The 262,329-nt window shown below is 40.9% G+C and overlaps 1 protein-coding gene, 1 long non-coding RNA gene and 1 other non-coding gene across 7 annotated transcripts; 2 read left to right on the top strand and 1 right to left on the bottom strand.

The window, feature by feature from the left end:
• Window positions 1–71,225: 71,225 nt before the first annotated feature.
• LOC121482936 lies at window positions 71,226–95,055 on the top strand. The gene is made up of 3 exons (XR_005985669.1): window positions 71,226–71,489; window positions 71,602–71,713; window positions 93,462–95,055. It is a non-coding gene; the product is annotated as an uncharacterized LOC121482936 (long non-coding RNA).
• Window positions 76,062–76,168, bottom strand: LOC121483764. Its single transcript, XR_005985854.1, has one exon. It is a non-coding gene; the product is annotated as a U6 spliceosomal RNA (small nuclear RNA).
• A 6,476-nt stretch (window positions 95,056–101,531) lies between the features above and the next one.
• AMOT (angiomotin) lies at window positions 101,532–173,425 on the top strand. Of its 5 annotated transcripts, XM_041741064.1 has the most exons (15): window positions 101,563–101,673; window positions 101,766–101,971; window positions 110,131–110,207; window positions 116,599–116,747; window positions 119,012–119,945; window positions 126,445–126,928; window positions 130,848–130,992; window positions 131,875–131,967; window positions 134,680–134,825; window positions 150,036–150,185; window positions 150,891–151,081; window positions 166,115–166,237; window positions 166,988–167,220; window positions 168,484–169,203; window positions 169,731–173,425. In XM_041741064.1, exons 5-15 carry the CDS (start codon window positions 119,074–119,076, stop codon window positions 169,826–169,828), a joined length of 3,255 nt encoding a protein of 1,084 aa, XP_041596998.1. In that variant the 5' UTR covers window positions 101,563–101,673; window positions 101,766–101,971; window positions 110,131–110,207; window positions 116,599–116,747; window positions 119,012–119,073; the 3' UTR covers window positions 169,829–173,425. The 5 variants fall into 5 exon arrangements, with proteins under 5 accessions (XP_041596997.1, XP_041596999.1, XP_041596998.1 ...); XM_041741063.1 differs by having other exon boundaries at window positions 101,532–101,971; XM_041741065.1 differs by lacking the exon at window positions 116,599–116,747 and having other exon boundaries at window positions 101,532–101,971.
• Window positions 173,426–262,329: the final 88,904 nt, after the last annotated feature.

Genomic DNA, 262,329 nt, shown 5'->3' with positions numbered 1-262,329 from the left:
CCATGCTGGGCATGGAGCCTGCTTAAGATTCTCTCTCTATATATATACCTTGCCCCCCTCCACATTCCTCTCTCCTATCTCTCTCTCTCTCTCCCTCTCTCTAAAAAAAAAAAGATAGAAAGAAGGCAGACTTCACAATTAAATGCAGGCAAACCTTCTCCATTCTACTCTTGCTTCTTTACAATTAATTCTCCACACACATAAATTAGACTCTTTGAATCGCATAAATCAGACCACGAAACCCTGCTGCTTCCTACAACCTTCCCTGCACTTAGAACAAAGTATACAGTCTTTATCATTGCCATCTGACAACCCTCACTGTAGTTAGAACAAAGTCTACACTTTCGACCATGGCCATGACTATGTTGCCTCCCTTTTAAATTATGTCACTTATTATTGCCCCATTGTCCACTATATTTCAGTCACAGTGATCATCTTTCTGTTCCTTGAACACTTCAAGATGTTTCCTGCCCCAGGGCCTTTGCATTGTTGTTATCTTTGCCTGGACTATTCTTCCCCTAATTATTTATGAATAAAATCCTTGTCATTCTCTAATATAGGACTTTCCTGGCCCAACTAGTTACTGCTCAGCCCCCATTTCAGTAACTTCTTATCCAGTGTCTTTATTTTATTTTTGTCAGAGCATTCACCACTACCTAAAATGATCTGGCTTCTGTGTCTGTTCATTGTCTGACTCCCTCACTAGTATATAAGCTCCACGTAAGCAAAAACCTTGTCTTTCTTGCTGTTTTAGCATCAGTGTTTAGAATATTTCCTAACACAGAGCCAAAACTAAATAACTATTTATCGAATAAATAATTGACCTCTTGAGTCATGGGAAAGATTCTAGAATAGATCATTAAAAGAATTGTTTATTAGCAACTGAAAATGTAAGTGATGATTAGCTTAAACTAACTTCATTTCATTCTCTGACATGGCCAACAGCCTTGGAAACCAGAGATACATGGAGTGCAAAGTATACATACATGAAAGCATTTAACAAGGTCCTTCATGACATCCATGGAGATGAATGGACCATTGGCTAGAAACCATTAAAATATATTTTTAAGTGATTGGATTAATGTGTAGCCAGAGTATTTCTACGTCATTCTGGAATATGACTTCCTAATTTCTTTGGACCATGCACACCTTTTTTTTTTCATGCACACCTTTAAGAATATTATAAAAGCTATGGAGTTTTGTCCCAGAAAAAAAGTATACGTACACATTTGCATAAAATTCATTAAGCTTCTATTGGTTCATAAATCCCAGTTTAAAAACTTCCAGGGGCACCTGCATGGATCAGTTGGTTGAGTGTTTGACTTGGTTTCAGCTCAGGTCATTATCTCAGGGTCATGAGATCAAGCCCCAAGTTGGACTCCACACTCAACTCAGAGTCTGCTTTAGATTCTCTCCCTCTTCCTCTGTGCCTGCCCCCACTCCCTTTCTCTCTAAAATAAAATAAAATAAAATAAAATAAAATAAAATAAAATAAAACTTCTATACTAGAATATTTCCAATAAAAACTTTCTTTCTTTCTTTCTTTCTTTCTTTCTTTCTTTCTTTCTTTCTCTTTCTCTTTCTTTCTTTTCTTTCTTCTTTCCTTCTTTCTTCCTTCTTTTCTTTCTTTCTTTCTTTCTTTCTTTCTTTCTTTCTTTCTTTCCTTTCTTTCTTTCTTTCTCTCTTTCTTCCTGACATTTATTCCCTCACAGAAATTTATTCCACCACAGTTCAGGAGTATACAAGTCTGAAATCATGATATCAGCAGAGCTGGTTCTTTTTGGGGACCTGGTTCTTTCATGTTCAACAATTTTATCAAAATTTTAGATGAAGAAAGAGAAGGATGATCTGCCATCTGCCATGACTGCAGCATACTGCGAATGCACACAGCATTCTAGGTATGTGCATGTATATGGACATATTCAGAGGCACTTGACAAGGATGGTAAAGAAACTTGAAATCAGTTCTTAAAGGGAATCACTGACTGAAATGGAAATGTTACACTGAAAGAGTAGTGAAGGAGAGACCTTGTCCAACTTTAGTTTGGCTCCAAATATTGGAGAGGCCTTAAGATGAAAAAAAAGTTATTAAACTGATTCCTTATGTGTGCAAGGCATAGATCTAGGACCAAAGATTACAAAAGGACACTTTAGTTTCATATCAGGAAGCACCTCCTAAATATTAAAAGCAGCCCAAATATCGTATGTTCAACTTTAAGTGATAGAGAATGTCCATCACATCCCTGAATCTGGTAAAGCAGAAGCTCCATAATTAACTAGCAGCAGTGCCATAGAGGGGACTCAAGCATAAGACAGGAAGTTAGGGGGACCTGGATGGCTCAGTGGTTGAGTGTCTGCCTTTGGCTTAATTAGTAATCCCGGGGTCCTAGGATAGAGTCCCACATCAGGCTCCCTGCTTAGTGGAGAGTCTGCTTTTCCCTCTGCTTACGTTTCTGCCTCTCTCTCTCTGTGTCTCTCATGAATAAATAAATAAAACATATTTTTTTAAAGCCAGAAAGTTAGAAACTAGATGACTGTTCTACTTCTTTCCTACCTCAGGAACCAAATAAATTAAGTGACTACGAAGACAAATGCTCCAAAGTCATCTATGTGAACCCCACACCTAACTTCTCAGGAGCAGTGGGTATCTGATAGTCACTCTAGTTTAGAATATTATAGAAATTCATTCACCTCAAGGCTATTAAACTCTTTAGCTTTTTGAGTGTTTTTTTACCCAAACACAATATACTGGAAATGACCTTTTCTTATTAATATATAACAAATATTCTCATAGAAATGCAGTATGCAGCAAGCTGACTGTAGTCAATGGTATTACAGTACATATTCCACAGTTCGTAGGAAAGTGGAACTTGAAAGTTCTCACCACAAGAAAAAAGAATTTCTGTGACTTTTTATGGTGATGGATGGTGACGAGACTTAATGTGGTGATCATTTCAAACTGTACACAAGTGTTGAACCATTACATTGTACACCTGAAACTAATATAATGTTGGATGTCAATCGCACCTCAAAAAAATGTTCAGATATCTTCACAGAACAGAAAAATTGCATATAGTCACACTGAAAAAAGGTACAGCAAAACAATGTCTAGTTTTTTTCCAAAAGGCAGGCTGCTGACAGTTTGATAGATTTGGGGAGAGGGGGAGCAAAAGAGTACATTTAATCCTACCACAGCTGCAATAATTTTTGTTAGGTAAAGTTCTGATTACAAATTGCAAAAATGGGACACCTGGGTGGTTCAGTGGTTGAGCATCTGCCTTTGGCTTGGGTCATGATCCTGGGGTCCTGGGGTCGGTCCCACATCTGGCTCCCTGCAGAAAGCCTGCTTCTCCCTCCACCCATGACAGGATCATTTGAATTTGTCACCCAACAACAACAACAAACAGATCCAATCAATTGTGGACATTGCTGTGCTCTGGTACATTTACTATCAGGAGGACAGAACTTGCACAAAATATTTTCTAAATGCCAACCTCTAAATAAACAAGGACATCAAGCCACATAAGACACCCATAGTTTCTGCAAACCCTGTGAATCTCCAGAAGGAAAGATGGGGGAAAAAGATTAGAATGCAAATGGAGAAAACCAAGAAAGAAATGGAGGAAGAGTCTCAGATGAATATACGCCGAGTATTTACTAGTTCTATGTTTGGTGACTTCATGTATACTGTTAACTCTTTCCCACAAACATGGAGCAGAGACAATCATCTTCAATTTTAGTGGTAAAGTAGCCTACTTAAAGTGGTTAAGTAACCTGCCCAATGTCCACAGTAAAGAAATGATTGAACATGGATCTGACTCCAAAGATGACCGTCTTTTCACTACAGCACATTGCCCCTACACAATGTTGAGTTTAAGAATATTTCAATGGTGGAGCGCCTGGGTGGCTCAGTGGTTAGCATCTGCCTTCAGTTTAGGGCATGATCCCTGGGTCCTGGGATCAAGTCCGACATTGGGCTCCTCACACGGAGTCTTCTTCTCCCTCTGCCTATGTCTCTGCCTCTCTTTCTGTGTCTCTTATGAATGAATAAATAAAATCTTTTAAAATAAAGAATATTTCAATGCATAACATTTAGCATCCTTCGCTGACTTTCAGCCATCTCTAGCACACCAAGCCCTGGCTCCTGTTTTACTCCTCCAGACTTTTCTTTCATTACCCCACCTCTTCAAACTCTACAAGCCAGTGAAACTGAACACCTTCTGGATTTTCAGGATGTGCCAGGCTATCTCAGCCTCCTTGCCTTTGTGCATTCTGTTCTCTGTGGTCTCTTCCTTTGTCTACTTCCCAGCTCTTACTTTTCCTTCAAGCCTGACTTTTCCAGAAAGCCTTTCTTTTATTTTAAGATTTCTTAAATTTAATTATTCATGAGAGAGATGGGGGGGGGGCGCAGGCAGAGACAGAGGCAGAGGGAGAAGCAGGCTCCATGCAGGGAGTCTGACATGGGATTCAATCCTGGGTCTCCAGGATCACGCCTTAGGCCGAAGGCAGGCACCAAACCACTGAACCACTCAGGCTGCCCTCCAGAAAGCCTTTCTTGTTTATCTCAGTTGGTAACTGTCTTACCCCTGCTATTCCACAGTACCTTGAGGACACCTTAGACCACATCCTCTATCAGACTGTATTGTTTTACTTATCCTCTCCACCACTCTAGACTGAAGCGTCCCCAAAGCACGAATTTTGACTTGTCTTCACATTCTATCTCTAACATCTAGGCTAGTGCCTAGAATTTAGTAAGCACTTAAAAATGTTCAAAGAATGAATGAATGAATGAACAAATAGCAACAAAAACAACAGAATGAACAAATGAGGAAGGCAGGTCCAGTTTAGTAATGGGCAGATCGATTGCATGTGATCCTAAGGAAAACCTTTCAGATGCACAATTGCACCATAAACCAAGGAATGTTGCACGAAACCAGGAGTCTTCATTTTCCCTTTGTTAAAAGAAGAGCCATAGCCTCCGACTGGACTTGGATCTCTTCCAAGTCGCCTTTCTCCTTTAATACCAAAACTGGAGCACTTAATACAGAGTGGTCTACTCCCTTTAGTGTCAGCATCCTCATCTTCTAGGCTCTGAGCAATTTAGAAGCAGAGTTCCTGAAGCTACAGACTAGTCCATCTCTACTGAAAGAGACAGATGCAATTGCCCGTTTACACTCCACCAATGAGCAGATGTTTGGTTTCCCTAATGTATGTGCCCTCTGCTCCATGCAGCATTTGGATCATCTTGTCTTGCTTCCAACTATTCCCCAGTTTCCCTTGCCTCTTGATCCAGAGATAAAAACAGAAAGGAACAAAGAAATAAACCACATATATCATTTTTCAATTTTCTTGTGTGAAACCCTGTGACTGCCTCATTTCAATCAGAAGGAAATTAGTTCTTTGCCCTTTGAAGTGAGCTGAGTCACTCATAATTTGAAAACAATGCAACTGTGGAGAGAGACAGAGTAGTGCCTGGAGAGGAATGCATGTAAGATGACTTGGGTTCTTTCTAGTCGTAGCTGTACCACTAGCCAACTATGTGACCTTGGACAAGCCACTTAACCTCTCCAGGCTTTGGTTTCTTCATCTGTAAAATTAGGAGATTGGGCTACATGATCCTTAAAGTCCCTTTTTGCTCTTCAATTATGTCTTGAACATGCAAGCATGGATGCAAAGTGGTTTCACCACAAGTACAGAACCCTATCCTTTAAAGAATGATTGACTCACATTAGGTGCAAACCTATAAGACTATTTCCACTGTCCCATACCTCTGTTCTTTTTTCCTGGTCTAATGCATATTTGAAACATGTGATTCAAATTCAACTATGATATTCTCGGCCTGCCAAAAGGACATTGCTGGAGACTGCAACCTTGCGACTCTGTTCTAAAGGCCCCAGATTAGCTTCTGAAGACCCTAATTTCCTGTGTATATGCCACTGTGTTGATCCTATGGGACAGGCCACATCTGTCATTCACCTGAACTCATTCTCACTTCCTAACTCACCTGACTGAGTTTTCTGTCAACATTGGTAAATCACATTATGGAGAGAGGGTGGGAAACTGGAACTAAGGGTTTGCCTAAGACAAGAAATTCACAGTCTAAAAGAACTAATAGGTTAAAGGTCACAGGAGGCAATGAGTCATAAATGAAGGATTTATAGTTCCCAGTAGAAAGCAATGGGCCAGGGGGAACCCTGGGTGGCGCAGCGGTTTAGCTCCTGCCTTTGCCCCAGGGCCCGATCCTGGAGACCCGGGATCGAATCCCACATCGGGCTCCCGGTGCATGGAGCCTGCTTCTCCTTCTGCCTATGTCTCTGCCTCTCTCTGTGTGTGACTATCATAAATAAATAAAAATTAAAAAAAAAAAGAAAGCAATGGGCCAGAAACTAGGTAGACATGGAACTAGAAACCTCGAAAGCATATATAAAGATGCTAAGGAAAGAAAATTGAACGTCAGAGTTTGAGCAAGTAGACAAGACCAGATGTGGTCAAATTCCAAATGACAGGATAACTGGTAAAGCTCTGGGCCAGTGGTTCTGGCCTAACAGATTGTGCAGAATCAAAAACATAGGATGAAGCAGACAGGAGAACAGGTAGGAGTTTTTGACTGTCCAAGAGCTCTTGATTCTAATCTAAGCAGATACTTGCAACTAGAAAAAGAATCATTCCAGAGCATGCACAGGCAAGTAGATGAGTGAAGTCATCTGTTAGTCTGGGGAGTTAAAAGTAACGTACTGTTAAAGATAAGACTGACTGGGGCATCTGGTTGGGTGTCAGACCCATGGTCTCAGCTCCAGTCTTGATCTCGGGTTTGTGGGTTCAGGCTCCATGTTGGACTCCACACTGGGTGTGGAACCTACTTATTACAAAAAAGTAAAAATAATAAAAAAGGTAGAGACTGACTATCCATCAAGGCTGTGGCAGCATGGTGTCAGAAACCAGTCACACAGTTCCAGGAGCCTCAGAGGAAAAAAACGATATGACCACATTCCCGTCTAACTTACAAGGGGTGATCCAATCAGCAAGCAGAAATGTAGGCATACTGGTCAGATTCCCCTCCAAGCCTCCCTAAATTTGATGGGAAAATGTACACTGGTTATAGCTTACAAAGGTGACAGAACCTGGTAGAACATCAATAAGGAGCTGGCCAGACAAGATCAGAATGAGCTGACAGGAACTGAGCCCGAGAGGTAACAGCGACTCTCAGTCCAGGAATGGCAATCACCTGGCAAATCTGCACCCACTTCCAGGTTTACAGCACACATTGCGATCTAATCTCAACATTCCTTCCAGCTGAGCCTGGGGATCCTTCTCGACACAAAGCTCATGAATACTCGACCAGTGAATGTTGTCACATGAGATGTAAGTATATTTTCCATCTGTATTGTGATTGTTTGAGAAACGATAGCCCCAGACTTCATGAAGCCTCAGGGAACTCTTTCTGTCTTGACCTTACAGCCTCAGTCCCCAGATGCTACCGAGGAGGCCATGGGCCGGGATTAAGGACAAAATCATCTGACTCACGGAAGCTGGCTACACAGATTCACAGTTATTGACAGAGTCTACCCAACCATGCTTCTGTCTTGCATTTTGCGGTTAACCCCTCAACGACCCGTAACAGCGACCTTAATGTAATGTAACGCGCAGCCAGCACCACTGCCCTGCTGACCCAGCAATGGAGAAAGCCTTAGATTTTAATTTAATTCTGCAGGACCGTCCCACAAGCCATTCATAATATTTTCCGTTTTTCTAGAGTGATCCAATTTCCTGAGGAAATCATTCTTAAAAAGTTATTACCTTCTTAATAACTCTTCAGGCAAAATAGTGGCAGAAGCTGGTTGCAATGGCACCTGTCCAATTGAATGCATAAATCAGAAGGTTCGCCTCACTTTAGAAGATTTCCTTTGATCAAGTTGAACTCTTTTAGAGAAGATTTGTTTCTGGTCTCCTTGCCTGATTTACAAGCAATGTAAACAGACTGGAATATACCCCCTTTCTCATTTGAAGATTCTCAAACAAATGAAAACAGCTTGTTAAGTAGAGCAGTGATAGGGCCCTTTTGCATGACTGGGCTGAAGAAAATCCATTAGTGATAAGGCTGCCTTATGTTTTCTAATAAGTTTAAGGCACAGGAAGCATCTATTTTTCCTCTCTTTAATTTAGATGAACCTTGATAACATTTGTCAATTTGAAACTAAAGCAAAAGTAAATCCTCAGAAGATGCCACATCATTTTTTTAATCTAGGAAAAAGGATTATAAATATTAAGATTTGAAAGCTAGCTTTTTTTTTGATGATTTTATTTATTTTTTCATGAGAGACGCAGAGAGAGAGGCAGAGGGAGAAGCAGGCTCCCTGCAAAAAGCTCAATGTGGGTGATGCAGGATTCAATCTCAGGACCCCAGGATCACGCTCTGAGCTGAAGGCAGACACTCAACCACTGAGCCACCCAGGTGCCCCTCACAGCCAGTTTTAAAAGGAGGTGATTTTATTAGGAAGTGTTTGCATCTACAAATGGAAGCAGTTTTAATTTTGGAGCAGAAATTTCTGTTTCAAAGAATCAGAATTGCTGTTTCATTTTGTTGTTTTGCTATTAAACAAAGTCCCACTACTTCTCAAATACCTCTTGAGGGCTCCAGGATTCTCTTCAAAAGTTAATGGTCTTTACAGATTTAATTCAAGAATGTCTTGAGCATGATTCAAATATTTTCTAAACAAGTTTAGTGAACATTCAGTGGAGCATGCTCAATTACACTAGAACTGTTGAGAGCTTTTAGATGTACTTTTTAAAGGTCTAAAGCAACTAACAATTTAAAAATAATGTCACCTGATAATCAGGAACTTACATACTTTTTATTAAGACTTTATGAAGGAGTTTATTTTAGGGCTCTCTATGTTGTTTATTGGTCGATATGTATTTTTATGCCAGAACCATTCCGTTTTGATTACTAGGGCTTTGTATTACAGTCTGAAACCAGGAAGGAAGATGTGAGCTTTGTTCTTCTTTCTCAGGACTGTTTTGGTTATTCTGGGTCTTTTGTGGTTCCATACACATTTTAGGTTTGTTTTTTTCTTTCTGTGAAAAAATGCCATTGGAATTTCGATAGGAACCACATTGAATCTATAGATGCAGTCAATATTGGACAAAGGACTAAGACTACTCAATGCAGAAAGGGTAATCTCTTCAATAATAGTGTTATGACAACTGGATATTCACATGTAGGAAACTAAATTGGACCTGTATCTTACACCCCTTAAAAATTAACTCAAAATCAATTTAAGATTTTAACATATGACCTGAAACCATAAAACTCTTAGAAAAAAAAACATAAGGGAAAAACTTGACATTGGTCTTGGCAACTGTTTTTTCTATATGACACTAAAAGTACAAACAACAAAAACAAAAATAGACAAGTGGTACAACATCAGACTGAAAAATTTCTGCAGAGCAAAAGATACAGTCAACAAAATGAAAAAATAACCTACAGAATGGGAGAAACAATTTGCAAACCATATAGAGTTCATCCTATGATATCCCTATGATAAGGTGTTAATATCCAAAATACAAATAGAGAATACAAGTGTTGGCAAGGAGGTGGAGAAAAGGAAATCCTTAAACACTGTTGATATAAATGTAAATTGGTGCAACTACTCTGGAAAAGAGTATGAATATCCCTTAAAAAGTTTATAATAGTCCAACCCTATGATCCAACAATCCCACTTCTGGGTATAAATCCAAAGGAAATGAAAAATGAAAACAGGGCATCAAAAAGGTAACTGCAGTCCCATGTTTATTACAGCCTCATTCACAAGAGCCATGACATGCAAACAATCTAAATGTCCATACATGTAGGATTGGATAAATAGATGTGATATGATTCTACAATGGTATATGATTCAGTCACGAGAGAGAAGGAATTCCTGCCATTTGTGATAACATGGATGGACCTTCTGGGCATTATGCTAAATGAGATAAGTGAGAAAGAGAAAAGCAAGGAAAAATGATCCCACTTCTTTGTGGAATCTAAAAAAATCCAAACGCATAGAAACAGAGCATAGAATGGTAATTACCGAAGACTAGAGTGAAGGAATTGGGGAAATTGGTCAAAGGGCCAAAAGCTGCAGTTAGATGATGAGTAAGTTCTGGAGATCTAATATACGACCTTGTAATTATAGTCAGCAATACTGTATTATCACCTTGAAAGTTGCTAAGAAACTAGATCTTCAATAGCCTCACCACAAATGAAATAATAACTAGGTGACATGATGGAAGTATTAGCTAACACTGTGGCGATAATCATATAGTAATATATAAATGTGTCAAATCAACACACTGTATACCTTAAATTTACACAATGTTACATATCAACTACATTTCAACATATCAATTATGTCTCAATTTTTTCAAAAGACTTTTTGTTTTACAGCAGCTTCAGGTTCATAGCAAAACCAAGGGGAAGATACAAAAATTCCACATATACTCCCTTCACGCATAGCCTCCCTCATTATCAACAACCTGCTCAACCAGAGTGATGTATTTGTTATAACTGATGAACCTACATTGACATATTGACATGTTATAATCACTCGAAGCCCATATTTTACATTAGGGTTCCCTCTTGGTGTTGTACAATCTATGGGTTTGGACAAATGTATAATTACATGTATCCATCATAATGGTATACTGAGTATTTTCACTATCCTATAAATCTCCTGTGTTTCATCTATTCATCCCTCCTCCCTACCCCAAACCCCTGGCAACCAGTGATCTTTTCACAGTGTCCATAATTTTTCCTGTTCCAGAATGTTATATAGTTGGAGTCATATACTATGTAGCCTTTTCAGATTGGCTACTTGCCCTCAGTAATATCCATCTAAAGTTCTCCCTGTCTTTTCATAGCATTATAGCTAATTTGTTTCTAGCACTGAATAATATTCCATTGTCTGGATGTACCAGTTTATTTATCTGTTCACCTACTGAAGGACATATTGGTTGCTGTCAAGTTTTGGCAATTATGAATAATGCTTCTATAAACAGCCACGTGCAGGTTTTTGTGTGGACATAAGTTTTCAGAACTTAGAGATTTTTAAAATAGAAAATACTTGAAACACTAGGTATTTGGAATACATCTGCTACATCGCTATTATACGTCTATTGAAATAATTAAATCTAAAGGTAATACAAATTTATATTCTCCAAAGTTAATGCCTAATTTAAGCATTCTACTCTAGAAATAAAATAGAGCTGAGGTTTTCCAGATTCAGATGGCTCATAATCTTAGCTACAAAAGCAAATGAGAATCCTCCAAATGAAGAAATAATGCAAATAACTAACAAGCAAAAATGCATAGCTTATAGGTCTTGTTGTTAATGATTATTTCGCTAGCCAGAGAAAAGCAGTAAAAGTTCACACAACCTCCCCTCACCTCTTGCCCAGAGTAAAGAAATAGCTGATGAATTAGCCTAGATAGCAATATCCAGTTCCATTAGAGCAAAACTGAGAAGGGTAGGAAGGGAAAAAGAGAGATATCAGAGAAAGACAATGGAAGGAGAGAAAAGCAGTGGGAAAAAAAGATCTATGTTGCAAAAATTAAAGAGTAGCAAGCAGCAGATCCACTGGCATTCTGGGATCAGAGGCAGCAGATCACAAAAAAAGGAGAAAAGAAGCATCTACTAGTTATCTGGGGGCTTATAGCCAAAGGAAAAACTAAGCCCCCATTAACAAATGAGAAAATCACTGAATTGGATAGTCAGAGAAAGAAGAAAGCAAGAAAGCAAGCAAGAAAGAAAAAGATGCAAGAAATCTGAAGATAGTCACTCACTGTAGGTTCACACCATACTCCAAACCTTCATAGTTTTCAAAGATTTTGTTTCCAAAGTAGAAGAATTGACATTTTTTTCATAAGGGTTCTATAGTTTTCAGAGGAGCGGAAGTGGGCAGGGAGATGGGTTATATGGGTGATGGGTATCGAGGAGGGTGCTTGCGATGAGCGCTGCATGTTGTATGTAAGTGAGGAATCACTAAATTCTACTCATGAAGCTAATATTACAGTGTATGATAATGAACTGGAATTGAAATAAAAACTTGAAGAAGGGGCAACCCGGGTGGCTCAGCGGTTTAGTGCCGCCTTCAGCCCAGGGCCTGATTCTGGAGACCCGGGATCGAGTCCCACGTCAAGCTCCCTGCATGGAGCCTGCTTGTCCCCTCTGCCTGTGTCTCTGCCTCTCTCTCTCTCTCTCTCATGAATAAGTCAATAAAATCTTAAAAAAAAAACTTGAAGATTTTTTTTAAAAAAAGAACTGATTTACAAACACCCTGAATCGATCATATTTGAAAAATCTCTTTACAAAAGCAGTGATGTTGACAGTATATTTTAGCAAGATTTCCACTATAAACAATCTTTTTTAAAAAAATGCTTGAGGGATAGAACTCCAGTTTTCAGAAAAAAAGAAAATCAGAAATCCAAGATACTTAATATGAAGATCATGTAGGTCTAACTGACTAACTAATTATTCTACCTAGAAAATTCCCAAACTGTCAAATATTCTTCAAAGTGATGCTAACGGGTTAGTATGGATGACACTTGGCAGAGTTAGTAACTCACTCATTAGAGATGTTGCACCACAGTGTGTAAACACGAGGGTTCTGGAGCCAGAGAGTCTGGGGACAAATAACTGGCTCTTCTTTGGTGACCTTACTCTGCTCTTCTATAGCGACCTCATACTAAGTAAGAGTTTAGGTAGATTTATTTTATTTTATTTATTTATTTTTTTTAATTTTTTTTTTATTTATTTATGATAGTCACAGAGAGAGAGAGAGAGAGAGGCAGAGACACAGGCAGAGGGAGAAGCAGGCTCCATGCACCGGGAGCCCGATGTGGGATTCGATCCCGGGTCTCCAGGATCGCGCCCTGGGCCAAAGGCAGGCGCCAAACCACTGCGCCACCCAGGGATCCCTATTTTATTTATTTATTCATGAGAGACACACACACAGAGAGAGAAGCAGAGACACAGGCAAAGGGAGAAGCAGGCTCCATGCAGGGAGCCCGATGTGGGACTCGATCCCGGGTCTCCAGGATCAGGCCCTGGGCTGAAGGCGGCGCTAAACCGCTGAACCACCCGGGCTGCCCCACGTAGATTTCTTAATTGCTCTGTGCCTCAATTTCTTCATATGTTAAGTGTGGATGACAAATGCTACATACTTCATAGAATGGCTGAAGAAATCAAATGATATACAGCCAGAGGGAGAAAATAAAAGGATTAGCACAGTGCCCAGCATATAGTAATGTTAGCGATTATTATTATCATTACACATAATTTGGGCATGCCAAATAATCCGCCTGCCTTGAGGTCCTCCAGACACCAATCCCTGCTACCTGCTGCCATCACACCAATTTTCTTAAAAGGAACTTGCTTTTAAAAAGTCAAATGACTGCCTGTTGTGTAAGTCCGCATTTCTTGTCCTGAAACTGAAAGCCATTAAGGTCCTCCCACCACTTGGAACTCTTCTCCTATAATTAATACTTATTTTGTGTTAGTATGATCGCTGCCCATTCTACAGACAAGGAGACTAAGGCTCAGGCAGTTAAGAAAAATATCATGGTGGGAAACAGTTTGACAGCTTCACTTCTGGCTCAGCAGCTTCTAATATGCCTTGAGGTTAAACACAGATAGTAACTTTATTTTAGTCCCCAGATAATGCTGCTTCTTCTCAGTTCACAATAACTTCATGCCACAGAGAAAAATCTGAAAAAGATCTAAAGACTCAAATGGTTCTCTATTTTCCAATAGCTCTGTATTCTTGGTGGCAGGTGGGAAAGACTTTTCAAATCCTTCCTGACCAACTTCATGCTTCTTTATATTTCATAACATAAAGGAGGAGAGAGGAGAAATGGGAAGGAAGGCCAAATAAAAACAAAAAAGGAAAAGCAGGGGGCGCCTGAGTAGCTCAGGCAGTTAAGTGTCTGACTCTTGATTTCGACTCAGGTCATGATCTCAGGGTCATGGGATTGAGCCCCTGCATCATGCTCTGTGCTCAGCGCCAAGCCTGCATTGGATTCTTTCTCTGTCTCCCTTTGTCCCTTCCTCCTGCTCTCTCTCTCTCTCTCTCAAAAATAGATAATTTTTTTTTAAGGAATAGCAGGAAAGACAAAGGGCTGGACCAAAGATGTTTTCATCACTGCTCGATATACATTTTCTTTTGTTTTCTGAGAATAGGCAAAAATAGCTAAATGTATGCAACCATAACAGTAGCTTTCACAAGAGGGCACTGGTATACAGGATGACAACATGAATCGGTCCTCAGAACCACGGAAAGAAGGTAATCTCACCGTTTGTGTTTGTGATAGAGTAACTCTTTCTGCATTTCACAGCGTATGGTCCCTATTCAGAGCATGCTCTGGGGTACATGGAGAGTAAAATGCCTTATCTCTCATTACATTGAGGGGACGACCAGGCCATTTTAGCCCAAATAGAAAATGAAACAAAAAACCATAAATACCGCATTGCCAAAGAAAGCTGGGCACCATTACCTATTTATTACGTGAAACAGCTGATTTTTGGAACAATTTTATAGAAACCCTCTGCTTTCTTTCTAGTTTTTATATTAGCGAGAGATTTACAGTTACCTATCCAAACCCACAAATATTGTACTCTTGGCTAGACCGAGTTGAGGTCCTTTCTGAGCATTTTTAAAACAAATCAATTCAATAGGTCTGTAAAACACACACACACACACACACACACACACACACACACACACACACACAAGCCAAACATAATAATGGTTGTTTTAACTCCTTTCCTTCCTCAGACTTGGAAGGCCACTGGAGAGGCCATCAAACAGGTTTGAGCAAGGTTCTAAGTTGGAAATTAACTGACAGGAAATGAACACCATACCTAAATTGGGAAACTCTCAAAAAATACAATTCCACTTGTAAAACTGGAAATGATCCTAGTAAAAAAGGAGAGAAGGTTGTGGTGTCTGCATAAACCAATGTCATCACACAAGTAGCTTTCCGATTAATTATTGTAGAGGGGCATTTTTTTAGTGGGAAGAAAGCAGAGGCCACTATAAAATGTTTATGCATTTGAAGCATAAATAATAGTCTATAAAACGAGTATAGTCTGATTGCAGATTTCTAGTCAGTAACGTGTATCCAGGGATTCACTAAGCAACACACAAGGTGCTGTTTGTCTCCTCTGAAACAAGAATCATTAAGAGCAGTGTATATACCATTTAACAGTTTGCATAGCACTTTCACGTGCATTATTTAATTTTATCCACACGAGAAACCCTAAAGAAGAAGATATTAATTTCTCCATTTTATAGATGAGAAAACGAGAGGCCAGAAAAAATAACTGACCCAAGGCACACTGCTAATAGGTGGTGGCCCAGGGTCTGGAAGCCATGGCTTCTTGCTCCAAAGCCCATGCCTGTTCTTCTTTTAGAATAAATATACTGCCATGTAATTGAGAAAAGTAAGCCTGATTTTATTTCTGTTTGTATTTCACAGAAATTGATATATTCAAAATATACAACTGTTCATCTAAGACATAACAGGTTATAACTATAATTTAATTCTGTCTTTTTTCTACTTCTTCAACAACAAAGCTGAGGAATTCAGTTTATTTTCCATTAACCATGAAAAGTATATTTTACATAATTGATTTATTGGAGGCTTTAGTTGTATAGAAAGCTTCAGCACTTTTAACCTAAATTGGAAGGGCTCTTTTTTAAAAACAGTTTTTTTTTAGGTTTAAATAGGTATTTTTTTAATCATTTATAAAAGTCATATGTTACTAGTGCATAACATTTGGAAAAGACAGAATTTTAGTGCTTTTTAAAATATTTTTTTCAATGACACCTAAGTAATTATATTCACATTTTGGTTTTACAAAATTGCAAGCGTGCTTTATTATATTATATTATTACTTAATTTTTGTTAACAAGATATCATTGCTGCTATCCACATTGCATAAAATATTCTTTGAAAATATGATTTTTTATGGTTGTAAATTATTCATCAGATAATATACCCTAGTTTATTTACCAAATCTTTCTATTTGGAGGAGGATTTTTCCAGTGTTTCATATTTTTAAATTATGGTACTCTAAACATGCCTGTGTATATTTATGTAGGAAAGGGAACTTCACTTGGAGTAGTTGGTACTGTTGAATCCTGTCAGTTTTACTGTTCTTTTGAAGTTGAGTAAACAAAAAGGCATTAGTTTAGATTGCTTACCTATTACAGACAAAATCTACTTTGGGGGAAGAATTTTTTTAATTAAACTTTTTATTCTGAGGTAATTGTAGATTCACATATAGTTGCAAGAAATAGTACAGAGAGATCCCAGGTACCCTTTAACCAGTTTCTCCCAATGGTAGCGCCTGGCAAAACTATAATGTAGAGTATTACAACCAGGATATTATCATTGATACAGACAAGATACAGAACAGTTCCATCACCACAAGGATCCTCCATGTAGCCATTTTATTTGATTTTATCTCATTTTAAGGATTTAACTTAAGTATTTGAGGGACAAAGAGAGCACGAGCAAAGGGGAGGGGCAGAGGGAGAGGGAGAAGCAGACTCCTCACTGAGCGAGAAGCCCAACTTGGGGCTCAATCCCAGGACCCTGAGATCATGACCTTAGCTGAAAGCCGATGCTTAACCCACTAAGCCACCCAGGTGCCCCCTATGTTGTCAATTTCTCTATATATTTCTTCCTTCCTTCCTTCCTTTCTTTCTTTCTTTCTTTCTTTCTTTCTTTCTTTCTTTCTTTTCTTTCTTTCTTTTTTTTTCTTTCTTTCTTTCTTGTTTCTTTCTTTCTTTCTTTTCTTTCTTTCTTTCTTTCTTTTTCTTTCTTTCTTTCTTTCTTTCTTTCTTTCTTTCTTTTTCTTTCCTTCCTTCCTTCCTTCCTTCCTTCCTTCCTTCCTTCCAAGATTTATTTATTCATGAGAGACACACAGAGAGAGGCAAGACATAGGCAGAGGGAGAAGCAGAATCCATGAGGGGAACCCGATGCAGAACTCTACCCCAGGACCCCGGGATCATAACCTGAACCAAAGGCAGATGCTCAAACACTGAGCCACTCAGGTGCCCCCATGTTGCCACTTTCTAGACAAACCCACTTCCTTCTCCAATTCTCTCCTTAAATACTGGTAACCATTACTATCTTCTCCATTTCCACAATTTTGTCATTTCAAAATTATGCAAATGGAATCACACGGTATATCACCTTTTGGAATTAGTGTCTTCATTCAGTATAACCTTCTGGAAACTCATGCAGGTTTTTCCATGTACCAGTAGTTCTGTTTTACTAATGAGCAGTATTACATGGTACCACTATACCATAGTTTGTTCAACCATTTGTCTATTTAAGGATTGCTCTTTATACATAAAGCTACTGTAACCATTCGTGTACATGTTTTTGTATGAACAGAAATTTTCATTTCTCTGGGATAAGTGCCAGAAAGGCAACTGCTGAGTCATGTTGTAGCTGCATGTTTGTTTGCTTTTCACACTGCTAAGCAATTTTGCAGAATAGCTGTACCATTCTACATTCCCATTATCAATGTATGTGTGATCCAGTTTCTCCATGTCTTACCAGCATTTGGTGTTGTCGCCTATTTTTATACATTCTGATAGGTGTGTCGTGATAGCTCGTTTGTGGTTTTACTTCCATTCCCCTAATGGCTAATGATGTTGAACATTTTTTCATGTGTTTATTTGCCATCCATATATCCTCTTTGGCAAAACGTCTCTTCATATCTTTTGCCCATTTTCCAGTTGTTGTTGTTTTTTACTGTTGAATTTTGAGAGTTGTAGGTATTATATATATAGTAGGTACTAGCCCTTTGCAAATATATGGTTTGCCAATATTTCTTCACAGAATACAGCTTTGGTTTTCTTTTTTTAAGATTTTATTTATTTATTCATGAGAGATGCAGAGAGAGAGAGAGAAAGAGAGAGAGAGAGAAAGAGAGAGAGGCAGAGATACTGGCAAAGGGAGAAGCAGGCTCCATGCAAGAAGTCTGATGCGGAACTCGACCCCGGGACTCTGGGATCATGCACTGAGCCAAAGGCAGACGCTCAACCGCTGAGCCACCCAGGCATCCCTAGCTTTGGTTTTCATACTCTTAACAGGGCAATTTGTAAAACCAAAGTTCTAAACTTTGATCATGTCCAACTTATTATCAATACTCCTGTGTATGAACTGTGCTTTTGGTGACAAATCTAAGATCTCTATCTATCCCTAGATACCAAAGATTTTTCTCTGTTACTTTTTTAAAAAGTTTTAAAGTTTACATTTTACATGTAGGTCCACGGTCAATTTTGAGTTGATTTTTAATAAAGTGGTAGACTTAGGTCAAGGTTTTTCATTTGTTTAGGTTTTGGGTTTTGGGGGGCTTTTTGTTTTGTTTTTTTTGGGGGGGGTTGTTTTGCCTATGCATGTCAAGTTCCTCCAACACCATGTGTTTAAATGGCTCCCTTTTCTCTAATTGTTTTTGCATCTTTGTCAAACATCATTTGGGAGTGTTGGTGTGGATCTGTTTCTGGATTCTCTATTCTATTCCATTGACCTATGTGTTTATGCTTCCACTAATGCTACACAGCTTTAATCTTAATTATATAATCTTGAAATTGGGTAAACTGATTCGTTTCACCTCATTTTATTTCCAAAATTGTTTTATTCTTTTCTATTTATTATTCTATTAAGTTATTCTATTTCCTATTCTTTTGTATGTATTTTTAAAATTAGCTTCAGAGATAGAATTTAGTGTCATTAGTTGCATATAACACTCAATGATCATTACATCCTTAATACCCATCACCCAATTACCCCATCGCCCCATCCACCTCCCCTCTAACCACTGTCAGTTTGTTTCCTAGAGTTCAGTGTCTCTTGTGTTTTGACTCCCTCTCAATTTTTCATTTTGTTTTATTCTTCCTTCCCTTCCAATATGTTCATCTGTTTTGTTTCTTAAATTCCACATATGAATAAAATCATATGGTATTTGTCTTTCTCTGACTTATTTTGCTTAGTATAATACCCTCTAGTTCCATCCACATCATTGAAAATGGAAAGATTCCATTCTTTTTTATGGCTGAATAATATTCTATTGGATATATATACCACATCTACTGTATCCATTCATCTGTTGATGGACATCTGGGCTCTTTTCATATTTTGGCTATTGTGGACATTGCTGCTATAAACATTGGAGTGCGTGTGCCCCTTCGAATCACTATCCATGTAAATTTTTTCTAAAGATTTTATTGATTTGAGAGAGAGAAAGAGAGAACAAACAAGGGGAGGGGCAGAGGGAGAAGCAGATTCCCCACTGAGCAAGAAGCCTGACTCGAGGCTCGATCCAGGACACTGGGATCATGACCTGAGCTTAAGGCAGACACTTAACTGACTGAGCCACTCAGGCACCCTGAAAATTGGTGTTCATGCAAATTTTTAAATAATTTTGTCTGTAACTATGAAAATCCTGCAGGGATTTTGAAAAGAATTAAATTAAAGTTGAATATCAATTTGGAAAGAATTTACAACTTCATATATTGAGTCTTTCAATCTATGAAGAAAGTATTTAGATCTTCTTTGATTTCTTCCTTTTTTAAAAGATTTTATTTATTTATTCATGAGAGACACAGAGAGAGAGGCAGAGACATAGGCAGAGGGAGAAGCAGTCTCCCCGCAGGGAGCCGGATGCAGAACTGAATCCAAGGACCCTGAGACCATGCCATGAGCCAAAGATAAATGCTCAACCACTGAGCCACCCAGGTGTCCCTTCTTTGAATTCTTTCATCAATGTTGTGTAGCTTTTAGTACACAAGTCCTGTATATGTTTTGTTAGATTTCCCCCTATGTATTTCATTTTTTAAGCAATTGTGAATTTAATTTTTAATTTTGGTTTCCATGTGTTTGTTGCTAATATAAGAATACAATTAATTTTTGTATATTTATCTTATATCCTGAGACTTTGCTGAACTCACTAATTGTAGGAGTTCTTTTGTTGATTCTCTGAGATTTTCAACATAAACAAAAATGTCATCTTCAACTAAAGAAAGTTATATTTCTTCCTTTCTGGTCTGGATGACTTTTACTTCCTTGCCTTGCCTTATTGCACTGGCTAGATTTTCCAGAACAATTCTGAATAAGCATGATGAGATTGACCACCCCAACTTTGTTCCTGATCTTAGGGCAAGAATATTCAGTCTTTCAACATGAAGTATAATGTTACCTGTAGTATTTTTGTAGATGCTCTTCATCAAGTTGAGGAAACATCCTTCTATTCTATTTTTCTCAGAATTTTTATCATGAAGAAGTGTTGAATTTTTTCAAATGCTTTTTTCTATGTCTATTGTCTATGTCTTTGCCTTTTATTCTATTAATATGATGTTTTATATTGATCACTGTTTGTATATTGAACACACTTGCATTCTTGGAACAAAGTCCATTTAGTCATAGTATATGTACTCTTTTTTATATGTTGCTGGATTCGGTTACTAGTATTTTGTTGAGGACTTTTGCATCTACGTTCATAGGGATATTGGCTTCTCATTTACTTATCTTGTGATATCTTTGCCAAGTTTTAGTATCATAGCATAAATGGGAAAGCATTCTGTCTTTAGTGTTCTGGAAAGAATAGTGTAAAATTAGTATGAATTCTTTAAATATTTAATGGAATTCTCCAGTGAAATCATAACTGAAGTTTTCCTTTTGGGGAGTTCTTTTTTTAAAATCATGAATTTGATGTATTTAATAGTTACAGGACAGTTTAGATTATTTTATCTTAGTTGAGATTTTATTGCTAGTGAGTTTTCAAGAAATGAGTATATTTTCAAACTTGTCAAATCTATGAATACAAAGTTGTTCATAGTACTCTTTCATTAATCTTTGAATGGCTACAGGATCTTTAGTGATATCTCCACCTCACTTCTGATATTGGTGATCTGTGTATGTTCTCTTTTGACTTTTTTCAGTCTTGCTAGAGATTTGCCCATTGTTTTGATTATTTTCCAAAAACCAGCTTTTCATTTCATTGATTTTTCTCTATTGTTTTTTGATTTTCAATTTCATTGATTTCTGCTTTTATCTCTACTATTTCCTTCCTTCTTCTTGCTTTAGGTTTATTTTACCCTTCTAGTTTCTTGAGGTAGGAACCTACATTATTAATTTGAAGCTTTTTATCTTTTCATTAAGCTCTAAATTTGTTTTAAATTCCATTGGAGACCTCCTCTATGATTTGTGCTGTTTAATTTCCAAGAATTTAATGATTTTCCCTTGTCTTTCTGTTATTTCTTTCTTACTCAAATTTGTGGTGGAGAACATATTCTATAATTACAATTCTTTTACGTTTCTTGAGATTTGTTTTATAACCCAGGATATTGTATATAATGGTGAATATTCAATGAGTGCTTAAAAAATGTGTACTCTTCTGTTTTGTGGTGAAGTGTTTTATATATGTCAATTAGATACTTGGGGTTTATTGTTATGTTTAGATCTTATATATTTTTTATGATTTTCTTAAGCAGAAAATCTGCTAAACTTAGAAAACTATTAATGTAGTTCTTTTTTTCTTTTCTTCTTGTTTTTTATGTCATTTAAATTCAATTTGGCAACATATAGAATAACACCCAGTGCTCATCTCATCATGTGCCTTCCTTAATGCCTGTCACTCAGTTACCCTATCCTCCCACCCACCTCCCCTTCTGTAACTCTTTGTTTCCCAGAGTTAGGAATCTCTCATGGTTTGTCTTCCTGTCTAATTTTTCCCCACTCAGTTTCCTCGCCTTCTCTTATAGTCTCTTGCTCTATTAGTTGCTGAGACTTGGGCTTTGAATTTCTGAACTACAACCGCGGATCTGTCTGTGTGTCCTTTCAGCTCTGTCAGCTATTATGTCATGTACTTTGAGGTCTGTAGTTTGGTTTGTACACATTTAAGATCATTATAGGAAATTGGAATAGTCCTCTCTGAGTGGAAACCAAATTGTCTGATGGGAAAGACCTAAGAATACAGACATTTTAGATTAGTGAAAAAGCTGAGTTTCAGACATCTCAATCTAAAGGGAAACATACCACATATTTATACTACCTATTCATATATGAAGAAATTCTAATCAGCTTCTTAGTCTCTTACTATTATATATAAATGTGCCTTTCAGAAAGAGAGATAGAAACTGGGGCACTTGTCTCGAGGTTGTGAGTTCAAGCCCCAAGTTGGGTGTAGAGATTACTTAAAAACTAAAATAAAATATTTTAAAGAGATTTTTAAAAATAATCAAATAGAGAAAGTGAGCTTGTAGGAAACAGACAATTCAAAGAACAGAAGAAAAATTTTAAAACACTTCTATTCTAGAGAGATGCGAATATACAGCATTCATTAATGATTGGATATAAAAAAAATTCTGAAAATAAGAAAAATGTTTTGGAAATTAGAAGGAAGAAAAGATATAGAAGTATTGGGATATATGCTGGAGGAATCCTCCTGAAAACTAGAATAAAAAGAGAATAAGGAGAAATGATGATCTGGGAATCAATCTAGAATGTGCAACATCCAGGTAACAATGTTCATAGAAAGAACAGAGAGATGGAGAAAAAAGGAAATTATCAAAAAAATAATGCAACAATATTTCCTAAAACGGAAGGACATTACTTTCCTGACTGCAAGAGCCTACCTAGTACCTAGTATAATAAATAAAAATAGATCACAAAGAGCACATCATAATGAAATTTCAGACTACCGTGTAATCATAGTGGCAAGGTTGATTCAATAGCAGCACTAGAAGCTACAAAGCAATGAACCAATGTTTTCAAAAGTTTTGGGGGAAATTATTTGCAACCTAGAACTCTATATTCTGCCAAACTTCATGGTAGAATAAAAGGATTTTAAGATATGAAAGGTCTCAATGAACATTTTCTCTCTCAAATAGCCTTGCATAGGAAGGCTCTCATTCAGAATAGAAGGAGAGATAAAGAGCTTCCAAGATAGGCAGAAACTGAAAGAATATGTGACCACAAAACAAGCTCTGCAAGAAATATTAAGGGGGACTCTGTAAAAGAAAGAGGATGCTCAAATAAATAAGCCACAAAACCCGGGATAGAATAGGTATTACAATGACACTAAATTCATATCTTTCAATAGTAACTCTGAACATGACTGGGCTAAATGATCCCATCAAAAGACACAGGATTTCAGACTGGATAAAAAAGCAAGACCCATCTATTTGCTTTCTATAAGAAACTCATTTTATTTTTTTTAAAATTTTTTATTGGAGTTCAATTTGCAAACATATAGCATAACACCCAGTGCTCATCCCACCAAGTGCCCCCCTCAGTGCCCATCACCAAGTTACCCCAACCTCCCACCCACCTCCCCTTCACCTACCCCTTGTTCATCCCAGAGTTAGGTGAAGAGACTCATTTTAGACCTAAGGACACCTCCAGCCTGAAAATGAAAGGGTGGAGAACCATTTACCATTCAAATGGTCCTCAACAGAAAGCAGGGGTAGCAATCCTCATATCAGATAAATTAAAGCTTACCCCAGACTGTAGTAAGAGATGAAGAGGGACACTATATCATACTTAAACGATCTATCCAACAAGAGGACCTAACAATCATGAATATTTATGCCACTAATGTGGGAGCCGCCAAGAATATCAATCAATTAATAACAAAAGTGAAGAAATACTTAGATAATAATATACTAATACTGGGAGACTTCAACACAGCACTTTCTGCAAATGATAGATATTCTAACCACATCACCAAAGAAACAAGAACTTTAGTTTTTAAAAAGATTTATTTATGATATACATAGAGAGAGAGAGGCAGAGACACAGGAAGAGGGAGAAGCAGGCTCCATGCCGGGAGCCTGACGCGGGACTCAATTCCGGGACTCCAGGATCGTGCCCTGGGCCAAAGGCAGGTGCTAAACCGCTGAGCCACCCAGGGATCCCCTGAAACAAAATGATACACTGGACCAGATGGACTTCATAGATATTTACAGAACTTTGCATCCGAATGCAACTGAATACACATTCTTCTCAAGCACACATGGAACTTTCTCCAGAATAGACCACATACTGGGTCACAAATAAGGTCCCAACCAATATTGAAATGTTGGGATTGTCCCTTGCATATTTTCAGACCACAATGCTTTGAAACTAGAACTCAATAACAAGAAGAAATTTGGAAGAAACTCAAACACGTGAAGGTTAAAGAGCATTTTGCTAAAAGATGAAAGAGTAAACCAGAAAATTAGAAAAGAATTAAAAAGATTCATGGAAACTAATGACAATGAAGATACAACTGTTCAAAATCTTTGGGATACAGCAAAAGCAGTCCTAAGAGGGAAATATATCACAATACAAGCATCCCTCAAAAAATTGGAAAAAACTCAAATACACAAGCTAATCTCGAACCTAAAGGAACTGGAGAAAGAACAGCAAAAAAACCTACACCAATCAGAAGAAGAGAGTTAATAAAGATTCAAGCAGAGCTCAATGAAATAGAGACCAGAAGAACTGTAGAACAGATCAACAAAACCGGGAGTTGTTTCTTTGAAAGAATTAATTAGATAAACCATTAGCCAGCCTTATTAAAAACAAAAGAGAAAATACTCTAATTAATAAAATCATGAATGAAAAAGGAGAGATCACAACCAATACTAAGGAAATACCAAGGAAAGACAAAAGATTTTAAAAATGTATTATGAGCAGCTATACGCCAATGAATTAGGCAATCTAGAAGAAATGGACGCATTTCTGGAAAACTACAAATTATCAGAACTGGAACAGGAAGAAATAGAAAACCTGAACAGGCCAATAACCAGGGAGGAAATTGAAGCAGTCATCAAAAACCTCCCAAGACACAAAAGTCCAGGACCAGATGGCTTCCCAGAAGAATTCTATCAAACGTTTAAAGAAGAAACAATACCTATTCTACTAAAGCAGTTCTGAAACATAGAAAGGGACGGAATACTTCCAAACTCGTTCTATGAGGCCAGCATCACCTTAATTCCAAAAGGAGACAAAGACCCCAAAAAGGAGAATTGTAGACCAATATCCCTGATGAACACAGATGCACAAATTCTCAACAAGATACTAGCCAATAGGATCCAACAGTACATTAAGAAAATTATTCACCATGACCAAGTGGGATTTATCCCTGGGATGCAAAGCTGGTTCGACACTCATAAAACAATCAACCTGATAGATCATATCAAGAAGAAAAAAAACAAGAACCGTATGATCCTCGCATTAGATGCAGAGAAAGCATTTGACAAAATACAGCATCCATTCCTGATCAAAACTCTTCAGAGTGTAGGGATAGAGGGAACATGCCTCAGCATCTTAAAAGCCATCTATGAAAAGCTCACAGCAAATATCATTCTCAATGGGGAAACATGGGAGACTTTCCCCTAAGATCAGGACCATGTCAGGGATGTCCACTCTCGCCACTGCTATTCAACATAGTACTAGAAGTCCTAGCCTCAGCAATCAGGCAACAAAAAGAAATAAAAGGCATTCAAATTGGCAAAGAAGAAGTCAAACTCTCCCTCTTTGCAGATGACATGATACTGTATGTAGAAAACCCAAAAAAAATCCACCCCAAGATTGCTAGAACTCATACAGCAATTTGGCAGTGTGGCAGGATACAAAATCAATGCCCAGAAATCAGTGGCATTTCCATACACTAATAATGAGACTGAAGCAAGAGAAATTAAGGAGTCAATCCCATTTACAATTGCACCCAAAAGCAGAAGATGCCTAGGAATAAACCTAACCAAAGAAGTAAAGGATCTGTATCCTAAAAACTACACAACACTTCAGAAAGAAATTGAGGAAGACACAAAGAGATGGAAAAATATTCCATGCTCATGGATTGGAAGAATTAATATTGTGAAAATGTGTATGCTACCCAGGGCAATTTACACATTCAGTGCAATTCCTATCAAAGTACCATGGACTTTCTTCAGAGAAGAAATAATCTTAAGATTTCTGTGGAAGCAGAAAAGACCTTGAATAGCCCGGGGAAAATTGAAAAAGAAAACCAGTGCTGGGGGCATCACAATGCCAGATTTCAAGTTGTACTACAAAGCTGTGATCATCAAGACAGTGTGGCATTGGCACAAAAACAGACACATATATCAATAGAACAGAATACAGAACCCAGAAATGGGCCCTCAACTCTATACAGGGTCAACTAATATTTGACAAAGCAGGAAAGATTATCCACAGGAAAAAGGATAGTCTCTTCAATAAATGGTGCTGGAAAAATTGGACAGCTACATGCAGAAGAATGAAACTGGACCATTCTCTTACACCATACACAAAGATAAACTCAAAATGGATGAAATACTTAAATGTGAGGCAAGAATCCATCCAACTCCTAGGGGAGAGCACAAGCAACGTCCTTTTTGACTTGGCCACAGCAACTTCTTGCAAGATACATCTATGAAGGCAAGGGCAACAAAAGCAAAAATGAATTATTGGGACTTAAGGTAAAAAGCTTCTGCACAGCAAAAGAAACAGTCAAGAAAACTAAAGACAACCTACAGAATGGGAGAAGATATTTGCAAATGACATATCAGATAAAGGGCTAGTATCCAAGATCTATAAAGAAATTATTAAACCCAACAGCAAAGAAACAAACAATCCAATCATGAAATGTTCAAAAGACATGAACAGAAATTTCACCAAAGAAGACATAGACATGGCCAACAGGCACATGAGAAAATGCTCTGCATCACTTGCCATCAGGGAAATACAAATAAAAACCACAATGAGATACCACCTCATACCAGTGAGAATGGTGAAAATTAGCAAGCCAGGAAACCACAAATGTTGGAGAGGATGTGGAGAAAGGCACCCTCTTGCACTGTTGGTAGGAATGCAAACTGCTGCAGCCAGTCTGGAAAACTGCATTTTAAGGTTCCCCAAAGAGTTAAAAATAGAGCTACCCTTTGACCCAGCAATTGCACTGCTGGGGATTTACCCCAAAGATATAGATGCAGTGAAATGGCAGGACATCTGCATCCCAATGTTTATAGCAGCAATGTCGACAATAGCCAAACTGTGAAAGGAGCCTCGGTGTCCATCGAAAGATGAATGAATACAGAACATGTGGTCTACAATGGAGTATTACTCAGCCATTAGAAATGACGAATACCCACCATTTGCTTCAAAGTGGATAGAACTGGAGGGTATTATGCTGAGTAACATAAGTCAATTGGAGAAGGACAAACATTATATGGTCTCATCCATTTGGGGAATATAAAAAATAGTGAAAGGGATTAAAGAGGAAAGGAGAGAAAATGAGTGGGAAATATCAGAGAGGGTGACAGAACATGAGAGACTCCTAACTCTGGGAAATGAACAAGGGGTACTGGAAGGGGAGGTGGGCGGGGGGGTTGGGGTTACTGGATGACAGGCACTGAGGGGGGCACTTGACGAGATGAGCACTGTGTGTTACACTGTATGTTGGCAAATCAAACTCCAATAAAAAAATACACCAAAAAATAGCCTTGCACAGGAAGCTCTTGGAGGTTGTGTTCAATCAAAGTAAAGGAGTAAACCATAAAAGAGGAAGAACGTGTAGAAAATAGTATTGAGAAAGGTTTTCAGGGCTTTCCCTAAGAAGCTTTGGAACCTGTACAAGGCTCCCTCCCACCAGTGCTGAAACCAGGTATAAACTACTTTAATGAGAACAATTGGTAGGAAAAAAAAAAAGTTGAACAGGGTTGTCTTGTTTAAAGGATTAAAGCACTAAGAACGCTAGGCAAGAAGTTTTTCAAGGAAAGCTTTTCCAACAATAACAAGAAGACACCCAAGAAAGTTGTGGATGGAGCAAGATCTCATAGGATTGCATTCTTGCCACTTGCGTGGAGAATATCCCATTCTTGAAAGTTACTCTGGTGAATGGATGGCAGAAACCCAACTAGGCAGTCTAATCTTATCTAGAAATCACCCGTAATGGCTGACTTTCAGGAAAATGGAACAATCACTTAAAGCTGTGATAGTTCTGCTATTTCTCTTTTCTCTGCTGGCGCTCAGATGCCTTATGCCATCATGCTTCCCTTGCCATTCCAAAACTTACCATTACCATAAGCAGATGTCTCCCCAACCTAAACCAATATCAATTCCTGCAGACCTGCCATCCACCTTAAGCAATATCTAATTTTGATCTTGGCAGTCCCTTCCAGATAATTATCAGAGGTCTGCTCAATAAATATGTGTTAAGATGTTAATGACAGATGACAGATTCATATACTATCCATCCGGAGTTATTTGCATTTCAACAGATTATTCAGAGACTATTCACAGAGATCTTTAATTTCAAATGAGCTAGAAACATTTTTGAAAGTTAAGAATCCTCAAGTCTTACAACATACACAGACACCTAATTCACCAATGGGCAAAAGTAGCTGGAAATCTTTGCCTGAAACAATACATTTTCTGGGACCTGGTTCCTAGCATGATCATGGTGAGCCATAAATCACTCCCCTCCGCAAATAATGAATAGCACCAAAAAGTAAAAATATTTTTCAGATTATCATATGGTTGTTCTGGCTTGGAGTGAGGGAGGCCTTGAAACAATTATAAACATGATCCACGAAATGTTAGAGGTTAGTGAATGTGCCATTAAAACATGCCCCAGATTTAAAATCCTGTATGTTTAGAATTAAAGCCTTGAGAAATGATCACGTTCACTTAAAACTGCCTTGTATCAAGATGTTATACTGTTATCTGATACAGTCAAGTGTCTGAAAAGAAATGTAATGTTATTATAATAGGAGAAACAAATAAATTGAATGCCATCAACTCATTTATAGTGGTAATCCCAATCACCTTAAAACATGTAGACCAAGGTAATTGGCAACAGAATCATGCCCCGAATAACACTGAAGTCATATCAGGTCATTCTGAGCAAACATACTGGACATTTCCATAACTTTGAAATCGAAGGAAAGTGATAGGGGACCGAGGGATTTCAGTAAACACAGCAAGTGCATATCTCATGTTTAGAGCTATCAAATTCACATTGTGAACTTTAGCACAAATCTCACTGCAACTCAGGGGGCATGTTCTAATTCTGGTAACAATATTTACTGAAGTGTTCTGAGGACTTCAATCTAAGTCAAAGTATGAATTTTACATTAAAGCATAAGGAAGAACATGAAAATCAATACATTTGGATATATGAGGTGAAGATATTATTTAAAGGCTTTGCAATGTACGATGAGGCCAGGAACTCACTTTGGTATGCTGGGTATAGTGGCAAGAGCCCAATACTCAAAGCCACATTCTCGGACGGGCAGGAGGCAACGATGCCATAACATTCCACAAATGTCCTTTCACACGGTAAAAATATTTCTGACAGTCACTCTGCCCAAACCTTCCTATTCATAACACTGTCAGCTGGCGTGTCACTCACAGTGACAGGAAAGGAGACCGGGAAAGATGATTGTGGGAAAGAAGATGGCACGAGTTAAATCACTACATGTCGAACAAGCAAGAGGTACCTGAACTGCCCCTTTGTCACACAGATGGCTGACACGCTCAGACTCAAAGGGCTAAGGGAGAAATATTCCAATTGCCTCAAGGGAAACAAATAGTCTCAATATTCAAATGATTGCAATCCAAAAGAAAGGCATGAAATCCAGTTAAATTAGAATGTCAAAAGATGGTAAATAAATCCTGAAGGGATCTTGATGGGCGGGACACTTCATCAGGTGATTTTTTTTTTTTTTTTTTTGCCATGGTAGCCTAGCTTCAAATTGAATCCTATGCAGATTTTCAGTACTTTTAAGTAAGTCAAAGAGACCCATTTTGGTTATGAGGGCTATCTAGAACTCCCTTCTCCTTTCCTATAACCACCACTCACATCTCTAAGGTATTACCCTTGGATAATGACATCTCCAAGCACAATATTCTCTTGTCCAAGGTCTCCCGTGGTCAATCTAGATTTTCTCCTAAGCCTGTGCATCAATACATTGCTAGCCTCATGTCATGTGGGCCTCCTTAATTTCCTCAAATAAGCACTTCACATTGGTATCTTTAATTCACCGAGCAGCTTCAGCAAATCAGAAAACCTTTACTGTAAAGAAATATTTAGGAATATATATTATACATAAATGTAGGTGATATTTATTTCAAAGAAGTGTTCACAATGCTAGAAACCAACTACTGTCAGTCTTAAGACATTTACTACAGTTCGTTTTTATATCCTAGCGAAATTGGTTACCTGATCCAACATAAGCACTCATAAAACAAAATATGTTTGCTTTTTTTCTGATTAACATTCTGTGGCATTCTATGGCATTTTCAGAAAGGCTCCATAATGTGCAAACTGAAACACTGCCTTTTTTAGGTAGACATAACATAGGAACTTAATTGTATTTGTAGAAAACATATTACCACAATATTTGTTGCACATTTGGTCATGCTAAGCTGTGAACTATGTAAAAATATGTGACTTGCTGTAAAGTTTATAGTCTTTGTTTATAGCAAACCCCAGGGTCTTGCATTTAAGTACCTTTGTTTCAAGACAAAAGAAAAAAAAATGAATAGGTTTACCTTAGGGCATCTAGATAACCAAAACAATGGCATCATCTCATTTCAGACTGTGTTCATAAAAGGTCGTGATAGATCAAAGCCAGATTTTTTCCCCTTGCCATGATCTTGTAATAATGGTCTCTTAAGACATAGAATCAATTTGACTGATTTCGCCTTTGCCTCTACTCTCCTGTGTTCCTTCTGAATGACCCTCCGTTGGCCTGTGGTCAGGAGTTTCACAGCCACAGGAATTACTTTTCACTCAAAGCTGCATTTCTTTGTTGGGGATTTATTTTTAGGCAGCCTGAGAGAAGTTTGTGATTCTCCTGTGCTGGGTTTTTTTCTTTCATTTTTTGAGGCAGCCTTGAATTCCTGCTTTAGGTCTGTTTGGTTTTTGAAACGAGGTGACAAAATGACCCAGGAAGGGGGCAGTTCACACGCACTGTTAGCTGAGGATTTTTGTCAGCATTATGACCTCCCTATATCCCAGCTCCACTACTCCATTCTGGATGCTTTCTAGTACTTCTACAGGCCTTGCTGGGTGCTTACTTCTCATCTAGCCTGCTGGATGTCGGTAAAGTCCCTTTACTTTGGATTCAGTCAAGATAAGGTTACTCGTTGTAACCAGAACATTTATAAAGAAAACTAAAAGAAAATAAAGCAAAAACAGAAATACAGCAAGAGATAGTATCTCAGAGCAAGCATGTTATTCTTTTTTTGTTAAGATTTTATTTATTTATTCATGAGAGACACACACACAGAGAGGAAGAGACACAGGCAGAGGAAGAAGCAGGCTCCTGCCGGGAGCCCGATGTAGGAATTGATCCTGGACTGTGAGACCATGGCCTGAGTCAAAGGCAGACACTCAATCACTGAGCCACCCAGATGTCCCAAGCTTGTTATTCTAACTGAAAGTCCACTTTAGCTCAGTATAGCTAGTGCAATTTCAAAAAAACAAAATCTGTTCATTTCTTTTGCCTCATTCTTTCTAGGAAAAAAAGAAGAGTATCCTAGAGTAACCTATTAACTTTTAATCTGGAATTGATTTGAGTGGACACCACTTTCAGACGGGCGGGATCCTTAGTTTCTTTTAGAACTTGTTTTGTATTCCTTTCTGGATAGTAGTCCCTCCATCTTATCCTCTTTGCCCCTTGCTTATGCTAGACTTCCATGTGGCAGTTGCCCAAACTCTCCTTGTAACGTTTCTAGTCATGGTAGCTCCTTCAAATTATCAGGGACTATTTACCTCTTTCTTTTGGATAGACCTCTTTGCTTTTTAGAAATACTAAGTTCCATTTGTCCTCTCTTCGTTTGCAGAGTAGAACTCACTAGCATGTCGTTGGCCCAACAGATGGTTAGGACATCCCAGGTTACTGGGTTTCTCTGTGTCTCCAGGGAGCAATCAACCAGAAACCATGATCACAATTTTATGATGCCAAAAACTCTTTATATTCTCATTAAATATAACAATTTCTAATGAAACTAATGTTTATTCCTAACCACATTTGTCACTCTACTGAACTTATAAGACATCCCTAGGTATTTGTTCATTCAAATGGTTTTGTTAACACATAAATAGCTAGATTGCTAAAAGAAGTTACTGGAGAAAATCCATCCAGAGAGTTGGTTAGTGTGGTTGAGTATCATAGAAATTTCTTCTAAACATCCTTTCCTTGGATACACTCTATAAAATTGAATCCAGGGTGATTCGGTCAAAAAGTAATGGTATCCTTCATTACTTAATCATAAATATGCATAACCTAAATATAAATCATATATGAACTTAGCTTTCACAATGGAAGCTAGGTAAGAAATGCACCTTTTGGTAGAGTATAGAGTAGTATGCTTAACATATTTCATAAACAAAGATAGAGAAGCATATTGTCAGTTTATTACCTTGTGTAATCCTATCAAAGCATATACATAATTCCTTAAAGAGAACCACAATAAGTGTAGTGTGGGTTCAACAAAACATGGTAGTTTGAGATCAAATTGTTTTGCTCATTTAAGGGCTAATTTGGTTATTTGGGCACACCTCTCATCAGCCAGAAATCATTAGTCAACTTCTCCCAATACCCATTCTTTCCTACATGCATCCATTGTCCATACTAACGTCAAATTGCTAATTTAAAAAATGTAAATTTGGGGGTACCTGATTAGCTCAGTCGGTTAAGTATCAGACTGTTGATTTTGGCTCAGGTCATAATCTCAGGGTTGTGAGATCAAGCCCCACTTTGGGGTGGAGCCTGCTTAAGATTCTTTCCCCTTCTCTTTACCTCTCCCCCTCCCCTGCCTTCCCACTTGCAAGCACACAGTCTCTCTCTAGCTCTCTCTCTAAATCTGATCAAATGACTTCTCAGGTTAAGACCCTATAACTGCTTTCCTTTGCATTTAAAATAAACTGCAAATACTTTACAACAGACCTACATAATCTTGTCCCTGCCTACTATTCCCATTTCATCTCATGCTACTGTCCAACTATCTCTTCAAAGCTTCAGCCACACTGACCTTTTCAATTACCTCAGCATGTCTTACACTTTCATAGAGATTTTCCTTCCTCACAGAACACTAGTCCACCCACCATGCCACCCACTAGTCTCCATGGCTGGCTCCTCATTCTTCAAATCTCAGCTTAAATACTGCCTCCAAAGAAAGGGCTTCCCTTACACTTAAGCTAAAAGCCAAATTAAAGTATGTAACTCCAACAACTTTCTCTCTTTGTGTACTCTGTTAACATCTTTCATAGAATTTATCAACATTTGCAAAATTATATATCTATTTGGCCACTTAAATGTCTGTTGTCTGTCTCCCTCAGACTGATTCATGAGGGCAGAGAATATCTATTTTATTGTAACGATGTATTATGTGTTTTTTAAGGTTTTTACTTATTTATTAAAGTAATCTCTACATCCAACAGGGCTTGAACTCAACGATCCCAAAGTCAAGAGTTGCATGCTTTACCAACTAAGCTAGGCGGGTGCCTCTAACAATGTATTATCTAATATAGAACCTGACAACTGGTACATAATTAATAAATATTCAAATAAATGATAAGCAGATAATTTGTTGCCAAAATTTATAGTTTTCTTTATATATGGAAAATAAGACTAAATTAGCCAGCATAAAATAAGGACCTGATTTCAACCATAGTTATAAACTTGAGTGCAACCATAGAATGTTTTAGAAAGAAGTAAATATAATTGTAGATAGCATCAACATCAAGTATTTCTTTTTTTTTACATCAAGTATTACTTGATGAAATAAAAGAAAATATAAAGCAAGGCTTTTAAAAATACTTTCTCTTCAATTTGGTGCTTATTGGTTGAGAATAACTGCCTTTTCTTATACAGACATAATTTTGTATACTGTAAATTATTTTTAAAGGTATTTATTTGGCCCTATATACATTGTAGTTAGATTAAAGCAAAGGATCTGAAATTGGAATCCACTTATGTCCTTTGCTCTTAAAATGAAGCCTGCCAAAAGATGGCTATGATGCTGCATTAACAGATGTGCTAATGTGGATAACTACTCCAAGGGAATAAAATCTTGAATAAAATACTTTTTAAAAGATTCTTTAGATCAGAAAGTAGGAATGGTGGGATACTTCTGTTTTAACCTCAAACCTACAAAAGGAAAATCCAGAGGTAATGCTAACCTACTAAATATTTAAGGCAATCTGCCAAAATAAGCAATCCAACCTTTGTTGCATATACATTCACTTAAGGAGAAGGAAGCATTAGAAGAAATCCCTGTTTATGAAAACTATGCCCACTAACTTTCCCAAGGAGTTTACAGACTGTCAAGGACTCTGACTTTCTGGCAGTGTTCCCTTCAAAATAATCCAGGAGCCCAGCAGGAAAGCAACAGCTGCCACAACACAAATTCTTTTATCACTGTGCTAACACAGGTCCAAGATGGCACATACCTGAACTTGGGGTGAAATGTACTAAACTCTGTTTCACGATCAAGGGGCTCAATGGTCTGTCACATTTTCTTGTTGACTTTTTAAAACTCCGTGTACAAAGTACCATACTGTTTTAGTTATTGTAGTTCTTGAACCCGTTTCTATGACTTGTGAGGGTAAATCTGCCTCATTAGCTTTCATTTGTAGAATATACTTGATGTTCTTGGCTATCAATTCGTTAGCATGGATTCATGCTGGTACAAAAATAATCTCTGGGATTTTTACTGTAAATTTTATTAAAACCATGCATCAATTTGAGAGGAATTAACAACTACAACATTTTTGTATTCTCATCCTTTTCAAGTATATTTTTAAAGTTTTGTGTTTTTTTTTTCCATATAGGTCCTGTACATTTGTTGTTTGAAATTATGCCTAGATCTTTTCTGTTTAAGTGTCATGGGAAATAGACTCTACAGTGTGTTTTATGAGTGATTACTGAAATGTTAAGGGAAACTGGTAAACTTAAACACCTATTCTAAATGCATTTCCTTTAGATTCTCTTGGGTGAGGGAATCATCTTGTTTGCAGATATTAATCGTGTCTCCTGATTTCTAGAATGTCTCATTTGTTTCCTGTTTTATTGCACTGGTTAGGAAATAAGAAAATAAATACATTGTAATCGTGACAGCCGTTCTTCTCATTTCTGATTTTAATAGGAATACATGAAGGTGTTTTGCCATTGCACATGACATTAGCTGTTTAATTCAGGATGGGTATCTATTATGCCAGTAAGGAAAATATGTAATATTCCTTCTGAACTGACATGCCATTCTTCCTCTTCTAATCTTCTCGTTGTTCCAAATTTAGCATAGGTGCAGTGGAAGGGAGGACTGCCTTAGTCTCTTTCTTTCTTTCTTTTTAGCATCTTAACAAAGTCCCTTTATTTTTTCCCTTAATTTTATTTAAATTCAATTAATCAACATATAACGTTTTATTGGTTTCAGAGATAGAGGTCAGTGATTCATCACTCTCATATAATACTCAGTGTTCATTACATCACATGCCCTCCTTAAAACCCATCAACCAGTTACTCCGTCTCCCCATCCCTCTCCTCTCCAGCCACCCTCAGTTTGTTCTCCATGGTTAAGAGTCTTTTATGGTTAGTCTCCCTCTATGATTTCGTCTTGTTTTATTTTTTCCTCTCTTCCCCTATGATCATTAGTCTTTAAATAAAACTGCCTGTTATATTTAAATCTTTTAAAACACTTGGCGAGTAAAGGTCAAAGGGTTTTTTAAAGGCAGTCCAGTCTGAATTAAAAGTAGGCCTAGTTAAGGTCTGTGGCAGATTGGGGAAAATATTAAACCCAAAGCGTTATGATAATGAACCCTATTTCTATGGATATGAGCCATTCATCTAGAAGAAGGGGAAGTCAATTGAATGAGTTGGTAACTTGGTTTCCACAGGAGCTTTTCTCTGATTAGAGGCAAGGCATTTAGGGGGAAAATAAACACAAAGGGGGGAGAACCCGAAAGCCTTCTTTGCTGTGAATATTAAAGAAAAGAAGGCAAAGAACTGCCACAGCTCTCCAAATCTAATTAGCAGCACTAAGTAAGTTGTTTCCAGAAAGGATAGAAAAGACAGTTAACAGCTTTTGAAACCTATAGCTTAGGGAGGCAGAACTTGGATATTGGACCATTGTTAGCTTGAGGATTGTTAGTTAGAGTAGTAGCTTAAGAAAACTGCCAGCCCTCGGCAGGATACTGTGAAAATACAGAGTGCCAGACCTTTTCAATGCTTGGAAGCATTGTAGCTGAGAACGGTAAACGATTTCTTGAACAGGGAAAGAAACACGAAGCTTTATTTCAGGTGATTAATAACAGTTGAATTTAGTGGGAAAGACCAATCTAAGTAGTGGTAGTATTTTTTTTTAATTTCATCCATATTCTGTACCTAGGTTTGATATAATGAGTGTTACACGTTTGCCCGGCTTTTTTTCCCTCTCTTGTATACAAGATCTTATCCATTCTAACTTCAGATATATTTCCACAGCACATTTTGGTATTTAGGAGCATTCTCTATATGTACGAACTACTGTTGCTTATAAGTGAAATAGGCATTTTTAAAAAATATTTAAGTTCAAAAGTTTAAGAACATTTATTACCATGGCCTACTCTTTTGTACTTTGAATGTACTTTGTTTTGTTTTGTTTTTTGTTTTATATTTTATTTACTTATTTGACAGAGCGTGAGAGAACATGAGCAGAGGCAAGGGGCAGAGGGAGAGGGAGAAGCAGGCTCCTCGCTAAGCAGGGATTCCCATGTGGGGCTCAATCCCAGGAGGCCAAGATCATGACCTGAGCCATAGGCAGACTCTGAACAGACTGAGCCACCCAAGCACCCCTTTTTTGAATGTACTTTGAATGTATTTGAATTATCATGTGAGTACTTTTTCCATTTAAAAAACTGGCCTCTTTAAAAATATTTTACTCATAATATATAGTCATGGCGACAAATTCAAAACTAGGAAAGTGCGTAAAGTGAAATTTGAAAGTAGTTCATTCTGCCCCACTACTCTAGGTAGCCACTGTTAAATGTGTATTCTTTAAGTTTTCCTTTAGGGGCCCCTGGGAGGCTCAGTGGTTGAGCGTCTGCCTTAGACTCAGGTCTTGATCCGGGGTCCTGGGGTCAGTCCCTCACTGAGGTCCCTGCAGGAAACCTGGTTCTCTCTCTGCCTATGTCGATGCTTCTCTCTGTGTCTCTCAGGAATAAATAAAATCTAAGAAAAAAAGACTTTTCCTTTGCATATGCAAACACATAAGCCTAGGTTTGTTTGCTTGTTTTTAATGTGAACGCACTCTACAGATTTTCTGCAATTTGCTTCCCCCCCCCCATGTAACTGATACATTTCCATATCTAGATAGTAATTTTAGAACCAGTCATATTTCTGTAGAAAAAGTGGAGGAGCCTAAATTCTTATTTCTTGTATGTTTTAAGGGATCCTTGTCTGGGTAAATTCACTATTGTACCGAACCTGTGAGTCTAATTTGACACCATCCACTTGGGGGCAGCTACTGGAATTGTTAGCTGAAGGCTTTAGGTAGTGATTTTTTAATTTTAGCATGCATCAGTGTTGTACCACATAAATGTCTCCTCCCTCAGTCCCAGGAGGATGATTTATACATTTCTTGAGAGCAGGGCTATGAAATTGAGACAATGGACTCTCTTCTGAGGACTGCTATACCTCCAAATTATGCAACAAATTACCTATTAACAAGTCACTAGTACAATACAGTTTTCCTCATAAGCAGATCAAGGAGAGAACACATAGCTCTTGTACCAAAGATTGCTCAGACTAGTGGTTCTCAAACTGTAATAGGCACCAAAAATCATTGAAGGACCTGATAAAACATGGGCTCTGCACCTAGAGTTTCTGAATTTTAGGCTGAGGCCCAAGAATTTGCATTTCTAAAAAGTTCCCAGATGATGCTGTCCCAGGATCACATTTGAGAACCACTGCCTCAAAAATAAAACAAAGCTCAACCCCTACAGAGGGCATCCATTTCCCAACGTACTTGACTTAGACAAACAAACTTCATGGAAGAGAATTCACCAAAAGTCAAAAAAGTTGATCCAAATGAGAATTTCCATATAAAGTACTCCTTACTCTGAAGCTCCTAAAACCTAATTGCAGTAAGAGATGCTGAAGACCTCATTTCTATTCACTGTTGAAAATACAGTGCTCTTGCTCTCTCTCTCTCTCTCTCTTTCAGATCTTCTTACCTCCAGCTTAGCTAGGTTCCCCAATTAAACTGAACATATGCCACTGAGAGGCATCACTTCTGTGAAACCTACTGTAATCCTGGGATGAACAATGAGAGCATTGAATGGTTAACAGCATATTTTGTTCAGACTAAGTAGAAGATCCTGGTAAGAAATGTAGTATTTCAAAAGAAGCTTCTTTTCATTCTCAACACTAACCCAAGCTCCTCTTCTACCCTATTGTCCAACATTCTCCTGAGGGAGTATAATGAAGGTGGAAAGAGCTCTGCTCCAGTCTCAGCTTCGTACTTCTGGCCTGGGTCATCAGAACTCCCACCTTCAGTTTTCCCATCTATAAAATGTATATAATAATAACACCTACCTGTAAGGGTTCGATGAGACAATATACGTGTAAATTACTCAGCATAGCAGCTGGCAAATAATAAGTGTTCAAGAAATAAATGTTAATACTAATACTGCTATTTCAGAGTAAATAATTGGAATAGAGAATGGGGTTCCTGGCTAGATCTCTTTCTTTCAATACAAGCATAACCAAGACTGGGCCATTAAAATTCATTTAGTTTCAGTGTTATATGATCAAATGTGCTTGTTGAATGATCTCTGTGACAGCCATCTAGAGAACAAACTACAGGTTGGATCATGATCCCAGGATTCCAGGATAGAGCCCTGCATTGGACTTCCTGCTCAGCGGGAAGTCAGCTTCTTCTTCCCCCTCTCCCTCTGCCCCTGCTTGTGTGTGCGCCCTCTCTTTCTCTCTCTCTCTCAAATAAATAAAATCTTGGGGAAAAAAAAGATGAACATGGGAAACTATCAGAGAGACTACTACAATAATCATGGTGACAAATGGTGGTGCCTTTGACTAAAGTGATGGCAATGGAGGGGACTATGAGATTAATACGAAAGATTTTAGAGATAACAGACTTGGGAATTGATTAATTATCACAAAGATCAAAGAATCAAAGGTAGCTCTTAGTTTTCCTACTACATGCAAGGAAGGGGATGGTAATACCATTAACAGAAACAAGAAAGAAGCAAAGGGCTATGAGGAGTTGCAATAGAGGCAAATGACAGGAGTTGGAGACGGTCTGCCATGGGCCCAACCAACCATGCAGATATTGCTCAGTAGGTCAAACTGCAAGTGCTAACCATTCTCTGTCCCTAAGCCTTCTCTGTAGCTGGTTATATAAATGATGAAGTAGGTCAAGGCCTGACAACCATGTCACTACCATGCAATTGCTTGGTAGCATCTCTGAAAAATTGACTCAAATTGTCTTCTCTTGACACATATGACACTATGGCAAACGGATATGTTTGCTTGCTCAATCATCCCTTTTGGCATTTTGTTATTTCTTTGTATTCTCTATGAGATTAGAGGATTCTTTCTTAACAATGGGGTACACTTTGAACATGTTTTCTTTGACGTACCTATAGAAGTATAAGACATCCAAGTGGAGATACACATTCCTGCCCTTCAGAAAGAAATTATATATATATATATATATATATATATATATATATATATATATATATATATATTTGAAAGACATCGGTTTATGGGTGGCAGTGAAAACAAAGAGAATGGCTGAGTTTTCTCAAGAATAGCATAAGTAATGAGAAAAGAAGAGAGCCAAGAATATGAGGTCCTGAAAAACAAGTACATGTAGAGCAGTGGTTTTCAAATGGAGATAATTTGCCTCTCAAAGATATCTGAAATGTCTGGAGACATTTCTGATTGTCACAACTGAGGCAATGCTACTGGCATCTACTGGGTAGGGGCTAGGAATACAGCTAAATATCCTACAATACCAAAGATAATTCTCCACAAAAAAGTATTTGGGGCTAAAAATGTTAATAGTGCAAAGTTTAAGAAACCTTTTTTAAGGGTGCCCAGGTGGCTCAGTCAGTTAAGTGACTGGCTCTTGATTTTGGCTCAAGTCATGATCTCAGGGCCATGAGATCAAGCCCCATATGGGTCTTTGTGTGGAGTCAACTTGGGACTCTCTCCCTCCCATTCTGCCCCTCCCCACTGCTTTCTTTCTCTTTCAAATAAATAAATAAATAAATCTTTTTTAAAAAAGAAATCTTTTTAAGGGAAGGAAGAGAAAAATGAGTCATAAAATAAGACCCAGGGAATACACTCAATCCTCAGATCTTGGGTTCTAATATCAAAATTAGTGATCTTGAAAAAGAAAAAAGACTGATCTTAGGCCTGGAGCAGAAAATATATAGAAGTGAGCCTAAAGCATCTTGTGCCAGAAAGTAGGTACTCATACACACACACACACACACACACACACACACACACACAGTCTGATCAGGTATGCCAAAGGGATATAGGAAGCTACTGAAAGAGTTCCCAGTGAACAAAGCTGGAACAATTTGAGCAACAGAATAAAAAAATTTATGTTGGATTATAACCCAAGAATTAAATATAAATTCATGAATCCATACTGATATAAATGAATGATTAAATAAATGAATGTGGGAGAGGAGACAAATCTCACATGCATAAGAATTACAAATACTTCATGTAAATATTCCACTTTCAAGGAAATGGAGTAGCACTACCCATTCTTTAAGGGTGGTATACACGATGCACAGTGACTTCCTTCCAAAAACTTCAGTATGGAAACGGGGATTGGGTGGGGGGATCCCGAGTCATCTCAACCAGGTGATCAAGATCAACATCAACAGTGATCAATCAGGGGCGCTTGGATAGTTCCATCAGTTAAGCACCTGCCTTCTGCTGGGGTCATGGAATCGAGCCCCGAGATGAGCTCCCAGCTGGGTGGACAGCCTGTTTCTCCCTCTCCCTCTGCTGTTCCCCCTGCTTGTGCTCTCTCATTCTCTCTTGCTCTCTCTCAAATAAATAAATAGAATTTTTTTTAAAGTGATAAATCATGTTGATGTTAGATACCATTGACATAACCTGAAGAGAAGGACATTTTACCTCTGTGATCTTCTTCCCTAAAACCCAGAGGGCCTAATCATGAGAAGAACATCAGACAAATCAGAATACAGGCACATTCTACAAAATGCCTAACCAGTACTCTCTAACACTTGTAAAGTCATCAAAAACAAAAGGAAAAAACTTGTCACAGCCAAGAGGAGCTCAGGAAATGGCAATGAATTATGATTTAGTATCCTACGTGAGATACTGGAACAAAAAAAGAACATTCAGTTAAAAACTAAGGTAATCTGACTAAAATCTGGATTTAGTTAATTATAATGTACCAACATTGCTTCATTAGTTGTGACAAATGTACCATACTGTTGTAAGACAGTCATAATAGGGGAAACTGGCTGTGGGGCAGATGGGAACTCTGTGTTATCATCACAATTTTTCTGTAAATCTAAAACTTTAAAGTTATATTAAAGATTTTATTTCTTTTGAGAAAGATGTGGAGCATCTTTTCCTATGGTTCTTTGCCATCTGTATATCTTCTTTGATGAGGTATTTGTTAAGGTCTTTAGCCTATTTTTAAATCAGGTTGTTTTCTTCCTTATTGTTGAGCTTTAGGACATATATTTTTTGGATAGCAGTCCTTTAACAAATAGGTCTTTTCAAATATATTCTCCTAGACTGTGACTTGTCTTCTCATTCCCATGATAGTGCTTTTGATAGAGCAAAAGTTCTTCATTTTAAGAAATTCCAGCGTATCAATTATTTCTTTCATGGATCATACCTTTGGTCCCGTAATTAGTGCCTTTGGACAAATTGAATAATCTCATTGTTGGATTCAGTTTGCTTTGATGTTTTGTATAACAAGCTATCACCAAACCCAAGGTCATCTAGGTTTTGCCCTATGTTATCTTCTTAGAGTTTCATAGTTTTACATTTTGCATGTAGCTCTAAGACTTATTTTGTGTTAATTTTTGTAATGAGTGGAGAGTCTATGCTTAGATTTGTATCATCATATGTAGATGTCCAGTTGGTCTAGCACCATTTGTTAAAAAGATTATCTTTCCTGCTTTTTATTGCCTTTGCCCATTTGTCAAAGATCAGTTGATTATATTTATGTGAGTCTATTTCTGGGCTCTGTACCTCGTTTCCTGTTTTTGTTTATTCTTTTGCCAATACTGCATTTTCTTGATTAACTTTATACTAACCCTTGAAATCAGAAAGTATCAGTCTTCCAACTTTGTTCTTGTCCTACAATACTGTGATGGCTATTTTGGAATTTTTGTTTCTCTATGTAAACTTTAAAATCAGTTTGTCAATATCCACAAAGTAACCCAATGGGATTTTGATTGGGATTGCATTGAATCTACAGATCAAGTTTGGAAGAATTCACATCTTGACAATATTGAGTCTTCCACCACTTTTGAAGAATAATTTTGCAGAGTACATAATTCTAAGTTGGTGGGTTTTTTTTTAAGATTTATGTATTTATTATTTGAGAGAGAGAGAGCGAGCACATGTGCAAGCGGGGGCGGAGTGTAGGGGCGGAGAGAAAAGAAAAGAATCTCCAGCAGACTCTCCACTAAGTGTGAAACCTGACATGGGGCTCAATCCCATGACCCTGAGATCATGACCTGAGCTGAAATCGAGTTGGATGCTTAACTGACTGAGCAACCCAGGTGCCCTGTGGTGGTTTTTTTGTTTTTTCTCAACACTTCAAATATTTCACTCCAATCTCTACTTTCTTGCATTGCTTTTGAGAAGTCAGATGTAAATTCTTATCTTTGCTCCTCTATAGATAAGGTATTTCCCCCTCTGGCTTCTTTCAAGATTTCTGTCTTTATCTTTGATTTTTCTGCAGTCTGAGTATAATATCCCTAAGTGTAATTTTAGCTTGTTGTTGTCGCTATTATTTATCTCGCTTGGTGTTCTTTCAGCTTCCTAGATATTTGTTTGGTTCCTTTCTTTCTTCTCTTTCTGGTATTCACTTTACACATACATTATATCTTTTTCAGTTGTCTCATGATTCTTAGATATCTCGGATTTTTTTTTTTTTGGTATTTTTTCTAACTTTTCCATTTTTGGAGTTTCTATTGAGGTAATGTTCAAGCTCAGTGATTCATCCTTCAGCCATGTCCAGTCTACTACTGAGCCTATCAAAGGCATTCTTCTTTTCTGTTGCTGTGTTTTTTATCTCTAGCATTTATTTATTTTCTATTCTGTCTTACAATTTCATCTCTCTGTTTACATTACCACCTGTTCTTGCAGGCTATCTACCCATTAGAGCCTTTAGCATATTAATCACAGTTGTTTTAAATTCTCAGTCTAACAAGTCCAGTGTCCCGGCCATATCGGAGTCCTGTTGTGCTACCTTGGCATTTGCCTTGATAGTAGGAGATGATGTACTGTGTAAAAGTCAATACTCCAAAAAGGCCTTCAGTAATGTGGTGGTAAGTTGCCAGGGAGGAGGAGTGCAAGTGTTCCACAGCCCTATGATTAGATATCTGTTTTTTAGTGAGCCTATGCCTCTAGATTGCAAACTTCACAAGTGTTGCTTTTATTTTCACCCCCTTAGGTGGCACATAATGGATAGAGAGGGCTAGAATTGGGTCCTTCCCTTTTAGCATGTGGAAAGCCAGAGAGGAGTTGCATTATTTCCCTTCCCTCTGGTTGAGGGAAGTTAGTCTCTGAAAAATGAAAAACAAAAAACAAAAACCCAATAGTTTAGGCTCTGGTGAAATAATTTATCCTGAGGGAAGGCCTTATTTAGTAGAATAGCATTTTTGTCATAGCAGCTCAAGAGGATAGCTCAATGTTCTGGCTATTTCAAAATGGTTACTTCTCCCTCCACCCCCACTCCTGCTACAAAAAGCATGAGGGAATTTTTCTCCGATATTCACTATTAAAACCAGGTCAAGTGCTTTGAGATAACATTCATAAAATTGTGGATACCTCCCTATGCCTGGGTCCTCCTGGAGTTTTTAACTCTCCCACTTATCTATATTAATCATCCCAGAATTTGTCAATTATCATTCAGAATTTCCTACTCCATCGCTGGTTCTTTTTTTTTAAGATTTTATTTATTTATTCATGAAAGACACTGAGAGAGAGGCAGAAACATAGGCAGAGGGAGAAGCAGGCTCTCTATAGGGAACCCAATGCGGGACTCGATCCTAGGACTCTGGGATCACCACCTGAGATGAAGGCAGATGCTCAACCACTGAGCCACCCAGGTGACCCCCATCACTGATTCTTGCAGAGGCTTCTACTTGCAGATTTCTGCTCTGGTAAGTTGTGATTATTCATATTCATCTGTCTGTCTCTCCAATTTGGGGGGTAGCAGTTTGCCTTTGACCTTACTTCTCTGACAGATCTAAGAAGAGTCGTTAATTTTTCAGTCTGTTTGACATTTTACTTGTTAGGATGCAGTGGCAACTTCCAACCTCCTTACATGCTGGATTGGAAACCACATGTCTTAGTACTCTTGGGCTGCTATAACAAAAACGCCACAGGCTGAGTGGTTTAAACATTTGTTTTTCACAGTTTGAGAATATAGGAAATCCAAGATCAGGGTGTCCACAGGTTCTATGTCTGATGAAAGCCTTCTTTCTGGTTCATCGATGGCCAACTTTTTGCTGTGTCCCACATGGTGGAAGGGGCAAGGGAGCTCTCTAGAGTGTCTTTGGTAAAAATACTAATCCCATTCATGAGGGCTCCTCCATCATGACCTAATCACCTCCCAAAGTCCCCACTTTTACCTGCCATAGGAATTTGGTTTCAACATTTGAATTTTGAGGAGACACAAGCATTCAGTCTATAGCACCAGATGTCCTGAATTTTTCATTGCACTTGTGAATACACCTTAAAATAAATGAGGGATGCCTGGGTGGCTCAGCAGTTTAGCGCCTGCCTTCAGCCCAGGACGTGATCCTGGAGACCCAGGGTCAAGTCCCACATCAGGCTCCCTGCATGGAGCCTGCTTCTCCCTCTACCTGTGTCTCTGCCTCTCTCTGTGTCTCAAATAAATAAATAAATAAATAAATAAATAAATAAATAAATCTTTTTAAAAAATAAATGATATTCCAACCTAGAGAGGAGAGCATGCTACTGTTTTCCCACACTATTACTAAGAGATTAATGGTTTGGCAAAGATTGTGTCCACACATGACATCAACATCCACAAGAAAACAATATCATCACTAATTTTAACATTAAGGAAAGACAAAATGATACATCACTTAAAGGTAAAGTATCTTACAAGTCCACAACAAACTCAGGACTCCTCATTTGTAGGTTCCCCAACACACACATGCCTTGAAGAAGAGAGATTTTTTTTGTTTATTTTTATGGTTTTTGTTTGCTTGTTATTTTGTTAAGAGGCAACATTGCTAAACACTTTCCACTGTTAGGCAGGTCATATGTAAAACCTTTCAGACCCAGGGCCTGATCTCAGGGGCACTTCTCCACTGTTGAGCTGTGGGATGGCAGGATCCCTTTGGAAAAGGAAAAAGAGTACTTCTGAATGGGACCCTTTGGGCTGGTAAAAGACCCAACAACTTTTCATATCTTTGTGCTCATAGAAACTCTTTTACTTTCCATTATTTCAGTTGCCTAGTTTCCATTAAACTTGCCATGCAGGTGAGATAATTGCTTTAGAGGCAATCCCCCAAAGTAGGTAACCCTGCAAGTCATGCTACCTTCATCCCCAGAACTGCTTCAGATACCTTGCAAAAGACATGTCTTTCTTCCAGCTAACTGATGGGAGCACTTCCTTTTGAGCCAGATGCTCTATTACTAATTTTCTGGAAGACATACTATTATTAGCAAGATGGGGTATGCAGCCACTTCGTGTTATTTCAGGGACAACAGGAAGGTGCCCTTTGCCAAAAATATCTCTCCAGCCTGTTCTATGGGGCTTGAAGTCATTTAATGAGGACTTTGCATTCTCCTTCAGAATTAGATAAAGATGATAAATCAAACACTCTTGGGAGACAGAGCGTTTAGGTTCCTACAGCATTTGGCTCATATCTCAGTAATAGCACTTAATTCTGTTGCTTTATAATTTATATGTTTGCTTGTCTACCTCCATGAGGTTGTGAATTACTTGAGGGCACGGAATATGCCTCACTCCTCTCTGACTCCTCAGGATTTCTACCAGGGCCTGGCAGAAAGCAAACACTCAGTAAGCAAATGACAGTTAAAACAATGACAAGGGAGTGAATTAGTTAATGAGCAATTTTATATACATATATATATATATATATATACACATAAAAAAGTTAAACCACTGTCTAAATATTTTATATATATATATACATACAGTGATATCTAAGAGGACTGAGAAGAAGCCCTTTTCTGGGATTAGGGATAGAGAAGAAAACAGAAACACTATCAGGAACCTGATAGAGGTGGCAGGAGAGAATAACTGACAGTCTTTAGTTTTTTTAAGATTTTATTTATTTATTTGACAGAGAGCACAAGTGGGGGAAAGGGCAGAGGGAGAGAATCATAAGTGGACTCCAGCTGAGCACGGAGCCCACTTAAGGCTCGATTTCATGCCCCATGAGATTATGACCTGAGTCAAAACCAAGAGTTGGATGCTCAACTGACTGAGCCACCCAGGAGTCCCAAGAATAATGACAGTTTTGACTACGGAATGCCATTGTTAAAGAGACTGTCATCTTTTCCAAATTCAGAGTTACTTCATCCATTAGCTTTTCAAGGCACTACATCTGTGCTGACTATTCTAAGAAAAAAGTTAAACCACTGTCTAAATATTTCATTCCTCAAAAAGCCAGAAAGACCTTGCTGAGTTTGCCCCCAAGGATTGAGCTTTGCTGCTCCTTTAGAAAATTAGCTTTCACTGCAGGAAGTGATTTGTGAGCAGTTTGAGAGAAGACCAATGTTAAAGGCAAATTCTGTATGAAATGCAAACTTGTCCAAATTCCAGATCTGGAAAAATTAAAAATCCAAGCCTGTCTGGTTCATTCCTATGTTCTAAGAGTCTTTAGAAAATACATGTTGTTCAAATGACCCTATTGTAAAAATCAGGCAGATTCATGATACTTTTATACAAACTGAAAAAAAAACCTCTAACCATTACATTTTCAGCTCTTAAAAAATACCAAATAATTCATTTATTTTACATTTATTGAGCGCCTACCATGTGATATGCTCTGTGCTAAGTGCTGGGCATATAATAGTGAACAAGACCAACAAGGTTATTCTGTCCTGCCACAGACCATCTTTGCCTCACTTCTGACTCCAAGTCTCCATGTATGAGCTTGAATCATCCTGAGCCTGAGTAAGGATGAAGTGGTATATAAAAGACATGAGTGTGGAATACATTGCTTGTTAAAAAAAAAACTAGTATCCAAGGCATCTGGGTAGCTCTGTGGTTGAGTGTCTAACTCTTGATATCAGCTCAGGTCATGATTTCGGAGTCCTGGGATCATGGGCTCCACACTCAGCACATAAATCTGCTTGCCCCTCTCCCTCTGCTTGTCCCCCAGGCCATATACATGCCCATTCTCTCTAAAATAAATAAATAAATAAATAAATAAATAAATAAATAATAACCTTTTAAAAACTGTAAAAAAAAAAACCAATTAAATAAAAATCTATTCTACTATTCTTTTATAAAATTAGCTGCCAAAAATTAGCTGTGTCATTAAAAATCAGTTTTGGTCAGGAAGAGCACAGAGGTCTTTGAGAAACTCTTTAATCTAGGGAGAAGAACCTCTGGCTCTATGCTAAAGGCCTAGATTCTAGTCCCAGCTCTATCATTACCTTCCTATAAGGTGTAAAGAAAATGAGTTAAACTTTATGTGTCCATTTCTTCAAAGGCAAGGTAAGAATCAACTTCCCTGCTATTTCTATACTCTAAGATGATTTTGATGATAAGATTGATATTAATAAATAACAATACTAGTAGTGAACACTTGGACACACTTAATGTGTACCAGATACACACTGAGTCCATTTATATAGTTTTATTTAATGGTTTGAACTCTATAAGGTTATTGCCACTATTTTCAACTAGTTTACAGGTAGATAACACAGCTCAGAGAGGCTAGGTGAGTTGCTCACAATCACACTCTGAGTCAGAGATGGAATTCAAACTCAGATCTGTGTGATTACAGAGTTTGATCCAGATGTGAAAGTCTACTCATAACTAGGCTATTTAACACATTAGATTGAAGTTGGATATTAGAATGAACTTATTTCTTATATCTTGAGCTCTGGAATGTGAATGGAAAAAATGAGCTAATCATACTGTATGTGGTTTCTAAACCTATCCCTCATCCTTCAACTTACTCTAAGCTATCACTGAAAAAGATCTGATTAAAAAATTCATACTAACACATTACTGCCTGACAAATATATCTCTGTGTTATCTTCTAAGGATCATCAAATTATAACAGGAGGCAGGAGCCACAGGAGTTGCTAAGAAGACATTTTTAGATTTGAGAGTCTCTTTTAATACTCCACGTATTACAATCATAGGCAATCACTTATTTAGCATATACACAGAACCAACATTGCAAAGCTTCATATAATTATTTATATAAGCTGAGACAAAGATAGATGAGAATCTAGGAGCATGGTTGGAGGTCTGTTATTCTAGAGCCATGCCTAAGCTATTTCTTTAGGAAACATCTGAGTATCTACTACTTGTGAGGCATTTTCAGAAGCAGTATTTCATTTGATGCCCTGTGAGAAAGGTATCATTATGCCTAATTTTGTAGATGTATTAACTGAGAATTAGAAAGGGTAGCCAATTTGTCCAAGGTAACATAACCAATAAATGTACAAATCAAAATCATAAACACAGTGGCATACGTGGTTGGTTTCCTAGCCAACAGTCATTTCTCACTCTTTCCCTCCTAATAAATCCCCAATATTGTTCTGGCAGCAATATGTCCAGATCTACAAGGTGAATCATAATGATTTAAGCCAGGAATGGCAACTCTGTAACCCTTTGACAGTGACTAAATTGCCTGTGGCTTCTGAAAAAGTCATGGAAGAAGGAGGCTCTTTTGGTGCCGCTGTTGCATCCTGCTTTGGACACTGTAATGTCATGAGGTGGTACTAGGAGCTTCAACAGCCATTTTCAGACTATAGGGGAAGACATCACTGGCTCACTGAGGAAGGCACTGGAAGCATCAAAGCAGCTTGGCTCCTTAATGACATTGTTAAGACTCCAGATCAATTTTCCTTTTTGACAGTCCTATGGATCAGCTGCTATTAATTAGGCACTCTAATATTTGCAGCCAGAGGCATTTTTTAAAGATTTATTTATTTATTTGAGAGAGAGAGAGAGAGAGAGAGCAAGCACATGTGAGTGGGGGGAGGGGCAGAGGAAGAAGGAGAGAGAATTCCAAGCGGACTTCCCACTGAATGTGAAACTGGGCATAGGGCTCAATCTCATGACCCTGACAGAGATCACGGCCTGAGCCAAAATCAAGAATGGGACACTTAATGGATTGAGCCAACCAGGTGTCCTTGGGCCAGAAGCATTTTTAGCAACTACTATAAAATAGAGTATGTGATGAGAGTCAAGTGAATGGTATACCAATAAGTGCTAGCTGAGAGCAAGTAGAGGTCCTGTAGGTTGAGTTAATCAGAGACAGGTACATACAATAGGATGACTTGGAGTTGGGTCTTGAGGGATAGTGGATATATTTAAAGATAGGAAGAAAAAGGGCATTTCAACCCAGAAACACATTTGTCCTATTCACTGTCATAACTCCAATTTTGAGTGCAGTTCATCGCACATGGGTGCTCAATATATGTTTATGAAATGAATTAATGAGAAAAGAATCAGGGACAAGAAAGCATGGAGAATTTTGGACAGATAATGGACAAGAAAAAATATATGGGATGGTGATTGGTGGGAGCTAATGCAGGTGGCAGGCAGAGGATGAAGCGTTTAGGCTGTGGCTTGGGAGATTCGCCTCTTCCCTTGACCATTCCTTACCTCTCCGATTGTACAATCATAACAAAATCTAACAGGGATTTGACATGGTGACTTACAGTATATCAAGTATATATTGAGTGACAAAACAAACAAAAGTCATGGGTCAGAAGCATTTCTGGGTGGCCTGAGAAATCCAAGTATCACCGACAACATTAAAATAAAGAGTTCAGGGGATCCCTGGGTGGCGCAGTGATTTGGCGCCTGCCTTTGGCCCAGGGCGCGATCCTGGAGACCGGGATCGAATCCCACGTCGGGCTCCCGGTGCATGGAGCCTGCTTCTCCCTCTGCCTATGTCTCTGCCTCTCTCTCTCTGTGTATGACTATCATAAAAAAAAATAAATAAATAAAAAAAATAAAGAGTTCAGCACCTGGAAAATACCTAATTCTGCCTGTCAGCCTAGACACTAATCCCCAAGCTCCCACCCAAAAACTTTTCCTGGAGATAAGAAATATGCCAATCTTGAGAAAGGCTTTCTTTCGGCTAAGTGATGGCTTCTCTTCTGACAGCAATTTCCTGGAAAATGAGCTCTGACACCCTTAACAGTACTCTTGCAGTTACCATATTAAGTGCTCTGGTCTAAGAGACAAAATAATTTGCCAGCAGTCATTACTGGCATAAAAATTAGAATTAGCATGTCAGGGATATTTTCTTTCCTGATGCAGTCAAAAAAGCTAATTTTATAATGTAAAATGACTTATAGGTGTAGTACAATAAACATCATATAGAATGAGATTTATCCAAACTGTGAGGAAAAAATTTAAGATTGAATTGGAATGCCATGAGATAGAGCTAATCCTTAGCAAGTAAATTTTGTCCTCTGTCATTTTCCAGCCCCTGACTCTACTCTCTGCCTTGCACTGTCTACTGTCTCTAGAATCCTGGCTCAGGAAAGAGTTTGAAACTTGCCCATGGTGAAAAACCAATGACCAACAATGATAACGGCTACCATTTATTGAGTGCTTTCCACAGGCCAGGTGCTATTCTGAGTGCTTTACCTACAATATGTTATTTAAAACTCACAACTGGTGCAGTTGGTTTTGTCAGACTCTTGGTTTTGGTTCAGGCTCTGATCTCAGGGTTGTGAGCTCGAGCTCCGCATTGGGCTCCATGCTCAGAGTGGAGTCTGCTTGGGCTTCTCTCTGTCATTCCCACCCCTCATTCTCTTTCTTTCTCTCTCTAAAAATAATAAATACATCTTTTAAAAAAATAAATAAAACTCACAACCCCACAAGACAGGTGTGATTATAATTCTACATGTTATAGTTGAGGTGAGAGGCTGAGAAAGGCAAAGCAACTTACCTGGCATCATTCAAGAAGTGTTGGGACTTATATTTGAACCCAGGCATTCCAGCTGACACACCTATTGGCTACCCCCATCTCACCTTTTTTCCCCTTTTTTTAAGGTCAGAGATAAAACATTAGAATAGAGAAATAAAGGATTCTAGGATCCCTGAGGAATGGGGGCAGGTATTATTGCTTGTTCATGTTCTAGCACCTATTGGTCTACGTTGAGTATGAATTAGCTTAAAATCTCCAGACTGAGGTCACCATCTCAGTTTTTAAAATTAAAAAAAAAGGGGATCCCTGGGTGGAGCAGCGGTTTGGTGCCCGCCTTTGGCCCAGGGCGCAATCCTGGAGACCCAGGATCGAATCCCACGTCGGGCTCCCGGTGCATGGAGACTGCTTCTCCCTCTGCCTGTGTGTGTCTCTGCCTTTCTCACTCTCTCTCTCTGTGTGACTATCATAGATAAATAAAAATTTAAAAAAAAATTTAAGTAGGTTCCATGCCCAATGTGGGGCTTGAACTCCCAACTCTGAGATGAAGGGTCATATGCTCTACTGACAGAGCCAGCCAGGTGTCCCATCATTTCAGTTTTGAGGTGTTTTTTTTATTTTTAAAGATCGTGTGTTTCCTGACATCAATTCTATTAATTTTATTTGTGTTGCTATGATCCATATTCTCCTACAACCTATCAAATTGCTGATAGGTTGATAGGGTTTGAGTTCATGCTGATTTAACAAGAAAGTTTGCAGCCTAAGGTTATTTGTATGCTATACCCTCAATTTTCATGTTTATTTTAATTCTTCTTGAAGTTCTTTTTCTAACAACTGGATTCCTTGACTCTCTTTCCCAGTGTTTGTCTAACATTTAAAGAATATAACCCAGAAAGAAATAGGTCTTGGTATAGTACCAGTGGACAAGAAGAACTTTTAGCTTGTCTGCCCACTCTATTGACAAAAAAATCCAGATTACAATCATCAAAGGAGAATGATAGTTTTAATATCAATAATAACAGACAAAATACTTAAATCATGACCTACAGGTTGAAAAACCTACCTTATGTAATGTACTATGTGTGTAATTTATTAAGCAGTTAACTTTAGTATGAATATGTATAAACCAATATACAAATAATTTCAAGCCTCACTAAAAAGGATTTGGGTATTGCCTTCCTTCCTGTCCTTTCTTAGGAATTCATGAAAACCTCAGCCAAAAGGTTCTGTGCTCTGGTTCTAGTCCAAGTCATCTTTATCTTTTGTTATCTTCTCTTCATCCATGATCTGTACCCTCATTTCCTTATATCAGGGCAAATATGCAAATCTCAAATGATTCTCAATCTCCCTGTATGCAATTATTCAAAATTGAAACTTTTAAAGCCATGATTCCCAAACCTGGCTGATCTTCAAATCTATTAAGTCAGAATTTCTGGGTAGAAAATCTTAAATTGTGTTTTTTTAAAGTAACCAGCAGATGCAGCCAGGTTTGGGAATCATCAGACTAAGCACAGATTTCATAAAATATATTTCTATAGCTAGTGCTTTTTATTTACTACTGCAATGACTTTTATAAATGTTCAAAGAACTAAAAGTGATGAGGCTTTTCCAGCACGTGCTCTGTTAAATATTTTATCTCTAAAACTGAATCTATTACAGCTGCCTGGAAATACTTTCTTCTCTCTGTGCAGTGGTGGGCTAGGATCTCTGCAGAGCAGCATTTTCCCAAATTGCCAGTCCACACATTAGTAACGTCATCCAGAATGTTAATAAATATCCCTTGCTAACAATGAGAAAAAGTCCTGCTGTCAAATGAGCTGGGAAAATAAGTGGGTTAAAAAAAAGTCAACAAGTTTCTCTATTGGAGTGATGCTCAACACTAATAATATGTTAATATTCAAGGCAAATGCCTAAAGGAAGATTCAGTGTCTGATATTTTCCACATTATTTTTTTTTATTGTGGCAAAAAAGACATCATAAAGTTTGCCATCAAGCTATTTTTAAGTGTAGAGTACAGTTGTGTTAACTATATGTCCATTGGTGTGCAATGGATCTCTTTGTCATCTTGCAAAACTAAAACTCTACACCCAGTGAGCAACAATACCCCTTCCCCTCTTCCCCTCAGTCCCTGGCAACTACCACTCTATTTTTTGTTTGTAAGAAACTGATTACTTTAGGGCTCCTGCTGGCTTAATCCGGAGAGCATGCAATTCTTGATTTCTGGTTGTGAGTCTGAGCCCCACAATGAGTTTAGAGATTACTTAAAAATAAAATCTCCTTTAAAAAAGAAATTGTCTACTTTAGATATCTCAGCTAAGCAGAATCAAGTAGTCTTTGTCTTTTCATAACTGGCTCATTTCACTTAGCATACTGCCCTTAAGTTTCGTCCATGTTATAGCATATGACAATATTTCCTTCTTTTTTATTTTTTTATTTTTAAAAAAGATTTTACTTATTTACTCATGAGAGAGACAGAGAGTCAGAAACACAGATAGATGGAGAAGCAGGATCCTTGCAGGGAGCCTGATGCGGGGCTCAATTCAGGACCCGGGATCATGCCCTGAGCCAAAGGTAGACGCCCAACCGCTGAGCCACGCAGGCATCCCGATTTCCTTCTTTTTTAAAGTCTGAATATTTTATTTTATGTATATACCACATTTTCATCCGTTCATCCATTGATGTACATTTCAATTGTTTCTGCATCTTGACTACTATAAATAGTTCTGTTATGAACATAGGAGTGCACGTACCTCTTTGAGAGCCTGATTTTGGATAAATACCCAATAGTGGTATTGCTAGATTATACAGTAGTTCTATTTTTTAATGGAACCTCCATACTATGTTCCATTGCAGCTACACCTTTTTACATTCCTTTCCCAAATTAATTTTGAACATGGAAGTGTTTGCTCAAAAAAATTAAAATTAAAAATAAAATTTGAAAAAAAAGGAAGTGTTTTCTCTTGGAAACTTTGTTAACTTCTCATAGAAAATAAGAATACCAAAGGACATACTTTGGGAGATACTATTTTAAGGCACCCTCGATTTTAACGAGGAAAAGAACAACTTCTAGGCTGAGTGCTACCTCAAAAGTATTCTTACATCATGTTAGATATATTCTATGTTTCACTACCAGACGTCCTGCCCTTGGAAAGTTCATAATCATTTAGAAAAGACAGAACCCATTCATATCTAACACTTAGAACAACAAGAGTATATGCTCAAGGCTTCCATTTAAAAGACAAGTACATTCATTTTTGATAATGAAATAGTACAGAAAAGTTTTGCATTAAATATTCTCATTCAAAAGCTCTGAATTTGCTTTGGCTTGTAGGAAACACAAGCACAGGTGGCCTTCATTATCTGAGTATCTATTATCCAGGTCCCCGGAATTAAGAGGATATGAGGAGAGGGAACCTGGGTGGCTCAGTTGGTTAAGCATCTGCCTTCAGCTCAGGTTATGATCTCAGGGTCATGGGATTGGGCCTAGTGTTGGGCTTTCTGCTCAGTAGGGAGTTTGTTTCTCCCCTGTGCTTTCCCTCTCTCAAATAAATAATCTTTTTTAAAAAAAGGATATGAGGAGAAGCAAGAGTCATTGTAATACAAATTATTGATGGATGAACTGGCCACCTATAAAATTAGTATCTACTCAAGCATCTCTTCCTGTCTAGTATGAACCTACATCAATCATCATCCACCAGATGTTCTGATATTGTCAGACAATACAAAGCAAATCAATTTCAAAGTGAAAATGCAAATCTTGCAAAACATTTAGGATTTCATGCAGTTGATAAAAGTGATGCTGAAGAACTCCTCTGATCATATGCAACACCATTGACAGCTGAAGATCTGGTAGAGCAAGTCCAGTTAACAAAAGAAGAATGAAAAGGGGAAACTAACAAGGGTAATACCAAGAAAGACATATCAAAGAAAATAATTTGAATATCAAACATTTAAGAGAAGGCCTGGGAAAATCAAAGTCCTTGATTATTTCAGTCTTTTAAGCATTTTGTTCCAAAAATTGTGTGGAACTACAGGTTTTGCCCCAGTTCTGGTAAATTTTGGTGAGAACAAACTTGATTTTCATCTTTTTGTCTCCACATTATGAAAATGGGAACACTTTGTCATGATCAGATTTTGACTCCTATAGCTGTCATCGTTAGTCCAGCAGAAAGTCCTTTACTCTGCCTGGAAAATTAGCCAAACACATTGCATCTTCTCAGCTATTTTGAAAAACAATGGTTGTACTTGGAGGCTTCTTTGTTTACTTCAGTTTGCAAATATTCTAGACATCTGCAGGTGCCAAATATCTGAGCTCTAAATAAACAGGGTAGTATTCTACTTCATTTATCTCCCTTTCCAAGTGCAGTAGCTGGCAGAGTCCTGACAATTAGGTTGGTGTTTTAAAATTGATTCAATTAATTTGAACCCCTTCCTTGAAGATTCACAAGCAAGAATGTTTGGCTACTTTGATTTCTGAAGCTTGAAAAACCAGTCCCAAGACACTTAACAACTATATACTTGTTCAACAAAGAACAACTAGGCTCTCTCTCAAGATGCAGTCATTTTAAGAACTTTGTAGATGCTGACACCTATAAGGATGGAATCAGTGACCCTCGGGCAATATGACAATTTGAATATATAGATGTCAAAAGAGTCCCTTTTTTTTAAACAAATACATGCTATTTAGATGTACTATCACTAAAGTAAACTATTTAGTATCATTCATAAAGTACAACAAATGTATTAATGTATTTTTATTTAAAATTTTTATTTGATGAGCACTGAAAAATATATAGAATTGTTGGATTCTAATGCAGTACACCTGAAACTGATATAACACTATGTCAACTATAGTTCAATTTTTAAAAAGACCAAGCAATAAAATGAAATATGTTTAAATTTATTTTACTATTTTTAGTGAAATGTCTGAAAGGAATTTTTATTGACAAACTTGGCACAGAGATTCATGATTACCATATTTACTTAAAAATTTCCCCCTTTGGGGGGGTGCCTGAGTGGCTCAGTTGGTTAAGTGTTTGACTCTTGGTTTCAGCTCAGGTCATGGTCTCAGGGTCATGAGATCGAGCCCTGCATCAAGCTCTGCAACCAACAAGGAGTCTGCTTGAGATTGTCTCTCTCCCTCTTCCTCTGGCCCTCCTCCTATCCATGAGCTCTCTCTCTCTCTCTCTCAAATAAATAAGTAAAATCTTTTTAAAAATGTCCCCCATTGAGGAGGCATTTTATTCATACTAAAGGACTCTATGAAGATGAATCCCAAAATCACTGCTATTCCTAGAAGTATAATTTCCTCCATGGATATGTTTTTAAAGGCATAATCAAGGCAACGAAAGAGGCCTAAACAATTAAGTTATCTTCCTTTTACATTCAGCAGAATTGTTTATACTTTCTCAACTGTTCTGTCCAAGCAAGCCTTTAGTGGGGTTACTCCTAGTAAATACGGTGCCTGCCCAGGAGGGAAATCAGATGAAATAATTCATTTATTTTTCTTCATCACTGGGGAAGAGAAATTATGAGGAAAGAGCATTTTACAAGAAAAGGAAGTAAGGATCAAAATTGCATCTGCCTTCAATCAACAATTGATGACTCCCTTCATTAAATGTATGGAAACTTCCAGGATATTGCTGGCTACACCAGAAATTTCTATTAAAAGTAGCAGTTCTCAAATGTTCTCATTATTCAAGAAAAAACAAGCAAGACAAAGCCAAATGCTTCTTCAAGCAAAGACAAAGTTGTACCATCCCTACCCACTCCCACGTCCTTCTGCATTCCCTGTGATCCATCATGCAGCCAGCATCATTTATTGAGCATCTTACTATTTACCTGCCATTTTAAACTTGGATTTTGAGATGGTTTAAAGATCAATTAGTGTCCAGAAAACTTCAGGCTCTCTAAGATCTTCAAAACTCTTATGGCATCCAGAAAGTTCTTAGAGTTATTTCTTTCACAGGAGTTTCCTAATGTCTGATATTTTAGCTCATGTTTCACTTACTCAGAGGACATCCAAAGTAAATGCTAATTTGAAAAAAAAAAAGAAGAAGCATTGGACTCAGACCTCTTTTTGGCTTTGCTATAAAAATATAATCCTGAGAGGAATATAAGTGCTCAGTGTGCCACGTGCTGAAGTAAAGAAACATTCATCAAGCTCATTTCCTGCAGAGCAAACCTTCCCACATCATTCAGTCCAGCCACAACATCTGGATAATTGGCCCCAGCCTGGTGGGATACACACACACACAGGATTTCTGGATAATTTTTGATCATTAAGCATACAAACTCTCCTCAGTGCTCACCTTGAATGTCTTTTCTCCCTTCTGACTTGTCTACAATCTGTAGTTTCAGCTGTTCACCAACTATCAAAGCATCTGAAGAAATTAAAAATGATGCTGAATGAAATGAGCTCTCATTAAGAAAAATATGAAAATCCAGAAGTGATATGAAACTTTCTTTTCCTTGTGGTGATGCAGATGATATTCTCTCTCCTTCCTAGGCATTACTTAGAAGGGTTTAATTAACTCAACTCTTCCTGTACAGTTCTTTGGAGCCCTAGAATGAAGAAAAGACATTCTAAATCCTTTTCCTACTGATCTTATAAAAAGGAAAACCCAAGGCTTATCACTGTTAGATTAAATAAATCATTAGGATCAGTTTCCCAACAGCCCAGAGTATTTACTTTTCGAGATTTCAGAGGAAGTTTAACATAGGTTAACATAGTTGCCTATGTTAAATTTCCAATCCTCATATAATTATAGGAATAGCTTATAAAATTCCCTTAGCTTATAGGTCTTATTACAATCAGTATTTTTTTTAAAAAGATTTTATTTATTCATGAGACACACACACACACACACACAGAGAGAGAGAGAGAGAGAGAGAGAGAGATAGGCAGAGACACAGGCAGAGGGAGAAGCAGGCTCCATGCAGGGAGCCTGATGTGGGATTCGATCCTGGGTCTCCAGGATCATGCCCTGGGCCGAAAGCAGGCACCAAACCGCTGAGCCATCCAGGGATCCTCAAATCAGTACGTTACATAGTGTGTGGCACATAGTAGGTTTTCAATAAACATTTAATTGATTTACTGAATGATTGATTAATTAATTAAAGACTGGCTTTATGCTCGCAAAATGCTTTAGGAATCATCTGGTGGAAATTTTATGGCCAAGGCTGATATTCAGCTAATATGCACAATTACAGCCTTAAAAGTTTTCAGGACTTGTAGAGTCACCTTGACTATCGGTATTCATTGTGTTCTGGTTGTTAAATTTTTTAAAAGATTTTATTTATTTATTCATGAGAGAGACATACAGAGAGAGAGGCAGAGACACAAGTAGAGGGAGAAGCCAGCTCCATGCCGGGAGCCCAACATGGGACTCAATCCCGGGACTCCAGGATCATGCCCTGGGCCAAGGTCAGGCGCTGAACCGCTGAGTCACCCAGGGATCCCCCTGATTGTTAAATATTTTTAATCCTTCTTTTAGCAACATGATGTCATAGCACAAGAGAAATATATATCTATATCTATATCTATATCTATATAGATATATAGATTTTTTTTTTTTTGCTTTAAACATGTCTTCATAAACTGTTTAGGATTCAGGCCCTTTCTTCTGAATAACAGTGACTGGGTTTATCCGAGTTTAGAAATGGTCAAGGAACAAGTAGAGAAGTGAAACTATCAGGAATAGGGGCAGGCATGGGGGTTGGGGATGAAATCATTGTATCATGCCTGGTTTTAAAGATGGAGACTAGGATATCAAGATATGGTTTTCCAGAGGTGAAAGTGTCAGGGACACAGGAAGTTAGAGTTAGATTGCTATTTATATGTTAAGAACAAGGAGGTGAGATATCTTTTCAAAATCCTGTTTTCATTTCCTTTGGGTATATACCTACAAGTGGAATTTCTGGATTGTATGGCATTTCTATTTTAAATTTTTTGAGGAACTTTTGTATTACTTTCCATAGTTGTTGACATATTTATATTCCCATCAACAGTGTATAAGGGTTTCCTTTTCACCACATCCTCTCTAGCACCTGTTGTCTCCTGTCTTCCTAATGACTTTAACAGGTGTGAGGTGATATCTCACTGTGAATTTGATTTGCATTTCCTTGATGATTAGCTATACTGATCATTTTTTCATGTACTTGTTAGCAATTTTGATGTCCTTCATGGAAAAATATTTGTTTAGCTCTTCTGACCATCTTTCATCAAATTGTTACAACCCCATCAATGGATGAATGATTTTTAAAAAGTTGTAAATACGATGGAATATTCTTCAGTCATCAGAAAGGAGAATATCCTGCTATTTGTAACAACATGGATGGATTTGAAGCACATTATGCTAAGTGATATAAGTAAGACAGAGAAAGACAAGTATTGTATAATAACACTTCTATGTGGAATCTAAAAAAAAGTAAATCTGAAAAAAAAAACAGAGAGTAAAATGATGGTTACCAGGGAAGAGGGAGCACAGATGGATACTGATGCTATCTGAGGGTATGAACTTGCAATGAGTCCTAAATAAGCCACAGAGCTCTAATATACAGTGTAATAGTTATGGACAACAATATTGTATTATGTAAGGTGATAAATATCACTATAATTACAACACATTACAATATATAAATTTATCAAAGTAATAGCTTGTAAAACCTTTAATTTACCCAATGTTATATGCAAAATTTAGTCAATTTTTAAAAAGGAACAAGGGAGTTCAGAAGCACAGGCAATAACAAGACTGATCACAAGAGGCCCACCCTGTCTCCAGCAGAGAGTTCAGCTCTGCTGACATTCAGCACCCACTCTTTATCAGCCTTGGTCAGGTTAACCACGTGTTTCCCCATCAGCCTATTCCCCTACTAAGGCCTAAATAACATCTCAAATATTGACTGTCAGCTAAATAGAAACTTTCAGTTTATTCCCTTTAAGAACGACTGAATTTTCCTCTTCCAGGAAGCAAGGCAATGTTTTTATACAATGCATGTGTCGTGGTGAAGGAGTGGTACTCCAGGACTAGGTTAGTGTTGTAAAGGCAAATGTGCCAAGATATTCCATTTTACCTTGAAATAGACTTTTTATTTTATTTTTTTAAAGATTTTATTTATTCATGAGAGACAGAGGGACAGGCAGAGACATAGGCAGAGTGAGAAACAGGCTCCCTGCAGGGAGCCCGATGTGGGACTCGATCCCAGGACCCTGGGATCACAACCTGAACCAAAGGCAGATGCTCAGAGCCACCCAGGTGCCCTGAAATAGACTTTTTAAATACTATGCAGACTCATAAAATGTTCTTGGCCATTCCCAGGTTCCAAATGCATGCCATTTTAATATCTCTCATCTTACTAAAGTCATTGGAGATCAAACTACTGTATAAAATTGTCAAAGTACTAAAGAAGTACATTTCTACCCTTCATTCATTAATGTAAATGTCGAAATCCTAATCAACAGCTCCCAGTGCTTACAGCCCTGAGAAACACCATCAGACTCAATATTGCTTGATGATTTCTTCAATAATATTCTGCAGAATCACCTTCTATATGGAGAACATGGTAAAACTCCTGACTGGATTCAATTTGACATTTTTAATGGCCCAGAAAAAGCTTCTAGATGGTGAAATAGTATTGCTAAATGTTTCCTAAATCAAAAGGGTAGTTAACAATATTAATCCTGCTCAAAATATGCAGAGTTCTGACCAACTGAGTCAACAGAGCACAGATAGCAAACTCTACAGGTCATTTCAAATATACCAACCGCTGTTCTGGCTCTGGAGGATTATATTAAAGTTGTATTTGCTGACTCAAAATTATAGAATGCAGATTCTCAAAAAGGAAGGGCCATTCTTGGACTTTGCCTTTCAAAATCCATTTTTAAATGTCCTATCAGTATCACATAATCTCACATTACCTTACTTCAAGTAAGCATTTATGCTTCAAGGTAGCAAAAGACAGAAGTTGTAGCATGTTCAGAGAGTTGACAGCAAGACATTTCTGAATATTACAATACTTGCAGCAGTACGAAACAGTGGCCATGGTATAGAAGCATGTCCTTAATCTGTTAAGGCACTTTCCACAACTTTGTTTCAAAGGCCCATTCTCCAAGGTTATTGACCTTCAGAAATAAAATAATGACAGTCGATGTGGCTGAAAGCTTCCCCAGATATATATAGTGTGGCTCCTCCACAGAGATGCTTGCACTTGTTAGGGTTAGAGGGTGGAACAGAAACCTATTAGGAAGTAACTAGATAAACATCCTTGGAAGTGCTGTTTTAGAAGGTGATAACAAAATTTCCTAAAGTGTCTTCCAGAAAACTGGGAGGTTATAGGAAGTCCATGCTATAGACACCATTTATATGTACTTATCACCCACCTCCTTCTGCCAAGTACTTAAAGTCATAAGCATAGATAAAAGAAGAAAAATCAAATAGTTTAAAGAAACAGGGCAAATGGAAAGTAGTAAAAATTGGGTGGGGGAGGAGACAGGCCACCAGAAATAGACACCTATGGTCCTATGGAGCTATTGAAAGTGGGCTTCAGATTTGGTTTTAAGTGATCAGCCCAAGTGAAGAAGGAAACTTATCAGTTATAAAATTTAATGTGGGCAGGAAAATAACTATCTGAATGCAACCTTTGCATCTATATGCTTGAGAGTTAAAATTATATCTTTACAATTGAACAAAATGTGGTAGCATCTGAGTCTCAGGAACTCATATCCAAATGGTTATAATAATACTGTTCATCCCAAATGCACTAAACACAAAGGACAGAGATGTTAAACGGTAATTTTAAAATCCATGAAAAATAAGCTTGATAGTTGAATGAGTTCTCAAAAATCAAAACATCTTGCTTTATAAAAACAAAAAAGTAAAAAGACTTGAAACCCTCAGAAATCAAAATTCAGATTTCAAACCACACATTGAAGTTTTTAATGAGTTCTTTTGCTGCCAAAGAGCAGAACGAAAGGGAAAAACCATAAAGAACTGCAAAGGAAAAAAAATCAGCTTTTGTTGTAAACTGGCCAATATAAAAGCTACAGGCCATTCCAGAATTGAGGGAAGCACCAAGTATTAAATGATCCAGATTTAAAATGGCAAGAGCTCACAAAAATTACTCCAGTGAAGCAAGCAGAAGAAGATCTTGAGGATGAAATCTAGATGTTATGGGCACCTGGGTGGCTCAGTGGTTGAGCGTCTGCCTTTGTCTCAGGTCATGGTCCCAGGGTCCTGGGATCGAGTCTCACATCGGGCTCCCCGCAGGGAGCCTGCCTCTCACTCTGCCTATGTCTCTGCTTCTCTCTCTGTGTCTCTCACTAATAAATAAATAAAATCTTAAAAAAAAAAGAAATCTAGGGGTTAAAAGCTGTGGAAGTAAAAACACCTATAAATTCTAAGCACTCTTATAACAGAAACATCTTCATACTGAAGATCTCCCCCCCCACACACACACACACACATACACACCACACACTTGCTGATTATAAAATGGTGCTGTTGGGGCTGGATGAGTGTTGTGTATTTAAGAAGCCTAGTGTCATTTATTTGTATGCTAGAGGAGATGGGGACTACATGCTTGTGCAGTTCTTAGCTCTAGCCAATTGTATCATTCAGCTTCTTTCTGTTACAAGAATCCCAAAACTCTACAGAATATGAACCAAATCAACTTAAAACTTTTGGCTCAGATTCAGTCCAGTTGCTCCCATGCAGACATAGAGTGAATCCTTTTCTTTTGAAAAAAATAAAAAAACTAAAAACATGATGAGGCAAAAAAAAAAAAAAATTAAAGCACACTCAAAAAAACTCACTAAAAATGTTTAACAGAGGCTGATTAAATTCAAACAGTGGATCCCACAGGGCTACAAATGTAATAGTGACATTTGCAAGGTGTGTGTGTCCATAAACCAGTAATTTACACTTGTGAATTACTATCATGAAAACACTGAAGCCTCTCTTCTCCCAGACTTGGAAATGGTATTGCCTTAGCATTGAGAGAATAAATGAAATAAAATTAATTATGCTCTGCCAACATGACTATTGACAATAACGAACATTCTTAGAATCTGGCATGATTTTACACCATTTTATAAAAGTGTCTCTTAGTTCTTAAAAGATTTGTCTCTATTATTAGAGCTTTATTATTAACGACTGAAATTACAAATATACAAAATATTCTTCAGAAATAATTTCAGAACCCAAGGAATATGTGAAACCCTTAGCCAAAGGCAAAGGCCAATGCGCCCACTCATCTAGCCTATAGAACAGAGGTAAAGCATTCTGTAGAGTAGATCCCGGTCTTTCTGGTTCAAATCCTTAGCCCCACCTATCCTCTCCAACACCAAGGATACTTAGACCACATGACACAAGGTCTCTCATCGCCCCTCCCTTCTATCCCCAAACCTCACCTTGGCCATACTTTCCTTTCCTAAATCACAGAGTATTAGGTGCTCCACTTGTACTCTTTTCTTCCCAACCTATTTCTTTCTTTAAAAGATTGTATTTATTTATTTGAGAGAGAGCACGCACAAGTGAATGAGTGATGAGAGAGAGAGAAAGAGAGTATGAGCAGGGGGAGCAGCAGAGGTAGAGGGAGAAGCTGACTCCCCACTGAGCACCGAACCCGATGTGGGACTCCATCCCAGGACCCTGATCATGACCTGAGCCGAAGGCAGACGCTGAACCCACTGAGCCACTCAGATGCCCCCGATCCTAGTTCTTATTCCATCAGTCCACCCTTCTTCGGGGAGCATCTTCAATCTCTTCTTCTCTATTGCTCTCTTCTCTCTACATTAAAAACATGCCCAGGTCACCCACCCCTCCAAGTTGGTTTTTTTTTTTTTAAGGAAAAAAAAAACCCTGTGACTTTGTGACTTCTTTCAGTTACTATCCTATTTCTCCCACCTGTGATATAAGCATTTCCTCAACTGGCACCTCCCTTCTTCTCATCATACAATTGTTTTTTACCTTTAGCAATCTTTTTTTTAAGCTTTAATTATTTATTCATGAGAGATCGACAGAGAGAGAGGCAGAGACATAGGCAGAGGGAGAAGCAGGCTCCTCGTAGGGAGTCTGATGTGGGACTTGATCTCGGACTCTGGGATCACGCCCTGAGCCAAAGGCAGGCATTCAACCACTGAGCCACCCAGGCATCCCACCTTTTGCAATCTGAACTGCCATCGTGAAAACTCCCCTTTCCAATGTCCTTTTCATTCACTCACTTAACAGGTATACATTGACCACTTACCATAAGTCAGGCACCATGCTAGGAAAATGAATGTATATAGTGAAAAACTCAATTCTTATCGGGAAGATAAGAACTCAATTGTTAACTCAATTGTTATCGGGAAGCAATGAAACAAAAATGAATAGACTACTCAAACTGTTTCCTCTGCAGATGTATTGGAAACTGTTGACCATCACTTGTCTTTTGTGTAGATATTCTAGTTCTACTTCTTGAACCCTCCTCTATTGGCTTTGCTAGTTCCTTCTCTAACTCCAGTTGGTGGGTTTGCTCCAAGATTCAGGCTTGAAGTCCTTTTCACATTCTGTACTCTTTCCCAAGGTACTCTCTTTCCTCTTCTGACTTCAGTTTTCATCTATGTCACTTCCATTACAATCCAATTACTCTCCTAAAATTCCATTGTACAATTGTACATTTCAGCCAAATTGTTGGATAGCACTACATATTACTTGACCAGCACATTAAACTCAGTCTACCAAAAAGAAACCAGCAGTTGTTCTTCCAGACTTCCATTTACGTGCCAATAAAAATCTTTTAAAATATTAATAATGAAAAAATAATAATAACAGAAAACACTGAGCACTAAGTGCCAAGCACTGTTATATAGTGATATACATTTAGCATCACACAAATCTCATAATAACTTTACAGAACAGACATTGTCATTATCATAATTTAATGGAAAAGGAAACTGGCACTCCAAAAATTAAATAACTTGCACAAAGTTAATAGCAAGGAAGGAAGGAAGGCAAACTTCAAACCCAAACACACTACGCTAAACTCCTAAGGACTGGTAAGCAAAAATCCAAGCAGCAGGAACTAACTCTGCAATGATTCATTTTTACCCAGTCCATTTTGCTGAATGTCAAGGACATCATGACCCAGCAGCCAGGCTTGTAAGAAATTGGAGAAAAGAATATTCCAATACTATTTTCTTTCTTTAATGAGTACCAGTGAGACATTTGAATATCTCCCTCACCGTACAATATGAATAATGCTTCTGAGTCCACTGATTCATTCGTTTACTACACATTGGTGAAAGTAGCTCCGATGAGCCTAAATTGTACTAGAATTCGAGGTCAATCTGCAACATGTCACGAAAATACAGAGCAAGAAACAATTGAGAAGACTCTTATGAACATGGTGCTTCTAAATTGTCATGACCATAAACACTTTGGCATGGTAACTCAGTGATTCTCCTTGTACTCTTTGATCATAAGGGCATTAAAGACTCCCTTTTAATGTCAATACAAGTTGTGACATATGAGCCTAACAAGAAATGTCTTCACATTAGTCCTTCTTAAATGGTGAAGAGAAGAAATACATTGAGATTTATCCAACCTATGTATACCTCAAACCTATTCTATACTACAGAGGCCCCAAAGAAACAGACCAGGGAAAACAAACATATCTTGACTCAGTTAAGGTGCACAATGATGATAATTCATATTTACTCCAATACTCCAAACTTCAAAATATGCTCACAAAGAGACATCATATCAATTTATATAAAAGAGAACAGAAACTTTGCTTTCAGCAGAATAATAAACTGTACTAAGTCTATCTTTTAGGCACCTGTCCAGGCCCCCCATGTTATAACCTCAAGTCTACCCACACACCTTTCTGTCATGTTCATCTCATTCTACATATCTTCTGGACTTTTCTTTTGTCCCTATCACCAATCTTCCAACTCAGAAGAGTGGGTCTTTCAGAAAGAACATACTTCACTAATCCATTCATTCAAGAAAGATTTCTTGAACTCCTACTATGTCCCAGGCACTAAGCTATATGTTAGGAATTAAACTGTAGAAACAGAGGCTTGCTCCACCACCAACAGGAAACACTGTAAGTTGCACAAGATGTAAATGTCCTGGCCCCATCTTATTGGCTCATCATATCAGATTCGTCCCTCCCAACTCCAGTTTTTGTTTGCCCTTATTAGACTTAGAGATAGTTTCTGAACTCAGGGATCAGGGTTTGGTTCATCAGCATTCTACTTTTAGACTATATCCACTCTTTGGCACCCTGTCTAGTGTCTATTCACAGAAGCCGCCAATCTGGCTTTGAAGTAGAAACTTCAACAGTAAGAGCTCAACTGGTTTGTAAGCCCACGATAGATACTAAGATACCTGACTTCTTTCTTTGAATTCCTGCTCTTACATCTTTTTTTCAGTCCAGTTATCCTCTCATCTGTACTGGTCTTATTTTCCCCTTCCATCCTTCTTGCTTCACCCTTTTTGTCCTCTGGCCTGTACCCTTTAAAACCCTGGTAATCTACACTGGTAATCTCCCAAGTCACTCTTTGATAGAGCCTGAAAACCCATCACACATTTCTTGATGGACTGTGCATATTTTCCAGACTTCCTGGATACCAAGGCTGACATAGTTGACATGGAATCCAGCTAGTCCAATCAAAGATATGTACTTCAGTGAGGTCATCCTCTTAAAACATCATCCTCTGGGTCATTTGCACATCGTGGTCATCATCATTGTTGGGCAAAGATCTAAGCTTCCTACTTTGGTAGATGTAAGGCTTTGGATTCTGGTCCTCTCCAGAGGTTTGGGAAACCTCCCGAATTCCATGGCATAAGAAGATGCCCATATTCACTTGATGGGATGAGCACTGGGTGTTATACTATATGTTGGCAATTTGAATTTAAATTTAAAAATTAATTTAAAAAAGAATTATAACTTTAAGGGTTAAACACAGCCTGTTACATAACAGGCTCTAGATAAATGCTAAAACAAACAAACAAACAACAAAAAAGATGTCCATATTGCCTCAGTGGAAGACTGGACCCTAGCCCTCAAACACTCCCCAGCAACAATGTATTGCAGTAGAATGAATACTAGACTGGATATCAGAAAGTCTGGGTTCTCCTCTTATGCCACTGATTTACTTTGAGACTATGGGAAAGTTCTTTGGGGGCAGGCTTCTGGTAACTCACACGCAGAATGTAGAGACCATTCTAAGTCATACTCTATTTTCAGCTCACGATGTCCACAAATCTGTTTCTGCAGCCTCTGTAACCAATAAGAGAGATTTTTGTAGCCATTTTATTCTGTTTGGGAAGCCACATGTTTATGGTTCCTAGACCACTGTGGCTACGCTGGGTAGAGCTACGTACGTAAAAACAAACAAAGCCAAACAAAACAGAAGCATCAAGATAAAATGTGGGCTGCAGGTGCTTCTGTTTCACATTCAGACACAACAAAATTCCAGCAGAGCAGAGCTCACAGTGGTCAGTGTCCCGGAAACCGCCGCCTGAGAGTGTTACAAGAACCACCAGTAAACAGAAATCTCACAGAGGAAGACATAGACATGGCCAACAAGCACATGAGGAAATGCTCCGCATCACTTGCCATCAGGGAAATACAAATCAAAACCACAATGAGATACCACCTCACACCAGTGAGAATGGGGAAAATTAACAAAGCAGGAAACTACAAATTTTGGAGAGGATGTGGAGAAAGGGGAACCCTCCTGCACTGTTGGTGGGAATGTGAACTGGTGCAGCCACTCTGGAAAACTGTGGGGAGGTTCCTCAAAGAGTTAAAAATAGATCTTCCCTATGACCCAACAACTGCACTGTTGGGGATTTACCCCAAAGATATAGATGCAATGAAATGCCGGGACACCTGCACCCCAATGTTTATAGCAGCAATGTCCACAATAGCCAAACTGTGGAAGGAGCCTCGGTGTCCATCGAAAGACAAATGGATAAAGAAGATGTGGTCTATGTATACAATGGACTATTACTCAGCCATTAGAAACGACGAATACCCACCATTTGCTTCCCCGTGGATGGAACTGGAGGGTATTATGCTGAGTGAAGTAAGTCAATCGGAGAAGGACAAACATTATATGGTCTCATCCATTTGGGGAATATAAAAAATAGTGAAAGGGAATAAAGGGGAAAGGAGAAAAAATGAGTGGGAAATATCAGAAAGGGAGACAGAACATGAAAGACTCCTAACTCTGGGAAATGAACTAGGGGTGGTGGAAGGGGAGGTGGGCGGGGCGTGGGGGTGACTGGGTGACGAGCATTGAGGTGGGCACTTGACGGGATGAGCACTGGGTGTTATTCTATATGTTGGCAATTGAACACCAATAAAAAAATAAATTTATTTAAAAAAAAAAGAACCACCAGTAAAGCAGTAAACCAAAAGCACCGTGGTAGCTGATGGAGGAGACAGAAGTGCAGAGGCCCCTCTGCAGATGAGTTTCTTCCTTTCATTGAACCACTCCAGTAGCAGGAACCAAACCGCACCCCCCTGAGACATTTAAACGATGTTCATATTTTAGCACTTGAACATCAGCTCTGGGAAGACCTAAAATGGGGCTAAGCGAAAATTGGCTAACATTTGCCTTGACATTGTCAGTGGCCTTTCTCTAATGTCAATGATGGATTTGCATAATGATGCTGTAAGCTTGGGGAAAAACTGTGCACAGCAGGAGGTTTCCTGGCTGGCTTTATGGTTCAGTTTAGCTCAGCGGTGACTCTCAAGATGAAGAAAATCTCCTTTCAGAAATGCACCCAGTGCACAGGTTCTCAGACAGAAGAGTAACAGCCTAATGACCATTTAACTTACAACCTGATTTCCAACTTATAATTAAGATAGGCCCGATAAGCAACCAATTGACTGGGCAACCTTTTGCTTTGGTATCAAAGGGGCTTCAGAGAAGAGAGAGACCCAGCGATGTTACCTCATAAATCTCTTCTTGATTAAAATTCTTTTTAAGCTGGCCAGATGCCTGATAGAGGCCAACTTCTAAAGACTGCCTCTGTAACAGGTGTGTGAGATTGTGCAATCCTCTCTTTCCAAGGTCTCTACCAGTCATAAAATGTCTCTTTCGACTGTGTCCATAAGGGAAAAATGCTGAACTAGCTGAGGCCCCTTCAGTCACCATCTATTCAGTGGCTCCCCTTTCATGGGGGGGCACCAAATAACCTCAGGCTCTTTCCCAAGTGCTTTCTCCTGATCCACCCCTGCTCTCACAAAAGGTTTGAGGACCCTTCTCCTAGTCCCTGAGGACTACCCTACAGGATCACTTCTCATAGTCTGTCAAGAGGTTGTCTAGTTTTGTTCTACTTCCGGTTGTGAACAACAGATCCCATTTTCTAAAATGTTCAAGGAATATATAAAAGCTCTTGCAATACCTTGAGAGGAAAAATTAGAAGAATAAAATTCTTAAGGTACTGGAATGAAGCTGCTACTACAAGGGGACTCTCAGGAGCAGGCAGCCAGTGGACAGACAGATTTCTGAAGGCAGCAGGCTCGCTTGGCATCTGGAAAATCACAGCATTTGCATCAGCAGTGAGATGGACCTGTACCCACGCAGACCATATTTCCACGCAGACCAAACAATATATTGCATGTTGAGATTTCATGGCTTACAAAGCCCTTTTTGTCTTTTCATATAACATATTATATATTTTTTCATTCTCTCATTGATTAAAAGAATTTCCACACAAAGTCTGGATTCATCTATGGAATTGATAAGTATCCAGGATTATTTCAAGCAAAAATGGCAAATAACCCCTTTTCATTCATTCACACTAATTAGGTTCAAAATGGAATTGTTTCTTTGTTTGGTTGTCCTGCTTCTAAGGCACTATCACGAAGAATCTGCATGTGTAGTTCTGCTCTGATCATTTTATCCTATCCTGTGTAGAAATAACTTTTACCAGACTTCAAATCCCGCAGAAACATATCTTCCAGCTTATGTCTGGTCTGAACCAGAGTTGCAGCTTGTACAATTTGCTAACCGGCAATTGGCCCTAGAACCACATAAACACAGAATAGGCAGATAGATTGATTCAGAATTTCTGATTTTTTTAAGGGCAAGAGGGCAAATGCCTAGCTTCTCTAAGGCGAAAAGGCAGTAGCAGAAACAAAAGCCACATCCATTTCTTAATACATTATTATTATTATCATTATGATAACACTGCCCTTGTACAGCACTTTACAATTTACCAAGCCTTTCGACAACCATGATATCATTTGATACTCACACCAGCCCCGTGGGGCAGATGTTCATCAACACAGGCACTTGACAGATGAAGAAATTCAGGCACAAAAAGGTTAAGTGACTTACCCAAGGTTGCACTGTGAGTTGGAAAGCATAAGAATCAGTTGCCTTCTGTGCTGGAAAAATGAGGAATGGAGGTATCTGAAGAAGTCACAATTCTGTCCCCTAAGAGTCCTCCTGATTGAGAGGAATAGAACTAAAACTTTCATTTGGCGGTGTGTGGCATGCTCATCTTTATTTCCACTAGTGTTTTCAGTGTGTGAAACGTGCAGAAGCAGTAGACATGCAGGCTGCTCAGTGAAACTGGCATGATGCAGATGTGATAGCTAATATTCGATAATGAGCTAATGCTCGACATTATGTGCCAAATAATCAATGTGCACTGTAACCTAAGCACCACAAAACCCCGATTAAGGTGTGGATTCGTTTGGATTTCATGATTGTTTATTTCCTGATAATCTTGGTAAATGAAAATCTACCCCTCTAGGAAGCAAGGGAGGAATTTCCTTATGGCTTGTTTTTTAGTAACCATCAGCCAGCCCACCTGACAAAGGCCAAACATGAACTTGTTGAACATTCACAGAGACAGACACATCTTAAAACTGAGATATTCCACAAGATCTGTTGGGATTAAATTCCAAGTCCTTCAATAGCCGTGTTCCCCAGTCTCTCTGGAGTTTAACAACAAATACCAATTAACAAGAACATGGCAAAACCTTCTTCTCCCCTTCCTGCTGAAATTTTTTTCCAAAAGGGAAAAAGAATTAAATGGAAGTGCTAGCATATTCTATGAAGGTAGGCTTTCAAATATAAAAAAAAAAAAAAATAGGAAATTCGCAACATTGGTAGCAAACTTTGCTTTCCTTAGAGATATTTTTAAGGTAATTTGATATTCTGTATTCTACAGGCCACTTCTACAGGGGAAAATGAAGTTTATTCACGGAATTTTATTGTTGAAAAATAGCTACTAAGCCTGCTAGCGGAAATGTGTTTATGTGGAAAGCTGCACTTTGAAGAAGGTAATTACTACTTTTATATGTTTCCATTGCCACTGCTCAATTCTCATTTTCATAGTTGAAAAAGAAAAACAGGTTTAAATAATGCAATGCTTATTAGCGTACAAATATGGACCTAATTGTCTCTTTTTGACTCTCAGAAGTAATTGGCAATGTCTTCTATGTAAGTGGGTTAAGAAATGTGCCACAGATGCAATTATAATAAAAACTTTCATTTGGAAATTGCAACCTTATCTTCATTGTCTTTTAGTAGTTCCACAATAGCTCCCTGTCACTCTGCACTCTCCTTAGAGGATCTGTTATAAGGATATGTGTAGAGCAGTAAAAACAATATACCCAGTGTATTGAATTATAGCAGTCCATCAGCGCCCTGTAGCACTCTGGAATACCACACATACTCAGGTTGCATTGAACAAAGCCAAAAGGAGAGTTGAAAATAAAAGCGAAATGGTTATTTGGCATGAAGTAGACCTTGAGATAACCCCCAGTTTTTTTGTTTTTTGTTTTGTTTTGTTTTTAAAATTAGATTCAGTTTCCTTTTCAACTGGACAAAGCAATTCAGGAAGTAGCATGGCCTGACTGTTCTAGAATTTTCTTAGAAATCTTTTCACTGACCTTTTCTAAGCCTCGAAAAATCTTTCCGCCTAACACTGCACATTTCTTTTTCCTATGAGCTTAGAAAATTCCTCTCACATTTCAAAACATGTGCTAGAGATTGATGAGATTTTAGTTAAATTTGCTTGATGATTATAAACACTCATTTAAAAAACACTAGGCTCATTTCTATATGTGATTGCTCAACCTGGGAAAGTAAAAAACTCAAAAAAACAGATTTCTTTTTTGTTGTGTATTGCCAAATACTAGTTTAGCTGATTGTGTTTGTTTGTTTGGTTAGATTTTTATCCAGAATGAGTAATCTAATTGCCATTTCATAGATCCCCATATATATATATGAATTTCAAAATATCCTTGCTATGTATATTCCATGAAGCCAGTTTTCAGTACATTTGTTTTATGTTATACTGACATCTATGGACTCCGTAAGAGAAATTCAGCTTTTTAGAAAAATTCTCTTGGCTGCTTATAAGCAACTTAAAATGTAACTCAACTATGTAAGATGAAGAATCTCTAAATCTACTACGAGTAACCCACTAGCTAATCTTTGAATCTTATCACTTAACTCAAAATCATTACAAAGCTCTTCTACCTACCTACAATCAAAACTTAAGGAAGAGGTGCTGAGTCTCCATTAGTAAAGCATTAGCATCTCCTCTTTAATGAAGGATGGTCCTTATTAGTGAGACAATAAGGGGGAGTCCTGTCAGAGCATACACACTTGTTTACTGTATTCTTATGATAATATTCATTACTGTAATTACTGTGTGTCAAATACTGCACTAAATACTAGGGATATAATAATGCATAAATAGACACTGGCCCTGCCCTTAAGGAACTCACAGTCTAATGGAGGACATGGAGAAATAAAACAAGCAATTTACAACAGAGTATGATAAGTACTATGATAGGATATATTTGTCAGAATAGGCTAAATGCTATAACAAATCTCAAGATGTCGGTGGCTTAACTCTGTAAAGGTTTTTTGCTCATTCAAGTCAAAGTCCAATGTAATCAGAAGGAGGCAGAGGGGCCTCTCTACTCCAGTCATTTAGGGACCCAGACTCCTTCAATCTTATAAGAATAACACCACCTTCAAGACATGGTTTCTAAGATTGTTGTGGAAAGAAGGAGAGCTTGGGAGAAAACACAACCACCCTTACCTGGCTCTGCCCAGAAGCGCCACATCAATTCTGCTCACATTGCACAGGGGAGAACCGATCAGATGGCCCCACTTACAAAGGAGAACTAGGAAAGGTAGTTCAACTGTGTCCCTAAGAGAAGGAAACAGGCTTGGTCAACAACTATTGATAAGTTGATATAAATACTGGCAAGTAGAGGAAGCCAAGAAAGTAAAAAAAAAAAAAAAAATCCTCTCAAATCTAATCTTATATATATTTTTAGAATAAGAACCGTAGAAAAGTGGAGAAAATGGAGGAGAAAGTTAACTAGTAACTAGCTAACTAAGAGCTAGATAATGAATAACTTGAGTAAGCCAAGAGGATTAGAATGATAATTTCACCTATAAGTTCTCATTTCTTGCTTGACTGTTGATAACTAGATGTAACTAGTGTTGACTACACAACCACTTCAGTGAAAATAACTACAATAAGCAGAGTAAACCAAAAAGCTAAAAACTCAATCTTTCCAAATCTAACTTTTTATTTTTTTGTTAAATAGCATAGCAACTCAGAACTATATAAAACTAGAGAAAAAAGAGAAAAAAATGTATAACTAGTTACCTAGTAACAAGATAACTAACAGCTACATACGACAGACAACTACAACAATTGGAATAAGCCAAGAGAATCAGAAATGCACATTCCACTCCATACTAATGTCCCATTTCTTACTTGAATAACAATGGGTTACTAGACATTGCTGGTTGTAACGATGTAAATAGTTAACTAGAGAGAACTAGAATAACTAGAGGACACCAAAAACTGAAAATCACATTCTTCTCAACTTTAACTTCTTATTTCATGCTCTGAGTATTGTCTGGCTCTGGATTTCCTCATTATTGTAATATGTCCCCTATTAGGGTGCCTCACTGTTTCATTGTAAACCCTATCTGCTCCTACTTCATACTACCCTGATGTTGAAGAACAATTCCTTGACTCAATGGCTACTTCAAAATGTATGCTCCATTACAGGTTAGAGCCCAATACTGCTGGATCGTGCTTAGTGGTAGTGGGCCACAAAAAGCCAGGTATGGAGTAAGGTCCTGTTTATGCAAAAGGAGAAGGAGCTGCTAGAACATGGAATATATCTGAAATACAGAGAGAGCCAAGCAACCAGATAGACAATGGAAGTTATGGGAAAGTACATTTGCAAATGGCATAATCCCAGATCGAAGTCACTTGAAAAGAAAAATAAAATGATTGGCTCATATAACTGGGAATCAAGGTACATCTGAAATATCTAGACCAGACACTCAAGTGATACCATCAGGAATATCTCTGTCCATCTTTTGCCTTTGCTTTTCTTTGTTTGTTGGCCTCATTCTTTTCTAATAAGTTAGGTTTTTCTTTATGGCAGGTTTTTTGTTATGGCAGGGATGATGACTGCTTACAGCCCTCTTTCTCCTAGATTTCTGACACAGAAAGCAAGGCCATTTTTCTCTAGCTCAAAATTGAAAACCTCAAGGAAGGACTCAAATTGGCTAAGCTTGATTACATGCTTAACCCAGAACAATCAATGTGGTTAGAGGAATGAAGTTTTATGTTTGGAGGGGCCTGAGTCAGAAGCCCACCCCTGTGACCAGTGAGACAGGGCACTATGATTAGCAGCTGCCTCACCAGAATCACTCCATTGGACAGGAGAAGCATTCCCCCAAAGGAAGTGGGGATGCTAGACAGTAAAACCAAATACAACCAGCACCAGGTCCAAGAACCTATAATTTAATTTTCTGAGAAAAGTCCAAACCTGGACCTCTATTAAGATATTATCCAGGGATTTGACACAGATTGGAACTAAATTTGCTCTAGGATGTTGCTAGCTGAAGGATATTTGTGCTGTTAGAGTCTTTATTAGGCAGTCACATCTAATTAAGATAGCAGGAGGCATGGTTGGAATTGAAAGACACAAAGGTGAAGCCACATTTGGTGTAGAATGGAGGACTCTCAAGAGATATGTAATCTAGAAGATGTGTAATCTTATAATAAGTCCAGTGAGGCAACCTGTATATTTTACTACAATGGGTACAAAAATGGAGTCATTGATCAAAAATCCAGGGATGATGTACTGAAGAGAAGTGTAATGTACTGACTAAGGTGTCTAAGATGAAACCTCCAGATCCAGGAGATGAATCAGGCCATAATTGGAGATGTAATGGCCAAGGAAAGATAGGGTGCAGGATGTTTGCCCAAAGATGCATATATTTGTGCATATTTTTGAGAGAATCCAGTTTAAAAACAATGGATAGCATCATAACTCCAAAGTTGTGACACACCTATGACCAAATTGTGAAGGTCCATGCATAAAATAGTGTTTGGATATACTAAATTATATAATGCATATAAAGTATTTTTTACAATGAGCACATATTAAGTATTCAGTCAATGGTTCTATTATTAATACTACTATTACTATGCACATGGCATTATGCCCATACAATATATATAATCTGTGACAATTTTATTTAATAGTATTGCTCCTCCATTTTATTTTTTTAATGGAGTGAAACAATAAAAACAAAAAGAAACACAGTAGGGGAGAAGGTAGGAACTACTATGATAAAAATATGGAATGCTTCATGAATTTGCATGTCATCTTTGTGCAGGGGCCATGCTAATCTTCTCTGTATCATTCCAATTTTTGTATATGTGCTGCCAAAGTGAGCACTGCTACTCCATTTTTTTATTTTTATTTTTTTAAGATTTTATTTATTTATTAATGAGAGACACAGAGAGAGAGGCAGAGTGAGAGAAGCAGGCTCCATGCAGGGGGACTGACGTGGGACTCCAACCCTGGTCTCCAGTCTCACACCCTGGGCCGAAGGCAGGCGCCAAACCGCTGAGCCACCCAGGCATCCCATTTGAAACAATTTGCAAAGATAACAGAAATGTTCATTTGTGGAGTTGGAATTTATTTTTTTAACTTTATTTATTTATTTATTGGAGAGAGAGAGAGAGAAAGAGACAGCAAGCATGAGCAGGGGAATGGGCAAAGTGAGAGATGCAGGGCTCAAACCCAGGGCCCTAGGATCATGACCTGAGCTGAAGGCAGATGCTTAACCAACTGATCCATCCACGTGCCCTGCAGAGCTAGAGTCTAAATCTAATCTGTATGACTCCAAGATGTGTATTCTTACCAGTATGCTACATCTCATGGAATGCTGGTGATATCCTATGAATGACCAGGCAATTTACAGTCTATATTTGATGTTTAGAGCATGGTGTAGACTCTGGTAGTTGGCATTTTTATCCCTTATAGGATGAGAAATCTGTTGTTTAGAAGGTTGACTTGACATTTCTGGAGTTTTTCATAGAATTAATGATGCCACTAGAGCTGTGCAGAATGAGGTGTTCTACTCACTCAAGCAAGGATATTAGAGTACATCATATTATAGCTGTACATCACATTATTGCTCAGGTAGACTGAAATCCCAGGGTGTTCTAGTGCATAACGAGATACAGTGTTGTTCATAAGTCTCTGGGAGACTTCAGGTTTGTTACACAGGGGAACATGATGTGATATTCACGTTATCTACCTTCCTTGGAAAGTGGATTTCTCATCTTCCTTTCAAATCTATATCAATTTGTATGTCTTCCAGAAATGTAGGCAAAAGAAAATGTAGCCTAAGAGTCATGCATGGATAAGAGGCTTCAGGCCTCAACCCTGGACAGTGAAAGCACCGAAGCCTTAATAATAGTTTAAAAACTCCAGTGGGAGGCAGCCCAGGTGGCTCAGCGGTTTAGCGCTGCCTTCAGCTCAGGGCCTGATCCTGGAGGCCCGGGATTGAGTCCCGCATTGGGCTCCCTGCACGGAGCCTGCTTCTCCTTCTGCCTGTGTCTCTGCCTCTCACGTGCTCTCTCCCCCTCTCTTTGTCTCTCATGAATAAATTAATAAAATCTTAAATTAAAAAAAAGCTCAAGTGGGAAATGCAACGTGGTTGGGGCTAGCTCTTTGTAAGAAGTTCTTAAAACCTTTGAACTTATGGATTTATAACTTAGTTAAACCTTTTGGCAGAAATCATCACCCCAGGCATTTGGGGGATAGTCTAATCACCCTCAAAGTTGAAGGTACCACCTTTGGCATCTTGCTTATTAAGCCCAGTTATGAATCCTACATATCTGGGATGCTTCCTCAGGGCAGCCTTTGCCATTTCCTGGATGGTTTCTACCTACTCACTATGCTTCTGAGATCCATGGAACATTAGGGTCCTATCACATATATATTGATGTTTCTAGGGAGGAAAGTAAAAATCAAATCAAATCAAATCAAAACAAAATAAAATTAAAAGATGAGGTCAAAATGTTTGGGAAATAGTGGTTAAATTTTCAACAGGTTTATCACCCATTATGGGACATCTTAGAGGTTTTTTATAAGCTCGTATATGCTATGAATCTTTAGGAGAAGCAACTAATATGAAGTTTTCCAAATGTATTTGACCAGGGTTTGTTTCTTCTTGATGACTACATACTACCATCTTATAGAAAACTAGTATGCTTCCATGAAACACAGCTTAAGGAATGCCAGTCTAGGCTAGTGTAGCAATAATAAGTATGATGTATATCCACTGTATTTATACTAGGGGATCAAGGTGGTGTCAGAAGTTTCTGGCAGCTCATCTAAAAGTTCTCAAGTCAATGCAGAGAAAGATCAAGAAGAACGCTATCCCCACCAGGCAGCATGTCTGACAAGTCTTTCGAACTCAGAAGCCAATGTCTGACACAGGTCCTTTGAGCTGCACCTTTGAGGTGCACCTGGGCTATACACCCTCCCCCTGCCTTGCTCTGCTCTGCTCAGTGTTGAAGGTTGGGGTTTATTGGTGTATACTGCAGTTTTGTCACTGGCATGGAAGCTCCTCTCTACATCCCAGTCATAATGGCATTAACCCTGACTATTTGCCTCGTTCTCATACCCCTCTCCCTGGTGACGATACATGATTAAATGATTGACTATGATGAGTAAATAAAATCACATACGTCTTAGGAGGTAAATTAAATTATATATGTAAAGCACTCAAAATAGTGCCATATGACATTCACTCAGCAAATGTTAGTTCCCAAATGGATCTTGCAAATCTCCTTAAAATCTGTAGCATCCATTCAATGCTTTTACTTTTCATTTGTGCACATCTTGATAATATATGGAATTTTTTTAAAGCACATACATGAATCAACTTCATTTAAAAAATTAAAATAGCTACAGAAACCTGTCACAAAAAGACAAGTACTATATTATTCCATTTATATGAAGTGGAGTAGAGTAGTAAAATTCATGGAGAGAGAAAGTAGAATGGTGGTGGCCAGGGGCCGCGGGGGACAGTGGATGAGAAGTTACTAATGGGTAGGGAGTTTCAGTTTGGGAAGATGAAAAATTTCTTGAGGTCGATGGTGTTGACAGTTGTACAACAATGTAAATGTACTTAGTGTCACTGAATTGTATACTTCAAAAATGGCTAAGATGGTAAATTTTGTTTTGGGTTTATTTTACCACAATTTAATGTTCTTAATTAAAATTAAAAATATAACTAAACTAAAATGTTTCTCTCTCTTTCTCTTCTCCTTAAAAAACCTCTGCCTCCCTTTAGTCTCCTATTCAACTAGCTTTCCATACTGCCACTAGAATGGTGAGTCTGGCCACAATCCTCCATATTAACCACTATGAGATAAAATGCAGTATTCACCCTGACATGCAAGGCTCTTCCCTTAATGCCCCTACCTAGCCTCATCTCCGAACACTGCCCTGCTTTGTATCTCTAGTCAAACCACACAAAATTGCTCTTATTTTTCCAAATGTGGTATTTCATGACTTCTTGTCTTTGCCTAAAATGCCTTCTCAGACTCCCTTATCTGCCTGACAAACACCTCATCCTTCAAGGCAAGGTTTGGTGGGGCCTTCTTTGACACCCACGCCCCTCAGGCCAGGCAGAACACTGCCTCTTTTGTGCCACCACTCTCCCTAATATGGCACTCTATCACCGCAGGTAGCACGCTGCATTGCAATGGTTTGTTTATATGTCCATGCCTGTCACTAGATTGGGAGGACCTCAAGGGCTCATTCATGTTTGTATCCCCAGGGTTTAGAGCTCATTGCTTGCTACGTAGGAATTGATTAATGCATTGTTGAGTGAGTGAATAAATATAGAGAAGTGGAACCATTGATCTGTTCATTTTTATCCCGGTTTCCACCACTACGATCGATAGAAATTCCAAAACAAATTCCTTAAAGACATTGTGTGTTGTCTGGGCAGCAGGTTGATCCATACCTGGTGACAGAAAAGAAAGAGTGGCCAACCTCAAATGCCTAAATGTGTCTGCCTTCTTTTCTGCCCCTAAAGAAACCACACCAGGCTTGGAACCAAGAATGTTTCCCTTTCACACTGTCTAACTAATAAAGGATTTAGAGTTGGGGTAAGGAGCAGCACCGGAGGGGACTCCCTGAAGGAAAAGGAAATTTGTTCTGGTTTTCCCACATTGGAGCTGAACTCTGTTTTTCATAGAAATGCAATTATATATGATGCACACACTATTATACTTCAAGCATATTATGGGTTAAGTAGCCTTGGGTGAGCTGGTTTGGGAGTATGCCTATAATTTATAACATTGTTTATATGGGAAAATTGTTTCTGAGTTCAAAAAAACAAACCTTTGGAACGTAACTTGGTGACTTCCGGAATTCTTTTAGAAAGTACCGTGAGCATATCAATAGAAATCTAGAGATACATGAAAATGAAATGTTTTAATATATGATGATGGCTACAGTTAACGGTCACATTACAGGTATTCTGACTAGATTATACCAACTCTGGTCTGTAGTTCTTGAATTACACATTATTGCCACTTGGTATTCTATACCAAGGTAATCGAAATAAAGTTGAAAGAATGGAAGTTTCCGTTTTGACCCCATCTCACAAAGGTCTACTGTTCAGTACAACCTATGAGTGTCATACAAGATGCCTGCAACTTTGCTTTAGGACACAAGCAGCCAGCAAAAGGGACACACCCTCTTTCAAGCACTTTTACAGCAAAATGTCAGGCCATGAAAATGACTCACTGGCTTACAGTTTGTCATCAGGGTAAAATATTCCCTGAAATAAAACAGTCTTCTGTAGGGACCCTCTGTGCGTAAACAGATGCATTTGCAAGCCCACATGACCTAAATGGTTATTTCTGGCCGTTCTCCTTCCCACATCCAAATGTTTGTGATATATTACTATGCAGTTGAAGGCTGCAAGGCAATATGCATGATTTGAGAGGAAACAGTTCATTTACTGACACTACACAGAAAAGTTGAAGAAAGAGGCTTTCTTAAAAAAAAAATAGAAGCAGAAATCTAAAACTGCTTTTAAGAATCACCATTTTCCTGTTAGAAAAAACAATCATGGATATCTGTCAAATACTAATGACAGGTCTGTCAATCACACCCCAACCGCACCCCTCCATGTTTTCAAGAGCTTGTCTTCTTATTGTAAAACTAGCTTTTAACTATTTCCAAAGCAACAGAATTATATTGCTGCTATGTGTGACTGAAATGCATGACAGGTTGTTTGGATTGCAATCCCAAGGCCCCAGTTATGACCCTACCAGGGAACACACTCTCCTCATTCAATAGAGCCTTGTGTCTACATAATGTCAAACAAATGGTAGGGCACTAAACAAATAATGAGCTGATTCAGTAACCTGTGGAGTGTCTCAGGTTGGGCCTACACCAGAGGTTGGCAACCTGAAATTCTTCTGAGAGGCACAGTCAAGCCTGTTCTGTGAAGTTGAGGAATTGTCTGGGCCACCCTCCGACATCTCATCTTGATACACAGTTCTGAACATGTAGAACACATTAATTCATTAAATACTTAAATGAATGGACTTTAGGGAAAGACTCTCAAATCTGTATGAGGTGTACTAAAGTCACCTGATTTTGTACTCTTTTATCCATCTGATTCATACTCATTTAAAGGAACCATCTACTCAGGCGTGCAATATTTTAAAAAATGTTCCGCCAGAGACATCTTAGGCTAAGGCAAATTAAGGGGACTGATCTGCTTGTCTGCTGACTTAGGGCAATACTGGGTTCAAAAAAAGCCATATATTAAGGGTGGGTTCTATGGAGGGTAGGAGTAGGTAATGAGCTGAAGTGTTCAGGGCAGGTGACAGAAAAGATAGGGTTTCTCAGAGGGGCAAACTCGTCCTCTCTACCTCTGCTTTTCACGATCTCTGAATTCATCTTCTCATCCTTCCCTCTAACCTCAACACAAATTGGGTACCTAATCATTATCCAAGCTCAACTTTCCTGCCTTTCCTATGAACATTTTTAGTGTCCCATTTAGTATGGACAGCTCTTTTTTTTATTATTCATAGAGGCACGGGAGAGGGGGGGCAGAGACACAGGCAGAGGGAGAAGCAGGCTCCATGCAGGGAGCCCGACATGGGACTCGATCCCGGGTCTCCAGGATCACACCCCGGGCTGCAGGTGGCGATAAACTGCTGCTGCCCAGTATGGACAGCTCTACTGACAAATGCATCCATTACACAACTGGATTGTAATGTATCTAAAGAGAGGGACCTTGACTTCTGTTTCTTAGGATAGCTATGCAATGCTGGACATCTCTTCCCTTCTTGCTCCTGGTAGATATATTTTTTTAAATATTTTACTTATTTATTTACAGGAGACACAGAGAGAGGAGTAGAGACATAGGCAGAAGGAGAAGTAGGCTCCCTGTGGGATCCCGATACAGTACTCTATCCCGGGACTCCGGGATTGCCCTGAGCCAAAGGCAGACACTCAGCCATTGAGCCACCAGGTATCCCCTGGTGGATATATATATATATATATATATATATATATATATATATATATACACACATATATATATATTTTTTTTTTTTACAAGATTTTACTTACTTATTTGAGAGAGAGAGAGAGCACAGGTTAGGGTCAGAGGTAGAAGCAGACCTCCCACTGAGAGGGGGGCCTGATGGGGGTGCTCGATCCTGGGACTCCAGGATCATGGCCTGAGCCGAAGGCAGACACTTAACAGACTGAGCCATACAGGCACCCCTCCTGATAAATATTTTACCTTGATCTTCTTTGTTTACATACATGCACAGGGCCCTCTGATTATTAAAAACAACAAAAACATAAATCTGCCTTCTGTAAGGTTTTCTCTTCAATCTGCTTCTTTCTTACTAGAGTCTTTTCCCTAGGTGATATCATTCAGTCTCAGAATTTCCACTATCCATCACACAGATGGGGTGTTTGTTTGTTTGTTTTTTACACAGATGGTTTCTTATTGGTGGTCCCCAGCTCTGATTTTGCCTCAGAATTCCAGTGCTACCTCTCCAAAGGGACTGATGATCTGGATAACTTGCTGTTTTCTCATACTTGGCTTGGGAACAAAATCCCCCTCTTCCTCGCAAACTGACTTTTCTTCCCTGACATACAGATCCCTGCTAATGGAGCATGGGATAAGTTCAGTAAGTTCAGCTTATTTCAACAATTATTTATTGGGTGCCTACCATGAACAAGATATTGAGCCCAGAAATCATGCCAGCATCTTTAAATGTTCCGTCTCATTCTCTGCCTTCAGCCTATCCAGAGGCTCGGTCAGTTCTTCTTGTGAAATGTCACCCATGTCCAAACCTTCCTCTCTATTCCCTTTGCCACCCACTCCAGCAGTCCCAGGACTTGTGGTTTTAAGCTTGCCTTGGAATTACCATCTACCTGGTTTCCATGCTAGTATCTCTCCTTCCTCCATTTCAGAGGTTCTCAAACGTTGCTGCCTATTAGTGAAACTTGGGGATCTTTTTAAAAATCTAAGGCCCAGGGACATTTGGGTGGCTCAGTCGTTGAGTGTCTGCCTTAAGCTCAGGGTGTGATCCCGGGTCTTGGGATTGACTCCCACATTGGGCTTCTTGTAGGGAGCCTGCTTCTCCCTCTGCCTGTGTCTCTGCACCTCTCATGAATAAATAAATAAAATCTTAAAAAAAAAAAAAAAAGAAACTAAAGGCCCTGGCTCACACCATTAAATCAGAATCTCTTGGGTTCAGACCGTGGTATCATTATTTTTGTAAAGCCCCCCAGTTGTGCATCCAAGCTTGTGTGTGAGTCAATGTTTATTTCATTCTATGCACTACTGCCAGGACTTCTACAAACACTGCTTTCCTTTTATGTAACTTACTGGCTCAAAACCTTTAATAAGCTTCCACTGCCCAGCATCAAGGCTCCTTACAATCTGACTCAATTCAGTCTCATGAAACCTGTACTGCTCCACCTCCATGACCATCTGCTGAACACATCTTCTCTGCTTATCCAAATCTCACTCATCCTCCAAGGTCCAGGTCATCCAAGAAGAAACCTTCCCTAAGGAATCCAGACCCACAGTAATTATCTACCCTCTGGGCACCTCTAGCACATTTGCCTATATCACCTTATATGGGTTAACATTCTCTGCTTTTATGTTTCATTTTCGTAATTAGTTTCTAAGTCCTGGGGACATAAGTCTCTATCTGCTTTAGATCCCCCACTGTACTTAGTCCAGTGCTTTGTACATTATAGACATTCCATAAATATGTGGTTGGTTTATGTCCAACCTATCAAAAAAATGTTACAATCAACATGTAACTAACTTTATATGTTTGTGCTGTGTTGTAATATAAAATTAAGCAGTATGCTTAATCTCTCCTCTTGTCACTAGACTAACTGACAAAAAACAGGACAACGTCACTTTCAGATGGGACTGCTTATCTTGAATACCTCCTGGGTATAGCTAAGGCATGTAGATATACCATATATAATAAACCCAAGGGAGGCTATTAACAATTCAACATTTCCTGTTCGTGTGGGAATGCTAATTCCATTTATCAAACAAGGACAGAAACATTGTTTCTTTAGGCTGGTCCTCCCTTTTTGGCTCCTCCGGGTCCAAGGCTATAATCCCTATGGAGCCAGAGAAAGGAGAAAACCCTCCCACTGACCTCCTGACCACTGGCTTAGAAAGTCAGGCTGAAAATAGTTAAAGATTTCTATGTTCAGAATTGTTGAAATGGGCCATTTGTGATTGTGGTGTAGTATAAGAGGCACTAGACCTGGGGCCAGAGGGGATGGGTTCATATCCCAGATCTGTCATGTAATTGTCCTGTGATTTTTAAGTAAAATACTGACCCTCTATGAACCTCAATTTCTTTATCAATGAAAGAGGATTAGTAATAAATGGTATAGTGTTTGGAGGACTAATAAATAAGACAATATGTGTAAGTATTCCTAGCACGCAGTAGGACCTCAATAAATGTTAGTATATTTGAATAATAATGCTAAAATATGTTATTTGCTTATTTAGCCTAAAATGCAAATATTTTAACAAAGGGGAGACATCCAGTTCTTCAATTAACATTCCATACATTTTTAAATTGCTTTTTATTTGGTAATAATTTCTAATAGGGGCGCTGGGGTGGCTCCATTGGTTAAGCGTCTGCCTTTGGCTCAGGTCTTGATCCAGGGTCCCAGGATCTAGTCTTGCCACCAGCAAGAAGCCTGCTTCTCCCTCTCTCTCTGCCCCTCCCCCCATTTGTGCACACACGTGCACTCTCTCTCACTCATTCTCTCTCAAATAAATAAAGTCTTTAAAAAAATTTCTAACTTAAAAAGTTCCAAGAATAAAATGGCTTAAAGAATACTCACATACCCTTTACCCAGATTCACTTATAATTAACATTTTTAATCATCTTCTTTTATCTATCCAATCTATCTATATTCCTGAATCATTTGAGGGTAAGTTGCATGCATCGTGACCTTTTGCCCCTAGTACTTCGGTGTATATTTCCTAGGTGTAAGGATATTTATTCTCTTATGTACCACAGCCCACTTAACAACTTCTATGATATTAACATTAATACAATATTTTATCCAAGCTTTGCCAATTGGCCCAATAAGGTCCTCTATAGCATGGGGTAGGACTGAAACATTTTCCATTTGTTTTCTCAATATCTCAGTCCTTCCTGCTTCCTCAAGAATCCTCCTTTCCCCACCTCTAATATTTGCAAACTAGAGAAAATAAACATATTGTCACACTGAAAGACTTTGAACAAAGAGCCTTTTAAAAAAGAAAGGAAGCAAACCAATCATGATGAGGATGGACATACCATTTGTCCAAGTAGATTAAGATATTAAAAGCATGGCCATGCAGAAAAGATTTTAGACATTTTTTTCTCTGAAAAAGAATGTTCCAGAGAGAGAGAGTGAGAACTTGACCATGGTGGAGATCAAGCCGAAAGCTAGGTTTGGAGAAGGATTATGTCTTCCAAACTTAATAACCAAGGAATGCTATTAGGAACCTGGGCTCATTTGGGTCCTATTGTGGGTTGAACCATGATCCGCAAAAGACACGTTGAAGGCCCAGCCCACAGAGCTTGTGAATAGGGTTTTTGCAGGGGTGCCTGGCTGGCTCAGTCCAAAGAGCATAGGAATCTTGATCTTGAGGTTGTGAGTTCCAGCCCCACATTGGGTTTAAAGATTACTTAAATAAATAAATAAAAATTTAAATTTGTTTAAAAAGAAAAAAGAAAGAAATAGGGTCTTTACAGATATAATAACTTTAAGATAAGGTCATTAAGGTACACTCTAATCCAATATGACTGGTGTTCTTAAAGATTTTATTTATTTATTTATTTATTTATTTATTTATTTATTTATTTATTTAAGAGAGAGAGCAAGTAGGGGGAGGAGCAGAGTGAGAGGGAGAAGCAGACTCTGCACTGAGCTCAGAGCCCAATGCAGGGGTCAATCTCACAACCCTGAGGTCATGACCTAAACTGAAATCAAGAGTCAGACACTTAACTGACTGAGCCACCCAGGTACCCCAAGACTGGTATTCTTTTAATAGAAAAAAAGACAGACACATACAGAGAAAAACATTACGTGGAAATATAGAGACACATAGAAGAAAGATGGTCATGTGAAGACGGAGGTAGAGATTGGAGTATTATGATGCCAGAAGCCAAGTGATCCCTGGGGTTCCCCTCACACCTTTAGAGGGAGTGAGGCCCTGTTAACATCTTGTTTTTGGACTTCTGGACTCCAGAACTGTGAGAGAATAAATTTCTATTCTTAAAAGCCATTCAATTTGCGGCACTTTGTTATAGCAGCCCTAGAAAACTAATACACACCCTTATTCGGGCATTGATGACACATTTACTGAATAACTACCACATGCCAAGCACTATGCTAGGCACCAAGGAAATACAAAGATAAGATGGGAACTATTCAGGACGCTTGGGTGGCTCAGCAGTTGAGCATCTGCCTTGGGCCAAGGGCGTGATCCCAGAGTCCTGGTATGGAGTCCCACATTGGGCTCCCTGCATGGGGCCTGCTTCTCTCCCTGCCTGTGTCTCTGCCTCTGTGTGTGTGTGTCTCTCATGAATAAATAAATAGACTCTTAAAAAAAAAAGATGGGACCTATTCTCCCTTTAAAAGCTGACTTCAGTTTTCTATGATGGATTGGACTATTATTTTCAGGATCCCAGAGATGCCTTTCCCTAACCTATAACCTGGCGAACACATGTTCTTTGTCTTATTTGCCCGTGTATGTAGCATATTTAGGTACTCTAAAGACCACGTTTCTCCTGGCATTTTGGACTATACCATTTATCAAAGGACACAGTTCTTCACAAGCTCACTCTCCCTGGGGTGGCTATGAAAGAAGAGTGGGGAAGGTTTTAGGACACCTTTCATGTTGTTTCCTGCCCGTATCTTTCCTGATGTATCCATATTCCCAGTGATATTTTTCCTGCTCTAAAATGAGCTCTTCACACATTTCATGAAACACTATGCAGGGACCACAATGTGGCACTGTTTCATTCTTAAAATTTAATAAAATACACAGTTCATTTTGTGTGACAAAATGAGGTCTTCACCTCAGGGTTTATGGCTTGGGAAGGGGAGAGTGCATATCTAAGGCCCATTAAGTGTCAACCTCAGTAATGGAGCCCAGGTCATACCTCTTGAACCTTGATACCCTTGGGGCAAGCCCTTGGCAAATGGATGAAGTAGGCAGTATTTGTCTTTATTTTACTCCTACATCAATGGTTAGAGACGCCATTTTCCATAATGGTCCCACCTTCTCCCCGCTGCCTACACCCAGTAAGGTGTCCTGACTTGTGTCCTTCCACATTCTTGCTTTGGCTGTGGTTATTCTGCCTGCTAAGGTAATAACTCATAGCAAGGGGTCAGCTAGAGGTGTGACCCCCCACAACAGAAATATTTTCTTTTTAAAGGGGACTACCTTAGAGATGAAAAAGCCATCAAAACCAAAAGGAATATAGCTGTAAGGATGGACTGGCATGCAATGGGTCGATTGTTTGGGGCAGGAGTCCTGTACTCTGTCATATTTGTGAAAATTTTTGTACATCTCCTGTGATTCTGGTTTGAGTAATTAGGCAATGAGGTAGATAGTGGTGTCACGCATGGACATGAGGGATACAGGAAGAGGCAGGTGAGAATTATGGGTAGGGATGGAGGCAGATGATATGTTTGGTTTCATAGATATTCATTTTAAGATGCCCATGTAGCATTCAGGGGATTTCAGCAGGCAGTTTGATACATGGATCGTATAAGAGATGTGGCAGGTGGTACTAATTTTGGAATCATCAGTCAACAAGTCTCCTCATTCTTCTGTGAGGTCATCATAAGTCTGGCTTCTGAGAGAACATTCAACAGCAGGTGGATGAGACATTTTTAAAGGGATAGACACTTGCAGGTATCCTTGAAACACTTTCACGGACTTGGCCACTAGCTGGCTTTAGCTCTCCCACTTCAATCTAACTGCTCTTGACCCAGGAGAGGTATGTGGACTCTGGTTGTGAAGTGCGATGTAGGCAGTGGTTAAGGTATTCTCCGGAGAGTGGCAAGAGACCCTAGAAAGTCCAATGTCAGCCTTCTTGCCCCCACCAAGTAGCATTTATGAATCAAGGAGAAATGGACAGAATGAGTAAGAGGTTGTACACTCTTGGCTTTGGCTGTCCTCATTCTTAATGCTTTGTCAAATCTTCCTGGCCTCCAGTTGGTACACCCTCCAAACCATTCTGTACACCATCAGGTGGTTCTTCATAAAACACCACTTTCATCAGTTCCCCCAAACCTCCAAAAGAACAATTTCTATTTGTTTTAGTCCATATTCAAAGTTCCTCAAAATTCTAGCCCTACCTTACAAAGCTGAACTAAACCTTACCTAGCCTAAACAAATGAATAAGTAAACATTTCCTGGCCTCTACACAAACTGTCTACTCGGTCTGAAAACAAACCAGAGTTTTTCAGACTGTAAACTCTTGTAATGTTATTATCCCACAACCTTGGAATACCCTCTACTAACTTCTCTACCTATATTGACTTCATTGAACACATACCATATACCTCCTTTGGCAATCAAAGTTCATTCTGCTCCCAACCTTCTCTTCCCTATTACAGTGAGCATGGTTACAGTGACCATATAGTCAGGATCAGATGACAATTTGGCAAATGTATCTGTGCTATGGGACAATCAAGGAGACACTACTTAAAATGGAGGCTATTCACTCCTCTGAATTGTATGGGAGAACTCCTTGCCTCATTAGTTTACCATGTTGTCTGTCCAGCTACACTGGAGGTATTGGAGGCTGAAGTACCCCTCAAGGCACCAATCACATGGTAGATATGAACTAGTTTTTTCAGTAAGTGTTTGTGTTAGGACTAGCGGCTGATGTTCTTTGTTGGAGTTTGGCAACATTATTTAGGCGTGGCCCATCCTCTAACTAAGAAGGCAGTGCACAAGGAAAATTAATGAGAGTAGACTAAATTCCGCAGAAAATACATTTTAACGGAGGAGATGAGCCCTTCTGCTGAGTAAGCTGAGCCCTAGTAAGGCGATCCTGCCTTCTTCTGAAGAGCTATGGAAAGAAATCACCTTGTGGGTGGTGAAACAGTTAGTCTTCATTTGCAGGGGGGATTTTAAGTGTCTTTATGGCTTTAGTCTGCCACAAAAATCTGCCCATATTTAACATCTGCTCCTTCTTCAAATTACCTCAGCATTTTTCTAAGATGCTGTGAATATGAGCAAGGAGCTCTCACTTTTCGAAAGTGTCCAGCCAAGCCAAAGGGACATTAACTAGAGGTAGGTGGGGAAGCGGACCAAGAAGCTGGTCTCACCAAAGGAAGTTAGTTTATTCCCTAGGAAAGAAATGAAATGTGAGTTGAGTTCGAGAGGTAGAACAAAAACCATTTAAACTCCTCACGGCTAGACTAGAAATTGAATGGAAGCGGTAGATGAGATGGTAAAATATGGCAATAAATAAGTCAGAAATTTCCTGTAACCTTGGGAGAGAAGGTGATAGTGTCAAACTGCTTCACACTGTTTTTGGATATCAAGAGAAGCTCTAGGAAGTCAGCAAACGTTTTTCTATAAAGGGCCAGATAGTAAATGTTTTAGGTTTTACAAGCTACAAACCTATAGTCTTGGTGGTACAGTCTCCTTTTTTTTTTTTAAATGATCCTTTAAAAACATGCTTTTTAAAAAAAGATTTTATCTATTTGACAGAGAGAGGATGTGATTGAGCACAAACAGGGGGAACAGCAGAGGGAGGAGAGGGAGAAGTAGCAGGCTCTCCACTGAGCAGGGAGCCTGATGCGGGGGCTCGATTCCAGGACCCTAGGACCATGACCTGAGTCTAAAGCAGATGTTTAACCGCTGAGCCACCCAGGTACCCCTAAAAACACTTTTTTGTTTTGTTTTGTTTTTTAATTGTAGCAGCAGTTTGTCCACCTTTACTCTAAAAGATGCTATATGTGTAAATTTCAGTTAGATTTCAACTTGAAAAATTCTCTTCTTGTGGTTAAGATTAACTGCAGAATGGGCAGTGGAAACCCTCTAGGGTAAATACGAAGATGATTTTGAATGAGGGAAAGACTAAAACCTAAGACTGACTAACTAGGGATCCTCAGCCAGCAAAGAAAGCAAGTACTCTCAGCCCTGAGTGGCTAGCTGGAGGAGGGGAGCAGGTTTGAGTGAACCTAAGTCTGTGCAAAAGCTGTTCAAAGTGGGGGGAAAATAGGACTGTGATTTGAGCAGGACAGTGAGCATCTGGCCAAATTAAAGCTGGGGAACTCCCTCAGGAGCCTTCATAACAGACCCAAACACAGTCTGGAAGCCGGGGTCAAAGAGACGCAAATTTTGAGGGTGTTTTTTGACCACAAAGGCAGGGGGAAGTCCTGGGCTTTGTAATTACCAAGCAACTGAGACTGCACTTTGGGAATAAGTGAAATTTCTGCAAAATGTAACTTACCTGCCTAGGATCAGTCTAAAATACCATAAGGGGTACACCCTGATGGATGGAAAGAAATTATGCCTGAAAAATTGGAGTCTGGGGACACTGGGAGTTCTGGTGCAAGAGAGGAAGAGGTTAGAAAGGTTGCCTTTCCCCTTCCCCCACAGGAACCACTTTTCACTAGGGAGCACAAAGCAGGCCAGAAGGTAGAAACTACAGACTTTCTAAAGCACACCTGACAAATATGCTTATGAGAAACCAAGGGAGGAGCTCCCCCCTCAAATGCTGACTGAAAAGACCTGAGGGCAACAAGTCTTAAACTGAGATCAACTTGTCAGGAAGATAGGAAGAACAATGCCTCCCTCACCCAGCTATAGCCCAGGGCTAGAGTGCTCAGAACTGAATAAATGCTCAGTGCCTAATTGGGAGGAGGAAGGGTTAGTGTGGGTGGTAACCACACTTACCACACGTGTGCTGAAAATAACCCTATATTTCAGTTTCCACAGTGTTTCCACAACCACTGTTTGATTTGAAGCTCACAAGCCAGTGTGATCCTAAGATAGGACAGAGATTATTTTCCCAAGTTTTACAAGACAATGAAACTGAGGCTCTGAAGGGTTGAGCTTGGTGCCCAAGTTCACACAGCTTTCAAATAACAGCAGCACACTCAAATCTCTCAATATTCCAAGTGCAATGCTCATTGAGAATTTAAAAGGCTCTTAAAGATTTATTTATTTATTTGAAAGAGAGAACACTCGAGAGAGGGTGTTGGGGGAGGCAGTGGGAGAGGGAGAGAGAATCGCAAGCAGACTCTGCACTGAGTATGGAACCTGACTCTGGGCTCAATCTCAGCAACCTGAGATCATGACCTGAGGTGAAACCAAGAGTCTGATGATCCACTGACTGAGCCACCCAGGCCCCCCGAAAGGGCTTTTAAATGGAAACAGTTCCAAAGCCAGAGTCTGTATTCTCAAGAAAATGTTGAGGCTAACCTAAGAAAGCCACAAAGATGCAGTTGGGATAGTTTTTCTTTTTTTTTTTTTTTTTTTTGGGATAGTTTTTCATCCCAACCCCTTCATACCCAGGGTTTTCACCTGAAGCAGAAGGATACACTAAGCCATGACTTAACCTGCTCAGTTTGTTACAGATGCTGAGAAAAATAGCTTTGATTTTGGATTTAAATGCAAAGTAGGATGGGGGAATTGAAAAGGGTTACAGATGACTCCTGTGCTAGGTGTTGGGGATTCAGCAGCAATTAGGACACTGTCTATGACCTCAGGGGAACCTCAAGTCTAGTTGGGAATCCCAAGATAAATAGCTACAAAACAATGTGATAATTAATCTGATAGAGAGGGGAACTAGGATGAGAACTGAAGCCCAGAGAAAGAGGGGCAGGAAGTCCCACAGCACACCACCATGCTTCCCTAACACACTGACCCAATGCCTATCCCACTCCTGTACAAGAGGGGAGCAGTAATGCTGGAAATGTGATAGTACATGAAACATGACCCCTCGTGAAATGAACTACATACATTGTAAAACGTAAGTCATGGCTCTATTGTTCTTTTTTTTTAATTTTTATTTATTTATGATAGTCACAGAGAGAGAGAGAGAGAGAGAGAGGCAGAGACACAGGCAGAGGAAGAAGCAGGCTCCATGCACCGGGAGCCCGACGTGGGATTCGATCCAGGGTCTCCCAGATCGCGCCCTGGGCCAAAGGCAGGCGCCAAACCGCTGCGCCACCCAGGGATCCCGGCTCTATTGTTCTATTACAAGATGTAAACTGCAATTTTTTTTTTTATCAAGCTAGACACTATAAACTGAAAATCTATGAGCAGTATTCCCTTCTTTTCCACCTTCTGACACTATGCTTCTAGAAAGGAGGCTATGGCACTGGAAGGGTGGAACACCAAACTTGAGTTAAAAGTCTGGTTGGTTAACATCACCTGGGTAGGAGCATGACTGGAGTGCTTATAGGGTAATGTTATGTTCCCAGATTTATGCTCTTTGATCTCCTGGAGATAACGAAGGAGGAAAGTTTATCCAAATGGAGCTTCAACCTACTGGCTTAATTTTGTCACAAATGGAACTGCTGTTGAGGAAACCATAGTAGAAAAAATATTGTCACTTAGGATGGAAAAACTCATACAAGTTTCCTGCTATTACCTTATTGCAAGAATCTCAAGTACTTTGTTCAAGCCATTTATTGTCTTTTACATAGAAATTACTTGGCTTCACCAAAGTTTCTTTGTTTCTTTTTGTCGATCCTTGGTATAGAAATTTAAGCTTGTGTAGAAATCACCTGGTTTCACAGACGGTGATTACTTTATTAAATAAAAATAATAATAGCTACTATTTATTGAGTACCCACCATGTCCCAGGCCTGTGTGGACAACATCATGAAACATCACAGATTTAAAGGTCTACCGGCCATTCCTACACCCCTGCAACATGTAATCTTCCTAAGTGCAGGCATTTAGCCTGTTTTGTTTATCAGTGCATCCCAAGTGCTTAGAAAAGCGTTGAAAACATAGTGGATCCTCAATACATAGCCAATAGATTATAAAATTGAGCCTTGAGAGGTTAAGTGATTTATCCAAAGTCACATAATCAATTGAATATGGGGATCTTAACCCAGTTCTATCTTAATGACAATCTCTTTGTTTCTTCCACAACACTAGGCTGCCTTTTGGTAAATGCGTTCCTGGTTTACGGTTGTGATGGAGGCATACGAAGTGACACCATCCATAAAGTCATCTGGAACCATCTTCTTGACATCAAAGTTACTGGTGTCTTTCTAATTCATCTACTCTCCGGCACTCATGCCTGAACTACCTTTCTTCTAATCTCAAAGCATTCATTTGCTAGGCACCAAGTAAACATACCACCTTCTGCAGAAACAGTTCACACCCACATTTCCACACCACTCTTCAAAACTCTCCGTTTATACACCAAGATCAAGGCACTGGGCAAAAGAAGGATGTGGATGACACTTCTGATACAGCTCCCTACTCTGGCATTCAGAAAACTTGTCAGCACTCTGACAAATGTCAGCAGTAGAGAGTTGCAAGGAACCCCAAACATCATCTAGCTCAATGCCTCACCTAGTGCTGGAGCAATTCTAAAAAATTACTAATTCAGGCCAGTCCATGGGTATCACTAAGGGGGTAGGCAAGAGAATGCCAGGATGTATGCAAAATTACAGGATAAGCCTGAAGTTTCTTCCTGGACCAATAATTTTCTAGATTGGGAGACAAAGTTAAATAATTCACCTACTGAATAAATATCACTTTTATATTTAAACCACTTCTGATATAGTTTATCACATAGAATACCCGACTCAACTAATGTTTAAAGATAAACAGGAGACTGGGGTACAGGTTACTGCTCAGGGAGTATTTCCTTGAAGAAGTGATATTTGAATTGTGGCCTGATGAGTAAGATTCAGTTAGCAAGGGGAAGAGAAGGAAGAGAATGGAATGAAGGGAGGTATGTGTTGTGTCCTTGGCAGGGAGAATAACATGTGTAAGAGTTCTAGGATGGGGAAAAATGCAGGATTTAAAGAGGTGGAGGCCTGAGTGCCCTAGGCCCACACTCCACAGTGAGAATGTTCTATTATCCCAAGATCTCTTGCAGCCCCTGCTAGGAGTCCTTTTTGCTCACATCCTGCCAAAACGCTGAAAATCCTAGGGGAGAAGGTCCAACAGCCTGGAACTGAGATGTTCACAGCTGTTCCAGCATCACCCCCAAATTCCTTAGCTAAGACCAGGAAGCCAGGAACACATAGTTATCATTGCTTAAGGATTTTTAACACATTTGCTAAAACCATCCACTCATTTAGATTAGAAACTGCTTGGTATAAAAGTAAACTAGTCAGGGGGATCTCTGGGTGGCTCAGCGGTTTGGCGCCTGCCTTTGGCCCAGGGGGGCGATCCTGGAGTCCTGGGATTGAGTCCTGCGTAGGCTCCCTGCATGGAGCCTGCTTCTCCCTCTGCCTGTGTCTCTGCCTCTCTCTGTCTATCATGAAAAAATAAATAAAATCTTTAAAAAAGTAAACTAGTCAGTGCATTGTACACACCATCGCAAGTAACAATATCAGCTAATATTTATATATTTGATCTTCACCATCACTTTTTGAAATAGGTGCTCTTACGGGTGCCTGGGAGGCTCAGTCAGTTGATCATGGCTCGGGTCATGATCCCGGAGTCCTGAGATTGAGCCCCACATCAGGCTTTCTGCTCAGAGCCTGATTCTCCCTCTCTCTCTGTCACTCTACCTACTTGTGCTCTCTGTGTCAAATAAATAAATAAATCTTAAAAAAGAAACTGATGCTATTATTATTTTTATTTTATGAATGAGGAAACAGGCTCCAAATGTACCCAGTGTCACATAGCTAGTGAGCAACAGAACAAAGACTATGACACCAGGTCCCTCTGGTGCTAAAACCCATATACTTAGTACCATGCTGCCCTTCTGAGCAGGGTTTGTAGGGAAGAGAAATTATGAGGACCTTAAACCCTGCAGGCCACTAAGCAAACCTGTTGTTCTACCCCCTGGGATTCCCTAAGATTGGATGGAGGGGCATGAAGAAATAAACTGTGTCAACTAGCTACCAAATGCCGGGCCTCGTGATAGGTAACCCTAAATGTGTTATTTCATTTAATCTTCAGAGCAACTCCTCATGGTGAAAAAATTATTATCCCCTATTTATACATGTGGGAATCTGATACAGAATATATTCTGACCATGGCCCAGAGTGGTTAAGCTATTTACCTCTTTGGTGAGTCCTGGAGCTGTGACCAGAATCCAGGCTTTAGCGATTCCCAAAGTCTGTACCCTTTCCATCAGAGCACATCAAAGATGGCTTAATATTTAACCCTTCCCTGGTTACATATTTGCACTTTAACAGGGGTATTTCTTGTGTGAATCTCACAGGACCATGGACTGGGAAGCAAGGCTGAGTGGGGACGGCAGGGTGGGCCTGCCTTAAATCACACCGGAATGGCATTGACCTACCTTCTTCCTGTAGTTCCTGAAGTGGGGCCATGTGCCAGGGAAGATAAATCTCCACTCCTGTCCCAGGCTTCTTCTCCTTCAACTGGGATAACAACTCTCAGACATTCTGGCAACCATAGAAACGGAGAGAGAGAGAGAGAGAGAGAGAGATTGAGAGAGAGAGAGGAATCAATCAAGAGTTTATTTGCAAAGGGTAATGTCAGAGGACAGACTTCCTTTAAATCCTGCTAACTCTGTACAGTTAAAAAGGTTACTGGCTCAGGAATTTGATTTCCCCCTGACTTGCTTTCAGTGGTTTGTTTTTTATCATTGACCAGATCATATTCTTTCTCTCATCCCACCACCTACCTTTTGCAACGCAGACTTGGATGTGTGTTCTTAGGTCTTCCCACCTCTCTCTTGCTCTGGCTGGTTAACCTAGGACTTTGCAAACAAACCCTACTGAGAAGTATGGACAGCCTGGGCCTTTCTAAAATCTCAAGCTGCTGAAGGAGATATGGTATTTAGTTAAGCTGAAGTGAAGCCCTGCATAAATCATAAAGAGGCCAACCTGGGTTACTCAAACAGGACCCTAGGAGGTGCTTGGGGAATAGTCTTGCAGGCAGCTTTATTTTTCTACAGCCGATTTACTTCCAAAATGCTGGGGCCCATGAGTACCCCAGGAGTAACTTGGCTCCCAGATGCTGGAGCGGGTCTTGGCCTTGGAGCACAGTTCTGGTGTTGTTTCCTGAATTCCCACATTGCTGTTTTCCACACATGGATCAGGCTTCATACTTCCTGTGTCTGGACCGTTTGTGTGTGTGTATGTGTGTGTGTGTGTGTGTGTGTGTGTGTGTGAGTTTGTGTTTATATACTTGCAAAGGGTGGAAAGTGGGGAAGAGGGATCCAAAAGGAAGAGTTTATGTTTCATATGCGTCCCTTTGTTCCCTTCCTGTTCAGATAAAGCTGCTATATTCTGACCAGCTGGCTTCTGCATGTGCAGGGCTAGTATCCTTGTGCATAAATAGGAGTGAGTTTAGGAGTTGTCCTGAAGAAGGCTACTTCTCAGTGTTTGGCTAATATATTTTGTAGGGTGTGTTTTGGGGGCAGGGGAGGGAGAGTTATGTGGGGTCTTAAATCCTTAGGATTTATTTTCCCTGGTGTACGTGCTTGCCTCTGCTTTTGTTTCTAGATGCATTTAAATGATTTAGTTGTTCACCAGGCAATTAGAGGAAGATGTGCTCATTTCACACTCCCAGTTGACTTGGTGGGTGGAGGAGAATGCCACTCAACAACAAAGCACTATGGTTTTGTGGTCTTTCCCTCTAGAAGAACCTAGCCAGGGATGGAGGAATAGATTACAAGCCACATTCTCCTTCCTACTTTTCCGGTACACTGGGGCAAAGACTGCATGCAAAGGGCAGATTTTCAAAAAATTAAAACATTTCTTAATTGTCTAAATTAAAAACCAGGAAATTTTACATTAAAACATTTCACTTCTGGTTGCTCTTGACAAATCACAAGTCCTGGACACATGGAGCCTGCATTTCCCATGGTGTCGACCAAGCTGCTCCCTTTGCATGCCTGCTTTGTTGCCCAGAAGAAGGCAGCCTCGATCATTACCCTTGCCTCCTGACACCTAGCCTGAGGGTTGTCACCTCCGAAAAAATTTTTTATTGCAGTCAAATACACGTAAAATAAAATTTACCAGTTTAGCAATTTTTTAAGCATACAATTCAGTGGCACTAAATACATTCCAAATGTTGTATAACCATCACCACAATCTATTTCCAGAACTTTTTCATTATCCCAAACAGCAACTGTGGTCATTAAACAGTAACTCTGCATTCTTCCCTCTCCTCAGGCCCTGATCAGCACTAGGCTACCCTCTGCCTCTATGAATTTGCCTATTCTAGGCACCTCATACAAGTGGAATTGTACATTTGTCCTTTTGTGTGTGGCTTCTTTAACTTAGCGTAATGTTTTTAAGGGAGAAACTGATTTTTTAAGTTGCCTTCTTTTTTTTTTTTTTTAAGAGCATAGACACTGATTTTTATTGCACATTAAAGGAGCAGTTGCATTTTAGTGGGGGGAGGAGGCCAAATGGGTCAGGTGGTTTGGTGTAGAGGCTCTTTATTTACAAGCTTAAAATGATCATTATATCCATTATTAATACATGGAAGGTCTTGATGTACTTGGGCAACCCAGTGTCTTTACACAGGTGTTTTAGTTAGTGGCTAATTCTCCTGGTATCCCCCAGACGCCTCAACAGATTTTATAGTTAGGATATGAAGACACAGGGATGCTCCAGGGATTAGTTAAATGTGTGTGGCATACTTTGCTGTATAAACTCACTCTCTGGAACTAGTTTTCACTCCCTGCTCTCAACTTCCACAGCTTTTACTGTCAATCCCATTCATTTAACACTTAGCACACGCTTGTTAGTTGTCTTTTTCTGTACATACCCTGGAAGGCAGGAGCCAAGTCTCATCTCCCTTTGTTTTTTCAGTCCTGTCCATAATAGCAGCTTGATCAATGTTTGTTGATGTTGGCCTTCCCCTCCCCCTTCCTTTTAAGTAGAGCTGGCAAAGCATAACTTTAAATTCAAACCCAGTTTAAACAAACTGCAGGGTTTTCAGGGTAAAAACAAAAGGAAGTCTTGCGTGGCAGGAGAGAAGGAACACCTAAGACTCTTGAAGAACTGGGCCAAGCCCAGGTACCAAAAAACCTGTTGTTTGCCACAGGCCTAAGAAGTGACTCATGCGTAGCCTGAATCCACCATTAAATTCAGAGCTCTGTTCACTCTACTCCATCAAAATTCACATTTGGAGAAGAACAGTAATGCCCCAGGCAGGATCTGAGGGGGGTATTAAAGGATTTAAGTATTTTAGGGGTTTCCATTGCAGGAAGGCCCTAGTAGCTGTAGGGAAGACAGGCTGGAACAGTCTTTTGAGGGCAACTTCAAAGCCGGGGACAGACATTCGACAAAGAGCTACCACGCCTTTGCCACTAGGATTTGCTTCCCAGCCTTTTCCGAAATGGCAAAAGATGGGAACGAGCCTCAGTGGCCTCTCAATAGGGGGACACATAAAAGAATCTTGGCACATTTGTGCAATGGAACATTGAGCTCTCATGAAAAAGAACTAAGTAAAGGAAGTTATACTGAGATGGAAGGATATTAAGAAATGTTGAGTAAAGAAATCCAAGGGGTGCTGTGACTGATGATCCCACTTATAAGGGGCAAAAATGGAACATCTCAATGTCAATAATATATTTTGAAGATTACACACCGGCAGAGAGAGAAGGGGAGAAAGGGACTATAAGAACAGAGTGGTCGAGAAGAACTCTTTACCCCTTAAGGTACAGGGATGATTTTATCATGTGCATATAGAACTTTTTCCATTTTTCCAGCATTGTTGATTTTAACAAGTATTCCCCTGCTGCCACTATGATCAGTAGGAGTCTGCAGCATATACCCGCCCTGTCTCTGCTGTCCACTCTTCCAAATAAGGCTGGAATAATCTTCCCTTGCCTCACAAGCCAGGTGCCTCCATGTCTTTAACACTCAAAATCTTACTTTCCCCATTAAAAATCACCCAAATAACTTCACCTCCCCCATCTCCTGAATTATCCCAAGAATCCATCTTGCCCATGTTCCTGCTTCTGAATCTTTGAGCTCCCTGCACATCCAGGCTACCCCACCGCATGCCAGCAGCCTATTACTCTTCCTGGACCCCGTGATATTCTAGGACCCTGTTCACAGTCAGGTAGTGTTTCCTTTGCGCACATTTCCTCTTATGTGCCTTGATCCATGGCCTCTCAGGAGGCTCCCTTTGGGCAGGCTTGAATTGGAAGTCGTTTATTTCACAGGCATGAGTTCATCATAATATCTCTGCATTGTCAAGACCTTTACAACTAGAGTCATTTTCATCTTGTAACGTTTTCTAGGAAATATGGATCTGCAGAGAATGGTGATTTCCATGGTAAGTGTTCCCTCATGTATGTTTTCACAAGCTCACTTCGGAGATACACAGCATGATTTCCTCTTTCAGTACCAGCACGACAATAGATTTAGGTCCTGGCGCCACTGCAGAACTGTTTAAAAGAGAAATCTCACCCACCCTGGTTAGGAAAGGGATAATTTATTATTCTAATTGTGGGGATCTGACTTCATATCCACCCTCAAAAGTGTAGGAAAAGAATTCACTTTTAAAAATAAGGTCACAAAGCCTACACACCTTGGATGTAGATGCTTAAAACAGATGAGCAGAATATTTGATTTTCCTGGACACATTCAAGACTGTCCATCATGGGACATATACAAGGAGGAAGACATACATGTGTGGAGTGCTCTGTGGTTTGCAGTTTTCACACACATTTCATTTTATTTTCATATGCCAGTGTTGTTAATAGGGTATGTCTTACAGCTTTTATTTACAGATAGAAAGATTAAGGCTCGGGGAAGTCAAGCGACTCAAAAAAGTTGCACAACTGGCTGGTAAGTGTACAGTCCAAAGTGAGTTCCTCCCTTCCAAGTTCCGTGTCATTCTGTTACCCCTACAGTGTTCCTTTGGGCTTTTGTTTCCCAGATGTAAAAATGGTAGATTTTCAGTGTCCCAGGATGCTGTTCTTAAGTGTCTGTGCTCTCAGGCAGGATCAGTTTTTCGCAGCCGGGAAACGTGAACAGCACAGTGATACTTGACGTACTTCTTCCCCCTCCGGGCCTCATGAATTAAGGGGAAAGAAAAGTTACCTATTTGGGAATAGCGGGCCGGACCTTGCCACAAAGGTGTACGGGAGCCAGCCGACGCCACACTGTCGCACTCTCTCGGGAGACCGAGAAACCTAGCGTCTCTTCTTTCTCTGCTCAGCAGTAGCCGGGGGTGGGGGGTGGGGGGGAGATGGAGAGCGAGACAATAGTCTCTTGTTCAGTTTTATTAATTTTGAGAGCGGGTGGGACAAAAAGATCGGACCGACGACGCAAGTGACCAATCCCGACCGAATCCTGGACGGGGATTCGCCAATCCGGAGCAGCGAAAGAACGCGGGGTGGGACTTAACTCTTCACCGCCCGCCCCGCCCAGGCCGGCCCTGCCAGACCGCCCCGGAGGCGGAGACTCCTCGGAGCCCCGCCTACACCATCCCCGCTGCCAACGCGGCCCGCCAAAGGGAAGGGGGGCGGGGATGCGGGGGTGGGGTGGGAACCGGGAGGCTACCGGGAGCAGAGGAAGAAAGAAGGGTGTTGCGCAGAGCTGCGACCTGGGTGGGGGCCTGCTGGTCATAGGAAGCAAGAAGGGAAGGAAAACGGAGGAGCGCTGCTCCTTCCTGCATTATTTTGAGCAGGCTTTGCGAGAAGCTGCTTTTCAGCATTTCTATTATTTGTGTTTCTTCCTCCCGCTGTGGGGCGGGGGGCTGCACGGGCTCTCCCACGCACCTCCCCTCCGCTGGTGTCGTAGATTATTGTTGGAGTCTTTGCAGAACCCTTTCTTTCCCCCCAGCCAGCGCTTGCGTAGCCTCTCAGGGCCGCAGTCAGCACGTTGAGCCACGTTAGCGGGTGGACGAGAACTAGGACCCTTCGCTTTCGCTGGAGTGGCTAGACCCCGCCGTTCAATTGTTTCAAACTTCCCCGCCCCCTGGCCCCGCCTCTCTTCCGCCCCCCGCCCCTCCAGGGTCCTGGACTGCTCCCTCCCTTCATTCCCCGCCCTCTACTCCGCCCCACTCTCCAGTCCACCCCCCTCCCACCCCCCCACCCCCCGCTCCTGGGCGGTCCTAGCCGCGCACCGCAAGAAGAAAAGCCACCCATTCGTCCTCCTCCCCTACCTCCCATCCTTTGCCCAGGAGCTGCCTTCATCGCAGTCACGCCCCTTCCTTCCGAGGAGCTTTCTGGCTGCCTAAACTGGTAGACCCCCTGATTTATTATTCCTCCATCTCCTTTCTGTTCTGCCTCATCCTCTCTTAGTTCTCACCGCCCCCTCCACCCCCCACCTCCAGCCTGTCTTGCGTCCGACCATCTGCTGCTCCACCCTCTGGCCCGGTATCCTGCCTGTCCACTGCCACCAAGGAGAGCCCGGACGGAGCAGTGAGGAGCGGAGCAGCCGGAGTTGGGGCTTCACCCTGCCCATCCCTGGCCTCCGGCCCGGGACCGAAGCCACTTGAGCGAGCAGAGAGTCGTCACCTTGTCTTCGGTGCCTTCAGGGGTAGGAGAAGCATGGTTACTTTACGCGGGGAACTGGGGCAGGAATCCATGGTGGCATGAACTTGATCGTGCCCTCGGCGTTAGTGAGTTGATCTAGATGTGTCTGGTGATGCCCCTGTGTTTTACTTTCTTTGCAGCTGGTCGTTGAGTTTTCCAGGATGAGCAGCAACTTAAATCGGTTAAACAGTGTGCGCTCCTCTCCTGTCCTACGTACGGAATGCTAGTGGGTACCACTACTTGATGGTACTTTTACTTCCTTTCTCCCGGGATCCTTGTAGGTCCCTAGGTGATTAAGCACAAAAAGGAATGAGGGAACTTCAGGTCTACATTTACTAAGGAGGAATGTGTGCGCTTATCTCAGATTGCAAGATGCGTTCCTCCCTAAATGCTTAGGGTTGGGGTGGGGGCCCACACTGCCCTCCGCCGGGGGCTGTGAATTCTTGAAGTCCTAAAGTCTGGGAGTAATCTACCATGCTACACTCCTTTTGGTCTATGTGTGTGTGTGTGTGTACATGTATGGTGGTGAGGACTGGATTGCCCAGTATCTGCTTTAGAGATGTTAGTAAGGACTTCTGCAGGATCATGCAGGTGTCTTGAGGGTCCCAAGCCCGGGTCACTGTACATTGGTGCGTTAGCAGCAGGATGGATCGATCAATATATGAAAACAAAGAAAAGGAAAAATGAGAGGGAAAGTGACAGTCTTTGTAGTCTGGTAAATTGCCACTAATAGTAGTTTAATAATCATCTGCAGCAAGGGACTAGATACAATTAAATGAGAGAGGAAAGGGGGCGTTTGTGAGAAACAGCATTAGCAATCTCTAGCATGTGTTTTAGAAAGAATCGTAGAGTTATGTCTAATGTAGCTCTCCTTCCTCCTTCCATTTGCCACCCTTAGGTTAAGAGTAGAAGTTGGGAGGCGTTTAAAACTTTTTTGAATATAACCCTTTTCCATTCAGAGAGGAAGATAATTAGTCACCATAATCTCCAATAATGGAGGGCTAAGGTTATTTAAGTCTCCTTGAACTAGGTTTTGTGAAAAGTCCTTTCGTGGGCCAGCCTTTGTGAAGCTTTCTTGGTTAGACCTTTCAGCACCTTCATTTAGGAGCTAACAATACTTTGAAATAGCATTTTGGATGAAGGATAAATTTTCACCCATCTCCCACCTCTCTCCAGTCAGGCAAGTGTGGCAAACTTAGAAGGGTGGTGGTATTTAGAGACCTGTTACCAAGATGTCACCAACCCATTGCTTGTTTGGGAACAAATCATTTGGGAACAAAACTTTATTTTTAAATAGTTGTGTTGGTTGATTTTAACGGGGGGAAAGCAAAGCAGTAAGGGAGAGAAAGAATGTTACAGGGCGACAATTTTAAAGGCTATCGTCTTTCAGATCAGCTAGGAGGGAAAAGTTGGCCTGACCAAACTACATTTTATAACTGGCCTGGGACATTTTAATAGCCAGGTGGTTGTAGAGTAGTTGCATCTATTTACAGATGATAACTCAGGTTCCAGTTATTCTGTAAGGGTTTATCCGGTGTCATTTACAGACACTTTCTGGCACTACATCATACTTCATTTTAAGATCCTTCTTTCTTTGGAAAACTCTGTGGCTCTGTAAAATTGAAAGTGCTTTTCCTAACTTCATAGTCTAGATAGGCAGTAAATCTCTGACCATGCTTGTTGTAGAGTCACTTTTAGGGTGAAAGTGGTGGATCTGTTTACCTACGTAAAAGATTTTAGAAGGAAATTTTAAAATTCGCGTTCAATGCTATTTTGGATTTGGAGATTGGAAGGTCATTTCTGGTTTGTGAGATAGGAATTATTAGACAGATGCAAACCCAAGGCACTTTGTGGAGTTGCTTTTTCTGAAGCTTTATAAAGAGTGAATTAGACTGTTTCTAGAATGCCCTTAAGAACAGTCTATTCAGAGCGCAGAGGGATGGATGCTATGACCTTGAGGTCCCATTGAGTGCCAGAATTCTAAGTGGGTACATCTGCTTCTGTGCCTCTCCTAAGAGCTCTCTCCCAGGGCCTGTGCCTTCTTTAAAAGGGTGTCTTTGTAATTAAGCAGCCTGTCTCCCCCATCCCCCTTTCTTCCTTTGATCCAGCTTTTTAAGGCCTTTTTTTCCATTTGGAGACAAGAGGAGTTTCTCACACTCTCCTAGTCCCCTCTTAAGGTTTCTTTTCCTTTTTTCCCCAAAGAGTCCCCCGAAGTTCTTGGGATGGTTAGAAGTTGTTTTGTTTTGTTGGGGTGGAGGGAATGTTACCAGTGAGGAGAGGTAGAGGATATATTCCTTCTTGGGAAATGCTTGTGGCCAGGTAGCCTCCTCCATGGAGACTGAGCGTTTGGAATGCATGAGAACAGTCTATTCTTAGGGACTATCTGGAAGAAATTGTCCTTTGCACCCATTAAGTGCAGCTAAAACCCACTGAAAGGGGTGGAGAGAGGTGTGTGTGGTCGTGGCCCAGCCTTTTAGGATGGTAAGTGGGTAAATGTTCCCAAATCTCCTATTACATCACCTCTTTCCCCCATGGATTCAGTGGGTTTGGAGATCTGCTTGACAGGTTAATTAGCTTGGGACTAAACCAATTTGTTCAGAATTGTGCTCTATTGATTTCCTGTCCCCAGGAATTTTTGTTGGTGGTTTTCTATGATGAGTTGTCTTTAGTCTTTCTTACTTTTTCGTTCCTGGCTGCCTTTTGTGGACTTCGGTCCAAAATCTAGGGTCCCACCCCCAAGTCAAAGGTTAGAATTTGGTCCCAGGAACTAGGAGGGTATGAAACACGCTGTACATCCTGCACTGCTCTCCTCCACGGTGGGCTTCTGACCCCTTTTAACCCAGAGAAAGGAGGGAAGTTGCCCCTTCCACACACAGCACACAAAATCTGAACTAAAAAAAAAAAAGGAAAAGGAAAATAAGAGGTCATCTGCTTTATAAAAGAACCCACTGCAAGTTTCATTGAAAGAACTAGCTTTCCTAGTTAGTGCCTTTGAGCTATGACTTGTTAATATAAAAATTCACTCTGACTGGGTCTTCTCAGAAACATCTTTATTGCATAAAGGAAGACATTAGAATTTTGTTGTAATGATTATAGCTTGAACTAAGTGAGGCCATTATTTGGCCTTTGAAATCTTTTTGTTATATGGGATAAATTGTCTAAGTCATTTTGGCTTGTAATAATGCTGACCATGTTTAGCTCCAGCCTACAGCCACTTGTAGAAGGGAGCTAGTATGACTTTCTGAAAATAAATCAGACTTCACAGATTTTGATTAGTCTAAGGATGGGACTGCCTACCCCATATAGGTAAAAAAAAAAAAATATATATATATATATATATATATATATATATATATATATATATATTGTATTTGAATAACCTCAGGACCCAGAAAATTGCTTCTGGTAAATAACAGCAATTGATGCCATTTTTAATCGAAGCCTATACAATAAATTTTCCTAGTGAGCCTATTGGTGAATGGGACCTGGGCTCTAGGCCGACCTCTAACTTAGTTTACCACCCTTGGCAAGTCCTATTGTAAATTGTGAGAAGTTGGACAGGGTGATTTTGAGAACCAGTTCTCAAAAGTTTATGGTGCCCTTCCTACACTTCTACTTGTGATGTGAATGTGAATGATTCCTCCTAGAATGAGGTACAACGATTGTTAGAGATACAATCATATAGTCATCTGGATGTTTAAAAAAGCCTAAAATTATATATCAGTATAAATGCATTGTGTTTTGTATTTTAACAACATATCAAATTAAAGAGCTACGATCCTGCCCAAAATTTCATCAAGGATCTCATCATCCTAACAGATCACCCACTTTTGTTTTTCCTAGTTCAAATCCTTGTTTCTGTACTTAACATGAATTTTACATAGGTAAAATATGTGTGTGTGTGTGGGTGCATAGAAATTTACAAAGTTTCTTTTAAATAGGAGCTCACCTAACACTTAGCTTTGTAAACCTGTGTGGAAGAATGAAGTGAGAACCTGAGTATGCATGAAGAATCATGTATGTCTGTTCCTTGAGTGCCAGGAGAAACTAAGAGACTTAATAAGTAATCCCTAACCCTTTCTGTGATTCTGGGGGGTTCATATATCTAGCAAGGCTGTTCACTCCACTCCTTGGACTGCCTGTTACCCCTCCCCCATTCTTTTCAAGCAAAAAGGAAACTAGGGTCCACTGTTTACTTTGTCTAAACCATTAGCAATGGATTCTTAAATCACTGTAGCATGATATCCCATCAAGAGAGTACACATTTGGGTAGACTATAAAATTTCCCCAACGAGAAAGGAAAAGCGGGAAGGCACAAATGTTATGGTTTCATGGCTTTGGAAATAATATGTTTAAATTAGACTAAAAAATAGTAAGGAAACTCAGGATTTGAGACAAATAAAGACCTGTAGGTGTGGCAGGATGACCCACACATAATGGGTTCTTCATTTGAGGCTCTCACTCTATTGTGGAAGCTCAGCTACACAGTCCTTTAATTTTCCTTTGATAAAGAGAAAGTATGGTATACATAAGTTCTCCATTTTGGATGAATTCATTCCTGGAAACCAGTGGCTCATTGTAAATTAGATTAAATTTCTTTAACCAGAATAGAAAAGTGAAGTATGGGTTTTTAGTCCTTAGAAAGTTCCAGCAAGGGCACTGGGGTGGCTCAATGATTGAACATCTATCTGCCTTTGGCTTAGGTCATGATCCTGGGGTCCTGGGATCGAGTTTCTTATGGGCCTCCCTGCAGGAAGCCAGCTTCTCCATCTGCCTATGTCTCTGCCTCTCTCTGTGTCTCTCATGAATGAATGAATGAATCTTAAAAAAAAGAAAGTTCCAAAAAATTAAGTAATTCGTTAATTTTTAAAAAATAAAGTCCATGGGCAGCCCCGGTGGCCCAGCAGTTTAGCGCCGCCTTCGGCCAGGAATGTGATCCTGGAGACTGGAGATCGAGTCCCGAGTCGGGCTCCCTGAGTGAAGCTTGCTTCTCCCTTTGCCTGTGTCTCTGCCGCTCTCTCTCTCTCTCTCTCTCTCTCTCTCTCTCTCTGTGCCTCTCATGAATAAATAAAATAAAATCTTAAAAAAATAAAAAGTACATATTTTATTATATGTATTCATGGGAAAATGCAGGTGGATATATTTGCTAATATCGCATAGCTTTTGCAAATCTGCTTTTTTTTTTTAACTCTATAGGCTGTCCTTGACATTTGTAAAGGCACTTTCATTATTGCCCCAACTCCATGAAATATCGTTAGACTGTGTGACTCGACGCCAGGATCTGAGTTTCTGTGCCCAGCCCTCTCTGACTTGCCATGTGACCAAGGGTAAATGAATTAGCTGCTCTGAGCTTCAGTTACCCTTCTGGGAAGCAGGGATATTAATACTTCACAGAGGTGTTTAGGCATGCTTCATATTAGACACAAGCTTCGAGATCATTGGATGAAAGGTGTTTGCATGATGGCAGAACAGGTTTATTATAAGGTCCTGAGCAGGTGTTCACTTTTAATGAGTTTTTCTCTCTTATAGTATACAGTGCCCTTCAGTGCCCTATTGCCTTACTGACTATAACTGATCATCCTAACATTGGTATTACTGACACTCCTGGCTCCTAAAAAACAATTAAACATTTTCATTCTATGCGGTAAGTTGAAGTTCTAATAAGAGGACTCCAGCATCCTCCAGGATGATGAAAAATACCTTCAAAAAGAGACATTAGTTGAAATGTGCCATAGAGATCAATGAGTTCTTCAAAGCCCTTCCAAAAGATTAAAAAGAGTACAAATTTCTGCGTGTGTGTGTGTGTGTGTGTTTTAAGGGAGAAAGTTTTAGTAATATTTGCTTGTGACACATACTGATGATAGCCAGTAACTGAAACCCAGCCATTGTAGTGTTTTATACACAGCTGGTTTTTATTAATGATGGAATATTTATGCTTGCTGTACAATTCGTGGCTCATTTCCATTTGTATGTCAGAACTCAAATACCCCCAAAGCAACATTAAGATAACATTAAATATACATGTGGCCAAGCTAGGAAGAGTGGATTTTGGGGGGTCTCCCTTATTCTAACTGGTGTTGCTTCAGATCACCATAATTTGACCCCCAACTTTAGGCATTGGTGCTGATTTTTTTTTCCTTTATATAACTCATAGCAAACTTCACATTTTGATCCTTTTGATATGGACAAATGATCTCCCCCCCCCCTTCATAATGCAGATGAAACTGATGTATGTGTTTTTTAAGAGCATATTTTCCCTGCACATGCTTCTCATTATCCGAGAGGCCTGGACTCAATCAGTAAAGGAGCAGAGAAACCACATAATTGAAAGGAGAATGACGGTGGTGCATACTTGGAATATTTGTGGGAAGGGGATTGCTGACATCAGAAAATGTAGTGGCCTGAGTGTTAACAGCATTGAAGAGAAATAAGCTTTCTGTGTTTCTGTGCATTGAGAATTGTTTTTAAGGGGATAAAAAAATGGGCCAGGTTTGACATCCTTTTATGAAGTTGCCCTGGAAACTTTGATGAAGGTTGTTATAGAATAGTTCAATCAAAACCTTCCCCATTAGGAAGCTAATTAGTACATCACTTACTCATTTTGGTCGTTTTCAAGGGGCAGGATTTGCATTGAATTAATGGCATTTCTTTCCATATGACAGCAAACTAAGATAAAAATCACAGATGGGGAAAATTATTTAGATAGTCTATTTTGAAGAAGTCTAATTTCATCTTTATTACATTTAGGTTTTTGGTTCAGATTTTTGTTTCACTCTGTATACAGTGGTCACATTTTAGTTTAGTAACCAGTTTTACTTTTTGGATCATGGGCTGTAAACCAAAGGTTATTAATTTGAGTTTTCCATATGAATTGGAGAAATACAATGAACGACAATAAGCCATTTTATTAAGGTAACATTTGCTTTTTTTCTGCAATTAGTTTCTCTTTGCTCAGTGTGTGTGTGTGTGTGTGTGTGTGTGTGTGTGTCTGTCTGTCTTTGGGGGAGGCGAATTGTTTTTTTAAAAGCAAACAATTTTTTCAGCTAAGAAAATTTGGATGACCCTCTCTATCCCTAAAGAGCATTCTGTCTGCCCCAGGCTCTCCATTAGGCTTTCATGAGGGCACTGTGATGGCTTTTCTAACCTGGTACTTTTTGTGACCAGGCTAAGCAGTTATCTGTTGGCAGCCTGGAGGAGACTGGTCAGGTTGGGAACCGGAGTGCAGGATTCCTAGTGCGTTCGTTCTACTGTACTCTGTCTTTTTTAGGGGAATGAATACTTGGTGCATGAGATTTCAGGGCCATTTGTAATAGAACAAGAAGTACTCTGGAGCTAAATGCGTAATATGGGCCTGGCGTGGTCCTTTTCTCCAGAGCTAGTAGAGAACAGTCATTCTGTACGTATATTCCCTGATGCTCTGCCTGCAGCATATGCCTACACTAGTTTCAGAGAGTGGGAAAGTTGGCTGGGTTATATGATTTGTACTTTAACTGACTTTACCCTAGGCCTTCCCGGGAAGGCAGAGTCTAGATTTAGTTTTTCAATGGCAACTCAGTCAAGACAGGTTCCCGGGGCTTGCAAGTCAGGGTGAGGAGGAGGGGCTGCCTTTGGGGAGTGACTCAGGCCCATTGGTATGAAGATATGAAACTCTGGCTTCCTTCCATGCACCTGCTGGATGCCACACCTGCAGTCAGCACCTGAGCTCCACTCTGACACAAAAACCAGGCTGAAGGCAGATGGGGCTCCCTTCAAAAGGGGTACAGCAGAACAGGGAACTCCCAATTACATTAGTGCAGCACTCCTGCCAATTATATTTAACTTTCCAGTGTGGATAAGGGAAAGTGTCTTAGGTATTTTCTTATAGGTGCAGCGCACTGGCTTGCTCAAGAGTCCCCAGAGAAATTCGCTTTCCTAACGAGTTTCTCTTGTGAACTGATCTCTTAAAGACTGGAGAGTCAGGTCCATAGAGGTTTGTGTCTATTAACCCAGCCCAGGGCAGGAAGTCACCAGACCTGGGTTGTGATCCTGGCCCCACCAGTAGTAGGCCCAGTAGGCCGCAGTGAAACCTTGGTCAAATTAGGTATCATTAGCTACCTGATCTGGGCTTAAAGCTTCTCCAGTTGTAAAATGGAATCAATGACATCTGCCTTTATTTCCTCGCAGAGCGGCTGAGAAGGACAAATACCATAACAGAAGTGAAAGTGGTTTTCCTCCTTAGAAGAAAAGCTGAGAAACTAAAGGTAACAGAATTATTGTTCTTACTCTTGTAGGTCTTTCATTACTTGTCTTCTCTTTCTGTTGCCTCCAGCAAAGTCTTTGGGAAGTTGTGATTTACTCAATATGCAATATGCAGATCTTCTTGGATATTTCATGTACCAGTTATCGTTTTAGGTGTTGAAAAGGATACAGAAGAAAGTTATGCACCCAGCCAGTGACCTCTAAGATCTTATATTTCTAGCTCAATCTGATAGAGTGATTTCGGCCTGGGTATTTAGAATCTTAGAAGACAAAATTAACTTCTTTTTCCTCTGTCTCTGTCTCTGTCTCTTTTACTCTCTCTGCATTGCAACCAGGGACTTCTGTCCCTGGGGCATGTATTGAATGTCTAGATTGAAGGTATGAGGGGCAGGTGGCAAAGCAATGGGGTAAATAAAGAAATTCCTCTCTCATTACCGCATTTGCAAAGTATCTGATCCTTGAATGATCATTTCTTTCAGGGGGTCCATCCTTAGCTTCATTCTTGGTTCTGTTCTGCTCCTGCCCTACAGGTCCTAGCTCACTCTTTGACCTTACCTGTTATCCATATGCTAACGACTCCCGAAGATCTATCTCAACCTATCTTTGGCCCCTCCCTTTCCAACTTCCCCAACATCAAGTCCATTATCAGATGTCTCCTATTCAGCTTGTTCATCTTTTCCTCTGGGAAGCTTTGCTCAGGCGGAGCAGAGTTTTTGGCAGGGTCCTCTGTGTTGCCAGCATGCTTCCCGTTGGATTGTGCCCCCTCTGCTTGACGGGGGAGCTTCTTGAGGACTGGACTCTGGTTTATTTCTCCTTTTTATCCACCCTAGGGCCTAGACAATGCCTGACTACAGCAAATGATCAATAAATATTTGTGGAAATGACATTGTGTGTGTTATTGTACTGCATTTGAGATGGGTCCAAAGTCCAGTGGCAATACCACGGAGGGAGAGAGAATTAATTTTCCAGATTGAGCAGAGTTGGGAGTGGAGGGAAGATGGAGAAGGATTAGAGAAAAACCCTCAAGGAGAAGGTGGAAAGTGTACCTGGCCTCTTCTGAGAGCTCTGACTAAGCAGCCCAGGAAAGAAATGCCTGTTGTATCTGCTCTTGCTAAGACAGGGCATCTCTGGCCTGTTGCCGTCTCCACTTAGGACTGGATGACTTTTATGGTTGGGTCTGCAAATAAACCTCTGTCTATAACACATTGACCATTTCAGACAGGTGCCACATAGTCATATAATATTAAACAGGGCTGACCTTAACTGTGCCACCCTAACTGTGGCTGAAAATAGAGGTACACACACAGGCTCATTGGTCATGTATGCTTAGTTCTATACAGAAAGATACCCTTGAAAATATATTGAAGACTGGCATCTGAAAACTAACAAATGTAATTCTCCGAATGTAGCAGGCTGGGTCACTAGAAATGAATGTCTTCAAACTGACTGTCAGATCTTTCCAAGGGCAAAAATGAAACATGATATAAGCCATTACAGGCCATGAACCTGTTCTCACCCACCTGATGCTTTTACTAATTAGCTTCTTGGCTGGGTGGCAATTTGGGGCAAGTGCATGCAAGTTGGATTCACAGGGGAGCCCACATTCCACTCTGCCATTTCGCAAGTCGCTGGGATACTACACTGCTTCTCTTGGCTTCTTTCCTTCCCAGGAGTCCTGGTCTGCCCTGGTGAAGAAATGGGAGAGGAGAACTCTTCCTTAAATGAAGGAGAGGTTTCATGGGGCTTTGGTATTTTGCTACTCTTATTTTTTTTTAGTGGGCTGTCTAAAAGCATTCATGCACCTTGACCCATTAATTTCACTTGTGGAATTCTGTCATTAGATAACACTCCAGAATATTGAGAAGGGCTAAATTTTAAAGACGTTTTTGTAACATTGTTTAGACTAGGACAAAATTGAAAGCAATTTAAATGTCCTAATAATTGGAGAATGGGTAAGTGAATCTTGATACACTCCTGTCATGGATTATTACAGAATCATTGCAGTGCTTGTTATGAAGTCTACACCACAGTCTATACCGTGGAGAAAGTGAAATGTAGGATCCGAAATTATATGTACATTAATATGTCATGGCTTTGTAAAAACACAAATGCACACAGAAAAACATGAAGGCAATCTATTCTGTTTTGCTAACAATGCTTAGGTTGAGGTACTGAAATGGTGAGTGATTTTCCCCCCTCCATTATGAATATTTGCATGTTGTGTTTATATTACTTCTAAAAATAGAAATAAAACAAAAGTGAGTAGTATAGCATTGAAGGTAGGAAATTGGTAAAGCAGGTGGCTTCTAGGTATATTTTTAAACTTTTCTCAGTTTATGCTCAGTCTGATTGCATGGAATGTGTATCCTTTTCCTGAGGCAAGGAGAAATAGGATGGGATGACATGCCCTGTTCCTCCCTTAGAATGGGTTGTGTGGAGGGAGGTGATGTGGTAGGGGCAACAGGATTCTTCTTGTTACTCAATATGTCACTGCTCTTGAACACTTCAGGGTTAATCACCTTTGTTGCCTATTAACATGTTCAAGTTAATTGCTTTAGAGTAAAGAAAAGTAAAACTGGGACCCAGTTGGCCACACCTTTGAGTTAACCATCTCAGAAACAGATACCTGACACTGATTGTCATGAGATTTGGAAATGCCAAGGCCTTGCTGTGGTTCAAAATAATCTTCCAACATAATCTAGATATAAGTAGAACTAGAAGCAAAGAGGTGGGGCTGCCTCAAAGCCTTTTCTTAAGCCAGTGCTGGACTTACATAAGGTCAAATTCCAAGTTAGTATGATGTTGGCAAGACCCAGAACATGGCCATGGACACATTGATCTGTGGAGGTTCATGTTACTCTCCGATTCACCTGCAAATCTTGGCCTAAAAAGGAAAGGTTTTGCAAGGTCCTTCTGTCATACTTGTAGCTACACACAACTCTCTGTCTCACCTCCTTAAATTTTTCCCCCTGCCGTTAACATTTGACTTCTGATGAAATTGGAAAATTGGTGGTAGCATTGAGCCAGGTTTATAGTCTCTCAAAACCAGAGTCAATTCAATCTCATAAATGTTGATTAAGCATCTTCTATGTACAAGCTAATATGCTAGATCATATCTTATAATGGAAGGACTGTTGCCCTGGGAGTCATAAAACCTGCATTCTGGCCCTGGCTCTGACCCCTGTTAAACTCTGGCACCTTCATATACAGACCACTAGATGGTCTTCTTAGAGTCTTTCTAGTTCTAGCTTTCGCTGATCTAAGAACCTCTGCACAAAGACTGAGTTGTGAGTAAAGGTTTTAAAGAAAACCTTAATTCATAAAATTGCTGTGGTCTTCTAGAAAAAAAAGGCCACTTTGAAATTATTATAATATTAATAGACTTTATTGAGCCTTCACTATGTTCCATGCTCTGTGCTTAGCACTTTACATGGATTACCCACCCCCCCGCCCCCGCAGTCTTTATAACAACACTATGAGGTATGAGCACCATTATCTCTATCCTGAAGATGATGAAGTGCAATTTGGGGAGGTGAAAAGAAATGTATGAGGTCAGCTAAAAAGCCATAGATCCAGGATTTGAACTTAAGCAGTGTGAATCTAGGCCCAGGCTCTTAACCATGGTGTTTATACTGTCTGCCCTTCACGCATAGAAAGGTTAGAGATAACCTGCAAAGGGATTACTATTTCTCACTTCCCAAAGGAAGTAAATTAGTATCCTGGGTCGCAGGACTGTTGGGCAGGGTGTTCTCTAGGACACTTTAGGCTGAAACATGGACTGACCTGAGAGGACACGAGAGAATTCAGAGGGCTGTTTTGCCTTTCTCTTTGTGTGGGAGTGTGTGTGTGTGTGTGTGTGTGTGTTCAAAAATGTATGCACATAGATATGTAGACATAGGGGAGACTTTGAACTGGCTCCTTTCCATTTAGCTGGAAGTAAAATTATATGGAACAGGGAAATTTAGCAGAGAAATGGGTGTCTTAGACTTAGGCTCTTCATCTTGGTTGTCAGAGTGAGGGTGGGAGGAAGAACAGGGAGAGGAGGTAGAAGGGATAGATAGAAGATCTTATAGGGATATTTCAAAATTTATCTGAAGGCTAGGAACGTCGTCTGTCCTGGCCACCTTGTAATGTTGATTTTTCTGGGACACGGCTTGAGAAACATCTGGGCTCTCACTAACGTGTTTTGGTTCAACCTAAACTGGGCTTGATGGAGGTATCCTGGGAGAGGCCAAAGACTGCAAATATAGTAAGAATTTAGATTGGCCTTGCTGCCCTGTTGTTGTTACAGAAGAGTTGAATATATAGATTCAAATTGTATTTTTAAAGAGAGGACCATTGGAAATCCTTTTTTCCAGTATCAAATATCCTCAGGGACAGTCTGTTTGTCCAGGAGAAACAAGGTTATTTTATTGATTGAAGATGATGTCAGAACCCTGGCAGTGGCGTGATTAAAGCTGCAGGCAGATTGAAGGTTGCAGAGTTCATACTATTTTAGTTCTTGCGCATGAGACAAGGAATCCTTTCCCTTCTTTTCTCTAATAAATAAATGGAGTAGTGTTTTCCTTTGTATGTGACTCTTAACATGTAGGCAAATATAAGTTCTTGAAGAAAAAAAATCTAAACGGGAGAGGAATCAGCAAAGGTTTTTTTCTTAGGCTGATTTCTTTTCCTCTTTTAGACAGAAACAAAAAAGGCCAGGGGGTGGGGTGGTGGAGAGGGACTATCTATGTCCGGTTGACATAAAGTGATTTGGGTTTTGCAAAGGATATGGACGAGAGGGGACAGAATTAAGGGAAGAGAGTTAGATTTTGGGCAAGTGAAGTTTTCTTTGTGAGAAGCTAGGTAAGAGGAGCAAGCCAGTCAAAATCAGCATGAAGAATCTAAATCATCCTGGAAAATAATTGTATGGTGCTTTCTTGCCAGGGGCTCAAGTTTAAAGGCCCCAGGCTGTTTTCTGCATGTTTCGGTTGGAAAAAAAAGAAAAAGACAACTGTTTTGTTCAGAATCACACAATAGAAACACGGTGGTTTTTATTTACCACACTCTGTTAATAATCCAGCTTTGATTCCAATTAGAAGTTGTTCCTCTACTTTGAAACTAGGAAAAGACACCCTAAAGTAATTACCTTGCATATTGGAGATGATTTTGCTTTTGATTGTGATTATATGTTGAGCCAAAACAAGATTGAAAGACAAATTTCCGTGTTTGCTCACTCTGTATCTCTTCACTTGATTTTTGGCAACGTTGCAAGGAAATAATGTTAAATTAATCACTGTGTGGTTTTGTGGATTTTTTTAAAACTTGGATGTTTTGGACAGGCTCCCAAAATACAGGGATGCTTGTGCACTTCCTTTGCATTGCCTTGCTCTTCAAATGGCATCTCTGATGTGGATTAAACCCTTTCTTTTAAGTGACATGAGTGAGTCATGACTAGGCTAGGACAGAAAACAGCAATGTGGATCATATGCATCTCACATAAACACGAACTCCTCAGTTTCATAACCATTTTGGTTGGGCCTGCAGGCCTTGTTAGAGGGTCAGCACAGTAATCAGAAATGAGGACTATCGCGGATCCATATCTGGTGGATGTTTGCATCTAGCCTTTACAACGTGAGTCCAGTAGTTTACTTTTGGGGAGATACTGGAGCAGTGGAAGTGCTGAGAAAGTGAGTGGAGACATCTTATCCTTGGAGAAGAGTTGCTGCTGTGTGTTGAGAAGAGCAATCACCTCTGCTGCTCCAGTGAGAACAGATGGGCCGTCAATCAGATTGTAAGCTCTGTGAGGGCAGACACATACGTGGTGTGTCTTCTGTATCCTTCCTTGTGTCTAGCTCGAGGCTGGCAAATGTCTGGAATAGCCAGTATGCAATAAATACTCAATGACTTGGTGGAAAAGCAGTTTGGATTTTCCTCTGTCCGTCTGAGGCTGCAGCAGTTAAATCAGGTGCTTCACTGAGTATACTTAAAAAAAAACAAAAACCCCTGCCTTCTGATGACTGCCTTCCCTTCTGGGGTGTGGGGTAGTGAGACTCATCTGCCCTGATACTGATAGCAGTTTAAAAGTCGCACCCTTCAGGCAACATTGATTATGTCTTTTGTCATCATCCACCATTCCAACTCAGAGCAGAAGCAGCAGCCTTTTGGCGCTGTGAGGCGAGAACAGAGCAGTCCTTTCCAGTCTCAGACCTGAACATTTCCATCCTCTGGAGATTGGCAGTGAGATTTCTTTTTGTCCTAACGGAAAGGGATTCTGTCACTCATATAAGACGCAAACACACGGGAGAAGTCATTCCTTTGGAAGGACTGGTTTGGTTAACTGTGCTGGCCATTGGTGGCAAAATAGAAACGACGTTTTTATTTCTCCCTCCCTCCCCCTCCTGAACATTTCAGAGTGACCAGTGGTTGGACTCTTGGCGGCGCTTACCCTGAACCTGAGTATTAGGGGAGAGGGAATCTGCCGTTGCGGTTTCTGGAGCTGCTCATAAGCAAGAATTCCCTATCCTGATCAAGGCTTTAAGCCTAAAAGAAAGCAGAAATAGGTATGGACCATCTGTGTGTGTGTGTGTATGTGTGCGTGCCTGTGTGCACACCTGTGCGTGCCCCTGTGCGTGAGCGTGAGCCTGTGTGCGTGCAGGGTGGGGCGGGCGTGGAATGGGAGGGGGTGGTGGACTCTCAGGGTCTGGGGCCGCTCAATGTCTGGATTTCTCTGCCTTGTAGGATGAGTTTGCAAGTGATTTTGTTTTAACCATACATGCTCCTGTTTCCATTTTTTGAGAGAGGAAAGGTAGCTTGGTAGTCATCTTTCCAGTATAAAGGTACCAAGAGAGATGTATATGTTATGCTTGTTAGCCTATCAGAAAATCCATGCAGTCTGACAACATGCATACAGTCTGACAGTTTAAACACAGGAGTCCCTGGGGATCCCTGGGTGGCTCAGCGGTTTGGCGCCTGCCTTTGGCCCAGGGCGCGATCCTGGAGTCCTGGGATCGAGTCCCGCGTCGGGCTCCCGGCATGGAGCCCGCTTCTCCCTCCTCCTGTGTCTCTGCCTCTCTCTCAGTCTCTGTGTCTATCATGAATAAATAAATAAATCTTTAAAAAAAATAAACACAGGAGTCCCAGATGGTCACTGGGAGGGAGGGAAAGGGCAGGCTGCTCAGGCCTTTGGTGCACCCTTCCCCAGAGAATATGATGAATGGGATTTTAAAAGGGTCTTTGGAAGGTTAACTGTGGGTTCAAACTGCTCTTTAGAACAATTGGATACCAGGTAGCAGTAATGATGCAAGAAGTGCAAAAAAAAAAAAAAAAAAAAAAAAAAAAAAAAGAAGAGAAGATGACCTTTATCTATCTACCATACACATCTTCTGGCCATTCCCTGCAAGACTAAAGGAAAGGGATCATGTTTCCAGAGAGATTGGAGGCTGTTTAATATCATAGAAATCAGAGCCTGGGAGCCAGGATTCCAGAGTTCTCATCTAAGAACCCGAGGCTGGTTAGGTTGACCTTTACTGTGACTTTTTCTGTGACATCATGCCCATTCTCCAACACTACTTAAGATCCTTAGAGTACAACTTTCATCACTGAACATGTGTATTGAATTGCAGTACTTCACATGACAGATTTTGTCCAAAGATTTTATGAGCCTCTGATGAATTTCTACGTACCGTATCATGCAGAGAGAGAGGGAGAGGGAGAGGAAGAGAGAGAGAGAGAGAGAGAGAGAGAGAGAAAGAAAGAAAGAGAGGTCACCTACTACTAGTTTCTCAGGTGGCAAAATAGAAGACAAGAAAAGAGGAATCCATTGCTTAGGTTTACCTGTAAATCCATTATCATGATTAGAACTTGAATCTTGAGTTGTCTTACTGCCAATACCTGTTTCACTCAATCCATATTTCTTCCTTAAGAAGAATTAGTGGTGGTGGTGGTGGTGGTAGAGGGGGAGGGATATGATAATTGGACCCTTTCTAGAAGGATGACCTTTTTAGTGTTCAATTTCTAAATGCTGTCAGAGGCACACTTCACATGAAAGAGGGCTTCCCATTTAAGCTCCTCCTAGCCAAACAACAACAGCAAAAACCAAAAACCAAAAACCAAAAAACCTCAATGACTATTCCTGGATGGCTGAAAGAGAAACTTTGTCAATAGTAATTATCTCAAGCCCTTCTCTTATTAAGCCAAGGCGAATCCAAAATGGACAATACAGAAAGGATTTTTTTTAAAGCTATGTTTCAGAGTTTTATGAGATCAGAGAAAACGAGTTGCATCAAGCTGGGATCATTTCTATATGGTGCAAGCGAAGCTCTCGTCACCTTGTATTTATTTTAGTTATTATTTGGCATTTTGTAGCTCCCTCCCTCCACATGATGACCTGCTTTACAGATCCTGCCTATACATTCTCCCTACTGGCCTGCCCCAAGTCCCACAGCCCATAAGAGTTGGACCTTTTATTTAAATAGAATACAGAGAGATGAACTTTCTGAGTAAGGACCTAGGAAAATTGCCCTCTCTGGTCACCCTCCCCGACTGCTCCAGGTCTCCCCAGTTCTCGTAGAAGTTAAGTCAAGATTGGATATTTAACCCATGCTAAAAGCAAAAAGAGGAAACAATGAGCTCTTATGCCCCTGAGTTCCTCATCATATCAATGGTAGATCCAGGAGTCACCAACAATTAATCCATTAATTCTAGATTCAATTCTCTACTTTGTCTCTGGAGTGGAATCCTCACCCCCAAATACCCATTTTCTTCCCCTTTAGAGGAATGATTTATCCATCAACTGGGTGTTAAGCTTCCTGTTTCCCCTTCCCAGGTCAAGGGCAGCCCAGGTGCCCAATTTCTCTCTCTCTTCACAAGGCACCACCAGCAATAGAGATGAGAAATTCTGAAGAACAGCCAAGTGGAGGAACCACAGTGTTGCAGCGTCTGCTACAAGAGCAGCTTCGCTATGGCAATCCCAATGAGAATCGCAACCTGCTTGCCATACACCAGCAAGCCACAGGGAATGGCCCTCCTTTCCCCAGTAGCAGTGGGAACCCAGGCCCTCAGAATGATGTGTTGAGTCCCCAAGACCACCACCAACAGCTTGTGGCTCATGCTGCTCGACAAGAACCTCAGGGGCAGGAAATCCAGGCAGAAAACATCATCATGGAGAAGCAGCTTTCCCCTAGAATGCAGAATAATGAAGAACTCCCAACCTATGAAGAAGCCAAGGTCCAATCCCAATACTTTCGGGGCCAACAGCATGCCAGTGTTGGAGCTGCCTTCTATGTCACCGGAGTGACCAACCAGAAGATGAGGACTGAGGGACGCCCATCGGTTCAGCGGCTCAATCCTGGGAAGATGCACCAGGATGAAGGACTCAGAGATCTTAAGCAAGGACATGTCCGCTCCTTGAGTGAACGACTAATGCAGATGTCATTGGCCACCAGTGGAGTTAAGGCCCATCCACCTGTTACCAGCGCTCCCCTCTCCCCACCACAACCCAGTGACCTCTACAAGACTCCCACAAGTTCCAGTGAATTCTACAAGGCCCAGGGGCCACCTCCCAGCCAGCATAGCCTGAAGGGCATGGAACATCGAGGCCCCCCACCAGAGTATCCCTTCAAGGGCATGCCACCCCAGTCTGTAGTGTGCAAGCCCCAAGAGGCAGGGCACTTCTATAGTGAGCATCGTCTGAACCAGCCAGGGAGAACAGAGGGGCAACTGATGAGGTATCAGCATCCCCCTGAGTATGGAGCAGCCAGGTAAGAGAGTTCCCTTTCTGTCATTTCCTGGCCTCATCCCCAACCAGCTTCTGCTGTGTGTTGGGAATCTTAAGGGAAGAAATGGGCAGGTGTTTGGTATAAGAAACTCTGCAGTGCATGTCTGGCCCCTGGCTTAGTAAATTTCCTGCGAATCTGAATTTCTAGCCCCTTCAGCCATAATTAGTGCTGTAGTAACATTCCCCTGACTTTGTAGGTTGAGCATGGCCCCAATTGCCTAGTGGATGAACAGGAACGCAAGTCTTGGTTTCTACAGCTATATGCTGTCCTGTCTCCTGGGATTGTGAAGAAAGGGTCCGTGTTCCTCTTCTTGTGAGTTGTTAAGCCCTTCCTTGAGAAGCGGAAGCAAATTATCTTGAACGTTAATCTGGAATATCGTATCCCTGTCAGTTATTCCCCTCCACAGAATGCTCATCACTTCTTTTTAGGAACGAATTGTTCTGCAGAATTACTATGATTCTTTCGGACACTAAACCAATACCTAGATATTACTGTGGGGGGAGCCGGATATTTGCAGGTTCAGAATGTCACTTGCCTTGGACATCCTTGCAGTTCATGAACTCTGGGCTGCTCCGTCTTTCCTCCGTAGAGCGTTTGTTAGTTGCCTGTCACGTTTTTGGACAACTAAGTTAAACTCCCATCATGTTACATAGAACTTTGGGTCAGATTCTAAGATGCAGGGAGAATAATATCCCCATGACTTCTTTGCTACTTGTCATTGGTTCAGGAGGACAATTTCATGTTATTCACTTATTCCTAAATGTACTTCTGCAGGATTTGGAGGCCCATTGTCCCAGTGCTGTATCGACTAGACCTTACGATTCCATGATTCTGTTTGTTGTTCCTGTTGTTACTGTTGGGGCCATGTCTCTGATCGGTAGTCATTCGGCATATGGGGCAGAGGAAAGGATTCCACTGTGGCCAACAACGGTGGCAGTTTTATGTGGTATTTCTGTCCTGTTACCTTGGGTAATTATGGATAACTGTGAGGTTTGAAGTCCCTGGACCTGGGTGGGTGGGGGTGCTTTTTCCAGATCAGGCCTGTGATCTCTCTGACATCTAACTCTTTGCCTCCTGTCTCCTCACTTATTTGGGAAAGAACCGCTTGGCTTGAAATTCATTGAGTGACTCAGGAGAGAAGGCAGTCAGGGGGTGGGAGTAAGGTGAAGGTAAGGGAATAAGGGAATGCACCTAGAATTTCCTGGTATTTCATCACCCCCCACCCCCGTCCTGTTTTACAGCCAGAAGCAATTCACTTTGGGCTCCACCCATAACTTGGCCAGTTTAGGATTTTTTTTTTCCTTCTTAACCAAGGTTGATTTCCTAACCTTTTTCAACCTCTTGTGTGCAGCTTTAAAGGGGAGGAGCCTAAGTTCTGATAAGTGGCTTAGAACAGGAAATAGGGCAATGGACAGGGCACTTCCGGTTTAAATGAGAGCGAGAACCTGATTCCCATCTGCCCAATGAAGCGGAAGACCAAGGGAGGGGTTGGTCATTTGGACTGCTTAGCTTAGTGGAAACCCATTCAAGCCAGCAAAATGTCAATGAAGCTGAGGATTTTTGTTTTACTCTTTCCATCAGCATGTAAGAGTCAGTGGGACTCTGTCCCTTATGTGGATGGGCTGACGTCTGTTGCCTTGTGGGAGGGGAGTATGTTGGCTGGGTTGTGGAGCAGAATCTGAAGCCCTGCTTAGCACAAGGCCCGCCTTCCCAGGAAAGCTATTTTCAGAACTCATTCACTAGTATTGTCTGTGATCTGAAATGACTCCCACAGTGTTTGAAGCTAGATGGAAAAGCCCTTTGATCTCCCTAAATAAATAATAAGGAGCCCACAGAGGGATTTTTTTTCTTGCCATACTGATTAAACCACCAGAGAAATTTAGCTGCATATAATTTACAGGAATATACTTATAGTTTCTCCTCCCTCCTATATTATCTGTGGAGCTCTCTCCCTATCCCCCAAAACAGTAGAGCCCATGCTGATTCTTCTCTCTTGAGTAGAATTTTAATACACAGGTTAGCTCTATAGTTTTTTTCCCCCTTTTATGGGAGAGGAACAGGGTACTTGATATGTTCAGAAATAATCCAATCTAAAACAGTCCTGATTGGAAGATGCTCTGTGTCAAGATTGGGTCTGCATCAGACAAATTTTGGCAATAAACTTTCTTCAGGGACTGGCGGGAGGGAATGGCACCTATTGACAAATTATTGGCAAGGGGAGGTAGTTGAACTGCTTTCCAGAAATGTACTGCTTTTAGGTGGTGACACATTTTTCCTCCTTCATTTCTTTGAGCCAACTTGGGAGACACTTGGTGAGTACCTTTCCAAGTAACTGCTGCTAGCACCAATTAGAGGACAAAATTCTTAGTTCTTAATCTATAAATTACAGATCAAGATTCACAGCAAACTCTTTGAACAAATTGCTGTTCACAAAACCTTTGGTTTTCAAGGTATGGTGAAATGCTAGAGATTTGCTGTTAGAATTAACAAAATGTTATAAGCAATTTTCTTATTACTTCGTCTTCGCTATGCCCTCCTCCCCACTTGAAAAAGAAATATCCCGAATGCCCAGAACTCCAGATGGGAAACAAGGCCAAGCCATCGGAAGAATTAAAGAATTTCTGAATCTTTGTCTTTCTGAGTGCTGAGCCTTCTCTGCGTCTGGGGTTTACACAGTTATCAGCTGCTTTTAAAAATTAAAACCTTTCTGTTTGTAAAGCAGCCACCTCCTTTCAATTGTTGAAATCATGCCCAGATCTGAGGTTTCTTGAAATCCTTGTTTAGTGGAATCTAAGGGTGACCTAACTCCGTAGTTCAGAGCCGAGCTGGTTGTGCAAGAGAAACAATCAAGAATTTGCAGCCCTCTCCAGGATTCACAGATCCACCGTCACAGAGCCTGGGAAAGGCAGTTTCTGTGGGCAAAATAAATTGGGTTCCAGGCTGTTGGTGGCACCTACTCTGGTGAGAGTGTGCACATGTGGGTTTGCACACGTGTGGGCCTGGAGTGTGTAGTATGTGGGTGTGGGGGGGGAGGCGGTGTGTGTGTGTGTGTGTGTGTGTGTGTGTGTGTGTGAGAGAGAGAGAGAGAGAGAGAGAGAGAAAGAGAGAGAGAGAGAGACTGAGGAGGGTGGGGGCTCCCAGTGAGGTGGCAGGGTAGAAGGTGCTGTGTCAGCTCTTGATGGATAGGCTTTTGCTTTCCTTTTGTGTCCTCCCAAGCTATCCTCTGGAGGGAGTTCCCCTGGCTTTGGGGGAAGGACTGTGATTTTGGTCATTGGTCTCTGCCCTGCATGTATGCCATGCCCCTTTGCCACAGAGCACGGGCAAAGGGGGGGTGCAGGTTGTCCGGGGAAGGAGCAGGATGAAGGGAGGGAAGGGGCAGGGAGGCAGGTCAGGGCTTCCACAGGATCATGTGATTCTATTGTCTGCAGAAGACTTGTTGTTTCTGGTTAATATGCCAGCAGGGAAGCAATTCCTGCTGCTGTGCAGTGGAAGCACTTGGGGAGTATGCCGTTCACCCAACTGCCACCTGTATTATTACCATCATTACTATTACTTTTATTATTTAATCTTGAGTGTAGTGGTGCTTCCTCTGACATCCCTCCCCCACCCCTGGCTCTTCCCCATCCCTGTCATGCCTCAGCCCTTCTCTGGGTAGGGGGTGTGTGTGTGTGTAGTGGGAACTTCACAGGATTGTTAATACAGTCCTGCTTTTTTTTTTTCCTGTGGTGGGTGGATGCTGGAGCCCAGATGGAGTTGGTTGGCTGGAGGGCTCTCTCTCCTTTTGTGACTGCCCAAGCCTTGCTTCTTGTTTGCAAACCTGCCAGGGATGGAATGCCTTGATTTTCCCAACATCATGGTGCGCTGAAATCTGCTTCCTTTTCCAGCCTAGGGGAGTCGTAAGGGCAACTACCTTGTCTCCATTATCTCTGAGTAGAGCTCAGAGTCATGGCCAGAGCCACTGCTGTGGCTTATCCGTCCCAAGAGAGATCTCTTTCCGGAGACCTTGTGGTCTCCTCCTTCCCGAGGCCCCTGAGGGGCCATGTACCATCTGTCCAGGGCATGGAGGAGCCCTTCAGCCTCCAGGCAGGAGGGATGTCTCAGTGGCCAGTCTGTTTGAAGGAGAGGCCTGGACTGCTGCTGGGGCCCAGAGGAGCTGGTGGGCAGGGGGGCGAAGCCCATTTCAGAACTGGGCATTCAGTCTTGAAAAGAGAACACCTCCCAGGCCCAGGGTTTCCAAATCCTGGCCACAAGGATAAAGGTTAATTTGGTTGTTTTTCTGTGACATTTTGAGAGCTGGATTGGAGAACATGAAATGTAAGCCCCTCTCTTCTGCCCAGGAGATCCAAAAGCCCTAACATCCCTGTACATTATATTTTAACCCTAGGGATATATAAAAATTATAATAGCTCTTACTCAAAGAGGAAGGAGCACACAGAGTCCATTTTACCCCTAAGGAAATTGAAGATTCCTGGTACAGAAAATGGGAGAAGACTCTTATCCCAAATAAATTTATAAATGGTTCCCAGGCTTTTGATTTGACGCCTGTTTTGAGCATTTTCCAAGAAAGGTAACATACAGTAGTGACTTTCCAGGTGTAATAATGGGAATCCTGTAAATTCTTCTGTCTGTAAGTAGGTCAAGTGCCTTCTTTAAATATCCAGCAATTATTTGATAGTGCCATATGTATGAAATTGGAAGAACATCAGTATACCAAAGGCATCGATGGGGCTGAGATACAGAACCCAGGGCCCGAGCAGGTTTGAGGGCTCTGACAAGCATCTGGGTTATTACTGGGTATCAATTATCAAGTGTTTGGAATGATTTCGCAGATGTAAAAAGCCCTCACAGTGAGGATCGCTAGTAGAGATAGATGTGTGAACAATAACTGAAATGTATAACTGAAATGTATGTGGGAGGGATGTGCTTTAGCATCTGGAATGCCAGTTAAAAGTTAATTGCTCCTAGTGATTTGTCCCAGTTCCACCATGAATTTTATGCAATTTAGTGCAAAGATTAAATGGATATCCCATAAGTTAAATCCCTAACAGGGTCAACCTATCTCGCTGGGAGGTAGATAAGAGACTCTGTAATTCCTGTCGAGCTCAAAAATGAGAGGAGCCCAGTATTTTTGTAATTCATCTGTGACCTTAGGAACAAAACAGGCTCATGCAGATTAAGTAACATGAGCAAGGTTACACAGCCAGTAGGCAGTAGAAAAGGTTTCCAAATTCTGTTGGGATCCAAATCCCATGCTCTTAGCCATCTGTCTTCCTTGGATTGAGAAATATCAACTGTAGGACAAGCATCCACAGGATGTGATGTGGGAGTATATGAGGTTAGTTGGGCACGGGCTGGGGGATGAACAAACTTTTCGTCTCCATTGTATACCTACAGATATTCCTGCTGGTAGCAGTGATGGTGGAAGCGATCCATTCACATACTCTTTGTTTCCCTTAATGGCTAACAAGTACAGTATTGGGTGTGAAAATGGGAGAGACAAATCAAACAATGTACTGAAGTTCTCTTTATGGAACTTTCTATAAGAAATAGATTGGGGAAAAAAAAGAAATAGATTGGGAATTTGAACATATGTTGTGTGGAAGTCAATGTATTATGGTAGTGGAAGAGGCAGAAAAAGTGAATGTGGACATAAGGGTTCTACCCTGGCACTGCCAATTAGTCACTCGGTAATATCTGACAAATTGTTTCCTCTCTCTTGGACTTCAGTTGCCCAGTCTATCCAGTGAGAGAATGGATTAAATTATTTCTTGAAGGCTTCTCCAGTCTTTACATTTTGTGGTTCAATTCACCAAAAATAGTATGACAGTGTTGCCTGCAATCCCCTTCAGATCTTGGTATCATTGCTCCTAATAGGCCTCATTCCATTATTAACTGCACTCAACAATAATTATTTGGTGTCTTTAATGTAATAAGGATCTACATATCCTCAAGTCATTTTTTTGTGAATGTATGCATTATGAAAGAGAGTTGCCAGTATCGAGAAGAGGACTGGTTGTGATGTGACTGCAGTTTGCCATTTCCTGGTGGGCAAGTGGAACACACTTTCTGAATTGGACTCTTTGCATATGCTGACTGCATATAGAATGTCAGAAAAGGTTGTGCTTAAGATAATGACGTGAAAATTACCTTCTGGAAGACTCATTTAAAGTGCTTACACTTGAGCAATGAGAGCACAGGCGCACATCACTTAGATTTTCGCCAAAGGACCCGAGAGGTCACCTGGTTCAGCCCTCCCGGGGATCACACCTCTGCGGGGCACTCGAAGCTCAAGCCTGGAAAGGGCTGTGGAGGACTTTGCAGAGATTGCCGAGTCTAACCCTGCCTGCTCCTCGTTTTTGCAGGTGTCCTGGGGCGGGGGGAGGGGGCAGTGACACCGGAAGGGAGGTGAGCAGGCTTCCAGTGCCGCCGCCCAGCGCCGCTGGAGAGAGCTTAACCCGAGCACGCCTTCCGTGTTTTACAGGCCAGCGCAGGACGTCTCGTTGCCGCTGTCGGCCCGGAGCTCACGGCCTCACAGTCCTACTTCTTCCCTCACGTCTGGGGGCTCCTTATCCTTGCTCCAGTCTCCGCCAGCCACGAGATTGTCTCCTGCCCAACACCCCTTGGCCCCCAACCAAGGAGACCACTCAGCTCACCTGCCTAGGCCCCAGCAGCATTTCCTTCCGACCCCGGCTCACCAGAGTGATCATTATCGGCTCCCTCAGCCTGGCCTGAGTCAGCCCCCTCCGCAACAGCACCACCACCACCATCACCAGCAGCAGCCGGGAGAAGCCTATTCAGCTATGCCTCGGGCTCAGCAGTCCTCCGCCTCCTATCAGCCAATGCCAGCCGACCCGTTCGCTATCGTTTCCAGAGCCCAGCAGATGGTGGAGATCCTGTCCGATGAGAACCGGAACCTGCGGCAGGAATTGGAAGGATGCTACGAGAAGGTGGCGAGACTGCAGAAGGTGAGGCCTCCGTTTCGGGATATCGGGGTCTTCTTTCAGTCTCATGTGTTTCGTATCGACACAAGGCTCCACTCGTTGGTGTCTTCACGACTTCCGCACGGGTCTTCTGGATTCCCGTGTCCGAAGGTTACGGGTGGATCCCAACTTTGGAAAAAGCCTTCTGCCTGTCTTTCTAGGAAGAGTCACATTTTACATTTATGGGGTGAGAAAAGAACTTATTTGTACAGTTTTCCCAGACACCATAGCCCTGATGAAAACCTAATTGATGGTTTTTGAATTCCAGGAGGCTGAGAAACTTCTTCATAAGGTCAAGAACACTTGACGATGCCTGTATAGGGGAAGGTCCTGCCAGCCTAAAGGCCTTTCGTCTTGATTATATTTTCCCAAATAACTGAATTTGGGACTTAAATGTAAAGCCATAATTCCTACAAAAATCTCCCCACTGACATTAGATCCTGCCCTGCCTTGTTCTGGAAAGGGCTTAGAACACTTTTCCAAGTGGGAGTTCTCATAGTGACTCTTTTTCAGCACCTCTTCCTTTGCCTCCTTTTTGCTTTGGTTTTTCTCTGCAGCTCACATTCAACATCTGCTGTCTTTCTCTGGTGTGTGTGGGGGGCATGAGGGGCTTACCACCACAGCTGGGTGACAGGTGACAGCCCTAGGCTGAGGAAGTAGAAAAAGGAGTGTGCATCCCATAGAGTTCACATTCTTTCCTGGGCCCCTCCTGTCTCCTCCAGCTGGAACTTTAGCTCTTGAGTGCCCTAAGCTAGGAACCTTAGCTCTTGGCTGTCGGTAAATAGGGTTATACCTTTGGCAGCCTCTTGGCAGCTTTTGTCATTGTGGAGCTCATGTGGTTTGATCTCCCGACAATGTGAACTGTTCCGGGGAGGTGAGGGTGAAGGTGTGGGAGGGAGGGGACTTTGCCCGGTTTTGTTCAGCAACTTTGTCCTTAGAAGACACCCAGGAGTGGAAATTTCAGGGGCCCGAATGAAACTGAGAATTCGTAAACACCAGATCTGGGTCTTGCAGGAGAGGAGGGCTTACTGTCAACTGAGAGTTTTTATGTAACTGCACCCCCCCCCATACAGTGTTCCAAAATCTGGATGGCGTTTTGTTGGGGTTCAGGGATAACTGTTGCTCCCTGGCTTTGTCCCCAGTTTTACATTTTCTGCCTCCTCTCATTGAACTATACCCACCCCTCCCATCACATCGGTGCAACAAATTAATCATACTCACATGCTGAAGGCGGACTGGCCCGGTTTGGCTGATTGGGTTTCACTGTTGACACCCCTCCCCAAACTCTCTATTCAGGGTGGCCCCAGCCCCACCTTTGATGTAGTAATCGGGAAGGTGAATGACAGGGAAGAGGCGCAGAGTAGGATTTGTGGTGTTTGCTGTTGCTTGTTTCTCCAGGGAAGGGTAGGATGCCTCGACCAAGTATAATTGGCACAGCTTGAGGGCTGGGGGGAGTGAAGGCTGACCCAGTGCTGCAGTGGGTTAGAGGCCTAAGTGGGGTGGAAGAGGACAAAGAAAGTGGAAGGAGAATGGTGGTATCAGCTGATTCTAGAAAAAAAAATACAGAGGCCGGAGGCTCCTGAGCAGAATAATGAGACAGAAACCCACCACCACCTCCCTCTTCCTTGCCCCCACCATCCCGGACCAAACCAGTGGATCTGCCCTTTTGTGACTTCTTTTCCTGGGAGGTCCTGTCGATGGATGCAAAACTTGCCCTTTTAGAGGGTACAGTATCTACAAGGTGGGGGTGGGTGGGAGGGGAGTAGAGAAAGATCTCGGTACCAGATCTGGAAATAGTACTCTGAACAGCGTGAGTCAAGGGCCTGCCTTCCAGGTGCGGCATTCTGTGGGGAACTGAGAAGCCTTGCCCTCTACAGGCTGCCTAGTGCAGACTAATACCAACCCTGCTCTTTCAAATGGTAATGTTTATTTTCTGTACCCAGCACTTCAATTTCATGCAAAAGCTTTATCAGGCCCAGGCCTTGCAGATCTTGTCTCTAAATGCCATTCACCACCAGTTTTCACCTTCTGTGCTGCTATCTTGGTGCCATCTGCAAGGAGAAAAACACTCTGGGAGTCTGCTCTTTTCTGTGGTGTAAGCCTCATTTGTTTGCAGGCAGCCCTGCCTCGGGCATAATTTTGGAGCTGGGCAGGTGGAATCTGAGTTGTTTGGTAACCCCACCTTTTCCCCAGTCTCCCACTGGGGGCCTGATATTTCTCCCCATAAAATACCCTGAGCTTTGTTAAGGATAGTGGGAAACTGAGAAGGAATGCAGAATGGTTGCAGGAGTCAAATCTAATTTGCAAATTGTTTAATAGGCCACGGGGTTTATTTATCTTCTTATACAAATTATATGCAAATATCTCTGTGGCTATTTCATGTGCAGTGAAGCCGTACTGGTTACAGAAAGACTGGAGTCTAATTTCTTATTTTCTTCCTGATTCGGGCTGATTTGGGGCAAGACCCTTTCTTTTTGATGTTTTGTGTGTATGGTTTTCCACCCCCCCCCCCATTTTACAAGATTTGCAGTGGTGTCATAACACACAACTCTGAGCATGAATTTCTGTTCAAAAATCTGTACTGGTTTCCCACTGACTACGGGATAAAGTCCAAATACCTGGCATTGAAGCCCTTTTATGATCTGACTCCAGTCTATCTTTACAGCCAGCTCTCACCAACTTCTCCCTGTGTACCCCACAGTTTCCAGCCAAATGAGACTGCTGGTCATCCTGGGAATGCATTTGCTCACTCAGAATAGAATACCCTTCCCCTCACCTCTGCTCATTGAAATCTGACCTAGGTTTTAGGATCTGACTCGAAATGCCACCTTCTGCCTGAAATTGGTCTCCTCTCCCCTCATCCCAACCAGAAATAACCTTTTCCTCCCTGGCACCTTCGTAGCACCCACTTCTGCTGTTCTGAGTAAGGCATACTTCTCTGTGTTCTTTTACTTCATTAGATTGAAAGCTCCTTGAAGGGAAATGATCGTGTCCTCATTCATATTTACAGACCCCATGGGTATTTTAAAGAGTTAAAGAGTAAATATTTGGCCATTGGCAAAGGTTTGTTAGAGTGAACTGAATTACTGCATAAGGCTCAGGTTTGGAGTTTTTAGGGTTCGCCTTGGCCACTAACTTGATTTCAGAAAGATGACTTTCACTTTTCTTTTTGCTAAAGTGGAAAGAGGTGTTCTTGTGAAGGCTGATAGCAGGGCCAATAGAAATAAACATGGGAAAGCGCTATGGACACTTTGGAATAATGTTATCTACATACTATATACATTATTAATAGTATTTTGAAAATTAAGAAAATTCTTATGCAGAAATGAAAATCGTTTATAACTGTACTTAGGAAATTTATTCTCTCCTACTACCTTCTCTGAAGACAGAAACTGTATTTATTTTTAACCTGAGGGAGTCTGATGACTCTGTGAGTTAGTTGCTCAGCTGAAGGTTGACTTTAGAAATCCTTCTTGAGAGGTGCCTGTATGGCTCAGTCAGTTAAGCGTCTGATTCTTGGTTTTAGCTCAGGTCGTGATCTCAGGGTTCTGTGATTGAGCCTTGCGTTGGGCTCCACACTCAGCAGAGAGTCTGCTTGAGATTCTTTCTCCTTCTCCCTCCCTCTGCACCTCCCCCACCCAGTACTCAAGTGTGTGCACACACACTCTCTCAAATAAATAAATAAATCTCTTTAAAAAAGAAAGAAAGAAAGAAAGAAGAAAGAAAGAAAGAAAGAAAGAAATCCTCCTGGGAAACTTTTCTCATATGACTATGTTATGCTGGCCTCCTAGCCATCTGTAAAGCCCTGGGAAAAGCCGTCATTAAGGATTTGTATATATGTTTTCAGACCATCTTTCCCATTAAGCTCCTACCATCCCCACTATCTTTCCTTTTTTTTTTTCAGGTGGAGACAGAAATCCAGCGTGTCTCAGAGGCATATGAGAACCTTGTAAAGTCATCCTCCAAAAGAGAGGCCCTGGAGAAAGCCATGAGAAACAAGCTTGAGGGTGAAATTCGAAGGATGCATGACTTCAACAGAGATCTGAGAGGTGGGGTTCTCACTTCTGAAGCATTGGCCAAGATGGTGAAGGGAAGGGCTGAGGGATGATACATTGAGACTGTCAGTACTTGTCCAGCCCACTAGTATGGCCAGTAAATTGCAGAGCATAGACTAGGCTAGGTTTGGGGGACTGCAACTGAACTTGGTCCCAAGCTTGCTTAATTGAAGTGAGGTGAGCTGATGTGTTAATCAGACAGTAACTGCCCCACCCAACCCTGGGACTCCTGGACCCACCTGGCCTGCCCCCACAATCCATACTGCCTCTCTTCCCTTACAGATTTTGCAGAGGAGGCCTGTCTTTGGCTGTGCAAGCTTGAAATAGCAATGTCCTCCATTGTTTCTGGGACTCCTTCCTTTTATTTTTACCTTAACATGATAATACTGAAGATGGTGACAAATGACCACTTCAACACCTTTAAAACTGATGACTTTGGAGATATTTTTTATGTCTCTAGATTTAGACTGTCTAATTGATAAAATGAGACAACTGAACTTGGTACTGCTCATGGTCCCCTCCTAGCTTTGATGTTCCATGATTTTAAAGACCTCATAATAACTTTGATGCTCTTTCACCTGGTGAATGAAAGATGTCACATATTCAGGGATAGATTCCTTCATTGGAATTTAAAATTCTGCACTTAGGTTTTTGTCAGGGTGTGGTGAAAAAAGTATTAAGCACTCAACTCCTCCTTTCCAAACATAGTTTATTTTTGTTTGCAGCTCCATATTTTAAGTGTATGTCTGTGTCACCTATGCCTTAGTAACAAGAAGAAGCAGGCTCATTCTGCCTAAGATCAGTACTTAGATGGTAAACACCACGTGCTTGGGAGTTTGTATATGAGGCCCTGTTGATTGTCTCTGAATTCCACAGAGCGTCTAGAGACTGCCAACAAGCAGCTTGCAGAGAAGGAATATGAGGGATCAGAAGATACTAGAAAAACCATCTCTCAGCTCTTTGCAAAAAGTAAGTCTGACAGCTCTAGCAGCAGGTACTAATGTGTGGTTGGGAGTCAGATATGTAAAAAGGTTACACAGTTCTGCTTAATCCTTCTAGAATAGCCAGGGCAGAGCAAATGCCATCTAGAGATTCTTTTTCCTGTTCAAGCATAAAGTTGGGATTCTTGTTTTTTTGTTTTTGTTTTTTCTTTCTAGGCCAAGAAGGCTGCTTGCTGTATTTAGTCACATCAATGTGGCTTCTTCTGTATTAAACCAGAGAAGCCCTTTGATATCACTGCTTTTGTCACAGCTAGCTGAAAAGGACCTTAGTGCACATGGGGTCTCTTAATGTTGGAGGGATTTATTGTTGAAGGCTCCATGTGCTGGCTCTGGTAGAGATGGAATTAACATGGAGGATTGATGATTAGCCTTTAGAATACTGAATCTGCACCTGTGCCTCCCTTAGTTAAACACCCTGTATTATATCATGTCATTGCATACTGGCACAGTGCAAGGGGAGCTAGAGGAGGACCTCGGCTATGGCCTGAGCTACTGCCTCTGGCCATGGACTTGAGGATGTGGGGAGGGCAGAACTATGTCTTCCTCATAATAGCATTTCCTTTGTCTGGAAATACTCCGAGGACCATGACAATGAACTAATCCTCCTCTTTATCGGTCCCTAATAGACTCCACCCAGCTAGACAATGCCTCATTCTTTTCAATTGCCACAATAAAACCAGCAATAAAAACTCTGCAGTGGATTGAGCCCATAGGGGGAAACAGATGAACTACCCTCAACTTCTGCAAATGCCCGTAATTGGTGTTCCCTACCCCCAGTCTCCGTCACCATGGCTCCCAGCTGGAGTAGTGCACAGTAGGGACTTGTCAGGCCCCATCTTTGCAGGACCTCCACATGACCCTTTCAAGTCACTCCACGCAGCTTCCAGTCCTCTTTTACAAGTTTATTTGATCTTTACTTACAATATCCCCCTCCCTTCCTGGGGTTGCTCTGTTGTGTGCTGACTTCAGAAGTGGGGCTTTTTTTTTTTCTTCCTCATTTCCCTGAGCTTCCTGTTTCTTTGTCAGTATGTCTTAGAGGGAAGAATGTAGTTTTTCTGGTGTCATCAGTACCTAGTATAAATTGTTGTGAAGTTGCTATAGTGGTGTCACTCATGGTTACCCTGGAAGCTAGTTCCCTGATGGAGAAGGTAATGGCCTCCCAGGACAAAAAAGAACAAAAGAGAAAACGTATGGATTCTGGCCTTTGGATCTGCTGGTTCATACCCTTCCTCCTTGTGTGGCAATGGTATCTCAGGTGTCCTGGGAGCTCTGCTGGTGGTTTATAAAATGTGGGAACCTAGTAGATAAAAACTGTATTTGCAGCAGGGGAAAATACTGCCACATGGTTCTAGAAGGGAAAACTAGACTCCACTTATAGCAAGCAAGGAAGAGGGCATGGCTTGTGGCCTCAGTTATTTTTGCCTTTGGACATCAACAGGGGGCTGCGTGGTTGGAACTGTGGCGAGAGGCAAGAAAGCCGTCTTGAAAAGCCTCCCCTGGGGAATGTGCTCCACTTCCCTTGAAAGGCCAAACCGACTCAACCCAAGGAGAAGGCAGTCTGGTTAGAAAGAGTTTAGAACAGCCTGGCCTTAAGTTTGGGCTCCACTGTGTACTTACTAATTGTGAGACCTCATACCAGTTCCTCAAAGCCTCTGGGTCTCTGCTTTGTCATATACAAAATGGGGAAGAGAGAGTAACACTTTCCTTGCAGGGTTTTCTGAGGAGTAAGTTACTTGATGTGCAATAAGTATTCAACAAATGCTCATTTCTTTCCGAGGTACAGCTGAATAGATATATAAAGTCAGAGTGGGAAGGAAGCTGAGACTGCCCTATTAGTTTCTCTTATAAACTTAAGTATCGTGGTCTCCAGAGGAAGGGCACACTACCTCCAAATGAGAATCCAAATTGCTCCTTTGAGTCTCTGGTATGAGGTCTGTCCTAGTTAAAAGAGGAGGGACCTAGAAATTCAGAGGGGATGAACTACATGTGTCATGGGCTTCTGTACCTACAACACAATCCTGGATTTATTTCAGTTGGAAATTAATGTTAGTAAAGAGTAGGGTTTGGAGTTTTATATATTCTGTGAAATACCATTTTCATTTTTTAAAAAGATTTTATTTATTTATTCATTATTCATAGAGACAGAGAGAGAGAGAGAGAGAGAGGCAGAGACACAGGCAGAGGGGGAAGCAGGCTCCATGCAGAGAGCCTGACGGGACTCCATCGAGGGTCTCCAGGATACGCCCTGGGCTGCAGGCGGTGCTAAACCACTGCGCCACCGGGGCTGGCCCCCATTTTCATTTTGATTTAATATATTATCATGAGATAATGGGAAAATTTGAGGGGCTTAGTTGCTCCTACCACTTGAAGAAATAAAATTGAAGAGACAAGCCTACCTGTTCCTCTGGTGTGTGTGTTTGTGTATTCTTTGCATAACACCTTTCATAACACTTTGCATCTACTTTCACATTGCTTCTGCACAACCATTGTTAAGTGACTTTTCTGAATTTACACAGCAAGTTAGCAGTAAAGCCAGCGAGAGAGTGCAGATCTTGGGTCTGCTGGTTCTTTTAGCTGTGTGTTAGAGAATGGTTTAGTAATGGGTATGATTATCAGTGTGCTCGGGTAAGTTTTTGAGCCAGCTCTGGAATGGCAGTAATGATAATTCATGTCTTGATAGATAAGGAAAGCCAGAAGGAGAAGGAGAAGCTGGAAGCTGAGCTAGCTACTGCCCGTTCTACCAATGAGGACCAACGGCGACACATTGAAATTCGAGACCAGGCCCTGAGCAATGCCCAGGCCAAGGTGGTCAAGCTGGAAGAAGAGGTATGTGTAGTTTTCTTAGGTAGCATATGAGCCTGAGGTGGGAAAGAACTGGGGAATCAAGGGCACTGGGGTCTCTCCATTTTGGTGTACTGGCAGCTACACAGTCCCCCAACAGGAAGGTACCATCTGCTTTTTTTTTTTTTTAAAGATTGATTGATTGATTGAAGAGAGAGTGCATGAGAGAAAACACAAGCTGGGGGAGGGGCAGAGGGGAGAGAGAGACTCCCAAGCAGGCTCCCCACTGAGAGTGCAGCCTGACTCCAGGCTCTGGGGTTCAATCTCACAACCCAAGCCAACACAAGCCAGACACTTAACTGACTGAGCTTCCCAGGCACCCTACCATCTGCTACTCCTAGTTAGAGCTGTGCTGATGTGAGTGGACTTTGATTTCTTTTCTCCTCTCTGCAAGTTCCTTCCTTTGGCTCCAGAATAGAAAATCACCAAGGTCAAGGAGCAATTTCCATTTGCTCCTTCACATAATAAGCTAACCACCCCCTCCTAGTTCTTACTATGGACCTAGCTCTGCCTTAAGCCTATGACAAATATATACTTTTTAATTCCTCCTCTTTTAGGGCTTTAAAGCTTTATCTTAGGAGAACTATAAAATGATTCCAGATATTTTAAAGTACTCCAAGGATCTTAAATCAAAATAGTCCTGGTCTCCCCATACTCGGTGGGAAGTTGGTCTCCTTACATCAAAATAAATAAATAATCTTAATGGCTATGCCCCTTGTCCTAGGATTTATTTTGCAGATTGGTTTTGAAGTAGAAGCAATCTTGAAGGGGTCTGGAACGGGTTGGGACCCAGGGACAATTTACAGTTTATGGCAGGCCAGGAGCTGTGCCCTGGGTCTTCCTGGCTAGATTGTGCAATGTAGGTACATGGTGAGGTGAAACTGTCGGTTATTTGTGTGCAAGGATGGAGTTTTTCTTTGACAAATACAGGGGCTCCCAAACCACAAAGCATATGATAAATATGTATCTGATTAGTCTTAATGTATATGTTATTAGATTGCAACACTGAACTGTGTTCATGTGAAATAGAGGGAATGTGCTGCTGGTCTGTCATTAATTATTCTTGGATGTCCGTTGTCATTGTATTGAAGTACTACTAACTCTTCGATGTTTTGTACTTCAGGGAATGGGTGTGTTCCAGCAAAAATTGATGCCAAAGTGTAACTTGGTGAAGAAAATTTCACATCTCACTCACTATTCTAAAATTTGAATTGTTTTAAGAGGAAAAAATCACCTCCATTGTGACAAATTGGAAGCTTTATAAACTTGAGACCAAAAAAAGTGTTTAGTGACCCTCAGCATTTTGCCTCTTGTATTTGAGCTGTTTTTCCACCTTTCATTGATTGCCTGCTGCTTCTCTCTCAGTAGAGGAATGGTTCTAGTTCCTAGAGTCTGACTTATAGATATCCTTTGCTTTGGGGGTGGAGATTAAAATGCTTATTGGAGGGGTGCCTGAGTGGCTTAGTTGGTTAAGCGTCCAGCTCCTGATTTCCACTCAGATCATGATCCTGAAGGGTTGTGAGATCAAGCCCCGCATGGGGTTTGTGCTCAGCAGGGAGTCATCTTGAGATTCTCTCTCTCTGCCCCTCCTCCTGCTTGTTCACACTCTCACTCTCAAATAAATAAAACTTAAAAAAAAATGCTTGTTGGAGCTGGGTTGTGGGTTCATACATTTCCAGTAGGTAAGGTCAGCTAACCAATGATGTCTTTGACCTGAATTGCTTAATCATTAAACTGCAGGTTGTATAAAATCAGGCTAATGTCTTGCTTCATCAGCTGTCTACATCAGAAATTCTGCAAAGTTGCTTTATTGAACATAAGGAATACTTGTATATATCTGGTATCCAGACCTAGGAGCACACCCTTTAACCTTTTGCTACACCTCATATATTCTTTTTCTTCCTTTCTTTTTGAGGAAACCACAGAGTAAATTACAGAACAAGGATAAGACTGTATTCTTTTGGAGAAGGGAACACTGAGAGACTGGCTGAGAAGTAGCTTGCTGGTGGTCACATGGCAAGTTTTGGGTAGAGCCAGTAATAAAACTGGAATCTCATGACTCTTCATTCCCTAGACCTTGCTGCTTGTCTCCCTGGCTGAATCATCCTTTGGTTCCATTCCCAAAGAGAAAATGTGGGCACTTGTTCAGATCTAGTAACCTCTGCATCTTTTCATTAAAAAAAAAATGTGTCGCCCATTGGGTCCCCCTTTCTCAACAAGACTATGAGAAGCTTGTCCAGACTGATTTGAGATTAGGGTATATACACAGCCCTGCTGCCCCTCCAGGAAGAGTACCCTTCTAGTAGGAGATAAATGGGGACAAAGACCCTGCAACTATATTGGTTTGCTGTGTCTTAGGGCTCAGTGGCAACTGGTTGTTAATCATGAAAATAATATACAATATACATCTAAGAAGAGGATGTTAATTTGTAATTCCCACTGGGCAGCCCTCACTGAAAGAGTTGCCTGGTATATATTTCTGGCTTCAGACTTCTGAGGCTTTTCTGGACATTCGTTCCAGAGATTTTTAGTTGCTTTCCAGGGCCCTGCCCCCAAAACCCATAGATCTACAATTTAAGAAAGAAGTTCTAAAAATTGGACGAGGATTAAATCATGACATCTAGTAGCTATATCTCTCAAATAAAATCCTCAATTATTGCTAATTTTTTAGCTCTCATCCAGCTTGTACTTTTGCGCAGAGTCTAGTTGTTGGGAAATTCTGAATTGTTGCTAAAGGAGGTGGAACATTTGATGGACAGAGCAGGCTGGGAGCCTTCTACCCAATGGAATTGCAAAGGCAGAGGCCATGTAATGTCTTCCAGACTCTCAAGCTTGGTTACCTCTAGCACATGTAGGAGCTTGAAACATGTCTCAGGAAAAAATCCACTGATTTTTATTTTCTTTCCTGTTTTAGCAGCCTGTCAGAACTGGGTTTGCTCCTGGGTGGTGGTTGTCTTATCTCCTTTTTGATATTCAAAGGAAAATATCCCTTTTTCTTACTCTCAAATACATAAATTAATCATTGGATTTTTGCTCTTCCACTGTGACTCAAGCCCCATTAGGGCTTGTTCTATCTGGGGTACAATTTTAATGTATGGGAACATTACGGAAGGTAGCTCTGGAGCTAGTCTAGTAAGGAGTCTTCATTGTTCACAAAATTAGTGAATATCTCTAAATCAAGAAGGGTATTCATGAATAGAAAATGTATCCATCTATATGTTGGAGATAACTTACGTAAAGTCATTTTTGAAGGCAGACGGATATGTCAGACCTTTGCCTATGTCTCATATAAACAGAGAATTTAGTTATGGCTTACACATGGCACCATGAGTTTTCCTAAGGAAAACCTCTGTAGTCTACTTAGCAAATGAGAATGAAGGAAACTTTCCCAAATTAAGTCGTTGGTCTAGGGATCTTTTCTTAGCCAACTAAGTGCAAGGTCAGGTCAATACACATACCGAATTATTATGTTGTACACCTGAAGCTAATACAATGTTATATGTCAAATATATCTCAATAAAAAAAAGATGGTCAGGGAAAAATTATGACTAGTTTTAGTGGTCCAAGAACCCTTGCATACATTTATGTCTTTCTCTGTACAAAGTCCTCATTTAGATGCTCTTCCTGAAATTCATTTCATTTTTCTAATCCCATTAAGTCTCTTGCTCGTGATACTCTTCACTGTACTCTAAGCTCTATACAGAAATATGCCTCAGGCTTACAGAGAACCTTCTCCTGCAATCACAACTGCTTCCTCTTCCAAACTCAGCAGAGATTCTCTGATGGACCCTGTTCTGTTGACATCAGAGGAGGTATCTCGCTGGGAAGGTGCTAGCACTTTTACTAAAGGAGAGACCTGGTTTTTTGGTGATTCATTGTGATCCAGGTCTTGCCACAAATCTGCAGCCTATGCAGCAAACCCCAGCCAAGGTAAATGGTGCCTTTTCCATCCTTGCCCTTATCCTTTGGGATATGTATGAAGGTTGTACTGAAGTGGAGGCTCAGTAAACTCCAAGTCTAAAGAACTATGAGTCCCACGGCAACCATGGTGTTCTCGCACACAAAGGGACCTCCCCCAACTTCTCCCCCCTCAACTACCACTAATTTGATCTCACTGGAGAGTTTTGACAGATTCCTGGCATATCCCACTCACAAGGCTCAAGGCAGCCCAGGCTTCTGGCTGACTACTGTCTTATGATGATCCAGAGCTGAACCACTGCTTGGGTAATTGTTTCAGGAATGGTGGGGAAAAGGCCTTGGCAAGATCAAAGATGGAAGATGCTGTGGGTGGGCTGCTTACTAAGCGGAGTGCACTAGAAGGGACAGAGGGAATGTGGGAGGGCTGGAAACAACAACAGCAACAACAACAACAACAACAACAACAACAAACCAAACCAGTGAGCCTTGTTCTTCAGCTTTAGGCTAGAATGACAGCCACGGAGATTCAAGGAAAAGGGGCCCAAGTGTTAAATTTTTCTGAACTGCAGTGACTCAGGATGATTTAGACATCGCAGTGATAACTCTTGATGGCTGTGCATGTTCTGGTGTCCTTTTGCCACTCCACTCAATTCTTCACAACAAAATTCATATTGTTTCCCTTCCATTTCCACCACTCTTTCATGGCTGATCTATCTTTCTTATTTCTTTTTTTTTTTTTTATTTATGATAGTCACAGAGAGAGAGAGAGAGAGAGAGAGAGAGAGAGAGAGAGAGAGGCAGAGACACAGGCAGAGGGAGAAGCAGGCTCCATGCACCGGGAGCCCGACGTGGGATTCGATCCCGGGTCTCCAGGATCGTGCCCTGGGCCAAAGGCAGGCGCCAAACCGCTGCGCCACCCAGGGATCCCTCTTTCTTATTTCTAATTCCCTTGCCATTTAATTGATTTGTCATTTGGGTTTTGGAGATGGACAGTTTTATGCTGTCACACTTATCCACACAGTACCATAACTAGTCCCCTTTCTCAGTGTTAGAGGAAGATGTGCTAGGCAGAGACACTTATGTCTCATCCAAAATAATCTTCAAACAATAGCATATTGTGTGAACTCACACAATAGTTATGATGGATTATAAATGTGGTTGAAAGATCTGAGGGTGCTAATTATGTGTGCATTTAGAGCATTGATAAGAATTCAGATGATGTACATTTTGTACCCAGGAATCTTCCAGGGTGTTCTGCTGATGGATTATTGGCTTATTTGAAGGGTACTTCATCCAAGGATGACATTTCCCATATTTATGGCAGCATTTTTTTAGAGAGAGAGTGTGGAGAAGAGGAGAGGGAGAGAGAGAGAATCTTAAGCATGCTTCACACCCTGCATGGAGCCTGAAGAAGGGCTGTATCTTATGACCCTGATATCATGACCTGAGCTGAAATCAGGAGTCCGAGGCGCAACTGACTGAGCTGCCCAGGTACCCCCGGCAGTATATATATTTTTTTGAAGTAGGTGCTGCTCCACCCAATATGGTAAGAAATTATGTCCCCACTCCAAATAGAGATGGAGTGACCTCTCAGAACTTGTGTTTCTCAGTTTTTCCTATGATTTTAACTTTTTACATTTCCAAATTGGAAGCCTTGTGTAATTTCTTTAGTCTTCTCAACAGAATGAACTCGGTTCTCTTGGTAGCAATTTTCTAGAGGTGCTTTCTACTCTTCACTTCTTTTAATATCCACCAGTAGACCACAGCCTCTTGGCAATAGATGGAGACAGCTCACTAATACCAGGGTAGTGTTACTAAATTGCTTCAGAGGGAACTCTTACTTAGAGCCAGGGGTTCCTCATTAAGGCTAATTCAAGATCACACAGAAATCACGGAAGGGCCATGGGGCAACATATAAACTAGTTGTATGAAGGAGAGGGGCAGAGAAGATATACTTTCACTGTGACATCTGTGACACGGTGAGTGGGGTTGTGGCAATGGAAGGGAAGATGAAAATCAAACATAATGAAAGTTGTCCTCTATGGCACCAGACTTAGCTCTGCATAACTACTTTTAATGTCTTATAGCTAATGAGTTGTATGCATGTGATGATGTTCATCCAGCCAGTAATAATAGCCTACCCCCTCTACCTATCCATCTGTATATATATTTTCATTATTTTTTAAGACTTTACCTTTTTTAATAGCAGTTTTAGGTTCCCAGGAAAACAGAAGGGAAGGTACAGAGATTTTCCATCTACTCCCTGCTCCCACACCTGCATAGCCTCCACCATTATCAACACCATCCACCAGAGAGGTAAAATCTGTTACAATTGATGAACCTGTGTTCACACATCAGTGATCCAAAGTCCATAGTTTATATTAGGGTTAACTCTTGGTGTTGTACCTTCTGTGGGTTTGGATAAATGTATAGTGACTATATCTACCATTATGGTATCATACAGAGTATTTTCACTCCCTAAGAATTCTGTATTCTGCTTATTCATCTCTACCACCTATGTATTTTTTTAAACTTTTTTGAAAACATTTCCAAATATATTATTGTATCTTCCACCACGAGCCTTGCAAGTTTTGTCTTCTTTTGACAGATTAGGAAATTAAAGTGCAGACAGTGATAAATCTAGGACAAAACCCAGATCTCTTAATTCTAAAATATCCTACACTATGCTTTGTCCATCAGCATATAAATGGAAATGGTCAATGATTAAATTACTTCCTTGCAAATGGCTGAGATAAATGGGTACTCTGGAGCCCTAGAAGTAATTTTGTATATAGCCATCATTTAAAAAATAAATTTGAAAGACATCCACAGTTGTTGGAGTGAAGGGATGCCATCATGTGGTATTCATTTGCAGGGATCAGATTTTCCTGAGTCAGAAGGGGGTTAAGAGATCTGCCAAATGCTTGGGAATGGGTTCAAATTATTGCAGAAGTGCAATGGAAAAATATGATTGATTGAGCTCGAGGGTATTTGCCCTATTCTTCATTGGATTGCCTTTCTGCTGTTCTTCCCACTTTATGATTCCCTTTTAAAAATTTATCTCTGAATCAGAATAACTTGAAACCCTTGACTTGCCAAAGTAAATACACTGATGAATGTGTTTATTGTTCATATATTTGTAGTGTTATAGCTAAGCTATGCACATTTTTATTCTTCTATTTGAGAGCTAAATAATATTAACTGGTCACCAAGAGGGTAGTGAACAATGAAGTATAACTAGAATCTCAGAGAGATGCAAAGGAATAGAAGGTCCCTGCCCTTATGGGGTTTTTGGGGTACTGCTCTCCAGTGGGGCAGGGACTTTGTGTTGCTTCCCATTGCATCACTACTGCTCTCAGATGTAGAATAGGGCCTGACATGTGAAAAGTATTCAGGAAATATCTATTGAGAGAATGAATGAATCCACACATGAATAAAATCTTATACAGTGACTACTAATAGAGTACACATTATGAGAGGCTTTTGAGAAAAGCAGCAATCAGGGTCCAGTAAGATTAGTCAAGGAAAAACTCCTATAGAGTTTAGTGATATGGTGAGGAGGGATGAAAAACTGATCAGACTAAAAACCAAAAAAAGAAAGAAAGAAATGATTCGATTAATACAGAGGTTGATCATTTGCAAGATAGGCCTGGTTGAATTTTAAGGCAGTAGGAGGCTGGAACGTTTTGATAAAAGCATTTTTAAGAGCCATATCTAGACTGGACAGGGGAGTGTGCTAGCCAATTGGGGGAAATGAAAAGTATCAAGTAGCATGAGATATGGATGGGAGAGAAGAACTCTGGCCTAAAGAAATGAGATAGAGGGGCACCTGGGTGGTTCAGTGGTTGAGTGTCTGCCTTTGGCTCAGGTTGTGATCCTGGGGTCCTGAGATCAAGTCCTGCGTTGGGCTGCCTGAAGGGAGTCTGCTTCTCCCTCTGCCTATGTCTCTGCCTCTTTGTGTGTCTCTCATGAATAAATAAATAAAATCTTAAAGAGAAAAGAAGTGAGAGAGAAGGTATGAAGGTGCCTAGGATATAGTAGGTACCTAATCAATACTACTTGAATGGATATGCTAGCAGTAGATTGCTCTGTTCTTAAATAAAACAGTCCCATAACATACTACTTGAGGAAGTCTGTTATAGCAACTGTATATAGGATGGACTGTGTGTCTGTGTGTACATGTGCTTATATGCAGATGGGAGAGGGCAACTGAAAGTATGGAGATCTGTTAAGTTGTTCTAATAACTTAGTTGTGAAATTAGAATTTAAAACTATGTAGGCTAAAGGAGCACCCAGGTGGTGCAGTTGGTTGAGCGTCCAGCTCTCTGTTTTGGCATGGGTCATGGTCTCAGGGTTGTAGGATAAAGCCCCATGTTGGGCTCCACACTCAGCACAGAGCCTGCTTGAGATTTTCTCTCCCTTTTCCCCTGCCCCTCCTGCTTGTGTTCTCTCCCTCAAGTAAATAAATAAATCTTTAAAGAAAAGAACTATGTAGGCCATGAAAATATATGGAAACAAGAATATGAGATATGTTAGAATTAATACATAGTAATAGAGATCGGGTATGGTGGACAGAGGAAAGAAGAAAAACAATAATTTCAAGATTTTGAGACTGGAAAAATAGAGTAAGTGATGATAATGACTGAACTATCAAAAGGATAGCCTTTTTAGGAAATATAAAAGCAGTCTGGGACACATTAAGTGTCAAAGTGAGAAATCTTGCACTTGGCTAGAGGTCTGTGACTAGAGAGTATGATAAAATTAACATGTGAATATAAGCAGTTGTTGAAAGTGGGGATAAATGAGATCTCCAGTAGTGCGTAAATGCAGATCAAGGATTCTCCACCTCAAGGCTATTGGCATTTGGGGCCAGATAATTCTTCACTGGTAGTCGTAGAGGAGGCTATCTTATGAACTGTGGGATGTTTAGCAGTATACCTGATTTCTACCCACAAAAAGCCAGTAGAAGCCTACCCCTAGCTATGACAGCCAGAAATGTCTCCACACGTTACTGTGTGATCCCTGGGGGAGACATAGCTCCCAGTTAAGAACCATCAGTATAGAAGCAAAAGAATAAACTATCATAGATTAAACCTTTGTGGTATAACAAGAGGCAGAGATGGGGTTGGAAGGGAAGGTGAGTCTAAAATATCAAGACAGAAAATAAGATTGATTTAAGGAACCACAATAGGAGAACATAGAATCAAAGAAAGCAAAGGAAAGGGAGCTTTGACAAGTTTTTGAAAATTGGTGTTTGGTAAGAAAACTTGAATGGATAGAATGATTTCCCCTATTCACTGAATATCCAGAGGGAATTTGGTTTAAATGATGGATTTACTTGGCTTCTTCTAGAGGCCTGTGGGTACTCATCTTTAGACCTGAGCCACTACCTTGACTTCGGAAATGTTTCAAGTAAACTTTTCACTTTCTTGAATACTGAAGACATAGAAAAACTATAGGATCATCTAGGATTCTATGGAGAGTACACACATTATATGTTCTGTCTTTTTCATGTACATTCATACAAACTAAGGCAGAACTTCTGTTTTGTTTTTACCTCCAAGAATGTGCTCATACAGAATTCTAGGATTTCATTTTGCCTCCTTTCTTAATTATTGGTCAGTGTTGAAGGTGAAAGGGGAAGAGCAGATCCATGAAATATTTGTGAATTGGAAGACTATCAGAGCCCATCTGAGACCATCTATGTAGCCTAGTGTGGGTTTCTTTTTTAATTTTTTAAAACTTACTGGTCAGTGTTCTCTCCTAAGACTAAGAATGCCATATCCAAGGGCAATGAGCCATGGGGTCCTCAGGAACCTTAAATTATTTAACCATGCTGAAGAGTCAAGTATGAAAAGATAATAGAATAGGGTAAGATGGGAGGCCCAATCTCTAGGAATCCTAGACAGACAGCATGCAATATATATTCCTACATATTTTCAAAAATGTTGTAATCTTTGTTTGGATCTTAAGTTTTATGTGGAACCCTAAAATATAAAACACATACAAGAGAAGGTATCTGATACAACTTACCTTCCATAGTGGCCTCTGAATCACTCCACAGAACAGTTTGAAAATCACTCCATTGTCTTTCACTTTATTTACAAAGGACCAGAGAGTAAATAGTTTCAGTTTTGTAGACCACACAGTTTCTTTTGCAAGTGCACCTGCTCAACTCTGCCTTTCTAGCCAGAAGGCAATGATAGTCAGTATGTAAAGAAATGGGGATGGATGGATTTGGCCTGCTGCTGACCATTTTGCTTTGCTGACTCCTATAACCCTCCTCATTTTTTTTACAAACAAGGACCCTGAAGCCAAAAGTAGGGAAGCAAATTACCATCAATAGTGGAGCTAGAACTAGAATTCAAGTCTCCTGATTGCCACTATGTTCTTTTACCTTTCATTTTGCTGTCAAATAGAAATAGCTGATTCTTGTGTGTGCGTGCATGTGTGTGTGTATGTGGTGGGGAATGAGCTCTGCCTAAGGCTCTTTCAATGGTAATTTTGACTGTAAATATTTATTTCTCACAAAGTGGAGGTGCCCCCAAGTCAGGTAATTTGGAGAAAATATGGTGTCCTTGCAGCTACCTAGTCCTTGCTTCTAATTGTATTGCCAGTGAATGGCCTTGTCCCATAAAGATATCTGAAGCTCTGTCATATGAAGTGTTTGAGGCTTAGTTTTTTTTTCTTTTTGTTTGGCGGCGGGGGGTGTGTGGCAGAAGGTGAGAGAGTCTTAATCAGTCTCCATTCCCAGTGCAGAACCTGGTATGGGCCTCGATCTCATAACCCTGAGATCATGACCTGAGCTGAAATCAATGCTTAACTGACTGAGCCACCCAAGCACCTTGAGGCTTAATTTTTGTATATCTTCCTGGGGGAAAATGGCTAGATTTTTAATGTCTTTTTTTTTAATCTTTAAGTGTAGTTGACCTACAATATTAGTTGTAGGTGTACAGCATTGTGATTCAACAAGTATGTACATGATAAAATGCTTACCATGATAAGTGTATTACCATATTATTGGCTACATTCTTTATGCTGTGCTTTTCATCCCCATGACTTACATATTTTATAACTGGAAGTTTGTACCTCTTAATCCCCCTCACCCATTTTGCCCATCCCCCCCACTGCTCTCCTATTTGGCAACCACCAGTATGTTCTCTATATTTATTAATCTGTTTCTCTCTTTATTGTTATTTGTCTCTTTGGTATGTCTTAATTAGACACTGATATGATAATGAGAGTCACTGAAATGAAAACCATATCTAGGCTTTCTGGCATGAATGTTCAAAGTTGAAAGGATTAGAGCATGTGTGATTTGGCATTAACTTTCTCTTCAAAAAAAGAACAATTTTAAGTACTTTTTGTACTGGGCAGTCTACTAAGCACTTCATGTGTTCTCTCATTTGATCCTTTTAGAGGTATATCACATCATCATCATCTCCATGTTGATGAATAAATAAATGGAAGCTCAGAGAGATTAAGGATCTTATCTAAGGTTGTAAACCTAGTGTGTGGGAGAGCCAGGATTTGAACACAGACAGTCTGAGGCCAAAGCTTATAACCAGAATCATTTACTATGTGGCCTCTTTCTTTACCTAAGAAGGAACCACTGACATTTCTGATGACCTTGAAAGATGAAGTTGGGAACCCAGAATGTCCTAATTACCAGTTTAACATTTGAGGAGCTTATCACAGGAGACAATATACAGAGGAGAGGCAGAAAACAAAAGGAGCTTTATCATGATGAAGGTAAAAATGAAGCAAATAACCATTGTAGAGGAGTTAATGAGCCATACAGACCTACCTTTGTTTTTTTCTAAATATGGGTGAGGTCTAGGGGCACCTGGATGGTTCAGTCACTTGAGCATCCGATTCTTGATTTTGACTCAGGTCATGATCTCAGGGTCGTGAGATGGAGTTCTGCATTGGGCTCTGCGATGGGTGTGGAGCTTGCTCAAGATTCTCCCTCCCCTTCCCTTTGCACCTCTGCCTCCCTCTCTAAAATAAATAAATAAATAAATAAATAAATAAATAAATAAATAAAAGACCTAGGAAACATAGAGCACGTAACTTAGAATATAGCTGACTTGTTGATTTCATCTATAGGGTCTTGCATTGGTAGAATCCTAGAATTGTCCTTTTCTGTCATAATTTGTCCAGGGATTAAGTATTTACTAGGTGACTGTGGGTATTTATGGGTGAGCTATACCTGTTTTTCTTATAAAAAAGGTAGCAGGAGAATAATGCCAGCAGCAATAGTCTCGGTACCTTATATATATAACCATCCCAGTGGCAAAATATAATTGGATTTTTTTGGCCTGCTTTGTGGATGTTGTCTGACCTGCATGCCTGTCTTCAGCCATTTTCCCTTCCAGAAGGTTGGCTGAGTAACTCCTACTGCTGGAGATGCTTTTGCTAAGATATTAATGTTTCCTTTTTCCAGAAAAGCAGGGCATGGAAATAACCACCTGGCCTTGGACTGCTTATTTTTCAGTTCTCTGAGCTTACACCAGAGTACTTTACCATCAAGGCAAGAACTGCATGCTCACTTTAATTGCCTTTAAGTATAACTGCTATAAGCCTAAGTAATTATAGTTAACATCCTGTGCATTAGCATTGTACTGCTCCCTTGGGATTTTCAGAGTGATTCACAAATAAATGCATTCAACTTTAAATAGCTCATGAGGATTATAGAACCCAGAAGGTGAAGATAGAGAATATTCCTTGCTCTCCAATTATTCAAAGCTTAGCAAATAGGAAAGCAGAGACATGCGTGGCCTAACAGTCTTCATTGCCGTACTCAGTGTTGTTACAAATGGTGACCCATCCCAGGAAGGAGAAGTGTAAGCTTACTGAGAGAAAGAGAATGATGAGTATTGTTTTGTTTTATTTCCTAGGGAAATGTCTAGTTGATAAAAAACATGTAGACTTCCAACTCACCTCAGCTGGTTTATTATTTTTTTTTTAATTTTTTATTTATTTATGATAGTCACAGAGAGAGAGAGAGAGAGGCAGAGACACAGGCAGAGGGAGAAGCAGGCTCCATGCACCGGGAGCCCGACGTGGGATTCGATCCCGGGTCTCCAGGATCGCGCCCTGGGCCAAAGGCAGGCGCCAAACCGCTGCGCCACCCAGGGATCCCCTCAGCTGGTTTATAAGGCTACATTGAAGTAGGTCCCAGAATTAAAGGAAATGTCAAAAAATTATAGGAAATTTTTTTTAAAAGTTTTCTTAGTCACCTAGGCAAAGCATACCACAGATCTAGTAGGAAAATATGAGACAGGTTTTCTGCAACCTAGATAAAGTTAAGCAATTCTGATTTGGGGAGAAGGCAATTATAAGACAAGGATAGTTCAGCACATGCTCTTGCTGTCTGACTGGCCATTCTAGACAGCAATGATTTGAACTCATTACCGTTAAGAAGTTGCCTGGTTTCCTCGATGGGGGGAGTCTGGCTAGTCCTGCTGTCTTGGCCCAGCTAAATGGGGGTGGGCAATACTGGAAGGGTAGGTAAGTTCTAACATTGCAACTATCTGCCTAGGTAGTTCAAAGGGCTTGGGAATTTGTTGACAAGTTAGAGTTGAGCTGAATCCTTCAATTTCCTTTTGACAAGGTTATTGATAATATTTTGATTTAGATCTTAATAGTGAAAGTATCCCTAACCTCAGCTTCCATGAAAATTATAATGACAGATATGACTAGCTCAGAGGGATTTCTGCTTTAGAAAGAGTACATAGGTTGATTTTTTAAAAAATGTTTTATTTATTTATTCATGAGAGACACAGAGAGAGAGAGGCAGAGACATGGGCAGAGGGAGGAGCAGGCTCTCTGCAGGAGCCTGATGTGGGACTTGATCCCAGATCCTGCGATCATGCCCTGAGTCAAAGGCAGATGCTCAACCACTGAGCCACTCAGGTGTCCCCATAGGTTGATTTTATTATCAAGAGAGGCACCCCACAAATAATGATGAAAAACATAACCTCCTCGGGGTGCCTGGGTGGCTCAGTGGTTGAGCATCTGCCTTTGGCTCAGGTCGTGATTCTAGGGTCCTGGAATCGAGTGCCACATCAGGCTCCCCACAAGGAGCCTGCTTCTCCCTCTGCCTGTCTCTGCCTCTCTCTCTTTGTGTGTCTCTCATGAATAAAAAAAATAATAAAAAGTATAACCTCATTGACTAACAAGCTGAGAAGGCTGCACTAACTCCTCTCTTCCTAAGTGTTGAGGAGGTATATGCCTTCTGTAAAGAGCCCTGGGATCCTCCTCATCCCACCATTCCCATGGAGCCAGGATTTAGCTTATGAATTACAAGGGTACAAAGAACTTAATTTCGTTGTCCTAACCTGCTTCCACCTTTGCTTTTAGTTATGGTTCATAGGCTTGGAAAGAGGAAGAATCATGTTTGATTCATTTAGTCTTAGATTCAATTCATTAGTTCGAGTCTTTAGATATCTTTAAAGGTCCCAGAATAAGGGTGAGAAATTATGGTCCAATGTTATCAACTCAGGCTCATGACTGAGGCAGAAACTGCAAGTGACCTGTGTTCTTTTAATAAATATCTAGTGGGGCAGTGCTAGTCAATGAGGAGATTAAAGACCCTTAAAAACCATTGTGTGGTAGCTTCAATTTTGGGAAACAGAAATTGTCCAAAAGGACAGTGATGACTGTAATGGATAATTACAAGGACCACAGACTTCAAAAAGACAATTCTGACTTCTTTGGATCTTCAGCACCCATTCTTTGTCACTTGGAGAGAAGACACTTATATAAGGGGGAAGGGGGAGTGGTTTCCTTTCCACACCAAATTAAGGTTTTCTCCCTGGAGGGCCCCCCTTTTATCTTTTAGAATTTCTCTATTGTAATGACCAAAATAAGACATCACTGCCCCTGGACTATTCCAGTTTAGAGTGAAGAAGAGCAGAGGTGAGGACCTTGCCATAAGGATTATTATTTTAATAATTTTAAAAGCTTGCCATCTAAGACAGACTCTACTGTTGGAAATAGGTCTGGGGAAAACAAGGGCGGGGGAAGAAGAAAAAATGAAAGAGAGCTCCTAAGTCCTCTTCCTCGTCACATTCTCTGTATAAGTACAAGGCAGCATTCTACTCATCATGAAGGACCTTCTTACCATTCATTCTTTTTTTATTTTTTTTTATTTTTGTTTTGTTTTGGAGCAGGACTGAAAGAGATCTAAACACAAAGCTGGATTTGGGGGATGCATGATTGATCCTGTTCTCTTTTGTTCCATCTTGCAACCCTCCCAACCTGGAATTCCAGCTGAAAAAGAAGCAGGTGTATGTGGATAAGGTGGAGAAGATGCAGCAAGCCCTCGTACAGCTCCAGGCGGCATGCGAAAAACGTGAGCAGTTGGAGCATCGTCTTAGGACGCGGCTGGAGAGGGAACTGGAATCCCTGAGAATACAGCAGGTATGGAGACCTGAAAGAAAATGAGATCATTCCTGGTTGGTTATTTTTCATTTAGTGTCTGACATGGTGACAAAAACCACACTTGTGCTCATCTTTAGGTTTTTTTGTTTTTTTTTTGGCCCCTACTTGATCTTATTTCCAGACTGCTTTCCAATTATAAAGATGAAGTTGGCTTCCTTTGCTTCCTATCCTGGAAAAATCCTTAATGCCTATTATCTTTGCACCTTTTATTTTCAGATGAACCATAAGCCCTGTAAGAAGTAAGATGCTGTGCAAATAGACTCCTAGACAGTTTAGAATTGGATATGGCCTTTAGAGTCATCTGGCCATAGCCCTCCTCATTTTTAGATGAAAGAAAATCAAGACTCAGAAAAGGTTGCATGATTCACTTAAGGCCACACAACAAGTTAGGGGCAAAGTAGGGCCCCAGTCCTAGGTGTTTAATGTCCATTTCTGTTGTGTACCATGCTGGCAGGCAAGAATAGTGATTACTTCTTTCCTGACCAAGGGAGTCTCATATTGAAGCCCAAGATAGAAAGTCCCATTGCCTTAAGAGGAAATTTGGATGCCCCTTGCTTCTGAATCAGAATCCAAACTGAAGTGGCTTGGGCAGTAATCCTCTCCAAGATTGAGGGCTCTTCGAATGGGACTCAACCACCACGGTTCTCTCACTAACCTGAGGGGTCTCTGTATCTCCCCAACCAGCGCCAGGGCAACTCTCAGCCCACCAATGTTTCCGAATACAATGCCACAGCATTGATGGAGCTCCTTCGGGAGAAGGAGGAGAGGATCCTGGCCCTGGAAGCCGATATGACTAAATGGGAACAGAAGTATTTGGAGGAGAATGTGATGAGACATTTTGCTCTAGATGCTGCTGCAACCGTTGCTGCTCAGAGGTAAGTAGCTGGCTGCCAGAGTCACTGCTTGAAGGGTCTGGGTGGGTGGGGGCAGAACACAAAGGTGACTGATAAAATGGATTTTTCCATTTCTCTTGTTATTTTCTGTAATGTTCTTTCCCTCCCCCTACCCCCAGTCTCTGCTTAAATGTGTTTTCTTTCATCTAGTGAAACAGATTGTGAGGGCAGAAGGTCAGGAATTTGAAAATTGACCTTAACTTATGAACTCACTAGAGTTATAGCTTGGCTCTCCTTGGGAACCAGAACAATTGCAGGTGGGATCAAGTGAACGTTTGCACACCTCCTTCATCAGAGCCACAGCTTCTTGCAGTTTTCTTTGTTTAGCCCCAGGACTGGAGTGGAGGCCTCTTCAGAGAAATCCCACTCAGAAATGAAATGTCACTCAGGAGTGGCTGCCGCCATTTGGTAGCTCTGACTCACCCAAGCTATGCCAAGGGCTATACTCAACATGGCTCCATCCTGCCCTTTGAGCAGGTCTATATTTGAAGGCCACACTCTCTGTGTTCATGAGTGCATGACATGGAGATGGTCATATTCCATTTGGTAAGGGAGAGAAAGTGGCTGGAGGATTTTGTTTTATTTTATTTATTTATTTTGCCTCTGAGATTTCCCCCTTTCATGTGAAAACATTAAATCTTGATCTTGGGAGGAAACAGTGTTCTTACCCCGTTTATCTGTCTCATGGCTGTTTGTAATCATGAACTGGATAAGAGAGAAAGAAACAGCAACAAAAACTAAATTTGAATCATGAGGTGGCCTGTTTGTTGGAGAGATGGACAAGAGCCTTCGGCTACAGTTGGGTATCTGAGGGGCTGCCAGAGCACACTACACCCATAGAGTCTCTACCCAGAAAGTTATTAAAAACCCCAGTGCTGTTTTTAACGTTCTCCTAAACATGGTGAGCTGGAGAAATGTGGAAACACTTGCTAGAGTCTAGGCTGGGATGTACATCCTGTGCGGAGGGGGTGGAGGACACATTTATCTGTGATTCCTTCTCCTGCCAAATCAGAGGGAGGGCAGCGCTGGAGAGCTGGGCTGGTGGTTTGCAAACCTACTCTTAGTTCTCCAGGAAGACATCTCTACCACACTCTTCCCGTCTCCAGGTATCCTCTAAAAACTTTAAAGGGATGGGAATCACCTCTGCCCTAATTTTAAGGTCCTCATGAGCTTAAGCTTACCTGTCTTTGTTTTCTGCAAACAGTGTGCTTGGTACATGCCAGGGCAGTAACAGAGGGCACAGAAGCCCAGTTGTGCTCAAAGATGCTCGGGAAGTTTGGAGGCAGATTAGAAGCACAGTTAAGTGGAATTCTAGCTGCTACCTTCCAAATAAACTCCTGTACCCTGTGCTTATCCAAAGGTTACTCGGCAACCCTAACACTGAAAATGAGATACAGGACAATTTCTGCCATCTTTGCACAGAAGCTGAGACAGATACCGCTTATAAAGGTGTGCAACATGAAAAAATGTTGAGTGGCCAGGGTTTTTGGTGCTGGGAGATTCACTGCTAAAACTGACTCCAACATAGACTTCAGATTAGGAAAGGCAGTGAAGCTAAGAGGTTGTCCCTGGGATCCTTGTATAAAGAAATGAACCCTCCCCCTTCCTTCTTCCCTGGAAAGTTTTGAGTATTGGAGGAAACCCCCTGTCAAACAGATTTCTTTCTAGAATCTGTTGCCTTCCATAAGGTAGATTTAATTTAAATCAAATTTGTTGAAATCAGTCCATAGAAAGTTTTCATGGAATCACTGTTTTCAGTAAAATGTGTGTGTTTATTATTTCATATGATAAAAAGCAGCCAGTATACACCTAGTAGAAATACCTGATGTTAGTTCCTCAGACAAACATCCTGTATCTGGACTGTATACTTTTTGCATGCCTTTTAATCCAGTCCACAGGAGGAATTGAGAGATTGTGTTCAAATTCCTGCAAAATGAGATTATCGGACTAGGTAATTGCTCCAGACCCTTCTCTTCCAGGATTATGCTAATTTTTTCAAAGATAATGCCTTTTATGCTTGGCCACAGAGATTCCCTTTTCTTCCTTTCTTTTTTTTAAGATTTTATTTATTTATTCATGAGAAACACACACACACACACACACACGGAGAGAGAGAGAGAGAGAGAGAGAGAGGGAGGCAGAGACACAGGCAGAGGGAGAAGCAGGCTCCTTGACCCTGATACAGGACTTGATTGTGGGACTCTGGGACCCCACCCGAAGCCGGAGGCAGACGCTCAACCACTGAGTCACCCAGGACTCCCCCCTTTTCTTCCTTTCCTAATGAGACTTCAGATTTGGAAGGTAGCATTCAGAAAACTTCATTTCAGAGCCTGTGATCTCTTCCACCTTCCCTTCCAACATCTCTTGCCATTGCTTTTCTGCCCAGTGGTTTCATTCTGCCTCCTCTCAACCCTAAAAATTTGACCACAGTTCTGCTCTTTGCCCCCTTTTTTAAAAGTTTTATTTATTTATGATAGTCACAGAGAGAGAGAGAGAGAGGCAGAAACACAGGCAGAGGGAGAAGCAGGCTCCATGCACTGGGAGCCCGATGTGGGATTCGATCCCGGGTCTCCAGGATCACGCCCTGGGCCAAAGGCAGGCACCAAACCACTGCGCCACCCAGGGATCCCTCTTTGCCCCTTTCAATGTAAAAGGTTTATGTTCTGTTTTCTTTCCAAATAATTTTTAAGTGCCTAGGATATTGGCTGCAGATGGAAAGTGCTCAACATGTATTTGAGTAAGGAAGGAGAGAAAGAAGCAAAAAGGAAGGAAGGAGAAAAGAAGTGAAAGAGAAGGAAATGATGTGTAACTCTGTAACTTAAATCTGTAAATCTAGTGCCACATTTTAATGGCCTGCTTGGTTCCTGTGTATTCGGCTAGTATCTCAGTATATTCCCAGTGTAATAGCTCATAGGTAGATAACAGGCTGCACATTTAGGAACTGTTGCTTGGGCAGTATCAGTGCTAGTTGTAGAATTTTTCCAATTAAGGTATTTCTTACAAATTAAGTAAACACCTAGTTCAAGTGTATGCTTTGATAAACATTGGCAGGTGTATACAATAATGGAGCCACTGCCACAATCAAGAGAGAGGACACATTCTAAAGTTCTCTTGTGCCCCTTCAACTTGATCCCTTCCTCCCCCATCTGACCCCAGGACAACAATCAATCTGGATTTTTTTGGCATTATAATTTTTCTTTTTCTAGATTGTATAAAAGATTCATATAGTATATACTCTTTGTGTTTGATTTCTTTCACCTGGCATAATTATTTTGAGATTCACACAAGTTGATGCACGTATTGGTAGTTTATTCCTTTTCATTGCTGAGCAGTGTTCCATAGTTTGGGTTATACCACAGTTGTTTATCCATTCACTCAAAAATGGATATTTGGATTGTTTCTGGTCTTTGGCCATTGCGAATCATGAAAATAGAGATTTGAATATAGTAACAGACAACTGTCTTTTCTCAGGTAGAAGACCTATTAGGTGATCTTTTCATACCCCTCTTAGCACTTGCATTCTATGAAGCACCACTTGTCAAAGGGAAAATAGTCAATGCAAGAAATCACATGTAGTATTTTCTACATAAGGTACTCTGCTAAGTACTTTACAATTATTGCTAATCCTCACAATAATTCTTTGAGATAAATACTATTACCTGTTCCACAGATGAGGAAACTGAAGCACAGATAGGGTAAATACTTTGTCCAAGATCACACACAGTTACTAAGAAGAGGAATTGGGATTGCAAATGACATTTTGACACCTTCACCACTGTCCTCTGCTGCCTCCCAGAAATGATGATTTCAAGGTAGTGAAATAGGGATTATGAACCATTCAAGAGTGACCATTTGAGGTTTATTACTTAGTCACTTAAAAATATTATAAATAATCACAATAATATGACACACAGTATAACTCTGTATTGTGGTGCTCCTAGAGATTATCCAGATGCTTAATATTAGATGAGGGCAATCCTACGGAGTAATTCATCCTAGAGGGATGGATTCGGCAATGCAGATTGAAGTTCACAAGCGGTGACTTTATTTCTGAATAGCAGCAAAGGGATAAAAAGATAGTAAACCTGTGGGCAGCCCAGGTGGCTCAGTGGTTTAGTGCCACCTTTGTCCCAGGGCATGATCCTGGAGACATGGGATTGAGTCCCACGTCGGGCTCCCTGCATGGAGCCTGCTTTTGTCCCTCTGCCTATGTCTCTGCCTCTCTGTGTCTCTAATGAATAAATAAATAAAATATTTTTTTTAAAAAAAGATAACAAACCCAATGGGCCGTGTAATTGACGAGTTTGCATTTTCTGAATTAGGTTGTTAACCTTCTCTGAACGTGCAATGTTTTGTGTTTATTTTGGGTGATGTAAATCTGGGAAAGAAGTAAGGAAGAGGAAAGTAAGAGGTAGAAGCTGGTCACACATATTATACATGCCTATCTGTTCCTTCCTTGGAGGTTTTTCTCAGTTTCTGTCCATGACTCTCTCCTCGTTCTACCTCTTGTCTTAGTTATCTTGTTCTCTACTACAGCTTCACATAGTAAGTCTGACATCCCTTAGATTAAAGTTAGAATTGTCAGCAACTTGTTGGATATTGTCATATGGCTATTCATAAGACATGTTAACTCCGATGTAACTAAAATCAAAACTCATTATAATGCTTTCCCAAAGATTTCTCCATACTTTCCTATCATGGAAAGTGAGTGGTATGCCATTTTTTTCTAGTCATTTGAATTAGAAACAACACAATTCTCATTCATTCTTCGCTCTAACAACTACATTTAATTTTTTTTTTATTCATTTATGATAGTCACAGAGAGAGAGAGAGAGAGAGAGAGAGAGAGAGAGAGAGAGAGGCAGAGACACAAGCAGGCTCCATGCACCGGGAGCCCGACGTGGGATTCGATCCCGGGTCTCCAGGATCGCGCCCTGGGCCAAAGGCAGGCGCCAAACCGCTGCGCCACCCAGGGATCCCCTAACAACTACATTTAAGCAGTCTTCAAGTTGTAGCAATTCTGCCTCCTATGCCTGTTCCATTCCCCCTACTATTGCATCACTTCGTCATTTCAGTATCTCTTGCTGGGATTATTACAATAACCCTTCTGACTGGTTTGCCCAAGTCCAGTGTATTCCTCCCCTACCCCCTATCGTATTTCACCCAGAGATAATGCTATCTTTCTAAAGCAGAGCTTGGATCACATCACTCCCCTCAAAAAGCTCTAATAATCTTCAGTGCCAATTGTAATAAAGTTCAAAATCCCTTCTGTCCTAATTAAATTGTTTGCCTGTTTACTTTCTTTTAAAGATTTTCTCTGTTTATTTGAGACAAAGAGAAACCGAGATAGCAACAGAGATAGTGAGAGAGAGCAGGAGCGGGGAGGAGAGGGAGAGGCAGGCTCCCCAAGCAGGGAGCTTGGGGCTTGAACCCAGGATCCTGGGGCTTGAACCTGGGACCCTGGGAACCATGACCTGAGCTGAAAGATGCTTAACTGACTAAGCCATCCCAGGTACCCCTTGCCTGTTTATTTATTTTTTTTGCCTCGTCTTGCAAGTCTCCTGCAGTCAGGGACTAGTCTTATGCATGTGTAGCCACTTTTTAGTATCGCAGTAACTTCAAACACAGTGTCGTACTCATAGTCGAGTTCACATATTAAATCAACAAAACGATGATACCCATTCAGGAAGGATGGATTTGAAGTTTAAAAGTTTAAAACACTAGATGTTTTAGTTAGGAAATCATGGGTGACATTCTAGAAAGCAATGTAAGCAATGTGATGAGAATTTCATTGGACAAAGGAAGGAGAGAGATGATTGGAAGGATAGTTGCCAGAAACTCATTTATTAAGAATTCAGATGGAGGATATTAAGCTCAGAGATCTACATTTTGGAATATGCAGGTGATGTTTTCAAGCCAGCAGTTCACTCCAGATGTGTGTAAGGATGGTCTCAGAGTATTGGAAGTTAAGCAGGTCAAGTTGCTCCTTCCAAAGCTGTGCTTGCTTGCTTTTGCCTGAGCCATTGGCTTAGTAGCGCCAGTCTTCTAGAAGGAAGATTGATGTTGAAGGCCGTCCTGGCAGCTCTGTAGGAATTCACTAAGTGCCCCACATTTTCAGGCTCCATTCCTGAGGAGTTCACAGTGTCCATATCAATTAGCTGGCAGGGCTCTGAGTCCCCGAAATGGTCTTTTATGCAGTGAAAGTGGCATTGAGCCAGCACTGGCTACCCCAGTGACAAACCATGCGCTCATGTCCCAGTGTCCATAGACACCATGAACACTTTAGAGCGGCCTGGCTCTGAAGCAGCCATCCCATTGGAACTATGCCCTGCAGGAATTGCCTCCAGGATATTATCTTGGAGCTGAAATTCTTTAAAGTCACACTATCTTGTCTGCTACTCTTCTTCTACCTATAGACTTTTCTCTCATAACTAATAGATGACTGTATTCAGTGTTTTTACTGTGCCTGCCACCATATCTTTTACAGGCATACTTTGACTTCTTCCCCCCCCAAAATGCCATGAGATGTAGGTATAATGCTGATTTCTATCTTGCATATGAGAACACTGAGCACTAGAGGAGTTAAATTCTATGAGCTTACCGGGCTCATAGAATTTGTTAGTGGCAGAGTACTTGGGAAAGTGGGATTTGACCCTGGTGTAGTCTCTAGTCAGAACCTGTGCTCTCCACATTGCACAATGCCATATCCCCTTGGCTACTTTGGAACATAAGTGCCATTCCTGGTAGGACTATAAGCACGTGAACTCACCAGAGCAAGTGGAAAATTCTGAGATGCTAAAATATTTCAAACTTAGCAATTGATGGGAGCCACTTGCACTACAATTATTTCACCATTCAGATACATTGTTTTAGCTCTGCATATAAAGTACAAGCATTTGGGGAAACAGTGGTTTTATGTAAACTCACCCAAATTCCCTAACTTTAATACCAGCTTGCTGCCTCTATCCCCTGCCCTTTCCTTCCCATCTGTACTGGTCACAATCTCTAAGCTAAGAGAACACAGCTAGCTGCCAACAGAAAATTCTCCCACAGATCCTCGTTCTCATAGGAAGTATAATGAAACAGTGCCAATTCATTGTTTTCTTGGTCTATTGTCAGCTTTCCTTGAAGACCAATATAATTACATCAATATTCTTCCTAATCCCTTTTTCTTTCCCTCCAAGTGATTCAAAGGAGATCCAGTTTTCTTCATTCCCTTCACTTTTTTTCTACCACTAGTTCTAAATGAACTAAAGAAAGATGTATGACCTCATTTATCAAGACGATATAGGATTCCCATATGTCTTTGTTTTTTTTTTTTTTTTTTTTTTTTTTTTTTAAGATTTTATTTATTTATTCATGAAAGACAGAGAGAGAGGGAGGCAGAGACACAGGCAGAGGGAGAAGCAGGCTCCATGTAGGGAGCCTGACGTGGGACTCGATCCCGGAACTCCAGGATCATGCCCTGGGCCGAAGGCAGGTGCTAAACTGCTGAGCCACCCAGGGATACCCAGTTATTTTTTTTTTTTTTTTTTTTTTTTTTTTTTTTTTTTTTTTTTTTTTTTTTTTTTTTTTTTTTATTTTTTTTAACTTTTATTGGTGTTTAATTTACCAACATACAGAAAAACACCCAGTGCTCATCCCGTCAAGTGTCCACCTCAGTGCCCGTCACCCATTCCCCTCCAACACCCGCCCTCCTCCCCTTCCACCACCCCTAGTTCGTTTCCCCGAGTTAGGAGTCTTTATGTTCTGTCTCCCTTCCTGATATTTCCCAACATTTCTTTTCCCTTCCTTTATATTCCCTTTCACTATTATTCATATTCCCCAAATGAATGAGAACATACACTGTTTGTCCTTCTCCGATTGACTTATTTCACTCAGCATAATACCCTCCAGTTCCATCCACGTTGAAGCAAATGGTGGGTATTTGTCATTTCTAATTGCTGAGTAATATTCCATTGTATACATAAACCACATCTTCTTTATCCATTCATCTTTCGATGGACACCGAGGCTCCTTCCACAGTTTGGCTATTGTGGCCATTGCTGATAGAAACATCGGGGTGCAGGTGTCCCGACGTTTCATTGCATCTGAATCTTTGGGGTAAATCCCCAACAGTGCAATTGCTGGGTCGTAGGGCAGGTCTATTTTTAACTCTTTGAGGAACCTCCACACAGTTTTCCAGAGTGGCTGCACCAGTTCACATTCCCACCAACAGTGTAAGAGGGTTCCCTTTTCTCCGCATCCTCTCCAACATTTGTTGTTTCCTGCCTTGTTAATTTTCCCCATTCTCACTGGTGTGAGGTGGTATCTCATTGTGGTTTTGATTTGTATTTCCCTGATGGCAAGTGATGCAGAGCATTTTCTCATGTGCATGTTGGCCATGTCCATGTCTTCCTCTGTGACATTTCTCTTCATGTCTTTTGCCCATTTCATGATTGGATTGTTTGTTTCTTTGGTGTTGAGTTTAATAAGTTCTTTATAGATTTTAGAAACTAGCCCTTTATCTGATATGTCATTTGCAAATATCTTCTCCCATTCTGTAGGTTGTCTTTTAGTTTTGTTGACTGTATCCTTTGCTGTGCAAAAGCTTCTTATCTTGATGAAGTCCCAATAGTTCATTTTTGCTTTTGTTTCTTTTGCCTTCGTGGATGTATCTTGCAAGAAGTTACTGTGGCCAAGTTCAAAAAGGGTGTTGCCTGTGTTCTCCTCTAGGATTTTGATGGAATCTTGTCTCACATTTAGATCTCTCATCCATTTTGAGTTTATCTTTGTGTATGGTGAAAGAGAGTGGTCCAGTTTCATTCTTCTGCATGTGGATGTCCAATTTTCCCAGCACCATTTATTGAAGAGACTGTCTTTCTTCCAATGGATAGTCTTTCCTCCTTTATCGAATATTAGATGGCCGTACATTTCAGGGTCCACTTCTGGGTTCTCTATTCTGTTCCATTGATCTATGTGTCTGTTTTTGTGCCAGTACCACACTGTCTTGATGACCACAGCTTTGTAATACAACCTGAAATCTGGCATTGTGATGCCCCCAGCTAAGGTTTTCTTTTTTAAAATTCCCCTGGCTATTCGGGGTCTTTTCTGATTCCACACAAATCTTAAAATAATTTGTTCTAACTCTCTGAAGAAAGTCCATGGTATTTTGATAGGGATTGCATTAAACGCATAAATTGCCCTGGGTAACATTGACATTTTTACAATATTAATTCTGCCAATCCATGAGCATGGAATATTTTTCCATCTCTTTGTGTCTTCCTCAATTTCTTTCAGAAGTGTTCTATAGTTTTTAGGGTATAGATCTTTTACCTCTTTGGTTAGGTTTATTCCTAGGTATCTTATGCTTTTGGGTGCAATTGTAAATGGGATTGACTCCTTAATTTCTCTTTCTTCAGTCTCATTGTTAGTGTATAGAAATGCCATTGATTTCTGGGCATTGATTTTGTATCCTGCCACGCTACCAAATTGCTGTATGAGTTCTAGCAATCTGGGGGTGGAGGCTTTTGGGTTTTCTATGTAGAGTATCATGTCATCGGCGAAGAGGGAGAGTTTGACTTCTTCTTTGCCAATTTGAATGCCTTTAATGTCTTTTTGTTGTCTGATTGCTGAGGCGAGGACTTCCAGAACTATGTTGAACAGCAGTGGTGAGAGTGGACATCCCTGTCTTGTTCCTGATCTTAGGGGAAAGGCTCCCAGTGCTTCCCCATTGAGAATGATATTTGCTGTGGGCTTTTCGTAGATGGCTTTTAAGATGTCGAGGAAAGTTCCCTCTATCCCAACACTCTGAAGGGTTTTGATCAGGAATGGATGCTGTATTTTGTCAAATGCTTTCTCTGCATCTAATGAGAGTATCATATGGTTCTTGGTTTTTGTCTTGCTGATATGATGAATCACATTGATGGTTTTACGAGTGTTGAACCAGCCTTGTGTCCCAGGGATAAATCCTACTTGGTCATGGTGAATAATTTTCTTAATGTGTTGTTGGATCCTATTGGCTAGTATCTTGTTGAGAATTTTTGCATCCATGTTCATCAGGGATATTGGTCTGTAATTCTCCTTTTTGGTGGGGTCTTTGTCTGGTTTCGGAATTAAAGTGATGCTGGCCTCATAGAACGAATTTGGAAGTACTCCATCTCTTTCTATCTTTCCAAACAGCTTTAGTAGAATAGGTATGATTTCTTCTTTAAACGTTTGATAGAATTCCCCTGGGAAGCCATCTGGCCCTGGACTCTTGTGTCTTGGGAGGTTTTTGATGACTGCTTCAATTTCCTCCCTGGTTATTGGCCTGTTCAGGTTATCTATTTCTTCCTGCTCCAGTTTTGGTAGTTTGTGGCTTTCCAGGAATGCGTCCATTTCTTCTAGATTTCCTAATTTATTGGCATACAGCTGTTCATAATATGTTTTTAAAATCGTTTGTATTTCCTTGGTGTTGGTAGTGATGTCCCCTTTCTCATTCATGATTTTATTAATTTGAGTCTTCTCTCTCTTCTTTTTAATAAGGTTGGCTAATGGTTTATCTATCTTATTAATTCTTTCAAAGAACCAACTCCTGGTTCTGTTGATCTGTTCCACAGTTCTTTTGGTCTCGATATCATTGAGTTCTGCTCGAATTTTAATTAACTCTCTTCTTCTGCTGGGGGTGGGGTCTATTTGTTGCTTTTTCTCTAGTTCCTTTATGTGTAAGGTGAGCTTTTGAATTTGAGATCTTTCCAGTTTTTGAATGTATGCTTGTATTGCGATGTATTTCCCCCTCAGGACTGCTTTTGCTGCATCCCAAAGATTTTGAATGGTTGTATCTTCATTTTCATTAGTTTCCATGAATCTTTTTAATTCTTCCTTAATTTCCTGGTTCACCTTTTCATCTTTTAGCAAGATGGTCCTTAACCTCCACGTGTTTGTGGTCCTTCCATATTTCTTGTTGTGATTAAGTTCTAATTTCAAGGCATTATGGTCTGAGAATATACAGGGGACTATCCCGATCTTTTGGTATCGGTTCAGACCCGATTTGTGACCCAGTATGTGGTCTATTCTGGAGAAAGTTCCATGTGCACTTGAGAAGAATGTGTATTCAGTTGAGTTTGGATGTAAAGTTCTGTAGATATCTGTGAAATCCATCTGGTCCAGTGTATCATTTAAAGCTCTCGTTTCTTTGGAGATATTGTGCTTAGAAGACCTATCCAGGGTAGAAAGAGCTAGATTGAAGTCACCAAGTATAAGTGTATTATTATCAAGGTATTTCTTGAGTTTGGTTATTAATTGGTTTAAATATTTGGCAGCTGCCACATTCGGGGCATATATATTGAGGATTGTTAAGTCCTCTTGTTGGATAGATCCTTTGAGTATGAGATAGTGTCCCTCTTCATCTCTCACTATAGTCTTCGGGGTAAATTTTAATTTATCTGATATAAGGATGGCAACCCCTGCTTTCTTTTGAGGACCATTTGAATGGTAAATGGTTCTCCAACCTTTTATTTTCAGGTTGTAGGTGTCCTTCTGTCTAAAATGAGTCTCTTGTAGACAGCAAATAGATGGGTCCTGCTTTTTTATCCAGTCTGAAACCCTGCGCCTTTTGATGGGGTCATTAAGCCCGTTCACATTCAGAGTTACTATTGATAGATATGAGTTTAGTGTCATCATATCTATTCAGTCCTTGTTTTTGTGGATTGTTCCACTGAACTTCTTCTTAAAGGGGAATTTTAAGAGTCCCCCTTAAAATTTCTTGCAGAGCTGGTTTGGAGGTTACATATTCTTTCAGTTCCTGCCTGTCTTGGAAGCTCTTTATCTCTCCTTCCATTTTGAATGAAAGCCTTGCGGGGTAAAGTATTCTTGGTTGCATGTTCTTTTCATTTAGGACCCTGAATATATCCTGCCAGCCCTTTCTGGCCTGCCAGGTCTCTGTGGAGAGGTCTGCTGTTACCCTAATATTCCTCCCCATAAAAGTCAGGGACTTTTTTTTTCTTGCTGCTTTAAGGATCTTCTCCTTATCTTTGGAATTTGCAAGCTTCACTATTAAATGTCGAGGTGTTGAACGGTTTTTGTTGATTTTAGGGGGGGATCTCTCTATTTCCTGGATCTGAATGCCTGTTTCCCTTCCCAGATTCGGAAAGTTTTCAGCTAGGATTTGTTCAAATACATATTCTGGCCCTCTTTCCCTTTCCGCGCCCTCGGGAACCCCAATTAAACGTAGGTTTTTCTTCCTCAGGCTGTCATTTATTTCCCTTAATCTATCCTCATGGTCTTTTAATTGCCTGTCTCTTTTTTCCTCAGTTTCCCTCTTTGCCATCAACTTGTCTTCTATGTCACTCACTCGTTCTTCCACCTCGTCAAGCCTCGTCGTTAGGACTTCTAGCTTAGATTGCATCTCATTTAATTGATTTTTAATTTCTGCCTGATTAGATCTAAATTCTGCAGTCATGAAGTCTCTTGAGTCCTTTATGGTTTTTTCTAGAGCCACCAGTAGCTGTAAAATAGTGCTTCTGAATTGGCTTTCTGACATTGAATTGTAATCCATATTTTGTAACTCTGTGGGAGAGTGGGCTGTTTCTGATTCTTTTTTTTGAGGGGTTTTCCTTCTAGTCATTTTGCTCAATGCAGAGTGGCCAAAAACAAGTTGTATTGGGAAAAGGAGAAAAAGAGAGAGAAGGAGCGAAAAGAGAAAAAGAAAAAAGAGAAAGAAGAAAAAAATAGGGGAAAAAGAGAAGAAAAAGAAAGAAAAAGAAAGAAAGGAGAAAAAAGAAAAAAAGGGGGGGTGGGGGAAGCAATCAGAAATCAAGAAGAAAGAGAGAAAAAAAAGCACAAAACAAAACAAAAAAAACAAAAAAAAAAAACAAAAACAAAAACAAAAAAACAAAAAACAAAAAAAAAACCACGGGGGAGTATCTTCCGATTCTGTGTAGTTTAAGTCCCTTGACTTCCCTTGGAACTGGTCCGTCTCGCTGGTCTTCTGGGGGAGGGGCCTGCTGTGCTGATTCTCAGGTGTTGGCACTTGGGGGAGCTGCTCTGCCCCTGCCTGGTGCAGGGCTCGGTGGGGGTTGTTGACCCCGTGAGGCCCCGGGAGGAAGCCACAGTGGCGGGGGCAGCTCTGGGACCCTGGATCCAGCCCCCGCAGTAGCTCCGGGGCTCTCCTTCTGCAGGGCCTGGGGGCTCCGGGGCGGGGCCGCTGATCTGCTCAGTTCCAGGCAGGAGCGTCCTTGCTGTCCTGGGCCCTCCCGGCCTCTGCCTGTCCCGGGGGAGGCCGGATCCTGGGCTGTGTCCCGGCGCCCTGTGCTCCGGGGCCTGCGCTGTTGGATTCGCGCTCCCGGCGGTGCAGCCCCCTCCGCGGAGCCGCCGCCCGAGCCTCTCCGAGCTGTTCCCGGAGCCGCGCAGCCCCCTCCGCGCGGAGCTTCTTCCTCTGCGCGAGCCGCCGCCGCTGAGCTGTTCCCGGAGCCGCGCAGCCCCCTCCGCGGAGCCGCCGCCCGAGCCCCTCCGAGCTGTTCCCGGAGCCGCGCAGCCCCCTCTGCGCGGAGCTTCTTCCTCCGCCCGAGCCGCCGCCGCTAAGCTGTTCCCGGAGCCCCGCAGCCCCGCAGCCCCCTCCGCGGAGCCGCCGCCCGAGCCCCTCCGAGCTGCTCCGGGCCCCGCCGAGCGCTGCAGCCCTTAGGGAGCTCGGCGCATCTCCCGGGGCGCAGTTCCTCTGTTACTGTCCCAGAGAGCCCGAGGGCGTCCCCGCCTTTCTGGGGATCCTGCTCCAATTCCCGGGGAGCCCCTTTCCGCGGGGAAGGTTGGTGCAGCTCCTGCTCCTCCGGGACGGGGCTCTCCTGTCCTGGGGACACTCGCCCCGGCCTCAGCCCGGCTCCTCGCGGGGCCCCTCCCCCTTGGAGGCCTTTTGTTTCTTTATTTCTTTTTCCCCGTCTTCCTACCTTGATAGAAGCGCGAACTCTTCTCACTGTAGCGTTCCAGCTGGTCTCTCTTTAAATCTCAGGCCGAATTCGTAGGTTTTCAGGATGATTGGATGGTTTTCTAGGTAATTTGCTGAGGACAGGTGACCTGGAGACCCTACACCTCCGCCATCTTGCCCCTCCCCCCCCAGTTATCTCCCATATGTCTTTGAGTTGTGCTGTGTAGACATCAGCCTCACCCACGGGCTAGACCCTCTCCTCACCAACACTGCCTTCCCTTCTTCCTCTTCCTCCTCCTTTTTTTTCTTCTCCTTCTCCTCCTTCTCTTACTCTCTCTCTCTCTCTCTCTCTCTCACACACACACACACACACACACTTTACTCCTTATTAATGAGTCTTTGAGTTAATGGCCTTAGAGACTTTCAAATGAAACAGGATGGTCCCTTGTGCAGTTGGGACCCTGGCAAGAGAACAGTCATGGGGGTGAGACTTGTTGAGTTGGCACTGGAATGTTTCTGATGTAGGTCAGATAGGAATTAAGTGGCACTGACTCAAAGGCCCTGTTTCTCACTTGGCTTGCGTGCCCTACCTGACCTTCACTGTTGACATGTTCATAGTTTGTTTCTAGCATTCGGGTATAGTTGTTACACATCTGTAGCAATGGCTGTCTAGTACATTCTTTGTTTTTCAGCAAAGTCTAGCCGTTTCCCCTTCATAACTGTCATGAGAATAAAGTGGAAATCTATATCTTAAGTGCAATATAAATAATAAGATAAAGTGGAAATAGAAATATCTTCCCATTACCCGGCTATGATCAAAAACCTTGAAGGGACTCTCAGCCAGAAGGCTTTGGGAGCCTATCTGTCTAGTTTTGAAGGCGAGCCTGTGTATCTCTCGTGGAATCCTTCACTGACTTTTCTAACTGTTCTCAGGCTGAAAACCGCTTCTAGCTCTGAGTGCTGAACCTTCCCATCTTGGAGGTTCTTTTCAGTAAGTCATCCAGAAACCAGCCATTCCTAACAAGTCTCGCTGTAGCTTATGGCTTTCCAGCAATACTTTTGACTTGGGAGGGAAATGATAGGATTCATTGGTTTTGCTGCCTTGTCTTCTTCATCAATGTCATCTTCCTTCCCAGGGACACAACAGTCATCAGCCACTCTCCTAACACCAGCTACGACACGGCTCTGGAAGCTCGCATTCAGAAAGAGGAAGAAGAAATCTTGATGGCCAACAAGCGTTGCCTTGACATGGAGGGCAGGTAGAAAATCCATCCGGACCCTGGTAGATCTGAGAAGAAGGTATCAAGACCAGATAGATCAGAAGGGAAGGGCAGACGTCTTCATTCACAGCTGAAAAACCTGACAACACAGCTTCCCCTGACCCCCACAACCCTGCCAGCCTGTTACTTGGGATTTGAAATGCAGTGACCTTTACCTTGCTTTCCCCGTTGGCCTTGGTAATTGCTTTCCATATTCCCTCTGCCAGAACTGTATCGCTGGTATTTGCACTCTGGGGTATTCTTTCTAGCATCGGACTTCAGCCCTGTGTTACAGCAGAGTGCACAGTAAAAAAACATCCATTCCAACTTGGAGGTAGGGCACCTGACACCTCTTATAAACTCATGATCATTTACTTATTAACTGAAATTGTGGCCCATTCATAGAGGTTCTTATCTTCTCACTAAATACGTTGTTCCCCTGACTCCAGTTTGTCACTATCGTACCCACTACATTGATTTACCTGCTCACATGCAGCTTCCCCCACAACCAGTACCTTCCTTTGGCCTCGTGAGGTTTAAGCAACAACTCTCACATGCTCTACTATGTTCGTTTGGGTGTGGAGAAAGGCATTTTAAAAAGCATGGCACACTGTCCCTTGCTTTACAACCCAGAAATAACTAAAGCACCCCTTAGTTGAAAAGACACTGGAAGCTTAAGTCCATGAAGGCCATGAGACCAGAACATGGAGGTAGCAACATCTTTATATGTTCTCTATCTTTGACTCCTAGGATTAAGACGCTTCATGCCCAAATTATTGAGAAGGATGCCATGATCAAAGTACTCCAGCAGCGTTCCCGGAAGGAGCCAAGTAAGACAGAGCAGCTGTCATCCATGCGACCAGCAAAGTCTCTAATGTCCATTTCCAATGCTGGATCAGGCTTGCTCTCACATTCTTCCACCCTGACTGGCACCCCCATCATGGAGGAAAAGCGAGATGACAAGAGCTGGAAGGGGAGCCTAGGTAATGACAGTAAAGACAATTAATGTGACCCATTTAAAGAGAGCCCTGGGGATGCCTGGGTGGCTTAGTGGTTGAGCATCTGCCTTCGGCTCAGGTTGTGATCTTGGGGTTCTGGGATCAAGTCCCACATCAAGCTCCCTGTGGGGAGCCTGCTTCTCCCTCTGCCTATGTGTCTACCTCTCTTTCTGTGTCTCTCTTGAATAAATAAGTAAAATCTTAAAAAAAATAAAATAAAGATAGCCCTGACTTAGATATGTGCCCATTCAGCAAGGAAAAGGAGCAATGGTCCACATTCTAGCGAGGATGATATATACCAGGTTGGGTTTCTATCCTCCTGAAAGGAGCTCTTCCACATTTTGATATCTCACTGAGAGAACATTGATTGAATCCAAGGCCTTCAAAGATAAGAGTTCTGAGTTCTCCTTGGGTGGGAAGGAAGATAACTTCAGTTTCCTTTTAAAAATTCTCAGATCTGACCTTGCCACTTGAGATCTTTAGTCTTTGTCCAAAGCCCACGTGAGCTTCATGTCAGTCAAGATTTCAGAATTCCAGATCTTCTCTGTTCTTTCCTCCTATATAATAGAAGGACTCAGAGTTCTAGTTAAGCTAAATGATGCTGGGTGGCAGGTTTTTGTTATCAGAATGTTCTGAGATGAGAATGGAATGTACTTTTTCATTCCATTCCTGTCCATGCCTTACCCTCTAATCAAAACCCCAGAAATATCATGGACACCATGAGGTACATTTTTAGATCCTGAGAAAACCAGCTTTGTATTTTAATTTTAGGTCTTTTTGTTGTTTCTGATATCCCTCTTGGTTCTCGGACACTTGCAGTATCCCTTGGCTAGAGGACGCTTTCCAGGGACCACGGTCTTGATTAGAACCTTCATTTACAAAATTATTTTCACACTCATCCATGACTACAAACTTCTTTCCCCAATCCTTCCCAGCTGTCTGGTAGTGGATGATGTGGGTGATAAGTGGAACTGACTAGAAGCATTCTGAAAGCTCACTGGAAATCAGTGGCCGTTGGAAAAAAATCAAAACTGATTCACAGGACACCTAAAAGTGTTATCCACGGTGCTGGGGTGGAGAGTGAGGACCAGGTGGGATGAACCTGCCACACCCGCCTTCTGGGTTCTCCGGAGGCACAAGGAAAGTTCCTCCTGAACCTTCTACATGGAAGAAGAGGGCCAGTAGACGTGTGCATCTGGGTCCCAGGAACCCATACCTGCCTAACCCCTGTCTCTTTCTCCCCTATAGGTATTCTCCTGGGTGGAGACTACCGCGCGGAGTCCGTCCCTTCCACCCCGTCGCCGGTGCCGCCGTCCACGCCCCTGCTGTCTGCTCACTCCAAGACGGGCAGCCGTGACTGCAGCACCCAGACGGAACGGGGAACGGAACCAAACAAGACCGCCGCTGTCGCTCCCATCTCTGTTCCCATGCCAGCTGCTTCTGCCGCTGCTGCTGCCGCCATCACTGCCAACGCAGCCACCAACACTGCCACCGCTGCCGCCACCACCACCACCATGGTAGCCGCCGCTCCAGTTGCCGTTGCTGCTGCCGCCGCTCCAGCTGCCACTGCCTCTGCCCCATCTCCGGCCGCTGCCACTGCCCTCGCTGCTACTGCTGTTTCTTCAGCTCCCGCCACTCCGATTCCCGCTGCTGCCTCTGCTGCTGCTGCTGCTGCTGCTGCTGCTGCTGCTGCTGCTGTTGCTCCCACTGCTGCTGTTCAGGTTGCCTCAGCTGCTCCGGCTCCGCTTCCAGCTTCGGCTACTGCTCCAGTTTTGGCTCCGCAAGCATCTCAGGCTTCTGCTTCGGCTCCAACTCAGGCACCAACTCCAGCTCCGGCTGCGGCTTCTCCTCCAGCTCCAGCTCCAGCTCTGGCCCTGGCTCCAGCTGAGGCTTCTTCAAGTCCAGCTGCCAGTTCTGGGTCCCGTCGTTTGTCTATACCAAGCGTGACCTGCAATCCCGATAAGACAGGTAATGATTTTTTTTAATAAATTAATTTTTATTGGTGTTCAATTTACCAACATACAGAATAACACCCAGTGCTCATCCTGTCAAGTGTCCCCCTCAGTGCCCGTCACCCATTCCCCCCACCCCCCGCCCTCCTCCCCTTCCACCACCCCTAGTTCGTTTCCCAGAGTTAGGAGTCTTTATGTTCAAGACAGGTAATGATTGTCCATACTGGGGAAGCTTTGGGTTCTGCCCTCAATTACAGGTGGTTTGTTGACCCGCTGGTCACTTGGCCACAGTCGTTCATGTGCTAAAGGGAATGGATCACAAGGCACAAGGGCAGCGTCTGTAAATGGCTTCTTGGGACACCAGGATGGGAACCGGGGTGAGCCAAGGCCCTTCTCCTAGTAGAAGCAAATGTTCAGGTGGACACGGGGAGGGGGTGTCAGGCAAGTCTCACTTTGCCATTGGCTTCGTGGCTCGGAAGGTGTCTGTTTCTAGGAATCGTCACCTTATCCCTAACTGCTTTCTAATCCCCTGTCTCTGTTTAGATGGCCCTGTTTTCCACTCCAATACTCTGGAAAGGAAAGCTCCCATTCACCTCCTGGGACAAGAGCCTGATGCAGAGATGGTAGAATATCTCATCTAAACGGCACATCCGAGAGCTGCGGTTGCTCAGCAAGAGTGCTTTTAATCATTTTTCCCTTTTGTTTGTTCTTATTTTGAGGGTGAGGACTAGGGTTGGGGGGGATGTTCTTTAAAGGGGCTTTCTATTGAGACGATGTAGTACTTAAGTAACACCATACAAACTCCAGCCTAGTCTGGTACACACTTAGAGCGTTACCTCTAAAGACCGATTAATCAGACTGTGCTCTGAAGTTTATTGTTGGGATTTATACAAATGCTAGGACTGTTAATGGCTGGATGTACATGAATGTTTTCAACATGTGTCATTTTATTTAGCCTTGCCATATTCCAGATCATTTTTATTGAAGAGCACAGTACGTTTGGAAGGCAGTGTGTAACATGTAGTTCAGAAGTGGGAAGCCAGAGAGAATTTGCACGTGTGCTGTTTTGTACACTTACCATCTAGGCAGCATCCAGAGAGAGAGAGCTCTCATCTCAGGCTCATGGAAGAGAATAGTTTCGGGAGCTATGTAAGCTGGAGAAAAGGCAGGGGATATTGGGGTGTGGAAGGGTGCTGGAGCTAATTTTCCCTCCCGATTTCCCAGCTGCCCTGTGCCAGGAGTTTATCTTCATTTCAGTGGTGCTTTGGAAGTGGATTCTTTTGGTTCCCTCGTGGAAGTTCATACATTTCATATATATACTCTGGAGTAATTTATGCATTTGGATAATTAATATATTGCTTTCAGATGCTAGGAGAGTAAATTAGCTGTGTGATGATGTATAACTTCCTCTTTCGTAGGGAGTTAGACCATCAGAGGCCTTGATGGAGAGTTGCATGAGGTGCTGTGTGTGGCCACCAGCACAGCTCGCTTGCCTTTCCTGAGACCAATCTGCTTAGCGTTTATTTCTTCTCCAGCACAGACTCACTGGCTGTGTCACCAGTCTCAAATTTCCAGTCATTGGCAAAACGAGGAAGCATTTCTGGTGATGGGCCGAATGCTTTGAATCTCTGGTGACTACCCTGAAAGAACTTCTCGTGTTTTCCCCAATTCTTAGCATACGTTTTAAAAGGCATAGTTGACTATCACCTCCAAGGGAATAGCATCAGAAGCCCAAAGTACTGTGCTGCAGCCGGGGAAGAGATGGGCTGTAGATGTATCCTTAGCTATGCCGTCTTACAGCCAGTGACTCCATCTCAGAATACCTTTGGAGAGCAGCAGGAAATGCGCATGTGGATAGGGACCAAGGAGGCCATGGCTCCAAGCTTTGTCATAGAGCTGCCTCCAGGGATGCAAAATGGCTGCTGATTGCCCCCGGTCCCTGCTCTGTGTCACCTTTCTGCCCTTCATTAAGGTGACACATCTGCAGACAATGTCATTAAGATCAGTTTTCAGGGGTAGGGGAGGGTGAGGGGAGCGGGGGGGTACTAGGTAAAGGGTGGGGGGTAGAACTTTGGGGATGTGTTAGTTAGAAGCCAAATAGAAGAGTAGGCCTGATATATTATGTTGTGGGGCATAGTGGCCAGAAGGAACTGTAGCAGTAGAGCCCTACCCCCTCAGTTTAGTGATGAGGCGTGTCTGAGACCCAGAGAGGTCACGTGACTTTTTTCAAGTTCACACAACACTGCTTTCCATCCTGCCAATTACCATGCTTCTTTTGGGAAACCCTTATCCACAACAAGCCTCGTTTTAAGAAAAAGCATCTTCATGGACCAGGGCATACGTATTTTGTAAGATGTCCCTGGCTTGATTAGTCTGTCTGAGGTTCTAAATTCCTACCTTGCCTCTCCTGCAGTGCCTTTCTCAAGGTCTCCCCCTGGTCCTCATTTCAGCAGAGTCACATGAAACTCCCCCTGAAGAAATTGACCTCACTTTTTCTCTTGCTGTGGGATTGGCTGTCTCAGGTCATCTTAGAGGGTTCCTCGGTGACCACAGGAATGGCATATTTAAAATGATTTTTCTGCCATTCCTAATTCTCTTCCAGAGGAATTATTTTGTGGGGTAGAGGGAGAGTGATATGATTTTCAGCCAGTATTGACATTTGAATAATGAAGTGACCATCCTACACATTAGTCCTCAGTCGTCAAGTGAATCCCAAATAGAAATTAAAAGCGTAGTTGTGTTACTTCTAATTCACTTCTCATTCATACTGTCCTTTGGCCATAAGGGAGAAAGTCCTCAAATAGTAGAAGCCACAAGTAGCAAACTTCAGGACTGCTACTTTCTAGACAAATAAATTAATCCAAATAAAATTAAACCTCTCATCTACTCCTTTTGTGGTTATAACACATTGCCAGAATTTTTGCTAGCTCTAGGAGCCCTGATTTTAATCACATTCTGTAAGGTGACAAATGTCCTACATTCCACACTATGTGGCAGCCATCTCTTTGGACTCATGTATTTTTGGGAAAGGAGGAAGTTCTTGGCTGAGGGCTACCTTGAACTTGCCACAGCATCTCTGCCCCCTCATACCAGAGGCAATCCTTTTGGGCTCAGTTTTTACTCCCAGGTAATTTGCTAAAGTGATATCGTACATCTAAGAGATGGAAGAAGTCCATGTCAGTGTATTCTGTTTACAAAGAAGGTAGATTCAGCCTTTTCAGAGAATCTCTAATAGGTGTCCTTTTAAAAATTCCGATTTATGGGAGAAATGTCATGTTAGTCACCTTTTCACAGTTGTGTGGATATGTAACATTTGGGGGCTCTTTCTGGACTCCCACTTATCTATGCATTTTACTGGAACCTCAGGACAGAAGGGTGACCTTGTTGTCTTAACTTGTACTGCCTGGTGGTCTCTGGGGACCTTTTAAGTCAGTTGTACCCCAATGTCCCATGTACAGAAAAACTTCATTAGAATGAACTTTACTTGATATAAAAACTGCTATTAACAATTTTTTATTAAATAAAAGTAGCTTCAACATTCTTTTTAAAATCATGTATCTGAATTGTTGTTTCAATGAAGGATTTATTTTCCATGCTGCTTTTGAGCTTTGGGATGATAGGATAGCAGAAATGGAAATATCTGCCATCATCTGCCATAGGAAACACCAAGTGTTCTTTTGTTACACAGTTGGGTGGGTACAACAATTGGAAAATGAACAAACTGTGCAAACTACTTTTTATGAAGAGCCTAAACACTCATAATGCGGCAGCTTAAGGTGTATACATAGGGACTAACTTTTATAAATGATATTCTCGTGTCTGTTAGCCATACAATCTCCTGTTATCTCAATTGCTTATTCACATATGAAATGTGTTACTTCAAATGTGTGCATTTTTCCTAAACATGTTTTCAAAGGAAGGCATCCACTATGGGCTAATTGCCATCGATTTCAGTCTGCCATGATCCTTGGAAAGAGATCTCTCGAGTGTCATTCATCATCAGTAGGACAAGTGTCAGAAGTTTATTTTTTTCCAATAGCAACAATGGGTGACATGGAGTCATCAAACCTCCTTCTGGCCTCCCTTGTGATTAATGGCATGTGTTTATAAAATGGATACCTGGGGTTGGCAGATGGCTAGAGAAGAAGCACCTTTGGTTGAAAATGTATGTGGCCCCATAATGATCGAGACCCTGTTCTGTAATTGAGCTAGTTCCAATAAAGTTAAGCAGGTTTGAATCCACGTTGTGCCTATCTTTTCACTGACAATAAAGTTAGCTATTTTAAAGTACAGTGCTGTTTGGTAAATGCTTCGGTGTTTACCCAACAGAGGCTTTATTTATGAGGTATCGGTGATTACCTCCAATTTAGTATGCACTGAAATTGCCTTTCAAGGGCAGCATGCGACAGAATTTACATTTGCTTAAAGTATGGAATGTGATTATAAAGTATTAAGTAAGACAACACCACAGGCCACATGCTCTAACCAGTTCCTTTCTGTATTCAGGCAGCATAAATTAAAAGCTTTGCGTCTTTTTATCTCCTGTTACCAAGGGATAAAATGATGGCCACCCAAAGCAGAGAATTCATCCTTTAGTTAGCAATTTGGAAGGCCCCCTTGATGTTTCTTTTGTACCCTTGTTCTTATGCCAATTCATCAGTTTTGGTTGAGAGAGCTTGTTATTAAAAGCAAATCAAAACTGCAAACAAGTTGGCTTTTTTCACTGAAAATGTTAAAGCTGCCTTCACACTGCTCTCCCTGCACCTCCTGTTTACTGCTAGGTCCCACCCTGCTGAGGACGATGAGATGCGCCATGAGCTGGGCTCTGCAGTGACACTTTTTACAGTGAAATTGGTTTGATGGGTGTTGCAAAATGGGTGGGAAGAGGATATAGAATTCACGAGACTCTAAATTTGATTTGTTATGACGTTGGGCTGCATTCCCTTCATATTTATGATGAGTGTGTTGGAAACTATGTGTGAAAGCCCATTAATGCTTTTTCAGGACGAAGAAGATGGCATCAAGTCAACCACACCTTCTTACAAAGCTTTGTGAAGCATTTCTTTCAGAAGTCTATCGTGCCCAGTTCTTAATGAACTGTCATTTGCAGGGAGAAAATTCAGTGTTCCTCCAAAAGTGACTGAGATTGCATTGTAGGAGCTTTGTAGATATTAGCTGGTATTATAACTGATGTGATCATCTGGGTGGGTACTTCATCTCCCCTTCCCCTGGGCCTCCCCTACTGTGATGAGCTATTCACAGTCTGAGTTACACAGTTGTAGAAAAAAATACTTCCTGCTTCCCACCTTCTCCCAGTCCATCTTCTCTTGCAGGAAGGTTTTTATGGGAAAAAAGTAGTGTGATTTAGGTTTAGAATACTTTCTTCTGTGCTTGGCAGTCACCTTGATACTTGAGTGAAGACTCCTGGGGGACAAGACTCAGTTTCCAGAAAGAAAGCAATACTAAAATTTCATACCAGTACTTGCCTGTCAGGTGCACAAGCCAGCCAAATACAGGGTCTTTATTTAGGCTCCCATGTTTTGTTTTTTTTTTTTGTTTGTTTGTTTGTTTGTTTTTGTTTTTGTTGAGTGCTCCTAACAATGGCTTCAGGCATGTTTGACTTGTTGAATAATGACATATAAGATGTTGCTATTACATAAAAGGCCCCAAAATTTAAAAAAAAGAAGAGTTCATGGTTCTGATTTACTAGAGAAAACGACACATAGACATGCACATACATATATTTATAATTCGCTGTGGCACACAAAATGAAAAAAGTTTGAACAAGATTCAGAACTAGTGCAAAGGACAGTATGATTGTTGGGACAGTGCAGAGTATGTGTGTGTGAGGGGGGTGGGAGGATTAAGTTGAGCTTTGAAGGATGTGTTGGCGTTAACCCTAACAGCAGGAATAGCATGTGCAGAGGCAATGTCACTTTGTTGGACCTGCAATCAAACGAAGACCACTGTTTCCAAGATCAAAGGCTGGAGAGAACTACTCCAAATTTCAACACCTCTTAATGGAAACTTACAAGCTCACTCTATGAGGCAGTAGAAGGTACTGGTCCAGTAGTCAATATAACATGGGAGTTCTAGTCCTATGTCTGCAGCTAAACAGATGTTTGCCTTTGGATAAGTCACTTCACAGGATCAGAGAGGTTTATTAGTAAAATGGGGTAAGAATCTGTCCTTGTGGACCTCGTGAAGAGGGGATAAGAGAGCTTCACAAAATGAGAACATAAAAAGGTGCCAGTCAAAAACAATGGGCCGAATCTATAAGGATGAGGTTTCTGTAACTTTCTATTAAAGAAAAACTCAAACATACACAAAACATAATAGTACAAGGCACCTCTGTGTGTCTGTTAGTGGGCTTCAGCATTATCAGTACATGGGGACTCCTTCATTTATAACCTCTGCCCATCTTCCCTGTATTACTTTGAAGCACATCCCAGACATCATACCATTGCATCCATAAATATTTCAGTATGCATGAAAATGAAATTTTTAACAATGAAAAGTGTAAAGTGTTACTCCTGGAACCAAAGCATATAACCAAACAAGACAATAGCATGTCTATGCTTTGCCACTTACAAAGCTTTTGTTTGATCTCACAACTCCTGCCTTAAACCAAACCTACTTTCTCAAAATTGAAGGGGTACATTCTACAACCAAATATCAAAGGGAAATACATTTTCTTTTTAAAAAATATTTATTTATTCATGAGAGACAGAGAGAGAAGCAGAAATATAGGCAGAGGGAGAAGGCGGCTCCCTGTGGGGAGCCAGATGTGGGACTCCATCCCAGGACCCTGGGATCATGACCTGAGCCAAAGGCAGATGCCCAACCGCTGAACCACCCAGCATCCTAAAAAAGGAAATATATTTTCTTTAAAGGCTCCCAAGTGCAGGTTCTAAGCTATTTCTCCTCCACTCATAAAAAAGCTCCAGCTCCTTTAAAGTCCCTGTCATCTACCTGTTCCTTATTTATCATCATCTACTGATTGGTTCACTATCCTAGGATCACTGATGATTTTGGCCCAGAAGTCACAATTGTCCTCTCCAGGCTCAGATGACCCAATCAGCATCCTGGTCCTATTAGCTCAGTGTCCTGTCCAACTCCACTGACTGACCTCCACATCCACTTCACTTCAGCCTGCTGTGCTTTTGGTTAACCCAGACCTGGTCATCACGTAGAACTGATCCATCATGAAAATTCCATACACCAGTGCCCCCACTCTCTGGTCACAGGCTTCCATCCTCCCAGGTCTCGTACTCTGACTCTGTCTGCCCTTTGACTTCCAAGAGATCTGAAATCCTTTGATGTGCCATTTCCTCCTAGGCTTTTAGCCCTGACTTAATCTGGACTTCATGCTCAATCATCTGAACCCTCAAATCACACATACCCCGTAAAATCTCAACTACTCATTGCAAGCCAGAACCTCATGAGTCATCCTTGATGCCTCCCTCTTCCTCATCGCTGTTACCCAATCCATCATTAATCCTAACAAAATGAACAAAATCCATTCACTACTTTCCAACTATAGGCAACAACCTATTTTAGGCTACCACTATCTTTCACCTAGACTATTTTGTTTTTTGTTTTGTTTTGTTTTTTTTCTTTTATTTTTAAAAAAGATTTTATTTATTTATTCCTGAGAAAGAGCGAGAGAGAGAGAGAAAGAGAGAGGTAGAGACACAGGCGGAGGGAGAAGCAGGCTCCATGCAGGGAGCCCAGTGTGGGACTCGATCCCCGGTCTCCAGGATCATGCCCTGGGCTGAAGGAGGCGTTAAACTGCTGAACCAACCGGGCTGCCCTCACCTAGACTATTTTGACAGCATATTAACTTTTGTGCCATGTCTACTCTTGTACTACTATTTAATTATATTTATTCAGCAACAATATATTTATTCTAGCATTTGTGTTTATATTTATGCAGCAGCAACTATAATCTATATCATGTCATTCCTCTGCTTAAAATCTTTCGAGTTTCCCATTGCAAAGTGAATAAAGTGCGTCACAAAATGTAAAACAACTAACCCGAAGTTCTACGGTTGATGGATTTAAAATTAAAACCCAGATATCTTGAACTCTTATTCCAGCAGGGTCATCATCATGCTTTGTTCTGAGTATCTTCTGTTCTCATGCTTACAGGACACCACTGCTATGGTGTCATTATTTTCTCTGATGTTAACCTACAACAGTACTTCTTAAAGGCCTCTCCAAACCATCTGTATTGGAATCACCTCAAGTGTTTATTCACTGCCCACCACCTGGTCTTGCCCCCAGAGCAGTTTACCCTGTAGTGTTCCAGGGTAAGTAAGCCCCAGGAATTCTCATTGTAACAAACTTCCTGGGAGATTTTGATGTAGCTCATCCTGAGACTACATACTTGGACAAACATTGGCTGAGAATTTCCTGGCATTTATTTATCTTACTTCCCTTACCCTCTTCAGTCTCCCTGCTATATAATTGACACCCAACTGCACAAAGTTAAATGAATATGCCCAGTTTGGACATTAGCTCTCACACATACCTCTACTTCAATAGGCAGCCATTTTATTTTCTTCATTCACCCTTAGCATTGATGGAGAAATGGCTGTCTCTTCTCCCCAGATATGACTCTTAAGTGGATGGATCCACTTAAGTGTCTGATCAAACAAGACATGTTGTTGGTTACTTTTATTATTGATTTACATGGGTTATAGCCTTTGAAACAACCACAACCATATTTATGACCTTGGCCAGCTCATTTAGCCCCAGTGACCGTTCTGTAATATGAGGTCACAGGATTATGGTCTCTAGTGTTCCTTCTGGCTCTTACATTCCTTGACTCCATGAGACTAAATACTACCTCTGAGGTCATAGATTCTTTCACTTGCACCCAGAATTGGCCATGTGGCATGGATAAAAGACATTTTAAAATCTGAATATACTGAAAATATTCTGTAGGCCTAAGAACAATTCATCAAGCTTCAATTTCTTCCCCACTAGTTGTGCCCATGCTTGACATTTTATTCGGTCTTGGCTATACCCAATCTCATCTCTTACTAGGCCTGTCATTTTCCAAAGAAGACATGTCCACAAGAATAAATTTCCCAGGAAAATCTGAGATCAGAACAGGAGGAAAGCAGGATAGTTTACATTTCTTTTAAGCCATGAGTCAATGGTAATTTGCATTTATCCAATTGTAGGGGACTGAGTGGCACCAACAAAGGAGAGTAGAAGGGAAATAATCAAGGCATGTGTCACACTGCAGTAGATGGCCAAGAAAAGGATGACACTTACTGAGCCACTATTACACCTTGGGACTAAGTGGAGCTATGGAAAGGGGAAAGAGAAATGACTTTTTTGTAACCCGTTAAGTGTTAGAAACTAGTTGCACAACAAACACATAGAATTTGTATTCTTCCCAACAGTCAAAGTTAAAGGATCAAAAAAATAAAAAGCATGTATTTCTTAGAACTCTTCTTTCTTTTCTCCCATGCCCGGGGGAGGTCCACATCTTGTGATTCTTGAAGTTTAGACCATTTGGAAGATCCTCTTAATTAAAAAGGACCTTAAAAAGTTACTCATACACTAGATACTATTTATTTAGAATGAGAAATCACAACTAATTATAATTTTTAAAAGCTGACAAATATCACAAGCATGATAATAAATAAAAACAAAATATTACTTTTTAAAGTTTTTATTTAAATTCCAGTTAGTTAACAGAGTGTAATATTAGTTTCAGGTGTAGAATTTAGTGATTTAACACTTCCGTACAATACTCAATGGTCATCACAACAAGTGCCCTCCTTGATCCCCATCACCTGTTTGTTTTGTTTCTTAAATTCCACATATAAGTGAAATAATATGATATTTGTCATTCTCTGACTAACTTATTTTGCTTAGCATAATTCCCTCTAGCTCCATCCATGTCATTGCATGTGGCAAAATTTCATTCTTTTTTATGGCTGGTAATATTCCATTGCATATACTACATTGTTATCCATTCATCAGTCAATGGATTCATGGTCTGTTTCCATAATTTGGCTCTTGTAGATAATGCTGTTATAAACATCAGGATGCATGTATCCCTTTGAATTGGTATTTTTGTATCCTTTGGGTATATACATAGTAGTGCAGTAGTTGGATCATAGGGTAGTTCTACTTTTAACTTTCTGAGGAAACTCCATACTGTTTTCCAGAGTCGCTGTGCCAGTTTGCACTCCCACCAACAGTGCAAGAGGGTTCCCCTTTCTCCACATCCTTGCCAACACCTGTTATTTCTTGTGTTGTTGATTTTAGCCATTCTGACAGATGTGAGGTGATATCAACACATTATTTTTTATTAACTGCCCAACGCACCTCCATAGTACTATTTTCCTATACTTTCCATCATATTTTTGTTTTCTTCTTCATATGATAATGATTTTATAATATCCTTTTCTATAGAGAGAATGGGAAAATAATTTAGGCTTTGCTAGCATGGTTGATGAAAATGTACTGTTATTATTGATAGTTGAAAAGCTGACACATGCAACTTTACATACTTGAAGTAGAACTGATGGTCATCGAACTGATCCAGGTTTGTCCTTTACAAATATAAGAATTCTGATAAATTGTATTTTATATAATTCCCATCACAAAATGAGTAAAAGTGCTATGCATAGTTGTATACACTACATTATTGAGTATATTCTTAATGAAACAAAACGTCCTCTGTCTTTATACATTAGTGAGAACCGAATATTCTACATACTATTTTGCAAATCAGGTGGCTGAAGGCATTTTCCATGGCTCGGCTTCTGGATCCATACATTTCAAACCTTACATGTTTTCAGTGTCAAGGACCATAAGACATGTTCGTATAGTGCTAAGACCTCTGGCTTTGCACCTTTGTATTACCATGCTGGATAGGTCAGCAGAGTGAGAAGCTGGGATATTTCTGGAGTCTATTCTTTTACTAGGATGGTTTATCAATAATTTATCTATACACAGGATTGACTACAAACCACATAAATATATGTCACTGATCACAAACTAAATTGATCTCCAACTGAACTTCCCCTTTGTTAGATCTGGAAGATGAGAGAGAATGTAATGGAAGTAAATCAGAGTGGAAAGAGACAACAGTTATAATGGGGTTCTCCAGAGAAACAACAACAGTATATGTATATGTATATGTATATGTATATGTATATGTATGAGAGAAACTGGCAAGTCCAAAATACTGAGGCAGAATTGCATTTACTCTGGGAAACAGTCTTTGCTATTAAGGCATTCAACTAATTGGATGGGGCCTACCCATATTATGAAGGGTAATGTGCTTTATACAAAGTCTACCGATTTAAATGTTAATTCTAATCTAAAAAGATATCTTCATAGCAACACCTCCAGTGGTATTTGACCAAAAAACTGGGCACCATGGCCTAGTGAAGTTGGCACCTGAAGTTAGTGATCACAGCAGAGACCCACCCTCCAACAGCACTGGTATGGGCCCATGCAATTCACATCCCACATCCAATCAATCCATCAGCAAATCTCATCAATTCCACCTTCAAAATATACTCAGAATATGATCATTCCACTGAGTTCTGCTAGTTTAAACTTCTGTTGTAACACCGTCTCTTCCAATTTCTTCATGGCTGCTTTGTATTTGTCAGCAGATTAGTTACTTCACTATTTTTTTTTAATTTTATGGAGGAATATTTGCATACAATTTCCATCTACTCAGCAGTATACTTTTTTAATGGTGTTTTGTTTTTGTTGCTCTTTTCCACTTCTTAAAAGAGTATACTTTTGTCATTACTGTGTCAGTTCCTTTTTTATTACCCACCCTTGATTTGGATTATCTGGTCTCAGTTATTTGCAGAAGATTCTCACTATGGAAAATGGGCCAGAGTAGCCTTCCATGTTTCACTATCCAAAAGCTCAATTCTCTGGAGGCAGAGAGGCAGATATCTTCCTGAAAATGTGGCTTCTCTGTGGTTCCTTGGCTAGTCCCACCTCATCAGTCATCTGAGCCAAATCTAGTTCGGGAAGACCCCTGATCTACTCATCCCAGTGCCTAGACCTGTTATTGCAAGCTAGAGACATAGCTTTTACAAGTAAGGATGTACCAGTCAGTTTCAGGAAGTATATTTTTGTTGAAGCTTCCTGAGATCTGCTAGGCTCTTGCTATGCTCTCAGTTCTTCACTTCCCATCCTTTCTTCCCATTTCTCTCTTATCTCAGATACTTTTGGAAGCTGCAAGTTCATTTTTGAGTCTGTATATATCTGTCTTAGTGGATAGATGAAGATTGTAGGGTTTCTTTTATTCTCCTTGTTGCTTTTGTGTGATTTCCCAGGGAATGGAAGGAAAAATGCTTACATGCACTGTTTGATATTGTCAATCACCCTATTTTTGCTCATTATTATATCCTTAGAACCTAGAATAGTGCCTGATTAAAAAATAGGTGCTCACTGGAGCGCCTGGGTGGCTTAGTTAGTTGGGCATTTGACTGTTGAACTCAGGGTCATCAGTTTGAGCCCCACAACTCCATTGGGTGTGAGACCTACTTAAAAAAAAAAAAAAGTAAGTGCTCACTAACTTTTTTTTTCAATCCAGCAAACTATATTCTCCATTCCTGTATCTAGGCTATTGTGGTTTCTGGAGAAAGATGAATAAATTGGTGCAACAATTTCAGAGGCTCCAATTTCAGCTGAGAACTTCTATATTTGCTCTTGGCCAGGTTCTTGTTCCCTCAGAAAGTATCTCACACATTTTAATAATATTTGTTCTTCCAATCCATAAGCATGGAATGTTTTTCCAGTTCTTTGTGTCTTCTCCAATTTCTTTCATAAATGTTCTATAGTTGTCAGAGTACAGACCTTTACCTCTTTGGTTAGGTTTATTCCTAGGTATCTTAGGGCTTTTGGTGCAATTATAAATGAGGTAAATTTCTTAATTTCTCTTTCTTCAGCCTTATTGATAGTGTATAGAAATGCAACTGATTTCTGTGCATTGATTTTATATCCTCACACTTTGCTGAATTCCTATGTGAGTTCTAGCCATTTTTTGGTGGAGTATTTTGGGTTTTCAACATAGAGTATCATCTTACCCAGAGCAATCTACACATTCAGTGCAATTCATATCAAAATACCATCAACATTTTTCACAGAGCTGGAACAAATAATCCTAAAATTTATATGGAACCAGAAAAGACCCCAAATAGCCAACAGAATGTTGAAAAAAGAACACCAAAGCTGGTGACATCACAATGCCAGACTTCAATCTATATTACAAAGCTGTAATCATCAAGACAGTGTGGTACTGGCACAAAAACAGACACACAGATCAATGGAACAGAATAGAGAACCCAGAAATGGACTGTCAACTCTATGGTCAACTGATCTTCGACAAAGCAGGAAATAATATCCAAGGGAAAAAAAGACAGTCTCTTAAACAAATGGTGTTGGAAAAATTGGACAGCCACATGGAGAAGAATGAAACTGGACCATACACAAAAATAAACTCAAAATAGATGAAAGACCTACATGTGAGATAGGAATCCATCAAAATCCTAGAGGAGAACACAGGCAGCAACCTCTTTGACCTCTGTTGCAGCAACTTCTTGCTAAACACATCTCCAAAGGCAAGGAAAACAAAAGCAAAAATGAAGTATTGGAACTTCATCAAGATAAAAAGATTTTGCACAACAAAGTAAATAGTTGACAAAAACCAAGACAACCTACTAAATCAGAGAAGATATTTGCAAATGTCTTATCAGATAAAGGGCTAGTATCCAAAATCTATAAAGAACTTATCAAACTCAACACCCCCCCAAAAAAAATCCAGTAAAGAAGTGAAAGAAGACATGAACAGACATTTCTCCAAAGATGACCTACACATGGCCAACAGACACATGAAAAATGCTCAACATCACTTGACATCAGGGAAACACAAATCAAAACCATAATGAGATAACCACCTCACGCCATTCAGAATGGCTAAAATTAACAACACAAGAAACAACAGATGTTGGTGAAAGGAAGACTCTCTTACACTGTTGGTGGGAATGCAAGCTGTTGCAGCCACTCTGGAAAACAGTATGGAGGCTCCCCAAGAAGTTAAAAATACAGCTACCCTATGACCCAACAATTGTACTACTAGGCATTTACCCCAAAGAATACAAACATAGTGATCCAAAGGGGCAACTACACACCAATGTTTATATCAGTAATGTCTACAATAGGCAAAATATGGAAAGAGCCTAGATATCTACCAACAGATGAATGGATAAAGAAGATGTGGTATGTATACACATATTACCTAGCCATCAAAAAGGATGAAATCTTACATTTGCAGCGATGTGGATGGAACTAGAGGGTATAATGCTAAGCAAAATAAGTCAAGCAGAGAAAGACAAATACGGTATGATTTCACTCATGTAGAATTTAAGAAACAAAACAAATGAACATAGGGGAAGGGAAAGAAAAATAAAATACGATGAAAATTGAGAGGGAGGCAAATCATAAGAGATACTGAACTCTAGGAAACAAACTGAGGGTTGCCAGAGGGGAGGTGGGTCAGGACAAAGGATAATTGGGTGATGGGCATTAAGGAGGGCACTTGATGTAATGAGCACTTGGTGTTCCATGCAACTGATGAATCACTGGACTCTACCTCTGAAACTAATAATACATTATATGTTAATTAATTAATTTAAATTAAAAAGAGAAAGTATTCCAGACAAAGCATTCTTCTCACTTGTCCTCCAAATACCCACCTCCCTCACTCACGGTTCGCCTCAACTCCCACCCCAATGTGAAAGCAGTTTTCAGGTGGAAATATGAGGTTCATATTAAAAATATATAGTAATAGAACATGCCATTGACCACTCAGAATATGCTTCAGTTCAATCAGCTGCTCTTGCCATGCTGGTGTTAACCAGCTCTAAATCAGCCCTATGACCACCCTCAATTCCCAGCCCTCTTCAATAGCAAACTTACCTATGGCTCTACTCATCTTTTTTCTGCCCATCAGTCTCTGGGGATAAGGCATGCTTCTTCCAGATCAAGATCAATACCATCAACACCACCTTTGGTCTGGACTTCACCCTAATTTCATGTACTTTGATCTACATGTAAAGTCCCCTCTTTCTCTTACCTGCAACCTCCCCTCTCCTCCCCTGTGTGTCCTCTCTATCTAATTAAGACACTTAAATTGCAGATAGCTCTTGTTTTACAAACTAGGGCACAGATGGGGAAGAAGCAGGGATTCAGGAAATGAGAGAACAAGGAGAGTGTCCCAATGTGGGGGGAGAAGGTGGACAGTGATTGGAATTTGGAATGGAGGAGGTTGAAGGTGGCCACTTGAGGACTTCCTACCCCAAGTGTCACTTGCTCTGAAACGGGATGGGCCCAGTCCTTGGGGTAGATTAGCAGACCAAGCTGTGGGGAGCTGGGACAAGCAGAGTCAGAGACAGGGAAGCTGAAGAGGGGGTAGCTGCTGAGGATACTTGCCTTTGATTATTTGAAGGGTTGCCAAGTGAAAAGGAAGATTTATATTCTGTGCCCCCAAGGCTAGGTCTAGGAGCCAGGGGTGGCAGCAAAAATGAGGAAGATTTATGCAGGCTGAGGAAGAGCTTTCTATCAGAACTATCTGAAAATGAAATGAGCTGCTTAGAGGATGATTAGATCCTCATCATTGGAACAATACAGTCCAGAGGCCAAATGATCATTTAACAGGCATTTGTCAAACTGTGTAACTATTCACAAGATTTCTTCAGGACAGGAACACATTGGATTTATGTTTGTATTCTCAGTATTTGGCACAGTGCCTGGTTTGATGTCTGCTACATAGTAGATGCTCAATCAGTGTTAGTTATTAATGATAAAAATAATGGCAAGTTCCCAATGTTTTGTAAAATGAGTGCATTGTAATAGAATGAAAATAGCATCATGAGGATGAGGAGACAAAATGACCTTTCCCAACATATAATATTCTTGTAGTTGCCATAAAAATGGAATAAAATAATATATGTGAAAGCACTATGCAAGCTGTGAAGTACTATACCAACACTTAAGTATTTTTAGTGAGTTCATCTTTTTGGCTCAGCTCTCTATGCTAGACCTTATGGGCAATTCAATTATATAAAAACCTAGGTCCTTGATTTTTGAGAGGCTTACAATCTAAGGAGACTGAATAAATGTATATGAGATAATCGGAGGGTCCCTGGGGGCTCAGTCGATTAAGAATCTGCCTTCAGCTCAGGGCATGATCTCAGAGTTCTGGGATTGAGCCCTGCATTGGGATCCCTGCTCAGCAGGGAGTCTGTTTCTCCCTCTGCCTCTCCCCCTGCTCATACTCTTTCTCTCTAGCTCTCTCTGGCATTCTCTCTCTCTCTCTCTCTCTCTCTCTCTCTCTCTCTCTCAAATACATAAAGTCTTTTAAAAGAAAGAAATAATAGGAGAGGACTTCAGTACTAAACGTGTGCTGCTATCTACTTAACAGCACCTCTAGTGCTCAGGGAGCCAGCGTGTTTCTGTTACATTATTGATGACTGCTGACATTCCTTAAGACTTCAGGATTAACTCTACAAGTAACTTGTTTGTGATCTTGGGCACTGTCATAGCTCATTTGTATCTCTATCTTCATCTGTCAATTGGGAACAATAATTCCTGGTTTACTCTGAGGACCAAATGGGGTAATGGACTAAAATGTACTTACTTAAAGTAAGCCATGCTCTACAGATGCAATCATCATTGTACAAGCATTTCACTTCTTTGCTCTTGTGCTACATACCTAGTATTCATTTTTATTACTCATCATGCTGATCATTGACACCCAATTTATCCTACTTCAGTACTCCTCCTTGGAGAGAGCATAAATCTACTGCTTGGGGGTACCTGTTGATTTTTTTTTTGGATATTTTTTATTGGAATTAGATTTGCCAACATATAGTATAGCACCCACAAACTACCAAAACTGGAACAGGAAGAAATAGAAAACCTTAACAGGCCAATGATCAGGGAGGAAATTGAAGTAGTCATCAAAAACCTCCCAAGACACAAAAGTCCAAGTCCAGATGGCTTCCCAGGGGAATTCTATCAAATGTTTAAAGAAGAAACAATAGCTATTCTACTAATGCTGTTCTGAAAGATAGAAAGGGATGGAATACTACCAAACTCTTTTTATGAGGCCAGCATCACCTAATTCCAAAAGCAGACAAAGACCCCACCAAAAAGGAGAATGATAGACCAATATCCCTGATGAACGCAGATGCAAAAATTATCAACAAGATACTGGCCAATAGGATCCAACAGTACATTAAGAAAATTATTCACCATGACCAAGTGGGATTTATCCCTAGGATGCAAGGCTGGTTCAATACTCATAAAACAATCAACGTGATAGATCATATCAACAAGAGAAAAAACAAGAACCATATGATCCTCTCAATAGATGCAGAGAAAGCATTTGACAAAATACAGCATCCATTCCTGATCAAAACTCTTCAGAGTGTAGGGATAGAGGGAACATTCCTCAGCATCTTAAAAGCCATCTACAAAAAGCCCACAGCAAATATAATTCTCAATGGGGAAATACTGGGAGCCTTTCCTCTAAGATCAGCACCACGACAGGGATCCACTCTCACCACTGGTATTCAACATAGTACTGGGGTACCTGTTGAAATGTGGGTTAAGGCAGACACTCCTTGGCAGAGCATATATACATCCAACCATTGGAGATGGCAACAGTGTGGGTGTGGGAGTTGAGGATGGGAGTTAGGGACTGCAGACTATCCTTTTGGCATCTGACTCTTTGTCTGCGGTGTGCTCTTCTTTCCTGGGTTGGTCTTTACAGAAGCTATTTTCCAGCTGGGCTAAGTGTCTGTTTCCAGTCTTCCTAAATTGTCTTCTTGTAATTGACTGATTTGTGACTCCCCAGAATTCATATGGTAAAGCCCTCTTTCCAATGTGCCAGTCTTTGGAGATGGGGCTAAAAGGAAGTGATTGTGGTAGAATGAAGTCATAAGGGTGGAGTCCTAATCTGATGGAATTTGTGGTTTTTTAAGACAATGAAGAGAGATGTCTGTCTATGAGCAAGCAAGGAGGATAGGCCATGTGAACATACAGAGAGAAGGTAGCTGTCTGTAAATCAGGATGAGAGCTCTCACCAGAAGCCAAACCCCACTAGACATTTATCTTGGATTTCCCAGTCTCCAGAATGTGAGAAAATAAATATCTGTCATTTAAGCCAGCCAAGTTGACAGTATTTGTCATGGCAGCCTGAGATGACTAAGATACTTCTCATCACACTTTGGGCACATGCAGACTTGCACACAGAAGCAGTAGAAGAAAAGGCTGCAAACCAAGAGAAACAGAAACTCCACCCTGATTTCAGGCCCCTGAACACAAGGAGCGGTGGTGTGTGGTGTGTGAATGAATGGTGCCTATATTCCCAGACAAGGATCACTGAAAGTCAGTGTTGTTAGGTTTGTGGAATCAACAACTGTTTTCCAGCAGGGGGTCATTTGTGTTTTAAACAAAAGCCATGATTCTGAGCAAATTGCTGAAACCTTCCATAGTAAGGCTGTCTTGATTGAACCAGGAGAAGCTGAGTTGTTGAAGTAAGGAACAGTCTGTTTCTTTTTTTAGTGGTCAAGTTCTGTAGAGACATTCTGTAGCAGATGGGATTATTTCTGTACCTTCTTCTGCTGTGTTTTTTTCCTGTTTCTTTAGAACCAGAAGTAAATTAAAAATTGAAGTCCATTTAGAAATTAAACTATTTTTCTTTCCTTTTGTTTTTTTTTTAAGTGTTGCTATTATTGCTGCTTCTGATTCTGTGCTCCATTTAACAGATCTATTTATTTCTAGGCATCCAAAGCCAACAGTGGCTCCTTCAGACTATATTGACACCTTAGCAGTGAATGCATCAAGATGGAACCAAAAACCACAGGCTTGAGGACTGCTTCCTATACAGACTGCACCAAGCTTACTTCACCAAGATGCCCAGGAAAACATTTGGTTTTCAGATGCTATGTATGACAGGGCCCTTATTCTTTCTCATGGTCTGTGTGACCTGAGCTATGGATGCCTCTGGGCTATGGTTACAGCTACTTGCTATAGAAGGTTTTCTCAGTAAGTTTGTAATGTTTAGGACAACAGGACAGGTAGGTGATGTAGGCTTGGAAGGATTCAGTGACATCTACTGGCCAATCTTGACTATCTGTAAGGCACCACTTTAGAGTCATTGAGGCAGATTTCTTGAAATACAGGGTCCTGGAATATGTACCCCAAGGATATGATTTAGTAGGTCAGCCATGAGACCTGGGTATCCACCTATTTAATAAACTCCCATGCATAGTCTGGATTGAAAACCCTTGCCCTTAGAGGGTCTCCAAAATCAAGAGGTGGACATAACCAGAGAAGAGCCAACCTCAGCTTTCCTTACCTAGGTCAGTTCCAGATGCTTAGGCACCCATGGTTTGAAGAAAGGCAGTTATTTCATGCTGATGCTTGATATATAAGGCAAAGGAATGATCTGTTATGTTTACTTTCAAATGAAGAACTTTGAAGTAGCACATTGAGCTAAATGGAATGAGAATATGTCATGTGCATATTGCTACTTCAGTGTCATTTAGTAAATATTCATGTTCATAATAAATCCCCGAAGTGGGCAGGAAGGAATTTTCCATGATACTGTTTGGTCAGAAAAATTGGTCCTACCTACTGATGTTATAACAGCTCCAGAACTTCAACCACATTTTTCATTCTTTCATGTATTTATTCATGTTCTGATTCACACCTTTAAGGACACTAATGATTAAAAAAAAGAAGCAGTAGCTGTCTGGCACAAATGTCACCAAAACAAAGTTGCACATAGGGTGGACCATACACATGGGCAGAAGGGGCAAGAGCCTCAAAGAAATGTATGTGTTGTCATAACTCAACAGTTAGGTAGTACTCGCTAAGTACCAGGCACTGTTCTAAATGTTTTACACCTATTGATTCATTTCATCATTGAAATAAACTGAAGAAATAAGTATTATTATTCTATTTCATAGATGAAGAAACTGAGATACAGAGAGATTAATTAACTTGATTAAGGTCACTGAGTTGTGAAGAAGCAGAGCTAAGAGTCAAAGGTCTTTGCTTAACCACTGTTCTATATTCCTTGGGAAAGGAATATTCCTTGATACCTGAAATCTCCACCACTAGAATTATTGTTTTCATTCACTGTAACAGCCAACAATGGTAATGTTTATTAAAATCTTACTATATATCAGGTATTGTACTAAGCATTTGGTCTATATGACTTTATCACTTAAACTTTACAGCAACTATCTTCATTTCAGAAAGAAGCTGAGAATCAAAGAGGTTAGTTCATTGTTCAAAGTCACACAGTGAGCTAGTGGCAAAACTTTGATTTGAAACAAGTTCGGAAAAAAAAAAAAAAAAAAAAAAAAAAAAAAAAAAAAAAGAAACAAGTTCGGTCTGAAGATCCCACACTCTTTTTTTTTTTTTTTTTTTTTTTTAGAGCCCACCTTTTTAACTGCTATAGTATACTGCCTTCCACAAAATGGTGACACGATTACAGTAACATGACAAGAGACTTAGAGTTAAGAGCATTCCCCCTGGAGCCAGAATGCCTGGTTTTAAATTTGCTCTACAACTTTCAAGCTGTTGTGACCCTGAATCATTCTTTTCATTTATGAAATGAGGATGGTAGTGGTACCTGTCTCATAGAGTTGTGATGAGGATTAGATGGATTAATATAAGAAAATACTTGGAAGAACGCCTGTCACCTGATAAGCACTATGTAAGTCCTGGCTGTTACTTGCATTATTTTCTGACAAGAAGTAGCCACCAGCCATTTCAGTAGAGTGTTTATTAGATGTTAGCTAGCTTGTCAGCCAGCAAAGCTCTGATAAACTGTGCTATCGGATTTGAAAGGGGTGGAGGTGGTATGGAGAAGGTTATTCCAGGCAAAGGCATGAATGTAAAAAAATAGCATGGTGTGTTTGGAATTAAGGACTGCAAGGTTCTCAAGACAACTGGGGCAGGGCATATTTGAAGAAGAGTATCCAAAGCAGAAGTCACATAATATGAGTCTTACATGAGTCTTACACAAAGATGTAGACTTGGCCCTTTGCAGAGTTAATGAAGAATTTAAGCAGGAAATGGATGTGACCAGCTTTGCATTCGGAAGAACATCACTCCGGCAGCACCCTGGTTGGATAGATTGAATGGGGACAGACTTGAGGCACATTGTTCCCATCGTTTTTTCCCTCCCTTTTCCAAAAAGTAACAATTAATGCCTGAACTAAGACAACAAGAAGCAATGAGAATGGGAAGGAGGGATGGATGTCAGAGATAATTAGGAGGTAGCATTTACAGGATGTAGTGAGTGATTGAATGTGGTATGGGAAGGTAGAGAGAGGAGTTTAGGATGACTCCCAGGTCTCTGGCATGGATGTCTTGGGAGAATAGTGAGGCAATGCCCTAAGCGTAAACGTGAAGAGAATAAGGGTTGAGGGGAAGAGGTACAGATAGTTGATTTAGTTTGGGACATGCTGAGTTTGAGGTACCTTTGGGACATCCATGATGAGATGACCAGTTGGCAGATGAGTATATGGGTTTGAAGCTCAGGAGAGAGATGTAGACTGAAGATAAAGATGTTAGAATCATCGACCTGTATATTGTATTTAAGCCCAGCTGAGACTGGGTAGGAATACTATACAGAAAAAAAGGAAAGAATCAGGGAAAGAACCCTGGCTTACAGCAGCATTTAAGAGGTGGACACAAGAATAGGGCTTAGTAATGGAGCCTGGGATGGAACAGCCAGAAAGGAAAGAAGAGAATGAAAATGAAAGGTTTCTGTTGGGATTTGGGGTGAAATTTTGTGAGTACTTAGACAGCATTTGTCCATAGTATTTGGGCATGGTCAAATCCATCACTGCCAATCAGGTCTTTGCCCTCATGAGATTCCCAGGGAAAGACTTGCAAAGAACAGTAGCCAAATGAGGGACAAAGTACACTTAATAGAAAAGCTGAAAACACAATGTGTGGCTCTCTAGGAAAGCTGGGTTGGTGTACATAGCTTAACTCGCAGGCCTAAGTAGGGCTTCCATCTCCTCCTCAAGCCTATCACTTTCTGGGTAGATCTGGAGGAAGCTGCAAGAAAACAGAGCCAAGAGCAAATTTCCGTGACCCCTTATACACTCAGGTGACTGAAAGAGTGGCAATAGGAGAGAGAACCCCAGTTTAATTAAAGACAGAAAATAGATGAGAGCAGAAGAGGAGCCAGAGAAACAAAGAGTAAAACAAGCTAGAGAGGGAAGAGGAAATCCCAGAGTGTGGAGAGTTTCAAAAGCATGGTCACTAGTGTGAAAAGCTGCCAGAGAAGTCACCTATATAAGGCAGCAGAGGAAATTGATGGACTTCTTGCCTCATCTTCATTTCCAGTCCTTATCCCCAAGCACTGTGGCACCTGTGGTAGAACAGACCATCATCATAAGTTTAATTGTCTTTTGCTAGCAACCTTGGTTGGCAAAGATGGAGCAATGTGGGGTGCTGAATTACAACCTGAACTTGCTCCTGGCATGTTAAACACCATAGAGAAGGGAGTTGTAAACTGGTGGCTGGCAGACATGATTTATTTGGCATGAGCAGTGTTTGCCAACATAAAAAAAAATCAGGAAAGTTCACATAAAAATCTCGATTTCTGTCCTGTTGAAATATAGGAAAATATGGCAGAGCTGAGCCTGTACCATGAATGGTCAAAAGTCATGGCTCTCATCTTTAAATAGACATGTAATCTTTAGTTTGCCACATCTATCCCTATTGCTTTGTATCCAGGTTGCTTCACTCATTTATGGCAATTGCTTAGCACTTTCCAAGTACAGGACTTTGGGAGAACAGGAGTTGGCAAATTTTTTCTGTACAGGGACAGATTAGGGCAGCCCGGGTGGCTCAGTGGTTTAGCGTCGCCTTAGGCCCAGGATGTGATCCTGGGGACCCGGGATCGAGCCCCACGTTGGGCTCCCAGCATGGAGCCTGCTTCTCCCTCTGCCTATGTCTCTCTCTCTCTGTCTCTCTCTCTCTCTGTCTCTCATGAATACATAAATAAAATCTTATAAATAAATAAATAAATAAATAAATAAATAAATAAATAAACAAACAGATAGGAAATAGTATAGGCTTTATGGACCATGCAGTCTCTGTATCAACTACTCTACTCTGGCATTGTAGTGCAAGAGCAGACACAGACATCTTTATAACTAATGGGCTTGGCATAAAATTTCATATATGGATTCCTTTAAGATTTTATTTATTTATTTATTCATGAGAGAGAGAGAGAGAAGGAGAGAGAGGCAGAGACACAGGAAGAGGGAGAAGCAGGCTCCATGCAGGGAGCCCGACGTGGGACTTGATCCCGGGACTCCAGCATCATGCCCTGGGCCGAAGGCAGGTGCTAAACCGCTGAGCCACCCAGGGATCCCCTCATATATGGATTCTAAAATTGGAGTTTCATATGATTTTCACGGTCATGAACTATTATTCTTTTCATTTTTTTAGACATTAAAAAATGTAAAACCTAAAAACATTCTTAGCTCATAGGCCACACAAAATAGTGTGCTTGAGCAGATTTCACTGCTAGGCTGTAGTTGGCCAACTCTTAGCCTAAAGAATCCGTAAGTGGGGATCCCTGGGTGGCGCAGCGGTTTGGCGCCTGCCTTTGGCCCAGGGCGCGATCTTGGAGACCCGGGATCGAATCCCACGTCGGGCTCCCGGTGCATGGAGCCTGCTTCTCCCTCTGCCTGTGTCTCTGCCTCTCTCTCTCTCTGTGTGTGACTATCATAAAAAAAAAAAAAAAAAAAAAAAAGAATCCGTAAGTTTAACATGGCTGGGAGCATTTAGATCAGAGGCTTCCTTCCCCCCAGTTAGGACATATGATGAGGCAATACGTTGGGAAAAGGTGGCTATAACTATGATAAAGATGAGACCGGCTTACAGACACAATTTTGGTTGACTACAGGTAGGATGTTAATGGATCTGGCTTTATAAACAGCCTCCACCATACATGCAAGTCCCAAAGACAAGGCAAGAATAAAGAACGCAGAAAAAGATACCCACTTAAAACCTATCAGGCAGAAGAGAGTGGGTGCCAAATAGTGACCCATATCAGGTAGACTCTCTTGTTAACCTCTTTGGATTTTGTCCTTCGGATAAATGATATGACTATTCCCCAGGTCTTAGGGAACTTCATGTAGGCAAGTGTCTGAAAGAGAAACCAGCCAACTCTTATGGGGATAATACCAAGAATGAAAAAGCTGTTAGATGATCAAGTAGCCAACCTGACTGATCTGAGTTAGAATGGGTCCAAAGGGTAGCTGTGTGTGGAGCTGGGGACGAGGAGAAAAAGGCTTTCTTTCTTTTTTTTTAAATTAATTTTTATTGGTGTTCAATTTACCAACATACAGAAAAACACCCAGTGCTCATCCCGTCAAGTGTCCACCTCAGTGCCCGTCACCCATTCCCCTCCAACACCCGCCCTCCTCCCCTTCCACCACCCCTAGTTCGTTTCCCAGGGTTAGGAGTCTTTATGTTCTGTCTCCCTTCCTGATATTTCCCAACATTTCTTTTCCCTTCCTTTATATTCCCTTTCACTATTATTTATATTCCCCAAATGAATGAGAACATACACTGTTTGTCCTTCTCCGATTGACTTATTTCACTCAGCATAATACCCTCCAGTTCCATCCACGTTGAAGCAAATGGTGGGTATTTGTCGTTTCTAATTGCTGAGTGATATTCCATTGTATACATAAACCACATCTTCTTTATCCATTCATCTTTCGATGGACACCGAGGCTCCTTCCACAGTTTGGCTATTGTGGCCATTGCTGCTAGAAACTTCGGGGTGCAGGTGTCCCGACGTTTCATTGCATCTGAATCTTTGGGGTAAATCCCCAACAGTGCAATTGCTGGGTCGTAGGGCAGGTCTATTTTTAACTCTTTGAGGAACCTCCACACAGTTTTCCAGAGGGGCTGCACCAGTTCACATTCCCACCAACAGTGTAAGAGGGTTCCCTTTTCTCCGCATCCTCTCCAACAATTGTTGTTTCCTGCCTTGTTAATTTTCCCCATTCTCACTGGTGTGAGGTGCTATCCCATTGTGGTTTTGATTTGTATTTCCCTGATGGCAAGTGATGCAGAGCATTTTCTCATGTGCATGTTGGCCATGTCTATGTCTTCCTCTGTGAGATTTCTCTTCATGTCTTTTGCCCATTTCATGATTGGATTGTTTGTTTCTTTGGTGTTGAGTTTAATAAGTTCTTTATAGATTTTGGAAACTAGCCCTTTATCTGATATGTCATTTGCAAATATCTTCTCCCATTCTGCAGGTTGTCTTTAAGTTTTGTTGACTGTATCCTTTGCTGTGCAAAAGCTTCTTATCTTGATGAAGTCCCAATAGTTCATTTTTGCTTTTGTTTCTTTTGCCTTTGTGGATGTATCTTGCAAGAAGTTACTGTGGCCGAGTTCAAAAAGGGTGTTGCCTGTGTTCTCTTCTATGATTTTGATGGACTCTTGTCTCACATTTAGATCTCTCATCCATTTTGAGTTTATCTTTGTGTATGGTGAAAGAGAGTGGTCCAGTTTCATTCTTCTGCATGTGGATGTCCAATTTTCCCAACACCATTTATTGAAGAGACTGCCTTTCTTCCAATGGATAGTCTTTCCTCCTTTATCGAATATTAGATGACCATACATTTCAGGGTCCACTTCTGGGTTCTCTATTCTGTTCCATTGATCTATGTGTCTGTTTTTGTGCCAGTACCACACTGTCTTGGTGACCACAGCTTTGTAGTACAACCTGAAATCTGGCATTGTGATGCCCCCAGCTATGGTTTTCTTTTTTAAAATTCCCCTGGCTATTCGGGGTCTTTTCTGATTCCACACAAATCTTAAAATAATTTGTTCTAACTCTCTGAAGAAAGTCCATGGTATTTTGATAGGGATTGCATTAAACGTGTAAATTGCCCTGGGTAACATTGACATTTTCACAATATTAATTCTGCCAATCCATGAGCATGGAATATTTTTCCATCTCTTTGTGTCTTCCTCAATTTCTTTCAGAAGTGTTCTATAGTTTTTAGGGCATAGATCTTTTACCTCCTTGGTTAGGTTTATTCCTAGGTATCTTATGCTTTTGGGTGCAATTGTCAATGGGATTGACTCCTTAATTTCTCTTTCTTCAGTCTCATTGTTAGTGTATAGAAATGCCATTGATTTCTGGGCATTGATTTTGTATCCTGCCACACTACCAAATTGCTGTATGAGTTCTAGCAATCTTGGGGTGGAGGCTTTTGGGTTTTCTATGTAGAGTATCATGTCATCGGCAAAGAGGGAGAGTTTGACTTCTTCTTTGCCAATTTGAATGCCTGTAATGTCTTTTTGTAGTCTGATTGCTGAGGCGAGGACTTCCAGAACTATGTTGAACAGCAGTGGTGAGAGTGGACATCCATGTCTTGTTCCTGATCTTAGGGGAAAGGCTCCCAGTGCTTCCCCATTGAGAATGATATTTGCTGTGGGCTTTTTGTAAATGGCTTTTAAGATGTCGAGGAAAGTTCCCTCTATCCCAACACTGTGAAGGGTTTTGATCAGGAATGGATGCTGTATTTTGTCAAATGCTTTCTCTGCATCTAATGAGTGTATCATATGGTTCTTGGTTTTTCTCTTGCTGATATGATGAATCACATTGATGGTTTTACGAGTGTTGAACCAGCCTTGTGTCCCGGGGATAAATCCTACTTGGTCATGGTGAATAATTTTCTTAATGTGTTGTTGGATCCTATTTGCTAGTATCTTGTTGAGAATTTTTGTATCCATGTTCATCAGGGATATTGGTCTGTAATTCTCCTTTTTGGTGGGGTCTTTGTCTGGTTTCGGAATTAAGGTGATGCTGGCCTCATAGAACGAATTTGGAAGTACTCCATCTCTTTCTATCTTTCCAAACAGCTTTAGTAGAATAGGTATGATTTCTTCTTTAAACGTTTGATAGAATTCCCCTGGGAAGCCATCTGGCCCTGGACTCTTGTGTCTTGGGAGGTTTTTGATGACTGCTTCAATTTACTCTCTGGTTATTGGCCTGTTCAGGTTTTCTATTTCTTCCTGCTCCAGTTTTGGTAGTTTGTGGCTTTCCAGGAATGCGTCCATTTCTTCTAGATTTCCTAATTTATTGGCGTACAGCTGTTCATAATATGTTTTTAAAATCGTTTGTATTTCCTTGGTGTTGGTAGTGATCTCTCCTTTCTCATTCATGATTTTATTAATTTGAGTCTTCTCTCTCTTCTTTTTAATAAGGTTGGCTAATGGTTTATCTATCTTATTAATTCTTTCAAAGAACCAACTCCTGGTTCTGTTGATCTGTTCCACAGTTCCTTTGGTCTCGATTACATTTAGTTCTGCTCGAATTTTAATTAACTGTCTTCTTCTGCTGGGGGTGGGGTCTATTTGTTGCTTTTTCTCTAGTTCCTTTATGTGTAAGGTGAGCTTTTGAATTTGAGTTCTTTCCAGTTTTTGAATGGATGCTTGTATTGCGATGTATTTCCCCCTCAGGACTGCTTTTGCTGCATCCCAAAGGTTTTGAACGGTTGTATCTTCATTCTCATTAGTTTCCATGAATCTTTTTAATTCTTCCTTAATTTCCTGGTTGACCTTTTCATCTTTTAGCAGGATGGTCCTTAACCTCCACGTGTTTGTGGTCCTTCCAAACTTCTTGTTGTGATTAAGTTCTAATTTCAAGGCATTATGGCCTGAGAATATACAGGGGACTATCCCGATCTTTTGGTATCGGTTCAGACCCGAGAAAAAGGCTTTCTGAGGAAGGCGTATTTCAACCTGGTCTGGAGTTGATAAAATGGGAACATTACAGAACACACCTTAGGGCCACCAAGGCATCCTGGGGACCTTGTCAGAATCCACAAAGTAGGGCACCTGGGTGACTTAGTGTTGAGCATCTGCCTTTGGCTCAGGTCATGATCCTGGGGTCTTGGATTGAGTCCCACATGGGGCTCCCTGTAGGGAGCCTGCTTCTCCCTCTGCCTATGTCTCTGCCTCTCTCTGTGTGTCTCTTGTGAATAAATAAATAAAATCTTAAAAAAAAAAAGAATCCGCAAAGGTACCAGGTGGGCGAAGGTATCAAAAGATGTCCCCTCACCTGTATGTGGAGATGGAAGTAATCCTTTCTGCCACAGATTTAATGTTTGTATCCCTTCCCCCAAATTCATATGTTGAAATCCTAACCTCCAAGGTGATGGCATTTGGATTTTGTCCTTCTGATAAATGGTATGGCTATTCTCCAGGTCTTAGGGGACTGCATGTAGGCAAGTGTCTGAAAGATAAACCAGCCAACTCTTATGGAGATAATACCAATATTGAAATTTTTTTGTGAGGTGATTAGGTTATGAGGTTGGAGCCTTTGTGAATAAAATTAGTGACTTATAACAGAGGCCCCAGAGAGATCCCTCATTCTTTCCACCATGTGAGGACACAGAGAGAAGGCACTGTCTATGATCTGGAAAGTTGGCCCTCACCAGACACTGACATCCACTGGTGCCTTGATCTTGGATTTTCCAGATTCCAGAACTGTGAGAAATAGATTTCTGCTGTTTATAAGCCACCCAATCGATGATATTTTGTGATAGCGGCTCACATAGACTATGACACTTGCCTTCTAGTTAACTTAAAAAAAAATCTTGGTCCCAATTATCAAAACAATATAAGCTAGTGTGGAAATGTAATAAGCATAGTAAAACGGCATATAAAAGCATTCCTTATTACTCTTCCACTAGATGCAGCCACTGTTCATGATTTGGTTCACTTGTCTTCCAGCGCCTTTAAAACATCTCTATATAGTTGAGAATTGTATATATTATTTTTAGCTCGCTTTCCCCCTCACTTGATCTTAATGTTACTCCATATCATAAAAATGTTTTGCAAACATGGATGCTATGCCCCAGCAGTGTTGAGCATTTAGGCATTCTCAAAGGTTTTGCTATTAGGAACACTGTTCCTACTGATATTTTTCTTTGTAAATCTCTACAATTAAAATTATTTCTCTAGGAAAAATAAAGCTGGAAGTGGAACGACAGGGTCAAATGGTATGATATTTTTAAGCTTTTGCCACATATTACATATTTTTGTCTAGAGAATAGATAAAATTTATGCTACATATTTTAAGCTCTATATGAAGATCTTTATGAAGGTTTTCATTACCTTCACATTTTTCATAATCTTCATTATTTTGAATCATTTAAAAAACATTTGCCAGCACTTATTGTTTGTCAAAATTCAGGTGGATACAAAGAATTTAAAGATACAAACTGTTCTTTGGAGCTTGCCGTCTATCCAAAAGACAAGGCCCAAACACATAAAAAGTTACCAAATTCTACCATTAAGAATTTCCCCTACAGGTAGACTTGTTAAAGTTCACCCAGGAAATATGAAGAAATATTCAGTGAAACTTTTGTAATAGTAAAACAAGTCAAACCAAACATACCAGCTAACAAAAAAACACAATGAAAAACCTGGAAATTACCCAAATGTTTGCCAGTAGGGCACTTGAGAAATAAATAAGTTAACAGGTAAATATTGGAACAGCCATACATTGGAATGTTGGGTGATAGCCTTGAAAATTGGTACAAAAAAGATCCCTAATATATGTTTTTCAGGGAAAAGGTAAGCAAGGGTAGGACCATGGGTATAGTACCCTCTTTGTGTGTGCATGCATGTGTGCATGTGTGTGAGAGACAGAAAGAGAACATTAATATAAAGATAATACCTTATCTACTTTTCCTTAATCCCCAAAGCTCTGAAAATAGAACATTTTTCCCTCCTAAATTTGGCCTAGATTCATTTTGGGGAAAACCTGATATTAACTGATGCATGGATATTTGCAGTCTTTGTTTATCCCAAGTAGTATGAATTTTCACTTTGTTCCATAAATGTTAATGTGATTGATTAATACTGAATGTGTCTAATTTATGTTTTTGCTGTCCCAAACCCTGCTGAGAGAGAGACATACTAAATGTCAAAGGCACTCTATCACCATGTTAAAATCTTACAATTGTTGAATTCCAATATATTTCTGCCCTCAAAGGTTTAGGATAAGCAATTATGTTCTATAATACAGATACACATATACATTTCAGTATATGTTACTTTCTTTTCTTTTCTGGATGATACCACATGAAATATTTTATAGCGATCTTTGTGAGAGGGATTAGGGATGGCAGGGAAAGGCTTTTGCTTTTCATTTGGTACCATCCCATAGGTTGAATTTTCTCACCTTTATTTTTTTTTAAGATTTTATTTATTTATTCATGAAAGACACAGAGAGAGAGGCAGAGACATAGGCGGAGGGAGAAGCAGGCTCTCTGCGGGGAGCCTGATGCAGAACTCAATCCCAGGACCCTGGGATCATGCCCTGAGCTGAAGGCAGACACTCAACCACTTAGCCATCCAGTCATCTGGAATTTTCTAACCTTTAGTGTGTTATCACTTTATGTATCAAAAACTCCAACAGAGTCAGGAAGGGCAAGATTATGGCTCATTTTTGTTTCCTTTTTTGTATCTCTCCACATGAAAAATTAAGGTGAAAGTAACTAAATTTTGAAAAGAAATTCATTTACAGTAATAAAAATGGGAGAGCGGTCTGATAAGAATTAGGAGGTGCACATCCCCAAAGCCACACATATTCAGAAGCATGAGTGATCCCTGTTGCCCAAGGGAGCTATGGAAAGCTTGCATGGGGGTGCTGGGACTTCCAACTAGACACACACTTTGGATTTGGTTGGTAGAGCTGTTAGGGAGTTCAGATTGGGAAAGGGGTCCACATAGAGGCCAGAAAGTGAGAATGAGCTCCTGTAATCTGGGAATTTGGGAGACGGAGTGAAGTGAGGGATACCACCTACCCAGATGGTGCAAGAAGAATGAAGGATTCTATTTGCCTCTGAGTGTTTTTCCATGAAACTGGAGGCTGTGGAGTTAAAACTTGTCTCCTACTCTCAGCTACCCCCAACCCCCATTTATTCCCTTTTCCTCACTCCCTTTGTGGCTTTTCATTAAATAGCCTCTTTTTTAAATTCTCAGGATCCCAGTTGATGCTCAAGAAACAGTTACCACTGGCATTTCTGTGCATGTTAAAGATACGCACAGAATCATTTGGGGGAGAGAAGAGCCTTTGGAAATCAGCAAGTCCACCCGTCTTATAAACTAGAAAGGGAATATGAGATCAAGAGTGAAGGATCTTGCTAACTTGCTTAGCTCTGATGCAGAGCTGCAAGTAAAACCATCATCCACCTTACAGACCAGTTTCAGCCTCCTCTTCTTCCTTTTGTACTTACTGGTGGTACAATTGTTTCCCAGACTAGTCTATGATCTGCTAAGACTCCAGCATGTTATTGATGTCCAGAAAAGAGGAAACGAACATAAAAGCTATGGAACTGGGTGGTCACTAGAGAAGCATCATGCTTGTGTGGATTGGAGCCTGATTACTAGTGAGTTACCATGGCAACATCTGGGCATGCATTTCAGGCTCCAGGGAGAAGATAGAATTCTCACATACTGCCTGGCCTCTCATTCCTGTCAAGATGGGATTCATCACTCAGAGAGCCTGGACCTCCAACTGTCAAGTGGCAGGGGGTGCAGGAAGAGGGTGATGGGAAGGTGGACATTCTTTTCTTCCTGTTTGCAATGTCCTCATATTTGAAGGTGAATGAAGGGAGGGAGGGAGGCAGAAAAGGAAGGAGGGTGGGAGAAAGAAAGAAAAGGAGGGAGGGAGGAAGGGCTTTTTTTTTCCCCCATTGGTACTTTGCTTGCAATATAAAACACTGTGTTGCCATTAACCCTTTCTAGCCTGGAAAAAATTGTTCTAGCTCTATGTCCTTCCTTGGAAATCCAGCTCTCCTTAACGTTTCTCTCCTGATTTCATATGCTGCTACAGAATTCCACCAATGATATGATGTGGCTGAGAGATTCACAAGCTTTTGCAGCAAAACTGAATGTTTTTTTTATCTTAAAGGGCTCTCACCACCTGGAGCAAAACCCAATGGACTGGGGTCAACAGTGAAACAAGAAATTTAAATGAGGACAGGTCTTGGGGGGTACTGCAAGGTTCTGGCTTGGATTGGAATTGCTTTGAGATCCTAAGGTAGGGAATGGATCAACTTTAGCTCAGACATCGGGAGCTTCAGTCTCCTGACCCAGCCCAAGCACCTTGCCAAATCTCAGTGGGGTGCTAAGAAGGAGGGTTTGTGGCCTTGGAAACTGAGAGTATACCATGTGACCATTTTGCGGAGAGCCCAGCTGGATGGCCTGGAAAGCATGATGATCTAAAGTGGATGGAGTAGGGCAGGAGAGCAAAAGTTTGCTGCGGGGTAAGTGGTGAATGGTAGTGTTCTATCTCCTCCCTAGAGCATTTCTTTATTGCCCCAGCCCATGATGATTAAGTGATAATTAAGCTTCTGCAAAGCTTACTTTAATTTTTTGTTACGCAGTTCTTTAATCTCTCTGTGTCTTGACGGGCTAGATGAAGAAAACGACATTAGGTTTCCTGTGAGTATTCAATTAAAAAAATGCACTTTAGAAGTGTTTAGCAGGGCAGGTCCCAAAACATAATGAGTGCTCAATAAGTCATATCTGTTATTTTTATCATAGCAGGGCTTTGCATGGTCCGTAGTTAAGACCAACACACATTGCTTTAGGTGGTACATAGGAATGGCATTGAAAGCAGCAGGTAAGGGATGCCTGGATGGCTCAGAGGTTGAGCGTCTGCCTTTAGCTCAGGTCATGATCCCAGGGTCCTGAAATCCAGTCCTGAATCAGGCTCCCTACCTGCTTCTCCCTCTGCCTATGTCTCTGCCTCTCTGTGTGTCTCTTATGAATAAATAAATAAAATCTTAAAAAAAGAAAGCAGCAGGTAAGGTTCTCACTTGTGCTATGCATACACGAGAGAGTCCCTCACCTCTCAGAATAGGTAAAAGAAAAAGAAATCCACTGAGCGCTATGAGCCAGGCAAAGTCCTAAATGTTTTACTTGCACTAACTCGTTGAATCCTTATAAAACCAAGCATTTGGGGCTGTCATTCCTATCTCCAGTCTACTGGTGAGGAAAGAGGCCCAGAGACGTTGGGTAACTGGCTGCAGGCCACACAATTCAGCTAGCAAGCAGTAGCGGAGCTGGATACGAACCTAGACAGTGTGGCTCCAGAGCCTGCACTCTTAACCACTACGTTATGCCCTTGCAAATTAGAAGCTGAAACCCCAGAGAAGCCTCTGGGGAGCTAGGAGGCCACCTAGAAAAGCGAAGGGGATTTAGCTGGAAAGTGTCCAGACTCTTAGAAGTACATGGGTTTTGGGGTGGCCCCACAGACCGAGCAAGCCCTGCCTGCGAACCGGGTATACCCATGCTCTCCTCCCTGACTCTCCCGGAGTAGTTTCAGTTGCATTCCAGGGGAACCCGGCCTGGAAGCCTGTGGTTGTCCAAATGACTCACTCTGAGGAAGGGTATGGCAGAAATGGGGAAAGGGAAAGAGTGTTCCAAGGCTGTGGGCACCAGAAGAGCCTCAGCAAACACCAGGCCATGGCAACCCGTGAAGCTGGAAGCGAGAAGTCTGCCAGCTGCTGCCTGGCCACTGTGGGATGTGATCAGCTTTCAGAAACTCAGCTTCATAAATCAAGCCTCAAGGTCTTATCTCTCACTTCTTTCTTGGCTCCTCCTTGGCCACAGTCCTGTTGTTTATCTGGAAAGAATTTCAAGTGTTACACAAAGCTGAGAGGGAACGTAAATACTTGGTTTCGATGAAATAGTGCTCAGAGGGGGATTGGAAAGCTTCTCAGAGCGAGGGCTGGGTGGGAGCTTTTGAAGAAAGGGAAACTGTTACAGCTCCCAGACCTTGAACCACAGGAGCTGGGTGGTTAGGAATTCTGACCTACCTCAAAGTGCACAACTCTGTGGTAAAGCTTTTATTACTTGCTTTGCTTTGGGCTATTCTCAAATCTCTGATGATGTCCCAAACACTTGGAATATTAGGTTCTACCAGAGGAACTGCTACAGTCCTGTGGGTCCTACCAGTAGGTACTCACGTGGTTTTTTAATCATAGGGAGTATTAGAATTTTATCCCTAAAATATTGACCGCCACCATACCTGTCATCTTACTGTTGGCATTTAAAGTTTTCAAGGCGTGAAGTTTTATCCCCCATCTTCAGGAATGCCCATCTAAAAACTAGAAGGGCATCTGAGATGCACCTGATCCAGCCCAGCTAATCTCTATTAAAGTGTAAATATCCCGGGTGCCTGGGTGGCTCAGTCACTTAAGCATCTGCCTTTGGCTCAGGTCATGACCTTGGGGGTCCTGGGGCTGAGCCCCACATTGGGCTCCCTGCTCAGTTGGGGAGTCTCCTTTTCCCTCTGCCTCTCACCCCACTCATACTCTCTCTCTCAAATAAGTAAATAAAATCTTAAGAGAAATAAAGTATGAATCACTCTTTGATGTGGGTAATATATAAACTAACCTGAGGCTTGTGGGTTTTCTGAATTCCCTGCAAGTGTATGCAGAGTTTCATGTGCCCGTGCATGTGTGCATTTTAAAAAATTTTACCCATTGTGAAGCTCTTATTAGGCTGGAGTGTAGTCCTTTGTGTTAATACTTGGGAGTCGGTGTGGCACAGTGAAAGGAATGGGCTTTGGAGCCAGAAAGACCTGGCTTTGAATTCTGGCTACACCACTGAATAGCTCTGTGATCTTGAACAATGTAGGTAATTACTCCGAGCATCATCTGTCTATTAAAAAGAGAAAATAATAGCACCTAATTTGAGTTGGTATTGTGAGGTTGCAATAAAATAAGGTAGATCAAGAGCAGAACATGGTGCCCAGCACAGAGTAGATGCTTACTAAATATTCATTTATTCATTCAACAGATATTTAGTGAATGCTCCCTCTGTGCCCTGCATTCTCCTGTGTTCCAGAACTATAGCACTGAACACAAGTCCTTGCTCTCATGGGGCTTATGTTAAAAAAGTAAAAAAAAAAAAAAAAGTAAAAGTGCCAAAAAAGACGATAAGTTCCATGAAGGAAGCAAACAATGGGGGCTGAGAAGGAGCAAAATGCAAATGGAGAGAGGAGACTCATTTTGAGTAGGATGGTCAGCCTATGACCCTTGGACGTGGTCACACTGAAGCTAAGATCCAAAAGATGGGGAGGAGATCACTATGAGGAGGGGAGGATGATGTATTAGGACTTTATTGCCCTTAGAAGAAACTATTACAAACTTCGTCAACAAAAGAAACATTGATTTATTGTCTCACAGTTTCCATGGGTCAGTGGTCCAGGCACAGTGTGGCTCGGCTAGGTTTTCTGCTCAGGGTCTCCCAAGGCCAAAATCAAGAGGTAGGCCGAACTGCATTCCTTAGACTCTGGGAAACAATTGACTTTTGAGCTCTTTTCCTTTTCGTGTTTTCCACATGGCCCCCTCCATCTTCAAACCAGCAAGGGTCACTTGAGTCCTCCTCATGCTTCTGATCTCTCTGACTTCCTTTTTTCTGCATCTCTCTGCTTCTAAGATCACTCAGGCGATCACACAGGGCCTACCTGGATTATCCAGGATAACCCTTCAATATTAAAGGGAGCTTGCCAGTGATCATAATTCCATTTGAATAATTCTCTCTTACTTTGGCTGTGTCATGCTCCATAACAACAAATGTGATGCCAGGGGGTGATGGTTAGGTGGTGCCCCAATTCTGCCTACCACACACAGAAAGGATACACCAAACAGAGGGAACAGCATGAACAAGTACAGGGAGATGGACTCCAGCTGGTCATATTTGAGGAACCAAAAAAGCCATGTAGCCAAGACACAGCAACCAAGGAGGATAATGTGGCAAGATGAGGTTGGAGAGGCAGGAAGGAGCCAGCTCACATGGGGCTGGTTGCCTGTGGTCAGGAGTCTGTGTTTTAGTCTGAGGCTGATGAGAAGGGAGGAAAGAGGTTAAAGCTGGGAAATAACATGATCTGGTTGACATGTAAACCATGTGAGAAAGATCATTCTTGCCCACTGTGTGGAGAATGAACTGGAGCAGAGCAAAAAACAAAAGGGAGAGAATCGCCGTGCGGGATAATGATTTTGATCCCAATCCTTGATTCTGGCGCTTTTAAACCTGTTTCAGTGACTCACTTTTAGTGACAGAATGCTCTGTTTTCTTTGATTGTCTGTTTTTCATAGGACACAGCATTCTCTAAGAGGAGAGCAGTTTACCGGGGCATGGATACTGCTGTGGGCTAGACTCCAGAGCTGGCCCTCCCTGTGTCCTTTCGGCCCCATCTGGTGATCTTGGCCAGGAATTTCAGGTTGCCATTTGAAATGCATTATTACAGTGGGAAGAAACGCAAGGTGCAAAGGCTAGTGAGGTTAAAAAAAAAAAAAAAGTCCAGATTCACAGTCTAGCCTAACTCATCAGTGGAAAGCACGATCTTTTTGACCTCATTTCTAGGTGGGTCCTGTGATCTCAGGTGGAAACAGCTCTGAATCTACCTGGCAGCCTGATCACACAGGCTCCCACGGCCTCACGGCCTGGAGCTCTCTGAGCACAAAGCCCCCACTCTCACCCCTCCGGGGCAGTTTCCCACCCAGATGCCTCCTCTCCTGCTCTCCTGCTTTCAAGAATTTCTCTGATCTGTGCAATTGCAGACACTCAGACTTCTTTCTCCTACTTTCTCATGCTGTCCGTCCATTTACACACCTCTCATTGAGTCCTTCAAATGTCCCATTTTTCTAAATAACCCCTGTGTTTCCTTTCATCATTTCTCGGTCCTCTCTTCCCAGCGTCGCACATCTGGGGCTCTGCTGGCACTTGTCCATTCCTGCCTCTCACATCGACTTTGTTCAGCTCACCCATGCTCAGAACATACATTTGCATGTCTAAAGTCCCATTAACATTATGATTATGCCGTCCCCATTCATCCTGCAGTTTTCTCAACATCACATACATTGAGAAGAGGGAAAGAGTTTCTATAGGAGCCAGGATGCAGGTGTCAGAATTGTGAGTGAAGCCTTAAAGGTGGCACTGTTGGTTTCCTGAGAGCCTGGGCTGAAGTAGCTAGGAGTGGATTGAAGAGGCGCTGGAATGTCCACTTGAGGATTTTGTGGGAGATTTTAGGATCGGAGAAACAAAAGCAATATTGTCATCCCTTTTGGACAAGTCTACCCAGCTTCAAATGAAGCAACGCCTGTGTACCGCCACATCTTTATATCTGTTTGGGGCTTTGGGGGCTTCTTTGGTGATGGCGGGGGGAGGAGGGGTGTGGGGAGAGAGGCAGAGAGCACAAGGGAGCGTGAGAGAGCCGAGGAGAGCACTAAGGCGGGAGAGGGACTGATAAAAGAAAACCCTTTTCAGGATTTTGAGAAAGCATTTGAAAAACCATGGAGGGTGTGGGCTAGATGGGTTCTGGTAATTACGCTGAATGAGATAAGACATTGCTGCAAAATACAGCTCAGGTGGCACCTGTTTTGGTACCAAATTATTGTAGTAATGTCAAACACTTGTTGAGAACCTATAAATATGTTTTGGATCCTGGGCCAGACCTTTTACTTGTCCCACCTCATTTAGTCTTCATGGTTACATGAATGACAGTGGTTAGTATTATATTTACACTACTGTGAGAAAACAGAGGCACAGGGCATGGAAGCAACTAGTTCAAAGACACACATCTGGGAAGCGGCATAATCAGGATTCAAGTCTGGGTTTGGTGCCCATACCCCTAATGACTAAACTACGTTGGCATCATTGGCCACTGAGCAAACCATCATAGGGTCCCGGAAGTCCCTCCTCATCCAGCTGACCTTGGTTTCTGGGTCCTTCTCTCCTCCTTTGCTCCTATCCCTGGTGCCTTCAGTACTTTCTGAGAGGCCCAGAGCTCAGGGAATGGAAAAGAGTTGGAGGAATTGTATAGCCAGTTCACAGCAGAAACACCTCTTGGTGTCTGTGCTCAGGCAACCATTGGTGACTAAAGAAATCACAAGCTATCTTCATGTGAGCCAAAGACTTCTTTTGTATTTTTTTTCACAGAGGAAATTAAAATCTGTATACCCTTCCATGTCTGCTCCAGGGTCAAGCATCTGCTGGATGTGTTAAAGCCCAAGACTCCCATCTGGATTTCTTCAATTCTCTGTCCTTTACCTTGCCTTCCTCCCCTCTGCCTCTCGGCTCTGTCTCCTGCCTCTCTGTTCCTTTATCGGATTTTGTCTCCCACTTCTCTGACTCCCTTTTCATTTTTACTTGCTAAGCCATAGCTAGAAAAGAGAGTTGTATTTTCTCCTCTCTAGGGTCATTTCCTGGCTGGTCACATTCTCCTCTACTGACTGTCTCTGATCATCATATCCTCTCCTAGCCACCCATGTAAATGTTTAAGATTTAGGAAGTGAAGGCGGGGTGGGGGAGAGGGGCTGGCTGTTCCTGTTCAGTGTGGACAAAGATGAAATATCTTGTCTTCACTAAAAAAAATGGTGTGATGTGCCAATAAAACACAATAGCACCACTTTGCGAAAAGGTTGCTTTCACCTTCTCGGAATGCCCTTTTCAATATTTGATATTACAAGGCATAGGTATTACATAGCCTGTGGAACCAACTATAGAACTCTATATTTGTACAACTCACACTCTTTTGGGCTACAGCTCTGGGAAGCAGGCTGGACAAGCATGATTAACCCCATATACTGACAAGCAAGAGAGAGAGAAGCAAAGCTAGAGGTTGCACCTAGGTATCTCATCCTTAGCTCCAGAAATATTTCTTTCCACTGTTTCATACCCAGTGGATATGCTCCTTTCCCCGTGTGATCTGGATTTTAGGAGGGTGCGGTTGGAAGTAGCTTCTGGATGGTGCTCTTGAGTGACAGGAGACATACAATAAATAGCCCAAACATTTTCTAGAAGCTTTCCTGTGCTTTACATGCATGCATTTTTATTTCATTTCATTCTCACAGACCCTGATGTGATAAGTACTATTATTGCCCCATTTTATAGATGAGAAAACAACTACAGAGAGCTCAGGGACTTCAGTACTTAGCAGAAGTATTCCTTGACCAGCTCAGGCTGACATTACTGAGTCCAGGATGACAGATGGGGGATATCACTCCAGTTATAACTTCGGAATTTGGGTCGTGGCATCAGATGCCCTGCTCTCACTCCCCATTCTCCAGACAGAAGTATCCTAGTCCTCATCTCTCAGAGTTGGAAGAGAATAGAAAATCCTATTCAGATTGTACATTTCTTCCAAACAAAATATGGAAATGATGAAGTGTACAATTTAGTGACAACACCCCAGATCTGACCTCATATAATCTAGGAGTTAAAAGCTCTAAGGTCTGACAGAGCTGGGTTCAGATCCCTGTAATTATTGGCTTTTTGGCCTTAACAAGTCGACCTCAGTATAATCCAGTTTTCTTACCTTTAAAGGAGGACAATAAGAATAATACTCACATTGAGTTTTGTGGGAATTAAAGGAGAAAACACAGGTAAAGCACAAGAAATCTTCTTGAAAATGTTAGTGCCATTGTTATTATGCTTTTCGCCATGTTTTCTTCTGTTACTTCTTTTGAAAGTCTCACTCGCCCGTCTGTGAGGTAGAACAGGGACAGAGACGGAAATGACTTACCCAAGACCACTCAGGGTCCTGCATCCCCCACCTGGCAGGGTGGTGTTGGCTCTGGCAACAACACGAGCTCCACCTCAGGGTCTCCAGCTCCCAGCTGCCTGTGTATGGTTTAAAGGGACTCCATTGAAAACACATGTGCTATGGTCACCAACCCCCACCGGTTTCTTTCTTTATTTTCTTTTTCTTTTTTTTTTCTTTTTTTATTTTCTTCAGGGAAGAGAAATGAAACCAGATGCTATAAGACCCAGGGAAAAAAATCCCAGGAAAGTCTTGTTTTCAGTTAATTTTGTATATTTTATTGGCATAGTTTCTCTTCATCCCCTCTGCACCTCCATTGGCTTCACCCGTACTTGAAATGGCCCAGGCGAACAGAACAGTGCATTCTAAAGGCAGTGGGCATGGGAGGTCTCCTCTGTGTCTCCAGGTCTGGACTGGGATAAATTCCGTGTCCTTGGAGAGCGGCTTCCTTTTCTGCAGGGCTTGGAAATAGCTCAGTCTCTCGGGCTTCACACAGTCTCAGGTTCTTTCCTTCAGATTCTCTGGGTCTCTGTTGGGAGCAAGGAGCAGGCTGCCCCCCCCACCACCTCCCCTGCTCTGGTCCCCTCTCCTCCTCCTCCAACAGCCTCTTCCTTTATGGCATTTGCAGCTGTTGGGTCAGCCTGGGGGCCCGAACCTCCTCCCCACCCCCCTTTACCCCAGGTAAAAATAAATAAAATGTCAGTGAGCTGATTGCTTTTTGGATTGCACCTCCCCTCTTTCTTCCTGTTTTGAACTTTCTTGGTTTCTTAGTGGGAACTCCAAACCTTGCCTTGACTCTGGTATGGGTGTGATTTCCTCCTTCCTGGCTCCTGTTCCACTCTTCCCCTACTCCCTCCTTTCCTGGCTTGACTCTCTTATCTTTCTAATTGGAATTTCTCACCAGCAAAGGGTTTCCATCTTCTCCCAAATTAGTAAGTGTCTGGAAAGGATGGTGGAACTATGTTTTCAGGAACCCAGCAACTGGAGCCAAGAAGTGAAAATTTCTTTTACCCAAGACTCATGAGGTGACTATGAGCCATTCTCAGTGACAGTGCCATTTGGGTTGGGGAAGAGGGCATGAATCATCTTCAGGTTACCCCAAATAAGTTTCCAAAAAGTGTGCTTGCTTGCTCTATAGATACACCTTCAAGGCAAACCCCTTACTCTTCACCAGCCTCTCTAAACCTTTTCTCACATAAATACAGAATGTGAACACAAAGAGTAGAAGACATATGGGAGTGGCGAGGGGGCAGATGCCCATTTATAAATCCTGGAGCTACCACTGGCCATTCACTTTACAGGCTACTGTCTTTTTCAAGACGCTGAGCGATACCAACATTTAACATCTTTGAAATGGATGGCAAAGTTTTGTTGAATTTAGCTGGTGTATATAGATCCCAGATTGTGACCTGGATGTATCGATCAGACTAGCAGCCTGTGGGGTGAATTTGCAGTTCTGTTTGGAATCGCTATAAAACTATACTCAATAAAACAGTTAATGAATATTGATTGAAACCCATATGCAGTATAGAACCCTATTCTATTCACCAGAATTGCACTTGGGCTTCTCAGGTAGGTCTGGAATGCATTAAAGTCATTGAGGTTGTGTGAAGGAGGAAGCAGCAGCTGGAAACAGGTTTAGAGATGTAAAACGCTTAGAAATGTTTTAGGGCAATGGGGCTGAATTGCAGGGGGCAAGTGAGGGAGCAGAGCCAAAGTGCTAGTTGTCTAAGTTGAGTCTAAGGCTGGAAACCAGCATGCATATCTCCTCTTGGGAGCACACCTGAAAGAACTAGAAACCGTAAGTCTGACTTTTGGATGGAGGCAAAGGTAGTTCCTCTCCTAGAGGGGTTCCTCTCCTCTGAGGAGTCAAAATGAGAAAAGTGTACTCAGATGTATAATGGCTAAGAGCATGGCCCTGGTGCCAGGCCATGTGAATTCAGCTAGAGTTTCCACTAACCAGCCATGTGACCTTGGGCAAGTCATTTCTCCCTGAGTCACTGTAATCTCATTTGGAATGGGGAGGCAATAATTATATGTGTCTCATGAGGACAATTAAATGAGTTCATGCAGGTATAATCTGGTACAGGCTGAGAGCTCAGCCATTGTCCGCTACTATGTATTCAGCACCTATGACATGCCAGAGTCTGTGCTATGTGCTTTACACACACTGTCTCCTTTACTTATTGCAATCACTCTATGAAGTAGAAGCTATCATAATCTTTCATTTTCCAGATGAGGAAACTGAGGCTTAGAGAAGTTAAAATGATGATTATAACTGAGTGTAGAAGGTGCTATAACAGATGGGTGCAATAGGAGTGCAAAGATGGACATGTCGTACCCTGCCTGGGGAGGCATCACAGAGAGTGGCACATCTAAGGAGGTCCATTAAGAGGGGTGAAAGTACACAAGGCAAATTCATGGTAGTTGAGCATAGCTGGGGAGTACAGATGTGAGCAGGGTATGTATTGCCAGGAAATAGACTTGAAGGTCGGCCGAGACCTATTTGTGTATGCCACACTAAGGATTTTGGATTTTACCCACTCAAGGACCATCAAGGACACGGAAAGCCTGCATACAGAGAGAGCATTCAAGCTAGCACTATTGAGGGTCTGCACTAACATAGCAGCCATGGCAATGGCGAGATAAGTCTGACTGCAATGCAGCCTCTACTCTGATGTCAAGAAGCTGACAATACAGTGCAGAAGACCGCAAATAGAAGGAAAACCAACAGTTACAATACAATGTGGTACATTTAGTGAGACACGCACACGCAAAGGTGTTGGAAAATCACAGAGATAGAACATTGTTCTGGGGGTAGGGGATTCAGGAAAGGTTTCTCACAAGAAGGCCCTCCGGAATGAAGTCTTGAGGGGTGAGAAGATTTATCCAAGCAAAGAAAAGGTCAGAATAGGGTTGTCATTCTAGTTGTAGGAATAACTCAAAGATGCAGAGGTACACAACAGCATGGACTGTGGGACGGACCACAAGTATGTCAGTATTGATGGAGCAGAAAGTACATTGAGGGTAAGGGGCAGGAGAGTGGTTGGAGATGGGGTGAGGCAGAAAGGCAAAGGCCAAGTTTAAGGGACTTTCTATGCTATGCCACAGAACTTAGACTCATTTAGTAGATGAAGGGGAGTCATTGAAATCATTTAACCAAGGGCTTACCAGATGTACCGATGCACCCATTAGACTCGCAGTGAAAGGTGGGATAAGAGGGAGTGGGATTAGAAGAGGCAAGAACTGAAGCAGGAAAACCTAGTGGGAAGCTACAGTCCACATTTGAGATGATGAGGGCCTTGAGACAGTGGTGACAGAGAGGAGGGGATGACTTGGGGTGGGGGGAATAAAGGTGGCAGGACCTGATGGCTGGTTTGATAGTCAGGTTGAAGGGAAATGAGTTGAGGAGGATTCCCAGGTTTATGGCCTAAATGATGAGTGAACTTGGGTTTCACAACCAAGCTAAAGAATAGAGAATAGAAAGCAGAAAATAATGAGTTTAGTTTTGGTCATCTTGAGTTTCAGATGCTTTGGAGGCATCTCCAAAGTAGATGTTCACAGGACAATTTTCAGTATATGAGTCTAGAGCTCCAGGGAGATGTCAAGGTGAAAGATTTAGATTTGGAAAGCTTCAGCAGATGGATGATGGTAAAAATCACCAGAGAGGATGAGATCACCTAGAGGGAAGATGTACAGTGAGAACCGAGAAGGGCCAAAGGTAAAAAATTGGAAGACTCTTACTATTAGAGGGGAACACAGAGGAGAGGGTCCAGGAAAGGTTAGTGCTTGTCTGAATTGTGTGTTTTAGGGACTGTGGGATTGAGTAAGAAACCCCAACATATTAACCTCAATCTTTCGTTCTTGGAACTCTGTAAAAGTTTTGTAGCTTATAAAATTGAGCATATTAACAAAGTTTAGGACTGCATATTTTCAACTTCTAATATAGTACTTTTTCCTGAATATTGTTGCAAATTGCTTTGCTGCAACGTTTACAATCAAGTTTTCTGAGCTCCTTACCTGAAAGCCCCTAAACAGAAAATTGGATGTATTTCTTTGTTTCATTGACCTAAAATGCTTTGAAGTGTCACATCCCTTTTGTTCCAGTTAAAGTTTCTTCCTCTTAGCTTTAACCTATACAAAGGACTCTGCACTAAACACAGTTCTGAGGAACATGGTAGGTGGCCAACACAACTCAAATGGCATTACCTGCATTCACTGTTTACCTAAACATGCACACTCTATTCTGTAACTACTAAACATGTAAGTAAGTTAGGTCTCTCTGAAATAGTGATGGCTCAATTTAAATCTTGCCTTTCCAAAAGACATGAAGAGAAATCTCACAGAGGAAGACATGGACATGGCCAACATGCACATGAGAAAATGCTCTGCATCACTTGCCATCAGGGAAATACAAATCAAAACCACAATGAGATACCACCTCACACCAGTGAGAATGGGGAAAATTAACAAGGCAGGAAACAACAAATGTTGGAGAGGATGCGGAGAAAAGGGAACCCTCTTACACTGTTGGTGGGAATGTGAACTGGTGCAGCCACTCTGGAAAACTGTGTGGAGGTTCCTCAAAGAGTTAAAAATAGACCTGCCCTACGACCCAGCAATTGCACTGCTGGGGATTTACCCCAAAGATTCAGATGCAATGAAACGTCGGGACACCTGCACCCCGATGTTTCTATCAGCAATGGCCACAATAGCCAAACTGTGGAAGGAGCCTCGGTGTCCATCGAAAGATGAATGGATAAAGAAGATGTGGTTTATGTATACAATGGAATATTACTCAGCAATTAGAAACGACAAATACCCATCATTTGCTTCAACGTGGATGGAACTGGAGGGTATTATGCTGAGTGAAATAAGTCAATCGGAGAAGGACAAACAGTGTATGTTCTCATTCATTTGGGGAATATGAATAATAGTGAAAGGGAATATAAAGGAAGGGAAAAGAAATGTTGGGAAATATCAGGAAGGGAGACAGAACATAAAGACTCCTAACTCGGGGAAACGAACTAGGGGTGGTGGAAGGGGAGGAGGGCGGGTGTTGGAGGGGAATGGGTGACGGGCACTGAGGTGGACACTTGACGGGATGAGCACTGGGTGTTTTTCTGTATGTTGGTAAATTAAACACCAATAAAAAAAAAATAAAATAAAATGTTAGCTCAAATATTGTTGTATTCTGAGTTAGGCATAGGTTTATCACACCATGAACTTATGAGTCAAACATCTATTAAATTTTTTGTAAATTCTAAAAAAAAAAAAAAAAAAAAAAAAAAAAAAAAAAAAAATCTTGCCTTTCAGGGGCACCTGGGTGGCTCAGTCGGTTAAGAGTCTGACTCTTGGTTTTGGCTCAGGTCAGGATCTCAGGGTCCTGGGACTGAGCCCCACCCCATCTGGCTCTGGGCTTAGCATGGAGTCTGTTTGAGATTCTTGCTCTCCCTCTGCCCCTCCCCCACCCATCCTCTCCCTGTCTGTATCTCTCTCCAAAATAAATAAATAAAATCTTAAAATCTTGCCTTTCAGATTTTTGTTTTAATTATTTTTGGCACTGAAGAGAAAATTAGTAAAAGAACAATAACAAAAAACCAGTATGTAGATTCCAAGGGCTGTTTCCCTTTAGATTATTACAGCATGTTAAAAATTGATCGCAGTTGATATACAGCAGCTTGCCGAAGTCTATGCAACATGCCTCAAATGCAAAAATCCTTGGTGATGGACGACTGTGGGTAAAAACATACATGTATCAGATTTCTTCTCTGATAGCTTCCAGACCCCATTTTAGTGGGTTTGGCTCTCAAGGCAAACTCCGTTCGACAGCCCAGGAGTAGCACTCAGTCATTTCCACCACACTTGGCCTCCATTCAGCAGGCGGGCCTGACTAGCTGCTTACATCCTCTCTCTCCTAAGGGAGTAGGGAAGTGAGAGAGTTCCCTGGTGAGTACTAGGTTGCCATCTGCGCCGAGGGTTTTATAGGACAGAACCAAACTACTCTGCTTTTTCTCAACATAAATGTAATAAATCTCTGAAGATACTCTCTGGTTGGATTATATTAGAAAGGGAGAGAGACAGAAAGTGAGAGAGAAAGGGGGAGAAAGAAGAAGGAGGAGGAGGGGGAGAAGGAAGAGAGAAAATGGGGAGGGATGCAGGGGGAGAGACAGAGAGACAGAGACACAGAGAAAGACAAAAAGAAAAAGAAAAGGAGGAGAAGGGAAGGGAGGGGAGAGCAGATGCATTATGCACTACTTTTCTATGTGTGATTTGTACTTGTAATGGTCTCAGGTGTGTCCTAAATCCCACAGAGCTATTTCCTTCCCAATGACTAGTAGTAACAATCCAATCCAAATGTGACCCTTGATTTTTTTCATGAGAAGAGGATAGAATCCTTTGTTTCTTACATACCTTTTTTTTTTTAAGTACAGTTTTGGATTTTAAAAAAGAAAAAATAACTCTGGTCAATATTCCAATAGCCTGCTTCTCCCTGCCTCCCCTATACAACGGCTGTTCTTTGGCTGCTCCACGGGCCAGCCGTGCTCTCATCCAAGGCAAGACTTACATTGATCAGTCGAAGTGAGTTTGTTAATCCCTTGCCAGGCTACAGCTACCATCCTTGACACATCAGCCTTCACCGTCCAAGTCCCTGTCACTGCTGCCACTCTATTGTTCTCTGTCTACGAGAGATGAGAGGAAGGGAAATGTTTTTGCAGCCTTTGGCACAAAAAGAAAAGGCAAGGCAAAGGAAAAGCAAGGAAAGAACAGGAAAGGCAAATGGAGTGAAAAGCAAAGAAAGGAAAAAGGAAAGGAAAGAAAAAAGAACAAAGCACTGAAACAAACAATTAGGCTTCACACCTAGCTCATGTGGCTGTCCCTTCTGCTCTGCTCAGGACTTCATTAAACAAAGAATATTAAAAAAAATAAAATAAAGAATATTTCTTTGAGCTACAGCTTTTCCAGTCCCTACTGTGGGGTCAAGCAAAGCATATGATATGATGAAGGGAGGAGAGGCACTGGAATCAGGTCACCCTGGGTTCTCACTCCAGGACCTAGCATAGTGTCTGACTCAAATCAACCCCCTTTCTTCAGAGGTTTCTATTGGAGTATCCCTGCACCAATTCCAACACTCCTGGGCTGTATAGTTTTTTTTTCTATTATTGTGTAGGGCCAGTAATATTTCACTGAGAATCCACTCTTCTCATACCTGCCTGGCTATGAGGAAACCAGATTCCAATTGACAGGCAAAGTAGGCTGTGACTTAATACACGGGAAGATACACATGTACCCACCCACACAGTGTGTACATGGCAAACAATCCAAGCCTAACAAAAGGTATACAACAAAAGCTCTACTCCTTGCACAGCAACCCTCAGTTCATCTTGTAAATGGAACCACTGCCGAACCTCTGTTAACTTGTTTGCTAGGTAAACTGTACCATGGAGAGGAAGTCAGTCTGAGTTGCTCCTGGTTTGCACAGGCACTGAAGTAGATGCTTCTTGGGCCTTGGACTCTCATGGGGATAATGGCCCTGAAAACAGGTAAGAGACGAAGATGGTAAACATGACCTGCTTTACAATCTTGCCTCCCTTGGGCTGTGACTCTTAGATCATGGAATGGAAAGGTCCCATCAGAGGAATTTTGAAATCTGGTCAAGGAAAGGAAAGGCCAGTCCAAAAATCACACACACACACACACACACACACACACACACAAACACACGCACACACACACACACACACACAGCCATTTAGAGGCAGTGTTACAATGTTAGTCCCTAGGCCTCCAGCTTTCTAGGTCAGTGTTTTTTCCTCAATTCCCCAGCACCTCCACCACTGGAACAAACCAGGCTAGGACTTCTGCTTCTGGCACCTTCTACTGCTACTCTATTCCCTGTGTCTGGACTCTTGAGCCTTGCAGATCTCCTGGGTTCTTAAGAGGGAGGGTTTTTTTTTTTTCTCTTTTCTCCTTTTATTGGAGACATGATAGTTTGGGGGCCCAGAGACATAGTTTTCAAACTCCAAAGTGATCTGGTTCACCTGAGCTGAGTGTTAAACAGCTATTATTGAATCTCAATGAGCCCTCTATCCTTTTGAAAAAGGTATCGTACTCAATGGACTTTATTGTGTTTGCATGATGACTGTCCTTCCAATGCTGCTTTAAATCGAGAGGAAAAAGTCTTTTTCTTCTTTTTATTATAATGTTTCTGTTTGATTATAGCGTTCATACACATTGATTGACAAAAAGTGAATATTATGGAAGAATATTAGGAAAATACAAACCAATAGATGCTGTTCTTAAAATCTTTTTGTGAGCTGTCAACGAAATCCCCATTCTAGACACAAGAGGGAGCTTTTAGCTAAAAGGAAAATAAAGGCAATTGGATGTAGGCTCTACCATCTTTATTTTCTTTTTATTAAAATTGAACTTTGTTATTTTTGAAAACACGCTAATTAACTGATCATGGAATCATATAATGGTAGAGCCAATAGGCTCCTCAATCATTGTGACCTCTCTTCAGTGGTTGATACGGTTGCCTACTCCTTTCTTGAAATATTCTCTTTCCTTTGTTGCTGAGACGCCACTCTATCCCTGGGTCTGCTCATAACTTTTAGACCATTTATCTATCTTTGCTCTCCACTTGAGTGTAGGTGCTTTCTTGAGCACCTCAACCATCTTGTCTTCTCATTCTGTCATATATAATTTATACACACTTTTCTTGGCTGACCTCACTCATTCTCAGTTTCAACTCCCACTATGTGCTGATGAATAAGTCACCATGCATATCTCCTGCTATAGGTCTAGTCTATGCTGAGGTACAGGTATGCACATTCACTTAGCTCCTGGACAAGCCCAAGAATACCAAATCTGCTTAGAGGAAGATGAATTGGCTTGAACCAAGCAGGAATCAATTTGAAGGCTACAGAACAGGTTGGTTAAGGGAGCCTCTGGGTTTTCAGGATCCACAGGGGATCACCTTGGATGACTATATAAATTGTGATATTGTTGAAAGAGAAGAAAAAACCAAGCAACAAAACCAAACCCCTCTACACCATATGGCACAACAAAGAGAGCCCCTTAGAGCTGAGCTCTCTAATACAGCAGTCACTAGTCACAGTGGTTCCTGAGTACCTGAGATGTGGCTGGTTTGAACTGAGGTGTAAGCAGACATAAAGTGCATATCACGTTTAAAAGAAAGCAAAGTACTCATCAGTATTTTTATATTGATTCCAGAACAACTCCTGGTCCCTATGATGTGTTAACTGATCACATCCCCTATGTGTGTTCAAAACATGTTAGATGCTACTATTATTAGACACTCACTTCTGGTCATTCCAAACTTCTTAATATTATCAAAAACTGACCAGACACTTTGATGCTTCTCTACCTTTGTGAAGGCTGTTTCTCCCATTTGGAGTGTTCTACCTTAAGTTCTTCACCTATTAAACTCCTCCTCATCCTTTAGGAGCTAGCTTAAATATCACGTGCTGTTTGAAGCCTTCCTTATTACCAAGAGTAATTTTCTCTTCCATGGCACTGTGTACATATTATTGCTATTATTACACAAATTGTAGCATAATTACACTTGTAGCATACTTTGTTTCCTTCATTAGACTCTTAAAGTCAATAGGGCTTGTCTGCTTCCTCCTGGTATCTCCAGAGACTAGCACACATTTGGCACATAATAGGTTCTCAATAAATGTTTTCCAGGCTGAAAACTGAATTATCTAATCAAACCAGGTGAAGACATTGAAGCTCAGGGAATTGATGGCACTTTTGGGACAAAATCACACTTTGGGTCCCAGTGGACCAGGTTTTTTTTCTTGTCCCTGAAAAGAACAGGCAAAAAATGACCCCAGAAAGCAGCTATAACTGGAAATAAAACATAGATTAACTTGAATCCTTCAGTTTTTCCACCTTGTGTGAAAATAGCATGAGAGTAAATCCCAAACCTGATACTGAATTAAACGTATAACTTGTATCAAAACTTCCACTAATTTCCGATATCAGGATGTTGGTTAATTTTTTTTTTAATTTATTATCCCTCTTTAGCTGGCTAGACAGCAGCATCTGCAAGTGATTGTAGGGTCCAATATAAATGTGACTTTGATGGCAAGAATATGGAGTTAAATGCCCTGTATGCTAGTCCTAAATCTGATGCTAACTCTTCATTAAATTTCTTAAACTTCACATCTATGCAACCAGGGTATTGGATCAGATGTCCCCCAAAGTCTATCGAACTTGCCTGTGACTGTGACTGTGACTATGACAGAATCCTTCAGAGACAATGAGACTCTTATTTTTAGAGCTTTCTGGAGAACTTAGGTGTTTCACTTAGGAAGATCTTTAGTTTACTCTCAGGTCAGCAAATCATCACAGAAATGATTGGAATAGTGTTTGTATATTACAAAGTTTTTTCATATGCAATATTTCAGTTTGTAATGCTTTTTTTTTTTTAGAGAGAGGGAGGAGGAGAATCTTAAGCAGGTGGAGCCTGACCTGAGGCTCAATCTCCTGACCCTGAGGTCATGACTTGAAGTGAAATCAAGAGTCAGACGCTTAACCAACTGAGCCACTCAAGCGCCTTTGTAATACCTTTGTTGAGGAAAGCAGGCTGGTTATTATACCAACTCTGCAGATAATGGTGATGATGATGATGATGTTGATAAGAGCTAATATTTTGTTGAGTGTGCCATACATTATTATTAGAACTCTCATCCACTACCATATTGAGTTATTCAAGTATGATAAGATAAACTGACCAAGTTGGTAATGACAGAACCAGGATTTGGATCCAAACTGGCTCAATTTCTGTGTTTTATATCAATTGCTCATCTTACTGCAATAGACTGTTTGACTTGTTTTGTGCACCATTGAAATAAAGAATGAATAAACGACATTTAAAAAATGATAACCCTTCACCCCTGGAAGCTTCTGCACTTTATCTTTTTAACTTGGTCTTCTCTTCTGGATGTATTATATTTTTGGTCACAGAACTGGAGCTGGCTCACATCATCTTGTTGGAGCTAATTCTGTGTCTCTTCCTTCACTGATTCAATGATTCAGTGATATCACCTTGGTGAATTGATATAGGCCATAATTGGAGATTTTTATGCCAAAGAAATATGTAGATGCTACAAATCAAGACCTATTTCCCCCCTAGAGAGCCAGTTGTTACACATTTATCAGCACATGTCTGGTTCTGGATGCAAGAGAATGCTTGAAACTTGTTTTGGAGTCTATTGAGTAAAGTGGTCATTTGTATTTGAGTAAATATAGCAGTGTAGACCACAGCATCTTTCTTAGTCTGGAGAAAGAGAGAAGTTATTATGCTTTTGCTAATTTCCAGGTACACCTAGACTTGAAGTGAATCTACAAAGCCAAGAATTTATTGATCCAAATTGCTGCTATTCTCCTTTTTTGGGGGGGGGTCCTAAAAACTGAAAAGGTCAAGACTCTGATCCATTGTTGGAAAAGATTTCTAGGTAACTTGCTTCAAAGCAACTTATATGGGCTTAAGGAGCCAACCTAGTGAATGGCAATGCCTGGGGTTCTGATGACTGGTTCATAGCTCTTGTCACCCATCAATGTATCTGAAAAAGGCATTATTTGGAAATATTTTAATATGTACTGATTGTTAGTCAGTCAGTGGTATATGAACAAACATACAATCTATATATAATCATTTTGAGCATGTTTACTTGGCGTTCACACTGTTCAGTCATCAGAATCCCTGCAGATCCAGCTATTACACATGTTCACGTTTAAGAAGAACTTTGTGCCCCTTATAATAATTTGAAGCTAGAGCAATCTCTAGCTTCATTCTCTTGAGGAAAGAAATGGTAAAAGGTCTGATCTGAGAGCGCATAGCATTGACTACATAACCATAAAGTCCATAAAGTCCAGCTGACTGATGTTCATTTCAGTGAACTGTGATTCAGATTCCTTTAAAAAACTAGTCTCTACCTGCTCTCCAGGAACCAGAAGCTCTGGATCACCCCAAGGCAGCCTCAATTCCCAAATCTCTGACTGGCACTAGTCCTTTTGCTATAAAATGTGCCCTACTTTTTGTTTCATGAAAATACCATCACTGTACACACTGGGAATGGGACTATTTTGCTGGACGAGATTAAAACAATTCATCATTATTTATAAATTTTGTCAGGGTAAAAAAAAAAATTTTTGTCAGGGTAAAAAAAAAAATTTTTGTCAGGGTAGTATTTTAGGGAGCTATTGTATGGTATGGATGAGTGGGCAGAGCTCTTGAGCTGGACTGATGGGGAAGTAAGGAAAAGCTGAAGAAAGTCACTAGAGCTCAGGCTTCAGGCATACTTCTTAGTAGCTCCCCCTGAGGAGTTGCCTCCATGGCCCACTCCCCAGGACCTTTGTGTCTAGCCACATGTGTGTTCTGAGAGGAGGGCCGACTGTGTGTTGGATGCAGGGCAGAAAGTACCCATGAGGCCCCTTGCTCCAAACCAGACCTCTGTTGCCATTGCTATAGCCTCTGAGAGAATTTCCTTCAGGACCTTGTCTGGCCCCAAGGCTCTGAAGGAGAGGCCAAAGAAGTCGCACTATGGGACAAGGAAAAGACTGACTAGGAATCCTTGTGAGTGCTAGCTGAGAAAAATATTATGGGCAGGCTCAGAATGTGATTGATTGAAGGATATCTGAGTAGGCTTCCTCTCTTCAGGAATTTCTGCAAGGGCAGATACCCGAAGACGGAACATTCTGGAAGAAGCAAATGGTGGGGTGTGAGGTCAGATGTGTTTGGTGGAAGAGCAGCTGCACTAAGCCCCCTCCATTGGGTGTTTCTCTAAAGGTGGAAGAATGAGGACAGAGCTTTCTGGAAAAGAGCTATGTGATAGAAGGCAGAGCATAGCAGAAGCTGTTTTTAGATAGGGAGACTAATGATCATATGTGATCATGACTCTAAAGATTCTAAGTAGACAGTGGACCAACTGCTCTAATTATGTGGATTTTCTTTCCTTTATCAAAGTTAGCACTTTTCAGCTCCTTCTGATTATAAGTTACATTACATTACAGGACCAGCTTCTTTGTATTATCTTGATTTGTTTGTTTCTGGACTAGTTATTAGCTTTGCCCGAGGCATCTAAGTAAATCTTACCTGAAGAAAGAGAGGGGCAAAAGTCACCACCAACTACATGGCCAGATACTCTGAAATATATACCACTTGTTTACTGAAAAGTCTCCGGAGGCACCTGGGTGGCTCAGTGGTTTAGCGTCTGCCTTTGGCTCTGGTCATGATCCCCGAGGTCCTGGGATAGAGTTCCACATCGGGATCCCCGCAGGGAGCCTGCTTCTCCCTCTGCCTATGTCTCTGCCTCTCTCCCTGTGTCTCTCATGAATAAATAAGCCCTTAAAAAAGACCTGCACGGATGTGACTGGCATTGGTTTTTATCCCAAAATGCAATTTTGGTGAAGAAAAATAGGTAGGCACATGAGAAAGTCTCCTAGTAAGAGGAAAACACAGGACATGGGAGAGGCAAGTTTTGATAGAAGTGATGGAAGTCTTGTCTCACAGTGGGCAGGGAACTCTAGAATAGTAGCAAAGTTGTCCTGGGTCATGGTAGAAAAGAAAGTGGACAGCTACTATGGGAAGGAAACTCCAGCTACGGTGGCAGCAGATGAGAAATCTGTCAATGGATAGGAAATCCCAACTACAATAGAAAGCAAATTTGCTTTCATAGTGGAACGAAAAGTGGGCAGCCACACAGCTATGAAATCCTGATTGTGGATGAATAGCCAGAAATCTTACAGTGGAAAGGACTATGGGCAACGAGGGGAGGACAGAGAATCCAAGGTAAGTCAGTTATCATTGATCAGGTCTTCGAGTGGATAGAGATGTGTGCAGATAGTGGCCAGCCAACCATGATCTGCAGGGTCAGCAACATTGAAGCAGAGATCTTGGAGACTGAACTGCTGGACTTTTGAGAGAAGTGCCATGAGGTGTTGAACCCTCCACCCCTGCTCCCAGTTGAGAGCAGTCACAGAAGGATCAGAATCGGAATCGAAAGGCAAGACCTCGCTCTACATGGGTAAGATATCAAAAAGTAAATTGAGTTTATTATAATGATTTTAGTGAATATTTGGAGGGGATTAGGAGATGTGTCTCATTGTTCTGAGCAGCATGGTCTTATGACATGGTAGTTGCAGTGTGTGAAAGGACAGCATTCAGAATGTGCTCAATCATGCCATACTCTTGGCTTTTCTTATGGTGGTCGGAGGATGGATTTGGAACAGTAATAATACCAAATAATGGTTAACAAGCATTTTCAATCCAGAGATTACTTTTCCTATCAAGAAGCATTTTTCACATTCAATATTTTTCTAGAAATGACAATGCTAACCATATTTTGAGTGTAAACATGATCATATCCAGAGGTTAAGATCAGGGTAAAAATTTGGCTCTGAAATTTATCTGAACAGAATCCTGGTTTAAGGTGCTTCTTCTTTTTTATTTCCATACACTTCTTAGTTGAATATTGCATTACATAGCCAGGCAATGCTTTTCCAGCTCTTTAGAGAAAGATATCTCTTTGTATTTCCAAAATTATGCTAGAAAAACGTCTCAGGAATAGCAGCTCTTCAGAACACCAGTGATTGTATATTTAGCTGAAACTTATATTTAAAGTATTTCTTAAAGTGCTAATATAGCCTAACTTAATTTTTTTACAGCATTTTTCAACTAGAGTTAATTTGTTGGGAAGAGCTTTTAAGCTTTATTTTCTAACTCCATAGAAAGATAGCACTACTCAAAATCAATTTATTAAACACTTTGAGATAGAGAGCTTCAAGAAAATTTTGGTATCACTCATCCTGTGAGGAGACAGGTTCAATGTTTTAAATGATTTCATCTAGAACATAGCTGGGGCTAGTGCAAATCTTGCTTCCAGGTAAATTCTCCTTCCATTATTCATATGGATGGATTGAACTTTAAAATACAGTCCTTACAGTGCAAACTTAAAAGCTTAGGTAAGATATTACAAAATCTCCAGACAGAGTTGTTGATTTTGTTGGCTTTGAGCTTCCATAAACATTGATGTTGACTGGCACTATGACTATAAAGTGGGAAATTTCAGCTTTAGCAGAATATTACAAGTTTTCTAGGTATGACTTTTGTTGGCCTTGGTCTTCTGTAGACAATGGCATCAATTGCCAGTATTGGATCAGTCTTTGTGCACAACCATTCTCTTAATTCTCTGTTGCTTACTTTGCTGAAAGCATGAGGAAACACTACTTATAATAGAAATAATAGAAGTAATGATACTTCTCATGGACAAAAGCAGAGGGACTTATTTTATTATGTCTATCTCCTTTCCCTCCCTCCTTCTTTCTCCCTCCCACCGTCTCCCTCCCTTCCTTTCCTCCTCCTCCTTCTTCTATTTCTCCCCCTTCTTTTTCCTCTTCCTCCTCTTCTTTTTCTTCTTCTTCTCCTCCTCCTCCTTCTTCTCTGCATGAATCTGAATAAATCCTGAGTTGTTCTTTATTCCTTAAGCCACTAGACCAATCTAAACTTGGCTTGCTATATAAAATTATGTGTATTTTGAGCTGGATCTTAATGCCTCACTGCTATAAAATAGAAGGATAATTTATACAAAAGAACATATAGTGTTTTCTAAAAATAATTTTTATTGTAAAATCTAACAGATGTAAGAAACTCCTTAAATTGAATGTGCAGGTTAATCAGTTTTTATGAGGCAAATAGCTTTATAACCACAATGTAGATTAAAAAATAGAATTTTGCAATCCACCTATCCTAATCACAAGGCTTTCCCTCTCCTCAAAAGTAATAACTGTCCTGACCTTTATAGTAGTGACTTTTAAATTTTCTTTATAAATTTATCACTCAAACGTTTCTTCCTAAGCACTAGTTTAGTTATGCTTTCCTCTTCTCCATAAGTCTCTTTTAATTTAGACCATCCTGCTTGTCTTTGTAATGTATTTGTTGAAGAAATGGCGTCTTGTCCTCTAGGGTTTTCCGTAGTCTTGATTTTGCTTGATGGTATCATCTGTTGTAGTTTAATAGGTTGCTCTGTCCTGAATTTCCTATAGATGGGTAGTTGGTTCTACAAGCTGGATCAAATTCAAGTTTATTTTTTCTTTGGCTTCATAGGTGGTAGTGTGTTCTATGTGGAGGTATGTAATGTTTGGTTGCCTTTTTTTTCCTGCTATTAATGATCAATGCCACCAGTCTTCAGGTTGATGAAATTTATCCAGGTGTTCTGGTTGTTAGAAGCTCATTCTCTAAAATGAGAGACTTGTAGGAACAATATTCCTTGAATTCTCACATGTTGATAAAATTGTTTGTGTCTTCTTATGTGAAAATCAGCCTGGGTATAAAGTTTTTGGTTCACATGTTCTTTCCTTTGAGTATTTTAAGTATGCTATTCCATTTTCTGATGGCATGATGATTTATTGTAATAGTCTGATGATAATCTAGTTTTCTCTCTTTTATGAGTGATTTTGATCCTTTTACTGATTTTTTCCCCTTAAAGTCTAATAATTTTACTAGAATATATCTTTGTGTTAGTTGCTTTGGCTAGGTCAATTTCCTTTTTAGATATGTAGCTTTAAGTCCTATTTCAGGAACATTTTCATGAATTACACTTTTTCAAAATTATTGTTCCCTTCCTTTGATTTTCTTCTTTGAGGATTGAGAGCCTATGAAAAGTGAAATCATTTTGAACAGCTGCCTGAGGGGCATCAACACAAGGATGAATACGGAATTGTCAATCAGTAATTAACGCTGAACTGAGATTAAATGTCATACGTTTGTAGTGAAGCCAACTTTCTACTGCAGAATTCAGCAGAGACAAAACAAAACAGATGTTTGGGTATGGTGGCAGGGTAGAGAGCAGGAAAAGGCAGGGGATTGAGGGATTCTAGAATGCTTGCTGAATACAGCTGAAATAGTTACCAACATATTTTTTGAACAAGTAAGTAAAAAAATACATGGAGGTATTTTTGGAACAGTTTCAATTTTTTGCTATTTTATTTTAAATGAAGAAAGTGTAAATGCTTAACTAAATGTGATTTAATTCTTCATTTGTAGGAATATTTGTAATACATTAGCAAATCAGAAAATAAAATCTTGATAAACCTTTTGCCCCAACTTTTGATTTGAAAAAATATATTCTATACCTGTATGTCATCATACAGATTCATAAAAACAGTTACACATGGATTTCTATTATGCAGTAATAATGCCAAAACATCCTGAGAGTTATTTCTGCTAAATTTAAGGCAGAATCCTTTAGTTTTTGGGTATTTTCTATGTTTGCACTAAGCTTAAGGTAATACTAGACAAAATTGTAGTATTAAAAAGTCTGAAGTTTTATTGCCCTTTTTCTCATTCAAGTAGTAAATGTCCCTGTTTGTCAAATCCTTTTTACTCTACTTTAAATTTCCTCTTGTCACATCAGACACCATTGATGCTTATTGACTGGTTGGTTTTCTTTACCACTTTCTCCTAGGTTCCAATTAAGCAGAGGCAATGTAAGGAGCCAAGATACTGATGTTAGCCCAGAAAAAAATATTTGTGTCCACATGGTCTTGTCTTGAGTGGAAGGGGAGGGAGGGAGAAGCTAGATAAACATCAAATCTCATCCATTAATCTCAAGAAATTCTGTAGTCAACTTGGAGAATCTCATAGGAGTTTTATTCTTCTAGCCAGTGACTCCTTCTTTCTGTTACTACAAAATCCATTTTTTCTTGGCCCCCTTCCTTACCATTGTCCAGTCAGCAAACTTGACTAGGATGGTGAAATGATGTTGGAATGCACTGGGATCAGCCAAATAAGATCTGAACATGAGCTTCTTGACTAATTTATCCAGCTTGCAGCTCTTGCAATAATATCCCCCTAAAGGATCTCAGCCAATTTCTATCCCTATCTATTAAGATGTCTCTTGCTGCTACTCTCCACAGATGACTTCAGGATGGTGGATACTTCGCTAGGAGCACTAATGCCTAAACTCTTTGTTGGACCAAGGCAACATTACTGATACTGAATCCCTCCTTGTAACAGTTCTGCAGATGCCTACATTTAGAGTACTAATACTGCCTCAAAGATATTGCATCCTATTACTGCCAAAGCTGTTGGCACCAATATTGCTGATTCTTTGTCTTTCAATGTCCTATGGAGATTTACTTTGTTTACTGTAGCCTTCTTGCTAAGGGATTCAAACTTAGTTGAGGCCTGGCCTAAAATACATTCTGATCTACACCATGCTATACTTAAAGTCTACATTCCCTCTGTCTTCAAACACTAGTCTACTTCTGTTGAATCAAATTTGTTCATCTTGGTTCTTCCCATATGATTCTTTCCCAGAAGAACCTTAGATCCTAGTATAATATCCTTCCTAGCTCCACCAAATATCCTGATAAGAAGAATAAGAACATGCACTGCTATATTCTTCCCTGCCCCATTACCCTCAGTAAAAAGTTTGTTGTTTAATTAAGAGTCTATCCCATAAAATAATCAGCCTAAGTAACAGTACTACTTCAGGTGAAATCTTATACAATATCAAGTCATTGGGAAGAGGGAAAGGTGGAGTCATCTGGTTCTTGTCTATTCATTCACACAAGTTGCCACTGCCTTGTTGCTGCTGTCCCTGTCTGATGACTCATGGGGCCCAGCAGAGAGCTGCTGTTCAGTCCCTTCTCGGGACAAAGTGATTTTCCTATTGCTTCTGTTCCACATTTGGAACATGAGTATATTTCATGAGATTTCTTTTTGTCCTATCATAGACACACATCCCATAGACATTTCCTTTCTGGGGTCATGACACATCACCACCACACTGCCAAGAATCAGGATACAGGCCTTTGTTTTTGTTATCTGCATACTTCTTTCTTTCAATTTCTACTGTCTCTTACCCAGAGCAATATCCAGACTGTGGGGAAAAAAAAGTCTCCCCACCATTCGCTACCCATACAAATTAATTTAATTCAACATACTTCTACCATATAGCTCAGCTGGGGTGGGGGTGGGGTGAAGTTCACAGGAGCTGTGTAATTATGCTAGACAACCTTAGAGTGGGTATCTAGCAGATGCCTGATGCTTGCTTTTATTTTTTTTTATTTTGTTTTATTTTTTATTTATTTATTTATTTTTTAGAATGTGGTTGTGTGGAGAGTAGTCCACTCTTACAATCTTCAGATTTGGGATTTTTTTTTTCAGCTTTGGGATTTTTCACTGAAACTATGACAAAAAGGCCCCACTTTAAAATCTGTAAATCTTCATCAATAAATGTCAATATTCCCCCTAAAGCATAGCAGAAGTGCATGTACCTTCTTAACTCCTACCTGTTGTTTTAGGAACATTACTCTTCCGAGACTGGAGGGGACCTTTTCTAGAATCCTGAAATACCCTGATTGCTTAATGCAATCCAGAATGGATAGCACTGTGGGACTATTCCAAAGGGAGTGCTGGGCAGAGGTACTGAGGAAAATAAAACAAGGTGGTGTTTTAGTTATCATATAACAGGACAAATCAAGGCTACATGCTTAAGTTTCTTTTATGAAAGTAGTCATCAGTTAGTGTAAATAAGCCAGTTGTTAGTATAGAATTCTTGGGGAGAAAGCAAGCTCCTGTGGCCCAGGGATAAAAACATCTTAATATCTTGGTACGGATAGGTGAAGAAGGGCTGGAAAACTGGCACTGTGAAGAGCACACGCAATAGACTACTTTGAGAGTAGCAGATTACCTTGTTCACTAGAGGGCCATGTTACTAGAGATAGTCCTCAGTTCAATTCTCAGATGCTTGGAAGCACAAAGTTCATAGGAAATGTGGAAATTAAAAGAATTGAAATGTATGGGACAGACTTTATGGGCAAGTTTCAGTGACTAGTGTGTGTTTATGTGGCATATTGCATATTTTTAAAATTTTGCAAGAAGACAGGAGTGTCTGAAACACCACTCAGAGAGGAGAGAGTTTGCAGAGATGTTATTTTTTCCAGTGTATGGTAACCATCATAACTCTTTATTTTTTTTGATAAACTTTTCTCTTTCCTAGCACCATCTGAAGTTGTGTAGTCACAGGTTAGAGTTTCCCTAACCAATGTCTACTTATGCTACAGCATTTTAATGAAAAGTACCCTGTGGGTCTTGGGCCCAACTTATTGATTCTCCATTGGACAGCCTCCTCAGTTTTGGTGCAAGGCTAGAGGAAGCAAGACCCAGGGTCTCAGGGTATCATTCAGTTGGGAAGCCACATACCTCCAGATGCCACACATGTGATAATAGTCATAGCCCTCGGGGCAAGGCCAAAGTCCAGATGGTAGAATTTTTCAATTGTACTTATTCCCAGATGCTGGACTCTGAACAAAGGAAATTGATGGGCTGTCATCCTGTGGAAGTCCAAATTTAGTAAAGAAGGCAAATGAGATAACTTCAGTTGGAATCATTTAACCACAGAGGTCTTGACAGTACTAAAAGCTGGATCAACTGTCCTTTTTTCTCTGTGATTTCACAATATATTCAGTAAAGTCTAGATGAATTGTGTGATTTTTATTTTAATTTTATTATGAATTAATAAAAATAAACCTCACTAGAATGGAGTCAGGAGGTTGCAGAAAGAAGAATCTCCCACACCATACCACTCATAGTCAATAGCAGACCCAACAGGAAGAGACTTACCTTGTAACTGGATACTGCTTTACTATCCAAACAGGAGGAAGGAAGATTTCTTCCTCCTTCAGTAACAGTCCAGCCAATGAGAGACAGTCACAGCTTAGCCAATGAGAAGCCACTATACTTCCAGTTCCCAGTTTACCCAAAGGATTTTTTCTTTACAACAACCTCTTCCCAACTCCCCGTTTTCCTCTCTAAGAAAAGTATTCCTTTCCTTTGTTCTTTGTTCCTCTCTTGTGTTCCTATCTGACCATTTTCTCTTTCACTCCAGATAACACTTGAAAATTTTCTATGGTCTATGCTGGTAATGGAAGCTTAGATTATAAACTATGTATTGGATATGGGGCACATTGTCTTTGCCTGGGAAATGCTTTCTGTGGAAGAGTAGGTATCTAAATTAAGCTATAGCTGTGGTCACATTGGTCATGATTATGTTTTCTGTCTTTTGTGGGTATAGGCATAGAAGAACATTTCTGTCTCCTAATGTTTACCTGTAGCTTTTGAAATGGAATTGTGAGAGATTTGGCGTGGCAGTAATTCAACATCAGAGGTGGTTCAAAAGGCTCATGAGTTTACCCTAGGCTGCAACATGTTATTATCCATCATCCCTCTGGGACAATGGAATGAGTAGAAAATGGGAGAGGATGACACTTCTTACACATTTTTTTAGAAGGTATTCACTTTGCTTTATTTATTTACTTAGTCAATTAGTTTAGTTGTGCATTTTGATTATAAGTTGATTCATCTTTGGGGAGATTAATTTTGTTAAAACTTAAAATTAAAAAAAAGATTGAGTTGGCAAAGGGATAGACTTTGTAATCCTACATTGTATAGAGAAGCTAAATTTTGAAGTAGCACATCACTGATAACATGTGTGTTTCTTGCACATGTTAAACATAGCACTCTGATAAGTCTGGACAACACAGCTATGTGTAATTTAAAATAGGAAATAGAATTAAAGGATGACTTCTAGCATATACTTTGGACTTGAGGTAAATTATTTCCTGTGGCTTCTAGGGGTCATAAAATAATAGAAACATACGCATTCAAATAAAGTCCAATTGAGTTGAATCCAGAGTTTAATTATTTATTTTCCAGGTGATCCTTTCAACACATTTATTGAGCACATACTATGGGCCAGGCCTCTTGAGATCCATCTGTGAATTAAAGACAAACATTTCTGTTCTTGTGAGATTTATATTCCAGGTTCTATGAAGATACATATAGCAACAGCAAAGGCCATAAATGCAGCTTCAAAGTACATATAAAATTTTGATAATCCACTGATTCTTGTTAGGAACAGCAACACCATTGTCTGAACATTGGATTGCTTACTGAGCCCTAAAAAATCAAGAAAGAAAACAAGATGCTTAGGATAAATGTCAGTTATATTCTCTAAACCTTGGAAGAAAAGGAGAGTCTCAGGGCTTAAACATTTTCCTATAGCTTCCCCCTTAATGAAGAAAAACTAAGGGAAAAATAATGGAATGCTTAAGGATAAAATACCCAATGATGGGGTAGATGGCAATATATAGAAAAAAGGTTGAAAAGGTTAAAATGCCTCTATTTAGTTCTCTTTAAATATCTTTGATCATCTAATTTATGAGTAGTGAAGCAAGGTGACCCAGGGCTTTCCCTTGCTTCATAAGTGGAGTTTATGGGATCTAAGCTGTGTTGTAGGCTACTTGGGTATAATAAGCCCAGGCAAATATATACCCTTGTCCCTATAGAAGGAGGTGAGAACCCAAGTTCTAATTCATAATACTGAGCATGTCCTTAAAGTTTCTTCTGTGTATGCATCCTTTGTTATTCTCACAAATCAAATATGGATGGTAGGGACAGTGGCAAAGTGCAGGGATAAATGTTATTTTGTTTTGTCACATTCCCAATACACATCCTTGATTTTTATTTAGAACATTAGAACAGAAAAAAATTCTTAAAGACCCTCCTGTTCCATGATCTTTAAACCACTAGTCACCATCCTTATTGGACTGTAAAGTCAGTTTCATGAGTCACAGCAAACATTTTTTTAAAACAGCAATAGAACTGGGGATCCCTGGGTGGCTTAGCTGTTTAGCGCCTGGCTTCGGCCCAGGGCATGATCCTGGAGTCCTGGGATCGAGTCCCGCATCAGGCTCCCTGCATGCAGCCTGCTTCTCCTTCTGCCTGTGTCTCTGCCTCTCTTCCTTTCTCTCTCTCTCTCTCTTTCTCTCTCTCTCTCTCTCTCATAAATAAATAAAATCTTTATAAAAAAAAACAGCAATAGAACAAAAACTATCAGAATCCTTTACCCACAAGTAGTGGTAGGTACTAGTCAGCAAAAAATGTTTAGTTCTCAACACACACACAAAATATCTGGTCGCCTTGTAAAATCTATTTCTTATGTAGGTCATACTCAGCAAAGTTTAGAAGTCACTTCTCCAATCGAGAATCTCTACTTCACAGAATAGGAAACCAGGTGAGACAGTGACTTCCCAGGCTCACACCATTAGTCATTATACAAATTAAAGTGCAGAATATTCAGCCAGTAGGAGGGAATCTCTAAAATGACAATGCATACAGAAGTGTGCTTTGACTACCTGCAAGACATTATTCTTCATTAAAGATAGAAATTGCTTCCTGTCACTGTAAAAGGAAGGAAAAATGGGAAAGCTACCATAGAAAAGCTTCCTCTTTTTTATACCTTCATGTGATGAACATTTTATTTAGTCCTCTGAGATAATGATTATATTTTTCTCTGGAAGCAGGGTATTTGTAATTAGGAAGCCCAAGGTATGAAGGATGCATCTTCTACCTTGGACATACCAAGAGATAAATGGGGGAATATTTATTTCACTGTTTTCTCCCCTCCGTATAGAATTGGTGGCCTACAAGCTTTCTGCCTGGGAACTGGACAAAGTCTGACTCCAGTGCATAGCGGACAGTGTATGATGGTGAACAGTGTATAATTGTGCAGTAAAAGGAGACTGTTGTCATTGAAAGAAACCCAACAAGAGGGCTGAGTTCATTCAGACTCAGCACCAGAGAGTGAGAATTTGAGCAAGGGAAACAAGCCTTTAAATGGAGGAATGAAGGTCACTGGCTGGGTGAGAACATACCTTGGTCCCAGACAACCTGTCCGCACACTGCCTTTGTGTTTTCCTTCACATATAGCATCACTGTATCCCCCACACAGACATGGAGCAGATGGGATCTCTTAACATGAGGTGTGATTATTCTGTCCTTCTCATGGCCCAGGTGCATCTTTCCCCAAGGACCATTATTCTCTACACCTGTTAGGGATCGGTTCCCTTCACATTCCCTCACCTGTCTCTACTGGGTCTGTGGGACAGGTAGGCCTCCTTAGTCAGAGGTGGGGCTCCCAGGTCCCTGAGAGACACATCTGAGCAACACAGCCTCTGGCTGCCCTTCCTGTGGTAATTGGTTCTTTTGACACATCTATGTGTGTATCAGATTCTGCTACACTCTTGGGAATGTGTGTCCTAGAGGTCAGTGGCCACTCGCATTCTACATTGCTCTCCAAGCAATATGTGGCTTCTTTAACACAGGTATGAAAGTCCTGCTGCCTTCTGAGGGATAACTCCCTCCTGTGTAGGCTTTCATCTCAGGTCTAGTCACAGGAAGGGTCTGATATACTCATCCCTAATGAGGAATTATTACACATTTGGGGAATGCAAGCAAAAGCATCTGTGCCATGTTAAAGCGTCAGAAAGGCTCCAGGTTCTGTTTCAGTTCAGAGGTAGGAGAGGGTGTGGCCTTGAGCATAAGCACTTGTGTGGCACCTGAAGAGAGTCTTGGTGTGGGTCTTCTTGGTCAAATGGCACCCAAAGGGCTTCCTCTTGAGGCTCTGGGATTTTGCTCCCTCAGTCTTCCTCCAAAAACTGAGGAGGCTGTCCAGAGGAAGGTCAGTCAGCTGAACCCAAAAGCTGAAGTACACTGTTATTAAAATATTGCAGCACAGATAGACATTGGTTAAAGAGTCTCCACTCTCGGGATCCCTGGGTGGTGCAGCGGTTTAGTGCCTGCCTTTGGCAAAGGGTGCGATCCTGGAGACCTGGGATCGAATCCCACATCGGGCTCCCGGTGCATGGAGCCTGCTTCTCCCTCTGCCTATGTCTCTGCCTCTCTCTCTCTCTCTCTCCCTTTCTCTCTCTCTGTGTGTGTGACTATCATAAATAAATAAAAATTAAAAAAAAGAGTCTCCACTCTGGGTGAACACATGAAGTCAGATGATACTTGAGAAAAGGAAAGTCTACCAAGGAAAGCAAATCTAGTATATTAATTTTTAAAAATACTTTAACATACTACAATCATTCATAGTATGCTTTGGGAAGTTAGAGGCAGGTGGGGATGACAAAGAAAGGGGTAAGGCTCACTTTTTGTGAATAGAAAAGTGAAATACTAACAGCTTTCTGCAAAGATAGGTTTCCAGTTAAGAGGATCTATTTGTTTGACTCACAGTTTTAGGAAGCAGTTTTCTCATATTAAAACGTTGAAGGATACAATATTTGAGGCCATATGAAAAATGAATGATTCCTATTTTTCTAGTTAGCTGAAAAGTTATATATACATATTATACGCACACACATATATATAATATATATATTTTACCAGATGAGAATTCCTTCCTTTTACCATTAGAGGGTTGTCATAGGACATCATCCCAGTCATTTATACCTCTTAAGGAGGTATACCTTGACCCACTGCTTAACCCAGAGGGCAAACATACTCTTCTCTTTGAGGATATCTCTAAATAAATAAGTTAGGAAAAATAACCTCAATCTTTCATTTTAAAAGAAAACAAACATAACAAGGGTGAAAATGTTTGGGATTTGTGACAAACTTGCCATTCATTTATACCAGCATTCTAATGAATATTTGTTTTTTTGTTTCTTTGCTGTTGAGTTTAATAAGTTCTTTATAGATCTTGGAAACCAGCCCTTTATCTGATACATCATTTGCAAATATCTTCTCCCATTCTGTAGGTTGTCTTTGAGTTTTGTTGACTGTATCTTTTGCTGTGCAAAAGCTTCTTATCTTTCACAGTTATCTACAGAACTTTACGTCCAAATGCAACTGAATACACATTCTTCTCAAGTACACATGGAACTTTCTCCAGAATAGACCACATACTGGGTCACAAATTGGGTCTGAACCGATACCAAAAGATTGGGATTGTCCCCTGCGTATTCTCAGACCATAATGCCTTGAAATTAGAACTAAATCACAAGAAGAAGTTTGGAAGGATTTCAAACACGTGGAGGTTAAGGACCATCCTGCTAAAAGATGAAAGGGTCAACCAGGAAATTAAGGAAGAATTTAAAAGATTCATGGAAACTAATGAGAATGAAGATACAACCGTTCAAAATCTTTGGGATACAGCAAAAGCAGTCCTGAGGGGGAAATACATCGCAATACATGCATACATCCAAAAACTGGAAAGAACTCAAGTACAAAAGCTAACCTTACACCTAAAGGAGCTAGAGAAAAAACAGCAAATAGATCCTACATCCAGCAGAAGAAGAGAGTTAATAAAGATTCGAGCAGAACTCAATGAAATCAAATATTTGTTTTTTGAAGATACTTTCTTTTAATGTTTTTGGGGAAAACTTGAAATAAAAGCCTGACATTGAGAAGAGAAAGAGTAAGAAGGTCCTGAGGTAGAAGAAGGTCAGGTTTGCTAGACTGAAGATGACAGCATGTGCTACTGTTTTAAGATTACAGAAAATGGAGATACCAGTAAAGACATTTCTAAGATAGCAACAAAGAATAAAATGAATTTACAATGAAAAAAGCAACGAACCTCCCCCTAACAAATACACATTCCACACGGAGAAGGAATCACCCTAAAGGGCTCTCATATGAAGCTCTTATATACATGCATGTGAAAGACGTATAGATTTCTTGAAGACACATTGTGTGTGTGTGTGCATGTGAGTGCTTCTTTGGCATAAAGCTGCAAGTAGGATCCAAGCAGAGAGCAAGAGAAATAGGAAGGAAGAGTAAGAGAAGGCTATTGGCTAAAGTATCACTCTGAGGACACTCTGAGTACAACCAATCATTGTTAATTAATTATAGAACCTCAAGACATTGGACAGGGAGTCTCCAAGTTGATGTGATGACCACTATTTTTTTTTTTTTGCTTTGGTGGACTACAAACTTAGGGTTTTTTTGTCTAAATAAGAGAAAACAAACACAAATTTCCAAAAGTGAAGACAACCATGAAGTATCTCTTTACTGGATAATGCTTGGGAACCACCACACTTTCCTTTGATGCCAGGACTTAGCAGAAGACCATATAATGTTTGTCCTTCTCTGATTGACTTACGTCACTCAGCATAATACCCTCCAGTTCCATCCATGTTGAAGCAAATGGTGGGTATTTGTCGTTTCTAATGGCTGAGTAATATTCCATTGTATACATATACCACATCAAACTCCAATAAAAAAGTATACAAAAAAAAAAAACAAGTTCAAAAAGGGTGTTGCCTGTGTTCTCCTCTAGGATTTTGATGGATTCTTGTCTCACATTTAGATCTTTCATCCATTATGAGTTTATCTTTGTGTATGGTGTAAGAGAATGGTCTAGTTTCATTCTTCTGCATGTGGAGACTCCTAACTCTGGGAAACAAACAAAGGGTTGGAAGGGGAGGTGGGCGGGGGGATGGGGTGACTGGGTGATGGGCACTGAGGGGAGCCCTTGACGGGGTGAGCATTGGGTGTTATACTATATATCAAACTCCAATAAAAAATAAAAATAAAACAAACAAACCCCCCCAAAAAAACCCAGAAGACATTTTGGTTTAAGTAGCTCAGGGAAGGAGGCCTTGTGGGTTCATCAGGGATACTATTTCTGTGGCTGTTGGTGAGAGTGTAAGAAAGGTCAGTCAAAAAACTGGTTCTAGTGAGTCACCAAAATGAATGCAAAGGGCCTTTTGGGAAAGCAACTCCCTACTCAGGGGGCCCATTGACTAGACTCAAAGTCAAGGGAACAGTGGGCTCTGATTTAAAAAGGGGCAGAATAGATACCCACGTTTTTGTTTGTTTGTTTTTGTTTTCATTTTTTTTTAGCTAACTACCAGGTGTTGTCCTCCATTAAAACATAAAAATTATTTCCCATTCACCAAGAAAGGAAAATAAGACTAAAATGAAAATCAAGAAAAACAGGAGAATACCACACCCAGCCCTATAAGTCATCTATACTTTCATTGACTTTTACACTTTCTGGAGGCTAAATTGATTTTTAGTTTTTGTTCAAAAGGGGCAAAGCTCAGGGTAAGGTACTGGCAATAAGCAAACCCAAAAGGGAGAAGGCTGGCCAGAAAAAGGTCCCCTTACACAGTGAACCATAGTGACCAACCACAGCACCTAAAGGACATCCACCTAAATAGCAAAGAGTAAAATATACAACAGAAACATATATTAAATACAAAAGACAGAAAGATGAAAGCATCTAAACTATACTCTAAATTTTTTTTAAAGCCTGTACAAAATAGTAGTTGTCATTGAGAAGGATAACACATTAAGTGCACTAGCATTGGGTGTGGTGAGGTGCCAAAGTATGCATTTATGGCTCAAGTGATTTAGGAGGCCTTGGAACAGGGTGTCAGTCAACATCACCAAATTTCCCACACCAAGTAGATGGGGAACACATGGCATCTCCTAGCATAATGTATAATTATTCTTCCCCTTCTCATTGTCTCCTGGTCTCCATTCCCCTGATGATTGTTTTCTCCTATATTTTTCAGCTATCATTCTTCCTCACAATTCCACATTAGACTCTGTCAGATTAGGCCTGATTTGTGTAAGTAAAAATCAATATTTCTTTTATTTAAATTAATTTTTATTGGTGTTCAATTTACCAACATACAGAAAAACACCCAGTGCTCATCCCGTCAAGTGTCCACCTCAGTGCCCGTCACCCATTCCCCTCCAACACCCGCCCTCCTCCCCTTCCACCACCCCTAGTTCGTTTCCCAGGGTTAGGAGTCTTTATGTTCTGTCTCCCTTCCTGATATTTCCCAACATTTCTTTTCCCTTCCTTTATATTCCCTTTCACTATTATTTATATTCCCCAAATGAATGAGAACATACACTGTTTGTCCTTCTCCGATTGACTTATTTCACTCAGCATAATACCCTCCAGTTCCATCCACGTTGAAGCAAATGGTGGGTATTTGTCGTTTCTAATTGCTGAGTGATATTCCATTGTATACATAAACCACATCTTCTTTATCCATTCATCTTTCAATGGACACCGAGGCTCCTTCCACAGTTTGGCTATTGTGGCCATTGCTGATAGAAACATCGCGGTGCAGGTGTCCCAACGTTTCATTGCATCTGAATCTTTGGGGTAAATGCCCAACAGTGCAATTGCTGGGTCGTAGGGCAGGTCTATTTTTAACTCTTTGAGGAACCTCCACACAGTTTTCCAGAGTGGCTGCACCAGTTCACATTCCCACCAACAGTGTAAGAGGGTTCCCATTTCTCCGCATCCTCTCCAACATTTGTGGTTTCCTGCCTTGTTAATTTTCCCCATTCTCACTGGTGTGAGGTGGTATCTCATTGTGGTTTTGATTTGTATTTCCCTGATGGCAAGTGATGCAGAGCATTTTCTCATGTGCATGTGGGCCATGTCCATGTCTACCTCTGTGAGATTTCTCTTCATGTCTTTTGCCCATTTCATGATTGGATTGTTTGTTTCTTTGCTGTTTAGTTTAAGAAGTTCTTTATAGATTTTGGAAACTAGCCCTTTACCTGATATGTCATTTGCAAATATCTTCTCCCATTCTGTAGGTTGTCTTTTAGTTTTGTTGACTGTATCCTTTGCTGTGCAAAGGCTTCTTACCTTGATGAAGTCCCAATAGTTCATTTTTGCTTTTGTTTCTTTTGCCTTTGTGGATGTATCTTGCAAGAAGTTACTGTGGCCGAGTTCAAAAAGGGTGTTGCCTGGGTTCTCTTCTATGATTTTGATGGACTCTTGTCTCACATTTAGATCTCTCATCCATTTTGAGTTTATCTTTGTGTATGGTGAAAGAGAGTGGTCCAGTTTCATTCTTCTGCATGTGGATGTCCAATTTTCCCAACACCATTTATTGAAGAGACTGCCTTTCTTCCAATGGATAGTCTTTCCTCCTTTATTGAATATTAGATGACCATACATTTCAGGGTCCACTTCTGGGTTCTCTATTCTGTTCCATTGATCTATGTGTCTGTTTTAGTGCCAGTACCACACTGTCTTGGTGACCACAGCTTTGTAGTACAACCTGAAATCTGGCATTGTGATGCCCCCAGCTATGGTTTTCTTTTTTAAAATTCCCCTGGCTATTCGGGGTCTTTTCTGATTCCACACAAATCTTAAAATAATTTGTTCTAACTCTCTGAAGAAAGTCCATGGTATTTTGATAGGGATTGCATTAAACGTGTAAATTGCCCTGGGTAACATTGACATTTTCACAATATTAATTCTGCCAATCCATGAGCTTGGAATATTTTTCCATCTCTTTGTGTCTTCCTCAATTTCTTTCAGAAGTGTTCTATAGTTTTTAGGGTATAGATCTTTTACCTCTTTGGTTAGGTTTATTCCTAGGTATCTTATGCTTTTGGGTGCAATTGTCAATGGGATTGACTCCTTAATTTCTCTTTCTTCAGTCTCATTGTTAGTGTATAGAAATGCCATTGATTTCTGGGCATTGATTTTGTATCCTGCCACGCTACCAAATTGCTGTATGAGTTCTAGCAATCTTGGGGTGGAGGCTTTTGGGTTTTCTATGTAGAGTATCATGTCATCGGTGAAGAGGGAGAGTTTGACTTCTTTGCCAATTTGAATGCCTTTAATGTCTTTTTGTTGTCTTTGCCAATTTGAAAGCCTTTAATGTCTTTTTGTTGTCTGATTGCTGAGGCGAGGACTTCCAGAACTATGTTGAACAGCAGTGGTGAGAGTGGACATCCATGTCTTGTTCCTGATCTTAGGGGAAAGGCTCCCAGTGCTTCCCCATTGAGAATGATATTTGCTGTGGGCTTTTCGTAAATGGCTTTTAAGATGTCGAGGAAAGTGCCCTCTATCCCAACACTGTGAAGGGTTTTGATCAGGAATGGATGCTGTATTTTGTCAAATGCTTTCTCTGCATCTAATGAGAGGATCATATGGTTCTTGGTTTTTCTCTTGCTGATATGATGAATCACATTGATGGTTTTACGAGTGTTGAACCAGCCTTGTGTCCCGGGGATAAATCCTACTTGGTCATGGTGAATAATTTTCTTAATGTCTTGTTGGATCCTATTGGCTAGTATCTTGTTGAGAATTTTTGTATCCATGTTCATCAGGGATATTGGTCTGTAATTCTCCTTTTTGGTGGGGTCTTTGTCTGGTTTCGGAATTAAGGTGATGCTGGCCTCATAGAACGAATTTGGAAGTACTCCATCTCTTTCTGTCGTTCCAAACAGCTTTAGTAGAATAGGTATGATTTCTTCTTTAAACGTTTGATAGAATTCCCCTGGGAAGCCATCTGGCCCTGGACTCTTGTGTCTTGGGAGGTTTTTGATGACTGGTTCAATTTCCTCCCTGGTTATTGGCCTGTTCAGGTTTTCTATTTCTTCCTGTTCCAGTTTTGGTAGTTTGTGGCTTTCCAGGAATGCGTCCATTTCTTCTAGATTTCCTAATTTATTGGCGTACAGCTGTTCATAATATGTTTTTTTAAAATCGTTTGTATTTCCTTGGTGTTGGTAGTGAGATCTCTCCTTTCTCATTCATGATTTTATTAATTTGAGTCTTCTCTCTCTTCTTTTTAATAAGGTTGGCTAATGGTTTATCTATCTTATTAATTCTTTCAAAGAACCAACTCCTGGTTCTGTTGATCTGTTCCACAGTTCCTTTGGTCTCGATTACATTTAGTTCTGCTCGAATTTTAATTAACTGTCTTCTTCTGCTGGGGGTGGGGTCTATTTGTTGCTTTTTCTCTAGTTCCTTTATGTGTAAGGTGAGCTTTTGAATTTGAGTTCTTTCCAGTTTTTGAATGGATGCTTGTATTGCGATGTATTTCCCCCTCAGGACTGCTTTTGCTGCATCCCAAAGATTTTGAACGGTTGTATCTTCATTCTCATTAGTTTCCATGAATCTTTTTAATTCTTCCTTAATTTCCTGGTTGACCTTTTTATCTTTTAGCAGGATGGTCCTTAACCTCCACGTGTTTGTGGTCCTTCCAAACTTCTTGTTGTGATTAAGTTCTAATTTCAAGGCATTATGGTCTGAGAATATACAGGGGACTATCCCGATCTTTTGGTATCGGTTCAGACCCGATTTGTGACCCAGTATGTGGTCTATTCTGGAGAAAGTTCCATGTGCACTTGAGAAGAATGTGTATTCAGTTGAGTTTGGATGTAAAGTTCTGTAGATATCTGTGAAATTCATCTGGTCCAGTGTATCATTTAAAGCTCTCGTTTCTTTGGATATGTTGTGCTTAGAAGACCTATCTAGTATAGAAAGAGCTAGATTGAAGTCACCAAGTATAAGTGTATTATTATCAAAGTATTTCTTCAGTTTGGTTATTAATTGGTTTAAATATTTGGCAGCTCCCACATTCGGGGCATATATATTGAGGATTGTTAAGTCCTCTTGTTGGATAGATACTTTGAGTATGAGATAGTGTCCCTCTTCATCTCTCACTATAGTCTTCGGGGTAAATTTTAATTTATCTGATATAAGGATGGCTACCCCTGCTTTCTTTTGAGGACCATTTGAATGGTAAATGGTTCTCCAACCTTTTATTTTCAGGTTGTAGGTGTCCTTCTGTCTAAAATGAGACTCTTGTAGACAGCAAATAGATGGGTCCTTCTTTTTTATCCAGTCTGAAACCCTGCGCCTTTTGATGGGGTCATTAAGCCCGTTCACGTTCAGAGTTACTATTGACAGATATGAGTTTAGTGTCATCATATCTATTCAGTCCTTGTTTTTGTGGATTGTTCCACTGAACTTCTTCTTAAAGGGGAATTTTAAGAATCCCCCTTAAAATTTCTTGCAGAGCTGGTGTGGAGGTCACATATTCTTTCAGTTCCTGCCTGTCTAGGAAGTTCTTTATCTCTCCTTCCATTTTGAATGAGAGCCTTGCTGGATAAAGTATTCTTGGTTGCATGTTCTTGTCATTTAGGACCCTGAATATATCCTGCCAGCCCTTTCTGGCCTGCCAGGTCTCTGTGGAGAGGTCTGCTGTTACCCTAATATTCCTCCCCATAAAAGTCAGGGACTTTTTTTCTCTTGCTGCCTTAAGGATCTTCTCCTTATCTTTGGAATTTGCAAGCTTCACTATTAAATGTCGAGGTGTTGAACGGTTTTTGTTGATTTTAGGGGGGGATCTCTCTATTTCCTGGATCTGAATGCCTGTTTCCCTTCCCAGATTAGGAAAGTTTTCAGCTAGGATTTGTTCAAATACATATTCTGGCCCTCTGTCCCTTTCGGCGCCCTCGGGAACCCAATTAAACGTAGGTTTTTCTTCCTCAGGCTGTGATTTATTTCCCTTAATCTATCCTCATGGTCTTTTAATTGCCTGTCTCTTTTTTCCTCAGTTTCCCTCTTTGCCATCAACTTGTCTTCTTTGTCACTCACTCGTTCTTCCACCTTGTTAAGCCTGGTCGTTAGGACTTCTAGCTTGGATTGCATCTCATTTAATTGATTTTTAATTTCTGCCTGATTGGATCTAAATTCTGCAGTCATGAAGTCTCTTGAGTCCTTTATGGTTCTTTCTAGAGCCACCAGTAGCTGTATAATAGTGCTTCTGAATTGGCTTTCTGACATTGAATTGTAATCCAGATTTTGTAACTCTGTGGGAGAGAGGACTGTTTCTGATTCTTTTTTTTGAGGTGAGGTTTTCCTTCTAGTCATTTTGCTCAGTGCAGAGTGGCCAAAAACAAGTTGTATTGGGAAAAGGAGAAAAAGAGAGAGAAGGAAAGAAAAGAGAAAAAGAAAAAAGAGAAAGAAGGAAAAAAAAGGGGGGGAAGAGAAGAAAAAGAAAGAAAAAGAAAGAAAGGAGAGAAAAAGCGGGTGCGGTGGGGAAAGCAATCAGAAATCAAGAAGAAAGAAAGAAAAAAAAGCACAAAACAAAACAAAAGCAAAAAAACAAACAAAAAAACCACGGGGGAGTATCTTCCGATTCTGTTTACTTTAAGTCCCTTGACTTCCCTTGGAACTGGTCCGTGTCGCTGGTCTTCTGGGGGAGGGGCCTGCTGTGCTGATTTTCAGGTGTTAGCACTTGGGGGAGCTGCTCTGCCCTGCCTTGTGCAGGGCTCAGTGGGGGTTGTTTACCCCGTGAGGTCCCAGGAGGAAGCCACAGTGGCGGGGTCAGCTCTGGGACCCTGGATTCAGCTCCCGCAGTAACTCCGGGGCTCTCCGTCTGCAGGGCCTGGAGGCTCCGGGGCGGGGCCGCTGATCTGCTCAGCTCCAGGCAGGGGCGTCCTTGCTGTCCTGGGCCCTCCCGGCCTCTGCCTGTCCCGGGGGGCGGGGGGGGCCGGATCCTGGGCTGTGTCCCGGCGCCCTGTGCTCCGGGGCCTGCGCTGTTGGATTCGCGCTCCCGGCGGTGCAGCCCCCTCCGCGGAGCCGCCGCCCGAGCCCCTCCGAGCTGTTCCCGGAGCCGCGCCGCCCCCTCCGCGCGGAGCTTCTTCCTCTGCCCGAGCCATCACCGCCGAGCTGCTCCCGGAGCCGCGCAGCCCCCTCCGCGGAGCCGCAGCCCGAGCCCCTCTGGGATGTTCCCGGAGGCGCGCCACCCCCTCCGTGCGGAGCTTCTTCCTCCGCCCGAGCCGCCGCCCGAGCTGTTCCCGGAGCCGCGCAGCCCCCTCCGCGGAGCCGCCGCCCGAGCCCCTCCGAGCTGCTCCGGGTCCCGCCGAGCGCTGCAGCCCTTAGGGAGCTCGGCGCATCTCCCCAGGGCACAGTTCCTCTGTTACTGTCCCAGGGAGCCCGAGGGCGTCCCCGCCTTTCTGGGGATCCTGCTCCAATTCCCCGGGAGGCCTTTCCGCCCGGGAAGGTTGGTGCAGCTCCTGCTCCTCCGGGACGGGGCTCTCCTGTCCTGGGGACACTCGCCCCGGCCTCAGCCCGGCTCCTCGCGGGGCCCCTCCCCCTTGGAGGCCTTTTGTTTCTTTATTTCTTTTTTTCTGTCTTCCTACCTTGAGAGAAGTGCGAACTCTTCTCACTGTAGCGTTCCAGCTGGTCTCTCTTTAAATCTCAGGCCGAATTCGTAGATTTTCAGGATGATTTGAAAGTTTTCTAGGTAATTTGTTGAGGACAGGTGATTTGGAGACCCTACTCTTCAGCCATCTTGCCCTTCCCCCCAAAAATCAAGATTTCTATGTATCGGTTCTCCTCAATCAGAGGGACAAAGGGAGCCAATGGTAAGGGGTGGGAGTGGGATGCTTCCTTCAATAAGTCCATAGGATGTCTTTTATGGCTCATTCTCTTTTTTCTCAATATGAAAAATTCACTAGCCTCATTGTCTTTTCCTATCCTCTGTGCCAAATTGGTTCTCCTGATTGGCCACACTCATGCCACATTTTTCCAGTAGCTTGGAACCTAGTCACTTCGCTGCCAAAGATGTGGAGATTTCCTCACCAATCAGTGTTGCCCTAGCAACCTCCAGAGCTCCCTCTCAGGTTCCTCTCAGTCTGTGCTCCAGGAGAGGGATCTCATTTTCTATCTTCTGATAGAGGCTAAGAGACTTCCTTTGAGATCCTGGGTTGATGTAGAGAGAAAGCTAGTACAAATTGCCACCAAAGTATATAACTACCTCCACTCTGGCACATTAAACTGACCTTGGCCTTCCAAAGCATTCTCACTGCAGCCTGGGCCTCAGGTATGCTTCTTCTCAGCATCTCAACTGATAAGCTGTGACCATGGTTCCTTGAGGCTCCTGATACACTATCAAGGACTTGCATGTCTAGCCACATGTGTCCCCAGATGGAAGCAATGTTCAGAAGCAGTCAGAAGGCTGGAGACAGGGGTTAACAAGGCACTGTTATTTAAAGGTAACAGAACAGGTAGACATTGACAAGGGAGAAACTTTTAGGACCAACAGGATTTCACCTTGACCAACCACATGAATGAAGTCCTTCTGTTAAAACATAAGTTAAAAGAACTATATAACTTGAAACACAGAGTTACTATTAGTAGTATCCCTTTGTGGAATAACACCTGAAGGCCACCATTCCTTTGTGTGCTGTCAGGACATTTATAATAAGACTTTGAAGCTTAAGTGGATAATGGAGTGAGAATACTGATTTTTGAGGTGGTGCAAGGCAAGAGGGCTGCCAAAGATCTGGCTTCCAGTCAATACAAAAAAAAAAAAGCCAAAATGGAGAGAACCTCCTGAAAAGATAAATGCCTAGTTTTGAGGGTCCACTGGTGCACCTGAACTTAGGGTTCAAGAGAGAGAAGAATGCTCAGATTAAAACATTTAGGGCTCCAGAATATGCAGTCATCCTGAGGAAATCTCTAGGCCTTCATGAGGAAATCTTTATAATGCATGCTGCACATTTACTCTAGTTAACTACATGGTCTTATTCTCTGTTTTAGAGATAAGAAATCCATTCCTTTGCCAAAAAGGGAAAAAAATGAGAAAAGGGAGGTCTATCACATTGAGCTTTCCCAGTTGTTCATACTTTAAACTTTTATTTTTTTTAATATTTTTTCTTTATTTATCTATGATAGTCATCATAGAGAGAGAGAGAGAGAGGCAGAGACACAGGCAGAGGGAGAAGCAGGCTCCATGTACCGGGAACCTGACGTGGGATTCGATCCCGGGTCTCCAGGATCGCGCCCTGGGCCAAAGGCAGGCGCCAAACCGCTGCGCCACCCAGGGATCCCAGTTGTTCATACTTTAAATTACAAAACTCAAGAGTGCCAAGTCTGCCCCAAGGAGAGTCCTTTGGCCTGGCCTAGGGGGTAGAGTGTGCTATTACTTAAAGACTAGAGAACAGATAGACACTGGTAAGAATGTTTTTAAGTTTTTAGTACCCACAGGAGTTAGCCTTGGCTGATGAAACAAAGGGGTTATTTTTTTTTAATTAAAGAAAAAAATGAACATTTTCCAAACTAAAAAAAATAAATTAATTAAAAAAAATAAAAAAAGAAAGAAACAAAAAGCATTTATTCCAGGGAACACTCATGCAGGCCTCCAGTCCTTTGTGTGAAAGCTACCACATTAAAACCTACTAAGATGTTTTCATTTCCTGATGATGTCTTTTGCTTGTTTGTCCCTTGTGGCAAGCATACCAATAATTTATTTTCAGTGATAGAATGTTTTTATTAAGGGCTTCCTTTATTCCACAGGCTAAACACTGGAAAGCATTTTTTCCTACTCTTTCCCAAAGGAAGAAAACAAAATAAATGACAGTAAGCTTAGCTAGGGGATAATCCAAGGGCTTATACACAGTGGTTCAATAAACCCTACACATTGTATAAGCTCTACATTTTGTATACTTTAATGTATATTTTTAAAGCCAATTTTTATAGAAATTGGAGTAAGAAAAAGCACCTGGATACTGGACATTTGGGAATCTCACAAAGGGGAAAATCAGGTCATATGCATCAAGGATTTGCTGTCCTTTTGGGAAACATGGAGATAAGCTGATGCAACCTCAGTTAAAGGTACAGTACATTTTTGAGTCAAAAATTTGATTGTCATTTCTTATTCTGCGCCAAAATGGAAGCTCAGAAGGGGCAGCTGTTGCTTTGAGTAACAACTCATATTTTAATGATTTCTAGCCAAGCTCAGACCAGATGACCTTCAGGACAATTGGCCCATTAATCACCAGAATGCCTCATGATTATTTGATGTGATTCAGCTCTCTATTTTCACACAAAACTCTATTATTAGCCTTATTTATATCAAAGAGCCATAGGCACAAAGCCAGCTTTGGACAACCTGAATATTTGCATTTACAGGAAGATGTTGTTCTGCAAAGTGAGAATTGAAGCTAGCTGTGGTATGAGGAGATAATGGTGGGAGTGTGTGTCACTGGTAAAGTCATAGCTACAGCAGCTAGAGAGTGGTCTTCCCTACAGGTGGTGCTCTCAGAGATGACTTTGAAAGGTCCCACTCAATAGAAGGGTCCAAGAGCAGCCTTGGAACCCAAGCACTCAGATATGGACAAAAAGGTTCACTCTGAAAGCAGTGTTATGTTAGTTCAGAGGGCCTGACTTGCAAAGATGTTGATTACAGATCTAGCATGAATACTCATTTTATTCTTTCCCTTTTCTGTCTTCACAGAAAAGATTTCAAAGACCTCCATCAGCCTTGACCACAGCCAACTCAGGATTTTTTTTTAATATTTTATTTATGAGGGGGGTTGCAGAGAAACAGGCAGAGGGAGAAGCAGGCTCCATGTAGGGAGCCTGACACAGGACTCGATATCAGGACTCCAGGATCACACCCTGGGCTGAAGGCAGGCGCCAAACCACTGAGCCACCCAAGTGTCCCACCAACTCAGGATTTTAAGGTCACAGAGCACTCTTGGCAAAAGACAAGATGAAGGAAGCTTAAAAGTTTGAGAGTCCTTAAGCTCCATTCCATTTCAGTAGGAAGCAATATCAGAGGCCCTTAGAAAGGGACTTGAGTTGTTGAATCATCATATCATTGGTCAGAGTTGGTTACACAGGAGCAATGGGAGGTTTTAAAGAAGTGGCCTCATGAATATGCAGGCAAGACTGTCTGATATTCTACAGACTTTCTTCATTGAGGGGACCAGCTACATCCCTGGATGACCATAGAACTTGCTCATTAAGCCACTGGATTTACAGGAAAAAAAAATATCTTAGTAGCATACACCTAACTTCTAGAATGAATTCAAAATACCCTCTCTCAGTCCACAGGAGGGATGCACTGAAGGTCTTCAAAGGAGATAGTACAATGTTTGAAGCTAAAAGTAAGGACTGTGATGAGAATAGTAAGTAAAAGAAAGCAGGGATAGAAATACTATTATCAGAAAAAGTAAACTCTAAGTCAAAAACTGTTACAAGAGACAAGGAAGGGCATTGCATAGTGATGAAAAGGTCAGTTCACCAAGAAGATATAGTAGCTATAAATATTTATGCATGAAACCTCAGAGCTCCTAAATAAATGAAGCAAACTTTGACAGCCTTCAGGGTAGAAATAGGCAGCAACATAGTAATAGGAGATTTCAATACTCCACTTATAAAAATGTATAGAAAAATCAGACAAAAGATGAATAAGGAAATAGATGACTTCAACAACATCATAAACTATTTGGGTCTAATAGACGTATACAGAATACTTCACCCAACAATACCAGAATACACATACTTCTTAAGTACACACGAAACATTCTCCAAGACAGATCATATGTCAGGTCAACAAGTAGGTCCTAACAACCAAGAAGCTTGAAATTATACAAAGTATCCCTTCTGATAACAATAGGATGAAACTAGAAATCAAAGCAAAAGGAAAACTAGAAACACCACAAATATGTGGAAATTAAACAGCACATTTTTAAACAACTAATGGGTCAAAAAGAAGTCACATGGATATTAGAGAATATCTTGAGACAAATGAAATGGAAATACAAAAACCAAAGCTTATATGATGCAATGAAAGCAGGGAAGTTTAGAGATTTGTGTACATGAAGAAAAAGAAAAAGGATCTCAAATCAACAAAATAATTTTACACATCAAGAAATTAGGAAAAAAGCCCCAACTGAACTGAAAACTAGTAAAAAGAAGAAAATAGTAAAGATTAGAACATAGGTAAATGAAATAGAAAATAGAAAAATAACAGAAAAATTCAACAAAATGAAGAGATTATTTTTGAAAATATCAACAAAATTGGCAAACCGTCAGCTAGATTAACTAAGAAACAGAGCATATTCAAAAACTAAATTCAGAAATGAGAGAGAGAGCATTATAAGTGATGCCAAGGAAATAATAAGGCTTATAAAAGAATAATGTGAACTATTATGTACTCCCAAAATCGGCAAACCTAGAAGAAATGGATAAATTCCTAGAAACAGACAACCTATCAAGACTGAATCATGAAGAAATAGAAAATTTTATCATACCAATATGGTTGTGGAATCAGTAATGAAAAATTTCCTAACAAAGGAAAGCCTAGGACCAGATGGCTTCACTGCAGAGCTCTACCAAACGTTTAAAGAAACAATTAACATCGATCTTCCTGAAACTCTTCCAAAAATATTGAAGAGGAGGGAACACTTCTAAGCTCATTCTATGAGGCCAGCATACCCTGATACAAAAGCCAGTCAAAGATACTACAAGAAAAGAAAAGAGCCCTGACGAATACTGATGCAAGAATTCTCAACAAAATGGCAAATTGAATTCAACAGCACGTTAAAAGGATTATACACCATAGTCAAGTGAAATATATTCCTGGAATATAAGGATGGTTCAACATAGACTAATCAATTAATGTAATATAACAAATTAGCATATGAAGGACAACTCACATGATCATTTCAAATGATGCAGAAAAAGCATTTGACAAAAATCAACACCCTTTTATAATAAAAACATTCAAAAATCTAGGAATAGAAGTAAACTACCTCACCATAATAAAGGTCATATGCAAAAAGCTTACAGCTAATGTTATACTCATTGGTGAAAACTTGAAATCTTTCCAAGATCAGGAAAGAGACAAGGATGGCCACTCCCACCACTTGTATCTGCCATAGTACTGAAAATCCTAGCTACTGCAATTAAGCAATAAAAGGTAAAAACATCTAAATCAGAAGAGAAGTAAAATTATCCCTGTTTTTAGATGAAATTATGTTATATGTAGAAAACCCTAAAGATTCCAGAAAAACTGTCAAAGCTAATAAATCCAGCAAAGTTTCAGGATACAAAATCAAGAGGCAAAAATATGTTGCATTTCTAGATGCTAACAAACAATCTGAAAAGGAAATGTAAAGAAAAATTCCATTTGCATTAGCATCAGAATGAATAAAATGCTTAGGAATAAACCTAACTGTAGAGGTGAAAGACCTATATGCTGAAAACCACAAAATATTGCTGAAAGAAATTTAAAATGGCAAAAATAGGTGGAAAAATATCAGTGTTCATGGATTGGTAAACTTGTTAGGATGTTCATATTACTCATAGCAACCTATAGATTCAATGCAATCTCGTTCAAAATCCCAACAGCATTTTTTTTTTTTGCAGAAAGGAATTCATTGTATATTATGGATATTAACCCTTAGATATATGACTTGCAAATATTTTCTCCTATTCTATAGGTTACCTTTTCACTCTGTTGATGTGTCCTTTGATGTACAAAAGTTGTTAATTTTGATGTTTTTGCATTTTTTATTTTTGCCTTAAGATTTATCCTGAATTCATATGTGATTTCAGAGGAACCCAAATAGCCAAAACAATTTTTTTGTTTTATTTTTTTTAAAGATTTTATTTATTTATTCATGAGAGTCACAGAGAGAGAGATAGAGGCAGAGACACAGGCAGAGGGAGAAGCAGGCTCCACGCAGGGAGCTAGATGTGGGACTTGATCCCAGGTCCCCAGGATCACACACTGGGATGAAGGTGGCGCCAAACCGTTGAGCCACCAGGGCTGCCCACCAAAACAATTTTGAAAAAGAAGAACAAGTTGGAGGCCTTACTTTCTGATTTCAAAATATATTACAAAGTTACAGCTATCAGTACAGTGTGTTACTGGCATAAAGATAGGCATATAGACAAATGGAATAGAATAGAGAGCCTAGAAATAAACCATTATGTGTATGGTGAAATGACCTTTGAAAAGGGTGCCAAGACTACTCAATGAGGAAAGGACAGACTCTTCAACAAATTCTATTTGGAAAACTGGATATCCACATGCAAAAGAATGAAGTTGGACCCTTACCTTACACTATATACAAAAATTAATCCAAAATGAAATAAAGACCTAAACACAAGACCCTAAACTATAAACTCCTAGAATAAAACACAGGGGTAGTTTCATGACATTGGACACGGCAGTGATATTTTAGATATGGCATTAAGAGCACAGACAACAAAAACAAAAATAGACAATTAGTACTATATCAAACTAAACAACTTTTGTACATCAAAAGACACAATTAACATATTTGTAATACATAATGAACTCCTACAACTTAACAACAAAAAATCCAATAACTCAATTAAAAATGGGCAAAGGACCTAAATAGATATTCCTCCAATGATGATATACAAATGACCAACAAGCATATAAAAAAGATGCTCAACATCTCCAATTTTCAGAGAAATGAAAATTAAACCACAATGAGCTATTAACTCACACTTAATAAGATAGCTACCATAAAAATAAAAACAAATACAAAATAACAAGTGCTGGTATGATATGGAGAAATATAAACCTTTGTTCACTGTTGGGATTGTAAAATGTTTTAACCCACTAAGAAAACATTGCAGAATTTCCTAAAAAATTAAAAATAGAACTACCATATGATTTAATATTCTCATTTTTGAGTATATATTGAAAATAATTGAAATCAGGAACTTGAATAAAAATTCATGTGTTGGGGCACCTGGGGGTGCCTCACTTGGTTAAGCATCTGACCCTTGATTTTGGCTCAGGCTATGATCTCAGGGTCTTGAGATCAAGCCCCATGTCAGGCTTCACCCTCAGTGGGAGTTTGCTGGAGATTTTCTCTTTCTCTCCCTCTCCCACTCCCCCTGTCCCTGCTCTCTCTCTCTAAAATAAATAAATAAATCTGTTAAAAATTCATATGTTAAATACTAACTCCTAGTGTGGTAGCATTTGGAAGTGGAGACTTTGAGAAGTGATTAAGTCATGAGAGTGGAACCATAATGAATGGTATTAGTGCCCTTATGAAAGAGATCTTAAAGAACTTCTTTGCCCTTTATGTTGTGTGAGGACACAGCAAGAAAATGCCATTTGAGCATCAAGAGGATGGTCCTAACCAGAGACTGAGTCTGGTACCACCTTGATTTTGAAATTCTGAGCCTCCAGAACTATGAGAAACAAATTTCTGTTGTTTCAGCCTCCCAGTCTATGGTATGTTGTTGTTGCAGCCTAAACAGACTAAGACAGGTAGGAGGCGGGGCAAGATGGAAGAAGAGTAGGATCCCCAAGTCACCTGTCCCTACCAACTTACCTAGATAACTTTCAAATAATCCTGAAAACCTATGAATTCGGCCTGAGATTTAAAGAGAGAACAGCTGGAATGCTATAGTGAGAAGAGTTCATGCTTCTATCAAGGTAGGCTGACGGAAAAATAAATAAATAAATAAATAAATAAATAAATAAATAAATAAATAAGCAAGCCTCCAAGGGGGAGGGTCCCCTTGAGGAGCCGGGCTAAGGCTGGAGGGTGAGAGCCTCCAGGACAAGAAAGCCTAGCCCCTGAGAAGCAGGAACTATACCCATCTTCCCGGATGCAAAGGCTCTCGCAGGGAACTCGGTCGGGATCCCAGGAGGGGCAGTGGAGACCCCAGGTTTCCGGGGTCACTAATAGCGGAAGTGCGCCTAGGGGGAGAGCGCACCACACCCCGAGGGCCGAGCTCCCGAAAGGGCAAGAGCGCACGCCCAAGGGGGCCCTGGTAGCACCTCAAGTGGCAGCTCAGTTGGCGGCTCTGCTTGGAGGAGGCTGCGCGTCCCTGGGTGCGCGATTCCAACAGCACCGGCCCCAGAGCCCAGGGTGCTGGGGGACAGAGCCCAAGGCGCCGGGGGACAGAGCCCAAGATCTGGCACTCTTCCCAGGACAAGTGGAGGCTGGAAGGTCACAGCACAGTTAGGATGCTCCTGCCGCCAGATGGCCCTGAGCTTGCAGATCAGAGCCACCCACTCCCCCACCCCCGCCCCTGGAGCATTCAGGTCTCTGCAGACTGGGAGACTGTGGTAGATACTGCAGGAGCTGACTCTAAGGCTGGAGAGCTGGCCGCCACCAGTGTATTTGTTCCTCCTGGTGTCACCTTGTGCCTGAGACTGAGCGGGGACACCAGGGAGCAGCGGCCTCACTGGTTAAAAGTTCACATTGAGCCGTGCACCTGGCAGGGGGTGGGGAAGCTCTCACAGGTGCACACACATGAGAATCAGCACACCAGCCCCTTCCCCAGAAGACCAGCTGGAAGGACAAGAGAAGGGCAAGTACTTGACCAAGCAGTGCTGGAAAGTTCCAGGGAAAGTCTAGGGATTTACAGTATATAGAATCAGAGGATACCCCTCCTTGTTTTTTGTTTTTTGTTTATTTTTGCCTTTTTCTTCTCTTTTTCCTTCCTTTTAAAAGTACAACTTCTTTTTAGCCACTCTGCACTGAGCAAAATGATTAGTAGGAAGAACCCACCACAAAAGAATGAATCAGAAACAGTACTCTCTACCACAGAGTTACAGAATTTGGATTACAATTTGCTGTCAGAAAGCCAATTCAGAAGCACAATTATAAAGCTACTGGTGGGTCTGGAAAAAAAGCATAAAGGATTCAAGAGATTTCATGACTACAGAATTTAGATCTAATCAGGACGAAATTAAAAATTAATTAAAGGGGATGCAATCCAAACTGGAGGTCCTAATGATGAGGGTTAATGTGGGAGAAGAAGAGTGAATGACATAGAAGACAAGTTGATGGCAAGGAGGGAAGCTGAGGAAAAAAGAGAAAAACAATTAAAATATCACGAGGAAAGGTTAAGGGAAATAAATGATAGCCTCAGAAGGAAAAATCTATGTTTAATTGGGGTTCCAGAGGGCACCGAAAGGGACAGAGGACCAGAAAGTGTATTTGAACAAATCATAGCTGAGAACTTCCCTAACGTGGGGAGGGAAACAGGCATTCAGATCCAGGAGATAGAGAGATCCCCCTCTAAAATCAATAAAAACCGTTCAACACCCCAACATTTAATAGTGAAACTAGCAAGTTCCAAAGATAAAGAGGAGATCCTTAAAGCAACAAGAGACAAGAAATCCCTAACCTTTATGGGGAAAAGTATTAGGTTAACAGCAGACCCTCCACAGAGACCTGGCAGGCCAGAAAGGGCTGGCAGGATATATTCAGAGTCCTAAATGAGAACTTGAAGCCAAAAATACTTTATCAAGCAAGGCTCTCATTCAGAATAGAAGGAGAGATAAAGAGCTTCCAAGACAGGCAGAAACTGAAAGAATATATGACCACCAAACCAACTCTGCAAGAAATATTAAGGGGGCTCTGTAATAGAAAGTGGAAGTCCAAGGGAACAATCCACCAAAACAGGGACTGAATAGGTATCATGATGACACTAAATTCATATCTTTCAATAGTAATCTGAAAGTGAATGGGCTTAATGATCCCATCAAAAGACGCAGGGTTTCAGACTGGATAAAAAAGCAAGACCCATCTATTGCTGTCTACAGAGACTGATGTTAGACATAAGGACACCTACAGCCTGAAAATGAAATGTTGGAGAACCATTTACCATTCCAATGGTCCTCAAAAGAAAACATGGGTAGCCATCCTCATATCAGATAAGTTAAAGTTTATCCCAAAGACTATACTAAGAGATGAAAAGGGACACTATATCATACTTAAAGGATCGATCCAACAAGAGGACCTAACAATCATGAATATTTATGCCTCGAATGTGGGACCTGCCAAGTATATCAACCAATGAATAACCAAAGTAAAGAAATACGTAGAAAATAATACAGTCATAGGACACTTTCTGCAAATGACAGACATTCTAAGCACAACATCACCAAAGAAAAAAGGACTTTAAATAATACACTGGACAAGCTGGATTTCACAGATATATACAGAACTTTACATCCAAAGACAACTGAATGCACATTCCTCTCAAGTGCACATGGAACTTTCTCCAGAATAGACCACATACTGGGTCGCAAATCAGGTCTCAACTGATACCAGGAAATTGGGATTGTCCCCTGCATATTTGCAGACCAGAATGCTTTGAAACTATAACTAAACCACAAGAAGAAGTTTGGAAGGATTTCAAACACGTGTAGGTTAAAGACCATCCTGCTAAAAGATGAAAGGATCAACCAGGAAATTAGAAAAGAATTAAAAAGATTCATGGAAACTAATGAGAATGAAGATACAACCGTTCAAAATCTTTGGGATACAACGAAAGCAGTCCTGAGGGGGAAATACATCGCAATACAAGCATCCATTCAAAAACTGGAAACTGAAACACAAAAGCTAACCTTACACTTAAAGGAGCTGGAGAAAGAACGGCAAATAGATCCTACACCCAGCAGAAGAGAGTTAATAAAGATTTGAGCAGAACTCAATGAAATAGAGACCAGAAGAACTGTGGAACAGATCAACAAAACCAGGAGTTGGTTCTTTGAAAGAATTAAGATAGATAAACCAGGATCCCTGGGAGGTGCAGCGGTTTGGTGCCTGCCTTTGGCCCAGGGTGAGATCCTGGAGACCCAGGATCGAATCCCACGTCGGGTTCCTGGTGCATGCAGCTTGCTTCTCTCTCTGCCTGTGTCTCTGCCCCTCTCTCTCTCTCTGCGTGTGTGTGTGTGTGTGTGACTATCATAAATAAATAAAAATTTAAAAAAGGAATAATTATTTTAAAAAAAGATAGAAAACCATTAGCCAACCTTATTAAAAACAAAAGAGAATAGACTCAAATTAATAAAACCACAAATGAAAAAGGAGAGATCACTACCAATACAAAGGAAATACAAATGATTTTAAAAACATATTATGAGCAGCTATATGCCAATAAATTAGGCAATCTAGAAGAAATGGACACATTTCTGGAAAGCCACAAACTACCAAAACTGGAACAGGAAGAAATAGAAAACCTGAACAGGCCAATTACCAGGGAGGAAATTGAAGCAGTCATCAAAAACCTCCCAAGACACAAAATTCCAGGGCCAGATGGCTTCCCAGGGGAATTCTATCAAGCATTTATAGAAGAAACAATACTTATTCTACTAAAGCAGTTCAGAAAGATAGAAAGAGATGGAATACTTCCAAACTCATTCTATGAGGCCAGTATCACCTTAATTCCTAAAGCAGACAAAGACCCCACCAAAAAGGAGAATGATAGACCAATATCCCTGATGAACACAGATGCACAAATTCTCAACAAGATACTAGCCAATAGGATCCAAGAGTACATTAAGAAGATTATTCACCATGACCAAGTGGGATTTAGCCCCGGGACACAAGGCTGGTTCAACACTCGTAAAACAATCAATGTGATTCATCATATCAACAAGAGAAAACACAAGAACCATATGATCCTCTCAATAGATGCAGAGAAAGCATTTGACAAAATACAGCATCCATTCCTGATCAAAACTCTTCAGAGTGTAGGGATAGAGGGAACATTCCTCAGCATCTTAAAAGCCATCTATGAAAAGCCCACAGCAAGTATCATTCTCAATGGGCAAACACTGGGAGACTTTCCCCTAAGATCAGAAACACGACAGGAATGTCTCTCACCACTTTTATTCAGCATAGCACTAGAAGCCCTAGCCTCAGGAATCAGGCAACAAAAAGAAATAAAAGGCATTCAAATTGGCAAAGAAGAAGTCAAACTCTCCCTCTTCGCAGATGACATGATACTGTACATAGAAAACCCAAAAGACTCCACCCAAAGATTGCTAGAACTCATACAGCAATTTGGAAGCTTGGCAGGATACAAAATCAATGCTCAGAAGTCAGTGGCATTTCTATACACTAACAATGAGACTGAAGAAAGAGAAATTAAGGAGTCAATCCCATTGACAATTGCACCCAAAAGCATAAGATGCCAAGGAATAAACCCAAACAAAGAGGTAAAGGATCTATACCCTAAAAACTACAGAATACTTCTGAAAGAAATTGAGGAAGACACAAAGAGATGGAAAAATATTCCATGCTCATGGATTGGCAGAATTAATATTGTGAAAATGTCAATGTCACCCAGGACAATTTACACATTTAATGCAATCCCTATCAAAATAACATGGACTTTCTTCACAGAGTTGGAACAAATCATCTTAAGATTTGTGTGGAAGCAGAAAAGACCCCGAATAGCCAGGGGAATATTAAAAAAGAAAACCATAGCTAGGGGCATCACAATGCCAGATTTCAGGTTGTACTACAAAGGTGTGGTAATCAAGACAGTGTGGTACTGGCACAAAAACAGACACATCGATCAATGGAACAGAATAGAGAATCCAGAATGCAGAAGTGGACCCTCAATTTTATGGCCAAATAATATTTGACAAAGCAGGAAGGACTATCCACTGGAAAAAGGACAGTCTCTTCAATAAATGGTGCTGGGAAAATTGGACAGCCACATACAGAAGAATGAACCTATACCATTCTCTTACACCATACACAAAGATAAACCCAAAATGGATGAAAGATCTACATGTGAGACAAGAATCTATCAATATCCTAGAGGAGAACACAGGCAATACTCTTTTTGAACTTGGCCACAGCTACTTCTTGCAAGATACATCTATGAAAGCAAGGGAAACAAAAGGAAAAATGAATCATTGGGACTTCGTCAAGATAAACATCTTCTGCACAGCAAAAGAAACAGTCAACAAAACTAAAAGACAACCTACAGAATGGGAGAAGATAATTGCAAATGACATATCAGATAAAGGGCTAGTTTCCAAGATCAATAAAGAACTTATTAAACTCAATAGCAAAGAAACAAACAATCTGATCATGAAATGGGCAGAAGAAATGAACAGAAATTTCATAGAGGAAGACATAGACATGGCCAAGAAGCACGTGAGAAAATGCTCCGCATCACTTGCCATCAGGGAAATACAAATCAAAACCACAATGAGGGGGATCCCTGGGTGGCGCAGCGGTTTGGCGCCTGCCTTTGGCCCAGGGCGTGATCCTGGAGACCCGGGATCGAATCCCGCGTCGGGCTCCTGGTGCATGGAGCCTGCTTCTCCCTCTGCCTGTGTCTCTGGCTCTGTCTCTGCCTGTGTCTCTGGATCTGTCTCTCCTTCTATCTCTCAAGAATAAAGAAAAAAAACCACAATGAGATACCACCTCACACCAGTGAGAATGGGGAAGATTAACAAGACAGGAAACAACAAATGTTGGAGAGGATGTGGAGAAAGGGGAACCCTTTTGCACTGTTGGTGGGAATGTGAACTGGTACAGCCACTCTGAAAAAATGTGTGGAGGTTCCTCAAAGATTTAAAAATAGAACTGCCTTACGACCCAGCAGTTGCACTGCTCGGGATTTACCCCAAAGGTACAGATTCAGTGAAATGGCTGGACATCTCCACCCCAATGTTTATAGCAGAAATGTCCACAATAGCCAGACTGTGGATGGAGCCTCGTTGTCCATCTTAAGATGAATGGATAAAGAAGATGTGGTATATGTATACAATGGAATATTCCTCAGCCATTACAAACGACGAATACCCACCATTTGCTTTGACATGGATGGAATTGGAGGGTACTATGCGGAATGAAGTAAGTCAATAGGAGAAGGACAAAAATTATATTGTCTCCTTCATTTGGGGAATACAAAATATAATGAAAGGGAATAAAGGGGAAAGGAGAGAAAATGATTGGGAAATATCAGTGAGGGTGACAAAACATGAGAGACACCTAACTCTGGGAAACAAACAAGGGGTAGTGGAAAGGGAAGTGGGTGGGGGGTTGGAGTGACTGGGTGAAGGGCACTGAAGGGGGGCACTTGGCGGGATGAGCACTGGGTATTATGCTATATGTTGGCAAATTGAACTCTAATAAAAATAAATAAATATATAAACAGACTAAGACATACATCCAAGTGGAATATTATTCAGCCACATAAAAGAAGGAAATCTTGTCACATGCTAAAGCATGGATGAATCTTGAAGACATGATGTAATGTGAAATAAGCCAGTCAGGAAAAAAGACACAGATCGTAAAGGTAGTAAATATTATGTGTTTTTTAAACCACAATAAAAAAAAAAAAACAATGGTTTTCAGACAAACAAGGGATCTGAGATCTGACTGTCTGAAATTGACCATTGCCTTCAATAGTTTTATGAACTAAGAGGTCTAGGACAAGTTTGTAACAGTTATGTTTCAGTTCTTCCAATTATTAAAATCGTATAACATAGCATTTATTACACAGAGTTGTTGTCAGGATCAAATGAGATAATCCATGTAAAATCACTTACCACAGTGCTTACTACTCAGGAAGTACTTAGTATTTGTTAGCAGTGATTGCTGCTAGCTAGGACACCCTTAGGCTATAATTCTAAAGTAGAGGTTTTTATATGATGAGGGAAACAAAACTTGAATTCTGATGACCAACATATTTTTCCTCTCTTTTCTCATAGACCTCAGATGGGTCAGAGAAGCAGTGTCATGAAGGTATAGAGCCAGTACATTTTTGATGCCCTATTTCCCTTAAATTAGCCAGCTACATCCCAAGACTAAAATTTTGTCTATTCAGCCCACTAAATTCACCAGAGAAAGAGAAAGAATAAAGGGTTAGAAGTATAACCCTAATTTCTACAATGATTTCAGAGCTTCCTCTCTTATCTCCATAGAAGAGGAGCACTCATGAGGGTTAAAGGGACAGAATAGTGTGATGTGGAGCTGTAAAGAAAGTTTAGATTGACAGAACTTGGATATGCCTCCTTATTATCCGTGAATTCTTATACAAGGTTTCTTTTTTTTTTCCTAAATATTTTATTTATTTTTGAGAGAGAGAATGAGCAGAGTTAGGGCAGAGGGAGGAGATAGAGAATTTGAAGTGATTTTGTGCTGAGCATGACCCCGATGTGGGGCTCAATCTCATGACTCTGAGATCATGACCTGAGCTGAAGAGTCAGACACTTAACCAACTGAGCCATGCAGGTGACCCTTAGACAAGTTTTTGACACAGATGTACTTCAGTTTCCTCAGTCGTAGAATTGGGAATATAAATGTGAAAAATCCTCACTGGATTGTTGTATGGATCAAATTAGATAGCAAATGCAATCTCACCTAGCATAATGCCTGGCACAAAGCTGTCATTTAATAAAATGTAACTGTTAATATTAACCAAGGTGATCCTTGGGCCATAGTTTTGGACAGTAGAGCTTTTGATGTTATGCAGGGAGTCATTAAATCTTTATGTCCTTGGAGCAAACTTACTATATCCTCTCTCCATTGCTCCTTTGATTCATTTGATATCGCTGGGATGTTTAGTGGGTATAGAGAGAAAGCTTCCACCTTGAATCGAAGTAGGGAGAGTAATTGGACTATCTCTGCTCTAGATACAGAGACAAATATTCTCTTTCTCTCCTAGGGTTCTCCAGTCTTAGATTTTAGAATTAATTTTTAAAAGAAAAGAAAAAGCCATTGGCTTAGCACTAAGAGGTCAAGGAAGCTGCTCTGCGTATATATGTTTAGCCTTATGAGACTTAGATGGAGCCCAAGGTGGCCCCAGATTGGCTCACTAATATCACAGGGAAGAAACACTGACACAAAGAGACAAAGAAAGACACTGCAGATAACTGGACTGAAGGAAAAAGTGGCTCAGCCACAATAGCATGGTACACTCAACACACTAGGGGACACCCACAAAATGCCATATCCTAGTGAACAGGAGACATTGTACTGCAGGGCATTACAGGACTTCTTCATAAGGCCACTACTTTCAAGAGTAGGAGATGCGACTGACTTTTCTAACATACAGAAACAGACACGGAAAGTTAGACAGAATGAGGAGACAGAAGAATATATCCCAAATGAAAGAACAGGACAAAATTATAGCAAGAGACCTAAGTGATATAGAGATAAGAAAATACCTAATAAAGAATTTGAAATAATGATCATAAAGATACTCACTGGACTTGAGAAAAGAGTGCAGGACATTAGTGAGACCCTCAAGAAAGAGATAAAAAAAGAAGTGATCAGAGATGAAGAACACAATACAGAAAATTAAAAATACACTAGATGGAACAAATAGAAGAAGACAGGAATCAGATTAATGAATCAGTGACCTGGAGAACAGAGTAATGGAAAGTAATCAAGCTGAGCAGATAAGAGAAAAAAAATTATATGAAATGAGAATAGACTTAGGGAACTCAACAACTCCATCAAGTGTAATAACACTTATATTATACGGGTTACAGAAGGAGAAGAGAGAGAAAGGGGGCAGAAAATTTATTTCAAGAAATGATAGCCGAAAAATTACTGAATCTGGGAAGGGAAACAGAAATCCAGATCCAAGAGGCACACTATCCCCCAACAAAATCAACACAATGAAGTCTACACCAAGACACATAGTAATTAAAATGGGAAAGTGCAGGGATAGAGAATTTTAAAAACATCAAGAGAGAGAGAACTGGGTGGCTCTGTTAGTTGAGCATCTGACTCTTGGTTAAGGCTTACATCATGATCTTGGGGTCCTGGGATTGAGCCCTGCATTGAGCTCTGTGCTCATTGCTGAGTCTGCTTGTCCCTGTCCGTCTGCTCCTCCCCCTTCACTCTCTCTCTCTCTTTCTCTCTGGAATAAATAAATAAAATCTTTTCTTAAAAATCAGTAGAAGAAAGCAGTTACATATAAGGGAAATCGTATATGGCTATCAGGTGATGTTTCAGTAAAAAATTTGCAGGCCAGAAGAGAGTCCATTATACATTGAAAGTGCTGAAAGGAAAAAAATCTGCAGCCAAGTATATGCTGTCTACAAAACCAGTCATTCAGAATAGAAGGGGATATAAAGAGTTTCTCAGACATATAAAAGTTAAAGAAATTCATGATCACTAAGCCAGCCTTACAAAAAAATGTTAAAGGGGACTTTTTTGAGTGAATAAGAAAGATAGTATGTAAGAATAAGAAAAGTAGAAATCACAAAAGCAGTAAAAAATAAGTGTATCTATAAAAATCAGTCAAAGGATGCACAAAGTTAAAGAGTGAGAGGTATAACACCATGTACTTAAAATGTGAGATGGCAGAGGACTAAAGAATGATTTCAAAATTAGGGTGGCCTGGATGGCTCAGTCAGTTAAGCATCTGCCTTTGGCTCAGGCCCTGATCCGGGGATCCTGGAATCAAGTCCCACATTGGGCTCCCTGTTCAGCAGGGAGCTGAACCTCTCCCTCTGCCCCTGCCCCCTGCTCATGATCTCTTACTATCTCTCTTTCTCTCTTACTCACTCTCTCAAAAAATAAATTAAAAACTTTAACAAAAGAGACGCCTGTGTGGCTCAGCGGTTAAGTGTCTGCCTTCTGGCTCAGGGTGTGATCCTGGTGTACCAGGATGGAGTCCCACATTGGGGTCCCTGCATGGAGCCTACTTCTCCCTCTGCCTGTGTCTCTGCCTCTCTCTCTCTCTCTCTCTTTCTGTGTGTGTGTGTGTGTGTGTGTGTGTCTCATGAATAAATAAATAAAATCTTTAAAAAAACAAAAAAAGAGAATGGGTTCAAAATTAAGCTACTATCAACTTAATATAGACTGCTCTATGCAGAAGACGTTATATACAAACCAAATGGTAGCCATAAATTGAAAACTAGTAATAGACACACAAAATGTAAAGAGAAAGGAATCTAAGTATATCACTTAAGAAAGCCTTCTTCTTTTTTTTTTCATGAGAAAACAGAGCAAGGGATGAAAGGAATAGAGAAGAACTACAAAAACCACCATAAAACAAGTAAGAAAGTGGCAATAAACATTTACTTAACAATACTTACTTTGATTGTAATGGACTAAATGCTCCAATCAAAAGATATAGGGTTATAAAAGGGATTAAAAAACAAAACAAAAACAAACAAAAACAAAACCAGACCCAGGATGCCTGGATGGCTCAATCAGTTAAGCATCCCACTCTAGATTTTGGCTCAGATCATGATCTCAGGGTCATG

The sequence above is a fragment of the Vulpes lagopus genome, chromosome X (genome assembly GCF_018345385.1).
Source record: "Vulpes lagopus strain Blue_001 chromosome X, ASM1834538v1, whole genome shotgun sequence".
In the NCBI taxonomy this organism is placed as follows: domain Eukaryota; kingdom Metazoa; phylum Chordata; class Mammalia; order Carnivora; family Canidae; genus Vulpes; species Vulpes lagopus.
This window is presented reverse-complemented; position numbering and strand designations above follow the sequence as displayed.

Excerpts from the sequence above, each read along its gene's own strand:
- AMOT (XM_041741065.1), top strand. The coding sequence starts at position 119,074 with ATGAGAAATTCTGAAGAACAGCCAAGTGGAGGAACCACAGTGTTGCAG. Across the intron at positions 131,968-134,679 it reads CTCTCAGCTCTTTGCAAAAA|ATAAGGAAAGCCAGAAGGAG; the intron begins GTAAGTCTGACA and ends ATGTCTTGATAG. Across the intron at positions 166,238-166,987 it reads TGCCTTGACATGGAGGGCAG|GATTAAGACGCTTCATGCCC; the intron begins GTAGAAAATCCA and ends TTTGACTCCTAG.